Source organism: Dicentrarchus labrax, unplaced genomic scaffold, assembly GCF_905237075.1.
Source record: "Dicentrarchus labrax unplaced genomic scaffold, dlabrax2021, whole genome shotgun sequence".
Lineage (NCBI taxonomy): Eukaryota > Metazoa > Chordata > Actinopteri > Moronidae > Dicentrarchus > Dicentrarchus labrax.
Window position 1 is genome coordinate 1,335,031 of NW_026136723.1, and position 272,532 is coordinate 1,607,562.

The window sequence follows — 272,532 nt, forward strand, 5'->3', positions numbered from 1 at the left end:
AGGGGGGGAGTAAAAAAAAAGGAAAAGCCGTCACATGGCAACTGTGTGTGTCACATGACTGCTTAACTTGAAGTGTGCATGTTTGCATGTATGCGCAGGCACTGTACTGTATGTGAGCCCGGCTGCTGCACAGGATGTAGATACAGTGCGAGGCAGGCAGACGCCTTTAAGAGCACCGTAGAGTGTGTGTGTGTGTGTGTGTGTGGGGGGGAGAGGGGTGACACCTGGGTCACCTCGGTGTCACCCCTCTCCCCCCTCCCCCCAGATATGAGCTGAAATATAAGGCTCCTTTTTTTTTTTTAAACAAATCATTAAATACCATCGAGGCAATCTTTGTTTTAATCAGAGCTCAAGAAGGTGCTTAAAAAATAAAAAGTCTTGTGTGTTTGTGTGTGTGTGTGTGTGTGTGTGTGTGTGTGTGTGTGAGGTTAAAAAGTGAGGTCACATGCCCCTCCAGGGAGGAGGTCACAGAGGTCAAGGTTGCTTTAAGCACCCCCTCCCACCACCACCTCCTCCGACCCCCCACCACTCAAAACAAGAAACAGGGAGCCCAGAAGTACTAGAGCCAAGCCAACAGCTGAGTTAAGCTGTCTACACACACACACACACACACACACACACACACACACATGCTTGCTCCACAGGCTGCCTGGAAATGCATTGCAGTCAATGGTGGGAAAAACGTCTGGGTCCTAGACAGTTTTTTCCCACCATTGACTGACTGTAGTACATTTAAACTGTGGGGTAAAAACGCAGAGAACTTTTCTGAATGACGTTTTTTTTTTTTGGGGGTTTTTTTTTTTTTTACGAACCTCGTGGGAAATCAACAGTGTTACATGTCAGCTGATGGGGGGAGTCGTGGGGAGTGGGGGAGTTATGTATCTGAGGGCCTGTGAAGCATCAGAGCGAGTTATGTGTTGTTATTGTTTCACTGCAGGACGAAGCTGCTCTCCTGATTCAGCTCAGTCCAAGGGGCAACTCTGTCACTTGGACTGAGCAGAATCGTCTGCACCACCAAGCCAAAGGACCTCATAGTGGATCTGAGGAGGGCGAACACACTAGTGACCCCTGTGGACACTCTGGAGGAGTATAAGTACCTGAGGGTGTACTTTAATCATAAGTTGGACTGGACCAGAAACACCGAGGCGAAAAGGGCCAAAGCCGACTCTTTTTCCTGAGGAGGCTGAGGTCCTTTAACATCTGCTGGACGATGCTGAGGACGTTCTATGAGTCTGTTGTGGGCAGGGCGATCTTCTTCGCTGTCACATGCTGGGGCAGTGGGCTGAGGGTCGCTGACAACAACAGACTAAACAAACTGATCAGGAGGGCCGGTGATGTCGTAGGGGAGGAGTTGGACACCCTCTGACGACCGTGGCAGAGAGGAGGATGCTGTCCAGGCTTCAGTCCATCTTGGACAATGTCTCTCACCCTCTCTACGACACACTGGCCCAGCAGAGGAGCACCTTCAGCAGAAGACTCCTCTCACCCAGACGCACCACAGAGCGCCACAGGAAATCACTCCTGCCTGTGGTCATCAATCTCTACAACGCCTCCCTCAGAGAGTCAGACACCCCCCGCTCTGTAATCTGACTCAAACACGGACTCATTTTTTGCACTTCTTGCACATTTTAAACTGTACATTATACCTTTATATATATATTTATATTCTGTTCTTAATATATGTTGTTCGTATATCTGGAGTTTGTAACAAAAATAATTTCCCCCTGGGATTATTAAAGTATTTCTGATTCTGATTCTGATTCTGAGTCACCACCCCCCATCAAAAAGAAGCCCAAATTCAACTGCACTAGATTGCCAAAAGTATGTGGACACAGCAACACACACACACACACTGACTCCTGACCTCGTAACACTGTAGCACACTAATGGGCTGACAGTGTGGTTAACCATCTAACCTGCTCTCTTGCCAGTTTTATTAGGTAAAAACGAACGCCTTCATGCAGATTATACTGATCTGTTTTTGCTGATATATGTTTAAAACGGATCCATATACACTCGACACAACACCGTGAGACAAGATTTTACAATTTAAAGTGATCGATCTTGAGATAAAACAGTAGAAAATGCTGTGACTTTGCAGGAATAGCCACTGTGTTGGTCTCATTGAAGTGAATGTAGGAGGCTTTGTGTGTGTGTGTTGTCGTCGTGGGTCTGAACACGACCTCTGAATGTGTGTGATAAGGCCCCCACCTGGTTTTGGAGGGGGGAACTTGCAAAGCGAAGACAACAGCTGCTGGTAATTTCCCAGTGAGTGTGCATTATTCACTCATTATGAATGGCTTATTGTGCAGAAAAAAATATCAGTTTCTCGTACGGCAGTGACCGCAGCGCGTTGGCACATCGGATTAATTATTACATTGAAATGCATGTTTTCATCTTCTCATGTTAAAAAAAGGGGAAATAAGCACCGACGTCAGGTTGCTGTAATCTGTGGAGGATTTATGAATCTGCTAACAAATTATTCATGTCAGCGTATTGTAGCAGTGCCCTGACTCTTTGGCTTTTAACCCACTTCAAGCTGTCGCCCTCTCTCCTTTTTCTCTCTCTCTCTCTCTCTCTCTCTCTCTCTCTCTCTCGGCTTTGGGCTAAAGGCCGCTCTCTTCCTCTGGCCTCTTTCCTTACACTGGACACACACTCAGGTCTGACTCAGCACACCTTTTTCTTTCTCTTCTGGCCCTTTTCCTTTGTCCCACCGCCGAGAGCTGCTTCCCTTCCACTGTATCCCTCTCTCACCGGCCGACACAAAGAACGACTTTTACAAAAATAAAAAATAAACAACTTCTCTGCCTTTCTTTTCTCTCCATTTCTTCTCTTTCTCTCTCCCTCGGTTTGCATCTTTTCCCCCCTCCCCCACACTTATCCTTTCCTTGACTGTGGACACAGTGTTCATGTGTGCATTTGGGGAGGTTGGTGGTGGTGGTGGTGGGGGTAACATCCCATAATCACCAATCAGAAGGATACTGGGGGCAGTTGTCATAGAAACCTCGTGCACGGCTCTCGACGCCCCTCCCACCACACTCGCAGAATTGCATATCACATAATGATAATAATATCATTTCTGAGGCAAAAAGGAAAAAAGGGAGGGGGGGGGGGGGAGGGGGGGGTGGTGGTGGTGGGGGAGGCTACAGACCATAATAGTGCTCCTGTGCTGCCCGTCTCCATGGAGATAAGCGGAGGGGTGGCGGCGTTGGTGGTGGAGGAGGGTTACAGGCGGGGTCAGATTATCATGTAAGTCAAAATGCATACCATAATACTTCTTGACTGCCCTCCCCCCTCCTTCCCTTCCCTTCCCTCCCCTCCCTCCCCCCCTTTGCTCAGACACCCATCTCCGCTCCACCTATCCTGCCCTACACAACCGCCCTCTGAAGCTGCACCAGATAACAAATTGCAAATGGATTTGATCAGACCCAACATGTCTGCCACGTGAGATAACACACAGCAGCAGTTGACAGATGGAGAAAACAAAACAAAACAAAAAAACAGCGAAGAAATTGGATTGGCACGTCGAGGTTTGTCCGGATGTCCCAGACGGCTCAGATGTGCCGGTGATGTTGTTGAGTTAAAAAGTCTGCCCCGTGCCCCGTCATCTTTCCAGTCTCAGCGTGTAACTCACTGTACGTAACGTGCTGAAACAAATTGGTCGATTGACAGAAAACAAATTTTGATCATTGTTGAATTGCTGAGTTAAATTAACTAACAGCAAGATTTAGGCTAGGCGGACACTGTGCCCCAAAAAAAAGAAAAATATTGGAGCTTGAAGATGGAGACAAAATGTTGTGTCTGTAGTGCAGTGGAGTTCAGTTATGTCACAGCAGAGTCTCAGTCAGTGCAGCTAAAATACTCCAGTAATATTACAACAGCTCACTGCAGTTTATGACAGATCTTTTGACAGCAGCCATGTGGGAAATCAGACAGCTGAACTGCTCAGGCTGCGGACGGCGACTGCCCATTGTTCCATGGACGCATTATTCCAGAACCCTTGATAGTCCTAAAAATGTCCCGTTGGAGCAAAAAGTCCATTTGTCCGACAGCCCGTTATCCCCAAAACAAAACCCGCTGCTCCGAAAGGCCCGATGTTCCGAAAATACACAAAACCTGGAGTTTTCCCAGTGTGTCTCAGTGTGACCTGCAAATATCAAATGACCTTCGTCGTCACGGTAGCAATAAGTTGCCGCCATAGTTAAGTGCTTCATTATATCAATAATAAATATGTGGTTAACGCTGTAAAACAGTTGCAGTTTGGTTAGTTTTAGGCAACAAAACTACTTGGTTAGGTTTAGGAAAAGATCGTCATAACTGTGTGAGTGACATCGGTTGATTTTTAAAAAGAAGGAGAATCCCATTATTGTTAATCACTCTTTTTTTTTTTAAACACATAGGCTCGAACTACAACCATGCACACACCGGGTTTAAAGACATGCAAATGTGGAGAGATAGTGGAGTGACGGGCTGCCACATAGCGGCGCCCTGGGAGCCGTCGGGGCCTCGATCAAGGGCACCTTGGCAGTGCCCAGGAGGTAGAACTGGTACCTCTCTCCAAGTCCCCACAGAGTTTTGTACCTAAGTTAAGGTACGTTAAGTACATGAAATAACTTACCAGGCTGGTATTTTTGGGCCAGTGGGCAAGACGCTGTTGGACAAATGGGCTTTCGGTGCAATGGGACATTTTACGGACTATTGGGGTTTCGGAATAATGGGACGTCGGAAAAAAACGGCATGGAAGACTTCAGACAGCGGACAGAAATTTCGGACATGCCACAAATCCAACCCATTGTCCAACAGCCAGTCGTTAATGGTTCAAGCAATTAATCAGCAATTGTGCTCAGAAATTCAAACCCATTCTAAGATTAGTCCGGCCCGACCAATTCGTCATTAAAATTAGGAGTTAATCTGTACATTGTTCATCTGTCTGCTCTGGATTAGGAGTCCACAGCCATGTTTGCAGTACAGTAAAGGATTATTTTATTTGATCTTATCTTAAAACCGCAAATGCCAGCCTCATGGTGATGCTAGAGGAAACCTCAGGGGATCACCAAAATCAGTAGGATTCATCCTCTGGTAACCATGAATGTCTGTACACGATGTTGGGCCAATCCATCCTGTAGATGTTAAGATATTTCAGTGGATAAGTGGAACTTTGACCGGCTGGTGGCGCTAAATGGAAAGTCAGCTAATCACTGAAGATATAAATATTAATTGTCTGTAGTGGACCGTCATTGCCATTCATAAAGCCACGCTGCCACTGTGGCTAAAAAAAAAAATCTACTCCTTCCAGCTTCTCAAATGTGAGGATTTGCTGCTTGTCCTTGTGTTATATAATTATAAAGGGAATATGTACAGATTGGATCTCCTGGCATTTGTCGCTTAATGGCACGGAGATGGAAATTTTCCGATTCGCCAGTCTGTTGTAATGTCTTTCTGTCACGGCTAGAGCACCCTTGTCCCTCCTAGTCACAATCCGACTGGTCCCAGTGCACACAGTGTGGGAACTGCAGTCAGCCCGGCCGAAAGCCAAAATCCAGTTGTGACGTCTGTGACAATGATTCTTCAGCCATTTCTTCTTTTTTCTTTTTTTTTAATGCAGTTTTGAATCGATGCTGATCAAGCTTCCATATCACGTTACATTACAAACTCCCTCATGTATATCTAATTTGGTTTAACTGCGGAGAATGTAATGAGTTTCAAGAAAAGCTGACATTTTTTTTTATCAGCACTAAAGGACACCGCAAAGGATCTACGGTAGTTTGGCCAGTTACACAAGGCAAACCACCGCATATAAACACGTTCAAGGCTCCATCGCTGCCTCGGTAATTTACATTACAGGGGACAGGGAGTGTATTGTGCTCAGTGTGCTGTTCAGATAGTTTGCCAGTGAAGTTTTTTTGATGAATTCCCAGCTGCCACTCTGCCTCTGTGGCTTTGTGCTTGCCTCTGTCTCTCGGGTCTCACTACCTTCTTGTATGTGAGTCACTCTGCACCTGAAGATAGATACTATTTCCCTGATATACATCACAGTCTGCGCACGTCGAGCTGCGATGTCGATGCACGCACACACACACACACACACACACAGAGCTTGTGTGGATTGGGGGAGGGAGGTGGGGGAGCCACCGCACACAAAAACAGGCCTAGGCCAGACCATAATACTCACCCCCCCCACCCCTCCTTACTTCACTGCCTCTGCCCCTCCCCCCGCCTGACAACACAGACATCCCATAATAAGCGTTTGCCTGCCCCCCCCACCCCACCACCTCCTCCCCCTCCTTTCTTCACTGCTTGGCCTGCCATAATCACACTGCTAATTCGCCTCCTCTTTCTCTTTCTTTCTCTGCCCCCCCCGCCACCACCACCGCTGCCATCATCATTTCCTGTCTTTTAGGTTCGTGAAGTGCAGAGTACAGTATGTATCTCCAAACAGCAGCCACTTAAAGAGGCTGAAAATACCCAACCTTCCTATCTGTGACGTCTTCATTGCACATCGTCAACCCGGGGTTCCTCTCTCTCTCTCGCTCTCAAAGCCACACAGTAGTACAGATCATCACAGATACAAATAGATATGAGATACAGCCTGTTTATTCACTCTCAACCACAGGGGGAGTTCATTTTGTTGTATTTTTCTTGGCTTGGTTTTTCAGAAAAATCAAACCAGAGACAGATCCGCGTAATAAGGTCATCATAGACGTCGATGAGGGATTGGTGATGATCCCCGTAGAGGCCCCAAGATAAACCTGAGAGGTCACAAGATGATTAAAGGGACAAGAAAGAAAAAAATCTGTTAAGCAAACTTTTCCATATTGGATTGCTTTATTCTTGTGAAATAGTGGATATTTGCACCTTTTCAGGCGTCTAAAAGACCTATTGAGATAATCTGAGAAGGAAGAATCACTTATTGGTTTAACTGCTTACAACTCATGTCCACTAAATAAATAATATTCATCTGGTGGTGCAGGCATGTTATATTTCTGAGTGAACCTTTTAGTTGTAAATGTGGCATACGAATATAGCCCCAAGAGCCTTGCAGAAGGCTTTTTTTGCTGTTGTAGCCTGCTGATGTGTCAGAAATCCTGGCTACAGCCCTGCTTACTGTTTGGATACCTTTGTGTCCACAATGTTAGGTTGCACCTGTATATAAAGAACGGGCCCTTCTAAAGAGGGCCTTTGCTTTGGAGAAACACCCAGATCTGTATTTTATGGTTCTGTTTTGAATGACATCTTTCTCATTTGGCCAAATTAAAGGAGTAAAAGCTCCACAGATTGCTCCATATGTATGTTATGAACAGGTATGAGCTATGATCTCCATTTTCAGTTGGGTTTACATGAGGCCTCTTTGGTTATTTTATGACTGTCTCTCTCCATCCACGACTCTATCATCGTTCTAGAAACTGAGCAATATCTCTGACATCTGGTACAGTCATGATTCCGCCTGATGTCTTATTCAGAGTTGCTCGTATCATCCAGGTGTGGTCACTGTGACTTAATCATGTGTTTGCAACTGCATCAGAATGTCAAAGTCGTGGTGCAAGGACGTGTGGAGCCGTACATACTGATCACTGAAGAAATCAATGGCAGAGTGGCTGATGGAAAGTCTTTTAGACATGGAGGAGTGACGCTGTGCCCCAGCTCAAGGAGAAGCCAGTATCTGGTGACGCCATCTCTCTCAATCAAGTGTGTTGTCACCCAGGGATGTTATTTAGTTATATTTTTACACAATTTCAGCCAAGCTGGATGTTATTTCCATTGGTTTGTCACGACTGCCTATCCCCATCCAATCTGCAGTGTTTTATACATAACAGCCTGCCATCTGTGAAACATGGCACTGTACTGTGTATCATATATAGCGTAATGTCAGTCTACGTCGTCAATCCAAACTGTCACCTCAACGAGAAGTCTTATGGTGTATTTAGATGAAATGTAAACTAGCTATTGCTAAGGTACAACTGAAAGCTGGGAGGTACAACTGAAAGGTACAACTGAAAGCTGGGATTGAGTCAATATTTTCAGAACTTACTATGTAGTCCTGTGGTTTCACTCACTTTACTCTAAGCCCTGTCCTTATTTGCTCTGTCTGTACAGTGAAGACGTTGAATTGTAGAGCTCCGGGTGTCCACAGACTTCCTGCATGCTCATAGAACTGGAGTTACAGCCAATAGTTCCTGTTTTGTCATTCTCCGTGACATCAGGAGAATCTCAATGCTGACAGGTTTTTGCAAATTCTTCTTGCGTCTATTCATATTTTTGCCAAATTTGGAAACAGTTTGCTTTAATGTGTTCCAAGAAGGTCACATTTCTGGCTGGTTTGTGTGCAGTTTATCTCAAAAACTAAGTGATAGATTTCGGTTTCATTTGGCTGACAGATGTGTCTTAGTAGCAAGTAGCAAGATTTGATGGTTTTTCAGACAGTTTCTTCGCTTCATGGGCACAAACAGCTATTACGCTGTGTGGGAACATCACAGTTGGAATTCTTCTGTTTGACATCAGACAAAATTATCCAGCTTGTTTGATAGTGACAAGGACTTCACAGACAAGGTCAAGAACATGAATGGGCAGTTAAACAGGGTCACACCGACCCTCTTGTGGCAGGGGTGATGACCAAGCTCCAATCAGACCCCCACGATCTGCCAATTCTGGAGGCCTGTTGTCAAGAGCACACTGCCAAAGAGGTTATGGCTCATCCATCTGTCTGTCTAGTTTTGTGACAAAGCTATAAAATGATCAGATATGTAATCCCAGAAACCGTAAGGAAGATACCAGCGTTTTTGCAAGATGCAGCTCCTTCATTACAAATCATGTACACATAATATTACCATCCTTCTAACTATTGTCCAACGTATTGTTCCTATTTTTCAGGCAGCCATTGGTTCCAACAGACTCCAACTTAAAGGTCCAGTGTGAAACATTTAGGAGGATCTATTGTCAGAAATGAAATATAATATTCATAGGTCTGTTTTCATTTGTGTATAATCATCTAATTTTAGGAATTGTAGTGTTTTTGTTAACTTAGAATGAGCCGTTTCTATCTACAGAGGCAGCGGGTCCTCTTCCACGGAGGTGGCCATGTCGAACCGCCATGGTTCTACATTAGCCCAGAACGGACAAACCAAACACTGGCTCTAATTTCGAGGTCACCGTAATTTTTCCTCCTTTTGAGCTGAGTTGCAATCTGCAACTAGATGCCACTAAATCCTACACACTGGCCCTTCAGGCAGACTGAACTGGTAGACTTTGATGGATTAGACAAAAGTCATGAGTCTGCAAAGTCTATACCAAATACAAATGAATAGAAACCATTGGCTGTGTAGAATGAAAACAATGGAGAACACAACAGCATTGGTTGGATTATTATCAGTAGATAGATAGATAGATAGATAGATAGATAGATAGATAGATAGATAGATAGATAGATAGATAGATATTCCTTTATTTATTTATTTGTTATTTTCCCACAATGGGGAAATTCCAAAGTAGTGTGTTCATGTTGTTTAATAAATGGTCTAAAATATATAAAACTGCAAGTATGGTCCTTTAAAGGGACGGCACAGTCGAGGAATCCCTTTAAACTTTAGTTACAGGAAGTGACGTCTTTAGGTGTTCCAGCAGTTTTTAGTTTTGGTCACCATGATTTTTATGTCTCCTGTTGGACTGTTGATGAGCTAAAAGTGAAGAGCAAATATGCCGACAAATCCAAACTCTTGAAAGTGACACATCTGAGAACACATGCTGAATAATCAAGAGCTGATAATGTGAGAAAAAGTCTAAAAAGACAGATTTTTTAAAACTTTGAAATTCCACCTCAGAGGCCTGCATGCACGCACACACACGAGCCGCCATTTTATCTTACCCTCTTACCTTCTCAAAAACACATGCGTGCACTCGCTCACTCTCTCGTGCACACATTACAAGCTCACACGTCCGCGCAGACACGCACGCACGCCCAACCCCCACCCAATCCTCTGCTCGACACACTCATGCAAACATGCACACACCCTTTTCCCTGCTACACCCCCACCACACACACACCAAAACACACATACCTCCCCCTCACACACGTATGCACCCCCCCTTCAAAGCTCACACATACACACAGTTGCGCACGCTCTCTCTCTCTCACACACACACACACACACACACACACCCTGTTCCCCTTCCCCCTCCCATTCCATACCAGGGCACATCGTGACAAAACAAAGAACACCCCATAATAGTCAGAGTCGCACAGTATGCAGTTATGTCAGAGATGAAGGCATTGTGAGCGTGTGTGTTTCACTGTATATATGAACACACACATTCATACAGCTGTGTGTGTGCAGATTATACACACACACATACACACAAACATTCCACAAACCAACATATATACACTTCCCACACACACACACACACACACACACACACACACACACACACACACAGGAACCTACACAGACACACAAAATTACAGGCCAATGGGTATACATCCAGACACACATACTAAAACACAAGATTGCATGCAGCCACATATACACACTCAAACACACACACACACACACACACACAACACACACACACACACACACACATAAAAGTCAGTAAACAATGACATCCATGAACAAGAACACAACACTCAGTCAAAACTAAACAGACGGACACAAACAGAGGCACGAGAAATGAACAAGGACGCAAAAAGTGACACAAAAGATATGAAGACAACGCAGACGTAAAAGTACACAGTAGAATATATATGCATCAAAAACATGAGCACAGACGCACAAAATGAAAGATATGAACACAACACAGACACAAAAGGATTCACACTCAAAATGCATATCCCATATGGCACACACACACACACACACACACACACACACACACACACACACAGACAGAAGGTGGACAGAAGACACACAAAAATATAAACCCACACTTACAGAAAGACACAGTTTAATGCACACAATTCATGATCAAACACACACACACACACACACATGTACAGATTTACACACTGACACACACTGATAAAACTCTCACTGACTGGAAGACACACACATCTGATTTCAACACATTACACACGCACAAACACACAACTGCAAATCAACAATAAAAACACAGCTAAATAAACCTTGTTAACAAACTGTGTTAAGCACTGTTACTGTGTGATGGATGTTAATCACTTTTAATAAATGAAACCATTTTGTTAGATTAATAAATATTTATAAAAATAAATAATTAGTTACAGCCCTAATGCACTATTGTCTTATATTATATTCTCTAGAATAAAACTAATACTTCTAATTTATTTTATAGTGTAAGTGACAAACCCTGTTCAGTGCTGTTTAAAGTTCTCAAACACTAAACTGACCACAAACACACACATAAAAATGCACACACAGTGACACACACAGTGCTGGTTTTCTCCAACAATAGTCTGCAGTGTGTGAGTGCATCTGTACATGTTGTTATTGTTGTTGTTGTGTTGTTTTTTTCTTTCTTTACATTCAGCCATGCACAAATGTTGTATTGTTGTCCGGACTCAGAGGCTCGACATTCTGGTTCTCGTCCTCTCTAATGTATCTTTGTTTAGGCAAAACTGTGCACGCGGAATGTGCTGCATGTGTGTGCACGTGTACACATGTGCGTGTGCACGTGTGTCCTCCGAGAGACGGCGAGAAAAAAAAGGAAGGAAAAAAAAGAGAGGTCAGGTTTCTATCCCATGATGCAACTGTTCTCTTCCCCCCCCCTCCCCTCCTCCTTCTCCAAGCTGGTTGCCAGTGGCAACGCAGTTATAATGAGGTCAGATGGACATCCAATAATATTCACCAGCCAAACCAGCAAGCAGCCGAGAGCGAGGCGTGTTGGGACAGACAGCACTCAAAGTGTCAGAGGCTGATTCAGCAACAAGACAAGATGGCCGCCGAATAAATATAATAAGTTGGCACTGATTCATGAAGTCACACAAAGCAAAACTGATCTGGAATCAGTTCGTGTGCCGTAGCTCTCACTGCTGTTCAGCTGTTATTTACCTGGTGGTTAGTTGAGCTTGATGGGTTTAGTCGCAGTAAGGAAACACAAAAAGTAACTTCATTAAAAAGTTATGAAATGTTTGGAGATGTATTTTATCTGACGCTCTTTCAGCTGAGGCACAAAGTTTTAATCCACTATTTAAGCAACTCAGAGCTGATGTGGAAATCAATTATTTGTTAACAAAAAGTCGATTAATTCACTTTTATTTCACCGCACAGAACCACTGGCACATTTAAATGAACTATATTCTTTACACACGTTTGTTGCCTGTGTCACATACAGTGTTGGATTTAAACCTGTCATATATAAAAAAGCACTTAAAGTATCTAAAGTAAAAGATTTAGGTTGTATTGTTAAACAACCAATAATACTGGATTATTATATAACTGACACATTAAGATGTAAGCAGCATTTTAATGTTGTAGCTGGTTGAGTACAGCTCCTTTAAACAGTTTTTTGGATAGTTTAATCTATAATAATTCATTTCATTTATCAATGAAATGTTTTGGTAACAAAGTGTTTATTTTATCAAACAAAAGAAGTAAAAAGTACAATATTTTACACAGAAACATAATGGACTATAATGTACCTTTAAAACTGTGTGTTTGAGTAAATGTACTTACCTTTGACCACTGGTCACATGATACAAGATAAAATACATATATCTTTTATCACAAAAGGTGAAATAGAGGTCTAGGAACAGTCTTCTACTTGAAAAGTATCATAAGTGATTTCCAACCATCAGTGCAGACTCAACATTCACCTCAGTGAATTGCAAACAAGTTCCCAGAGTTTGTTAACTGTTTCATGAAATGAATGGAAACCAATGGCGGTCTGGACTTCAGAGATCTGGATCAAACACAGCTCATGAAGCTCATTCATGAGTTGGCCTTTGGATATGCTGACTGGGCAACATGTAATCAATAAATCAGTTAAAATAAAGTGCACATTTAACAACCTGGAGCCGTACTTACAAACTTAATTGTTATCAAGTCGTCTCATAAGTTAAGGATCTGTTTCTGAGAGTCAGCGAGGGCCACAGTACTGAATCTTTTAATCAGTTAATGACATTAAAGAGGCTATTTTATTTTTTTACACTAAATATTAGAAGATAGGTCTGTTTGGATATAAAAAACAGAATAAATGATCCTAAAATGACAATTTTCCAACAGAGTTAAATACTTGGCAGTGTAGATAAGGCTTTAAAACAACATCTAGACCCCAATGCAGAGAAATAAAAACACAAAATATTGTTGAATTAATAAATAAAAGGTTTTTCTCAGGTGGGGTTGTACTGGAGGGGGCGATGGAGTCGCGACCTCCGTTGAGAAATATCCTGTTTAACACCCTGAGTCTGACACACACAATAAGACATAAAAAGATTGATGGTCTCCTGTGTCAGTGCCAGGACCTGGTGGCATCCTGGCAGATTGTTTTTAATATAGTGCTACAGTCATGTTCCCAAATTAACACACAACACTGGGAGAAACAAGAAGCCAGTGAACATGTTGCAATAAGAGAATGCCCTCCCGCCCTCCATATCAGCGCCTGTGGTTACACACTGTTGTGAAATGGAGGTAAGTCAAGTTTTTTAGGAAAGATTTCAATCCTTCCAGACCTCAGACCTCAAACCAAAGACATTAAAGAAGAGGAGCGAGGAATGATGGGGGAAAAAAGAGGGGGTGGGGGTGTGTAAGAGACCGGGGATGGGAGAGAAAGAAAGACTTGATTGAGGTGTGAATGAACAGTTTTCTTTCATGGTTTCGTCTGTCTCGGTCTCCGCAGTCAGTCAGACAAAGGATCGAGTGCCTCTGAGCCTCCATGCCACGTCGGTCTGAAGGATCCATTTTAGTCTGCCAATCAAAATGAACCCAGGTCATTTACATACTGTATTCACAGAGGCCCCACTCAAAACCAGTGGAACACCTCCCCCTAGTGTTCACGGTAGGGCAGTAAATGAACCCCCTGGTCATCAGATGTCAGGTCCAACATGTGTGCAGAGGACAGACGCTGTGGAGGTCGATGTAAACAATATAGCTGAAATAACGTTAATAATGTTTATGATGCTACTAAAAGCGCTTTAAACGTGGTGAATAATATGTCTATCCTGTCTTTAAATATTCAAAGATGAATGATTTTCTAATGATGGCTGGGTGCACTGCAGTGCCCATTTTAATTAAAATGTTTAAGAATTCACTTAAAAAGCCAACTTAGGTATATTTGCTATATATTTAAGGAAAAGAATAAGACATTTATCATGCTACTTGCAGCAAAATGTAGAAATAACCTTTAAAGGACCAGTGTGTAGGATTTAGTGGCATGTAGTGGTGAAGTTTCATATTGCAACTAACTGAACACCGCTGGCGTCTGTATGTCGACCTGGGAATGAGAACGGTCTGTGAGGAGAAACTACGGTGGCCGTATCTACAGACAGTGTTTGGTTTGTCTGTTCTGGGCTACTGTAGAAACATGGCAGCTTAACATGCACTGTTAAAAAAAACTTGGATCTTTAAGTTTTACAAACAAATATATATAATTTCTATATTGACTGATTAATATTTTCAATTGCAACAATTAGATTTTCAAGCACACAATTTATATTTGGTTAAAGCTCATTGTAAATGTTATTGAAAATAATAGTAATTAAAAAAAAAAAAAGGTCAGCAAAACCTTTTTAAATATATTTCAAGACTTAAAAGTTTTTTATCAGTGTGGAAGGGGACCAGCAGTGGTTCCTATATTCAGGTGATTATACACTAATGAAAACATAAATATTACTCACTGGACCTTTAAGAACTTTCAAGGGATCACATGATCGATCTCATGTTACGCTCAGACCAGAACAGCCAGTCAGACACAAGGGTTTACCCCTAAAATATTTATTATAGGTTTAATATATTTATGTTGTGTGCACCTTATGTTGAAGGCTGGGTGTGTTTTCTTTATAGCTCCAAGACAAATATTGGGAAAAAAAGTAGAATTTTTCTTTTGTTATGCTGCATATAAATGTTTCCATATCCTCTTTATAAGTATTAAAAGTTCAAGAATTTATTTGGAAAATTGAGACCTTCCCATCCTACTGCTGCTCTTGAACATGCTACATTATCTAGACTACAAACTAAAATCTGGAGACTTGTTTTCCATTAATCACAAGATAACGCAAAGATTTTATTTTATTATTTTATGCATTTTTATTCAAGACAAAGCCATTTCATTCAAAAACAAAGAATGACTGATGACAAAAAGGAGGAAAGAGTGGCTAAGAGGAAGAAAAAAGTGACTCCAATGTGAATTAATAAAAATAAAATCAAGTCAACGTGAAACAACATTCAAGTACTGTTTTTATTAACACCCACCAGTTCCAACATTCATCTTTCTATACAGAGCTGTATTTATTGCTTTAACTGTGAATATGTTGTTGTTGTTGTCGTTGTTTATTCTGCCATTTGAAGCTTATTATGAGGATTGTTTAGTTTGTCAAACCAGGCCGAGCAGGCTGATTCTCTCTCAAACCGTTGGCACTCAACCGTCAAGTAATAATAAAAATATCTAAGAAATAAAAACTGTGTCGAAAAATAAAACCCCCTGCTAAAATAATGTTCCCCAAGAAACAATAAGGAGCAAAGAAATATATATAATACTTGTAATCATCCATACATTATCAGAATAAACTAATCTCCAAAACACTGGAAAAAAGAGGAATTAGTTCATTTTAATGGAGATACCCTCAGTTTAAGGATTTAAGTTGTTAAGTTGTTTAATCTCTTTGGCCCAGCACGATCAGTATTAGAGAGCGTTAATAATCTATCATACACAAACATATCATCAATTATTCCACCTTAAACAGAAACACCAGTTAGTGAACTGTTATTATTTGTTACGTATAATTTAGCAAAAATTAAGTCAAAGCTCTAATTATATTATAATATTTACAATTTCAGTGTGAATTTGAAAACACACTTTCTTAATCCAAGATGTTTTTACGGGAAGGGTATCCGGGTATAACTGAAGACATTACAGGTTCAGGTGGAAAATGAGCTGATTTCTGGGGTTCGGCTGAGATTTTCCGATGCCCACAAACACCAATTAGTCTGCTGCCGGCCAAAGCGACAACACAGATGAACCTTTAAACTGAGCGGTAATTCCCCTTTAAGGCCTCCAGGAGGTGCTAACACGCCAGCGAGCACTTGAGGTTCCAGTCAGGCCAGGAGGAGAGCGAAGCAGGAGCGGACAATGTGTGGAGGCTGTGTGTGAAATGTTTGCTCTGTATCCACGTGTCCTCTAAGCCAGGAAAAGTTAGAGCCCGTAAAACACTTCACATTCAGTATGCTTTAATGTGCTCAGATAATGCGATCAATCGTCTTCTTTTTAGGATTTGACTGGCTTTAAGCAATAAGGCAGCAATGTTCTTGTAGGAAAGGAAATAGTTTCAGGCATTTGCTACTGTGGCAGCTGGAAATTTCAATGCGTGCACGCACACACACACACGAGTAAATGAGGTGAAGTCTAGTATTGCTGCTGCAGTAAAATGAAGGCGTTTGTGGGGTTTCTGTGTCCCAATGGTGTCTTAATGGTGATGGTGTCTTAATAGGAGCAGGGTCCTCTATCAGTGTCCTGTTAACTTCAACATTCTTGGCTTTAATCGCACAAAAAACCTTATTTTTCTTTGGGAGAACTCATTAATTCAGGGCTTTCGCTCATCTTCAGCAGCAGAAGATCTGACAGCCTTAGCTCTAGTTTTGTGCCATAACGTGTTACAGCAGAGTGCTGTGCACTGAGGCTGTCAGTCTGTGACCATCCATTAGTTTGATACTGACAGGATATTGTCTGAAAATGAATGTAGGATGGATTCGTTGATGTTAAAACTCTATATGCAACAACCGTTAATACTTTATATCAGGTGGTACGCGGTGAGTTTTCAGTTGCAGGCAGATTTGGAGTTGGAGTGTGTTGGTTCAGGATGTGATGTATCCACAGTAAAGAGGTCAGGAGAGAGAAGAGGCAGAGAAAGGACAAATAAACCGTATCATTGTGTCCAAGTTTGGTGATTGTTTCATGTTTTTTATGTTGCCAGACGGTTTGAGGAAACAGTTTGACTGCTTGTCAACCTGTTTATGTTCCAAATAAAAGATTATTTTTGAATAAATTACATTTTTCTAAAGCATCATTGTCACATGATAGCAACGATGTGGAGTTTGCAACTTCAATCATCACTCTTGTTGTTAGATTATTGCAAATATGCACGTTGGCATTATTAACTACTGCATGTACATGTGTGCATAAGTGTGCATAAGTATGTACTTTGTCTTTTTGACTGCGAAGCAGAAGTCAGTAAAGCTCTATTGATAATCTAATTTGCCAGTTCTATTGAGTTATCTAAGTCTCTTTCTACTGATATGTTTTTATTTTTAGCAACAAAACTCTTAAAATCAATGAGTAAACGGGACTGTTGAACCTCTGATGGTCCACTGAGCTGCAGGGAATTTGGCTGTCTGTCTCTTTATTAAAAACAGCTTTATTTTAGTTGAGGAAGGTTCCTGTTCAGTGTGACAATGCAACGGTCAGCTCAGTTTCAACAGTTTTTAATTAAGATTAATTAATTAAGATCTTGAGTGAAGTTGCTCATCCTGCTCCTCAAACTGCTCCTGACAGAGATCTACATCCACAAAGGTTTGTGGTCGTACAAATGCTGCGGATGTGCAACAACGTACTTCAATGTCTTTCCAGACGAAAACTCGTTTTGTCCTTTTCAAACTCATCCAGAAACTGGAAAGAGCCAGTTTATTTCTCCACACATTTCCAGGCTGTTTCCATTAAGTCAAAACCTTAATGGAAAAGCCAGAAGAGAAAAAGAAGCGTGATAAAGGCTGACGGAAACAGTTTTGAATACATCTCGACACTCTAATGCCCGTTTCTTCTTGAAAGCTTGTGTTTGTCACATCTACAGCAGATCAGTTTCACAATAAATTTCAAGAAATAAAACCCCGAAGCATGATCTACAGTTCTTAAACTTCACCGCTGGAGCAGAAATCTTTTGAGAAATGTGATCGTCTAAGATGGTGGTTGCCAGTTTGAGCTGTAACCGTGACTCCATCCACTGTTTGTATCTTTAAGGCGTCTGAGGTTCAAACCCTCTCTGTTGCTCAACCTGCCTCCTCCTATTGTTAAAACCCCCGTTTCCTGGTTAGTCAGGAGTGTTGTTCACATGTGTTAGTCATATTATATCGACACACATCTATGATGAAAATAAAGCCTGCCGAGAGCCCGTCTGTTCCAACACCACACCCACGTTAAGTCACTACGGCTGAAGGCACTGTTTAAACATGTGTCTACCTCGTCCACCTTCAACACCCTCCCCCTTCCCCCCCCCCCCTCCCCGGGTACTCCCGCCCTCTCTTCCCGTCTGGGTTCATCTCTTTCCCCCACCCCGTCCACCTCCACCTCGTCTTCCTCTTTTGGCGTCTATAGCAGGACGCAGCGCTTCTTGGGTTTGTTGTCTGGGGGCTCCAGAGCTGCCAGGATGGCCTCGTCGAACACGTTCTTCAGTCCCCTCTGAGGAAGAGACAGAAAGAGGGAAACACTCGTGAGCAATGTTTCCATCTTACGCAAAGTAAAATAAAAAAACCTAAGTAGAACTGCCAGAAATAATAAGAAAACAACTCTATAAATTACTGTAAAAATGTTTTCTGTCTGAGAAGGAAAAGTTGGACAATCATAAAAGAGAAGCTGATGGAAAAATTCTTTATGAGTACAGTTTGACATTGTGGTTGTTTGTTCTTCTGCTGCAGACGAAGCATTAGCGTCATTCTGAAACTCTCTGTCACATGCCTTCATTAGAAACTAAATGAAGCAGATGAGGAGCAGAGGTGTGAGGAGCGTATGTAACTGCATCGTCCCTGGTTTCAGTACAGGGACAGAGGGCGTCTCTTTGTACTGCTGGCAAACGTCACGCAATCACACTGAACCAGCAGGTCTGAGTCTGAATCAGCATCTTTAACTATTACTATTAGTTTTTAATTATCAATTCGTCTGACCATTATTCCCTCGATTTATCATTTGCTCTATAAAACACAAGAAATCAGTGGAAAATGTCTGTCCCTGCTTCCTACAGTCCAGGGTGACATCTTCAAATGTTTTTTCAGTAATTCAATACGATAAAAGACATAAAAGGGCAGCAAACTGTCTTCTGAGGCTGAAACTATAAAATATTTGGCATTTTAACTTGAATAAAAAAAACACAAACAATGAATCATTATCTATATAGTTGCCAACAAATTGATTAATCGACCAATAACTGTCGAATCATCTGCTTGTTTTCGTGGAAGGTTTTTTTTTTCTTCATTAAAGCGTAATAATTCAAAATGTTACCCTTTTAATGACCTGACCTATAAGCTGTAGCTCCAGGCCTGTGGCTCACTATAGAACATCTGTGTACCTGTGTAAGAGCAGAACACTCCACGTATTTGACAGCCTTGAGCTCACGAGCCAGTTTCTCTCCGCTCTCACAGGTCAGGGCTCGCTGTTTGTTCTTAGCCAGTTTCTCCAGAGTGTTGCTGTCGTCTCTCAGATCCACCTGAGTCCCGACCAGCAGGAAGGGCGTCCGCGGGCAGTGGTGTGAAATCTCTGGCACCCACTGTGAAGAGGCAAGGTCAAAGAAGGGTGAGGCATGTAATCTGGAAGGCCAGGGTCTGGAATAAACCATTCTGTCGAGCTCGAATGCAGCAAAATGTGTTTTCAATCTAGAGTTAAAAACCCAGCAAGATCTAAACAGTGGATGGTAAAAATGTGGCTTCAAACTGGATAAAAAGTCACCACAATGAATGTATATTGTGTATCCTGCTTTTAGACATTTTAATGTTACATATTATAACTTTAAAGCCCAAAAGCCAAACAAACCTTAACTTCAAGCTGGAAATGACAAACGCTGACTGAATAACCGGACTCACCTTCTCTCTGACGTTCTCAAAAGAGGAGGGCGATACGACAGAGAAACAGACGAGGAAGACGTCGGTCTGAGGGTAGCTGAGGGGTCGCAGCCTGTCGTAGTCCTCCTGACCTTCAGGGGGAGACACACAAACACTGTGATTAACAGCAGACAACAAACACTGTGTACAAAATGGAGCAGGTAAAGCTAAAAACCAGCCACAGTTTATCTCCCAAACCCATAGGCAGCTTTCTGCTCCTCGTACTACAACAAATACTGTTGCTGCTCCAATTACCACCAACACAAATCCACATTTTTATCAACTACATGCACTTTATTTTTACCTGCAGTGTCAAACAGTCCCAGAGTGTACGGCTCCCCGCCGATCATCACTGTCACTGCATAGTTATCAAAAACCTAAAGGGGGGACAGAGGGTGAGAAGAGAGGAATGATGGGAGGGGAGGGTTGGGGTTGGAGAGAAGGGAGCACAAAGGAAGGTGAAAATAGGAAGTGAACAAAAAGACATGATCTCAGGCATTCTTTAAAACAAAACAGGAAGCATACTTCTCCTCTTTATGAGGCGTGTGAGACATACATACACACACATAGGTTCTGTACTATACTTATAAAGGACCCTCATCCCCTCGCCTGTAACACAAACATAACTCTGCAACCAAACAGCCCTTTGAAGAAGTGAGGACCAGACAGAAACTTTGCTTTCCAAAAATGTCCTCCCTGTCAAGTTCTGAAACTCACGCCTGTCCTCGCAGAGATAGAAGTATACGAGTGTACACACAGCAGAAGGTTTCACATCATTGTGGCACTTTCAGTGATTTTAGGAAGATGTTATCCTCTCAGTTTGCTTCGTGTTCACACCGACAGAGCGAACAGGGCCAATCTTTGGCTGAGTAAGTGGGTATTTTACAGTACAGACCACCCTGCATGTGTCAAAGGTCAGAGGGCTTAAACAGAAGAAGCTGGTTGTTATGATCAATAGTACTCAGATACTCTTGACTCACGGCACTAACCAGCTTAAGGCAATATTTGGATTGCTACATTTACACCCAGTGTATTGCAAGAAACAAAATCAATCTCAAGAATTTAAATGGAGCAGTTACCTTGTCTAATGTGCACTTGGTATAAAGTTCCCTGAGGAAATGAAATTGCCCAAAAGAAAAGGTTGAATACTTTGACAGTGTCAGCACGTTTGTCAGGCTTCGTTATACCTGTATGTCCATCTCAACCACGCTTGTTGCAATTTTTGTGGCCATTTTCCAGTTCTGGCACCAGAAGATGACACATTGTTTTAATCCTGCCAACAAGGCTCCGATTATAAGATCAATTATTTCACAGACTGTGGGAAACCGCAGTTAATGAGCACAACATCAGACCGATGAGCACATTTAACCGACAGTTGTGTTCCTACAGCTGTCAAATTCTTATTTGTACATTATTATTATTATTATTATTATTATTGTCATTTGTAGGTGGAAGTAGATGACATAACCTTTTTCCGACAAGGCTGCCTTCATCAAACCAGAAATCATTTGAAATAACCAACATCATTGTAACTTTGGGAGGTAACAGTGTTTGTTACTTATAGTAAAAGGCTTATTAAAAGTACGATACCTGCCTGTAAATATCCTTACTATCCTTATTACTGAATTGTTGGAGAAACAAAACTAAACAGGAGAGTTCTGTTTTGCTGCTGTTCAGGTGAACAGACTGTCAGCCCACCTCCTCCCTCCTGTTTCATCACTCTCGTACCTTCAGGCTGCTGCCATGTCCAATAACAAGCAGCACGGCCCCGACATGCCTGCTAACCTCAGCTGTGTGACCGTGGAGGCGAGCTGAAGCAGGGAGTGTTTCATAGCCGACGTGCCTGCTTGAATACACAGCCCGGCTTCAACGCGCTGACCTGCTGCGGTCTGCTGTAGCCTGCAGACACCGTTTGGTTTTAATGAAGCTGCGTATGCACAGACAGGTTCCAGATAAACTGGAGGATGTAGCCTGTAGGAGAGGAAGCTACATCGAGTATTACAAACATGGATTCAAGCTGGGTTTACTCCTGCATCTGTTTAATCTATATTTAAACAGGCAGGCTCACAGTAGGTGACTGGAAACGCTTGTTGCATGATATCTCCTCCATCTAGGTTTGTACTGAACCACAATAATGTTCTGGCACTGACAGAAATGTGTCCCTGCCACTCTGTATCAAACCTTACAGTAGTGAAAGCAGACATTGAATCTGTGTTTGTTTTAACATTACGGTCAAATGCAAACACAGCTTTCAATGCTTTCTGCTGTTAATGTGAAGCTGCAGCAGTATGACATTTCGGTTTTCATTGGCAGTAACTAGATCCTGCATGTTTCCCGGGAATAAAAGTATCCAGGCTGCAGTTGGAGGGTGTGCGTGCTGCAACATGAAAGCTCCCCAAAAGTGAAACCATAACATCTCGATCACCCGAGGTGGTTAGTTTAGGAAGCGCTTCATTTGACATGCAGCAGAGTTTTCTATGAGCCGACCACACATTTTAATTATTTTAATTCATCTCCACCACAACTACTGATAGGTTAAAATAATGTAAAGCGCAGTGACCGGAGTCGATAAGATCAGTACAAATGAAACTAATTATCTTTCCAAATGTGCAGATATTTGGCTTATAAAACTCCCAAACTCTTTCTGGATTATTTCTCTTTTTAGAACAAGAACTCGTGCCAACACATTTCAGAAGTCTAAATAGACAAAATAACCAAGCAGTTTAAGTTATTTTTCAAGGTGACATCATGCCTTTTCAGTAGTCTGTGTTGAACACAGTGTTAGTTAACCCCAGGATACCTTAACTACAGGAGAGAGGCTGACAGATTCTTCTAGCTGTTCAGTAAAAACTCTGTTTACTTCATTAAAAGAGATTTGTTTTGTTTTTCCACAACTGAGAGGAAACCTTGGACGTCACTCAGACTGACTGACAAGCCCAGTCCGGGGTGTAACACACACAGAGAAATGAACAGAGGAGGACGTACTAGTCAGTTCAAGTTGAGACAGAAATGCTGCGTGATGCGATGAGGCATGGTGGAGGGACGAGCCATGGAGACAGACGGACTAAAAAGACGGAAATACTTTAATAAAATGCAAACCACACACACACACACACACACACACACACACACACACACACACACACACACACACACACACACACACACACACACACACACACACACACACACACACACACACGTTTGTGATTATAATGTGTTTGGACAGAGCTCAGACTGCAGAAGCTGCTAGAAACAGGCGTATCACAACAAACTGGTTATAGTGGAAAAGAGCTGCAGCTACATGAAGAAGTGGCCAGTTAGTACTTGTGTTGTTTGGTATTATTGTACTTTTGCAGAGTTGACGTATTTTTGATGCTTGAAATAGGAATCACTCTGGTTCCTTTGACAAAAAGCCAACGGGATTCTTCCGTTGGATTAAGAAAATAAGCTCTGTGGCGAACAGAAGTTTATGACACTTACATGTTTGGTTTAGTGAGATAATCTTCACAAATTAACGCCACTTTTATGAGTTCTGAAGCGTAAATGCGACCGCCAGAAATAAAAAGCTCACATTAAGCCATAAACAAACTACACCACAGTCACATGACTTGAACGCCATCTCCAGTAAACTTCCAACAGATTTTGAGTTAGAATAGTTTGCAGGAGCGTGAGTATAAACACAACCAGGCTGTAAAGGCGGACCAGTGAGCAGGTAAGTCTCCCAGTTTGGCGTGCTCTGTAACAACCTCTGTAGTCTCATTTAGCCACTTATTAGCAACCGCCAGTAAAAGCTTCAAACTTCACCGATGAGGTATTAACAGAAGAAAACGTGACAATCTCTTAAGCTTGTGTTAACCACAGACCTTATTTCAGGCGTCTAACAAAAACCCCATTGCCTCTGAGGGGAGGGAACCGGAGGGGCAGAAATGCGGACTCATTTCCGGGTTTTAGGATTCATTTCTGCTGCACTATATAACAGATTTATATTTTCTCATTCATTCTGTAATGCATGCTGTACAGTACCAAACCTCAGCTTGAAATGAAACAAAGACAGTCCAGATAAAAAGCTACGGATGTGACATTAAACTCTAGTAAGGCGACATGTTTATGAGGGATTACTTCCTGGAGGAGACTTCCTCTCTCCTGATTTCCTACTGTGGTAGTGGTCAGCTGACAATGCTCAACACAAACACAATGAAGTAAAAACAAAACGGTTCGCTGTGAATGATCTCGCTCTGGAGAAGCTGTTTCTCATAATGAAGGTGAATAAATGGGAATGAATAGATTATTTTAATGTTTAAAGTTTCTTCTTATTGGTTATTCTGCATCTAACTTTGAATATTAGGGCAGCGTGATAATGAATCAGGTTATCCGACGTGATTATTGGTTTCAAAGGTTTCCGATCAAACTACAGTGTTGTGTGGAGTAATAGAGCTGTTAGTAACAATAGGATAACACTGGCAGGAACACAATGTCGAGTATGCAGTAAAAACAATAAGGCTCACAGGACAATAAGCAATAAAAAATTACATAATTGTTTCTGAGTGCTAAACATTACAAATAAAACTGAATCTAATATTCACTGAAAATAAAGACAAAACATTTGGAGGAAAACAATAGTCGTAGTTACAAGAAAAGTGTGGAGAGATAGAGAGAGAGAGAGATAGATAGAGAGAGAGAGATAGATAGAGAGAGAGAGAAATGTTGTTAGGGAACACAATTTGTCATTTGTTATGATTGGATTGAGCTAAATTATGACGATGTTTTTGTTGAAGCCTTCTATTACAACTTATATCTCAAAATAGAATAATATATATTCTTTAAATATTAGAACTTTATTCTCAAAATATTACAACTGAAATTCTTTGTTCCTAAGTGAAACCCATAACTTCTATTACAACTTATTTCAGAACTATTACAACTTTATTTTGAAAATATGACTAAAATACGTGTTTACCATCAGGGATGTTGCCTTTATACTAAGTTGGCTCTACCTTTAACATCTCTGACATTCCCATCTGCTTATTTTGATTGATGAATTTCTGATTTAAATTCCATAAAAATGACTATATTACAATATATATGGACACTGTGATCAAAAACACATATTTTATCCAGCTGCCAATCTCTAACAGTAGGTAGATAAATACCCAACTATCTATAGTAGAACCATATTGTTGGGACAGTATTGACACATTCATACTAAATGGTTAAAAATAATGTCGGGGAGGGAGGTGGGGGAGGGGGGTTGAGGTGTGAGCGACATACAGACAGGAAGAGGAAGACAAAGCTGAGTCAGCGCTGTTGGTTCTGCAATGCTCTGATCAAACTGTGCTGACGACTGACAGACAGACAGACAGACAGACTGACTGACTGACTCTGGGGTACTGATAGAAAACATCAGATTGCAGTCAGCAGTCAGTGAAGCCTCCCCATCAATTAGGGCCATTTCAGATATTTCCAGCAGGACAGTTCTGCCCGTCAACAGTCAGTCAGCTGTTTTCTGACTGTCACAAACCGAAACAGTCAGGAGTTTGCAAGATCAGTCGAGCTTTTTTTTTTATATCAGACTGCAGAACCTGTGAAGGTGCTTCCACATTTTCAGTTTCAGCATGACACAACACAAAAATCTAAACAGGAAATGTAAAAAAAACAAAACAAACTCCACATTTATCTATCTATGCAAACACACACACCCACACACACACACACACACACACACACACACACACACACACACACACACACACACACACACACACACACACACACACACACACACACACACACACACACACACACACACACACACACACACACACACACACGGTTGCAATTCTAAGAGTCCATCCAAACAGCAAACACAAGATACCTCGAGCTTTCGCCATCACCAACATACAAACTTCTGTTTTTCAAGAAAAGTGTTTCTACAGACAACGTCAATAACTGATGCCCACTTACTGTTACCATTGGACACAGCCAGGCTAGCTGTTTCCCCCTGTTTCCAGTCTTTATGCTAAGCTAAGAGCTAAGCATCTCCTGGCTGGAGCTTCATAAGTTAAAAGTACAGACATGAGAGTAGTATCATTCTCCTTATTTAACTCTTGGCAACAACAAGAGTTTGAGGAATCTTTTCTATCCAGCCAGGTAATTATACAAGTCGTAAGCAAGTTCAACCAGATCATCTAAATGTTTTATTTGAAGGTTAAACCAAGAGCGAGCGCAGCTGAAACATAAAAGCCTTTCTATAACACGGTCCTTTTAATGGTCTGTTCAATCCAGACAGGCTTTAAACAAGTGTCGCTTCCTGTGTGAGACAGGAAAGAGCTACAGGGGGCGCCGAGTGTTCACAACAGTAAATGAAACCTCGCCACTGTACTAATGTTTGTCACTTTCCTGTCAGTTCGCTGCAGTAAATAAAAAAAAGTGTTTGTGTTACTCACAGTGGGGACGTATTCGGATGGAAACTTGTTGGTGGTGTAGGAGATGAGCAAGCAAGTTTTCCCCACCGCGCCATCGCCCACCACCACACACTTTATAGTCTGCATCTGAGGAGGAAGGCGAGAGAAGAGAGGGAGGAAGGTTTTTAATTTCACACACGTATGCGCGTAATATAAATCACTTTTTTCAAAAATACATAAAGGCTGAATTTAAAAATCTTTTTAAATCCTGGATCAATATCAATAATACTAAACACAAGTTCATTTGAATGATAAAGCTTCACAAATTAAAAAAAAAAAATGAGATTCATGATTTTTCAGTTCCACATCTGGACAAATTGAGTTTTTAAGAGTAGCACACAGCAACACGGTACAGTCGCTATAATTCGGGGGGAGAAAATGAGAGTAGACACGTGGACGCTGGGGAATAACACGCTGGCGTATCCTGACACATCAACATGCAATAGGACGACTGAGGATTTTAAGAAAATATCACATCACAGTGTTTTGTTGAGGGATATTGTAACGATTCTCAAAAACACTGTAAGGATTTTTGTGTTTGAACCTCCAACCGCTGGACAACCTGTTGGAAACAGGGAATATATCACCTTGCTTACAGTACCGCGCTGTATTGCAATATATTGGATTGTAACTCCTGTATCATGATACATACTGTATCTCCAGATCTTTCCCAATACACATATCTCTTGCCAATAACCTACAATGGGCTTTTGTTGCTTTATTTTGACACTATCAGAATAACAATTTGATTATTTCATAATGAAAGGAATCATAATCGTGCCTATGACACAATGTTTTCTCGTTTTATAACTGATTCCAGTGGTGCAGTTTCTCTGTTCCCTTTTGTAGTGAAGGTATCATCATGAACACACCACACAGATAACATCTGCCGGTTTACAGCCACAGTCCTGATGCAATACGTCACTCACTTAATTTCATTTTCACTCTTACAGTTAAAATGTTACACATCGACAGGCGATGGATGTATTTACTGACATCTTATGCAATACATTAACCAAGAAATAATGAGAGTAATACACTAAAGCAAGGGTCTGAGACTGTGGACACCCCTTCACCCCCCCTGTAGTTGCTTAGTTTTGCTCAACTCCTGGATGCTTACGGACAATGATTGTTATTTGATCACATAGATATTCAACAATTGAGCAAAGACAGCTTAATATTGCTGTTTGACATAACTTCAGACTACACCAAATACATAAAAAAGGTCTGTCCTTACACATTATTAGTTTGTGACATTGGGAATGTCAGAAAGACTGTAAAATTCCCCAAAACTACTGCCACACAGTCAGGCTACTGTATGTAATCTCTTTTAATAATTAATGTAATTATGTAATTAGGGCTGTGGATTGGCAAGAATCTAGTGATACGATACGTATAACGATACAGGGTTTACGATCCAATATACTGTGATAAAATGTGATACTGTTAGTTACGACGGAGTATTAGGGCCATACTAAATAAATCAAATAATATTTAAATAATAAAATTACGAGAATAAAGTCGTAATATTACGAGAATAACGTATTGATAATTTCGTCGTTAAACAGTTTTGCTGGCTGAGCCAACAGGCTGACAGTTCTCATAATATTATGACTTTATTCTCGTATTATTACGACTTTATTCTCTTAATTTCCCAAAATAATGTCTCTTAGTCTGACCCTAACACTCTGTCGTAGTTAGTCAAGGCTATTGATTCTTTAATTTTAGAAAAACTTTCATGCAACCATATTTATCACAGTCCTCAGTTTATGTTTACAACACTAATATCTAGCAGTTATCTTTTCCACTTCCACTTCACCGAGAGAATAAATGAATAACTGTGTAAGCGAATGTGAACAAGCTGCAGCCTTCGGCCTGTATGTATCAGGTTGACTGGGATGTCATGAGCGTCCGTAAGTGTGAGAGAGTTAACAGGAACAGTGGTAGCTGTGTAAAGTCAGTGTTTACTACACACAGGGCTGGAGGTCCTGTGACCACGCAGACGCTGAGCGGCTCACATACCCGCGCTGGCGCTTCATTAAGTGGGACAATGGTAAAGGGGGTATGGGCTGCCACTTCATCACTGCCTCTTTGTTTGGGCCCTTTGGCAATAGGCAGCGCTCAGGATGAGTTAAGTACAAATTAACCGGTCATCTGCGGAGACCGTGACACCAGTTATGTCTGCATAGAGAGGTTTCACAGACACATGCACGCAGATAATTTTGGAAAATGCAGCGATAAGTGGCAACACGTCTTTCAGGGAACTATTGTTTCTTGTAAACAACGTTATCTGCATCAAGTTGGTCCTGTTCTGCAGTGAATACCGATCACTTTCGTTAATTAACAGACTACTCTTCAACTCTACGAGGTTTCATTAACTCCAGAGGCGTCGTTATGAAACAACTAGTTGGTGAATCGATTTGTCAAAAGAGAGGAAATATGAGCTTCCTTCCAAGTTGCTAAACAAAGAAAAATGTAAAAAGATTTTCTAATTTTTAGCTTCTTTAAATGTGAGGATTTGCTTCCTTTTCCTTTTCTTTTCTTTTTACAGTTTTCTATCATTTTGTATGCTTTACAATCAACCAAAAACATAATGAACAGATGAATTCTAACTAATGAGAGTAATTGTTAGTTGCGTCTCAACATTACGATTTATTTGTCGATCGACGGACTAAACTTCTGATAATCCATTAACTGTTTCACTCGCTGGTTCCAGCTTCACCTGAGGACTTGATCCCACACAGTTGGTTGGACCATCTTGAGACAATCATAAAAGGACAGTTTTCAATAGTTTACAGACAAAAAGCAATAATTTAATGATTATAATCAATGAAAATAATCTTCAGTTACAGCCCGAATGACACAAAGACAAAGATATTCAACTTACAATGACATAGAGAGAGAAAAGGAGCAAATGCAGAGGTTTGAGAAGCTGTAACAGGGCAGTGAAATTAATCAATTATCAAAATAGTCTATGAACTTATTGATTAATCGATTACTCCTTTTCCCTTCTGATTAATTCCCACATACAGCCAAGAAAACCCAAAGGGATATTTACTCAATGTGCAACTGAAGCAACCGTTTGTCAGCTCATATTTAGTCATGAAACAAACCTCAAATAAAAATAACAATCCAATAAAAGATCAATAAATAGCCAGTCAGAGTAAAGCACTGCCTACAGGAAGCTAAATAACTCCAGAGACACTTTCAGTCACTTCCGCATAGAAAACTGTGGCCAAAACTTAAAAAGAATAAACCTAATATGAGCTTTAACGCAGGCCAGCTCGTCGGTTAGTCTGTTTGTACGGAGTTAAAGTTAGAAAAAGGGACTCGGTTACCACTTTCTGACAGCTTTTACGAGCAAATAACCAAACGCTGGAAAAAGTTCACTCCTGCGCAGCTAGCCGAGGGTAGCTAAGTCGGGAGCTAACATCCGCCAGACCTCCACCCGAAACCACAAAAAGGGCCTATTTTAAACTAATTTAAATACAACACAACGACAAAACAACACTCCAGAGGGCTACGTGTATAAGAACCGATAGAAACTGAGGCCTGAAGATGCCCTAATGAACCAGAAACAGTCGCACCGGTAACTTTTCTCCCGCTGAGATTTCACAGGCTAGCAGAGTTAGCCGGGCGCCACTCGTTTGTTTTGACAGCTGCCGGTTAGCATTGTTAGCATTGTTAGCATTGTTAGCAGGCTAACAGAGGAGAAGAGTCTCTCTCTCGGCTGTGTGTCTGTGTCTCTGTCGGTGGTTCACCGGGTGTCGTCGGTAAATGTGCCGTTAAGAGCCGGTGGCCGGATACTAACCGTGTCTGGTTCAGCCGCTCGAGTCGCTGCTAATGCTGCGCTGCGTTCAGGTGCCTCCCGTAAACTCCCCCTTCCTCCCTCCCACCAAGCAGAGTGCGTTCACTTCCGCTGAATTCGTTGTTGTCTGCTTTCTATGTAATGTTATCAGCAAATGTAAATGTGGTTTTTATAATGTAATGTGACTTGACTTTGTTCCTTCTTATTGTCTGCAGTACTGTTTAAATAGTTTTATGGGTTATTTTTTTAAATTCATTTTTAAAAAGGGGGAAATTTCTAAAAAGTGATCCTGTGACATAGAGTTATTTTAAAGGGAAGAAAGGAAGAATAAAAGAAAGAAAGGGGGGAAATATGTGGTCAAATGTGCTGTTGATTTTTATTGTAAATTGTAAATGTTATTCTTATATTCTTAACAAGGATAGATCATTAATAAATAAATAAATAAATAAATAAATAAAAGAAGACTTGTTCTGCAGCGACCTGGTGATATGGAAAAAAGGTAGTAAGTGTAGAATATATTCCAGCTGTAACCCAACCAACAGTTTCTTGTTTCAACATGACAAAAATACTCCTGTGCACAGAGCCACACCCATTAGTCCCTGAATGCAGCATCAGGGTGTGTCAGTTTAACATTTAAGGTTTAATTTCAGTTCAGGTGAGTTTAAACTTAATGTTTGAGGTTAATTGTAAAGCTTAACTGACATTAAAAATTAAATAATGAATGTAATTAATTATTACATTCATTATATGAATTATTTTATATTAATTATCAACTTATAAGAGCAAAGATAACAAAAAGTGGCATTTATAGTATTTCCACAATCATCCTGACGCTGCGTTTATTGAGAACGACCTCAGACTGAAAGATGGGCTGGTTTCTCAATGACCACCAGAGGGAGATGGAGTACAGACTGTTGGTGTTTTTAGGGTCACTACATTACTTACTTTAGAGGATTTAGCACAACCTAAGGGCAGGGACATGGCATCGGTCCCTGCTCATCGACTTCAGGTGTCTCCGTCAACTGTATGTTCTCACACAGTTAACATACTGTCTATGTGTTTACATCAACTCCATACATACATTATGATTCTCCCCTTACTTTTGCCTTTGAGTAGGCTAACTACAAAGTGAGAAATACATATTTTTTTTTACATCCTTGTGCATTGTGATATTTGCCATGTTTGGACAATGTGGGATCTTGACTGAAATTCAACATATAACTGCACTTATGTAATGCTTTGGTGACTTTGAGGCTTCTCCACATGATAAATGGAATGAATTGCAGACAGGATGAGCTGTTTTTCAAGCTAAACAGGTGGATAATGTGAGGTAAAAATGTGTGTAAGATTCCTGTGTATGTAAGGATGGAAGTCAAATGGATGCTGGATGACCAGTAGTTCAGATATCATCCTTATTACACAGCGTGTCCATCTGGTATTGTATTATAGCACTATGGTAGTTTCAATAGGAGCTGCGTTCAGACCCACAATGATGGACTCGAGACTTTGACTCAAGTTGGTCTAATAAGTCAAAATTGAGAGTTTACTTGTAGTTGACTTCCTGAAGACTTAACTTTACTAGAGGCTTAAGCTGTGAAGTATTAAGTTCTGGCAATCCTGACATTGATAATAATACTATCAATATTATGGGCAATATACGTTTTTATTACTTTTCAATATCATTGTCAATACCAATACTTTCTATTTTACTTTATTTTAGTTTACTTATTTTAAATCTACCTTTCATTGTTATCATATTCCACACTGGTGTTAGCACTTATTATATTATTACTACTTACTGTCATTTTTGAGCAATCTCTGGCTCAAGAAGTTCTCTTTTATCTTATCTTATCAACTTTATTAATCAATCGATTGTTTCCAAACTTATACATCTGATAGATTTTGTGTCTGCATAGTATGTAAACATCTAGCGTCTAGCATGTTTCAGGAAATAAAAGTCAATCAAAGATCTCATTTTGTCAGTTTCTCATGTGGTTTTTTAAACTAAACTAAAAACAGAGGAGTGAGTGATCATCATGAGCGAGTTAATACATAATAAAAAAATCAATGGAAGACTATGAAAGGCAAAGATAATAAAGACCTTGTGCATTATCTCTTTAATAGGGATGAGAAGTGCTTGTTTTGGCTGGCCTGGCTGGCCGTGGCGTGCTGGAGGTGGAGGGAGATCGCTGAGGGAAAGACCAGTCGACCTTCAGTGGTAACGCAGCAGAAAATGAGATAATTACAATGCAAGGCACTTCTCCGTTACCCTTTCCCTCCGGATGGCCTCTCTCTTTCTCTCACTTCACAAGCATTTCATCGCACTTTGATCTCTCCTCACTGCTCTTTTTATCCCTTCCTCTTCTCTTTGTTGCTGCCTCCTGGTTTTCTCTCTCTCTCTCTCTCTCTCTCTCTCTCTCCCTCTTCATCTTTCCCTCTTGCTCTCTCTCTCTCACCCCCTCTTCATCTTTCCCTCTCTCTGTATGTGTGTCTGTATCTATCAGTTGCTCACCCGTGACTAACCAGGGGGATGGATGTCAAGGACGTTGTGCTGCTTGTCTCCCAAAGATAATCCCATTAAACTCAGGAATTTAATTATAGATTATCTCACACACTCACACTCACACATACACACACACACACACACACACACACACACACATCCAGAAACGGGCACACAGGTGCGCCCAAGTGTACAGAAACACACATAAATACAGAAACTGCTACACCAAGATAATACTCGCCCATGCAGAGATATTTTATCGCACACAAAGTTAACACACAAAGGCATGAACACACACACTGGCTTCACCCCGTTGCCCTGTCAATGTGTATCAGTGTCACCCTCCAGTCGGCATTAACAACTCCACCAGTCTGTTTTTAGAGCAGCAAGGACGCAGCTCAACATGATTTTGCTGTGAACAAAGGAACAAAATGCACAGAACTCATCTGAAACTCAGTCGGTTTACTGTAACTGCCAAACAGGATGTTGTATATTGTGCGTAAGGTGCTGACTGTAGCCTTTTACCACCAATAAATCATCATTTTCCTGCGTCTTAAGTGATACGTTATAATTCCTATAACATATTATTGTTATATTAGTGCAACTGCTGCAATCCTCTGAGACATGGCGGCAGAAGATACCAGTTCCTGATGACCATACTGTAATTTCTCTGACAGCAGTATCCAGTTTGTTGCAATCTGCAACTTCACCACTAGATGCCACTAAATCTTACACACTGGTCCTTCAAGTCAGTACACAACAATACATTATGTCTGTTTCACGCTTTGTTACCCAGTAACAGATATTAACATTCGTAACTGATAAAACTAAGCAAAAACAAAAAAACAAAACAACAACCCTAAGACATTTATTATTTCCTTCTTATTTGTTGGGGCAAAACAAAATAAAAAAAACCCCTTCCCAACGAGAAAACATGAACACAATGTCAGTGTTGGACAGCGAAAGTGAAAAGAAATGGCATTCAGTCTGCCGGGCTGCAAGCTCTCTCATATAGTGAGAACTTTATAGTTTCTAAAAACTGATTTTCATTGCAAAAAAAAATACTTAAACAGGCACAACTTTAGCTTCTGTGAGGCTTTGATTTTTGATTGGTTCTCCATCTGCCCATAACTTCTTTGTTGTGTCTATAGCTATAGTGCGTGTTGCCAGATATGGTCGCTGAATGCTGGTTTTGGCCTCTGCACAGGCACGATGACAGAAAACCTGGCAACCGCACTGTGATGGCAAGTCTTTGGGAAGCTGTGCTGAGTCACTGCGTCTAGCTGTTGCTCACCAAGAAAGAGCTCCTGTAACACCACCAAAAACCCTCAAATTGGAATAACATTTGTGTACAGATTGAACACATTAGATGTATGTTAATTGCCTGTTAGTTTATCGAGCTTTAGAAGTGGTAATAGGTGTATATTTACCTTTGGATGGCCAGCTGTTTCGCACCTCAGATGACCGCTCATTGTTCTGATGGCCCTTTGTACTGAAACCCCAGTATGTCCCATCGGACCGAGAGCCAGTTTATCCAACAGCCAGTTATTCCGAAAACAAAAGCCCACAGCTCCAAGGCCTGTTTTACTCTCCCTGGAGTGTTTTTGCCCTTAATATCTCAGTGTCTTTGGACGTGCAGGAGAGGATGAAAGTGAAAGGTGACCTTTTTCTCCTCATTGTAACAATGACGGGGGCAGTTTGGTTAGATTTATGCATCAAAACCAGTTGGTTACATCATAAAGATCATTGTTTCTGTTAAAATAAGTATGTTAGTTACATCAGTTAAGTTATGTCCGTGAATTGTGGATAACAGAGAGAGTATTTTGCAAACAGCAGACTTTAGGAGCAGTTGGATTTTGTTTTTTGGTCCGATGGGACATTTTCTGGAATATTTCGGTTTTGGAATAACGGGCCGTCGACACAATAGCGTGGCACCATATCTCAAAACTTAATGCTAAGCTAAGCTAATTCCAGCTCTGTACCTTAACACACAGACATGATGTCACGCTCTTTATCTCACTCCCAAAATGTTTGAAACTACAGATCTGACTTTTTGTCATGCAGGGATTGTTTATTTAGGATCTTCCTTCTCATCTGGCCTTTTGGGTTATCACTTACCTCGTAGCACACTTGGGGTTAAGTGCCTGGCTCAAGGGTACACTCGGTATCAGCGGCCGCCACGGCACTGAGCGGGTGGCCCGACAAATCGAAATAAATTGATAATTTGATGGCGTTATAGCACAACACTTTCTCTGCTTTCAAAGGGATTTCTGCTGCTGCATTGTTTTCAGTGCCTGTGTGGTTAAATGCTACACACACACACACACACACACACACACACACACACACACACACAGAGCATCATCATGTCTGAGTGTGGTGGAGAAGGATGGATTATGTAACTGTATATACATCGACTGAACCCCACTGCAGCACCAGAGAGGAAGACAGGGAGACACACAGGGAGAGAAAGAGAGAACCGGTCCTCCCTTCATCTATTTTTACCTCCTCTGTCGGGCGACGAGCCTCTGCACCCCTTTCTTATCCCTTCATCCCACCCCTTCGTCCATCTCCTCCTTTTTAATTAACCCTCCTCTTCTCCTCCTCTTCCTCTCTCCATCTCCCTCTGAGTCATCTCCCCTCCCCCCTCTGTCACACATCTCACCCCCCCTCCCCTCCCCTCCTCCCCTCCTGTTTTCCTCTCCCTCCCTCTCTCTCGCTCTGCCTCTCCAGTATTTTCTCGGTCGCCGTGAAAGGCAGAGCACACACACACACAGGCGGCAGGTAAAGGCAGGAAATCCTCTCTTCCTCTTTTCATCCACTCAAGAGGTTTTGTGTTTTTACATCCATTATATTTTTCTCTGATCTCATATTGATTGGCTGCTGCTCAGTGCAGGGAGGATGCAGAATGGGGCTGCATGTGTGAGTGTGTGAGATGGAAATGCTCCAGTTGTAGATGTTACTGTATGTGTGTGTGTGTGTGTGTGTGTGTGTGTGTGTGTGTGTGTTTGTGTGTGTGTGATTTTACTTCATGCATTTTCTCTGATTCCTTGGGAAATCGCTGTGTGTGTGTGTGTGTGTGTATGTATATATATAGTATATGTATGTATGAGAAGACCCTGCAGTCAAAGTGTGTGTGTGTGTGTGTGTGTGTGTGTGCGAGTATGTTAGAATGTTTATGTGTTTTAATATGGCAGGCACAGGAATATGTGTGTGTGTTTGTGTGACTTAGTTGAAAAATGGCTGTCAAGTGTGTGTATTTATGTGTGTTTGTTTAGATGTGTGTTTTAGCCGCTCGTGTGTGTGTGTGTGTGTGTGTGTGTGTGTGTGTGTGTGTGTGTGTGTGTGAGATGGGATCATGCAGTCAATTATGGTTGAGTCCTTGGAGTATCAAGTGTGTGTGTGTGTTAGATGGTTGATGTGTTTTAACATAGAAGGTGTGTGTGTATGTGTGTGTGTGTGTGTGTGTGTGTGTGTGTGTGTGTGTGTGTGTGTGTGTGTGTGTGTGTGTGTGTGTGATTTTCCTGCATGCATTTTTTTTATTTCATCGAAAATTACTGTCAAGTGTGTTCATGTGTGTTTTGGCTATGACAATATTATTTGGAAAACTGTGTGTGTGTGTGTGTGTGTGTGTGTGTTTGATGGTTAATGTTTTTTAATATGGCAGCATGTGTGTGTGTTTGTGTGTAACCTGGAAGGAAAGCACTCAGTATGTGTGTGTGTGTGGGTGTGTGTGTGTGTTTGTTTATGTGTGTTTAGGCAGCAGGAACATTGAGTCAGTTATGTCCTCGCTATAAGTGTGTGTGAGATAGTTAATATCTAACTTAGAAGGCACAGAAACGTGTGTATTTATGTGTATGTGTTTCATGTTTTGGCACTCTGTGTGACGTGTGGGTGGATGTGAATGTGTGTGTGTGTGTGTGTGTGTGTGTGTGTGTGTGTGTCAGAGTACTTGTGATAATTGCGAGTTAAAGCTATATGTGTGTATTAAAATGTGGACACATTATTAGCATGTGTGAGACTGCTCCACTTCCTCTGTGTGTGTGTGTGTGTCTGCCATACGTGCAATGATGAGCCTTCTGTTCCCCCTCTTCATCTTCCTCCTCCCTCTCTTCATCCCTCCATTTCTCTTCTCTTCTTCAGCCAAATAGGGTCATTTAATTATTTATCTCTCTCTCTCCTCTTTGTCTCTCTATCTCTCTCGCCCTGCCTCATTTCCACTCGCTCTCCATTTCGTCCTCCATCACTCTCTCTCTCTCTCTCTCTCTCTCTCTCTCTCTCTCTCTCTCTCCCTTTCTCTCCCTCTCTCTTCTTCCTCCTGGCCATTCTCTCTCTCTCTAGCTCTCTTTCTCTTTGCATATATTTATATATAAATCCACCTTTCACCACTCATTCCTCCTTTCTGTCTTTTGCTCTTTACTCTTCCTTGTATCCATTTGTCTCTCTCTCTCTCTCTCTCTCTCTCTCTCTCTCTCTCTCTCCCTCTCTCCATCCCCTATGTCTCTTTTCCTTTCTCATCACATATATTTTCTCGGCCTGGGTGAGATTAATCACGATTTTCACTTGAATGATCCAATACTGAAGATTGATCTTTGCCTTTTCTGAATTGCATGTGTGGGCTGTAGTGGCTTTATTATTTCTTTTCGAAAAGCTCTACAGAGAGTTGGGAGTTGTTTCAGACGTCCAGGCTGAACGCCACGTCTTCGTAGTCAGTGAAAAAGATGAACAAAACAACTCAACTAAAAGTGTCAAAGGTTCAAGCCAGTGTGTATAAAAATGTGAGGAGAGAAGTGAAGGTACATTCCTGTACGGAAATCTAATCACCGAGCTTGAAATTCTTTTGTGTGTGCAGATAACAGCTTAGGGTTTCGTATACATGGCAATACATACAGCGCTTTATACTTCTGTCTGAACTCAATGTCCAGCTACTAGCTGTTTGTCATGGGTTTCATCAGTGGATGGTGTTACTTCAGTTGTCAGGGAGTTAACTACAGTTTACTTCTGAATTCTGGGTCAATTCTGAATAAATTCAGCAACTATTGTGCGAAAATGAACCTTTCTGAGCTCGCTGCAGCTCTGATTGGCATTTCTACAAAGGAACAGTGGCTGAGGCTCATGGGTATTGTAGTATTTAGTGTCATTAGACACACCAAACTCACAGAAACAATTTCAAGTGACGGCCATAACATAGACCTACAGTTATCCAGGAGACGTCTGTGTTTCTGCGTCGAGTAAAGTTGAGGATATCATTAAAATAACTTTATTAGTTATTTATTAGTCAGCAATTTATTTGCACTTTAAGCAATCCTACACTCCAAAGAAAACAACTGGGTTGCTTACTTGAAGATTAAAACGAAATGTAAGTTCCCAGAGCAAATTCTGAGAAGCGCTTTCATAAATATATATTCATCTGATGTAACTTAAAGGGTTTACTCTGCTGAGTTTGCAGGAGACAGACTGGTGAAAGTGGGTCAAGGAGTGGCCGAGATCTCCTGATGTTTATTCTGTTGGTCAAGCTCCACACACAGGGTCCTACACCTTTCATAATACACCTTTGTTTGACCCTTTTTGCCATGTAAATGGACACATCTTTCAATCTTTGTGCCGCATTATGTAAAACTCTCTGCTCTAAAGACTCCGAAGCTGAGTTCACCCTGATGACATCATTTGGGTTATTTTTTCAGACTCCCTTCAGAGCCACACAAAACATTGTTTTTACAGTCTGAGTAATACTCCTCAAGATGAGAGAAGTCGGTGGAGTGCCACTTTAATCTACAAGAATCTAACTGAAAAGAGATTTCTATCCATCTTTCAACCCATTTTGTCTTTCTCGCTTTATGATTCCTTGCCTTTCTCTCTTCTCTCGTCTCATCTTTGCATGATTTTTTACTTCCTCTCCTCTCTCTTTCTCAATCTACCTGCATTTGTCTCTTCCTTCCTTCCTCTCTTTCCCTCCATCCTCCTAGCCATTATCATTTTCTGTACATCCACATACAGAGATATAATGAGAATATATATGCCGTCCTCCTTGTTCTCTCTCCTTGCGTGCTTTCATCCCTGTCTCCCTCACTCACTCTCTCCCTGGCTCGCCCACTCGCGTGTGTTTTTCAGTGCTGGTATATTTTCTGCTGAGCACTGCAGTCTCTGGTAGGTGTGGTGTGGTGCGTTCATGGGTGTCCTGCCTCTCTCTCTGCTGCTGCTGCTGCTGCCGCTGCTGTAGAGCTTACGTAACTCACAGCAACGTGCACAAACAGCACCGGGGCGAGAGACACAGACAGAGATGGAGAAAGAGAGAGGAGAGAGGGATGGAGATGAGAGTTATGAGATGAACTCTCTGAGATGGTGACAGATTGGAAAGGAGGAACATGTGTTTATGGATATGAGATGAGCGTGCTGGTGTCACGCATACATGACTGACATTAAAATAGCCACTGGTGGAAGAAATATTCCCATCCTTTACTTCAGTGAAAGTACTATTACCACCCTGAAAATACTCTACTACAAGTAAAAGAACTTGAATAAAAAAATTGACCTAAATGTACTACAAGGAGTTTTTAACTGGCTATGAAATATATGTGACCTACATAAGCACACAAGTGAGAAGATTGGCTATTTCTATATTGTTTTGCCTGCCACCGGGGCGGATTCAGTCGGATTCCCATCAATCAGATGGAACGAGGCGGTGGAAATACAGATTTTGTCCACAGGGGCTCCACAAAAAATAATTTTTACTGCTCTAAAGTATCAAAAAATGGTCAGTACTTCAGTATTATATATGATGTTTTTGGATTAATGTGTATGTTGCATTTCTGTGCTGTAGATGCTCAAGGTTGAGCTAATTTGAACTACTTTATGTACAGTAAGGTAGAATAAATACAGTACAGTCAGTTACCTTGAATTTGCACTTATGTTATTGAGCATGACAACGCAAAATGTTGATGTTAGTCTCCGTTGGATTACTAAAAAACTAGTTTATCTGTTTCAGATCTGCAGGATTTCTGTAGATGTTTGTTAACTCGAGCTTCTTCCTAGTTATAATTACAGATTTTAGGCTCACAGATACTCCAATGTCCCTTTAACGTTCTACACTCCATGACAATGACCCTAAATGACTCTAAAGCTGTTATGTTCATAAATAGATTGTGATGGAAGATAGACGGCCTCACATTTCTCTGTGCTGTAGTCATCGAAATTTTGACATCGATTTTACAGAAGTCAAAATGGAAAATACTGAATGTCACCCTCAGTTCTTCCCGTAACACCTTTCTCAAAATGACCCATCTTTGAACTGTAATATCTTCTTAATGAACATTTTGTGATCAACCACCAACACAAACATTATAGCAACCAAAACATTTCCCCCTGAAGCCTTGTGGGAAATAACTTAACTAAATAATATAACTTATCTGAGACAGCACCTAGAGGCCATTAGAAGAACAGCACCCTTAGTAAAATTAACTCACACACATAGCCAAAGAAATTCACCCCTGTACAGTTGTCATGAACGGAGAAATTAGCCTGTTGTACCAGGCCTTTGTTTCTGCTTTAAAGTTTAGTATTTTAATATGGGGGCTTATGGAGATTGACTCACTTCGGTAGCCAGCCTCTAGTGGCCATTCGAGGAACAGTTTTTGTTACTTCCATGTTGGCTTCATTTGCCAGCCACAGAGGTTTGTTTGCTGCTTTTTTATGACCAAATACATTCCCATCAGTAGCCTATGTTGCCAGCTGACATTAGCATATAGCTCAAAGCACCACTGCAGCCTCATAGAGCTGCTTGCATGGCTGTAGACTCTTAGCTTTGTTTGAAATAGGATTGAATGTATCATACCGATATTAAGGCCCTTTTTATACATTCACTGACTGAAAAAATTGAATTAGGGTAGGAAATCATATTCAACATTTTCATTGTCAAACGGCCTGCTGTGATGATGTGATCATGAACAAATGCAGAATTTTTGATGTAACAGTGTTGGCAGGCGTTCTTTATACTGCTGCTCCACCCTCAGGAGGACCTGTTTGGAAAACTGCAGTACTCTAGGGTGGGGCTTTCAAAACAGCAACAAAAAAGAGAGAGAGAGAGAGAAAAAGCCATAAAATTAATATAGGCCAGTAGAGAAAATCACCCACGCATCGATCCCCCTGACTCTCCGTGTGTGGAAGTTTCTGTGTGCTGGCGGCGAGTCAGGCACCTTATCTGCTCTTTCTTATGCTGAGCACCGTTTATACATTTTGCTGACGCTTTTATCCCCGGCGACCTACAATGAGTGTAAGAACTGAATAAGCATAAATTTGTAGGTTGTCGACATTGTAATCGACCAACAGTGGGGGGGGCAGGGTTCAGAGCTGCTGTGAAAATGGATGGAAATGTTCCTGAGTTGCTCAGAAGGATCACGTATGATAAAGGAGTGCTGAGGGAAGGAGTCAGAGGACAGGAAGAAAGAAAAACAAAGACAGGGGGGAGTAATGTGATTTTGTGGTTAAAAGCAACACACGGGGGGGGGATTTGTGTCCCGGAGGAGGAGATGAAAGGTGACAGGGGAAGCTAGAAATGTGTAGCATTTAATGTCTTCAGGAAGGTCTTACATAAACAGAATGTTTGCTTTTAGGCTGTGAGTCAGATAAACACCAGAGGGAAATTATAGAGATAATAAGACAACAAAATAACATTACATGTATCCTACACATAATCGCAGTAGTTTCAGATGGTCTGAATGCTGTTTTAATATGCAAAAATATGCACATAGGTGTGTTGTCTGTCAGATTCTAGTGTTACAAAACAGCAGGGAAGATTATTTAAAGATGGATATTTACATCAGACCACTGTACATAGACCCTAGAAAGGATTTTAAAGGAAAGGATATCTTAAAGACATTGAAGAAGACAGAGGCAGCGTTAACTGTTATGTAGGCGTTTCTGTTTGTACAGCAGCATACGTGAATCTGTATGGTCATGACAAGTTTGTGTGCAAGACTCCTGCAAAGTTAAGACTGGTGGATCGAAACATGAGAGAAAACAGTAAACTTCAATCGGTGACCAAATCCTCCAGACTAACAGGCTCAAACACCATGAGAAGCCTCAGCCCTTTACCAAAACCACATCAGTCACTAACCTATAGAACCTTTAATTAAAGGCTAAAAAACTTTGTTCTGCTTTGGTTATAGGTTTGCTTTGCCATTCTAATTTTAAAAAGTTACATGAATACATTTCCTGTAATGTGCATATTGGCTTACTGGCACAAAAATGTCTGCTGTGAGGAAGCTCTAAATAAGGTGGGCAATCTCTTTAAAATGATGTGCAATTTTTAAATGTTCTTGTAAATCAGGGCGCCACATTGTTCCACATACATTATTCCACCCATATAGACAATGTACACTGCAACATAATCAGGACATTGTAATTATAAGTGAGAGCACTATATAAGAATCATTGTAAGTTCTGAAATGCAGTTTCCCCATAGATCTGACTTCAAACGATACATCTGGCTCTCTGTAGGCAACGCACTATACTATTTTTCATTAATGAATGCACACTAAATGAGAAAAGTGTCCCCAGCAGTTGGCACACCCTCTACTGAGCCTGTTACATCTGAAAGGACAGTACAGTGACAGGTTTCTGCAAGCTAGCAACGAGCCAGATTTAGCTCCTCGCAGATCGATAAAGTATTCATACAGTACAGAGACGAGGACAGCATAAAAGGCCTTTTTTGACATATCGTTGCAGCGCTGCGTGCCTGGAATATCAATGAGGAGGAAGAGGGAAAACACCCACAGAGGAGATTAGCATGGATGATAGTGAAATGACAATAAGGACGGAGCTCTTAATGGTTTGGCCTTCAGGTTCTTGTACGTTAACGCTGTTGTGGTGATACAGAAAGTTCAAATGCATCGTCAGACAGAATTAATGCGTTTTAAATCTTGTGATGTGGAGCAGTTCGGTCTCTCACTGTGAGAAACAAAGGAGAAACCAGTCCTTTTATGTTGTTCATCACAAGAGGAGTGCACAGTGAAAGGAGTTTGTTCTGGACATAAAGCAACATTTAAATGCTGTTTAATTAAATCCATATCTGAATTCCTTGAGATCATCTGATCTGAGTATGTATATATATGTTTACAGAGGTAGTAGCATTCCTGAAGTTTAAAATGATATCTGCTAACCCAGCCGACAATCACTTAGTCTGATGATAGAATAACATTTTATAATTTGTAATGGTTTGTTTCTTGTGAATAGTAACACGTTAATAAATTGAATTTTGATCAAGAGTCAGGTCAAGAGATGTTTTCCAAAACTCACTTAGTCGATGATGTTAGTGCATAAAATATACAGTTTTAGCAATGAGAAATTTTAATGTAAAAAATCCCCATCAGTGGACTGAGCGACTTACAAAACAACAGATTTCAGCAAAAACATAAAATTCAATACTTTATAAAGGTGCCCTAAAATCATAAAATGTTGGTCCTTGGTGGGTGATTTTTGATTTTAAAAAAACATAGCGCTTGTGCTGCCGTGCACTAACCTACTTAGGTGAATGCTCTTGTGGTCGAGCTGTTTTTCAGAGAGTCCAATGGCACCCAGAGGTGCCTCTTTCCTGCATTAGCGCTGCAGGATTTTCCGAGCTGTCTCTCCCGGGAGAGAAGAAGCAACAGCAGTAAACAGCAGCGGTAGAAAGAAGATTGTGGAAAAATGTACTCCCCAAAACCTCTTTCTTGTTTTCTTACCTTATTAAACAAGGTAAAAGTGGATTTTAAAGAGAGTGTGACTACAAAAGTGCCGTGAATATCCAGTGGGGTGTGGCAGGACTCTGACGTGCTAGCTGATCATTCAGTGCACAAACTGCAGCTAAATTCTTTGAGCCATAAGGAAACAGCATTTTATAGTTATAATCCAGTTTATTTCTTATTTAGCTTGGTGCTTGGAGTGGAACACAACACTGGGGGGTTGGACTGTGAATAGGGAAGGAAGTGGTGCATGCCAGTTGACATTAATTTCATTAAGATTATTCAAAAAGAATAAACTGTAGCCTCTGATTGACAGCACTGTGACGTCTCTGCAGTTGTGATGTTGCATCTGATGAGGAGAAGCAGAGCTGGGTGGTTTTAGAGTCATGTGAAGATTCACTTCACTTTCCCTTGAAGGAAAAGTAACAGTACATTTATAATGCAAAGGAACTGGGGGCAGAAAATAAAAAGACAGTTACTGCTGCTTTGGGCAGGGATGGAAAGAATACTGGAAAATTGTACTCAAGTAAAAGTACTTAGTAAAAATGTACGACACGGTCTGCTCTAGGTTCAACAACAGCAGGTCCGCTCTCAAAGCCGTCAGACATTTTGAGCTGAATGAGGCTCTGCAGACACAACTGTGGGAGGGATTCTTGTCAAAGACAGCAGAAAACCCCCACACACCTCAGTGTAGGTGGAGATTCCTCAGTGAGTGGAAAAGTCACCATGAGCATTTAGCATTCACTATAACCCCCATCATTTTTCTGTACTGCTGGGAGCAACCACACCACCCACACCCCCTGACACAGAGCATATACCTGTCGGCTGAGTGTCAGCTCTCTGGACCTGGAGCTCTCTGAGGCTCTGACCTCCTGCAGCTGCAGACACACCAGCATCTAAAAGTTGAAGTACACAAAAAAATGAGCTACTACAGTACATTTTCTTCCACCCCTGGCACTGGGGTATATTAAGCCTGGCAGGAAGAGTGTTTTATTGTGACTTTGAAGACCTAAAGAAGCAAAAATGGCAGAATTCTCAAACATTTATTTTTTCTCTGATTTTCATTTCCATATCACAATTACTTATCTAATTAGCACTGGCTAACTAACCTTAACTAATGTAGGGAATAATGTCTGAAGTATATCTTGGGCAGAAATGTTCTCTCAAATCCTGTTGATCCCCACTGAAGTTGGAAATCTTTAAAACCAGCTCACAAATATATTTATATATATTTATTATTATATTTATTTATCCACATTTGGTGCCGTAATGATTGTTTCCAGCATCTGGACGGTGTTTTTTTGATTGAGCCAAAGTAAAATACAGTGTGTGTTTTCATGGTAATGAAGGACCAGATCACCCAGTGCAACAGTGTGACTCATTTATGTTTTTTAATAGTTTTGGGACACAATACTTATAGTAGAATCAGTTCGTTGTTGGTTTTCAGACAATAAGAACAATACAGAATATCACCTTACCAAATCCCAACCAGCGGCAGTTGCCAGCCTGGATGAAAGCAGTGGCAAACGGCTGCATAATTTACTCTTTTGCTGCAACCTGCTTCCAGAAACAGTAACTGCAGTGTGTTTGTCTGAGTGCGTGAGAGAACCCAGTCCTCTGTGGCGAGCTTTGATTTTCCCAGTGAATCTGCAGTGATGTTTCTCGTCTCCCCTGACAGGTTGCTCTTTGTGTGTACAATATAAAAATAGATCTTTTTACCCATGACATCTCTCTCTCCGTTATCTGTCTCCCTCTTTTTTCAGTTCCATCTGAAGCTGACATATCCTCCAATATAAGTGCCAGAAATGAACCGTATTTCCAACAGGATTCACAATACATATTACAAGGTAAAGCAATAATAACGCAGCCTCTTTCCCTCTCTGTGTCTCTCAGGATGTCGATCGTCAGCATCGTTGCCAGGGAGATCTTGGACTCCCGGGGAAACCCCACTGTGGAAGTGGACCTTCGCACAGAGAAAGGTGACTGCCGCCGAGCCTGTCTGCAAAATCAGAGGAACAAAATAACAATGTTCACCGGGATGATGTCTGCTCAGATTCATCATGTCAGAAATTTGCCAAAAAGCGCTAAAAAATCTTGGCAGCGCAACAGCATCTCTGCTGTAATTTTAAATTGTTTCTGACATCAGACAACCTTCATATGACCCCTGTCCAGATCAATCAATTCTCGGTTAAGGGAAGACTTGGGCTTCTTGTAGGCTTCAATCCCAATCAATGAGATGAAAACAAATCAAAATATAATTTATTTTAACTTTTTACTTATTGGTGTAATATCCGATTTACTGTTAAGAAATGGATGTTTTAGGTAACATTGTGCATATATGGTGCATATTCCCAAATAAAAGTGTGTTTTTAAAGGTCCAGTGTGTAACATTTAGGAGAATCTATTGGCAGAAATGGAATATAATATTCATTAGTAAGCTTTAATTAGTGTATAATCACCTTAATGTAAGAATCATTGTGTTTTTGTTACCTTAGAATGAGACTTTTTTATCTATAGAGGGAGTGGGTCTCCTTCCATGGTGTTTGCCAGGTTGAACCGCCCACTGTAGTTTGTTACACTTGGAATTGGACGGTTTAAGCTAGATGCCACTAAATCCAACACACTGGCCCTTTAAATGGCCAGAAACGTATGCATATACAACGATCCTCTACAGGTAGAACTGGTGCTCCACAGCATGCTCTTATTTCATATTAGGAGCTGAAAGGTTACATATGCACAGAGAGTTTAGGTACGATGCTGTTAGTAGGGTCTCAAAAGCGAAATTTTGTTTTACGAAAATTGCATCCATTGAGTTTAAATTTTCAACATTCTTTGTACGGTATGTTAAGAATAACCAACTGAAGTCTGTGTTTCTGTTTACGGAGCGAACTATCAAAATGAGTCACATCAAAACACGAGCAATTAGTCATTAGTACTTTAACAATTACACACTTTTGGCCACTTTGGTGTAAAATCCTTTCCTGTGTCTCTCAGGTGGATGACATTGCTGATATGATAATTGAATTGGAACCTCCTATAACAATAAACTTCCATTACGCAGCCAGTTGCTATTGAAACAAATCAATACATCAATACAGCAGTACATGAAAATGCTTTCAAATCTTAAAAAAAATACACTGGAAAGAACATCAGGCATTCAAAACGTGTAACAGTATTAATCTATATACTGCAAAGGTTTGGTCTAAACCCAGCAGATTTTAAAACAGAGAGGCAGAGTGTATTGTCACAGTTTTAGGTGTTTTATTTTTCTGAATCATCAGAACATACTGAGTCGTTTTCCAGAATCTTTTGGCAGACAACGCCGCAGGTCGCCTCCTCTCCGCTTACTCCGTGTTTACCTTCAGATACTGCTGAAGGTGTGACCGTGTTGGTTGTTTTCCTGTCGTACTTAACTTGGCCACACAAGTGTCTGAAAACAGTTTTAGTCATATCAAGCTTTGCTTCATCTCTGTGCTGATTGAATCCTTAGCGTCTGTCAACTAACTTGACCAATGTATTCATGCTCATAATGTGAATGTGTGAAAAAGCGTGACGTGGAAACTTGAAGCAGTGCACATACACTGAGAATGGACTTCAGCTTCAAAGAATTTAACAAGACAATTTCACTTTTTTGTGAAAATAGCATACCAGATTCAAATTAGAGCAGTTTATATACATATTAAAACATGTCTGGAGGGAATCTTTAATGTCTCACAATCATATTTGTGCCCACTGAGGTTTAAACAAAGACAAGTCAAAAGCTCTTCTCCTCTGTCCATTCCTTGCATTTTAAACTTTATTTATCCTTGTCTGTCTGTCTGTCTGTCTGTCTGTCTGTCTGTGTGACCTTCAGGTCTGTTCAGGGCTGCGGTGCCCAGCGGAGCATCCACAGGGATCTACGAGGCTCTGGAGCTCCGAGATGGAGACAAGAGCCGCTACAAGGGCAAAGGTATGGGGGTCTATTTTACATTTACATTCTTCAATAAGTTAACAAACGAGTCCAAAACATTAAAACACATCCCTGGTAGAGCCATCTACTAGCTGGCCTACGACTAACTTCTGTATCTCATGCCAATCCCAGTATATGCAGTTCATGAATGCTAACATTAGTTTTAGGGTTAAAATAATTTAAAAAGTCAGTTTAGTTTCACTGTTCACTATAGGGGGACCTGCAATACAAGCAACCCCTTTCAGATTACAAAGACCCAGTGTTAATATCAAAAGCATCTCTTAATGCCGGCTTAAAACAAAGACTAGACTTTTCTGTCCTCCTAATTGCTGCAAGATTTCAATTTCCCTTTTCTTCCCTTCATTTGTTCTCTCCTCTAGGTGTTTTGAAGGCAGTCGGGCACATCAATGATACTCTGGCTCCCGCCCTTATAGCCTCTGTAAGTCACCAAAATGTTCATCCAGTATATTCGTCAATAACCATGTTTAAATCTACAAAGTCTGGTGTCTCGCAGAGGGAGCTGGATACAGAGTTGTTCTTGTTAAAGGTCCAACATTTAGGAGCATTTAGAGGGCTTGGCTCTTCTGCAGAGTCCACCATGTTGCACCGCCATGTTTCTACAGCAGCCCTGAACAGACAAACCAAACACTGGCTCTAGATAGGGGCTTTTGCGAGTTTTATGGACACTGTAGTTTCTCCTACACACTCGGAACAGGACGGTGAGGCGAGGGGGTTGTAATCTGCAACTACACCGCTAGATGCAACTAAAATTCTGGTCCTTTAAAGGAATAACTTCTGGGAATTTGCTAGTTTTTCAGAATGTAGCTACAGGTTTTGAATATTAATCAGGGTACCACTGAAAACTGCAGTGTGAGCAGTATTTCTACCCTCCTGGTCAACAGAAAGTGATAATGTAGTTTTGTTGAGAGCTGAATATAAAAAGATTCAGTATGGATTAGTGTATTTGATACTTGATTCAGATTCAGTAAAATGGGATAAAAATAAATCTTGATAAGTTTTGGCCCATTTGCCTTGATCGCCTTTTAGTCAACACTCGGTTCAGGTGGTCGCTCTGGTTGCTTGTCCTATTTCAGCTCCACCCGGCTTTTCCCAAAATTGGATTTTCTGCTCTCAAGTGACTAACATGGCAGTAAGTGATAAACTCCGGGTTGCAAACATCGTCTCCACAGTCTGTGGTCGGCTTGAATCAGCGGTATCAGTTTGGACTCAAAATGTGAACAAAACAACCTTGTACAGCAGGTGACACTGAGCGCAGATTCAGTCGATCGATGTGCGGATGACTATCACATCTGGATGGGAAGACAGGAAGCTGTGAGAATAAGATAAAGTCTCTTCAGCTATCAGTAACAGTGTGTGTGTGTGTGTGTGTGTGTGTGTGTGTGTGTGTGTGTGCAGAGATACTGTGAATGAAAAATGACGATAATGTGTCCGTGTGAGAAACAAGTGTGAGTGAGCGAGAGCAAAATGAATGAGGTTTGTGTTTGTGTGTGTAAGAAGGTGTACGAGTGTGTGCGAGTACAATAGTAGGATTCAGATATCTGCAGCAGTGCAGTATGGGTAATTTCCTCCGGCAGCAGATGTTTTGCCGGGAAATGAATCTTGGTGATCAGTCAGGCGGGAAAAAACAGCCGAACGGCTCCGAGCTCTTGAACGTCACATCAGAGCGCATCAGACAGACGGATTGGCCTGGTTGCGCTGGTGTGTGTGTGTGTGTGTGTGGGGTCATAAGGATGATAATAACACTCAGAACTTTATTAATAAAGCACTTTTATACAGTTACAAAGTGCTTCACTGCTCACAAACAACATAAAAAAACTGATATTTTAAAAAAATCTGTCCAAACAACAGTAAAAAATGCAATGATAATAAGACTAAAGAATACAGTTCGACACTTGTTGACCAGGGCTGCTTAAAAAAACAACAACTTTTGCTGTTATTGATTATCCAACATGGTTTTTAACAACAGGGAACAGGCTGGAAGCCTGGAAGGTCCGGATTAGTGATCACATAGCGAATAATATTAAAAAATACCAGTCTGAGAACAAAAAAACGAAACTAAACCGTGTGATAGACTGAATAGAGGAGAATAGAATTAACTTCATTGTCACATACAATCATACACAGTACAACAAATATGTCCTCTCGATTCAACCTTTGCACTGGGACCAGTGGGCAGCCAGTGTACAGCGCTCGGGGACCAACTCCAGATCTACGCAAGTGCCTTGGTCAAGGGTACTGACTGGAGAAATTAACCTAAAATACATGTTTTAATGGTGGAGGAAACCCAGAACATGCAAACCCCACACAGAAAGACCCTGCCCCACCCGGGAATTGAACCCAATTTCGAACTATTTTTAACCACTGAGCCACTGTGCTCCCCAGTATCTTATACCTCTAATATCCTGACTGTTACCATCAGTGGAGGCCAGGGAGAATGGGACAGACACATCCACACTGCCAAGAATAGAATTCAGTTTTCATATGTTCAACAAAACTGAACCAAAATGTATCCAAACAGGTTTCTGTGGAAAGTTTAACACCGATACAGTGATAAAGGCTGCATATTCCTCCACCTGTGAGTGTTGTTACAGTGTGTTTCTGCATTTGTGTGTGTGTGTAGGGCATCAGCGTGGTGGAACAGGAGCAGTTGGACAACATGATGATCGAGATGGACGGCACAGAAAACAAATGTGAGTCAAAACAAGTCATGATGACTAACACCGTGCGCAATCTTCAGAGTCTACCAGCCAGCCGGAAATCTCCTCCGTTCCAGCAGCCTCTCATGTGAAGTCGCAGACATTTTGAAAAATGTTTTTTTTACCGAAGGCACGTTTATCACAAAGTGGCAACAAGAGGCATAAATACTGACGGGAACAAGACAGAGCACATGTTCCAAACAGGCTTTTGGCACCAACAACACAAACTCACATCCTTAATAAATAAATGCACTGTTCATTTATTTTAATCTACAGTCATGTAGAAGTAATCATTTCAGGCAGCGAGGTAAACAGCAGTAGAAGTAATGGTGTTGGGAGAAATTAATTTCAGCCAGCACAGGAAGCCTGTCAGACTGAACTGCAGCTGGATGTGTTGGGAAAAGATTTTAATTGAATTTGTGTCCACGCAGAAATGTACACAGTTATATCCAGGTTACAGATAAAATGAGCTCAGATATCATCTTCAAGTCACAGTGAGTGTTTATTCTATGTGTTTATTGCACAGCACTACAAGAAAACCAAGAAGACTTTTTTTTGTTAAGTTAGTAAGCCTTCTTTTTACTGATTTGAAAAATTTAACTTACCAAACAAAATGCAGCTATAAGTATAGCGTGTAAATACTAGTAAAGACGTTGACGTTTAGGGGAGTAAAATCCACGGTAACAAGTTTAGGATGGTTAAAGAATTTAAATTGATCATCTATTGGGGGAAATTAATGGGATTTACTACACCTTAAGTAAGTAAAAACATAATTTAAACTAACTAACTTACAATTTAAACTAAAATGAATATAATTAGTTTGAATTAATACGAATAAAAACTGATCTTTTGTGTGCAAAACTAAGACATAAACACATATAATATCTGTTCTCCTGTTGTTCTTACACTCTAACAACATGTATTACTGCTACAAAAATACAAACAATTAAAGAAAATCTGCCAAACCTGCGTTAAAGTTAAATTAAACTGTAACTGAAATAAAACGAAGGAATAGATTTAGAAATAATATATATAAAAGTCACATTTTGCACATAGAGTACGATGAGTTATTGACTGGACAGTAAAAGGGGAAAAAAATCATTAATTTCTGTCAAACAGCTCAGTTTGGGGCCAACGCCATCCTGGGAGTGTCTCTAGCCATCTGTAAGGCCGGTGCAGCAGAGAAAGACGTCCCCCTGTACCGCCACATAGCTGACCTGGCTGGAAACACAGAGCTGGTGCTGCCGGTTCCCGTAAGACACAAACACAACATCTACACATCGTAATGTGGAAACATTTGTACACTGAATATCTCTTTGGACAATTTCTTGAGCTACTAAATGTTTTCAAAAATCTGGTTTAAACTTCCTCTCCACTCTACTCTTCTACCTTTTCCTCTGCTTGTCTCCTTGTCTCCTGCTCTCCCCTCCTTTATTCTTCTGTCCTCTCCCCATCCTCTTCTTGTTTCCTCCTCTCTTCTGCTCTTCAGGCCTTTAATGTGATAAATGGAGGTTCCCATGCAGGTAACAAACTGGCCATGCAGGAGTTCATGGTCCTTCCTGTTGGAGCCGAGTCTTTCAAGTAAGAATTCATCTACAAAAACAATTTAAAAAAACGAAATGAAGTATTTATATTTTGCCATTTGTTTCCTCTCATTCAATATCTAAGATGAGGCTATAAACAAGAACAAACCTTCGATAGCCAACTGCTTGTGGAACAATCTGTTTTCAGTTAGCTGTAACTGTACTTAGCCAATCGACTGGCTGATTGAATTCTGCTTTGTTCTTTATAAATCTTCTTTTTTAACTCCTATCATAGCTTCCTTTGTTGTTTTCCTTCATTTTTCCCTCATCGTTTATTTCTCTTTGATTCTTTCTGTCTTGCTGACGTCGGTCCCAGCTACTCTGTCTTTCCTCTCTCTGACGACCTCTCCCTCCTTCCCTCTGTCTCTCAGGGAGGCGTTGAGGATAGGATCGGAGCTGTACCACACACTGAAGGGGGTGATCCAGGAGAAATACGGCCAGGATGCCACCAACGTGGGAGACGAGGGAGGATTTGCTCCCAACATCCTGGAGAACAGCGAGGGTGAGGAAGAGGGTGTCTTTATTTAAATGAAATTCCAACCTCAGCTCTTCTCTTTAATATCACCAGTGATTCTTGTGGGATGAAGCATGATTCAGAAATTTCTTGCTGAGCTTTTGACAATGACAATAAATGCGAAATACAAACACATGACCATTAGTTTACATTCTAAAATCAGTTAAAGACTTCAAAATAGTTTTAGTCACCAAGAAATTTCTAGTCTTGGAAACACTGTCTGTTGCTGCAGATTGTTGTCATTCAAAATGAAAATGTTCCCAGTAAACACGTAGAGGAGGTTGAATCAGTTTTTCAGCTCTCAGTAGTGTCTGCAGATCCCAACTGTGAACCCATCATGGTTTATGGAGCAACTTCTGAAGCCTCGAGTTTGCTGTTATGGCCGTCACCATGTTGGTTATTTTGGATCCAGCAGTGGTGATGCGCTGCGAGTTGAGCTGCTCTCATTGGCTGCACAGTTTCGACTCTAAATGGGACCATCATTTACTAAATGAATATCTGTAAACTGTTTACTGAGTTTATAAATCAAGTCAGAAGTTTCCCCAGAAGTAATTTCTCCATAAAACTCAATATTATAATATTTACTATTGACAATACCTTTTTGCAGCCCATGGAGCTCCCCCTGCTGGCCATTCGAAAGAATGCAGGTTTGAGACACTTCCACGTTGGCTTCACTTCACCCGGAAGCTCCGTCCACTAATTGTATCCTGTCAGTGGTACAGCCCCAACAAACTCCACTAATTGGAAGGTTTTGGGGAGCCCTGTTTGTAGTTGAACTTTAGCTTATGTTCAGTATTTCCATCTTCTATTTCTTACTTTCTATGTCTTCTTCCTTCTCTCTACCTTCCTCTCGCTCCTCAGCTCTGGACCTGCTGCAGACGGCCATAGAGAAGGCCGGCTTTACGGAGAAGGTGGTGGTCGGGATGGACGTGGCCGCCTCAGAGTTTTACCGTGAGGGGAAATACGACCTGGACTTCAAATCCCCACCAGATTCAGCGAGACACATCTCTGCAGAGGAGCTGGCCGACATCTACCAGGGCTTTGTCAACAACTACCCAGGTGGGCTACTTCTGTTGTTTTTGCTAATCTTCAGCCAAAGACCAAATATCTATCATTAACCTTTCACTTCCTCCTCTCCTTCCCAGTGGTGTCCATCGAGGACCCGTTCGACCAGGACGACTGGGAGGCCTGGTCCCGCCTGACGGCCCAGGTGGGGATCCAGGTTGTGGGGGACGACCTGACGGTGACCAACCCTAAGAGGATAGAGAGAGCTGCAGAGGAGCGAGCCTGCAACTGCCTGCTGCTCAAAGTCAACCAGATCGGCTCCGTCACTGAGGCCATACAGGCGTACGTCGGCTTTATTTCAATGTTTACAAGATTATTGCTCCAATCCAACAGTAACATTTCTGATGATTCAGCAGTATTAATAGGAATGGTTTTGTCTGTAATATTTAGTCTTCATCAAAAGACGTTTTTTGTTAAAGTTTTCTCTGGAGAGCACAATGTTTTTGTGTGAACACAAAAGTAGGTCTCCAATTTTTTTTTACTCCTATCTAAAATGTTCCTTTTGTGTCACATTCACACTTTTTACACACATATCTCTGTAGGTGGGTAGTGTACTGGAATTACTTATATTGAACCAACAGCTGCCCTGAAACCAAGAAACTGATGGAAATTGGCTTAAAACATGCAAACAACACCTGTATCTCCAAGTGACACTATGCAACTTTTTAAAGAAGAAAAAACACATTCATGAAAAGCTGAATTCAAAAGCGTTCTCATCTACTACCGGTATGCAAATATTAGGAGTTGGTTCTTGAGATCAGTTTCCATTAAACCACCGCAGAAGAAGTGTGCGCAACGAGATGATGTAATTAAAAGACGGAGCTGAAACATAAGAACAAGATTTGGAAATACAACATTTGTTTGTTTCATGTATTCATTTGAGGAATTAATTCCGCATCGCTCCACAAAGATTTAACTCACATGTGACATTTCATGTGTGTCATGATTTAAGTCTGATTGTTTTGCACTTTTTTTACATTTAGTTTTTATTGCTACACCAACGTTTCCTCCTCAGTCAAGCAGAAAACCATTTTGCAATATCTTGACTCCGCTCAGGATTTTTTTCTAACGTACAAATTGAAATGTGGATGGAAACTCCTTCAGTGCCTGCTGCTCAGAATAAGTGGCATAGTCTGACAAATGTCACTTAATGTAGAAACACATTATTAAAATGATAAATTGCTTTATCAGGAGTCCTAGAGGCTTTACAGATCTATAAACACGACTCATCAGTGTCAGTCCAATACGCTGTGAAGACACACGCTGTTAATCTCTTTTCCGAGAGAAAAACAGTCTAATATGGCCGCCCTGGGCAGGCCGGTGAACTTGGACCGACCAAAGAAGGTCATCCATCTTGGCAGAGACGACAGAGAGGCCTATAGGGAGATACAGAGAGACCCAGCTGCCATGCTATCAGTCACACATGTGGAAACACACACACAGACACACACACACATACGTAAACAGGCATGTTGCCAGTCACATCACTCATTATCTGTCAGCCATGTTGACCTTGTGCCAGAGAGGAGCAGCGGTGAACAGACCTTTACAGAAGATAAATGAAGGGCAGGAAGTGACAGGAGGTTTTTAGTATGAAGATTAGCTGTCAATCAAATATATTGATGCCGCTGACTGGGACTGTTGTGTACATGCATCTCATGTTTGTGGAACTCTTTGTGGAGAGAGTGTGTACTCCAGTCTTGAGCGTGTGTCATCAATCTCATTCTTAACGAAACGCCACTCAGGGTTATGAAGCTATCAATCACGACAGTGTAGCTGCATTATAGCAGGGGGAGGAAGAGAAGGAGGAGAGAAGGATGAAATGATAGAAACAGAGCTGATGACAGTAAAGATGATGTATTGTGCCCGTCACATGAAAGGCTTCCTGCGTCGTTAATCTGATATATTCTTCTAATAGCTCAGCAGGACGAGACCCAACGAGGGCCTGTTCATTTTTCTAAAACCTCAAGTCAGACTGCGGGCACCAACGTCTTCATTTTCACGTCTTTAGCAGGTTGTGTCAGATGAGCTGTAGTTACAAATGAATCACAACCAGATTAATTCACTCTAAGAATGAAAATGGTAAGGAGTCAAATCCGACACAGCGTTTTAACAAGAATCTGTACGCGCACACAATCTGTGCATGTTGTGCTCAGAATAAACAACTGACATACTGCATGTAGTACATCTTCAGTGGTTAAATCTGAAACCTGCATGGAAATAATATTACAGCACAATAAGTATGATCCATGTGATCAAGGGCTCAGCTGCTGCAGACTAAAGCAAAACTGCAAGAGAAAAAACAACAACCTTCAAATACAGACTTAAAGGTCCAGTGTGTAACATTTAGGAGGATCTATTGGCAGAAATGGAATATAATATTCATTGGCATGTTTTTTATTAGTGTTTAATCACTTTAAAATAAGAATTATTGTGTTTCGTTACCTTAGAATGAACCTATTTATCTACAGAGGAGGCAATCTGCAACCAACAACCCCACTGACTCCTACTGGTCCATTAACATGTACATGCTGCTGGAACTGGTTTTGGTGCTTTATTCAACATGTTATTAATGCATCATATTTCAGATCAGAACCAGCACTTGACTGTACTTTCTCTGTGTCTGTCTTTATCTCCTCACTTCCACATGTCAATATAGTGGGTTAGAAGACACTGAGAGTCAGTTTTCAACAGAATAGGATTTACAGGCAAAAAGCCTTCAGGCAGCTAGAAGCCAGTGTGAATGCGCCTTTGGATGTGCAGATAACACGCAGCCTCACTCTCACCGCTGGATGCTTCTCCATAGAGCCTGTTTTTAGTTGGTTTTGGACTATTTATAGCAGGGGTATCAAACTGCCGGCCCGGGAGCCACATCAGGCCCTTCTGGCCCAAGCAATGGTGTCAAAATAAGATTTTTATTCTTGTCTTTATTTTTTTTTTGTTGTTGTTTGATATCAATTAAAAATCCCTCTTCATTAACAATTTAAATACAAAACCCAATTCTATTTTAGGGCAAAGGTCAAAGGTGTTTGCAATGTGTGCAAAGGGTTGATAAGAAGAGAGCAAGTTTTAGGCCTTTGATGATATAAATGATCATATAAATGATATTTTATGTCATTTTCTGCTCTATTTGCTATGGCATGTCAGGACACTGGCTGCAGCCCCTACAGCCCCCTCCTCCTCCTTTCCTACAGTTATGGAAATGAAGTTCATCGAAGGGACACGGCCTCAGACAACCTAACTGTTGAGTCTACTGATGGGGAGCTAAAGGCCCGTGGTCATGTTGTGTGACCTATAAAATCAAGGAAACGCGTTTAGTCATGGAGTCACATGTTCACTGTGCTGCTTACTGTTTGAAACAGTTTCTGTCTTTGCAGCTTTACACCGCCGACGCCAGGAGGTCGTACGTGTGTGTTTTGTGAAATAAGCAATAAACCTGTCTGCCTTTTTCTCTCTGTGTCTGTCTCTCAGGTGTAAACTGGCTCAGGCGAATGGCTGGGGCGTGATGGTCAGCCATCGTTCAGGAGAGACAGAGGACACCTTCATCGCTGACCTGGTTGTGGGACTCTGCACTGGACAGGTACATACACACATACACACACACACACACACACACGAACCCTACCTGTAACCACTATATGTACAATGTATGCAAAAAGTATAATTTGTGCTTCAGACCAGCACAAAAGAAAATGCCATCAACCACTTAATGACATTTTCATAATTTGACCCGGGTCAGTATTTTCTTTAAATATTTTATGAGGCATATTCTCTGGGTTGTAATTTTCTTTGTCTCTCTGTTGCAGATTAAGACTGGCGCCCCCTGCAGATCTGAGAGGCTGGCCAAGTACAACCAACTCATGAGGTCAGTGTGCCGTGGCCATAATCTCTCAGTCTCTCTATCACGTAACACACACAAACATCAACAGGCAAAGGGGAGTAACAGATTACATGTAACTGAGTTTCGTTTCAGGATACAATTATTTTATTATTAGCTGGATTCAAATTTCAGTTCTTTAAAAAATACACACATTTTTTATGCTAAAAATCATCAGTACTTCTTATTGATATTTCTTTACTCTGGTCTCTAGTTGCCTATTTGGTGTTGATCCAAAATCCAAAAGTAAATGAAAGTAATCAAGTTACTGACTACATTTTTAAATCTGTCTCTGACCTCAAGATAAAATGGGTTTGATGGGTACCCACAAACCACTTTATGCTAATCCTTTGCAGTTTTTTTGCATAAATCTATTATTTTCTCCTAGTGTAGTTTAATATTTCTCCTTACTGGGGTCCCTAAACACTATTGGAATTGCCTAAATTGCAGATGACTGGAAAGCGGAGACACATACTTCAAGCCACCCCTGCATTAATCAGTACCCCACTTGTGCCACCCCAGTCAAAAGAGTCTGGAAACGCCCCGGTCCGGAATATGGACCTCTGTCTCCCCTTTCTGTCTCTGGTCATGAATTGATCGCAGGTCAATATGATTGAACTCCGTCATCCTCCATGTCCAGCTGCTTTATGACGTATTGATTGTTTAAATTCTAATGGGAAAAATAAATCAAGAGCAGAGAGAGAGGGAGGCCGCTAGTTTTTTTCCCAGACCGCACAAATACATTTCATCTTTTGAAATCTGCTCTGACACACACCCCATGGGCGCTCGCTTCTCTCAGTTGCAACCAGTTGCCTTGACGACAAACCCAGGACCAGCACATGTAGACAGAAGGGTCATAATCACACTCAAAGTCTGGTGATCCGAAAAATAAATGAAACAAGTCAGTTGGAATATTTAATAGAAAAATAGTAGTAATGATAAAGTCAGACGTGAAAGCAGTGTGTTTTATGGCGAGCAGATAATCTGTAGCAGGTTCTGCATCATGAACGATTCCATCAGTGAGACCTTGAATAAGTTCACCTCTTGGAGGAAATGAAAGACTGGATATTTTGGAGTAAAATTGGGCAAAATTAGATTTCTCATTATTTGAATACAGGCATTCTGTAAGAAAACTGACAGGCACTGAATTGTTTTTCTCTCTTTAATCCCTGTTAATGACTTGTTTCACTGTTTAGGTGAGTTCAGTAGCCAATTTAATATCACGTTTCTCGTTTCTTTACATTTTTATTACATTAACTTTATCAGCTACTGGCTGATTAAACCCCAAAACGGGACTTTATATAAACTTGAAGTAAGGGCTGCAAACTTTGTCTTTACAGGATCTAGACTCATTTTAAACCTGTAAAACAAAACTCTTTTGTACACTCAATGACAACTGGAAACTTGCTGTTGCTGCTTTAAATACTCAGCATTTCTTTTATGTGCTGAATTTAATATTCAATTCTCAGTATTTAAAATCTTCTGTATCTTCTTTTGGCTCCAAATCTGGCAGCAGCTCTGCTGTAACGCCGCTCTGTCTCAGTGCTTAGCATCACAGGGCTAATTGACGTGACAGGCGACAGCAGCGCCGGTGTCACCCCATGTGTCCGAGCCAGTCAGCAGCAGGAGCTGGGGGAGGAGGAGGAGGAGGATGGGGGGAGGAGGTGGGATCAGCTCAGCGTTGTAATCCCATCGGACTGCTGAGGAGACGCAGGAGAGGTGGAGGGTGGAGAGACTTACAGGGGCATTAACCAGTGATAAACGCTAATCAGTGCAGTCAAGCATGCACGCACACATGTGCACAGACACACCAGAGAGAAATGAGTTATTTATACTGAAGCAAGTTGTCATACAGTGGCAACTATGTTGTTTTAAAAGCGCTTTTCCAGAGATCTAGTGTTGTAGCTTCTATACATGTTAAGGACTTGCAAGTGACGAGTGCTTTATGGTCCTAAACAACAAGCTCCATAAACAATGCAACTGTCTTTTGATTAGACCAGCAAACAAAATGCTAAATAATCATAATTTAATGTATGTTCTCTGTTTAATTTAAAGTAAATTCATACTAAAAAAGTACGATTAACAGTGTTTATTTATTTATTCCTGCGTTGTTTTCATTCAGGCACTCAGACTCTTCCATACCATACACCTTCCTGCTTCCCCAAGTCCTCTCCAGAGCAGTGGTTCTTCTAGGGGGTTTTGAGGAAGTTCCAGGGGGTTCCACATAAAAATGGGAAATATTTTGATATAGAAAAATATATTTGACTAGAAATCAGCCCACTGAGCAAATGTATTAGGCTGACTATTATAGTTTGTCTACCAAACAGCACTGAAGAAACGATTTTAAGTTTAAGGTGCAACTGCTTTGTTCAGTGTGTTTTTTTAGTGTCCATTTGATTTGGAGAGGAGATCTCTGTGGATAACACAGCTCCCGATAGAAACCTCTTGAACGATGAACACTGAAGGAATCTTCAGCGATGTCCCCCTAGCAGCAGAAATTACATATTGTACCTTTAAGTCCAAAAAATGTCCATTTAGCAGCTCAGGAGACGGTTTGGTTTTACCTTTATAGTGGACACCACAGTGCTGAGAAAGATTAAATCTCTTACAGACAAACATCTGGATGAAGGACAGAAAGGTTTTTTATATATACACTTTTTTTGCAGCTTTAAATAACGTCTGCTCTTCGTCTCTTCTCTTCTTCTCTCTAGGATTGAGGAGGAGTTGGGCGACCAGGCTCGTTTTGCAGGCCATAACTTCAGGAACCCCAGCGCCCTGTGAAACTGACAGACGAATGACTCACACACACACACACACACACACACATCAAAACTGACAGACACGACCAACATGGAGCGAGCCATGTAGAGTGAAGGATCACACAGATTCATGAAAAAACACACGAGCAAAAGAGCCAAGCAAAAAACATGAATTATTAAATAAATAAATAAATAAATAAATTATGCACTTATAGGTAGGGAGATGATGCTGTACGCACACACACACTTACGCACACACACACACACATAGAGTACGCAGATGCAACACGCGCTCACGCACATGCAGGGGAATACTATAAAAATATCAAATCTATAAGCCAGACATGCACTGTTACTGTAGTTTTAAAGGAATAGTTCATGTACAGCCAGAGGACAGACCTGCAAAAATAAAGATTATTATTGTAAAAACAGAGTTAAAAAAAGTAGAGATATAATAGAACAATGTAAAACCGAAGCACGCAACTGAAAGAGATGAAAAAAGTCAAACTTTTCACTCCAAAAGAGGACGATGCACTCGCTGAAAGAAACGAAATACAGCAGTTTCAGGGACTGAGTGAAAAAAACAAAACTACACAAACACTTACACACTCAGTTGTGTCAGACTCTCACCTGGACACTGAAGTACCTGCACTCCACCCACTTCCCCCCAGCCCCCTTTTTGTCTCCTTTTTCTTCTCGTCGTGTCTGTTTCTCCGTTTCAGAACCTCTTTTTCTTCCCGCCCTGATGTGATTCTGATTATTTGTCCTTTATGCTTGAAGTCCTAACGAAAAAAGAAAAAAAAATCCCAAAAACCCAGCATCCCTTCGTTCCTTCTGTTCCTCCTGAATGTCCATAGAATAGCTGTGTTGAAAAAAATGAAAGAGAATAAAAAAAGAACAGAACGCTTGTCATTGAAAATAATGTGAAAATATGTGAAATAAAAAGATGTTAATTTACAATTTCAAACACAGTTAAAGGGTTTTTGTCTCTTTTTGTGTCCGTGTTTCTTGTTCAGTTGAGTTTTAATTAACTTTTCAAAAAAATGCTTGTGACCGTTTTTTGTGTTTTGTGAGAATAGCTGTGGGAAGATTTGAACTGCAACTGCTGAGAGAGCTTTCTGACAATCACAACATGTAACACGGTAAGTTTAGAACGTGTAACCTGCCTGCCAGATGGTTTGTAACACAGAACCATCGGGGGAGTTGTTGTTGGGATGAACCATCTGTCTATCACGGTCTATCTGGGGAGAATTTCAACGGGTCAGAACCATACAACCCTTACCGAAGCCACTCGGGAGAAGAGCAAAGACCTTCTTTTCCATCAAGAAAAGCCTTCAGTGTCAGTCTTTTTGCTCACACGGCTCCTTTAAGTAAAAATATCTTTTAATATTAATATGAAAGGGGAAAAGAAAACACATCAACGACCCATAATGCTAGCCAGCTCGTAGGGCCGGTGATAGAATTTATAGTCCTGGGGGAGGGACATAAAAGGTCTACAAAGCCATTTTATTGGATAAATCAGTCCCTGAGTGCAGGATGACTCCTCAACATTTCAACAGTTTTCCACAACATTTTTGCCATTATTGGGCCAGATACCAGTGTAGTGCAGACGTATAGCACAGGACATACGTGATAAAAACATCATCATTTTGAATTCAAGGGGACTTTAACTCTTACATCTATGACCACAGCTACGGGGTTGTGCCAATACCGTGCTAACGTCATGCAGTGTGGACTGACTGAGGCGATAAACCTGTTGGGAACCACTGATACAGACAGCCAATAAACACAAAAATGAACATATTTCCACATTTTATTTATTTATTCACTCAGTTCCTAACATTGGTCACATCCTCCTTATTCATGCGATGAACACACGATGCCACGTGTTAAGCACACATAGTGCAGTGTTAACTACATAAAGCTTTAGTGCCTATTAGTGACAACTTCACAATAAAAGTCCCCGACTCCTCACAGCTGAGTACCAGCAGAAACATAGATTTTGTGTGTATGTATATATATATATATATATATATATATATATATATATATTATATTTTATATATTTAAGTACATTCTGTCCATAGCTTTTATTGTCAAGGGCCCTGAAGTAACATTTAGTGCAGTTGAGTGAGAGAGAGTGCATCAATAATACAACACTGTTATCAGTCTGTTAGCAAACACACAAAACAACCTGAGCTGACTGATCCTTCACGTATCTGAACATCAGCAGTTTTATGAGGAGATCAATGATCATCAGATATGGATTTTATTTTTTCTCTCTCTCCTCTAAACTGTCTTGTTTCACCTCTTGAATAATGAAAGTAAAACAGGAAAAAAAAGTCATCTGAAAATGAGACTGTGCACACTCCCGTTCCTCCCTAAAGCTGGACTTGAATCCTCGCAACACAGACAATCAAGGTGAAGTACATTTGATTATGTAACACAACAACGTTAGAAACAGACCAAATGGGGGATAAGAACAGAAAAATACAGTAGTTTGACTGTTTACTGTAACATGACAAATAAAAGAGCTAAATTCCCACAAATAACACAATAACACAACAAAAAAGGGTTGATATTTACTGAATCCTACCGCCCTGTATTTACCTCATCCAGCTTTCAAAATAAAACGTTCTCTACTTCCACACACTGCCTGTCTGCGGATCAGTCGGCCCAGTTTGCAGACACATGGTGATGATCTAAAGGGTGTCTTTCATTGGTCCCGATGGAGCCGTTTCCCGTGTCTGTTACGCACGAGCGTTGATGATGTCGACGAATTCTGGTTTGAGAGAGGCTCCGCCCACCAGGAAGCCGTCTACGTCACCCTGAGACGCCAGCTCTTTGCAGTTAGCTCCTGTTACTGAACCTGCAGGACGGAGAGAGAACAAACAGGCGGTCAGGTAAATGAAGCCAGACTTTGGACCAGAAACACAATTCTTATTGTCAGATGATTATACAGTAATGAAAACATATCTGTGAATATTACATTACATTTATAATACATATACGTATCAGCTTTATATTAATGAGAGTGAAAAGGTGAAACTGCAGCGACTCTACGAGCAGAAATCATCACTGACCTCCGTAGATGATGCGCACCGAGTCGGCCACGTCATCGGACACGTTGGCTCTGAGCCACGCCCTCAGCTTCTCGTGGACCTCCTGAGCCTGGACACACACACACACACACACACACACACACACACACACACACACAGCCATGTTTAATGCCATAGACTTCCTCCTTGAGGAACCGTAACCACTGATCCAGAAATCAACGCTTTTCTAATTGGGGACATGGCTTCTGTCCGCAATTGGACAAGCCATTCCCCAGTGATGTGGTCATTGGTCTGAAATGTGTCCCTGAAGGTAGCTTATGTCAGGCTCACCCACACACATATACAAACACACACACACACACAACACACACACCCACACACACACACACACACACAGTGTTTCATTCCTGTATGACCACAACAAACAAACCTTTAAAACGCTTAAACTTTCAAATTAAATGTTTTTTTCTTTATTGGTTTTTTGTTGGTTGCTTTTATCTCCCAAATGTGACAAAAACATTTGTGTTAAATTGTTTTTCTGCGTTCATAAGGAGCAAAATCTTTAGCTTGAAGTAAAAATAACCACATTTGGAGATACTGAAGAGATAGCTGATAGTAGCTGAATGTGCAGCCTGCAGGTGTGAGTATACTGTGGACAAAATACTGGCAGCCAGCTGAGAATATACTGGAGGAACTGGATCTGCAGGAGTCAGAGCTCACTGGTAATATGAAGGCAGAAACACCGCACACACCCACTGACACAGAAAACACACTATAAGATTATTCTGTTGTTCTAAATAATGAACAGTACATGGTTAATAATAAAAAACAATCCGAGTAATGAAACTGTGAGTCATTACCAGATCAGTCTTGTGTCACTCGTGGTAAATCTTGCTGCTGTTTGGCTGCCTGACTGAACTCCCTGCAGTGAACAGAGGAAGGACTTACCTGTTCAGGTGAAGCTGTCTTGCCGGTGCCGATGGCCCACACAGGTTCGTATGCCAGCACCACTTTCCCCCAGTCCTTCACGTTCTCTGGAACACAACAACGCCCCCCCCACGCCATCAGACAGCTAAACTCTTTATAAACCAATATTTATAGTCCTTTATGTTCCTATATAACATAACATAATGTCTGTAAGCCCTGTGTGTGATTTTAAAACACTACATAGAGTCTTTCTTCGGTCCTCTCTCCTCCTAAAGGCAGGGCCGCGCTGCCTTCAGGGCCATCAATTCTCTTTCTTGTTTTAGAGAAAATGTTGCATTCACAGAGGAACAAGACGACCGTGTCTCAAGAAATTTCTCCACCCGCAGAGACCACTGACCTATTTGCATTTTAAATCAGCGTGTAGCCTACTTCGAGTACAGCAGCTACAAAACTGCATCCATAAAATCTTGTAATATCTGACTGCGGGCTCGTCTCCAAACCGGTAGCTCTACTGGCAGATACCTCAGGGCAAAAATAATAAACATAAAAGAAAAGGTAGCAAGAGAACAGAGAATATAGAAAATCCAAATAAAAGCTCTTCCCTTCTTCACCTGCAATGACCTGCGTCTGAGCGTAGACCACTTCTTCTGTGGTGCCCGCCTCCCGCTCCTCCAGCTTCTCCCCGATGCACGCGATCACACCCAGGTCACTCTCCAGAGCGTGAGCCACCTGAGAACCAAGCAGACTCAACTCTTTACCTGCGTCTGCACACCTGACACACACACACACACACACATACACACACACACAGATCTGCACAACACTGCTGTAGTGTTTGAAGAGGATTTGACTTTTTACCTGCTCTTTGACTCCTCCGAACATTAAAGTTGCTGTTTATTAGTTGCTATCAATGCAACATCAGTGCGTTCACTTGTAGACCGACCACAGACTGTATAATATTAGCTGATGTAGCCAGCATGACGTGAGCCAGTGGTTTGTGGACTACCGTTTTGAAGGAGTCTGGCATTTTGGCCACATTGCTACGCCTCTGTCCTGATTGGCTCAGACTGAGAAGCCGAGGACATGGATGTGATTTGTCGCCACAAGGTAGCCACGCCCTAAAGCTTTATCGTCTATTTTACTCTAAATGGGACCAGAACTTACTAAATGAACACGCGCTGTATGGAAGAAGGCTTGAAACGAGTGAATGAGACAATAAACTCATTAAGAAACTGAGATAATAAATCAACAATCTCCCTTCTTTTTGCAGCCAGTGGAGTCGCCCCCTGCTGGCCGTTAGAAATAATGCAGGTTTTACACTTTGCATTTGCACTTTTAAGCCGGAAGCTACGTCCTCTGCTATCATACAGGTTAAACGGGACCGACCCAAATTTCTGTAGAAAGCATCTCACCTTCTGGCCAATGAGCTCGTCACCTTCCCCGAAGACATGACGGCGCTCAGAGTGTCCCAGGATCACCCAGTCCACCCCGCAGTCCTTTATCATGGACGGACTGGACGGAGAGGAAAATGTTTAAGACACAGAAGATCAGCTGCAGATGCGTTTTGTGAAGCACCAAATCAAATCTCATATTATATTTGCATCATATTTGTATTTTACATATCTAAAATTCTACATTTTAAGGTTAATTTATTGTCATTTTGCAAGACGTTTGTACAATGACATAAACGTTTTATACAATATATACAATATTTAAATTATAAATAAAATTAAAATAAGATAAAACAATATATAGTTATATAGATATATACCAATATGTAATATAATGTAATATAAAGTTAATTGACCATCCATCAGCCTACAGTCTAATTAATAAATAATATGTGCATTCACTCAGTGGGTGAGATACCTGATCTCCCCTGTAAACGCTCCCTTGGCCACCTTGTAGCAGTTCTGGGCTGCGACACCGATCCGGGGATCCAGACTGGACCGAGCAAAGTCCAGGTAGATGGAGGGAGCAGCACACACCACCTCTGAAAATCAGGGAAGAGGTGGGGTTTTTTTTGTTGACTGTGACTTTAACTGAATCATTTTCTGTTTGTTTGCATCACTGCCCCCATCAACATCCTCTTCTGGGCGATCCAACCCTCTAAAATGGGAATAAACATGTTTCCTAACTGGATTTTTCCATCCTGCATTTGAAGTTTATAGGACACCGTGAGAGGCAGCGGGGTGGAAGTGATACATAAATGTGCCTTTGGACTAAAAAGGTTCATTTAATTAGATTTAATTGGGTTACATTTCTTTTTTTTTTATAACTAACAGCTGCAGTGTGCCTCTCTGTGAACAACTGGAACAGCTGGGTTCATTTTAAAACAGTTAAATTAAGTTTCTGATTACAGTCATTCATCAACATTATCTGGTTCCATCTTCCCAAACACGAGGATTTAATTATTAATTGATCATCTTTAGGTTCTCACATCTGACGTCACCGTGGCCTCTGAGACGTTGTGACGTTGTTTTTTACCTCCTTCTGACATTTAGTAAATTAAAGAATTCATAATTTTGAATTAGTCATAACTACTAATAATTAGTAATGTCGCACTTACAGTACTCGAGTAAATGTACTTCGTTACTATACCACTGGGGATAAGATAACGTCAGAGGCCTTCATGCAACCCATCCTGATCACATGACTCCCAATGTCACGGTGTCATCTCCTCTCTGTCTGACTCTCAATCGATCACATGTATCGATCCGCGGCTGATGGCGTGTGTCACTGACGGCTCGGTTACCGGTCTCGTCGTGCAGGCTGGCGGTGTTCAGGGTGGTGATCAGCTCCTCCAGACTCTCCTTGTTCCCGTTCATCTTCCAGTTTCCTCCCACGAAGAACCTCCGGAGCGCCATGGCCGGCTGCAGGTTGGCGGGTACCCGGTGAGCAGAGCAGGTGGAGGGGGGTCCGGAGGGTCAGCTGAGCCGCAGGATGAGTCCGGACGGTGTGTACGTCAGGGGCTGTCGGAAATATCAGAGTCAACACCGGCGAAAAGTCCCTCTTCTTCTGCTCCTTTGGGTTCATACAGAGTCAAACAGCTTTATGGTTCATTAGCGCCACCTGCTGGTGAAGTGGACTCACAGTTGTTTCCTTTTATACGTTTCATCTTATTTCCGAAGGCTTTTATTTACATGATGTAATACTGTAGTTACCCTGCAGGATTATGAAGAGGAAATATGATACTTAACTGATCCCTTTATTATTTTTATTATTATTGTTATTATTTTATTATTATGCAATGCTTATTACTTTAAACATCAACAAAAAAAAATTCATTTTCTTCACAGGTTTCGTTTAAAGATGATTTTTGACATTGATTGACTCACAGATTCAGATACACTAGAGTGCGCCTGCCTGCCTTTATCTGCTTGATGTTTAGATATATGATTATGTTGATGTAAAGTAAATAAAAAACTCTCCACACTTGAGTATGGGAAATACTTGTTTCTGATTGGCTGGCAGGTTTCCTTCAAATGTTCTATCAGTACACTTTAACCAGACTTAAGGTCAACAGTTTAAAGCTGGAGCAGGTAACCATAGCAACAGTGCTGATGCTTTATGTCATGTAACCAGCGGATTTAAGCATAATAATGATAACAGAGGATTATTCCCCTCCATTAAGTCCATTATTTCCGTGTAACAGGACCGCAGGACTTTAGAGAGACTGGGGTAGTTTTCTTCACCCTCAAAGAAAAGTTTGTCCAGACACCAAAAAGTCTCTAAAATAGTTAATTTGGATTTTTTTAAAAATACTTTATTCAAAATGTAAAAACATTGGGTGGGAAATTACTTGAAACGTGTATATATTTCATTTTAATTTGATTTGATTTGTATCATAACAGAAATGATCTCAGGACACTTTTCAAATAGGGCGGGTCTAGACCGTACAAAATTATTCACAGAGACCCAACAATTCCTACCATGAGCAAGCACTTGGTGACAGTGGCAAGGATTTAACACGTAATCATCTAAAAAAGCTCCCAGGATGCTAACGCTGAATCCCAGAATGAAGCTGAATTTCTGTCCATGTTTTTGTTTGGTGATGTATTTCTTTCATTCCAGCGGACATCATGTTGCAGCAGCTATTCTGACATCTAAACCATAAACTGTACACATCAGGTTTTGGTGTCCATCTCTCAGAATGAAAACAATCACTTCAGTATCCAGCCCCAGACTCAGCCCCACCATCATTTGTATGTCCTCCGTGCTGTTGCGTGCAGGTGTGAGTCATGCTGCTGTTACAAACTTCCCTCCAGACTCATTTGTCCTTCAGAGCTCAAGAGCCGCAACTGCAGGGGCCAACTGTGTTCCACATGTACGTGTAGAAAGTTATTTATTCCAAGTGCAAGTTCTTCCGTATCATATTCAAGATCACAACACAGAGACTCAGACATGGTGTTAATGCAGAATTCTATGTTTATTAGAAAGATTTTCAACAAACATTTCGTCTTTTTACAGAGGGACTGCACGAGTGTAAAAGTACTACAAAATGCAGCTGAACCCAGGGGAGTAAAATAAACTTTACAGGTCTTTACAGAGTGTTTCCCAGCTCAGACCGCCTGCCTGGCTCCACCTTTAAACCTGGAAACGGCAGCAGCCATCTTGGATCAAAGTCTGCTGATTGTAAGCAGGGGACCCAAGATGGCAGCTCTACTGAACACATATACTCTGCATATGTGCAGTGGGGGAAAAAAAAAATAGACGCTGTACATCAACTCTCCGTCCTAATGTGTTAAACTATAAAATACAAATAAATTTACATAATCTTTCATCTAAATAAGTGCAGGGCTCTTTTACAGGCCAAATACAATAAAAATAAATCTGTAAGCCTACAGTCTTATTTTCAATATTCACGTGTTCTTTCTTTTTCTTTATTGTCAAAAATCTATATGTGTTTAATCGACATTTTGAATAATGTGCTATGTTTTTAATTTTTCAGCATTTAAATCGCCTCGACAACAATAAAACTCTCTTGTACGTGCAGCGGGAAGCATCGTGCACTGTTTACCTGATGCCATTTATACAACCTGACTCATTCGCAAACGCTCATATTTTGCATACGTGAATGAGGAAGAAGCAGAGAGGCAGAGAGAAAGAGAGGAAGATCTGTGCTCCAACATCCAACAACCTCACTGGTCCCCCTTTCCCTCTACTCTTCTCCTCCCTATCTTCAACCTTTTCCTCCCCCTTTCCTCCTCTTCCTCTCCGCCTCCTCCTGCTCTCCCTCTCCCGGTGTTTTCCTCCGTCGGGGTGCCTCAGTTCCACAGTTTGAGGAAGCTGTCCCAGGATCCTGTGCAGACACCCATGCCATCACCGGGGACGCCGGTGCAGCTCACCCTGTTGTCGTGGCCGGACAGCACACCTGGAGGAGGAGGAGGAGAGAGAGAGAGAGAGAGAGAGAGAGAGGAGGAGAGGTTATGGAAAAGGAAGGAAGTTTCATATAATCCTGTCAGATTTATTACTGATTGAGTTTTTTCTGATGCGTATTTAAAGGACCAGTGTGTAGGATTTGGTGTTTTCTTTGTCTCACTTCCATATTCTTTAATGTTAACCTGCACACAACCTTTACACAACATTTATCACTCTGAAAATAGATTTGTAACTGGTGACTCTTTTGTCTACACAAGAGTTAACAGACTTTAATGGACCGGTTGCACAGCAGAACTTTTGACTTGTTAAAGCCGGAAAAACACTGGTGGGCTTAGTTATGATGTTTCAGTTCCATTAAGTGTCCCAGTTACAGTGACAGTGAACCAGCATGCACAGCAAGTGGGATGGAGCTATCACAAATACACTTTTGAGTTTCCTGCTATGACGTGAAAATGTACAGCCATCAATTCATCCATTCTTTGTGAAACATAAAAAATACTTTTTAAGTATTCAAATGCTGAATACATAAAGCCTACTCACCAACTTTCTCTCCCTTCAGTGAGTCCCAGATGTGGCAGTTAAAGTCATCATAGCCAGCAAAGATAAGGCGCCCTGAGCTGGAGAGAGCCAGAGACGTGACGCCGGCGTTCAGGCTGGAGTCCTGGTAGTTGCTCACCTCCTGGTCGGAGCGCAGGTCGTACATCTTGCAGCAGCAGTCATCGGAGCCTGTGATGATGGCATTTCCGTTGGGGAAGAACTGAGGTGGGGAGAGAAAAGGACAGTTTGTGTTTATATGTATGTGTGGTGAAGATTTTATTGGAATGTGTACAGGAGGAAGATACATGTGGCACATTGTGTTCATTTTAAAAAATTTTAAGAGCCATGCCTGCTTAAAATGTATAGCCATTGCCTTTCAATACTTGATCCTTTCAAAACCCACAGCCAATCCAATCAAAATCTAAATCATATTACTAGCTAGCATATTACATCTGGAAAATTGGTACATTTTTAGGAAAAATCCCTTTTTTGAGCTTTGAGTGTTACCTGTCAAAAACCAAAAACTGGTCATTTACAGGCACCGGATCTTAGTATTTGAGACAGTAAGTCATCCCAACGGCCTGCTCATCCAAAAACCAAATACAAACATGTATTAAACAGCCATAGGAGCAATGATAAAAACTCTAAATGTAAATGACGTGCCTGTATGGCGTTGATGTCGCTGGTGTGTCCGGAGAAGGTCTGCTTGCACGCCCCTTCCCTCAGGTCCCACAGCTTGGCCAGAGAGTCACAGGCTCCAGAGATGAAGGTGTTCTGGTCGGTGGAGAGAGCCAGGGACATGCAGTCGCCAATGTGGTTGGTGAAGATGATCTTCTGCTTGCCAGTCTCCAGGTCCCACAGACAGCTGCAGAGGAGAGGGAGGATAGGGCGTTATTAATAGACGAGGGCATGCAAGGAAAAGAAAGAATGATTTGGATCGGGTCGAATTATCCATGGGCCTGTTTGGATGTGGGTTTGTGTCCACTTTAGTATCTCCATTCCATTTTGTATCTGATCCTAAAACTTCTGCATACAACTCCAGACAGTAGTTTCAATTCCATCTTGTGAAGATGTGTATTCAAAGGTCAAGTAATTTTGGATCTTAGAACTATTGTTGCTGAGTGGCATCACCTTTTTAGAAAAAGGTGTATGACTTTGTGTTTAATGCTTTTTAAATAATTAAAATGTATTAAAAGCATTAGCAATATTCACAAGTAAAATGAACTGTTATTGAAATAAGAAGATCAGTCAGTTTCATCTGTGTTTAGCAGATGTACTGTTTGCTGTATCTTGTTAGCTAGCCACCAATCCTTATCAGAGCTCTTCTGGGAGACGGTTGCAGGTCAATAAAAAATGCTAATTTGCATAAGTAGTTAACACGCGTCTGTTTCATATTTAAAAAGGACATTTTGGAGCTGTCGGAAGGCACCTTGGATAAAGCTAGGCTAACTGTTTGTGCTAATGGACCAAAGAGATAAAACATTCTTGATTTTGATTTTGCATTTATGTTTTTAACAATATAAATTATAAATGTCTCTCTTTTGATTGGTGATTTATTCTAAAGGGGGACACAGGACAGATTAATCACAGAGCAAATATGTGTCCTGTAGCAGTTGGGAATCACACTTTGGATTTGAATGCTTTGGATTGAAAATAAGGTTGCCTTTTCTTCTATACACATTTTGCAGTCCATTTTGTTATTGTAGCTGAAGGCAAAATGATCAATGACCATCTCACCAGGTGGTGTCGCCGGATGCTGTCAGGATCTCAGTGTCGCTGAGGAAACGGCAGCAAGACAGGTAACCTGGGTGGGACAGAGAGAATAGTTTTGTCAGTATCTCAGTCTGACCAGACATCAGTTCATTTCTCTAACATACACTTCATTTGAATGTTTCCCTGAGGACATTTTCAGCCATTTAAGAAGGCAGAAGGGCTCCGGTGAGTGTCATCCTCACCTGTGTGTGCGTCCAGCTCCCTGAGGGTCTTGGGGCTGGTGGACTTGATGTTGTACACTGTGCACATGTTATCCAGACCACCGCTGGCCACCAGGTTACCAGAGGGGGCGAAAGCGACGCTCATCACCCAAGCTGACTTTAGGGGGACAGCAACCAACTGGGAAGGGGAAATTTAGTTTTAGTTGAATCGAAACCTCCTTCACCTACACGGGTAGTAGTTCTCAATATAGAGTAAAACTCTGTGGGAAGGAATGTGATTTCATTTGTAACTAAAACTCAATCAGTGACTGGTAATGATTGACAAAAGTGGTGGGGTAGTATGTGAACAACTGCATTCACATATAATCTGCACAGGTTGTTTGAAACCAGTGTTTATAGGCCACAGAAATTAAACCATCACTGAATACTTAACTCACCACTGAAATCCAAACTAATCTAATTATTTGAGGATTAGAAGCTCCAACAGGAAGACTAATCTACCCAAATCAATCACAGGCTCAGTTCAATTCATTTAACTAAAAACTGCTTTACAAAACAGGATCAAAGAATTACTTAGAAAAGTAAAGTCAAATTTCTCTGTTTCTTGGCTGAGTAAATGTTGTCTCTCCACTATCAGACACATTAAATCAGTTTAACTCTGTCACACCGGTACAAACATCTGTGAGCCTCCATGGACAAACTGAATGTTTTGTGTAGGAGTATTTACAGCTTTAACACCACTTATTTAAAACAATAAAATAAACTGACTGATAAAAATGACCTAATTGAGCAAAAATAAGTTCTGTGGTTTAAGTCAGTGGTTCCCACTAGGGGTCGCCAAAAGCTTCACACGGGGTCACAAGGCCTTCTTGATTTTAGGAGGCGTAAGAACACTTAAAAAATACACACAGGAGGCCTATATCTCAGCATTTGGTTCACTTCTGTGAAGAAAAGTAAATGTAAAGTAAATTGTCTAATAGAACAATGGAGAGTCAAGGGACAAGAAAACACTGAATTTGTCAAGTAAGAAGCCTATTAGGTATGTATGATTGTTAAAAATATATATTTTTTAAAACCCATACATAATACAGACAGAGAGTTGTATAAAAAGTTCCCTAATCTGCTCACAATTCATCCAAATCGCTTGTTTTTGCAGTTGCTGAGTTCAGTATTTGGGTTCATTGAATGGTTTTGATTATAATATGAAATATTAGGGTTTTGTGAGTTTATTAAATGATAGAAAAAGGTTGAACAAGGCACAGTGATAATTAAAGCCCTAAGGCATTTAACAAGAGTATGGCAGAGGACATTTCAGCTGACATTGCTCTCATGGCTTCTTCTACCTCACCTAAAAACATACAGTTGCCATTATTGGCCCATTTTGTATACTGACCTTTATAACACAGATTTAATTTAGAGTATGTGAGCTTACCTTGTTCCCTGTGAAGCAGTCCCAGACGAGAAGTTTGCCATCCTGTGATGCACTGACCATTTGCCTGTGAGAGAGACGACAGAGTCACTCTGACTGACTGAAATCTTCATTATTAAGAGACTAAAGAAAAACAATTCATCTTGAAACATTTATATTGAGTGTACCAAAAAGCTCCAACAACACTACCGACTCAGATCACACCTCTGGGAGCATGTAACAGTACCGCTCATCAACCATTAATAAAGTTACACCAATTAACTATATCTCGTCTTAATGCCTTTTATGTTGTACATAAAGCAGTAATCTGTTTCAGAAACACAAGACTGGATACTTGTTTTAAATCTTCGTCTGAGACAAACCCGCTATTGTTTTCTTCAAACAAAATTAATCCAACAGGTGGACACTAATAGTACACTACTTTTAAGCGTTCCCAAGCTTGACCTACAAAAATAATGGTATGACAAAAGTTCTTTCTTTCTCTAATAGGTAGCTAAAGAGCACACAGATTAACTGGTGGCACCAGAACTAATAAAACCACTAAAGAAACACTTAAGTTTCTCTTTGGCTCCTTCCACTGACACCTCACTGAGATAACATTTGAACATAAACCTGAAGGAAAATCACAGATAAAAATAATAAATGCTTCAGTTTCAGGGTCCTGGTATTGTGCATGCAGGCTCACTGTCACACTGTCATGACTTACTGGACCATCATTAATGTATCAGTAGCTCCTGTGCTGTTTCCTAAACTGTGCTCTGAAATGTGGTAAAAACCAGTCTGTGATGGTGGAGGAACTCCTGTCCACCTCCTCGTCCTCACCTGGAGTCAGCTGACCAGTGCATGGAATAGATTTTAGCCAGGTGACCCTTGAGTGTCTTCCTGAGCTTCAGCTGGATTCGGCCCACTGAGGCCACGCCCCCTGCTGCTCCTGTCATGCTGCTGTCATTCACAGCCTTGCGGGCCGCCTGGTGGTCACACAGGGAGTTATATGTAGGGGAGAAAGAAGAAAAGAGTCAGGAAGGTAAACTCCACACAGCTATGCCCAAACCCCCCAAATCTGAAGTTGAGTTGATTAAAATTATATTTCACAGCAGCCTTTTTTTACATAAATTAGTAGGGTAAACACAGCTGTCACCAATGATACTTCTTCATCCGTTCCATTCAGGTCAAACATAGTAAGTGCGATTGTGCATGGCTCATTGGAAAGGCCCTGCTACACTAAATGGAACAGAACCTTAAGTAGCATCCTTGGTTACACCTATGTTAACCCTATTATTTCATGTCTGCTGTGAAAAAGGTCTATTCAGGCTCAATTGATCTTTTCACTATCTTAACACATTTAAAGGTGCTGTTATAAGTCATTTAAAGGTCTGTGATACTGCTGGTGGAAGTGAGAGAAACTGTACTTGTACTAGTAACGGTAGTACTATTGTGGTAGCGGTGGTAGAGGACATTAGATAGCAATAATGCTAGTGGTATTAGCTCACAAGATAAAGCTTATTTGATCTATTGTCACCGTCCGATGAAAACCATGTATCCCTAGTTCTGTGTATTTTCAGGTAAACTAAAACATTAACTATTTCTTCTGGTTTGAGGATAGTCTCCTACTTCTTAAGCTAAATAAACCTTTTATTTAATTCCATTAGATTGAAAACGTGGACAGCAATGTGATGTTCTGTGTAATCGGGTCTCGTGAGGCTTCCAGATATTTTAATAAGTGCTGAATGTTTCTCCTGCAAGAGGAGCTCACCTCAATCTGTGCACGGAGGCCATCGCACTCCTTTTTCAGTTTGTCCATTTCAGCTTTCTCAGCTGCCATGGCGACGGTTGCTAGGGGATGTTACTGGCGGAAAACGAAAAACTGTCACTCTGGTACAGGAAACAGAGAGAGAAAGAGAAAAGACAAAAGAATCAGTTAATTCAGTATGACCAAATAATTTAAACTAACTTGCACCATGTTAACTGAAGGAATTTACTGCCTTTGGCCAATAATGTGGTTCCAGCTTGGATGTGGTTCCAGTACAGGAACACAATGATCCACTGAGCAGGCTGTGCATCACTCAGTGATCCTGATACTTTGACCTGGAACACTTGAGTTGCTGTTACACCATCGAGTCTAGAGCAAAGATTAGACACATACCTGACGGGTTTAATCCCTCCCTAAACCAAAGTTGTAATAGTGTAAGCTCTCATATTGTCTGATAAAATAATGAACATGGAAGGAAAGAAAGAAGGGAAATGTTGAAAGTAGAGATTGAACAAAGGATCAGGATTTAAAGTAGATGTGTAGGAGAGATAGGAGGGAAGGAGGGAAAGAGCTGCAGGAAAGAAGACAGGGAAATGTAGAAAGGAAGGAAGTGAGGAAAGGAGCTAAAATGTAATTTAGACTTAATGAACAGGGCATGTAAAAGCAGTAACAGTACAGTTCTAGATGGTACAGCTGAGTTTTAATGTTCAACAGAGGCTACAGTAAGAGTTGAGAATCCAAATAACAAATCTCCTCTTTAGGCTTTATTAACAGACTCACTTTAAGTTCTTTCATTTGAGCTGTTGCATCAGAACTTTCCCCTTAATGAAATGATGACCAGCTCATCTTCAGATATTTTGAAGTCAGTATGCGATGCTTTGGAATTCTCTGCAAAACGCTCTGCAAAGCATTTTCATCCTTAATATTTTCATATTTTATTCAACTTTGATGATTTTGGTGCTTATTCATTGACTATTTTCAGCTTTGTAAGGTCGACTGACTGAGGGGTTTGGCTTGGACCCAGAAGTACATGGACTTAAACAATAAAATAAGTTTTCAACCACCAACATCACAGCAATAAAACAGTGTTTAATTTCATGTAACATTTAAAACCTTTTACTCCTGGTTATTTTACTTTCACATCATTCACATTTCATCTCCCAAAAGCTTTGCTTGCAGTAGTTTACTGCATGTGCCTAATACTCTGTAATAGGATACTGACGTCTGACTAATTTAACATCAGCTACCTCCGTGCACAATTCTGCTCGTTGGCAATGAAACTCTTTCAAAACTCCAACCTCCACAAATGAGGAAAGTATTACTATCGAGTCAAGCATCATTCCATACTTAAAAAAAGACCCTCTGAAAGGTTGTAAGCAATGCAAGTGTGAATTCTGCATCACTTCCTCTTATTTAAATACTCTGTGCAACAGTTTAAACCCTTTATATTTTTATTACTAATAATTTGCACCAGTAAATACAATGCAGCAATGCTTAATATTCTCTGGTAGCAGCTTCTCAAATGTGAGGATTTGAAGCTTTTCACAGTTTTATATTGTTGCAATTTGTATATGTTAAAGGTCTACAATATTCACTGGACAAAACAAGCAATTTTAAGATGTCTCTTGTGATGGGAATTTTCTATACATTTTATTTATTAGACATTTCATTGACTAAATATTAAATCAAATATGGAAAAGAGTCAAAAGATTGATTGAAAATGGCCAGTTGCAGCCCTGCATGTACGTGTTGCACAATAAGGTCAAGAGATCCATTAACAGTAGAGGGGAAGGTTCAGGAGGTGGAATATGTGCAGCACAGGTAGCAGCTTGAACCTGTGACAGGATGCAGGATGGAGGGTGGAGGATAGGGGAGGGACAGCAACGGTGGCGGCAGTGGGGTGGTTTGCTACAGGGCTTTAAATCCCGGGCAGGAGATCTTAAGGAAAGCTTTACCGGTCAAATCTCCTGTCATCCGATTACTGACTGCTCTTTACCTCGGGATCAGAGAGAGAGAGGGAAGGAGGTTGACGGTGGTAGATGTGGTGGGTCTGTTATAGTCAAACATCATCAGCTCCTCCTTTACTGTCCTGTTCTGACAGATATGATGGTGCATTTCACATATATGTATCTACTCTCAAGGGAAGTCATTTCTAGGGTTAAATATGATCAGCTGAAGCCAAGGAAAATGTTAGTCCCAGAAAGAGACAAAACCCTCCAACAGCAGCCCTCGCAGTACCAAACATGCTGCAGGAAATCTGCAGACAAAGTGAGCTGAGTGAGGTCTGGCCTTGTGTGAAAGATCAGGCTGCAGCTTACAGCTGCCACACCTGAGGCACCAATCCTCTTTGGCAGCTTCCCTACAATCCAAAGATCACCTTCAAAGGGTTTAAGGAATCATTACATTGGATGCAGTCTTACACTGGACTCAATAAATTATTCTCTCACTTGCAAGAAATTTAAAGTGCTTTTAAAAGCTGTCAGGAGTTTATGGAGTTCAGTAGCTTTCTGCATGAAAAATGACTCGTGAATTTTGTAGTACAACTGTGAGGAAGTGAGGAAAATGGGAGGAAAGCTCATGCTTCCCCAAAATCACTGCAAACTGCAGCTGCAGCTGCAGCTACATTTCATAGTTTGCAGGCAGCCATGTGCAGGAAACCTCCATTAAGTTTCCCATCAGTGTTGCACATAGTAAGAAAAATCCACTTTCTGTTTTTCAAAACTCACAAAAGCAAAAATCCACTTTAACTTCACATAATAAGATGATACAGCTTCACGGCATTTCACCGTAGCTCCAAACGTTCTCCAACGGCAGAGGAAGCACCTGAAGAAAGTGCAACTACAGAAGCATAAAAGAAGATACTCACCTTCTCCACACGCAATGTGGTCCCTTCTCTTCTTCTGCACCTGTGCAGCTCCTGGTTCCCAGACACCTTTGGCTCTGAGTTCCCCTTTGAGCTTTTTTAGATTCCACAATCCCAGGGTGCACAACCTGCTCGCTGGCTCCTCCGATGCTCTCCCCTGGCAGACTGCTAGCAGCTTACTTGTGAAAAACTCTCTCTTTCTCTGTCCCTTCCTCCACAGTGAAGAACAGATGAGGATTGGAGGGGATGAAGGAGATAAGGGATGAAGGGATAAAGCTCAAAGATGGAAATAGAGAGGAAGGAGAGAGAGAGAGAGAGAGAGAGAGAGAGAGAGAGAGAGAGAGAGAGAGGGAGAGGGAGCATGGCGAGAGGAGGTACGTAAACCGATTGTAAGAAGAAAATCAGGTTATGAGGTCAAAAGACAGGAGCAGATGAAGAAATGAAAGAAGAGAAAGGGAACAGGTGGAGATGAAATGTGAGAATGTGAGAAAGGAGAAAAAAGATTGTGGAGGTTTGCAAAGAAATAACACCTGTTGCACAAACACTGGGCACTGAAGGAAGGAAACGCACACATCAGCCATGATGCCACATTATTGAATATGAAAGTATATGCTGTTGTGTTATGCTCTGATCAACCAGTTTAATGCTTCTGGTGCAATGAAAGCAAACAAAAAAAAAAGTTCAATGAGCCTCATTCCAACCACTTTTAATGCTTTCAAGGAAGCACATAAAATTTCACCAGACCCATGACAACCGAGAGGTGACTTTGTACTCTGACTCCTGGCATTGCAGTGCATGTTCTTTGTCAGGATGCAGGAGCGGGGATGGATAGTCTGGGGCGGAGGTTGACAGGGGTGAATTGGTTTGTCAGAGCTAATGAGCTGAGCCCGGTTAATCAGGGTCTAATGGGATATCCGGGGACGAGCAATCTCGTTAGGGAATTAGAGCAGGTCAGGCAAAACGTGCGTCACACCTGACACACAGCGAACGCAGAGATGAAAGGTGGATCAAGAGTCAAACGTAGAGTTTTGCCTCAAAATGAGAAACGTGGCAGCTGCTCTTTTAAACAAAGGTTAAAATTGAAAGAGATAGTCGTCTTAGAATAAAATAACAGCTTGAAAACACTTTTAAAGAAATCATCTGCGATTAGGAAATTGTTTCTTCTCCACAGCTGGTGTGTGAAATGATCAAATCAAAAGAGAAGGTATAGAAAAGATGGGTAGAAACGCTGGAGGTCAGATATATTTGGATGCCGACAGTGAGACAGGACAGGAGGGAGGTTTTGGGTCGAGCCATGACAGGAAGAAGAGCAGGTACTGGTCTTCAGCGAGAGATGAGCTCGTTTGGTCCGCCCACTTTGACATCCTGTAATCTGACTTGTGGTTTCAGGGGAGATTTATTTTTATTTTTTCTTCTTCTAGGAAAGGTGGTCGGGAACTTCACATGGGCTATAATCTGCTGTAATGTGATATGAAGTAAACTTAAAAAAACATAGTTCATGACTTTTTGCTTTCGTCCGCATTCCAGAGGAAGGCCAGAGGTCAGGATCCGCTAGCATCCTGGAGCTGGCAGAGAGCCAGTGTTTTACTCAAGGACACTTCAGCTGGATGAGTGAAGAAGGTTTAGATCTCTGGCTGAAATATTCCTGCACCAACAGTTTCACCAATATAATGTATTATTTTACTACACCGTGAAACATCATACGGGAATTTAGTTGAATGAACTAATCTTTTGTCATGAGCTTAACGTAGTTCATTCAACTTAAAATCTGAAGTTTTTATTTTCAGACCGCTTTAGAACTTATACACATAAATAGAGTTCACTCAATTATAGGTTTTTAAATAAAAAGACATGATCAGCATACTAGCAGATTTCCCAGCATGCACTCCAGGGAACTCATATGATGGAAACTGCAAATCACCATAAAGTCCTGAAGTCCCTGTGTCCACTCATATTTTGTACGAAGTTAGCAGCTAGTACATTCTTTGATTGTGGAAATGAAAATGGAAAGCGAATCTTTCTGTAACGGTTGTGACTGAACATTTGTTAAACCAACTTACCACAATATTTAGGCTATATTAACTTATTTTTTCAAGTTTATGTTAGTGGGGTTGGTTTTACATTGTCTTATGAAATCTAAATAAATATAAATAAGGGTGGACCGATGCTTTTTTCAGACCAAATACAAGTACAAGTATTTACATTTGGGTACTTGCTGATACAGAGTACCGATATGAGTACTTTATAATAGCATTACGTTCATCAGATGCTCCTCACATTTTGACTGTAACAAATTAAATGTCGCTAATATTGTAAAAGAAGCTTAGAATATCTCCAAACTGCTGACGTTGCTTCTCCTCCGTCTACCTGCTCAACTTATGAGAGGATACATAATGTCTCACTGACGTAAAGCGGTATCGGGGTAATTTTAGGGTTACAGTTAGGAGTACATGAGCACCCGATACCTGTTACTGGTATCGAACATTTCATTTACAACGCGGATTTCCATCCATTCTGAAAATGCTGGCAGGGCGTTTAAGAGGCAGCTGCCTAGAACTGCCGGCTGGTCCATGATAGGCCTTTGCTTATCTGAATGGAATGAATGGATAAATGCAGGAGCAAACAAAAAGGCTGAATCTTGTTCTTAAAAGTGAAATCCTGATGACACAAGTATATCTTTCTAATCTGTTATGTCAAAGCTACACTATTATGCATTTGTGTAATAATACAAATGTCTTTAAAGCCAGGTTGGAAGCCTAATGGGTAATGACATTTGCTGAACAAATCTCTGACAATGTCAAGGTCAACTGATACAAAGAATGAGTTCTGCAGTTCCCTGTTTGTGCATGTTGGGACACTAAAAACCCCCAAAGTCAAAAACTAATATCGTACGATGGGCTTAATGAGTCTAGTGGCCTGGTCTAGTGCCAGCTGGCTGCTTGTCTGCGCAAGACTTTAAAACACTTGAGAAATGTTTACCTCTCCGCTCAGGCTCAGGTAATGAAGCCTAGTTACTACACTACAGCTCTAAGCCACAAGCCTCATCCTTATTGGTTCAGTGTCTGCTAATCCACTGTCACGTCATGAATCATGGGTGCATGCTGAGATCATCAGAGATGTTTGATGGTCTCCTCTAATGGGGACTTTCAGATTAAGCCTTATCTTGGGGCGGGTCTTTTTTTAGTAATTGATGCCACAGGTTTTGGCTCAGGCCTGGTGACGTCATACAGCGACATCAGCGTTTCACAGCCCTGCTTGCATGGCTCTGTGGTTTAAATCCTGCAGCATCCATTTTGAATCTGACATTTTTGTGTGTGTGAATGTAAACATAAATGCATCTTCATCTTCTGTCAAGAAGAACTTCAGTGCCAACGATTAAAATGTTTGTGCATTTAATAACACATTCTGCATTAGTCAAACTTTGTCTTATATATTTGTGTGTGTGCAATTTTTGATTTTTAATTATTAATTTAGTCTTTTTTTGTGGTTGCACAAGGCGTCAACTGTGATATTATGTCCCAGAAGACTTACATAACTGTCTTCTACTCACATAAAATGTTTTCTGTTTTGACCCATGGCTACTGCAGCAAGGACTTATGGAGCACCAGCTCTAGCAGGTGAGCTACCAGGGGACCGATGCTTTAAAAAAAAATCATATCTTTAACATAACTTTTATTTAACAAATAAACTCCACCACTCTCCTGAGATCTGAACCCAAATCTCCACATCCTGGCATTCTTCACCAGGGTGGTTCCCATTAATTAAAATAACTTCAGAGGATTGTACAGCCAAATCTGGACTCCATATATGATTATTCTCTGTGTGAGAGCTGCTGTAGATCGAAAAGCCCCTAAAACTCAGCTGTTGAAAGGTCCAGTGTGTAACATTCAGGAAGATCTATTGGCACAAATAACAATAATATAGGTATATTTTCATTAGTGGAGTCCAACATTGTTTCTACAGTAGTCCAGAAGGGACAAACCAAACACTGGGTCTAGATAAGGGCGTTGAAGTTTTCTGCATTATTTGTGGACACGCGGTTGGAAAGGGAGGGTGAAACGAGGGAGTTGCAATCTGCAGCTACACTTCTAGATGCCACTAAATCCTACATAATGGCCCTTTAAGTGAGTATTTGGTACATAACATATTTGTTTGTAGCTGTTCTAAAAGCAGTTTTTACATGTAAGCCCAATCAGGAAAATACATTTACTTTATGTTTCAGAGGCACTTCCTCTTCACTGTTTCATTGTTTCTCCCTTAAGACATCCCTTTGAGCGCTATCAGTGTAAGTGATGGGGGACAGAATCCAAAGTCCTTGTTTAGACACGACAAACCACACATAAGATGGCCTGTAGGACTGTAGGACTGTAGGCCTGTAGGACTGTATTTCCGAGGGAACGACTGAAAGTTTGTAAAATGAAGCTAAGTTCAGGTAAAGCTGTTCATTTACTGGTTCATCACCCAGGTATGTTAGACTCTTAACATATCACACATTATATGATTTTTATGACCCAGACTGGAACAGATCCGGTCCAACTTGGTCCCATCACGCACAAATCATATTCCCTGCCCGTGATCAAAGAGTATCTTTCAAAGTTTGTCTTTTTTGTACAAGATCAAGGCCAGTGTGAGCAGGAGGATTACAGCATGCAGAAATTCTAATTCTGACTGTATTTGAATGTTGAACAAACCTTTATCTTGAAACAAGGATCCACATATTTTACAAAATGTGCATAAGAGTAAAGAAATGTATTTTCTAATTTCAGAGACGAGATATTTACTGGACACGGTTTGGGTGATTTTTGGTGCATTTTCTGCTCATATGTTCCACAATACAATGTCTTTTAGGGTTTCACCTTTCAGTCTGTCTTTGTTGGATTTGATGATGGGAAATTATTACATAGTGTTAGTAAAGAGCCAGTATGTTTCTCCTTCCCTCTCTCTCAGTAAGTGCCGGCCTGTAATCCTAATGAACTGTGACAGAAGAGGGCTAGCTGACTTCCTGATAACTCCCTGCGGTAACGAGCTCAGGAGGGAAGCACGAGTACAAACCCTGCATTCAGCAGACCCCCCTCCACCTTTGGTTTCTTCATTAAGGGTTACTCTTAGCCCACTTTGACAAGACAGGAAGAGGACAAGATTACATTGAAGACATAATGTAAGTCTGAAATGACGTGATGAAACCTCAGGGGGATGTATGAGACTTATTTTGTACATGGGAAGTGTGTTAATACATTAAGAAAGAACAAACTTGTGCAGCTGGTCTCTAAACCTGTGAAAAAGTATTGTCCCTTTTATGGTCTCTTTTGTTTAAATGTATGTATTTTTATACTGCCTCTGTGTATTTTGTTGAACCACCAACCTAAGAATGTTCTTCTTTGAATAATAAAGTAAAATTTGGTTTGATTTGATTTGCCAGAGAAACGACAAATGTTTAATAAAAATGATGCACAGGTTAGCTCAAGGTAGTATTACAGGGGTTTCCACACTTTTTAAGAAATAATTTCCCAGAACCTTTCCAGGAAATTTCCCAGGAGTTTTTCTTGACTTGAATACAGAACAGCTCACAAATGCTCATATCATTCAGAATTTTCTTTGCGTCTGGTAAAGCTGCTTTAAAGTTCCATACCGTGCATGCTTATACTACCAATATGTTTATGTAGTCCTTCTGAGGGGCTAAAATACAATTATAAAACATCCAGGACAACATAGATTATTTTTAAGCAATTTGGTCATTTTAAGTCAATTTCCAGGTGTTTCCACGACTGGAAAACTTGTCTCTAAATTTCCAGGTATTGCAGTTTTCCCAAGACATGTGGGGACCCTGATTTAGATCTTTTTTTTCTCATAAATGTTAGAAAAGAAATCCCAATCTCAATATAATGTAAATTCACGTTTTCTTGTGTGGAAAAGAGTTAATCCGAAGATTCACTTAATGTTTTGGTTCATTTTCAGAGATTGACTTTTAAAATTGGTCGAAGCCTGATTTTGTTTTCATATTTTTAAAAGCATGGTTACCCTGTATATGTCTGTGTGTTTTTGTACATAAAAGGTATCTTTTCTACTTTACAGACCAAAACTGAAACTTAATCTGAAAATGCAGCAGGAGGAAATACCTCACATGAATTTATCATAAATAATTTCAAAATCTACTTTAGTTGCTGTTATTAAATGTGGCCTCCCATACAGTCACCATATTGACTATAGGTTGTTTGTGCTAGTAGTACCACCTGCTGGGAAACAACAATAACAACAACAGCAAGGATGAGAGGAGACATGACAGACGACAAACCACTGTTTGTTGTTTATTCAATTGAGTCACACTTTGGAGTTGACTCAGGTCCTTCTCTTTATTTAGAATAGATTTATACATATATACTGTATATTTATTGAAACTGTTCAGGCCATTATTATTATTATTTTGATACCAAATGAATTACACTTTTTGAGGCCATAACATGCTCGAAAACTCATGAAACTTCGGTGGTAACAAAAATATAAGTATTCTTTTGGTCCTGCACAAAATAGCTTAGCCCCATGTACGGCCGACATGTATAAAAATTGTGTGTATCATGATCAGACAATCCACAAAGTCCCATTTTAAATTAAGTTGTCATATTCAACAATTCTTTGCTTTATATTTGAACAAACTCCTCCGAGGGAACTGGGACAACCTTAAATTTGGTCAGTGAAATCTAAACATATTAACAATTAAAAGTTGTGCTGTTTGTGACGTTGAACTCGTGGTGTGGCGTTGGATTTTGACATCTGCCATGAAAATAGGAAGTTGTCATAACTTCAGTGTACATGGTCCAATCTCGCCCCAACATTTGAGAAACTGATCAATACGTAATGGATAAGATGACAGAACAAACCATTTACGTCTACCCCTTACAATAATTGCCATAATGTTAATTCTCATATTAAATCACTATAGAGAAAAGAAATTTCATGTGAAGTTTATATGATTTGCTTTGAAACTCCCAAACCCAGCCTGCAGAGAGGTCTGTGAGTATCATTGTCACTCTTATGAATCTTGTGAAGTGATTTTGTAAAACCTGCCTTTTGTTTTCTGGAGATAATGAGATATAACGAGAAAACAACCCTTGTTCACCCGAGACAACAAAACAATTCATTTATAATCTCGAGATAAAGCCATTAAAATGACTGTTCAGGGCTTCAGAATGAGATACGAAGATAAAATACTTTTACTAAATACTAAATACTAAAATAAGGTGAGACATGAAGATACAAAACAATTCTCTTTATTATTTATTTATCCACAGGACACATTTCTGCATAAATTATTGGATTTAGGTTGTTCAATCAAAACTTCAAAACCTGACATCCAAAAGTGCATCGAATTCAAACTGATCATTCTTACTGACTGTGCGTGACATCGCTAACATATTACAGTCATACACACCACCATAGACTACTACAAAGCACATTTACCATGTAAAAACAAATCAATTCTTAAATCCCTGATTTATAAATTCTACTACAGAATCATTTAAAAATATCATGTAAGTATCATTTATGTGGTATAAGGCATCAATTCACTGTAGGACCACAACGAGCCTATATAACACTATATAGAAGCACCACAATCCTCCTCCAGGCTTCAAGTGACGCACCTGAGGCTGATATAACTAACAGCCAATGACCTCCAGTTTAGCACAAATACATTCTATATAGATATACAATCATTTACAGGTGATTAGCAGTATAAAATATATGATGATTGATTATTGGTATCAAAATTGGAAGGATATTTTTTAGAATAGTTGGTGTATATAACAAAAATATTTAAAAACATATGTAAATTGCTGCATTATTGATACACAGATGTAATATACAAAGAAAAGAGCATTGGGATGCACTGGTTATTAGTAAATCTATTGCAACAAGTGTTGAGTTCTTCCTGAGTTCTTAAGAACCACAAGCTGCTTTCTGGTGATTTACTAAACCGGGCTGCACCATTAAGTTCAAGCAATGTCTTAACTAGTACAGACTAGAGTACAAGTACAAACATCTGTAATGCACTTCAATCAAGAGCAATCAAAAATGTAGAAACAGAATATCACTGAAGAATCGCAAGCTGTAAATAACACCAACAAGAATTTTAGGGTGTCAAGATAAGCCTCTATTAAACCAATCTACTGTAAATGTATTTTACTTTTCCGACTTTCCTCGTTAGAAATCCAGCTTCAGCGGGTATTCCAGTTGAAACTGACTTCCCAGTTCAAATGTAATGCACCATTAGCTAGCTTACTTAACAGTTTGTGTGGCACAACTTTAATGACTGTAAAGCTAAGTTAATATTTGTTATAATTAGGATAAATTTGAACTTTCCAGGAACTGCTGCAACCGGCCTATGATACATGATGATAAATATATACTGAAATAGTTTTTCTGTACTGTCTTATCTTTGATTAACATTGATTTCTGGCAACTTTAAAGGATTTTAGAGCACAGATTGTATTTTTTAATCAGCATCACAAGTCAGTACAATTTTTTTCCTCTCCACCATTCCTTCTACTCTTTACTCTACAAACTGAACATTGCCCAGCATGTCATCTTAAATACTCTGAGGTTGTGTTTCCTCCAAAGTACACTCTTCATTCAACAATCAACAATCAAAACTTTATTACAAGAATGGATGTGAGGTTTGCTTCAATGACTCTACAATTTCAAATACCATTTAGTGGCATCTAGTGGTGAAGCTGCAGATTGCAGCCAACTGAATACTGCATCTTCAAAGTATAAGAGAAACTACAATGGCTCACTATTTTTTATGTCAATACCTGTTATCACTTTATTATTTTATATCTCAAGTTGTTTGTATTTTTCTTTTTCTTTTATCAAACAAAGACCATGCTCAAAAACATTAAATCTCAAAATTAGAAGATTATTTATACTAGATTCAGCTATTAGTTAAGGCAGGTACAAACAACACTTGTCTGTACTGTATTTCGATGTTCCCCTGGAAGACTACAGGCACATACATGTACTTTTAATTAGGTTCCTTAAACAAACAATAAAGTCACAAAAAGTGTGAAAGGCCCTACCTAGAGCCAGTGTTTGGTTTGGCCGTTCTGGGCTACTGTAGAAACATGGTGGTTCAACATTGCGGACTGCGTGGAAGAGAAGCTCCCTCTGTAGCCCAATAACAGCCCCCATAATAATCCGATAAAAGTTTATTTAAAAGCTAATATTTAATAAACCATTACCCAAAAAATACACAACATATAAAAGTTTAAAATCGAGAATTCATAAAAATAATAAAAGTAACTGCTGTGGAGTACAGCTACCTTCAATGTTCTTCATACTACTGTAAAACCTTTTTAATATAATGGTTTTAATTTAACACCTTTAACCATACTTGTGTCCAGTGTTGTGGGCAGAGTAGACCACCAGTGCTTTTGTTAAACATGTCCATCCTGTAAAATATGAACCTCAATATCTGACTGACTTGTGTCAGATCTAAACAATGTGTGAATTTAAAATTGAGGTGGAATTATACTGGCAAAATATCAGCCCTCTCAGGTCTTAAGGAAAAATGGAGAACAAACAGCCCTTTGTTAAAACCTCACAAACTGTCTCTTAACCTCTTTCCACTTTCCTCTGATGATTGAAGCATTGCTGACGTCTCAGTGCGGTATGGCGGTGCTGGCACCAGCGCCCATCTCCTTCTCACAGATGAAGCGGCAGTACATGCTGCAGGGGGCGTCGTACCAGCTCCGGATCGCCACTCGATCCAACACGCGCGTTTTCACGATGTAGCCACAGTCCTCGTCGATGTGATTGTTGGGCTCGCCGACCTCCCAGAAACTACAGTTAGAAGAGAGAAAGGAATCACTTTGGCCAGCAATATGCTTAAAGCCATCCAGAAATAGTGTTACTGTTAATGTAGTTAATGTTAGTTGACATTGGCTGGAATAGTGGTGTGTGACTCTCTCTTCTGTTTTGTTTATTTCCTATTTACATAGCCAGGACTGTGTACAAACGCAAGATGTATTATTTTCAGAGCAGAAAGCTAACAGACAGTGAGGAGAAGATTCACTGAATCTGACAAAAAGTGTATTGGATTAGAAATGCTAAAATGTCTTACTCCACCTTTAATCAGGCAGTTAAAGAGAGATAAAAGCAACACAATTTCCACTAATTTCAGTACAGGTCTGTCCAGAAAAGCAGTTCTGGAGATAAACATAAAAGCTGCTGATGCTGTGAAAAGTGATTAAAGTTTCATGGATAAAAGTTGAATATTTCAACAGCTGAGCAGAGCCAAGCCAGAAAAACATGAGTAAACATTGGTATCTCAGCAGGAAAAGAGGAAGGGAAGGAAAGTACGGGGCAAAAGAGGAATGATAACGGGTTAGTCACAAACAAATGTGTTCAAAATGAGGAAGAGAAATCAGATGGTTATTGGAAAATCTGTCAAGTTGGCACAAGATGGAAAAGTAACTGATCTGACTTAGCATTTTAAAGGTGAATGTATCTTTCAACATGTAGTCTTTGGCTCTGACACATTTGTTTGTCATCAGAGGTCAGAGGGGAGGGTCACCTGCAGTGCAGCGCCCTGCAGCAGTTTAAGAGTAACTAAACCCTACACCACTTTTCTTCAGATGAAAAACCTAGATTGCATATGGATATTCAGGTCCAAATGTTTACATTGCCTTGTAAATATGCAGAGCGACCTCCCTCTACTGGTTGAAACTGTCACTCGGTCGGTGTAACCTCTGTAGTCACGAGGGGCATTTAAAAACTTTGCTGGGAGGGAGGGAGCCAACAGAAATTTGTGTTTTAGTTACACTTTAACAGCACTTTCATAACCCGGCTCAGAGCTGCTGTTTGCAAGCACACATGATCCTGGTCTCCCTCCAGCTGTTGTCTCACATGTGGAACATCTTTAACTCTTTAACTCTTTACTGACTGTCCTATTCCTTGTTGCTTTCGTTAAAACAAAGTCTAAATAGGGCTGAAACTAAATGATTATTTTTTCATCAATGTACCTTTCTTTGCACCTTATCTACCTATTTATCTTTTTTATCTTTTCTACCTCAGTATTTTATTCTATTTAAATGTACCTGGCTGCTATGACGACCCAATTTCCCTTCGGGGATTAATAAAGTCTATCTATCTATCTATCTATCTATCTATCTATCTATCTATCTATCTATCTATCTATCTATCTATCTATCTATCTATTTTCTTTGTTAATAAATTAATATGAATAGAATTCATGTTGTTAAATTTGTAAAAAAAACAATCAGAAATTTCCCAGGGACCAAGGTAATGTCTTCAAATTGCTTTTTGTTGAAGCAACAGTCCAAAATATTACATTTACAGTGAATGTAACAGAGAAAAGCAGTAATAAAACAAAGTTGATTATCAGTAACTTAAATAATGAATCGATAATCAAAAGAATTAACTGTTGCTTGTCGCTAATTGATCTGATGATGGTTCTGGGTTAAACATCAGGCGGTTAGAAGGTAACTCATCTTGAGGGACACAAGAATGTGTGTACTAGTGATAGTGACATAAATGTGACATTATGAGGTCACATTGAGGTTTGCTGCAGCAAGGAGTCAGCCTTGGCCAGGTCTTCCTGGTGAGCTACCTGGGAGCCCCCACCAACAAGAAGTTCTGATGGAGTATATTGACATCCCTTGAGTCATGCTTCTAGTGTCACTAAAATGAGTATCACATCCTCTTTTGGCTCCAAGGAATAACACTCCAGTAAAACAGGAAGCAGTTTAAACTTAACATTGTCATTCGCCTCGTCTACTGACTAGATCTTCCCTCTGACCACCTGACACTCCTCAACAAGAGTCACTGTGCAGCTCGCAGGCCAAAACCTCTGCCAAAGTCTGTAAGTATGTGAGAGGCCAATGTTCAGCAGAGGTAAAAGTCCAATGGTCAGTCAATGTGTGTGTGGGTGTTCAGCCAATTGTGGGTGTATCACAGACAGTCTGGAGCCAGAGGAGGTGGAGTCACAGTTTGGACAGAAATGAACTGTTCATTGTATCAAAGCCTGAGTTGAAGTCCTCCCAACATTCAATACACAGCTAGTGATATCTTCCTCTATACAGCATTAATGTGGTTTCTATCTACTCTTTGTTTCATACAATCTTCTTCAGCCAGTGCTTGAGGAAGGGGAGTTGAATGAGAGACTGCATTGCGTAACAGAACCTAGCGCACCAGAGGATAGACCAGATGTGACTTCATGACTTTGGTCGGTGTGCTGTGTGGTGCTGAACACGTAAACCTACCCTCCGACCAGCGGGGTGCCATCCACCCACTTCCAGTGATCCTCCGTGTGCTCGTCAGTGATCCCAAACCAGAAGGCGTTCCAGTGGCCTCTGGGCAGGAGATTCCACAGAAATGTCTGAGAGGAAACACAGACATAAATGTTTAGGTATATTCAAGACTCTTCAAGATTCAGCAATCATCACTCACCACAAGAGCTGTGGTTGCAGTGATTCATAGTGTACGAAACCTTAAACATTTTATTGACTGCTCTGTTTTGCAGCCACTGCTGTCCTTACCACTCTTAACTGGCCGCAAATGGCCACATTCTGGCCTTTGTCACGTCTCAAAAAGTGACATCCATATAAAAGTTTGGTCTAATTTTGAACTGAAGTATCTGCAGATTAATTCCATACCATGTGTTATGATGTTGTTATGTTGTTATGATGATGATCATGTTATGATCCACCAACGGAACGATTATGAGATGAATGAATCACACCGCCATCTTTCATCTGGCAGTTACCTTTCTTTTTTTAAGTGTCCATTCTTCTACTAAGAATGGGTGTACTTTTGATACCTCTTAAACTCATTGTCTTCGAGACTCACTCAAAATAAACTCCAACTGATACAAAAGCTGATGACATCTTTGGGTCATCGCGGCATTGTAATCTCCATGCAGCGTATCGTACTGTACCTGCTCCTCAGCAGTGTGGATGATGGCCAGGTAACCTCCTTGGCTCTCGCAGTATGACTGGCTCTCCGGCCAATCCCTTGTGGTTCTAGAGATGAAGTAACAGCTGTTGTTGAAGAGATGCCAGTCCACGGGGCAGACGATAGGGGCAGGCGTCGCCTTCGGCGTCGGTTTGATCACCTCAGGAGCTGATGACACCCAGACGGAGATTGATTAGGCAACAGAAGAAGAACGGTACAGTTCCCCAACATCTATATTTCATAGCTCTACTGTAGCTCACACTTTAGCACTACAGTAAGCGTAGTATGCATACAAACATCGAGCCGTCTACCTTTAGTGGCGGCCAGTTTGGCCAGCAGCTCGTCCTTTTCTTTCTGCAGCTGATTTTTCTCCTGCTGCAGTTTGTTGATGGTCGCGATCAGAGCCGTCACGTTTGTGTCCTGCTTCTGCTTCTCTGAGGTCGCTTCACCACCACCCTGAGGTTTGGTCTTATCTGTGGAACAAATGGACCAAAGGTTAAAAGAAGTTAAAAGACTTTACTCGTTGGTAGATAGGTGCACAGGATGCTTACAAAACAACAAAGGTAAAGATTAAGAAGCAGTAAAACATGACCGCCTGACGCCATTATCAGAACCATTTGTAAATATGCAAATACACTTTGTACATATGTCTCCCAGGTGATACATATCAATAAAAGAAGACAATTGTGGTGAACTATCTGATGAAAGAGATAATTCCCAGATCCATCCTTCCAAGGGGAATAATAGTGGCAAACTCCTTTAACTTCTAAAATCCCCCAGCAGCTGAGCAAAGTGTCAGGACAGGTGAATAACACAATTAATAACAATAAGGTATCCAAATTTAGATTGTTTATTTATGTTATATGTTTGTTAAAATAATTACTATTGGCTTATATATTGCTATTGGAATTTCTAAACTGCCAAATATTTCTATCAGTATCTGCCTCAGTAGTTCAGCTTTGGTGGGTTCTAATAAAAATCTGGGCTAAGCAAGGATACCCTTATTTAAATAATACAACATTTAAATTCACGTGCCATAGCTATTTCTTTTGTTGAATTTATTAGGAAGGGCGGCCACGCTAACCTGAACGATTAAAAAAGGTAAATAATGGTAATTCATTTAAATGTATTTTCTCTTTGTTTAAGTTCATCTTTTGGACAGGATGCAACAGCAAACAGAATAAAAATTACGCACGTCTTGCATTAGATGCATTCTATAATAATGCATTAATTTGCTCTCATCCCTGCCACATGTACCATACATCATATCGTCTGACCTGTTTTGTCCTTTTCCTAGGCATTTCAATTGTAGATTCTTAGAAAACGGAGCCTCAAATAGTGATAATTATCTAAAAAAGCAAAATCATGAATACATCTTTTTGCCACAACGTCTGGCCTAAGTATGTTAATTAATCTACAGCCCAATCATTACATTTAAAAACACTGAAAATCTTCTTTGCCTGCCTCACAGCTGGCAGCAGTTCAGCAAACGAGCTCATTAAAAAGCAGAAGCAGCTTTTCAGCCTCCTGACTGTGTGGCTGTTTCGACACAACAAGCACACGTACACACGTGTACACACACACACACACACACACACACACACACACGTACATGTGCTAAATGCGTATAAAATCCATGCAAACAATTGGTAAATATAATATCAGTGTTGCAATGTGCAAACCACTGTATCCTCTTTTTTCCCACCTGAAACTGTCCATTCTGCAATTTTGAATTCACTGTTTCTGCCTCACTTTCACAGAGTAAACTGATGATGAGCTCCAGTCACACTGTGAAATTTTTATTTTCCCATGTAGTCTCCTGAAATGTTCAGTGGTGCATCCAGATTATCAACCGTGAACAAATCACTGTGTTGATGGTGCATGTGGGAGAAAAAAGGGTGTGTATATTATTTAAGTTAAATATGTAATGACTGTTAAGAATATTCCACCGAAAGAAATAAAGAACAGTTTGGGGGCTTTTCAGATCAGATATCTTCATATTTGTTCTCAAAAAACAGTTAAAAAACACTGACACCATGTAATGTCTGACTACTTTAACATACAAAAATGTGGAAATAGTAATTATTGAGAGAATATAAAGATGAAGCACCTGATTTAGACTTGAACAAAATGTATTTTGAAATTCAAACAGAAAGGGCTCTCAAAACGCTTGTCATAAAACTTTTACGAAGTGTTTTTGCTGCAGTCTGTGTACTCACTGTTTGAAGTGATGGCTATGACAGCGATCAGCAGTACGGCACACAGCGTAGCCAAGCAGATGGTGGCGAGGCGGTAGGGCCCGGAGCCACTCGGCCTGGGTATCATTCTGACTGGGGGGACTGGGTGAGCTGGTTGCAAGGAGGGAAAATCGTTGATTAAGTATTTAAAATATGCTGATTATAATAAACAATATTGAGCCCTTTAAATGTGAATGTTAAAGTGAGAATATGGAAGCTTTGAACATGGAAATAGACCTGACACATTCTTCCTCTAATAAATGAAAAGTTTAAAAGCAATAAAACACACAGTCACTCTTCAAACACTGCAGCAGCTGCTGGTGCTGAGCCCTCTTACTATCAGTAATGGAGTGCCACAGGGGTCTATTCTTGGTCCACTACTAGTTACATTATACAAATATAACATTATCATTCCTAATCAGTAATTCAATGTGCCTTTTTATGCAGATAATAAAGTTTTATACAGTATGTCCCTCCCCAACACAGGCTATCATTCATATTCAGTCTGTCTTTGATGCTTTCCAATTGTCACTTCTTCCTCACTGTGTGTAAATGCAGTATTCTCCACATTCATTACTGTCTCTGACTATTGTGAAATTAAATAATTAAATGGTACCTGTGTTGCCAAGGAATCTGTGTCAACTTTAATGATTAAGCAGATGCTTTGTTCTGTCACGCTTCTCCATCATTACCTCAGCAGCAGAACAGGGTTTGTTCACCACAGTGTGCTGCAATTTATCAATAATGACAATGTTTGTACTTATCAGTGGTCGTTCAGTTGGATGGACCATCTCATTAAATTTATCCATAAAGCTCTGCTCTTAAAGCCTCCAAACTACCTAACGTCAAATAAAACTTAAACCATATTTAAACCAGTCATAGCTGTTTTTCTCTTGCCGATGCAGGCTACAATCTCTCAATGATATAACTTAAGATAAAATGATATGTTGTTACAACAAGAAATGCTTCTTGTAAAAATGCAATAATTTGGTTTGTAGTAATGACAAAATATGTTGTAATAACAAAAGAATCTTTTAAGAATGAGAAAATGTTCTCCCTATAACAAGATACTGAAGAAACATTTTTTGTAATGGCGGCAGTGATAATATAATCAGTAATTGTCCAGGTCTGAGATAAGATCTTTGCTAAAGTGTTGTAAATGCAAACACAATAAATGCAACCTGCAACCATCCACTGCTCTGACAGTAATATCACTGTGTTGTTGCATTAAAGGAACTGAAATTGTGGTGGTGAAATCAACTAAGATCAGCACATGCTTTTATTGAGGTTTTTTACTTATTTGCTATTTGGCCTCGAGAGCTCTATACAATTTACTCACAGATGAATTACATTATTTTGAAGCAGAGCATTTTATCAACAAAAATCTCCTCTGCTCTGTTCAGACTTGTGAACATCAAACATGTCAGAGCAGCTTCTGGGATACCAAACAAAGCAGACAGCGGTGAGACAGCCATCACTGGGTGGGAAGATATTCCACCACAGATTAAAGGAATTATTATTATGATTAATAATGTTCTTTTTATTTGTTTTATGATCCATGTTTGTGTTTGTTTTTGTGTTAACATTGACCTCACTTACGTTTAAATAAATAGTTTAATAGTAAAAATCTTTCTGTTTCCTTCCCTTCTTTAAACACCGGGTTAATTATTAATTGTTGTGCCTCTCTTCCCTGGACCCCACAACTGAGGTCCTAACACATTTATAACAACCAGAGTTGTACAAGTGCTGTACAAATTAAAGTGACAATAAAATAAACTATATATAAATATAAATATAAGGCAATAACAAATATGTGCAAAAGCAGAGCCAGAACAAGACAACAATATAAAAAATTAAAATACTAAACCCACTAAGGGCAATCAAAAGCTATGGAAAACGTCTTGAGTTTTAGTGAAAGTGGAAGGCTGATCCAAAGCTTTGGAGCTGCCACTGCAAAGCACCATCTCCCTTATCTACCAACCTTGATTGTATGACAGTTAAAAACAGCTGCTCTGAGGATCTGAGAGGCCCTGGAGTTGGAGTACGGGCAGAGAGGTTCTGAGATGTAATGGGGAGCCTGCGAATGTACGGCTTTACATACAAAAGCCCCACATGTGCATACTTTAGAAGACGGAGAGCTGGTTCCAAATCTCACGGAGGACTGATTGTGCGGGGTCAAGTAAATTGTGGAAGAGACAACAGAGACGCTGTCAATTCTCATTAACGAGACTTTCACACTGGCTTCAACCTTTTGACCTTTCACATTTAACATAAAGATCCATAAAATGTCTGAGACACATCTGCAGGCGGCCTTGTCAGTGTGGGAATGTCTCATGCATCCGGCTGTAAACGTACATTTCCTCAGTTCCCATTGTGTTTTCTAAATGTTATCTCCCATCCTAAATTAAGGCTGAACAATTAATCAAAGTATTATCTAAATCCCTACATGCAAATCACAGAAGCTGCAACTTGTTGATCGAGGTAAAATGTGACAAACAGCATTATATTGTATAGTAGTATAATATTTGATCTAAAGCAAATCTAATCTAAAAACTTTACTGACGTTACAATAATCCATCTGAATGATGTTGTGTGTGACATACTGCACCCTGCTATCCCTTAAAGCAAATCACAATGAATATTTATATTTTATTAATTCATAATAACATTATTCATGGAATAATGGAGTTATTATACATGCCTCGTCTTTGGTTTGATATTGGCGTTATATATCAGGCATCAGTCGCCTGCTCTTTAAATATCGGCATTGAAAAAACGACATCGGTCGACCACTAATCCTGACTGCAGGAAGTCACTGTGTTTGTTTAAGATATTTTTCACTTAAAATGCAATCAAAATCATAATAATAATATTAATATTATACTGTATTGTAATGATTATTATAATATTACTATTTGTTTTCCTATACTAGGTTAATAACAATAATAATAAATATATAGATTATTATTTCTTTCTCACGCCACACACCGAACCTAATCATTTAACTTTTGGACTGTTTTGTAAATGTTTTATATTATTTTCTTATTATTTTCTTATTGTACATATATTCACTTCAATGTCACAAAATGTCACCAATGTACAACGTATGTCACTAACAAAACAACACTAATTTATGATCAATAAAATAACTTCCTGCCCAAACTTAGGTGACAGGACAGGAGGCTTTATCTGCCAACACTGACCAAATAAAGTTCCAGTGAATACAGGGTTCCTTTAATGTTTAATATCAAAAACTTATTAAAACTATTAAATCATAATAAGAATGAGTATTTAGAGCCGTGAACTACAGGATGATACCAGAGCCTGATAAAACCAGAGCATTATAATAATACAGTATGAAAGTTAGTTTTCTTATTAATCCAGTAAGAGAGAGAGACCAAAGGAAGAACACCCACAGTGAGACTGGAAGGAAAACAACAGCTTTTTATTTCCCCCATCAAGTCCCAGCAGTCAGATTAACATCTGTGCGGAGTTCTTACCGCCGAGTCGCACATCTGGCCTGCTCTCCTCGTCGTCTATCAGCTGGGAGTACATCCCGTCGGAGGCCAGAGAGTTCCCGGTGGTCGCCATTACCGCGGGAACAGGGGCCGAACTACACAGTGTGTAAAGAGTGAAAGTGGGCAGCAAACTCCCAGAGAGACTCTGAATCCCTCACCCCGCTCTCCCTGTGTATGAGCTGCACTGGGGTCAAGTACCACGCAGAAAGCAGGGGGAGTTCCGGTCATCTGTTTCAAAATAAAAGCCCGATGAATAAACACGCGGCGCAGTTTATTTAGGAAATAAGTCTGTATTGCAAAAACACACAAAAATAAAGCTCACACACAGAAATCCGGTGGAGGGAAATACATTGTAGTAAGTAAAAGTAGGAAAATAACAATGTAAAAATACACTGATAATGTTACAGTAAGGGCACAAAACAAAATATAAAAGTATGCAGGAAAAATTACCCCTGTCAGTGTAATATTATTAGCCTATATATATAATTATATTACTGGGCTTGATGCATTATATTGTTTATGCTTTTGTTGTACTAATACTTAATACTGATGAAAAAAATCCTCCACAAACAATGGAACTTGGTCTGATATACATAAGTACGTATATGTATTCAAAATACATTGTTTTTCATATGAAGAAAACTTTTCACATTAAACTGTATAAATAAGGTTTCTTTTCATTATCCTTTGCCAAACGTGCAATGTAAACACAGCAAATCTACTTGAACATGATCAATTTAGGGCTATTATTTTGAAGGCATCCTCGTATGTTTTCCGGTCTTCCTGTGGTGTGTTTGACATGGCTCTCTGATGTTTATTGCTCCACATCATTTATGGTAACCGCCACCCTCCTGGCCTCTGCTGTCTTCTGACCTTTTTGAAGGATTTGCAGGAACATGTGTAACAGTTTACAGCATCAGTGTGTCAGAAGCATGTTGTTGGGTTTGTGTCAGGGCTTGTCCGGACAAGCCACAGCGTCTTCTGCATGCATCAAGTAATGACCAGATGATCACTGTTCATCAGCTCCATCTAAATAAAGTGAACACTGGGCTGAAGATGGGAAGGAATAATAAGATTGGATGGATTTTATTGTGGGTGTAAATAATAGTAAAAGTGCACAAATTATATTGTTAGAATCAAATGTTATCATTGATTTTAACATATTGTGCTACCAAGAGGATGGATCCAACTGACTTTGGTGGTTCCTCTAAAGTGTGATAACCATGACTTCTCATCCAGCACCATTATAAGGTCAACATTTAAACTGGTCCACTACTTAACTAACAAAAACTAATGGCCTTCTCATGAGCAGCTGTTTTGTATTTAACATATGACATGCTAAACTGCATGTTCAAAGCACCAATGTACGCCCTCGAAAAGCCACAATTATGGCTGTAGAGTCTTGTTGATATGTTCTTCAATATCATCTGTTCAATAAGTATTTAAATATTCCATTTATTTATGAATTAGCCAAAGAAATTTGCAGCCCTTAACTGGATGGATGAGGATCAGGATCGGGACGTACAAAGGTGAAGATGATGATGAATGAAGACAAGGATGGGGATGATGATGGGTGAAAGTGATAACACAATGAGAGGTAGGCTGTATAACAGAATGAATGAGGATGAAGAGCTGTGATGAAGATTAGGAGAGGATGATATGGATGTGGGTGGCTGAGGATGATGAGGGTTGATCAAGGTTAAAGGAGGAGGATGAAGATGTGTGAGAATAATAATAAGAGACAGTTTGAATTTTAAAGGGGATCAAAATTAAAGGTGAGATGAGTGTAGAAGTATAACAGGTTTGATGAGTCTGAAAATGATTGCTTAACGCTCTTTTAATGAGGCTTTAAGTCTCCCAGCAACTTTGTTTATTAAAAAGAAAGATTCACAGAGCTTTATATTTGGCATTCAGCGTATAAGGCGGGTCGGTGCTGGCTTATTTCCACCATCCACAGTATTCCCAGGATCTCCTTTCACCAAAACACACCCACGCTGGTTTGATGTGAAGCAACTGTGAAAGTTAAGGTTTTATTAAAGTGCCATTTGGTGAATCATCTCTCGTTAAAGGCTCCTAATAATTGAGACTGAGAGATAAAGTTATTATGGTATGTTAAGCATGGGTGTGTCCTGCTAAAATAAGCAGGTTGAAATGCAAGGCTTCAATAGACCACGTTGGATCTGCACATAATGAAGTCTTTTCTGTTTCTCCTCTCCATTATTGGTAAAAATTACCCTTTTATTGGCTTATTTTTTAAATTGAGCAGCTGTTTTATGTAGTTTGTGGGGTTTCCATTGCTGGGTTCTTTCATTTGTTCACAGAGTAAATGTATTTATTTTGACTAAATTCAAACAAATATAAGGTAAGTAGCAAGAAGTAACAAGAAATGTGTTGTAATAAAGACTTCTGGAGCACTTTGGGTCCTGTGCAAACCTTTAATCAATGTCATTAAAAGCACCATAGACAAAAATGATCTTGACTTGCCACCCGAAGCTCTTAAATGTTTTTCTTCCTTTCAGGCTGCTGTGTGGGGCAGGATCTCCTGCCAGAGGGGCCAGTGGAGGCTTTTTTTGGTAAAAATGTCACTTTCCAAACCCTGGTTGATGTCAAAGATGACTTCATCACCTTTGCCTGGTTTTACAACGGCGGGAGTGGGCCGGTACCCATCGTCACTGTGACGCCAGCAGGGGAGACGGTGGCTGAAGGCTACCAGGGAAGAGTGAGGGTGAACCGGACCAATGGTTTCTTGACCCTGGGGCCACTGAAGGCGAACGACAGAGGTTTTTATAATGCTACCATGGTTACTTCTGAAATGATGAAGACTGGAGAGACCATGCTCCGAGTTCTGGGTGAGTCATTTCCTCAATTATTGAGAAGATAGCTGGTTAACATATAAGCCAAATCTGACTTTGAATATTTCCTGAGCAAAAGTAAATGAGACATAAACAGGTCCTTTGGCTCAATTAACCTTGAAAATTAGAGGTTAAGTATACTCAATGATGTTATAGGCCTATAATGCAATATACAAATACAATACACAGGTGCATAATATTGTACAGTATATGTAATTTTATTGTGAGTTATGTTTTGATGTCATTATTTACTTGTTATTATTATTAACAGATGAGTTTAATTTAAGTTCCCCTTTGCCCTCTTACCTCAGGGTAATTTAAGTTCCTATCTGCTGTTGTTGTTGTTGATTGTTCCTGGTTAATGCTTTCCAATTTAACAACTATTAAAAATAGCATATTAAAAAACAGAAATCAACACATAACTTAATGATCTCGTATGGCCACATTTTAGAGTGAGTTATAGGCTTAAGTTCAATAAAAAATTATTTGGAAAAATGTCTGAAGATTTGGAAATATAACAATTTATTTATTTCCAATGCCACCATTAGATATTTCTGTTCATTTATTTACTAATATTACACAATAATGTAACGTCTTTAAGTTAAAATATCCTTATTTGGGGGCTTTTCCAAGAAAAATATTGATATATGTGATTGTTTGTCTGCCACCCCTTTGTACACCCCATGAATATTTCTCTAGATCCGCCCCTGACTGTAGCCCAAATATTACACCACAGCATAACAGGAATATGCCAAACTGTAAGAATACAAGCTGATATATAAAACTGTGAAATAAGGAGAACTCAAAATGGTATTCTACATTCAGACTGATTGTGATACAAATTTTCTTGATTTGCTTTATTTGTATGAACTTTATCGCAAAAGTGCAAACAGTGAATGGACCAACAGATGTTTACTCATATTATTGGTTATTGTAAATACAATTATAAAACATAAGAGGTAATGTAAAGTAGTAGAAAATGTCCATCTTGCAAAGTTGTAACAGCTCAGATGGATCTCAGATCATCAAATTTGACTTTTAACCTGTTGTTCCTGTACAGTCATGGAACAGAGGCAGAATTGGGATTGGGCCATTAATACTGTATCCATAATAGCAGATATCCATTTTCCTCATGGACAGAAAGCCCCAGTGTCATGTTTCAGGTTTTCAGAAAGACATATAAAAGACATCCTCTATAATACTCCAGTGAGTTACAGAGGCATCAGAAGGGGTGGGAATACAGCTGTCCACAGAGTCTACAGGGATTATGAGATTACTCAACAATCCACACTAAATACAACAGATAGAGAGTTTTGCAACTGAAGCGGAGTCTGAAATAACAAAAGCCAACCAATGTTGTTTTTACCAATCATTTCCTGATATGGCTAGATACAGAGTCAGTAAAACTCAGTTAGCTGAATTCAACTTGTAAAACCCCCTCGGCTCTCCAAAATGCAGAAGCCCCCTCTTTCATTATCTCAAGCTACAGTAAAGGTCACAAAGCATCACTTTACAACTCTGTGCTATCACAAAAAACTACTATCGGTTCCCTGGAAACTGTATGTGAAATAGATTTTGGAATTACACTTAAAGACAAAGAATCGATTGACCGATCGATCTTTAATTCGAAGTGCAAGTCACATAACATTCGCACTAGGATAATTTAAGATCATTAACAGACTGTATTGGACACCCTCTAGATTGTATCAGGCATTTAAGGATGACCCTGGGAGCTGGAGGTGAATTAGAATTTGACTGTCTTTCATATTTAACAGGGTCAACCTGAACCTGAAAGTTGGTCTTCTTCATTTTAGGATGCTGTGACTGGTACGCACTGCCTGAGGGTCCAGTGGATGCAGTCTCAGGGAAACCTGTTACTTTCAAAACCCTGATGGATCCCAAAGAGAACTTCAGTGATATAGTCTGGTTTTTCAGCAATGGGGGTCAACTGACGCGTTTAGCCACTGTGACCAGCAGCCTGCGGACGAGTGTAGTGTCTGAAGCTTACAAGGAGAGATTGAAGCTGAACCAGACCAACGGGTTCTTGACACTAATGTCTCCAACCATGGCAGACAGTGGGGATTATTACATCAACATCTTTATAGGAACCAGGGTGAAGACCGGAGAGACCAAGCTGCGAGTTCTGGGTGAGCTACTGTATATTACTCCTGTCTATGTTTTCAGTTGTGTCTTTAGCCGTGCTAGCAGCGTGGCTATAGACATGGAAATGTTGGTTGGCCCACAGATTACTTTGACTTTGGTGATAGCCCTGACTTTTCTTCTATAGCACAACCAGCGGGTTGACTTTTTCCTACGGGATGAATTGTAAAGCACAGCACATTTGTGCCATGTTTGTGTATCACCATGTACATTTTGAAGCAAATCTTGATCCAAATGCAGGTTATTTCTAAATATTTGTAATTAAAATAACCAATTTACAGGATTCTGCAGCATTAAGCTTTTAATAGTAGACTACACATTTTTTACAATATCAGATTGCACAAATCTTTTGAAGCCTACATGTTAAGAGGGTCCAGGAAGTCAAGTGTGGAAAAAGTATTTAAGTTTCTGATGTTGGTTCCCATGTTGTTTAACCACACAGTTGAACAAGGCTTGTCGCGTCTTGTCATTGTACATAAACAACTGCATTTATTCTCACAAGGGTGTGTTCTGTCCCTTTCATTATTTCTAACAGCAGTTACTAGCCCAGGGGGTATTTTATTACACTGATTATGCAATCTAAGGGCAGAAGGGAAAGAGCCTGATAGTCTCAGACACTGTGTCCATATGTAGAGAGAAGTGCCATGCATTGAAACATCCATTGAGCCACTTCACCATTCAAATGAACGTGTTTCCACTTGCAGAGCCGGTATCAAATGTGACCATCAGGGCCAACGTGCCTGAGACGGTAGAGTTTAACAGCACTGTGGTTCTCACCTGCTCTGCCGAGGGCTCATTCCTCAAATTCTCCTGGACCAGCGGCAAAGCACCTATCATGGCCGACAACACACGACTCTCTATCAAAGAGGCGAGACTTTGTGTGCTTTTTTTATCTCATAAGATTTGAATTTGGACTGCACTGAAGAAGGATTTGAACCAAAGTTAAAGTTGAATAACTGATATCTTATCAAGTAAATGTATCATTTCATTGGTCTTCCTTCTGCAGGAGGCCACATCCAGTATGCTGACTATCAGTGGTATTCGGAGTTCAGACCTGGTTGGGCCCATCTACTGCACAGCTGCCAACCAGCTGGAGATGGAGAAGAGCGCCCCCTTCAACCTCACTGTCATCTGTGAGTACTGCACCTATAGCAGTAGTTTTAAAGATTGGGGGAAATTGGGAATTTCTTTATTCATTTTTGCCAGGACTGAAACTTTGCTATGTTCCCCTGTAGGTTTTTTGTTGTTGTGCCTCCCGGTCCCTACATGGGGTTGATAATTGTTCTCCATGTTTTGTATTATTACAATTGATCAAAGAAATACAATTTAAATTAAAATATTAAAATATAGATGCTACAGTATGAAGATGAAGGTTACATACATACACACATAAAATAGAGCAAAGTTTGAAGCTACAACTGAGAATTTGATTGTCAACAGGAATTAAAATCCTGAAGGCAAATGATGTTGAATCTAAACCATATGGAAAAGGAGGGGGTTGGGATGGATCAGTGAATAGCTGGTAGAACTCAATTATCAATGCACTACAAGGTCTGGTCTGATGAAGATGTGCAATGTCACTTTTGGACCAGAAGATGTCACCATTAAATAATGTATTCAATTTTGAAACTCCAGCAGCAGCATGGTCCACACAGACGTGCTGCACAACATAATAAAACTACTACAGGCTATACTGTTACGGTTGCAATAACTAAAATCTAAAAATCATTTCTTGTACCCTTTTCAGTTCCTGCACCTCCATCTGTAGTGACTCATCCAGCACAGCCTAGTAGGTTGAAAACTTCATTTCTGAATGGGATACACTTTCAAATCCACCATCTTTCTTCAATTCAAAGATTTTATTTGTCATATGCTCACACAATATCAGTGTATTTGTCTGTAACAGGTAGAGTTCAGTGAAACTGAGGTTTTAATATTTTCATATATAATATATTGACTTTTCCAGTATCTGACTCTGTTTCTTTACACTGATCTCAGATCTGACTGCCAGCGTGAAGCCTGAAAGTGTGAGTGAAGGACAAAATGTGACTCTAACATGTGACACATCCTGCGAACTGCCTGGGCCGAGCACTATTGTCTGGTTCAGAAATGGGCAACAAGTGGCCAAACCACCCCATTTCCAGGCCAGTGCAGAGGATGCTGGGAGTTATACGTGTGCTGTTGAAGGCCAGGAGTCAGTGCAGAGCAATCCGGTGTTCCTGGATGTTCACTGTGAGTTTATCAATGATACCATTATAGGTTAAAACAGGTTTGAACTTGTACATGGTGTCTATTACTGTTAATTATACTGTTTGCTTTTGGAGTTTGAATTAAACATATTTTAAGTGGGGCTTCCAAAACAAAATAAATTGCTATATATATATGTACATTTGAATATGAAAAATTATTCTAAACACATTTGTAAAGTTATGTTAAATTTGGATTGGTCCATATTGAAATATTTCCTGTTTTATATTTAGTTGGCAATAGATATACCTTGCCTATCAACAAAATCTCTTCATGCTGTACTATTTGGAACTATTTGTAAACGTGTTTGCAAGAAGTTAGTTTTTTTTAAAAAATAAAATGTAATAGACATCTTGTAAATTACACTGACATATTAATTCAAAGCCAGAACATTTCAGTCCAAAACAAAGTTGCTGAACAGCATTACAAGTTTACAATATGGTGAAACATGGGAGCCAATGACTTATGGCCATTTATTTTTTACTGGTTGCTTTTTCTGAATGCTTTCTGTTGTTTTTCAGTAGTTTCTCTTGACAGACTTATGATGTTGAGTTTTGAATATAAATATTTGAAGCTTGTATGGTAACTACAATCTATACATGAATATATGGTAACAACAGTCTCTCTGATTTTTGTACAGATGCTCCAGTGAATGTGTTAATTGAGGTCAGTCACAATGGCACCCTGGCAGAGGGCAGCAGTGTGAACCTGACCTGCAGCAGTGCTGCTAAACCTGTAGGCAGATACACCTGGTACAGAAGGACTTCTTCCAGTTCCCTGCTCCAGGTGGGCTCAGGAAAGGTCCTGTCTTTAGCCTCTCTGGATCTGTCCAATGCTGGACTCTATGTGTGTCAGGTCAGGAACCGTCTGGGAGAAAAAAGCTCAAGTGAAGTGCTGCTGGAGGTCGATGTTTTAGAGAGTAAGTATGCAAACTGAAAGAAGGAGAAAGGGGGAATAGCATGATGGAGGGCTGGGAGATAAAGACTATTAATAGTTTAAATCCTGTCTGATCCAACCATAGATCCCAAATCCCAATCCCAAAGAACAAGAACAATCATTTTAATATTTTCATGCAATGCAATAGTGCAGCATCTTAAGTTTATGATGGTCAATAGCTATAACAGAAACTGAACATTCATTCACTCTTTATTTGTTATTCTACATTCTGCAGACCCCATTGAAATGAGGTAAATAAAAACAACTAAATTGTATATCCGGATGGTAGTTTTAATGTGTAGAGTAACTCCTTTCCTATCCATCCCTTGTGTAGATAAACACACACAAAGCATGTTATTGTTATATTATAACAAGTAATTTTGTAAAATAATATTTAAATTAACTGTATGTGGTCAAAACAATTACATTCACAAATGTCACATATGTTGATAAATACAATGAGACAATAGAAATATGTAAACCGCCACACTTACAGGAGATTTGAACTATTAATGGTTTCTGAATTGAATTTACATATATACAATTTCATACAATATGATGACCATACATTCTCGTCTGCTTCACTAGCACCCACAGGACCAACAGAGGAGGGAGAGGAAGGTGGTAAACTAAAAGCAACATCCTCACATGCTGCCACATCCTCCCACTCCACCATGTCCCCATATACAAGTCTGTCCTCACCACCTGCCACTTCCTCCAAAACCACCATGTCCCCATATACAACCCTGTCCTCACCACCTGCCACATCCTCACATGCCACCATGTCCACATATACAACCCTGTCCTCACCACCTGCCACATCCTCACATGCCACCATGTCCCCATATACAACCCTGTCCTCACTACCTGCCACATCCTCCCACACCACCATGTCCCCATATACAACCCTGTCCTCACCACCTGCCACATCCTCACATGCCACCACAACACAGGACAGGGATACAAGATTTGATCAGCACACCTGGTTTGGCAAGTTGCAGGCGGAACTGTTGGAGATGCGGTTGAGCTTTGAGAGGAGCCTCCGTCAGATGGAAAGCCGTACACATTCCCTGCTGTGGTCCATGAGCAGGAGGTTGGAGCGAATGACAGAGGCTGTGGATCGTAATTCCCCCTCCTCTCACCAGGATAAAACCTTTTTATCCCTTAGCCATTTGCTATCCAGGGGTGTTTCAGCAGTGACCCCTTCAAGCCAACCCGCAGGCAGTCGCCCCATGAATCTTCAGAACAGAGGTCAGCGCAGACGTGAAGGTCGGAGAGGAACTCGGTCCTGAAAAGGAAGAGCTTATGTTAAGTTACCAGTTCTGTTGTTTCTAAGGACCAGTGTGTAGGATTTAGTGACATCTAGAGGTGTAGTAGGAGATTGCAAGTCCCTCACTTCAGCCTCTCCCCTGAGAAGGAGAAATTTCAGCGGCCACAAACTTACATAGCCCAATCTACAACCAGTGTTTGGTTTGTTAGTTCTGAGCTACTGTAGAAACTGTCCATGGAAAGAAACTGGTGGCGTCTTTAGATAACAGCAGCTTATTCTTAGGTAACAAAATCATAACGATTCTTATTTTCAGGTGTTTATACAATAATGAAAACATAGTTATACATATCATATTCCATTTCTGTCAATGGATCATCCTAAATGTTACACACTGGATCTTGAAATGAAAACGAACATGATACACTTATTTTTATTCTTAATAATTTGATATGAACATATATGTTTTCATCTTAAAATCTTACCTTTCGACAGTTATGTCTTTTTAATAAGATTTTGATCTTACAAGCAAAACTTTTCAGTAAACTCTTGTTTGACTTGCCATTTTCCATTAACCCTTGTCTAATTCAATTATCTTTACTGTTTGTGGGGGTAAGTCAAGATAGGCTAGCTGAGATCATTCTTGAGTGTCTTTATTTGTAAGAATATTAGAAATATATATTTTTTACTCTGGTAACAGACACTAACTGTTCATTATGTCAAGATTCTGACAGTAGAAATCTCCTCTATCTTCAGCTTGAAATACACTGATGTTAGAGTGAACAAAGAGTTTGATCCACAGCCTGTAAAACACTCTGGAACCCCAGAACCTTTGTGAGTTTCCCCCAAAGTTTGCAGTTTAGGTGCTTTACCATATTTCTGTAGGTACCAGGCTATGTCATGATAAACTCAAAAGTTTTTTACTTCTATATCACAGTTTGGTGAAATGTTGAACTTAAGCTTTACAAAAGTTTTATTGGTCTTTTACAAAAGGTAATGATTGTACCTAGAAAATGATAACTTTTCATCTGATTATTAATTAATAAATATCCACAGTACATTACATTTACACCTTATGGACTACTGCAACACATCTGATTCTGATGATCATAATTTTAAGCCTTTTGATTCCCCTGCAATTGATTCTTACAATGTTGATGTTGCCCCAGATTTGAATTTGTTTTCATCATTTGATGCCATTAACCTCTGCAGATTTTATGATGAAACTCAGTTTAATGACTTATGTGTTTCTATGCCTTCTAATATATTCTCCACTTTCCACCTGAATACAAGAAGTCTTTCTTGCAACTATGACAAATGTATTCATTATTTATCTTCACTCAAACATAATTTCTCTGTTATTGCCTTATCTGAAACATGGCCTACAGAAGATTCTAGAGAAATATTTAAATTACCAAATTATAATTCAGTCCACTACGTAAGAGAGAATAGATCTGGAGGTGGAGTATTTCTGTTTTTTCTTGTTGACTATGAATTTAAAGTTAGGGATGATCTTTGCCTGAAGTCAGCTAGGGCTGAGGTGGAATCTGTGTTTGTGGAGCTCTCTGGTGTCTTTGGTGGAAAAAATGTTATAGTTGGTGTTATTTATCGCCCACCTGACTCTACTGTCCAAGATTTTAATGAAAGTCTGTCCAGTTCTCTTGATTTGATAAACAAGGAGGATACATTTTGTTATATTTTAGGAGACTTTAATATAAACCTCTTTAAAAAAAAATTTGATACTTTTTCTCACTTATTCATAAATCTACAAGAGTAAAGGAAAATTCAGCAACTTTGATTGATAACATCTTAACAAACAACTTGAGTGAAGGAATGAAATCTGGGGTTTTGTATTTAGATTTGTCAGATCATTTTCCTATATTAAAGATATGCTTGCCAGTATCTCATGGAATGATCTATATAAAGAAAATAATGCTTATTCTGCATATCAACATTTTATGAAAGTCATTAGCTATAGTTTCAATGAATGTTTTCCAATAGGCAGTTCTACTAGGAAATGCAATCAGGACTTAAGTAGGCCTTGGTTTACAGTTGATTTGCTGAAGCTGCTGAGGAAAAAGAATAAATTGTACAGAAAATATGTCTCAAATCCTACACCTGTTACCCATGGTGTTTATAAATCTTAAATATACTCATTCCATTAGATCTGCGAAAAAGAAATATTTCTGCGAAAAATGTAAGAGGTGTTCAAATGATACTTAAACCACATGGAAAGTTATAAATCAGTTGTTGCATAGAGAAAAAAAGACTCACCCAGAGTTACCTTCAATCTTTTTAGATGGTGACAATTCTTTTAACAATTCATTTGATATAGCAAAAAAATTCAATGATTTTTTTGTTAACATTGGTTATGAATTAGCTAGTAAAGTTCCTCCTAGTTGTGCCAATCCACTGGATTTCATTACAGTAAATTATCCTTCTATCTCTTCTTTTAAGCCTCATGATGTCCAAGAAATAAGTGACATTATTGATTAACTAAAAACATCTTCAGCTGACCATGATGACATTTCTGCATCCCTAGTTAAACAGGTCAATTTTGCTGCCACTAGGTTACGTTATTTCTCTGTCTATGGCAAGAAGCGTTGTACTAGAGGATTTAAAAGTTGCCAAAGTTATTCTTCTATTTAAAGCGGATGATCCGTGTTGTTTTAATAATTATAGACCCATATCTATTTTGCCATGTTTTTCAAAAATATTAGAAAAAATCATATACAAAAGGATCCTTTCTCATGTAGATTCTAATTCAATTCTTTACAAACATCAGTATGGTTTTTAGAAAAATCACTCCACTTATATGCCTTTGCTTCATTTGATTGACAAAGTTACCTCTGCATTAGAAAATAATGAATTTAATTGTAGTATATTCATTGATTTTTCACAAGCTTTTGATACAGTTAACCATCATATTTTACTGAAAAAACTGCATAAATATGGTTTTCATGATGTTACGTTTGAATGGTTAAAAAACTATGTCTCAAATAGAAGACAGTTTGTTTGTATTAATGGATGCTATTCCAACAAAGCTACACTACTTTGTGGGGTCCCCCAGGGATCCATTCTTGGACCATTATTATTTCTTATTTATATTAATGATTTATCAAATGTCTCAAATATTCTTTGTTTGCAGATGATACAACTCTAGTTTATTTTCACTCAAATTTCAATTCTCTGATTAAAAATTTGAATGTTGGTTTAACTAGATATGCTACATGGTTCAGTTTAAATAAGTTATTTCTGAATATAAAAAAAATCTAACTATATAATATTTTGTGGCAAAAAATCATACTCTAAGGATTTTTGTAAAGTTATAATTCAGTCTGTTGAGTTGCCTCAAGTCTCAACAACAAGATTCCTGAGTTTGAATTGGAAAGCACAAATACACTGGGTTAGCAAAAAAAATAAACAAATCTATCGGTATAATTAGGAGGATTAGTAATCTTGTTACCACAAGCTGTCTTCTTACACTTTATTACAGTTTAATTTATCCATTATCTTTCATATTGTAATATAGTTTGGGCAAGTACCTTTCCTACTTCACTCCATAGAATTTTGGTTCTTCAGAAACGTTTTGTTAGGATGGCAACCCGATCTGATGTCTCATCTGTACGTCTTTTTCAGAAACTCCAGATACTTACTGTTCATGACATCAATATCTCTCAAATATGTGTTCTTATTTATAAGGTATATTCAGATCATGAAAACTTTCCAGAGCACTTTCAGACTTATTTTAAATTTAATTCTCAGGTTCACTCTTATCCAACGTGACAATCTTTAGATCTTCATCCCCCAAGATTTTTTACGTGCAGAGGTCAATTTACTATTAAATTTAAGGGTACCAAATTATGGAATACCTTTTCCCATCTGGCAAAAAACTCCATCTCTATAAAATGTTTCAAAAGATGTCTAAAAGCCCATTTAACTGCTGTCTTAAAATTCTAATTCACACACAAACACACTTTTATATCATGTTCATATTTTTGTTTTCATATTGTTATTTTGTTGTCATTATAACTTGTTGTTGATGTTATATATTCTTTTTCTCTATTATCAGTTTGTTATTACTTTATGTAGTTATAATATTCTCTGTATGTCAATTTTCTGTTCCTTATAACTATGAAATTTTAGGTGGAGGCTTTAAATAAGCCCATCTGGGTTTTCTGCCTTTCCCTGCGCTATTTGTTATCTTTGTCGTTTTATTGTAATTCTAATCTGTGCAAAATAAATAAATAAAATAAAAATAAATAAATAAATTAAGAGAAGGATTTTGTGACCTCCAACAGAATGTCTTGGCATATAAAAGTATAATTTTTTAGTGTCAGTGAGAGGTGCTGAAGCATTTTCCGATTAGAACCCCCATGTTTTGTATAAATATGAAGAGTAAAGGAGAAATAAATCATTCTTGCATTATTAACAGTTGTACTTATAAATTCTAATTATTTAGATTTATCTATGGACTTTTTAAAACAACTGGAGATTCTGTCTCTGTGTGGATTGTGTGTGTGTGTGTGTGTGTGTGTGTGTGTGTGTGTGTGCGTGTCCTCAGTGAAGTGTATCAGTCTCTGCAGTAGCTTCCAGCTGCAGCAGTCAGTTCAGTTTCTGTTCAGTCTGACTGAGGGAGGTTTTTGTATGATGCTTTTTCACTGTGTGAAATCTTCATCTTCATCTCATGATCAACAATGAATCTTTAACTTTTTATCTTTAGTACTGAAACCTGTCTGTTGTCATGGTTCAGCAGTGATGCCTGTCTGTTGCCAGGGTTACTGAGCTCAGAGAAGGAAGTGAAATTTTAAGACCAGTTTCATTCAGTCTGAAGAAGACCATCAGAACTAGAAGCCTCCTCTGCTGCAACCAACAGGATGGAGTTCAGTTTACCTCATATAAACTTTATTAATCTCTCTCTCTGCAGTGGGTTGAGTCGTCCCCACCCTGACAGTGCTGCCCCCCTCCAGTGAGGAGCTGCAGCAGGGGAAGGCCACGCTCATGTGTCTGGCCAACAGGGGCTTCCCCTCAGACTGGAGTCTGTCCTGGAAGGTGGACGGCAGCAGCAGCAGCAGCAGCTGGGAGCAGAGCATGAGCCCCGGGGTGCTGAAGGACGGCCAGTACAGCTGGAGCAGCACCCTGAGGCTCTCTGCAGACCACTGGAGGAAGGTGGGCTCTGTGACCTGTGAGGCCACCCAGGGATCCCAGACTCCGCTCTCAGAGACACTGAGGAGAGACCAGTGTTCCCAGTTCTGACCTGACCCACTGGGACTCTGATACTGGTTTCACTCTGCTACTGCTGTCAGTCTGCACTGTGCAACACCGTTGCTCTCTCTCTCTCTCTCTCTCTCTTTCTCTGTCTTTCTCAATGGTTTCAAGATTTCAAAATAATAAAGATTTAATAAAATCATCAGTTTTCATGTGAGTATTATTAATTTAGCACGTTTATAAATGTTTAGAATCATCAGAAAAGTTCCTCTATAATTGGCAGTTGTATATGCTTTAATATACCTTGTTAATTATACCCATGTTTAGACCATTTAGAAGATCACCTATCTTTTATCATTCTGAAGTCTGAATATGAGGATGATTCATTATGTAACAAGGGCTAAATCTGTCCCTTGAAATTATTGAAAATTTAAAAAAGAGTTCAGATAGAAATGTTCATAGTTAGATACACAGAGCAGCGCATCATCTGCATCAAGTGATATACAATATCTTTGATCTCATGATAGTAATGTCTCGTACATGTCATAGCTCTTTCAGTACAATCTGACAATAGATGTTTTGCTGTGGTATCCTAAAGCAAGAGCTTGTCCTACTGTTGGAGCCATGAGGACTATAAGCTATAGTTATAGTTAAAGCATATGAAAAAGAGAATTAAATGATGATAGTAAAATGATTTATAAAGCAGTATACAAACATGATATGGTTAAATATGGATGTTGAATAATTTGTTTGCTCATGCCCTGAATTATCCTTGTTTCTGCTCTACTATTGCATTAAAGTAATTTAATTATGGGAATAACTGCACCAGGGGGAAATTGACACCAGGCAAAACGGGGGAACAGAAGCATTCTTTGGACGCAAATTCTAGAATGCATACTGTTGAAAGGTCATTTTTGTTATACCTAGACATACCTACGTTAAAATATTGAAAATAAAATTCCTTTGTTAACTTTGAATCCGCGGTTGCTTGTTTTTTGGTGTGTGTGTTATCAATCCCGCTCAAATAACGGCTTAATGAAAGTGATTTTGAATTAAAAGTCACTAACAGTGCACTCACAGATGACCTACTCTTCCATTGTTAACTTCTCACTGTCTCTTTACCACCATTGTTAGTATTCTGTACAACAAAGTGAATGTAATAGAATTATTGCTCAGCACTGCTGTGTAAAGTTGTGTTTTCTGACCTTGTACCACAATGACAAGTGTTATGTTTATGACTGATAATTTATCCCAATCAAACAGAAACCTGATTTTAAACCTTGTCAAATATCTCTTGTGTGACATTGTGTGTTTAGTGTAATCTAATTTATTAAATTGTGTGTGTGTGTGTGTGTCTGTGTGTGTGTGTGTGTGTGTGTGTGTGTGTGTGTGTGTCCTCAGTGAAGTGTATCAGTCTCTGCAGTAGCTTCCAGCTGCAGCAGTCACTTCAGTTTCTGTTCAGTCTGACTGAGGGAGGTTTTTGTACGACGCTTTTTCACTGTGTGAACAACCACTGACTGTTGATGTAATGACCACCCATGCAGTAGTAAGCTGCTGTGTCTTCAGTCTGTACTCCACTGATGGTCAGAGTGAAGTCAGAGTTTGATCCACTGCCTGTAAAACGACCTGGAATCCCTGATGCTTGAGTGCTAGTATAGTAAATGAGCAGTTCAGGAGTTTCTCCATCTCTCTGTCGGTACCAGGATAAATAGTAATATTTATAGATGTTCTGACTAGTTCTACATGTGATGGTGACGGAGCCTCCCAGAACAGAGCTCACTGCTCCAGGCTGAGTCACTGTGACCTGGCCTCTGGACTCTGAGGATACAGAGACAAAAACATAAAGCAGCGTCATGGTTTTGTGGGCTTCATTTCAGAGGGACGGATGTTCATAGAGGAGAGGAGTTTGATTCTCTGGACTTTACCTGTGAAGCAGCAGCAGAGGAGAGTCCAGATGAGGACGGAGATCAAAGTCATGTTTTTGATGAGGAGGATTTCTGTGTCTTCTGTTGTCATGAAGGACAGCTGTCAGTCATCCAGTGTTCAACTCTCAGGACTATAAACTCTCCCAGAGCACTGGAGCATGGTGCTGCTGATGCAAAGTGGCTCTCTATGGAAATGCTCTGACTGACTCCAATAGGGACTTGGATTCCTCTCATGATGCTGTTTATCAATGGATCAATCACTTTATCAGAGTATTGATTAGGAATGTGTCAGTGCTCATTTGTATGAGGCTTTGGTTTCAGTTTGATGGACACATTTTCTTCCAGAATATTTAGTGAATTCCCCTTAATTCACTACCACACAGATCAACATCACTGATGGACACATTTTAACAACATTATCAGTTATTATAATGTAAAATAAACATTACTCATGATAATTGTTTGCATTTGTCAGGTTTTTTTTGTATATCTTATTTCAATGTCTTCTGAAAGACGAATTCGTTTTACTTGTACATGTTTGACATTTCAGACAAAAAAGGTTAAATATATATTAATATTTTGTAAATTGATTTCAAACACTACAATCGGTGATTGCATAAACTGGGTAAACTGGGAATGTGTTTGCTGAGTTTGTTTGTGTCAAAGTCAGAGAGCCATGTCTCTCTACAGTGAGAGGTTTTTGTACGGCGGCTCAATGAGTTTGTATCACTGTGGTACACGTTCGGTGGAGGAACCAGACTGAAAGTTAACTGTAAGTACATTTAACTCTTTTAACAACAAATAATTTCCATGTATTCTGTTTAAATCTTATAGCTGTCGACCTTAAAGGAATATTTTGCCTAATATTTGAAATCTAATGTGTTTCTAACAATTCTTGAAGGCTTCAGAGTGTCATTAACCAGACTACAATCCACTCCAATTGATAATGTTTTGCAATAAAGCTTTAATTTTCTACATTCTTATCAGTTAATTGTAAAACTACTAAGCAATACTCTGTAAGGAGAGAAAGTCTTTAAGTATAAGATTTACTTTTTTGGATCAAGAACTCTGCTAATAGTTTTTGTTCAGTGTTTAATGTGTATGGGTAATACTCAATCTTACTCTCAGAGTAACAATATTAAAGCCATTCCACAAATTTTATTATGAGAATGTCATGAGTTTGAAGTAGTTCAGTAGTTAACAATCTTCACTTTGAATGTTTCTGACTTTTCAATGATGATTCCTGCTTACATGAAGAGAACAAACACATATCATCATTTATCAGGTTTTAGCTTTATACAAGAAATATTTGAGATGGTTAAAACAATAACAATGTCACAATCTTCATCTCATGTTTAACAAGGAATCTTTGACTATTTACTTTATTATTTAAAAACTATACACTGGACTAAAAGTTTTAACTTTTTATCTTTAGTACTGAAACCTGTCTGTTGTCATGGTTCAGCAGTGATGCCTGTCTGTTGCCATGGTTACTGAGCTCAGAGAGGAAGTGAAACGTTTAAGACCAGTTTCATTCAGTCTGAAGAAGACCAACAGAACTAGAAGCCTCCTCTGCTGCAACCAACAGGATGGAGTTCAGTTTACCTCATATAAACTGTATTAATCTCTCTCTCTGCAGTGGATCGAGTTGTCCCCACCCTGACGGTGCTGCCCCCCTCCAGTGAGGAGCTGCAGCAGGGGAAGGCCACGCTCATGTGTCTGGCCAACAAGGGCTTCCCCTCAGACTGGAGTCTGTCCTGGAAGGTGGACGGCAGCAGCAGCAGCAGCAGCAGCAGCAGCTGGGAGCAGAGCAGGAGCCCCGGGGTGCTGAAGGACGGCCACTACTGCTGGAGCAGCACCCTGAGGCTCTCTGCAGACCACTGGAGGAAGGTGGGCTCTGTGACCTGTGAGGCCACCCAGGGCTCCCAGACTCCGCTCTCAGAGACACTGAGGAGAGACCAGTGTCCCCAGTTCTGACCTGACTCACTGGGACTCTGATACTGGTTTTACTCTGCTACTGCTGTCAGTCTGCACTCTGCAACACCGTTGCTCTCTCTCTCTCTCTCTCTCTCTCTCTCTCTCTCCCTTTTTTCTCTCTGTCTCTCTCGATGGTTTCAAGATTTCAAAATAATAAAGATTTAATAAAATCAGCAGTTTTCATGTATTACTAATTCAGCACATTTAGAAATGTTTAGAAACATTAGAAAAGTTCCTCTATAATTGGCAGTTGTATATGCTTTAATGAACCTTGTTAATTATACCCATGTTTAGACCATTTAGAAGATCACCTATCTTTAATCATTCTGAAGTCTGAATATGAGGATGATTCATTATGTAACAAGGGTTAGATCTGCTCCTTGAAATTATTGAAAATCTTTACCAAAGTTTAAAAAAGAGTTCAGATAGAAATGTTCATAGTTAGATACACAGAGCAGCGCATCATCTGCATCAAGTGATATACAATATCTTTGATCTTATGATGGTAATGTGTCGTACATGTCATAGCTCTTTCAGTACAATCTGACAATAGATGTTTTGCTGTGGTATCCTAAAGCAAGAGCTTGTCCTACTGTTGGAGCCATGAGGACTATAAGCTATAGTTATAGTTAAAGTATATGAAAAAGAGAATTAAATGATGACAGTAAAATGATTTATAAGGCAGTATACAAACATGATATGGTTAAATATGGATGTTGAATAATTTGCTTGCTCATGCCCTGAATTCTCCTTGTGGCTGCTCTACTACTGAAGTAATTTAATTATGGGAATAACTGCACCAGGGGGAAATTGACACCAGGCAAAACGGGGGAACAGAAGCATTTTTTGGACGCAAATTCCAGAATGCATACTGTTGAAAGGTCATTTTTGTTATACCTAGGCATACCTACGTTAAAATATTGAAAATAAAATTCCTTTGTTAACTTCGCGGTTGCTTGTTTATTGGTTTGTGTGTTATCAATCCCGCTCAAATAACGGCTTAATGAAAGTGATTTTGAATTAAAAGTCACTAACAGTGCACTCACATATGACCTATTCTTCCATTGTTAACTTCTCACTGTCTCTTTACCACCATTGTTAGTATTCTGTCCAACAAAGTGAATGTGGTAGAATTATTGCTCAACACTGCTGTGTAAAGTTGTGTTTTCTGACCTTGTACCACAATGAGTGTTATGTTTATGGCTGATAATTTATCCCAATTAAACAGAAACCTGATTTTAACCCTTGTCAAGTCTCTCTTGTGTGACATTGTGTGTTTAGTGTAATCTAATTTGTTAAATTTTGTGTGTGTGTGTGTGTGTGTGTGTGTGTGTGTGTGTGTGTGTGTGTGTGTCCTCAGTGAAGTGTATCAGTCTCTGCAGTAGCTTCCAGCTGCAGCAGTCAGTTCAGTTTCTGTTCAGTCTGACTGAGGGAGGTTTTTGTACGACGCTTTTTCACTGTGTGAACAACCACTGACTGTTGATGTAATGACCACCCATGCAGTAGTAAACTGCTGCATCTTCAGTCTGGACTCCACTGATGGTCAGAGTGAAGTCAGAGTTTGATCCACTGCCTGAAAAACGATCTGGAATCCCTGATGGTCGAGTGCTAGTATAGTAAATGAGCAGTTCAGGAGTTTCTCCATCTCTCTGTCGGTACCAGGATAAATAGTAATATTTATAGATGTTCTGACTAGTTCTACATGTGATTGTGACGGAGCCTCCCTGAACAGACCTCACTGCTCCAGGTTGAGTCACTGTGACCTGGCCTCTGGACTCTGAGGATACAGAGACAAAAACATAAAGCAGCGTCATGGTTTTGTGGGCTTCATTTCAGAGGGACGGATGTTCATAGAGGAGAGGAGTTTGATTCTCTGGACTTTACCTGTGAAGCAGCAGCAGAGGAGAGTCCAGATGAGGACGGAGATCAAAGTCATGTTTTTGATGAGGAGGATTTCTGTGTCTTCTGTTGTCATGAAGGACAGCTGTCAGTCATCCAGTGTTCAACTCTCAGGACTATAAACTCTCCCAGAGCACTGGAGCATGGTGCTGCTGATGCAAAGTGGCTGTCTATGGAAATGCAGGAGAGACCATGTTCTTAGTATTGAACGGACACAGTGTGACTACAGCCCTAAATCTTCTTTTTGTCATCCCACCAATTTAACATCATTGAACTTCAGATTGTGACATTTTCATTGTTCCAATAATGCTGTAAGACAATAAAGATATTTTATTCTTTCAATCAAATGTTTTTTCATGGATCTTTCTACCAACAACATTTTCATATTTTCACAGTGCAGGATTATAACCCATGTCACATGAAGATCTTCTCATCATTGGTGATACTTATACATTCTGGGATTACATCATGCAGGTAGAAACAAGGTGTGATTGAAGAATGAAAATAGGTCATTTATATAAAATCATGTTTAAAGGTTGTTTAGATTAATCTCCAATAATAAATAGTGTTTTAAGGATTAGCAACAAAATGTTTTAGTATTGTCAGCATAAGATCAAGCAAGCCAGAAAGTATTAGCCACCATGAGCATGAGCAAGCAAATTATTCAACATCCATATTTAACCATATCATGTTTGTATACTGCCTTATAAATCATTTTACTGTCATCATTTAATTCTCTTTTTCATATGCTTTAACTATAACTATAGCTTATAGTCCTCATGGCTCCAACAGTAGGACAAGCTCTTGCTTTAGGATACCACAGCAAAACATCTATTGTCAGATTGTACTGCATAGGTGGTCATTACATCAACAGTCAGTGGTTGTTCACACAGTGAAAAAGTGTCGTACAAAAACCTCCCTTAGAAACAAAATGTTTTAGTATTGTCAGCATAAGATCAAGCAAGCCAGAAAGTATTAGCCACCATGGGAGATAACTTGTGCCCCCCCCATACTTTGTGTGTGTGAGAAAGAGGTGAAACAACATCCAATAACACAAACAGGGCGATCTATAATCCCTTTTGTATTAGATTTAGTATTTAAAGAGCTTCCTTAGCTCAACGAGACTCTGAGACGTATGGGGTAACATCATTTCATTTGAGCGAGGCTGACCTGGACACGTGTGTTCCTATCTTAATAATCACAGTAGATCATTGAATTTACACTGACAGTGTTTGTCCCTGAGTCAAATCTGAACTATTTAATACAGGTGATCATTTTAATAAAGAAATGTAAGGATTATGCACACAGCACATCTGATAGCTCTGTCAGTACAATCTGATTTATACCTCTGTGTGTGTTTGTATTCATATCTTCTTCTTATTTGCAATATCTCTTTAGGAACACAGAGGGTCATGCTGTCACTTAAGTACAAGTTTAATAAACGTTTTATGCTACGTAGCAGCGATACACAGACTGTATACACACCACAAGAGCTGCATGCTCTGCATTGTGTACTTCTGGATTGCTCTTATGTTGCTATTCCTGCTTTTCATCAGGCCCTTATATTGTGACATTTTCATCTGCTCATTAACTGTCTCACGTTAGCACCATTCTATTAACTGAACAATATATAAGATTATATAACTATAATAGGATATAAATGGATGGTGAGAAGCTGTGATAGAGAAAGTAAAATGGATTTCCAACAAGATTATGTTTTACTGTGTTGATACATGTTAAATGGTTGTTTAAGCAATTGTGAAGTGTGTGTGTGTGTTTGTGTGTGTGTGTGTGTGTGTGTGTGTCCTCAGTGAAGTGTATCAGTCTCTGCAGTAGCTTCCAGCTGCAGCAGTCAGTTCAGTTTCTGTTCAGTCTGACTGAGGGAGGTTTTTGTACGATGCTTTTTCACTGTGGGAACGAATACTGGCTGTTGGCGTAGAATTCACCCATACAGTAGTAAACTGCTGCATCTTCAGTCTGGACTCCACTGATGGTCAGAGTGAAGTCAGAGTTTGATCCACTGCCTGTAAAACGACCTGGAATCCCTGATGCTCGAGTGCTAGTTGTATAAATGAGCAGTTTAGGAATTTCTCCATCTCTCTGTTGGTACCAGGAAAGGTAGTTCCCATTTACATTCTGACTGGTCCTACATGTGATTGTGACGGAGCGTCCCAGAGCAGAGCTCACTGCTCCAGGCTGAGTCACTGTGACCTGGCCTCTGGACTCTGAGGATACAGAGACAAAAACATAAAGCAGCGTCATGGTTTTGTGGGCTTCATTTCAGAGGGACGGATGTTCATAGAGGAGAGGAGTTTGATTCTCTGGACTTTACCTGTGAAGCAGCAGCAGAGGAGAGTCCAGATGAGGACGGAGATCAAAGTCATGTTTTTGATGAGGAGGATTTCTGTGTCTTCTGTTGTCATGAAGGACAGCTGTCAGTCATCCAGTGTTCAACTCTCAGGACTATAAACTCTCCCAGAGCACTGGAGCATGGTGCTGCTGATGCAAAGTGGCTCTCTATGGAAATGCTCTGACTGACTCCAACAGGGACTTGGATTCCTCTCATGATGCTGTTTATCAATGGATCAATCACTTCAATGGATTGCTGATTCGGAAACACACAACAACAAGTTCATATAATTTTGGTTCTATTCTAATGCATATATTTTCTTTACATTTCAAATTTAATTAGAAACATGTATTTTATATAGGAGACAGTCCATCACCACCAGCACTGTGCAGCAGTGGTCGGTGGAGGCAGAGGAGGCCTAGATGGACTGTTACACGGGGGTGTAGTAAGGGGTTGGAAGTAAGTTTCTACACAAGTACTAAATACAATATTGTAAAGTATTTATATTCAGTTTTAGGTTGCTTGAGGCTGATAAATATATCTTGTTTTAATTTCGATATGGATTTATTCATGTATTTCTCCTCATTTATCATGGAGGCTAACTCAGAGCAGCTTTTCTAAACATTTCTTTAAACATTCCTGTTAAACTGAAATTCAAACAGCCCAAAGTGTAGAAAAGATAAAACTGCAAACTGTTTTATAAATGTCTTTAAAGATTTGCTTTTTATTTTTCCACATTTGTAATAGCTGTTTTTGAATAAGTTGAGATTGAGTTATTAAAATAAAATCGTACAGAGTGAAGATAAAGCTTACAATTTGAAAATCTTCAAAATCTCTTCATTTCGTCATAGATTGCTTCCAATTTAAAATCTGTTGAAGAGTTTGGTAATAATGATTGAAATCCACATGAAGAACATTTGATTGTAGTCAGTTCATTTTCTGTGTTTGTTCATGTTTCCACTAAATACTTTAAAGTAATGTATAGTTCAGGTTTTGGATGATTTTGATGATACAGTTTTTGATATTTTATTTCCAGTGTAGTTTGATATATTTCAGCTCATTCTGTATGATGATTCTCTCTGTGCTGATATGCATGAGAGGCTTCTTAAAGGGAAGTGAAACAATGTGTGAGTGAGTGACTGGTGGAGCAGAAAAACCATCTGACAGAAACTCCTTAAAGGAGAAAATCAACTCTCACACAGTAAAGGTGTCCAAGTGTCTGCTGCTTGATTGACAGCTGTGTGGTCCCTGTCCTCTAAGCTGATTGGTGTCTCCTAGGTGATGTCCGTCCCACCCTGACGGTGCTGCCCCCCTCCAGTGAGGAGCTGCAGCAGGGGAAGGCCACGCTCATGTGTCTGGCCAACAAGGGCTTCCCCTCAGACTGGAGTCTGTCCTGGAAGGTGGACGGCAGCAGCAACAGCAGCAGCTGGGAGGAGAGCAGGAGCCCCGGGGTGCTGAAGGACGGCCACTACAGCTGGAGCAGCACCCTGAGGCTCTCTGCAGACCACTGGAGGAAGGTGGGCTCTGTGACCTGTGAGGCCACCCAGGGCTCCCAGACTCCGCTCTCAGAGACACTGAGGAGAGACCAGTGTTCCCAGTTCTGACCTGACTCACTGGGACTCTGATACTGGTTTTACTCTGCTACTGCTCTCAGTCTCCACTCTCTCATTATCTGTCTAAATCTTTCTTTTCCTCCTCTCACTCTCTGATTACATGTTTCATTAATTCAATTTGTTATTTTGATTATTTCAACACAATAAAGACCAGTTCATCAAGTCATTTGTTGTCATGTGTGTTACTGTAAACTCATGTTGTAGACTTAATAGTAACATTATATCCAAAAACATTGAACAAAATTGAGATGAAGATTAAAACATATTAGGTAATGTCTTCAGAAAGAATATGATGTAGAACAAAAATTTTAATATCTCTCCTCATTCTTTAGAAAAAATAAAAGAAATCAGATAATCAATTATCAGTTCTTATTGTAACCCAACATCATCAAAGTAAATCAATTATTTTCTTTAGATTCCTTCAAGCATTTGTTATGACACAAACATTCCTCTAATCATGAATTTATTTTTTGGTAACAAAGCTGATCGATAAAGTATCTTCTGAATCTATTTCAACGTAACACAAATTTACATCAGTGGAAAACTTTATAGGACACATGCAATATATCTAATGATCCTGGAGTGTCCAGAAAGTAAAACGAATCTGAGTAAACTACAAAATATAAGAACAAATCATTTTAATTATAAAATAGAATATTACGGGTGACCGGTTAAGTCAATTGGTAGAGCTGGCGACCCATATACCGAGGCTGAGTCCTTGCTGCAGCGGCCCAGGGTTCTAGTCCGACCTGCGGCCCTTTGCTGTGTGTCATCCCCTCTCTTTGCCCCCCTTTCCTGTCTACCTTCGGCTGTCTCTATCAATTAAAGGCAATAAAGGCCCCCCCCCAAAAAAAATAGAATATTATCAGCATATTGTGTAAGATTCGTATCAGTATAACTTATGTGTTTTCATATGAACACAAGCTCAATTCAAGCTTCAAATAACATCTAAACTACGTTAAAAGACATGAAAGAAAATAATCTGTTTCAAATCAAACAAAAAACAAACTAATGTTAATGTCTTGTTATCAGTAATAACTCATCTACTTTTCGACTAATCTACAATGGATGTATCAAACTTATTTCCTACCCTCTCTCATCAAAGTTACCATTAGAACTTCCTACGCTTTATATCATATTTACTGACAGTATTCTGTTATATGGACTTCACTGTCTATTACATTTCTAAAGTGTCTGTATTTCTGTGTAGCTGTTGATTCAGATCAGTTCCTCTCCAGTTGAGGGAGGTTTTTGTACGACGTTGTATCACTGTGTGAACGGCCAGCTGTTACATTGCTGACAGTAATAATCTCCTGCATCTTCAGTCTGAACTCCGCTGATGGTCAGAGTGTAATCACTTCCAGATCCACTTCCACTAAAACGACCTGAAACTCCAGACTGACGGCTTGAAGAATGATAAATCAAGAGTTTAGGAGATTCTCCGGGTTTCTGAAGGTACCAATTAAGGAAGTTACCAACACTTGAACTGGCTTTACATCTGACAGAGACAGTCTGTCCTGGAACAACAGACTGAGCTTTAGGAGACTGAGTCAGGATGATTTCTCCTGATGAATCTGGAAAGAGTATCACAATAAGTCGAAATATTCAGACAATACACAATATGAAAGATATATAAATTATGAACATTATATTAGTTATATACAGTGTGTGTGTGTGTGTGTGTGTGTGTGTGTGTGTGTGTGTGTGTGTGTGTGTGTGCCTCGATCACTGTGTCTCAGGTTGTGGCATGTTAACACATACTGGGCAGCAAGGTGTGCCCGCTCTCCTTCTCGAGGAGTATTTTTAATTTGGAGAGGTCGTTCAGCTCTTTGAAATCTGGAACCAAAGAGCTGAACTTGTTCAAATAAATGTTTCTAGTATTATTTAATTTTGTACATTGTAGGAGAAAGTGCATCTCTGTCTCAACCTCACCTGTCGAACAGTGACCACATTTTCTGTTTTCTTTTTGTGTCTTCCTGTTTGGATTGGCAGTTTGTGGTCACTGAGCCTGTACTTGGTTAGGATCTGTCTCTGCTTTCTATCTCTGACAGTAGAGAGATATTCTGCTCATTCATAATCTCTTTTAAGGGCAAGATAACATTCCAATCTACTTTGGCTTTTAGTTGTTTCTTCCCAATGGTCCAGATAGCTTTCTTTACATTGTGCTATCATTTGCTTTACTCTGATTACTGTTTATAGAGCAGTGTTGTTGTGAAGCTGGTCAGAGTGTGTCTGAGAGGGGGCAGTTAGCCTCAGTACCAACTGACATAGGGGACTCTTTTCTGGGCTCAGCTCTTGGGTTTGGAGGGCTTTGGAGTGGAGGGTGTCTCTGGGGCTGGATTTCAGGTGGTTAAAGAAGTTGAGTGTTCTCTTCTGAATGTTAATTATCAGTGGGTATCTGCCTAATTCTGCTCTACATGCATTTGTTGGTGTGTTTCTGTGTACGTGTAAAATGTATCTGCAGAATTCTGCATGTAGAGATTCTGTTAGATGTTTGTCCCAACGGGTAAAGCTCTGATGACTGAGTGGACCCCATACTTCACTACCGTACAGCGCAATGGGCTGGATGACACTATCAAATATTTTAAACCAGATTTTTATTGGAATATGGAAATTATAAAATGCTCTCTTAATTGCATATAGAGCTCTTCGAGCTTTTTCTTTTAGTGCATTCACTGCCATGTTGAAACTCCCTGATGCTGTTATGGTTATACCAAGGTAGGTATAACTCATGCTGTGTTCAATGACATGATTATTGATAGTAAATTGGTGTTTGTTCTCATGACACCTGGGGCGTTTTTCAAAGATCATGACATTGGTTTTCTTCATGTTTACTGCCAGGGCCCAGTTACTACGTCCAGCTGTAGTTGTAGTCCTTGTTCAGTAGGAGACAGTAGAACAAGGATTGGACAGGATCTCTCTCTCTCTCTCTCTCTCTCTCTCTCTTTCTCTCTCCCTGCTGTATTTTTGAGTCTTCAGATAGTCCAAAACAAAACATCAACTCGAGTCTGACCTGTGGTCTCTCTCTCTCCCCCTGTTCTGTCTATATTGAGCTGTCTAATCAATGAAAAAGGCATAAAGCCCCAAATATTATGTTAAAAAGAGAAATTATGGTAGGTTTTATGTATCTGAAAAAATATAAAAGGTCACAAAATTTAACATTTTTAACAATTAAATCAATTTCTGCTCAAGCTCCATTCAGTCGCTGTTCTGGAGCTTTTGATCAAATTCCATAGTCTTCCTCAGCAGATGGAGTTCACCCATTTGTCATGGAATATTTGAACTTTGATGCCAACATGGACAAGAACTCCTGAAAATGCTCAGAGGAATGGGAATTTGAACAACTACAATTCAATGACAACTGGGAGACTCCATCTGCTGAAGAAGATCATGTGATATGATTGAAAGCTCCACAACAGTTAGTGGATGGATGTTGTACAGAGATTGTCTGGGTATTTCCAACGTCAACCAATAACTTTCAGTCCCAATGGATTTTTGGGGTATTTTAGTTGCATATGAAAGAACAGTTATTTTTTAATGTTGATATATTTATATCACGTAGGTCACTTTTGTCTTGTTATGTCTCCAGTAAATCTTTATTTTATTGATTTATTTTAATACAACTTGAGGGATGTACAGGTTTCGTTTGGTCCATCTTTGATTATGAACGTTTCTGATGTTAGTCTTTATACTCTTTGTTAATTGGATATAGTTGAAATAGCTGTGATCCAGAATTAAGCAGAGGTAAAAGGTCATGACCAAGACAGCTTTCATTAACTCTCTCATTGGCTTCTCTTGATAATTTTACAAACCAGATAAGAACATGTGTTTATAATGAGAAACTGTGAGGGAGAGTGTAATTTGATTTCCTCCAAGATTATTTTTTGTCACTGAGCTTGTTTTAATACATGTTCACTGGTGGTGGTGTGTGTGTGTGTGTGTGTGTGTGTGTGTGTCCTCAGTGAAGTGTATCAGTCTCTGCAGTAGCTTCCAGCTGCAGCAGTCAGTTCAGTTTCTGTTCAGTCTGACTGAGGAAGGTTTTTGTACAACGCTTTTTCACTGTGTGAACACATACTGACTGTTGATGTCATGAGCACTCTGACAGTAGTAAACTGCTGCATCTTCAGTCTGAACTCCACTGATGGTCAGAGTGAAGTCTGTCCAAGGCGAACTCCCTGTCCCAATGAAACGTTCTGAAACTCCAGACTGACGGCTTGTAGCACAGTTAATGAGGAGTTTAGGAACTTCTCCAGATTTCTGAAGGTACCAATTGAAGCAAAGTCTAACACCTGGACTAACGTTACATCTGATAGAGACAGTCTGTCCTGGAACAACAGACTGAGCTTTAGGAGACTGAGTCAGGATGATTTCTCCTGATGAATCTGGAAAACATGAAAAAGAGGAGAAGGGTTATTGAGACAAATCCAGTTTGGAGAAAGATGATCAACATCCAAACAGAAGAGTATCATTTCTTTAACATGGAGAATAGATGGAAGAAGGTAAATGCTGCTTGTTTCAGTGTTTCTCCATCATAGCAGAACATCATTGTGGTGAACCTGGTTGCATCCTGAAGCAAAGTTTTCAGAAGAGAGTCTCACCCTGAACAAGGAGCCCCAGGGTGGCCAGCAGTAGAGTCAGTGACATTATCATTGTGCTGCCGGCATGTCAGTGAAAGGTCTGGACAGCCACTGATCAACACTGGCCTCTTAACGGCTGGGAGCAGAGAGGAAGGACACATATGCAAACACACAGAGTCAGTGAACTGTAGCTGTCCTCAACATATCATGGTGTTTCCCCCTCAGTGCAGCTGTTGCTTTATTGCACACACAGAACTTCAGTGTTTCTTGAAACATAGATTCAACTTAAGAACCATAATGAGTGATGATATAAGAATTATACCTTACAATAGGGATGTACATCTATATTTGGGAGTTTTTTTCAATTCAATTCAATTTTATTTGTATAGCGCCAATTCATAACAGAAGTTATCTCAGGACACTTTTCAAATAGAGCAGTTCTAGACCGAACTCTTTAACATTAATTACAGAGACCCAACAGTACCACCATGAGCAAGCACCTGGCGACAAGGGCAAGGAAAAACTGCCTGTTAAAAGGCAGAAACCTAGGACAGATCCTCCGGCTCTCGGTGGTTGGTCGTCTGTCTCGACCAGTTGGGGTGAGAGAGAGAGAGAGAGAGAGAGAGAGAGATAAAGAGAGAGAGAGCGAGAGACAGACAGACAGGTGCACAGCAACAACAGTATTGACAATGACAATCTAGCAGGACCTTGGCAGGAGGCTCCACCAGGATCGACAACCTGTGAGACGAGAAAGCACAAGAAGAAAGTGAAGTTAGTAACATGCATTAATGGAACATGAATGAGTGCAGAAAGAGAGAGGAAGGGAGGAGCTCAGTGCACCATGGGAAATCCCCCGATAGTCTAGGCCTATAGCAGCATAACTAAGGGATGGTTCAGGACTCACCTGATCCAGCCCTAACTATAAGCTTTATCAAAGAGGAATGTCTTAAGCCTACTCTTGAATGTGGTGAGGGTGTCTGCCTCCCGAACCACAACTGGAAGCTGGTTCCACAGGAGAGGAGCTTGGTAACTGAAGGCTCTGGCTCCTGTTCTACTTTTAGATACTATAGGAACCACAAGTAGTCCAGCATTCAGAGAACGTTGTGTTCCAGAGGGGTAATAGGGTACTATGAGCTCTTTAAGATATGAAGGGGCCTGACCATGAAGAGCTTTATAGGTGAGGAGGAGGATTTTAAATTCTATTCTACATTTTACAGGGAGCCAATGCAGAGAAGCTAGTACAGGAGAGATGTGATCTCTTTTTCTAGTTCCTGTCAGTACTCGTGCTGCAGCGTTCTGAATTAATTGGAGCGTTTTAATGGACTTATTGGGGCAACCGGATAATAAAGAGTTGCAGTACTCCAGCCTTGAAGTAACAAATGCATGGATTAGTTTTTCTGCATCTGTCTGTAATAGGATGTGTCTAATTTTCCTAATATTACGTAGATGAAAGAAGGCAGTCTGAGAGGTCTGCTTTATGTGGAAGTTAAATGACACATCCTGATCAAAGATAACTCCAAGATTCCTGACAGTGGTGCTAGAGGCCAAGTTAATGCCATCTAGAGTAACTATATCTTTAGACAGTGAGTCTCTAAGGTTTTTGGGGCCAAGAAGAGTTTAACATCAGAAAATTGCAGGTCATCCAGGATTTTATGTCCTTAAGACATGTTTGTAATTTAGATAATTGATTAATTTCATTGGGCTTGATTGATAGATATAACTGCGTATCATCTGCATAATTAATGGAGTGATTCCTAATAATGTTGCCTAAAGGGAGCATATATAAAGTAAATAGTATTGGTCCAAGTACAGAACCTTGTGGAACTCCATGACTAACTGTAGTATTTATTGAAGATTCATTGTTAACATGTACAAACTGTGAGCGATCTGATAAATATGACTTAAACCAGCTTAGTGCGGTTCCTTTAATGCCAATTTAATGCTCAAGTCTCTGTAAAAGAATATTATGGTCAATGGTGTCAAATGCAGCACTAAGATCTAATAATACAAGTACAGAGACAAGTCCATTGTCAGAACCAGTCAGAAGGTCATTATTAACTTTAACCAGAGCTGTCTCTGTGCTATGATGAACTCTAAATCCTGACTGAAAATCCTCAAATAAACTACTGTTGTGTAGAAAGTCACACAACTCTTTGGCGACTACTTTCTCCAGAATCTTAGAGAGGAAGGGGAGGTTAGAAATCGGTCTATAGTTGGCTAAAACCCCTGGGTCAAGAGTGGGCTTTTTAAGAAGGGGTTTAATTACAGCTACTTTAAAGGACTGTGGTTCATATCCTGATAATAAAGAAAGATTAATCATATCCAGTAAAGAAGTGCCAATTAAGGGAACAACTTCTTTAAGCAGCCTAGTTGGGATCGGGTCTAATAGACAGGTTGATGGCTTCAATGAAGAAATGATTGAAGTTAACTGATGAAGATCGATAGCAGAAAAACAGTCTAAATATATATCTAAGTTTACTTTGACAGAAGTTGCATTGTTGTGTGTGAAAACTTTTCACAGAACATTTTTATCTTTTCCTCCAATACGCTACAGTCAGTTCACCCAAAGTACCTGTTATATAAATTAGTTTCTCTTTGCCCAGGGATATCTCTCCATTAACATATGATTTAATATTCAGGTGCCTGAAATCTCTGCCTCCACCCCAATAAAATGCAGGTGGAAGAAATTTAATTCGTAGAGCTTTCAGTAAAGATAAAGCATTTTTAAACTTGCAACATGATTTTTTATAAAGAACTCACTGGAGGTGAATAGATGATCCAAAAACCACAGTAATACAGGAACAATTTAACTCTGTGAACAGTTTTCATGGAGAGTATTTCTTCAGAGCAGTGTGTGAACATTCCATTCACCTCCTTTGTATGAGGTTGAGAAATCTCAGTGACGTTTCAAAACCTGGACTAATAAATCATACCTGCTGCCTTTTATATTAAGGAAACTAATGAACAACCTTGATTTTTCCCCCAATAATTGTCAGATTTTTGTGTCTTTATTATGCTGTTACCTGTGGTGGATTTAGTCGGTCATGAGCCCCTAGGCTATGCTTTGTGTGGGCCCCTCCATGGCTGTCATGTGCTGTGTAGCAATAGTTTGGGTGATTTTCTATTGTTTCTGTGAGTGAATCAGGCAAGAAAACACACTGACAATCTATCATAAACAATATAAATGATATATTAAAAGATCTAAATATGATAAATGATGAAATACACATACCATGTCTGCTAAACAATTGACCTTTTCTGTCCCTCTCCCAATTCCCACTGTCCCCCTGCCCCATGAGCTGTTGTTACATCTGCAATAACCACATTATGACCTGTTGCGTCCTGTTACTGAAACATATTACCCCAATGTTACCATCTTAATAATCAGTTACAGTGTACAGTACTAATTATTGAGGTCAGTCATGAGCCACACAGAGCTATGTCTCACTAACAGTCACAGTCTGGTTCATTGTCTCTTTAATGAGTAAAATGTGTTTGTTAGTAATGACAAAAATGTGATCATATCCTAATGTTGTCTGAACTGTCCATTAGTTATTTATAATGAAACTGTTTGTGTAGGACGAAAAATTATTTGTAATTTCTTTTTTTAATGATAATTCCATTTTGTGTGTGTGTGTGTGTGTGTGTGTGTGTGTGTGTGTGTGTGTGTGTGTGTGTGTCCTCAGTGAAGTGTATCAGTCTCTGCAGTAGCTTCCAGCTGCAGCAGTCAGTTCAGTTTCTGTTCAGTCTGACTGAGGGAGGTTTTTGTACGACGCTTTTTCACTGTGTGAACACATCTTGACTGTTGATATAGTGATAACTCTGACAGTAGTAAACTGCTGCATCTTCAGTCTGGACTCCACTGATGGTCAGAGTGAAGTCAGAGTTTGATCCACTGCCTGTAAAACGACCTGGAATCCCTGATGCTCGATTGCTAGTTACATAAATTAGCAGTTTAGGAGTTTCTCCATCTCTCTGTTGGTACCAGTGTAAATAGTTATTACTATAGACATTCTGACTGGTCCTACATGTGATGGTGACGGAGCCTCCCAGAGCAGAGCTCACTGCTCCAGACTGAGTCACTGTGACCTGGCCTCTGGACTCTGAGGATACAGAGACAAAAACATAAAGCAGCGTCATGGTTTTGTGGGCTTCATTTCAGAGGGACGGATGTTCATAGAGGAGAGGAGTTTGATTCTCTGGACTTTACCTGTGAAGCAGCAGCAGAGGAGAGTCCAGATGAGGACGGAGATCAAAGTCATGTTTTTGATGAGGAGGATTTCTGTGTCTTCTGTTGTCATGAAGGACAGCTGTCAGTCATCCAGTGTTCAACTCTCAGGACTATAAACTCTCCCAGAGCACTGGAGCATGGTGCTGCTGATGCAAAGTGGCTCTCTATGGAAATGTATGAGAGACCATGTTCTCAGTACTGACCGGACTCACTGGGACTCTGCTTCTGTTTTTACCTTGCTACAGCTTTAAATCTGCACTTTCTATCATTCCACCATTTTAACACATTTGAACAAATTTGAACTTCAGATTATGACATTTTCATTGTCCCAATAATGCCAATGCTGTTAATGCTATACATCAATCAAAAGATATTTTCTATCTTTAGATCAAATAATTTTTCATGGATCCCTGTTTACCAACAATAGATGTCTTATTCCATATTTCCACATGTGCAGGATTATAACCAATGTCAGAATAAGATTTTCATATCATTGTTGATAGTTAATACAATCTGGGAAAAATAGCTAAAAATAATAAATAACATAGCATGAGTGAAAAATGTGCACACATGCTGTTTCATTGGGTTTCCCCATACTGGACACTTTTTGTGTATAATGTGTATGTGCACAACAACATATTAATGTTTATAAAAAAATGCTGACATATGTTGGAAACTCTTTCTAGTTAAATCTAGACAGCTAAATCTCTCTCAAACATGTGATTGAAGATATTTAACCTCATCTGCTGAAGACTTGGTCAAACCTGCAAAACTGGAATGAAAAGAAATCTAAAATATACAGGCTGAACATGCATGGGCTGACTACCAAACTGCTCTCAATTCAATTCAAATTCAATTCAAAATGGGCTTTATTGGCATGAAAGTTTTTGCCAAAGCAAAAGCATCAAAATACAATACAATAAGTCGAAATATTCAGACAATACACAATATGAAAGATATATACATTATGAACATTATATTAGTTATATACAGTGTGTGTGTGTGCGGTGTGTGTGTGTGTGTGTGTGTGTGTGTGTGTGTGTGTGTGGGCCCACTGTTTGGTTTAGAGTTTAGTTAAGTAGCATTTGATCTGAGTCTGATGAGTACAGGTAAATCATATTAAAGTGGTAAGAATTAGGAATGTTAGAGACCTGAGATAATTTAAGTTTTGAATAGTATTTTGATATTGCCAAATCTATTTTGCTTATTACAAGTGTCTGATTTTCTACAGTGTTTTGCCAATTTTGGTAAAGAGTATTTCGTTTACAATTTAGTATTTCAACTATAATATTTTTATTTTAAAGAAGTCTAATTTGGGTAATTGTGTTATTTCATTTTTGTTTCTTCTTAACTAACAAAGTAAATATTATTTGTGTTACACTGCAAACCACTGGTTAGTAAAATATTATTGCATTTATTTGAAAGAGTTGTCTGGGGTCAGTTATTTAAAATAATGTACAGTATGTGTGAATAGAGCCACTGCTTAGTCTAACAGTGTTGTTGGTTATTCATAAAGTATTAGGCTATAAAAAGTTGCACACAAAACAGGTAAACCTTCGTGGTAGCTACCTTAATGAATCGAACCCAAACACCCCATCATTCAAGTCCAAGGTGAGTTCCTTTAACATAGGCATTTACTGAGTGTTGGGGGTGCTACACATATATAAAGAGAGTTTGTTACTCTGTAAACTGTGTTCAGCTACTGTAGATGTACAATGCATTGTGGGAAAATATTAATCTCTAGATATAATTACAGTAACTAACATATCTGTATAAACCTGTCTGATGAGAGACTTGACATCAGTTGTATCAAATGCAAAGGTTAAAACATTTATCTTTGCCTAAAAAAAAAATAACGTGCGAAAAAAAATGAAAATGTGATTGATTATTTTAAATGCCACATTATTAGAACTACATGTAATTATGAGGTGTGTTTTAGTTGTATCTTGTTGCCATTTAGTTTCCATGCAGCTGTTGATTCAGATCAGTTCCTCTCAGCTGAGGGAGGTTTTTGTATGACACTTTTTCACTGTGTGAACGGTCTGCTGTAATCCTGCTGACAGTAATAAACTCCTGCATCTTCAGTCTGAACTCCACTGATGGTCAAAGTGAAGTCAGTTCCAGACTGACTCCCACTGAAACGCTCTGAAACTCCAGACTGACGGGACTGAGCATTATAAATGAGGAGTTTAGGAGCTTCTCCAAGTTTCTGAAGGTACCACTGCAAATCATTGCTAACACCTGAACTGGCTTTACATCTGATAGAGACAGTCTGTCCTGGAACAACAGACTGAGCTTTAGGAGACTGAGTCAGGATGATTTCTCCTGATGAATCTGGAAAACATGAAAAAGAGGAGAAGGGTTATTGAGACAAATCCAGCTTGGAGAAAGATGATCAACATCCAAACAGAAGAGTATCATTTCTTTAACATGGAGAATAGATGGAAGAAGGTAAATGCTGCTTGTTTCAGTGTTTCTCCATCATAGCAGAACATCATTGTGGTGAACCTGGTTGCATCCTGAAGCAAAGTTTTCAGAAGAGAGTCTCACCCTGAACAAGGAGCCCCAGGGTGGCCAGCAGTAGAGTCAGTGACATCCTCATTGTGCTGCCGGCATGTCAGTGGCTCTGAAAGGCCTGGACAGCCACTGATCAACACTGGCCTCTTAACGGCTGGGAGCAGAGAGGAAGGACACATATGCAAACACACAGAGTCAGTGAACTGTAGCTGTCCTCAACATATCATGGTGTTTCCCCCTCAGTGCTGAGAGCATTGTCCTACATATTTACATATTTACCTGTAGAGGATATTGAAACATCTTGTAGTTACAGCTGTGAGCAGTAATGTGAGTATTCTGAAGGTCTTTATGTTGCACTTTAAGGATTTCTGGTAGATGTTGACTGAAAAGTTGCAACTGATAGTTTATGGGTAACAATCAAAACCATTTCTCAGTAGCTGTTTTGGAGCTTGTGATTTAACTACATGGTCTTCCTCAGCAGATGGAGTTCACCAAGTTGTGATGGAATAGAAGCCAACATGTACAAGAAGTTCTAAAAATGCTCACAGAAATGGGAATTCGAACAACTACAATTGAATGACAACCGGGAGACTCCATCCGCTGAAGAAGATCATGTGATATGATTTACAGTTCCAGTTAGTGGATGGATGTTCCACAAATATTTTTCAAAATTGTTTTCAAGGTAAAGAATTCACCTTTATACAGTGTTAGAGAAAATGTATTTTTGCATGTTTTATGCAGTTAAAGATAATTATATTGAAATATACTGTATGCAGATATAATTATATCATAGAGGTATTCTAATGTTAGGATTCCAGTCATAATGAGATTTTCTTTAATAAACAAAAGTCTATTCAATCAATACTGAGTGAAATGGGGATGTAGGCCTACGGGTTTGTTTGGTCAATCTTTGGTAATGAAGATTTCTGATTGGTGTCCTTTTATTATTTAATGACAGGATGAAGTTGAAGAATCTGTACTCCAGTATAAATCAGAGGTCAAAGGTCAAAATCAAGAATTTTCTCATTCATTCTCCCTGGGAACATGGGATTTTGAAAGAAGCTGTGATGGAGAATGTAATTCGATTTACTGTGAGATTATTCTTTTGTCAATTTTAATAAATGTTTATTGTGTCTGTGTTTGTGTGTGTGTGTGTGTGTGTGTGTGTGTGTGTGTGTGTGTGTCCTCAGTGAAGTGTATCAGTCTCTGCAGTAGCTTCCAGCTGCAGCAGTCAGTTCAGTTTCTGTTCAGTCTGACTGAGGGAGGTTTTGTACGACGCTTTTTCACTGTGTGAACACATACTGACTGTTGATTTCATGATAACTCTGACAGTAGTAAACTGCTGCATCTTCAGTCTGGACTCCACTGATGGTCAGAGTGAAGTCAGAGTTTGATCCACTGCCTGTAAAACGACCTGGAATCCCTGATGCTCGAGTGCTAGCAGCATAAATGAGCAGTTTAGGAGTTTCTCCATCTCTCTGTTGGTACCAAGCTAAATAGTGGTAGCTGCTCCAAGTATAAACCTTAGGAGTGGTCCTACATGTGATGGTGACTGAGCCTCCCAGAGCAGAGCTCACTGCTCCAGACTGAGTCACTGTGACCTGGCCTCTGGACTCTGAGGATACAGAGACAAAAACATAAAGCAGCGTCATGGTTTTGTGGGCTTCATTTCAGAGGGACGGATGTTCATAGAGGAGAGGAGTTTGATTCTCTAGACTTTACCTGTGAAGCAGCAGCAGAGGAGAGTCCAGATGAGGACGGAGATCAAAGTCATGTTTTTGATGAGGAGGATTTCTGTGTCTTCTGTTGTCATGAAGGACAGCTGTCAGTCATCCAGTGTTCAACTCTCAGGACTATAAACTCTCCCAGAGCACTGGAGCATGGTGCTGCTGATGCAAAGGGGCTCTCTATGGAAATGCTCTGACTGACTCCAACAGGGACTTGGATTCCTCTCATGATGCTGTTTATCAATGGATCAATCACTTTATCAGAGTATTGATTAGGAATGTGTCAGTGCTCATTTGTATGAGGCTTTGCTTTCAGTTTGATGGACACATTTTCTTCCAGAATATTTAGTGAATTCCCCCTAATTCACTACCACACAGATCAACATCACTGTGGGACACATTTAAACAAACATATTCTTTTTATCTATATTTATTTATACAATATACAATAAACATATGTTTATGATCATTATTTACATTTGTCATTATTTATTGGAGAGTTGTTCTTTTGAAATATCTTATGTCATTGTTTTAATGTAACATTAATTAATAAAGATTATTTCACAAAAAAAATTAAATACATATTCATAGTTTATGTTTTAGACACTTTAACCAGTTATTAGATAAACTAGGTAAACTGGGAATGTGTTTTCTGAGTTTGTTTGTGTCAAAGTCAGAGAGCCGTGACTCTCTACAGTGAGAGGTTTTTGTACGGCGGCTCAATGAGTTTGTATCACTGTGGTTGACTTTTGGTGGAGGAACCAGACTGGAAGTTAACTGTAAGTACATTTAACTCCTTTAACAACAAATAATTTGTATGTATTCTGTTTAAATCTCATAGCTGTCGACCTTAAAGGAATATTTTGCCTAATATTTGAAATCTAATGTGTTTCTAACAATTCTTGTAGGCTTCAGAGTGTCATTAACCAGACTACAATCCACTCCAATTGATAATGTTAATTTTCTACATTCTTATCAGTTAATTGTAGAAAACGACTCAGCATTACTCTGTAAGAAGAGAAAGTCTTCAAGTTTACGTTTTACTGTTTACGATCAAGAACTCTGCCAATAGTTTTTGTTCAGTGTTTAATGTGTATGGGTAATACTCAATCTTACTCTCAGAGTAACAATATTAAAGCCATTCCACATATTTTATTATGAGAATGTCATGATTTTGAAGTAGTTCAGTAGTTAACAATATTCACTTTGAATGTTTCTGACTGTTCAATGATGATTCCTGCTTACATGAAGAGAACAAACACATATCATCATTTATCAGGTTTTAGCTTGACACAAGAAATATTTGAGATGGTTAAAACAATAACAGTGTCACAATCTTCATCTCATGTTTAACAAGGAATCTTTGACTTTTTACTTTATTATTTAAAAATTATACACTGGACTAAAAGTGAGCCAGTTTTAACGTTTTATCTTAAGTACTGAAACCTGTCTGTTGTCATGGTTCAGCAGTGATGCTTGCCTGTTGCCATGGTTACTGAGCTCAGAGAGGGAACTGAAACGTTTAAGACCAGTTTCATTCAGTCTGAAGAAGACCATCAGAACTAGAATCCTCCTCTGCTGCAACCAACAGGATGGAGTTCAGTTTACCTCATATAAACTTTATTAATCTCTCTCTCTGCAGTGGGTCGAGTCGTCCCCACCCTGACGGTGCTGGGCCCCTCCAGTGAGGAGCTGCAGCAGGGGAAGGCCACACTCATGTGTCTGGCCAACAAGGGCTTCCCCTCAGACTGGAGTCTGTCCTGGAAGGTGGACGGCAGCAGCAGCAGCAGCAGCAGCAGCAGCTGGGAGGAGAGCAGGAGCCCCGGGGTGCTGAAGGACGGCCACTACAGCTGGAGCAGCACCCTGAGGCTCTCTGCAGACCACTGGAGGAAGGTGGGCTCTGTGACCTGTGAGGCCACCCAGGGCTCCCAGACTCCGCTCTCAGAGACACTGAGGAGAGACCAGTGTTCCCAGTTCTGACCTGACTCACTGGGACTCTGATACTGGTTTCACTCTGCTACTGCTCTCTGCCTTTTTCTTTTTCTCATTACATATTTGAACAATAATGTGTTTTCAGCTCAATAATATTCCTATGAGACAGTACAACTTCACCAAAGGACTCGACATGAAAAGTCAGCAGAATTAACACATTGTCATCTTTCACTGCTTGCTGTAATACTGATGTTCCATTAAAGAATAAAAATATATTCATCCGATTTAATTTGTCCGTTTATCATTAAATACTGTATATTCATATTTGTATATATTGCTGTGTAAAACAGTGGATCCTTTTATTCCAAACACACTGAGTTGTCTCAGGGTCAGATAGTTGGATTATAACATATCAGGTGATGATGTTAGAAATATTTCTCAGTGTCCTACTCTGTACTGAACTGTGCTGTATCACATCATTTTTTTGATGATTTAATCAACAAGAGGAGATTCAAATTGTTTTGAGATTCATAAACTTTGTTAACAATAAAATTCAATTTATAAAAACAGTTAATTTTATTCTCTTTAGAGCAGAAATTATTTCATAATTTTCTGCTATGAGTTTGACAAAAGTAACTTTGTTTTTTTCAAAGCAAATGTGGAAAATATAAATATAAATGTTGTCATTCCTAAACATTTGTAAGTTTTTTTATTGAATCACTGAGTATATGTTTTTATGTCACAGCGACAATAATGTTTAAGAGCTAAAATTATGCAGCTGTCATGCTGACTTTCAATAACAAAAAATATTTAACATAAATATGAAAAATATATTCTTGCTGAAAGTGTTATTGTGGTGTTAGTTAAACAATTTATGTTAATCCATCATGTAGTGTTTTAATGTCTGTGCAGCTGTTGATTCAGATCAGTTCCTCTCCAGCTGAGGGAGTTTTTTGTACGACGTTGTATCACTGTGTGAACACATCCTGACTGCTGATTTCATGATAACTCTGACAGTAGTAAACTGCTGCATCTTCAGTCTGGACTCCACTGATGGTCAGAGTGAAGTCAGAGTTTGATCCACTGCCTGTAAAACGACCTGGAATCCCTGATGCTCGAGTGCTAGCAGCATAAATGAGCAGTTTAGGAGTTTCTCCATCTCTCTGTTGGTACCAGGCTAACTCATCCCCACCATAAACCGTCTGCCCCCCGTCGCCAAGTGCTTGCTCATGGTGGTACTGTTGGGTCTCTGTAAATGTTGTAATGTTATAAGGAGTTCGGTCTAGACCTTCTCTATTTGAGAGTGTCCTGAGATAACTTCTGTTATGAATTGGCGCTATACAAATTGAATTGATTAATCATATATTTGCATATCAGGTGGTTGCTGGGTTTAGACTATCTATATCTTTGCTATGGGAAATGTTCCTGCATAATACTTTGCCAAGTAGTATATTCCCTCATGGCTTGAGGTGCTCATAATGAATAGCCACACGGCAAAACCCACACATAGCAGTCCACTAGATAGTGTATTCCACTGGGGCCAAGATGCTTCAGGAGATTGATTCACTGATGGCGTCAGACTCCTTTTTTGGGGGGTTAAGGTATTTGTGCATCACTCCCCAATATCTCTATGTGAACATATCCGCGGGGAGTGATGAGGTCGGAGCCTAGACACCAGAATCTAAATATGCTATACTGCTTAATAAACATTCCAAACGTGAGTTGGCTGAATGAAATAAATAAAAAAAACGGGTGAAAAATGAGTATACAGCCTGTTTCCCACTGGACACTTTTTTGTGTGTTTGTGAGAAAGATGTGAAACAACATTGTTCACACACATTAAAAAAATACTTTTTCCATCAGAGTCAGTTTTAGAAAACTTCCTGAGCTCAAGGAGACACTCAGACGTGTGGGGGAACGTATTTTAATTTGGGTGGGGCTGAACTGGACACGTGTACAACAACTTATGTGGATGTTCATATTAATGTTTAGAAAAAACAACTGATATATGTTGGGAACTCTTTCTAGTTAAATCTAGACAGCTAAATCTCTCTCAAACATGTGATTGAGGATATTTAACCTCATCTGCTGAAGACTTGGTCAAACCTGCAAAACTGGAATGAAAAGAAATCTAAAATATACAGGCTGAACATGCATGGGCTGACTACCAAACTGCTCGCTCTCTCTCTCTCTCTTTCCCCCTCTTTCTCTCTCTCTCTCTCTCTCTCTCTCTCTCTCTCTCTCTCTCTCTCCTTGCTGTATTTTTTGAGTCTTCAGATAGTTCAAAACAACATCAACTCGAGTCTGACCTGTGGTCTCTCTCTCTTCCCCTGTTCTGTCTATATTGAGCTGTCTAATCAATGAAAAAGTCATAAAGCCCCAGAAATTATAATAAAAAGAGAAATGATGGTAGGTTTTATGTCTCTGAAAAAAATATAAAAAGGTCACAACATTTAACATGTTTAACTATCAAATACATTTCTGCTCAAGCTCCATTCAGTTGCTGTTCTGGAGCTTTTGATCAAATCCCATGGTCTTCCTCAGCAGATGGAGTTCACCCAGTTGTCATGGAATATTTTAACTTTGATGCCAACATGGACAAGAAGTCCTGAAAATGCTCAGAGGAATGGGAATTTGAACAACTACAATTCAGTGACAACTGGGAGACTCCATCTGCTGAAGAAGATCATGTGATATGATTGAAAGCTCCACAACAGTTAGTGGATGGATGTTGTACAGAGATTGTCTGGGTATTTCCAACGTCAACCAATAACTTTCAGTCTCAATGTCTTTGTGTGGTATTTTAGTTGCATATGAAAGAAAATGTGTTTTTTATGTTGATATATTTATATCACGTAGGTCACTTTTGTCTTGTTATGTCTCCAGTTAATCTTTATTTTATTTATCTATTTTAATACTTGAACATTTCTGATATTAGTCTTTATACTCTTTGTTAATTGGATGTAGTTGAAATAGCTGTGATCCAGAATAAAGCAGAGGTCAAAGGTCATGACCAAGACAGCTCTCATTAACTCTCTCATTGGCTTCGCTTTATAATTTTACAAACCAGATACATTTGTCACTGAATGTGTTTTAATACATGTTGACTGATGGTGTGTGTAGGTGTGTGTGTGTGTGTGTGTGTGTGTGTGTGTGTGTCCTCAGTGAAGTGTATCAGTCTCTGCAGTAGCTTCCAGCTGCAGCAGTCAGTTCAGTTTCTGTTCAGTCTGACTGAGGGAGGTTTTTGTACGACGCTTTTTCACTGTGTGAACACTCTCTGACTGTTGATATAGTGATAACTCTGACAGTAGTAAACTGCTGCATCTTCAGTCTGGACTCCACTGATGGTCAGAGTGAAGTCAGAGTTTGATCCACTGCCTGTAAAACGACCTGGAATCCCTGATGCTCGAGTGCTAGCATAGTAAATGAGCAGTTTAGGAGTTTCTCCATCTCTCTGTTGGTACCAGGATAAACGATCGGAGCTATAAACATTCTGACTGATCCTACATGTGATGGAGACGGAGCCTCCCAGAGCAGAGCTCACTGCTCCAGACTGAGTCACTGTGACCTGGCCTCTGGACTCTGAGGATACAGAGACAAAAACATAAAGCAGCGTCATGGTTTTGTGGGCTTCATTTCAGAGGGACGGATGTTCATAGAGGAGAGGAGTTTGATTCTCTGGACTTTACCTGTGAAGCAGCAGCAGAGGAGAGTCCAGATGAGGACGGAGATCAAAGTCATGTTTTTGATGAGGAGGATTTCTGTGTCTTCTGTTGTCATGAAGGACAGCTGTCAGTCATCCAGTGTTCAACTCTCAGGACTATAAACTCTCCCAGAGCACTGGAGCATGGTGCTGCTGATGCAAAGTGGCTCTCTATGGAAATGCTCTGACTGACTCCAACAGGGACTTGGATTCCTCTCATGATGCTGTTTATCAATGGATCAATCACTTTATCAGAGTATTGATTAGGAATGTGTCAGTGCTCATTTGTATGAGGCTTTGGTTTCAGTCTGATGGACACATTTTCTTCCAGAATATTTAGTGAATTCCCCCTAATTCACTACCACACAGATCAACATCACTGTGGGACACATTTAAACAAATATATTATTTTTATTTTATATTCATCATAATCTACAATAAACATGTGTTTATGATAACTATTTATCAGCATTTATTAGAGTGTGTTTCTATAGCAATATCTTATTTTCATGTTTTACTGAAAGAGAAATAATATTGGTTGTAGATTGACATTTCACAAAAACATAGTTAAATACACATTCATACTTATTATTAATTTATTAATTTATTTTAAATACTAAACTAGGTAAACTGGGAATGTGTTTTCTGAGTTTGTTTGTGTCAAAGTCAGAGAGCCGTGTCTCTCTACAGTGAGAGGTTTTTGTACGGCGGCTCAATGAGTTTGTATCACTGTGGTACACGTTCGGTGGAGGAACCAGACTGGAAGTTAACTGTAAGTACATTTGACTCCTTTAACAACAAATAATTTGTATGTATTCTGTTTTAATCTCATAGCTGTCGACCTTCATGGAATATTTTGCCTAATATTTGAAATCTAATGTGTTTCTAACAATTCATAAAGGCTTCAGAGTGTCATTAACCAGACTACAATCCACTCCAATTGATAATGTTTTGCATTAAAGCTTTAATTATCTACATTCTTATCAGTTAATTGTAGAAAACTACTCAGCAATACTCTGTAAGGAGAGAATGTCTTTAAGTTTAAGTTTTACTATTTTGGATCAAGAACTTTTTTTGTTCAGTGTTTAATGTGTATGGGTAATACTCCCAGAGTAACCATATGAAAGCCATTCCATATATTTTATTATGAGAATGTGATGAGTTTGAAGTAGTTCAGTAGTTAACTAAGTTAATTTGAATGTTTCTGACTGTTCAATGATGATTCCTGCTTACATGAAGAGAACAAACACATATCATCATTTATCAGGTTTTAGCTTGACACAAGAAATATTTGAGATGGTTAAAACAATAACAGCGTCACAATCTTCATCTCATGTTTAACAATGAATCTTTGACTTTTTACTTTATTATTTAAAAACTATACACTGGACTAAAAGTGAGCCAGTTTTAACTTTTTATCTTTAGTACTGAAACCTGTCTGTTGTCATGGTTCAGCAGTGGTGCCTGTCTGTTGCCATGGTTACTGAGCTCAGAGAGGGAACTGAAACATTTATGACCAGTTTCATTCAGCCTGAAGAAGACCATCAGAACTAGAAGCCTCCTCTGCTGCAACCAACAGGATGGAGTTCAGTTTACCTCATATAAACTTTATTAATCTCTCTCTCTGCAGTGGGTCGAGTCGTCCCCACCCTGACGGTGCTGCCCCCCTCCAGTGAGGAGCTGCAGCAGGGGAAGGCCACGCTCATGTGTCTGGCCAACAAGGGCTTCCCCTCAGACTGGAGTCTGTCCTGGAAGGTGGACGGCAGCAGCAGCAGCAGCAGCTGGGAGCAGAGCAGGAGCCCCGGGGTGCTGAAGGACGGCCACTACAGCTGGAGCAGCACCCTGAGGCTCTCTGCAGACCACTGGAGGAAGGTGGGCTCTGTGACCTGTGAGGCCACCCAGGGCTCCCAGACTCCGCTCTCAGAGACACTGAGGAGAGACCAGTGTTCCCAGTTCTGACCTGACTCACTGGGACTCTGATACTGGTTTTACTCTGCTACTGCTCTCTTTCTTTTTCTTTTTCTCATTACATATTTGAACAATAATGTGTTTTCAGCTCAATAATATTCATATGAGACAGTACAACTTCACCAAAGGACTCGACATTAAACGTCAGCTGAATTAACACATTGTCATCTTTCACTGCTTGCTGTAATACTGATGTTCCATTAAAGAATAAAAATATATTCATCAGATCAAATTTGTCAGTTTATCATTAAATACTGTATATTCATATTTGTATATATTGCTGTGTAAAACAGTGGATCCTTTTATTCCAAACACACTGAGTTGTCTCAGGGTCAGATAGCTGGATTTTAACATATCAGGTGATGATGTTAGAAATATTTCTCAGTGTCCTACTCTGTACTGAACTGTGCTGTGTCACATAATTTTTTGATGATTTAATCAACAAGAAGAGACTCACAATGTTTTAGATTCATAAACAGTGTTGATAATGATACATCATTTATGAAACCAATTCATTTTATTCTGTTGAGATCTCAAATTATTTCAACAAAAATTACTTTTTTTTTCAAAGCAAATGTAAAAAATATAAATATAAATATTGTCATTCCTAAACATTTGTAATTATTTTATAGATTCACTGAGTATATGTTTTTATGTTGCTCAGACTATACAGCTGTCATCTGATTGTCAGCAATCTTCTTTTTTTCATCAGGAATGGCACAAAAAATATGAAAAATATTTTCTTGTTGAAAGTTAAACAATGTATGTTAATCCATCATGTAGTGCTTTATTGTCTGTGCAGCTGTTGATTGAGATCAGTTCCTCTCCAGCTGAGGGAGGTTTTTGTATGACCCTTTTGCACTGTGTGGATATTATTCTGTTAAATTATATTGAACTCTGTATATAGTCTGTATTACCAAGGTGCATTTTGCATGTTCTTATTTGATACCATACATACAATTATTGGTGTGAAATGAATAGGATCAGAATATTCCTAAACATGTCTTCCAACAGGATAATACAATATTTTCTCCCTCATGGAAGTTTTCTGTTTGTTAAATCTGTTTCAGGGGACGGGTGGCCTTTCCCACATCCAATTTGTAAGAGAGGAGTTTCAACAAATAAACAACATTGTTGTTTATTCTTTCAGTTAGATTATAACATTCATTATGTTGCATTGCTCTGTTACTTCTAGATCTTTCTATCTTCATCCTTATCTTTATTCATATTATATATTCCTTGTTTGTGTAAAAACGTACTTGGCAATAAACCCGATTCTGATTCATATTCTGATTCTACTTACTCTCCTGTCATTCCAGATCCAGCCACTCTCTCCTGTCCTGCAGTAACTCTCACTCCGCCCTTTGCACCATCAGATCCTCCCTGCCCACTCACTCACCTTTCCAAATAGACCCTTTTCACAGAAGACATTTTGACTGATCAAAGCAGGTAAATCACAGGTGTAATAATAACATTAATACTGGCCCAATTTCATTCAGTGTCCCAGTAAGGCCTTTCAGTGAGTGAGCATGCACAGAACCAGAGCTCTGGGACTGGCTCACCTAAATGTAATGATTCATTAATCATTAATGTAATTAAATACACCTGTGCTTTTCCTGCTTTGGCAAGTCAAAATGTCTGCCATGAAAAGTGTCTATTCCCTTTATCAGTTCAGTAGCATGTGTGTGTGTGTGTGTGTGTGTGTGTGTATGTGTGTGTGTGTGTGTCCTCAGTGAAGTGTATCAGTCTCTGCAGTAGCTTCCAGCTGCAGCAGTCAGTTCAGTTTCTGTTCAGTCTGACTGAGGGAGGTTTTTGTACGACGCTTTTTCACTGTGTGAACAACCACTGACTGTTGATGTTATGACCACCCATACAGTAGTAAACTGCTGCATCTTCAGTCTGGACTCCACTGATGGTCAGAGTGAAGTCAGAGTTTGATCCACTGCCTGTAAAACGACCTGGAGTCCCTGATGCTCGAGTGCTAGTATAGTAAATGAGCAGTTTAGGAGTTTCTCCATCTCTCTGTTGGTACCAGGATAAATAGTAAGAACTATAGATGTTCTGACTGGTCCTACATGTGATGGTGACGGAGCCTCCCAGAGCAGAGCTCACTGCTCCAGACTGAGTCACTGTGACCTGGCCTCTGGACTCTGAGGATACAGAGACAAAAACATAAAGCAGCGTCATGGTTTTGTGGGCTTCATTTCAGAGGGACGGATGTTCATAGAGGAGAGGAGTTTGATTCTCTGGACTTTACCTGTGAAGCAGCAGCAGAGGAGAGTCCAGATGAGGACGGAGATCAAAGTCATGTTTTTGATGAGGAGGATTTCTGTGTCTTCTGTTGTCATGAAGGACAGCTGTCAGTCATCCAGTGTTCAACTCTCAGGACTATAAACTCTCCCAGAGCACTGGAGCATGGTGCTGCTGATGCAAAGTGGCTCTCTATGGAAATGCTCTGACTGACTCCAACAGGGACTTGGATTCCTCTCATGATGCTGTTTATCAATGGATCAATCACTTTATCAGAGTATTGATTAGGAATGTGTCAGTGCTCATTTGTATGAGGCTTTGCTTTCAGTTTGATGGACACATTTTCTTCCAGAATATTTAGTGAATTCCCCCTAATTCACTACCACACAGATCAACATCACTGTGGGACACATTTAAACAAAATGATTCAGTTCAATTCATATGTATTTATTTTATATTAATCATGATCTAAATTTGTTTTCATACATTTGTCAGGATTGACTAGAGAGTTTTTCTTTAGAAATATCTTATTTTAATGTTTTAATGAAAGAAAAAGTAAGAAGGCATATTTCACAAAATACATATATATATTCCTTGTTTATGTTTTAGAAACTTTAACCAATTATTACAGGAACTGGGTAAACTGGGAATGTGTTTTCTGAGTTTGTTTGTGTCAAAGTCAGAGAGCCGTGTCTCTCTACAGTGAGAGGTTTTTGTACGATGGCTCAATGAGTTTGTATCACTGTGGTTCACGTTCGGTGGAGGAACCAGACTGGATGTTGGAAGTAAGTAAAATTATTAAAACTTTTATAATTTCAGGACATACTTGTCCTTTTTTGAAGATTTCAGGAAGAATTCTCGATTTTTCATATTAATGTATATCTTCTGCACGAATACTTTTCACTCAGAGACAAACTGCATCAGGAATATAAATTCAAAACCTCATTGAAGTTAATTTAAAATATCAAGACAGAATATGAATCAGCATTTCCAACTTTAATGGTAAAAGTTTCATCTTGAGGGTTTGTAGGTTTAGTTCAGTGTGTTAAAGTCAGAGAGCCGTGTCTCTCTAAAGTGAAAGGTTTTTGTACAGCGGCTCAATGAGTTGGTATCACTGTGGTTGACTTTTGGTGGAGGAACCAGACTGGATGTTGGAAGTAAGTTTCTGTACAAATACTAAATACAATATTGTAAAGTAAATTATTTTTTAGATATTTGAAGCAGACAGATATATCTTGTTTTAATTTGAACACTTGAAGTATTCATATTTGTACTTGTCCTCCTTCATCATGGAGGCTAACTCTTTGTTCTTTACACATTCCTGTCAAACTAAAATTCAACAACTTGAAGTGTAGAAAAGATAAAACTGCAAACCTTGTTGTACAAATGTTGCATTTTTAAGATTCATAGTCTCTTCATAGTGTTATATGTTGTTTTAAAGTTACAGTTTGGTAATGATGATTGAAATCCACATGAAGAACATTTGATTGTAGTCAGTTCATTTTCTGTGTTTGTTCATGTTTCCACTAAATACTTTAAAGTAATGTATAGTTCAGGTTTTGGATGATTTTGATGATACAGATTTTGATATTTTATTTCCAGTGTAGTTTGATATATTTCAGCTCATTCTGTATGATGATTCTCTCTGTGCTGATATGCATGAGAGGCTTCTTAAAGGGAAGTGAAACAATGTGTGAGTGAGTGACTGGTGGAGCAGAAAAACCATCTGACAGAAACTCCTTAAAGGAGAAAATCAACTCTCACACAGTAAAGGTGTCCAAGTGTCTGCTGCTTGATTGACAGCTGTGTGGTCCCTGTCCTCTAAGCTGATTGGTGTCTCCTAGGTGATGTCCGTCCCACCCTGACGGTGCTGCCCCCCTCCAGTAAGGAGCTGCAGCAGGGGAAGGCCACGCTCATGTGTCTGGCCAACAAGGGCTTCCCCTCAGACTGGAGTCTGTCCTGGAAGGTGGACGGCAGCAGCAGCAGCAGCAGCAGCTGGGAGCAGAGCAGGAGCCCCGGGGTGCTGAAGGACGGCCACTACAGCTGGAGCAGCACCCTGAGGCTCTCTGCAGACCACTGGAGGAAGGTGGGCTCTGTGACCTGTGAGGCCACCCAGGGCTCCCAGACTCCGCTCTCAGAGACACTGAGGAGAGACCAGTGTTCCCAGTTCTGACCTGACTCACTGGGACTCTGATACTGGTTTTACTCTGCTACTGCTCTCTTTCTTTTTCTTTTTCTCATTACATATTTGAACAATAATGTGTTTTCAGCTCAATAATATTCCTATGAGACAGTACAACTTCACCAAAGGACTCGACATGAAAAGTCAGCAGAATTAACACATTGTCATCTTTCACTGCTTGCTGTAATACTGATGTTCCATTAAAGAATAAAAATATATTCATCAGATCAAATTTGTCAGTTTATCATTAAATACTGTATATTCATATTTGTATATATTGCTGTGTAAAACAGTGGATCCTTTTATTCCAAACACACTGAGTTGTCTCAGGGTCAGATAGCTGGATTTTAACATATCAGGTGATGATGTTAGAAATATTGCTCAGTGTCCTACTCTGTACTGAACTGTGCTGTATCATTTTTTTGATGATTTAATCAACAGGAGGAGATTCAAATTGTTTTGAGATTCATAAACTTTGTTAACAATAAAATTCAATTTATAAAAACAGTTCATTTTATTCTCTGTAGAGCAGAAATTATTTCATAATTTTCTGCTATGAGTTTGACAAAAGTAACTTTGTTTTCTTCAAAGCAAATGTGGAAAATATAAATATAAATGTTGTCATTCCTAAACATTTGTAAGTTTTTTTATCGAATCACTGAGTATATGTTTTTATGTTACAGCGACAATAATGTTTAAGAGCTAAAATGATGCAGCTGTCATGCTGACTTTCAATAACAAAAAATATTTAACATAAATATGAAAAATATATTCTTGCTGAAAGTGTTATTGTGGTGTTAGTTAAACAATTTATGTTAATCCATCATGTAGTGTTTTAATGTCTGTGCAGCTGTTGATTCAGATCAGTTCCTCTCCAGCTGAGGGAGGTTTTTGTAGGACGTTGTATCACTGTGTGAACACATCCTGACTGCTGATTTCATGATAACTCTGACAGTAGTAAACTGCTGCATCTTCAGTCTGGACTCCACTGATGGTCAGAGTGAAGTCAGAGTTTGATCCACTGCCTGTAAAACGACCTGGAATCCCTGATGCTCGAGTGCTAGCAGCATAAATGAGCAGTTTAGGAGTTTCTCCATCTCTCTGTTGGTACCAGGCTAACTCATCCCCACCATAAACCGTCTGCCCCCGTCGCCAAGTGCTTGCTCATGGTGGTACTGTTGGGTCTCTGTAAATGTTGTAATGTTATAAGGAGTTCGGTCTAGACCTTCTCTATTTGAGAGTGTCCTGAGATAACTTCTGTTATGAATTGGCGCTATACAAATTGAATTGATTAATCATATATTTGCATATCAGGTGGTTGCTGGGTTTAGACTATCTATATCTTTGCTATGGGAAATGTTCCTGCATAATACTTTGCTAAGTAGTATATTCCCTCATGGCTTGAGGTGCTCATAATGAATAGCCACATGGCAAAACCCACACATAGCAGTCCACTAGATAGTGTATTCCACTGGGGCCAAGATGCTTCAGGAGATTGATTCACTGATGGCGTCAGACTCCTTTTTTGGGGGGTTAAGGTATTTGTGCATCACTCCCCAATATCTCTATGTGAACATATCCGCGGGGAGTGATGAGGTCGGAGCCTAGACACCAGAATCTAAATATGCTATACTGCTTAATAAACATTCCAAACGTGAGTTGGCTGAATGAAATAAATAAAAAAACGGGTGAAAAATGAGTATACAGCCTGTTTCCCACTGGACACTTTTTTGTGTGTTTGTGAGAAAGATGTGAAACAACATTGTTCACACACATTAAAAAAGACTTTTTCCATCAGAGTCAGTTTTAGAAAACTTCCTGAGCTCAAGGAGACACTCAGACGTGTGGGGGAACGTATTTTAATTTGGGTGGGGCTGACCTGGACACGTGTATGTGCACAACAACTTATGTGGATGTTCATATTAATGTTAAGAAAAAACAACTAACATATGTTGGGAACTCTTTCTAGTTAAATCTAGACAACTAAATCTCTCTCAAACATGTGATTGAGGATATTCAACCTCATCTGCTGAAGACTTGGTCAAACCTGCAAAACTGGAATGAAAAGAAATCTAAAATATACAGGCTGAACATGCATGGGCTGACTACCAAACTGCTCTCTCTCTCTCTCTCTCTCTCTCTCTCTCTCTCTCTCTCTCTCTCTCTCTCTCTCTCTCTCTCTCCTTGCTGTAGTTTTGAGTCTTCAGATAGTTCAAAACAATACATCAACTCGAGTCTGACCTGTGGTCTCTCTCTCCCCTGTTCTGTCTATATTGAGCTGTCTAATCAATGAAAAAGGCATAAAGCCCCAAGAATTATGTTAAAAAGAGAAATTATGGTAGGTTTTATGTCTCTGAAAAAATATAAAAAGGTCACAACATATAACATCAAATACATTTCTGCTCAAGCTCCATTCAGTCGCTGTTCTGGAGCTTTTGATCAAATCCCATGGTCTTCCTTAGCAGATTGAGTTCACCCAGTTGTCATGGAATATTTGAACTTTGATGCCAACATGGACAAGAAGTCCTGAAAATGCTCAGAGGAATGGGAATTTGAACAACTACAATTCAATGACAACTGGGAGACTCCATCTGCTGAAGAAGATCATGTGATATGATTGAAAGCTCCACAACAGTTAGTGGATGGATGTTGTACAGAGATTGTCTGGGTATTTCCAATGTCAACCAATAACTTTCAGTCTCAATGTCTTTGTGAGGTATTTTAGTTGCATATAAAAGAAAATGTGTTTTTTTATGTTGATATATTTATATCACGTAGGCCACTTTTGTCTTATTATGTCTCCAGTTAATCTTTATTTTATTTATCTATTTTAATACTTTATTATTTGAAATTTGAGGGATGTACAGGTTTCGTTTGGTCCATCTTTGAGTATGAATGTTCTGATGTTAGTCTTTATATTGTTTGTTAATTGGATGTAGTTGAAATAGCTGTGATCCAGAATTTGGTACAGGTCAAAGGTCATGACCAAGACAGCTCTCATTAACTCTCTCATTGGCTTCTCTTGATAATTTTACAAACCAGATACATTTGTCTCTGAACTTGTTTTAATAAATGTTGACTGGTTGTTTGTGTGTGTGTGTGTGTGTGTGTGTGTGTGTGTGTGTGTGTGTGTGTGTGTGTGTGTGTCCTCAGTGAAGTGTATCAGTCTCTGCAGTAGCTTCCAGCTGCAGCAGTCAGTTCAGTTTCTGTTCAGTCTGACTGAGGGAGGTTTTTGTACGACGCTTTTTCACTGTGTGAACACATGCTGACTGTTGATGTAATGTTCACTCTGACAGTAGTAAACTGCTGCATCTTCAGTCTGGACTCCACTGATGGTCAGAGTGAAGTCAGAGTTTGATCCACTGCCTGTAAAACGACCTGGAATCCCTGATGCTCGATATGTTGCCCTATCGATAAGCAGTTTAGGAGTTTCTCCATCTCTCTGTTGGTACCAGGCCAAAGCATGGTAGCTGCTCCAAGTATAAACCTTAGGATTGGTCCTACATGTGATGGTGACGGAGCCTCCCAGAGCAGAGCTCACTGCTCCAGACTGAGTCACTGTGTACTGGCCTCTGGACTCTGAGGATACAGAGACAAAAACATAAAGCAGCGTCATGGTTTTGTGGGCTTCATTTCAGAGGGACGGATGTTCATAGAGGAGAGGAGTTTGATTCTCTGGACTTTACCTGTGAAGCAGCAGCAGAGGAGAGTCCAGATGAGGACGGAGATCAAAGTCATGTTTTTGATGAGGAGGATTTCTGTGTCTTCTGTTGTCATGAAGGACAGCTGTCAGTCATCCAGTGTTCAACTCTCAGGACTATAAACTCTCCCAGAGCACTGGAGCATGGTGCTGCTGATGCAAAGTGGCTCTCTATGGAAATGTATGAGAGACCATGTTCTCAGTATTGAATGGACTCACTGTGACTACAGCCCTAAATCTCCTTTTTGTCATCACACCAATTTAACATCATTGAACTTCAGATTGTGACATTTTCATTGTTCCAATAATGCTGTAAGACAATAAAGATATTTTATTCTTTCGATCAAATGTTTTTACATGGATCTTTCTACCAACAATATTTTCATATTTTCACAGTGCAGGATTATAACCCATGTCAGATGAAGATTTTCTCATTGTTGGTGATATTTAATACATTCTGGGATTACATCATGCAGGTAGAAACGAGGTGTGACTGAAGAATGAAAATAGGTCATTTATATTAAATCATATTAAAAGGTTGTATAGAAAAACATCAAATAATAAATAGTGTTTTAAGGATTAGAAACAAAATGTTTTAGTATTGTCAACATAAGATCAAGCAAACCACAAAGTATTAGCCACCATGGGAGATAACTTGTGCCCCCCCCCATACTTTGTGTGTGTGAGAAAGAGGTTAAACAACATCCAACAACACAAACAGGGCGAACTATAATCCCTTTTGTATTAGAATTAGTATTTAAAGAGCTTCCTTAGCTCAACGAGACTCTGAGACGTATGGGGTAACATCATTTCATTTGAGCGAGGCTGACCTGGACACGTGTGTTCCTATCTTAATAATCACAGTAGATCATTGAATTTACACTGACAGTGTTTGTCCCTGAGTCAAATCTGAACTATTTAATACAGGTGATCATTTTAATAAAGAAATGTAAGGATTATGCACACAGCACATCTGATAGCTCTGTCAGTACAATCTGATTTATACCTCTGTGTGTGTTTGTATTCATATCTTCTTCTTATTTGCAATATCTCTTTAGGAACACAGAGGGTCATGCTGTCACTTAAGTACAAGTTTAATAAATGTTTTATGCTACGTAGCAGCGATACACAGACTGTATACACACCACAAGAGCTGCATGCTCTGCATTGTGTACTTCTGGATTGCTCTTATGTTGCCATTCCTGCTTTTCATCAGGCCCTTATATTGTGACATTTTCATCTGCTCATTAACTGTCTCACGTTAGCAGCATTCTATTAACTGAACAATACATAAGATTATATAACTATAATAGGATATAAATGGATGGTTAGAAGCTGTGATAGAGAAAGTAAAATGGATTTCCAACAAGATTATCTTTTACTGTGTTGATACATGTTAAATGGTTGTTTAAGAAAAAATTGTGAAATGTGTGTGTGTGTGTGTGTGTGTGTGTGTGTGTGTGTGTGTGTGTGTGTGTGTGTGTGTGTGTCCTCAGTGAAGTGTATCAGTCTCTGCAGTAGCTTCCAGCTGCAGCAGTCAGTTCAGTTTCTGTTCAGTCTGACTGAGGGAGGTTTTTGTACGATGCTTTTTCACTGTGGGAACGAATACTGGCTGTTGGCGTAGAATTCACCCATACAGTAGTAAACTGCTGCATCTTCAGTCTGGACTCCACTGATGGTCAGAGTGAAGTCAGAGTTTGATCCACTGCCTGTAAAACGACCTGGAATCCCTGATGCTCGAGTGCTAGCAGCATAAATGAGCAGTTTAGGAGTTTCTCCATCTCTCTGTTGGTACCAGGAAAGGTAGTTCCCATTTACATTCTGACTGGTCCTACATGTGATGGTGACGGAGCGTCCCAGAGCAGAGCTCACTGCTCCAGACTGAGTCACTGTGTACTGGCCTCTGGACTCTGAGGATACAGAGACAAAAACATAAAGCAGCGTCATGGTTTTGTGGGCTTCATTTCAGAGGGACGGATGTTCATAGAGGAGAGGAGTTTGATTCTCTGGACTTTACCTGTGAAGCAGCAGCAGAGGAGAGTCCAGATGAGGACGGAGATCAAAGTCATGTTTTTGATGAGGAGGATTTCTGTGTCTTCTGTTGTCATGAAGGACAGCTGTCAGTCATCCAGTGTTCAACTCTCAGGACTATAAACTCTCCCAGAGCACTGGAGCATGGTGCTGCTGATGCAAAGTGGCTCTCTATGGAAATGCTCTGACTGACTCCAACAGGGACTTGGATTCCTCTCATGATGCTGTTTATCAATGGATCAATCACTTTAATGGATTGCTGAATCGGAAACATACAACAACTAGTTCATATAATTTTGGTTCTATTCTAATGCATATATTTTCTTTACATTTCAAATTTAATTAGAAACATGTATTTTATATAGGAGACAGTCCATCACCACCAGCACTGTGCAGCAGTTGTCGGTGGAGGCAGAGGAGGCCTTGATGGACTGTTACAGGGGGGTGAGGAGCATTACTGGCATGAAAAGGTCAGTAGGTTCAGTAGAGGGGACAAAGGGATGTGCCAACGAGTTAAACCTGTATTTCAACATGTTTGATTCACAAACGCCCTCCACCTCCTCAGGTACCCTCATTCACACCTTGGTTACCCCACCCTCCTCCACAGCCCATCTCTCCCTTCTTTACCCAGACGACAGCCCTTTTCCCCCTCAACCCCCCTCTACTTCCTCACTCCCCGGACCCCTTTCCATATGTCCACCCCACCATTTTACTTGCATATTGCATATAGTGTATATGCTTTTCAATTATAGTCTATATTTTCTGCTATTTTTTGTAAAATTCCTATTTTGCGATTCTAATTAAACTTCTGTACTCTTTGCACTACATTGGCCTATGCTGCTGTGTCTAATTTGAATTTCTTCTACAGGGGATCAATAAAGGTACATCTTATCTTTTCTTATCTTATGTTACAAATATATAAATACATCTTGGAAGTTTCTGGTGATTGTTATCTTGTCACATGACAAGGTTTTACAAAAAGAATAATTTTGTTGAGTTTGTTTGTGTCAAAGTCAGAGAGCCGTGTCTCTCTACAGTGAGAGGTTTTTGTACGGCGGCTCAATGAGTTTGTATCACTGTGGTGGACTTTTGGTGGAGGAACCAGACTGGATGTTGGTAGTAAGTTTCTACACAAGTAGTAAATACAATATTGTAAAGTAATGTTTTATATTCAGTTTTAGGTTGCTTGAGGCTGATAAATATATCTTGTTTTAATTTCAATATGGATTTATTTACGTATTTCTCCTCATTTATGATCGAGGCTAATTCAGAGCAGCTTTTCTAAACATCTCTTTAAACATTCCTGTTAAACTGAAATTCAAACAGCCCAAAGTGTAGAAAAGATAAAACTGCAAACTGTTTTATAAATGTCTTTAAAGATTTGCTTTTATTTTTCCACATTTGTAATAGCTGTTTTTGAATTAGTTGAGATTGAGTTATTAAAATAAAATCGTACAGAGTGAAGATAAAGCTTATAATTTGAAAATCTTCAAAATCTCTTCATTTCGTCATAGATTGCTTCAAGTTTAAAATCTGTTGAAGAGTTTGGCTATAATGATTGAAATCCACATGAAGAACATTTGATTGTAGTCAGTTCATTTTCTGTGTTTGTTCATGTTTCCACTAAATACTTTAAAGTAATGTATAGTTCAGGTTTTGGATGATTTTGATGATACAGTTTTTGATATTTTATTTCCAGTGTAGTTTGATATATTTCAGCTCATTCTGTATGATGATTCTCTCTGTGCTGATATGCATGAGAGGCTTCTTAAAGGGAAGTGAAACAATGTGTGAGTGAGTGACTGGTGGAGCAGAAAAACCATCTGACAGAAACTCCTTAAAAGAGAAAATCAACTCTCACACAGTAAAGGTGTCCAAGTGTCTGCTGCTTGATTGACAGCTGTGTGGTCCCTGTCCTCTAAGCTGATTGGTGTCTCCTAGGTGATGTCCGTCCCACCCTGACGATGCTGCCCCCCTCCAGTGAGGAGCTGCAGCAGGGGAAGGCCACGCTCATGTGTCTGGCCAACAAGGGCTTCCCCTCAGACTGGAGTCTGTCCTGGAAGGTGGACGGCAGCAGCAGCAGCAGCAGCTGGGAGGAGAGCAGGAGCCCCGGGGTGCTGAAGGACGGCCACTACAGCTGGAGCAGCACCCTGAGGCTCTCTGCAGACCACTGGAGGAAGGTGGGCTCTGTGACCTGTGAGGCCACCCAGGGCTCCCAGACTCCGCTCTCAGAGACACTGAGGAGAGACCAGTGTTCCCAGTTCTGACCTGACTCACTGGGACTCTGATACTGGTTTTACTCTGCTCTCAGTCTGCACTCTGCAACTCTGTCTCTCTCTGTCTTCCTCACTCACTCTATAAATATGTGTGTCATCGATGATGTTTTTCTGTTTGTAATTTCAATTATTTCATCACAATAAAGACCAGCTCATCGAATCAGTCGTTTCATTTCTGTTATTGTAAAATTAACAGACGTTACTGTCATTGTAGTTCCATTTAATCTCAAGTGTTTTATGGATTATTTGTAAAATCAGATGAATAACTAAAAGAAGGGAAGATGATAGTTTTGTAATGTATAATAGGATATTAATGGCATACAAAGTAATTTTTTGTTGGTGTGAATGAACAGATGTCTGAGATGCTGATAGATTTTCTGACAAACACAGACAGGGTTTAATGTAAGAATGGAAAGAACAGTGGATTAAAAGGATATTGATGTGTAGTCAACATTGAAATTAAATTCATATTGTAATATTTATTTACACGTGTTATCAGTCCATCAGTCAATATAACTTTATTTATCTTTGAGAGGGTAATTTAAGGCAGCAGCTCACTGTTGCTGATGTTATTTCTGATGTGTCTAAATTCAACAAATCAAGTCTGAAATATTGTCATCTCACCACTTCACTAAACTGTGAAGAGCAGAGCTGTGGTCCTGTCCTGAACCCTGAAGCAGAGACAGCAGAGCAGTATCATCTGAGAATCTGATAAAGTAGCTGCCCTCCTCACAGCTTCTGCAGCTGTCGGTGCTAAAAGGTAAAAGGGAGAAGACACAGCCTTCAGGTGAGCCAGTACTGTGGCCACTTACTTAGTGATCTTTTCAGAAATCTTCATAACAAGTGATATGAGGACAACTGTACTCCTGAACTTGTTTATGATCAGTTATCTCAGGAACTGGAACCACATGAGAGGATTTCTATATTCTGGGGATATGATTTGAGTCGACTGAATTTTATAAAAGTTAAGTTAAATATATTTTCTGTGTGTGTTTGTGTCTGTGTGTCTCTCTCTTGAATTGAATTGAAGTGATATGATTGGAAGCTCTACAACAGTTAGTGGATGGATGTTGTACAGAGATTGTCTGGGTATTTCCAACGTCAACCAATAACTTTCAGTCTCAATGTCTTTGTGTGGTATTTTAGTTGCATATAAAAGAAAATGTATTTTTTATGTTGATATATTTATATCACGTAGGTCACTTTTGTCTTGTTATGTCTCCAGTTAATCTTCTGTGTGTGTGTGTGTGTGTGCTGTGTGTGTGTGTGTGTGTGTGTGTGTGTGTGTGTGTGTCCTCAGTGAAGTGTATCAGTCTCTGCAGTAGCTTCCAGCTGCAGCAGTCAGTTCAGTTTCTGTTCAGTCTGACTGAGGGAGGTTTTTGTACGACGCTTTTTCACTGTGTGAACACATGCTGACTGTTGATATAGTGATAACTCTGACAGTAGTAAACTGCTGCATCTTCAGTCTGGACTCCACTGATGGTCAGAGTGAAGTCAGAGTTTGATCCACTGCCTTTAAAACGACCTGGAATCCCTGATGCTCGAGTGCTAGTTATATAAATGAGGAGTTTAGGAGTTTCTCCATCTCTCTGTTGGTACCAGTGTAAATAGCTCCCACCATGAACATTCTGACTGGTCCTACATGTGATGGTGGCGGAGCCTCCCAGAGCAGAGCTCACTGCTCCAGACTGAGTCACTGTGTACTGGCCTCTCGACTCTGACGATACAGAGACACAAACATAAAGCAGCGTCATGGTTTTGTGGGCTTCATTTCAGAGGGACGGATGTTCATAGAGGAGAGGAGTTTGATTCTCTGGACTTTACCTGTGAAGCAGCAGCAGAGGAGAGTCCAGATGAGGACGGAGATCAAAGTCATGTTTTTGATGAGGAGGATTTCTGTGTCTTCTGTTGTCATGAAGGACAGCTGTCAGTCATCCAGTGTTCAACTCTCAGGACTATAAACTCTCCCAGAGCACTGGAGCATGGTGCTGCTGATGCAAAGTGGCTCTCTATGGAAATGTATGAGAGACCATGTTCTCAGTACTGACCGGACTCACTGGGACTCTGCTTCCGTTTTTACCTTGCTACAGCCTTAAATCTGCACTTTCTATCATTCCACCAATTTAACAAATTTGAACAAATTTGAACTTCAGATTATGACATTTTCATTGTCCCAATAATGCCAATGCTGTAAATGCTATACATCAATCAAAAGATATTTTCTATCTTTAGATCAAATAATTTTTCATGGATCCCTGTTTACCAACAATAGATGTCTTATTCCATATTTCCACATGTGCAGGATTATAACCAATGTCAGAATAAGATTTTCATATCATTGTTGATAGTTAATACAATCTGGGAAAAATAGCTAAAAATAATAAATAACATAGCATGAGTGAAAAATGTGCACACATGCTGTTTCATTGGGTTTCCCCATACTGGACACTTTTTGTGTATAATGTGTATGTGCACAACAACATATTAATGTTTATAAAAAAAATGCTGACATATGTTGGAAACTCTTTCTAGTTAAATCTAGACAGCTAAATCTCTCTCAAACATGTGATTGGAGATATTTAACCTCATCTGCTGAAGACTTGGTCAAACCTGCAAAACTGGAATGAAAAGCAATCTAAAATATACAGGCTGAACATGCATGGGCTGCAAACTGCTCTCAATTCAATTCAAATTCAATTCAAAATGGGCTTTATTGGCATGAAAGTTTTTGCCAAAGCAAAAGCATCAAAATACAACACAATAAGTCGAAATATTCAGACAATACACAATATGAAAGATATTTACATTATTAACATTATATTAGTTATATACAGTGTGTGTGTGTGTGTGTGTGTGTGTGTGGGCCCACTGTTTTGTTTAGAGTTTAGTTAAGTAGCATTTGATCTGAGTCTGATGAGTACAGATAAATCATATTAAAGTGGTAAGAACTAGGAATGTTAGAGACCTGAGATAATTTAAGTTTTGAATAGTATTTTGATATTGCCAAATCTATTTTGCTTATTACAAGTGTCTGATTTTCTACAGTGTTTTGCCAATTTTGGTAAAGAGTATTTTGTTTACAATTTAGTATTTCAACTATAATATTTTTATTTTAAAGAAGTCTAATTTGGGTAATTGTGTTATTTCATTTTTTGTTTCTTCTTAACTAACAAAGTAAATATTATTTGTGTTACACTGCAAACCACTGGTTAGTAAAATATTATTTCATTTATTTGAAAGAGTTGTCTGGGGTCAGTTATTTAAAATAGTGTACAGTATGTGTGAATAGAGCCACTGCTTAGTCTAACAGTGTTGTTGGTTATTCATAAAGTATTAGGCTATAAAAAGTTGCACACAAAACAGGTAAACCTTCGTGGTAGCTACCTTAATGAATCGAACTCAAACACCCCATCATTCAAGTCCAAGGTGAGTTCCTTTAACATAGGCATTTACTGAGTGTTGGGGTGCTACACATATATAAAGAGAGTTTGTTACTCTGTAAACTGTGTTCAGCTACTGTAGATGTACAATGCATTGTGGGAAAATATTAATCTCTAGATATAATTACAGTAACTAACATATCTGTATAAACCTGTCTGATGAGAGACTTGACATCAGTTGTATCAAATGCAAAGGTTAAAACATTTATCTTTGCCTAAAAAAAAATAACGTGCGAAAAAAAATGAAAATGTGATTGATTATTTTAAATGCCACATTATTAGAACTACATGTAATTATGAGGTATGTTTTAGTTGTATCTTGTTGCCATTTAGTTTCCATGCAGCTGTTGATTCAGATCAGTTCCTCTCAGCTGAGGGAGGTTTTTGTATGACACTTTTTCACTGTGTGAATGGTCTGCTGTAATCCTGCTGACAGTAATAAACTCCTGCATCTTCAGTCTGAACTCCACTGATGGTCAAAGTGAAGTCAGTTCCAGACTGACTCCCACTGAAACGCTCTGAAACTCCAGAGTGACGGGACTGAGCCTTATAAATGAGGAGTTTAGGAGCTTCTCCAAGTTTCTGAAGGTACCACTGCAAATCATTGCTAACACCTGAACTGGCTTTACATCTGATAGAGACAGTCTGTCCTGGAACAACAGACTGAGCTTTAGGAGACTGAGTCAGGATGATTTCTCCTGATGAATCTGGAAAACATGAAAAAGAGGAGAAGGGTTATTGAGACAAATCCAGTTTGGAGAAAGATGATCAACATCCAAACAGAAGAGTATCATTTCTTTAACATGGAGAATAGATGGAAGAAGGTAAATGCTGCTTGTTTCAGTGTTTCTCCATCATAGCAGAACATCATTGTGGTGAACCTGGTTGCATCCTGAAGCAAAGTTTTCAGAAGAGAGTCTCACCCTGAACAAGGAGCCCCAGGGTGGCCAGCAGTAGAGTCAGTGACATCCTCATTGTGCTGCCGGCGTGTCAGTGGCTCTGAAAGGCCTGGACAGCCACTGATCAACACTGGCCTCTTAACGGCTGGGAGCAGAGAGGAAGGACACATATGCAAACACACAGAGTCAGTGAACTGTAGCTGTCCTCAACATATCATGGTGTTTCCCCCTCAGTGCTGAGAGCATTGTACTACATATTTACATATTTACCTGTAGAGGATATTGAAACATCTTGTAGTTACAGCTGTGAGCAGTAATGTGAGTATTCTGAAGGTCTTTATGTTGCACTTTCAGGATTTCTGGTAGATGTTGACTGAAAAGTTCCAACTGATAGTTTATGGGTAACAATCAAAACCATTTCTCAGTAGCTGTTTTGGAGCTTTTGATTTAACTACATGGTCTTCCTCAGCAGATAGAGTTCACCCAGTTGTGATGGAATAGAAGCCAACATGTACAAGAAGTTCTAAAAATGCTCACAGAAATGGGAATTCGAACAACTACAATTGAATGACAACCGGGAGACTCCATCCGCTGAAGAAGCTCATGTGATATGATTTACAGTTCCAGTTAGTGGATGGATGTTCCACAAATATTTTTTAAAATTGTTTTCAAGGTAAAGAATTCACCTTTATACAGTGTTAGAGAAAATGTATTTTTGCATGTTTTATGCAGTTAAAGATAATTATATTGAAATATACTGTATGCAGATATAATTATATCATAGAGGTATTCTAATGTTAGGATTCCAGTCATAATGAGATTTTCTTTAATAAACAAAAGTCTATTCAATCAATACTGAGTGAAATGGGGATGTAGGCCTACGGGTTTGTTTGGTCAATCTTTGGTAATGAAGATTTCTGATTGGTGTCCTTTTATTATTTAATGACAGGATGAAGTTGAAGAATCTGTACTCCAGTATAAATCAGAGGTCAAAGGTCAAAATCAAGAATTTTCTCATTCATTCTCCCTGGGAACATGGGATTTTGAAAGAAGCTGTGATGGAGAATGTAATTCGATTTACTGTGAGATTATTCTTTTGTCAATTTTAATAAATGTTTATTGTGTGTGTGTGTGTGTGTGTGTGTGTGTGTGTGTGTGTGTGTGTGTGTGTGTGTGTGTGTGTGTGTCCTCAGTGAAGTGTATCAGTCTCTGCAGTAGCTTCCAGCTGCAGCAGTCAGTTCAGTTTCTGTTCAGTCTGACTGAGGGAGGTTTTTGTACGACGCTTTTTCACTGTGTGAACACATACTGACTGTTGATAACATGAAAACTCTGACAGTAGTAAACTGCTGCATCTTCAGTCTGGACTCCACTGATGGTCAGAGTGAAGTCAGAGTTTGATCCACTGCCTGTAAAACGACCTGGAATCCCTGATGCTCGAGTGCTAGCAGCATAAATGAGCAGTTTAGGAGTTTCTCCATCTCTCTGTTGGTACCAAGCTAAATAGTGGTAGCTGCTCCAAGTATAAACCTTAGGAGTTGTCCTACATGTGATGGTGACTGAGCCTCCCAGAGCAGAGCTCACTGCTCCAGACTGAGTCACTGTGACCTGGCCTCTGGACTCTGAGGATACAGAGACAAAAACATAAAGCAGCATCATGGTTTTGTGGGCTTCATTTCAGAGGGACGGATGTTCATAGAGGAGAGGAGTTTGATTCTCTGGACTTTACCTGTGAAGCAGCAGCAGAGGAGAGTCCAGATGAGGATGGAGATCAAAGTCATGTTTTTGATGAGGAGGATTTCTGTGTCTTCTGTTGTCATGAAGGACAGCTGTCAGTCATCCAGTGTTCAACTCTCAGGACTATAAACTCTCCCAGAGCACTGGAGCATGGTGCTGCTGATGCAAAGTGGCTCTCTATGGAAATGCTCTGACTGACTCCAACAGGGACTTGGATTCCTCTCATGATGCTGTTTATCAACGGATCAATCACTTTATCAGAGTATTGATTAGGAATGTGTCAGTGCTCATTTGTATGAGGCTTTGCTTTCAGTTTGATGGACACATTTTCTTCCAGAATATTTAGTGGATTCCCCCTAATTCACTACCACACAGATCAACATCACTGTGGGACACATTTAAACAAATATATTATCTATTATTTATTTTATATTCATCATAATATACAATAAACATATGTTTATGATCATTATTTACATTTGTCATCATTTATTGGAGACTTTTACTTAGAAATATCTTGTTTCATCGTTTCAATGTAACATGAATTAATACAGCTTTTATCATACAAAAAGATTAAATATATATTCATAGTTTATTTTTTAGACACTTTAACCAGTTATTAGATGAACTGGGTAAACTGGGAATGCGCTTGCTGAGTTTGTTTGTGTCAAAGTCAGAGAGCCGTGTCTCTCTACAGTGAGAGGTTTTTGTACGGCGGCTCAATGAGTTTGTATCACTGTGGTGGACTTTTGGTGGAGGAACCAGACTGGATGTTGGAAGTAAGTCAAATCTTTAATTTTTTTATCATTTCAGGACATATTTGTGTTTTTATATATATTTCAGGAAGAATTCTTGATTTTTCATATTAATGTATATCTTCTGCAGAAATACTTTACACTCAGAGACAAACTTTGCATCAGGAATATAAATTCAAAACCTCATTGAAGTCAATTTAAAATATCAAGACAGAATATGAATCAGTATTTCCAACTTTAATGGTAAAGCTTCATCTTGAGGGTTTGTAGGTTTAGTTCAGTGTGCCAAAATCAGAGAGCCGTGTCTCTCTACAGTGAGAGGTTTTTGTACGGCGTTTGTATCACTGTGGTTGACTTTTGGTGGAGGAACCAGACAGGATGTTGAAAGTAAGTTTCCGTACAAATACTAAATACAATATTGTAAAGTAATGTTTTAAATGCAGTTTTTGTATGTCTGAAGCAGACAGATATAGTTTGTTTTAATTTAAACACTTGAAGTATTCATATTTGTACTTGTCCTCCTTCATCATGGAGACTAAATCTTTGTTCTTTACACATTCCTGTCAAACTGAAATTCAAACAGCTTGAAGTGTAGAAAAGATAAAACTGCTAAACTTGTTGTACAAATGTTTCATTTTTAAGATTCACTTTTACTTTTTGATATCAGAAATAACTGTTTTTAAATTAATTCAGGTAAAATTATTATAGTCAAATTGAACATAGTGAAGATAAAGATGATTAAACATTCAAAATCTCTTAATAGTGTTAGATATTGTTTTAAAGTTACAGTTTGGTAATAATGATTGAAATCCACATGAAGAACATTTGATTGTAGTCAGTTCATTTTCTGTGTTTGTTCATGTTTCCACTAAATACTTTAAAGTAATGTATAGTTCAGGTTTTGGATGATTTTGATGATACAGTTTTTGATATTTTATTTCCAGTGTAGTTTGATATATTTCAGCTCATTCTGTATGATGATTCTCTCTGTGCTGATATGCATGAGAGGCTTCTTAAAGGGAAGTGAAACAATGTGTGAGTGAGTGACTGGTGGAGCAGAAAAACCATCTGACAGAAACTCGTTAAAGGAGAAAATCAACTCTCACACAGTAAAGGTGTCCAAGTGTCTGCTGCTTGATTGACAGCTGTGTGGACCCTGTCCTCTAAGCTGATTGGTGTCTCCTAGGTGATGTCCGTCCCACCCTGACGGTGCTGCCCCCTCCAGTGAGGAGCTGCAGCAGGGGAAGGCCACGCTCATGTGTCTGGCCAACAAGGGCTTCCCCTCAGACTGGAGTCTGTCCTGGAAGGTGGACGGCAGCAGCAGCAGCAGCAGCAGCTGGGAGGAGAGCAGGAGCCCCGGGGTGCTGAAGGACGGCCACTACAGCTGGAGCAGCACCCTGAGGCTCTCTGCAGACCACTGGAGGAAGGTGGGCTCTGTGACCTGTGAGGCCACCCATGGCTCCCAGACTCCGCTCTCAGAGACACTGAGGAGAGACCAGTGTTCCCAGTTCTGACCTGACTCACTGGGACTCTGCTACTGGTTTTACTCTGCTACTGCTCTCAGTCTGCACCCTCTGATTATCTAAATCTTTCTTTACCTTCTCTCACTCTCTGATTACATGTTTCATTGAATAAATTTGTTATTTTGATTATTTCAACACAATAAAGACCAGTTCATTAAATCAGTTGTTGTCATGTATGTTACTGTAAACTGATGTTGCAGACTTAATAGTTCTGTTAAATCCAAAAACATTGAATTCAATTTTAGGTAATGTCCTTTGAAAGACTACAACGTAGAAATGTTTAATATCTGTTCTCGATTTTTAGAAAACATAAAAGTAATGAGATAATCCTTAATGAGAAGTCATTGTGACAGAGACATTATTAAAGTAATTTTATTCTTTACTCCAGATTCTTTAAAGCATTTGTGATTACATAAACTTCCTTATTACATTAATCATGAATTTATTTTTTAGGAACAAAGCTGATCGATAAAATATTAAGGAAGATGTTGTATTTGTCTTATTAATGAAGTGTGTCATTGGTAGAAACTTTAATATTAAAATGGTTTCACAAGTTTACAGAAAGTAAAATGAATCTGAGGAAACTGCAAACTCTGGGAAGAAAGCATTGTATTTGAAAGATAAAATCGGATATTATCAACATATTATATCATCACAGGATCACTATCAGCAGTTTGTATTCAAATTATAACATAAATTGCGTATTTTCATATAAACACAAGGTCATTCAAATTATGTAGTGTATGTAAGTTTGTTGAAAACTAAACTGGTTTAAATATGAATTTCAAATTAAATTGAAATACTAAGAAATGAAAATAAATATTCTATTACAAACATTTTGACTGATCAAAGCAGGTAAAGCACAGGTGTAATAATAACATTACAGGTTTTTTTTCAATTGCTAACATCTTTTTGCCCAATCTGTAGTCACATTTTCAAAACTCTAAACACAGTTAGCCCCACATTGGTCTGTTCATACCATACAATTAACACAATTCATGTTGTTTCCACAGAATATGCAGTCTATTGACCCATTTCTACAATGCTAAGTTTTTCTTTACGTACAAGCTCACCCAATACCAAAACTATGGATGTTTTTTGTGTTATTTACAAATGCTTACACACAACATGTCAGAAATAAAGACCTTATGATCAAAACCTTAAATATTCCATGAAGCCTCTACTTCTGCAACAAAAGAAGTTCAAAATCTATATTGAAACAGCTGATAAGCATTTATTACAGTTTTTTCTAATTGCTAAAACACAATTTTGCAAACTAGGCTGGTTTTATCAAAATACTAAACACAATTCACAAAACCACACACCCAAACTGCAAAATCCCTCATATATCCTGCAAAATGAAGCACTGCAACCAAAACTACATATAGCTTTATCAAAATCAAACTTTTGCACCAAACGGCACACACTTCATTCATATTACCAGATGTTTGTCTAACCAACTACACACTGTTGGGCATAATGAAAAACACTCTCATCTTCAGTATGCTTTGACATAATACTAAAATAGTTCAAACTGTAGAAAATTATTCAGATTGTTCACATGCACAGAACTATTTGCAGATCACACACACACACACACACACACACACACACACACACACATACTCTGTTGAAACATTTATTTTTTTCATTTTTCACCAAACAAGTCAGTGCAACATATGCACTAACAATTAACCATTGAGGTGTTTGGCCAGGTGGCACATATATTGGCCAATTAGCTCATGTAGTGTCATTTTGATTGGCAGTGTTTTGGAATGGCAAACATGTGACTTTATGTCAGATTGTTGTGTCTTATGCAGAGAACCGTGTTCAGTGCATTTAAAAATGTGTGTAAAGCAGAAAATGTGTTTAGAGTTTTGGAGACTTGAGAAGAGGTTTTGCTCTCTGTGTGTCACTTTAAAGAATTGTGCTATGCATGTCATTTTAGTGTGTTAGCAATTGGAAAAAAAATACGTAATAAACATATCAATGAAACATTGAGAAATAGCTGATTTTTTGTAATTTGGGTAAAATAGATCAACCAAAGCTAATTCCAATCTCAATCAGAGACATAGCCAGGTGTGGAAGTTCTTTCAATGACATACACAATGCAGTATAAAGGGGACTTTCTGGACTGAGTTTATTCAATGTGGATACAGAGCAACACAGATGAGAAGAGAAAGAAAGAATAATGTCTGGATAAGGAAGACGAATAGTTGGGCTAGGGAGAGAGGAGGGCCAGAGGTGGATAAGGCATGCCAAGCGTTTCTATCCAAGGTGCATAGCGAGAGATGACATTAGATGTGATGAGGATGAGAACATGCGCCAGATGCTGAAGATCGTATGGATTAGAACAGGACTGTACATTTTTGTTTCTTTCCCATCTGTGCCTCTTTTTTTGTTGTCAAATTGTGTATCTGACAGTATTTTGACACATTTTGAACCAAAGGACACATAGTTTGGATTATTTGTTGATCACTGGCTGCAATTTCATGTTGATAATATTGTAAAGCTTTAACTTCTGCAATTTTGTCGCTTACAATTTTTTTCTACTGTACATTCTATAAAGTAAAGATGACTCATTCACTTTTGCGTAGTTTGTTGCCAAAAATGTACACATTTGACCTTCAAGCCAAAAATGTAGGGTGGTTTACAGTAAAATGAAACTGAATTAAAAACAACAATGGATTTCTCATTGTCTACTGTTTGCAGGTAGAGCATGAAAAGTTATGGAGTTTTTGTAATGCTATCAACTGTTTGTATTTAGAAAGTTGTTGTGCTATGATTGATTGATCTGTTCCTCTTGGAAAGAAAATGTGCTAGTGTTTTAACAGAATGGTTTGATTTTGAGTCAGGTTTGCTGTGTTTTGATAGAGTTTGTGTATATAGAGAATATTTTTTGCATTTTGAAATGTAGAGTTGGTGTTTAAAGAACGAAATGTGGTTTTGAGCAGAAAATGTACTATTTGGCTAAAAGTGTGAGGTAGATGTGTTGCTGTGTTAAGAGTTTCGATAAAGTCTCTTAAGTTTAGGTAAACGCTTGTTAGCAATTGAAGAAAACTGTAACACTGGCTCTGTTTCATTCAATGTCCCAGTAAGGCCTTTCAGTGAGTGAGCATGCACAGTACCAGAGCTCTGAGACTGGTTCACCTAAATGTAATGCAGCCATCATTAATGTAATAAATACACCTGTGCTTTTCCTGCTTTGGCAAGTCAAAATGTCTGCCATGAAAAGTGTCTATTCCCTCTATCAGTTCAGAACCATATACAGGTTCATTTCCACTGTTCTCCTGCAGACTGTTTAGTGTGTGTGTGTGTGTGTGTGTGTGTGTGTGTGTGTGTGTGTGTGTGTGTGTGTCCTCAGTGAAGTGTATCAGTCTCTGCAGTAGCTTCCAGCTGCAGCAGTCAGTTCAGTTTCTGTTCAGTCTGACTGAGGGAGGTTTTTGTACGACGCTTTTTCACTGTGTGAACACATTCTGACTGTTGATATAGTGATAACTCTGACAGTAGTAAACTGCTGCATCTTCAGTCTGGACTCCACTGATGGTCAGAGTGAAGTCAGAGTTTGATCCACTGCCTGTAAAACGACCTGGAATCCCTGATGCTCGAGTGCTAGTTGTATAAATGAGGAGTTTAGGAGTTTCTCCATCTCTCTGTTGGTACCAGGATAAACGATCGGAGCTATAAACATTCTGACTGGTCCTACATGTGATGGAGACGGAGCGTCCCAGAGCAGAGCTCACTGCTCCAGACTGAGTCACTGTGACCTGGCCTCTGGACTCTGAGGATACAGAGACAAAAACATAAAGCAGCGTCATGGTTTTGTGGGCTTCATTTCAGAGGGACGGATGTTCATAGAGGAGAGGAGTTTGATTCTCTGGACTTTACCTGTGAAGCAGCAGCAGAGGAGAGTCCAGATGAGGACGGAGATCAAAGTCATGTTTTTGATGAGGAGGATTTCTGTGTCTTCTGTTGTCATGAAGGACAGCTGTCAGTCATCCAGTGTTCAACTCTCAGGACTATAAACTCTCCCAGAGCACTGGAGCATGGTGCTGCTGATGCAAAGTGGCTCTCTATGGAAATGTATGAGAGACCATGTTCTCAGTACTGACCGGACTCACTGGGACTCTGCTTCTGTTTTACCTTGCTACAGCTTTAAGTCTGCACTTTCTATCATTCCAACATTTTAACTGAATTAAACTTTAGATCATGACATTTTTATTGTTCCAATAATGCCGATGCTGTTAATGCTGTAAGCCAATAAAGAGATTTTCTTTCTTTGGATCAAATGTTTCTTTCATGGATCCCTGTACACTAACAACAGATGTCTAATTACATATTTTCACATGTGCAGGATTATAACCAATGTCAGAGTAAGATTTTCTCATCATTGTTGATAGTAAATACAATCGAGGAAAAATAAATAAAAATAAAAATAAGATAACATGATAAAAAATGTGCACACAACCTGTTTCATCAGGTTTCCCCATATTGGACACTTTTTAATGTGTGTGTGAGAAAGACGTGAAACAACATTGTTCACACACATTTAAAAAAACCTTTCCATCAGAGTCAGTTTTTAGAGAACTTCCTGAGCTCAAGGAGACACTCAGACATGTGGGAGAACGTATTTTTTATTTGGGTGGGGCTGACCTGGACACATGTATGTGCACAACAACTTATGTGGATGTTCATATTAATGTCTAGAAAAAACAACTGACTTATGTTGGAAACTCTTTCTAGTTAAATCTAGACAGCTAAATCTCTCTCAAACATGTGATTGAGGATATTTAACCTCATCTGCTGAAGACTTGGTCAAACCTGCAAAACTGGAATGAAAAGAAATCTAAAATATACAGGCTGAACATGCATGGGCTGACTACCAAACTGCTCTCTCTCTCTCTCTCTCTCTCTCTCTCTCTCTCTCTCTCTCTCCTTGCTGCATTTTTGAGTCTTCAGATAGTTCAAAACAACATCAACTCGAGTCTGACCTGTGGTCTCTCTCTCTCTCCCCTGTTCTGTCTATATTGAGCTGTCTAATCAATGAAAAAGGCATAAAGCCCCAGAAATTATAATAAAAAGAGAAATTATGGTAGGTTTTATGTATCTGAAAAAATATAAAAAGGTCACAACATTTAACATGTTTAATTATCAAATACATTTCTGCTCAAGCTCCATTCAGTCGCTGTTCTGGAGCTTTTGATCAAATCCCATGGTCTTCCTCAGCAGATGGAGTTCACCCAGTTGTCATGGAATATTTTAACTTTGATGCCAACATGGACAAGAAGTCCTGAAAATGCTCAGAGGAATGGGAATTTGAACAACTACAATTCAGTGACAACTGGGAGACTCCATCAGCTGAAGAAGATCATGTGATCCACCAACATAGAGCCAGAAGGTCTGTCCTAGGTTTCTGCTTCTTAAAAGGCAGTTTTTCCTTGCCCCCGTCGCCAAGTGCTTGCTCATGGTGGTACTGTTGGGTCTCTGCAAATGTTTTAAAGAGTTCGGTCTAGACCTGCTCTGTTTGAAAAGTGTCCTGAGATAACTTCTGTTATGAATTGGCGCTATACAAATAAAATTGAATTGAATTGAAGTGATATGATTGAAAGCTCCACAACAGTTAGTGGATGGATGTTGTACAGAGATTGTCTGGGTATTTCCAACGTCAACAATTCATTTTCAGTCTCAATGTCTTTGTGTGGTATTTTAGTTGCATATAAAAGAAAATTTGTTTTTTATGTTGATATATTTATATCACGTAGGTCACTTTTGTCTTGTTATGTCTCCAGTTAATCTTCTGGTGTGTGTGTGTATGTATATGTGTGTGTGTGTGTGTGTGTGTGTGTGTGTGTGTGTGTGTGTCCTCAGTGAAGTGTATCAGTCTCTGCAGTAGCTTCCAGCTGCAGCAGTCAGTTCAGTTTCTGTTCAGTCTGACTGAGGGAGGTTTTTGTACGACGCTTTTTCACTGTGTGAACACATACTGACTGTTGATATAGTGATCACTCTGACAGTAGTAAACTGCTGCATCTTCAGTCTGGACTCCACTGATGGTCAGAGTGAAGTCAGAGTTTGATCCACTGCCTGTAAAACGACCTGGAATCCCTGATGCTCGAGTGCTAGCATAGTAAATGAGCAGTTTAGGAGTTTCTCCATCTCTCTGTTGGTACCAGGATAAAAGGTGGTTGTTGCTCCAAACACGAACATTCTGACTGGTCCTACATGTGATGGTGACGGAGCGTCCCAGAGCAGAGATCACTGCTCCAGACTGAGTCACTGTGACCTGGCCTCTGGACTCTGAGGATACAGAGACAAAAACATAAAGCAGCGTCATGGTTTTGTGGGCTTCATTTCAGAGGGACGGATGTTCATAGAGGAGAGGAGTTTGATTCTCTGGACTTTACCTGTGAAGCAGCAGCAGAGGAGAGTCCAGATGAGGACGGAGATCAAAGTCATGTTTTTGATGAGGAGGATTTCTGTGTCTTCTGTTGTCATGAAGGACAGCTGTCAGTCATCCAGTGTTCAACTCTCAGGACTATAAACTCTCCCAGAGCACTGGAGCATGGTGCTGCTGATGCAAAGTGGCTCTCTATGGAAATGTATGAGAGACCATGTTCTCAGTACTGACCGGACTCACTGGGACTCTGCTTCTGTTTTTACCTTGCTACAGCCTAAATTTTCATTCCACCATTTTAACAAATTTGAACTTCAGATTATGACATTTTCATTGTCCCAATAATGCCGATGCTGTTAATGCTATACATCAATCAAAAGATATTTTCTGTCTTTAGATCAAATAATTTTTCATGGATCCCTGTTTACCAACAACAGATGTCTTATTCCGTATTTTCACATTTGCAGGATTATAACCAATGTCAAAATAAGACTTTCATATCATTGTTGATAGTTAATACAATCTTTGAAAAAAAGATAAAAATAAAAGTAATATAGCATGAGTAAAAAATGTGCACACAAACTATGTCGTCAGGTTTCCCCATACTGGACACTTTTTGTGTTTAACGTGTATGTGCACAACAACTTATGTGGATGTTCATATTAATGTTTAGAAAAAACAACTGACATATGTTGGAAACTCTTTCTAGTTAAATCTAGACAGCTAAATCTCTCTCAAACATGTGATTGAGGATATTTAACCTCATCTGCTGAAGACTTGGTCAAACTTGCAAAACTGGAATGAAAAGAAATCTAAAATATACAGGCTGAACATGCATGGGCTGACTACCAAACTGCTCTCTCTCTCTCGCTCTCTCTCTCTCTCTCTCTCTCTCTCTCTCTCTCTCTCTCTCTCTCGTCAAGTCTGACCTGTGGTCTCTCTCCCTCCCCTGTTCTGTCTATTTTGAGCTGTCTAATTAATGAAAAAGGCATAAAGCCCCAAAAATTATATTAAAAAGAGAAATGATGGTAGGTTTTATGTCTCTGAAAACATATAAAAATGTCACAACATTTAACATTTTAACATTCAAATCAATTCTTGCTGAAGCTCCATTCAGTCGCTCTTCTAGAGGTTTTGATCAAATCCCATGGTCTTCCTCAGCAGATGGAGTTCACCCAGTTGTCAGGGAATATTTGAACTTTGATGTCAACATGGACATCTTACTAGTCTTACTAGTTCTTTATTCCTTCTTAAACAGCACTGTGTTTATTGTTGTATACAGACCTCCAGTGTTGGTAGTTAATTTTTTACTTTTTTAGCCGTAGTTGTACTTAGTTTTTTAAATATAAACAATGTGTAGAAATGTGGACACAACAACCACCACACAACAAAACACCAGAGGTTATTCACGTGAGGACTTCCTACGGTATCGGGATTTACGTGTCGCATGCCCCGAGGGAGACCCCGGTGGAGTGAAGGAGAGGAACCAGAGCAGGTACGTTGGTGAGGACCAAAAAGATAGAGAGGCGGTGGAGATACAAGCCATGTCTTCCCTCGGTTGTCTTGGGAAACGTACGCTTGCTGAACAACAAGACGGACGAGCTCTCGGCACTGGTCAACGGACAGCGAGAATATCGGGAGTGCAGCATATTATGTCTGACGGAGACATGGCTGAATGACATTACACCAGACTGTTCAGTGGAACTAGCTTTTCACTAGTTCCGGGCCGACAGGAGGAAACAGAGCGGTAAAAAGTCTGGAGGAGGTCTCGCTGTCTTTGTGAACTCTAAATGGTGTAACCCTGGACATGTTGTCAAGAAGGCAGAAATCTGCACGCCTGATATTGAACTTCTGGCCATAGGGTTAAGGCCATACTATCTGCCCCGTGAGATTACGGCCACTATTGTCGTCACTGTTGACATTCCTCCATCGGCAGTAGTGGCGCACGCCTGGGACGTCGACACGTCATCCCAGGGAAGCTGAAAGCCATCATCATCACCCCTGTCATCCTCACCACGCTGAGCTGAGGCAGCTCAGGAGCATCTTCAGTTCCAGCCTCAAGCCTCAAAGCAGTTTGGAGGCTCATTTGTACCATCTGCCATCAGACTCCACAACCACAGCTCCCAGTTCCTCCAACCTCAACAACCACAGCTCCCAGTTCCTCCAACCCCAGCAGACAAAGACTGGTTTAGAACTCCTACCTACAACGCACAAACCTTTTGCACTATTTCTATTTAATTTCCACTTTAGTAGTTTGGTAGTTTTAGTTTAGTTTCAGTTTTTTAGTTTTAGTCAAGTTTAATTCTGCTCATATTTTGGACTCCATGTCCTACTTGAACAACAAATAGTGTATATACTTTAATTTATACTTTTTATATCTTCTAATATTAATACTATTAGCAATATTTTTACTGTGCTATTCTATTCTATTTCTATTCTTTGTTTTCTGTTTTTGAGCTGCTTTGCCTTATTGCTGCTGTGTCAAAATTAATTTCTCCTTAGGGGGATATATAAAGGAATTATCTTCTTGTCTTATCTTATCTTAATATTTGTATATATTGCTGTGTAAAACAGTGGATCATTTTATTCCAAACACACTGAGTTGTCTCAGGGTCAGATAGCTGGATTTTAACATATCAGGTGATGATGTTAGAAATATTTCTCACTGTCCTACTCTGTACTGAACTGTGCTGTATCACATCATTTTTTCATGATTTAATCAACAAGAGGAGACTCAAATTGTTTGAGATTCATAAAACGGTGTTAATAATATACAATTTATAAAACCAATTCATTTTATTGTGCTGGGAGCTGAAATTATTTCAACAAAAATAACTTTTCTGTCAAAGCAAATGTAAAAAAGCTCCCAGACAGGAGAGACCATGTTCTCAGTACTGACCGGACTCACTGGGACTCTGCTTCTGTTTTTACCTTGCTACAGCTTTAAATCTGCACTTTCTATCATTCCACCAATATATAAACTTCAAATTGTGACATTTTCATTGTCCCAAAAATGCAGATGCTGTTAATGCTGTAAATTAGTGAAGATATTTTCTTTCTTTGAATCAAATGTTTTTTTCATGGATCCCTGTTTACCAACAATAGATGTCTTATTCCATATTTTCACATGTGCAGGATTATAACCAATGTCAGAATAAGATTTTCTCACCATTGGTGATAACTAATATAATCTGTGAAAAGAAGCTGAAAATAAAAATAACAGCATGAGTGAAAAATGTGCATACAACCTGTTTCATTGGGTTTCCCCATACTGGACACTTTTTGTTTATAACGTGTATGTGCACAACAACTTATGTGGATGTTCATATTAATGTTTATAAAAGAAAACAACTGACATATGTTGGAAACTCTTTCTATTTAAATCTAGACAGCTAAATCTCTCTCAAACGTGTTCTGTCTATATTGAGCTGTCTAATCAATGAAAAAGGCATAAAGCCCCAAAATTATGTTCAAAAGAGAAATTATGGTAGGTTTTATGTATCTGAAAAAAATATAAAAGGTCACAACATTTAACATGATTAACAATCAAATCAATTTCTGCTCAAGCTCCATTCAGTCTCTGTTCTGGAGCTTTTGATCAAATCCCATGGTCTTCCTCAGCAGATGGAGTTCACCCAGTTGTCAGGGAATATTTTAACTTTGATGCCAACATGGACAAGAAGTCCTGAAAATGCTCAGAGGAATGGGAATTTGAACAACTACAATTCAGTGACAACTGGGTGACTCCATCAGCTGAAGAAGATCATGTGATATGATTGAAAGCTCCACAACAGTTAGTGGATGGATGTTGTACAGAGATTGTCTGGGTATTTCCAACGTCAACCAATAACTTTCAGTCTCAATGTCTTTGTGTGGTATTTTAGTTGCATATGAAAGAAAATGTGTTTTTTATGTTGATATATTTATATCACGTAGGTCACTTTTGTCTTGTTATGTCTCCAGTTAATCTTTATTTTATTTATTTTAATACTTTATGAAATTTGAGGGATGTACAGGTTTTGTTTGGTGCATCTTTGATTATGAACGTTTCTGATATTAGTCTTTATACTCTTTGTTAATTGGATGTAGTTGAAATAGCTGTGATCCAGAATAAAGCAGAGGTCAAAGGTCATGACCAAGACAGCTTTCATTAACTTTCTCATTGGCTTCGCTTGATACTTTTACAAACCAGATAAGAACATGGGATTATAATAAGAAACTGTGAGGGAGAAAGTAATTTGATTTCCTGCAAGATTATATTTTATCACTGAACTTGTTTTAATACGTGTTCACTGGTGGTGTGTGTGTGTGTGTGTCACTGTGTGTATGTGTGTGTGTGTTTGTGAGTGTGTGTGTGTGTGTGTGTGTGTGTGTGTGTCCTCAGTGAAGTGTATCAGTCTCTGCAGTAGCTTCCAGCTGCAGCAGTCAGTTCAGTTTCTGTTCAGTCTGACTGAGGGAGGTTTTTGTACGACGCTTTTTCACTGTGTGAACACACTCTGACTGTTGATTTCATGATAACTCTGACAGTAGTAAACTGCTGCATCTTCAGTCTGGACTCCACTGATGGTCAGAGTGAAGTCAGAGTTTGATCCACTGCCTGTAAAACGACCTGGAATTCCTGACAATCGCTGATTAGCATACTTAATAAGCAGTTTAGGAGCTTCTCCATCTCTCTGTTGGTACCAGGCTAAAAAGTGGGTGCTCCCACTAGTATAGACATTCGGACTGGTCCTACATGTGATGGTGACGGAGCGTCCCAGAGCAGAGCTCACTGCTCCAGACTGAGTCACTGTGACCTGGCCTCTGGACTCTGAGGATACAGAGACAAAAACATAAAGCAGCGTCATGGTTTTGTGGGCTTCATTTCAGAGGGACGGATGTTCATAGAGGAGAGGAGTTTGATTCTCTGGACTTTACCTGTGAAGCAGCAGCAGAGGAGAGTCCAGATGAGGACGGAGATCAAAGTCATGTTTTTGATGAGGAGGATTTCTGTGTCTTCTGTTGTCATGAAGGACAGCTGTCAGTCATCCAGTGTTCAACTCTCAGGACTATAAACTCTCCCAGAGCACTGGAGCATGGTGCTGCTGATGCAAAGTGGCTCTCTATGGAAATGTATGAGAGACCATGTTCTCAGTACTGACCGGACTCACTGGGACTCTGCTTCTGTTTTACCTTGCTACAGCTTTAAGTCTGCACTTTCTATCATTCCAACATTTTAACTGAATTAAACTTTAGATCATGACATTTTTATTGTTCCAATAATTCCGATGCTGTTAATGCTGTAAGCCAATAAAGAGATTTTCTTTCTTTGGATCAAATGTTTCTTTCATGGATCCCTGTACACTAACAACAGATGTCTAATTACATATTTTCACATGTGCAGGATTATAACCAATGTCAGAGTAAGATTTTCTCATCATTGTTGATAGTAAATACAATCGAGGAAAAATAAATAAAAATAAAAATAAGATAACATGATAAAAAATGTGCACACAACCTGTTTCATCAGGTTTCCCCATATTGGACACTTTTTTAATGTGTGTGTGAGAAAGACGTGAAACAACATTGTTCACACACATTTAAAAAAACCTTTCCATCAGAGTCAGTTTTTAGAGAACTTCCTGAGCTCAAGGAGACACTCAGACATGTGGGAGAACGTATTTTTATTTGGGTGGGGCTGACCTGGACACATGTATGTGCACAACAACTTATGTGGATGTTCATATTAATGTCTAGAAAAAACAACTGACTTATGTTGGAAACTCTTTCTAGTTAAATCTAGACAGCTAAATCTCTCTCAAACATGTGATTGAGGATATTTAACCTCATCTGCTGAAGACTTGGTCAAACCTGCAAAACTGGAATGAAAAGAAATCTAAAATATACAGGCTGAACATGCATGGGCTGACTACCAAACTGCTCTCTCTCTCTCTCTCTCTCTCTCTCTCTCTCTCTCTCTCTCTCTCTCTCTCTCTCTCCTTGCTGCATTTTTGAGTCTTCAGATAGTTCAAAACAATACATCAACTCGAGTCTGACCTGTGGTCTCTCTCTCTCCCCCTGTTCTGTCTATATTGAGCTGTCTAATCAATGAAAAAGGCATAAAGCCCCAGAAATTATAATAAAAAGAGAAATTATGGTAGGTTTTATGTATCTGAAAAAATATAAAAAGGTCACAACATTTAACATGTTTAACAGTTAAATCAATTTCTGCTCAAGCTCCATTCAGTCGCTGTTCTGGAGCTTTTGATCAAATCCCATGGTCTTCCTCAGCAGATGGAGTTCACCCAGTTGTCATGGAATATTTGAACTTTGATGCCAACATGGACAAGAAGTCCTGAAAATGCTCAGAGGAATGGGAATTTGAACAACTACAATTCAGTGACAACTGGGAGACTCCATCAGCTGAAGAAGATCATGTGATCCACCAACATAGAGCCAGAAGGTCTGTCCTAGGTTTCTGCTTCTTAAAAGGCAGTTTTTCCTTGCCCCCGTCGCCAAGTGCTTGCTCATGGTGGTACTGTTCGGTCTCTGTAAATGTTTTAAAGAGTTCGGTCTAGACCTGCTCTGTTTGAAAAGTGTCCTGAGATAACTTCTGTTATGAATTGGCGCTATACAAATAAAATTGAATTGAATTGAAGTGATATGATTGAAAGCTCCACAACAGTTAGTGGATGGATGTTGTACAGAGATTGTCTGGGTATTTCCAACGTCAACAATTCATTTTCAGTCTCAGCGTCTTTGTGTGGTATTTTACTTGCATATAAAAGAAAATTTGTTTTTTTATGTTGATATATTTATATCACGTAGGTCACTTTTGTCTTGTTATGTCTCCAGTTAATCTTCTGGTGTGTGTGTGTGTGTATGTATATGTGTGTGTGTGTGTGTGTGTGTGTGTGTGTGTGTGTGTGTGTGTCCTAGTCTCTAGTGAAGTGAAGTGTATCAGTCTCTGCAGTAGCTTCCAGCTGCAGCAGTCAGTTCAGTTTCTGTTCAGTCTGACTGAGGGAGGTTTTTGTACGATGCTTTTTCACTGTGTGAACACAGCCTGACTGTTGATGTCATGCCGACTCTGACAGTAGTAAACTGCTGCATCTTCAGTCTGGACTCCACTGATGGTCAGAGTGAAGTCAGAGTTTGATCCACTGCCTGTAAAACGACCTGGAGTCCCTGATTGTCGAGAAGTTGCTCTATAGATAAGCAGTTTAGGAGCTTCTCCATCTTTCTGTTGGTACCAGGCTAAAAAGTCATTATTATTAACGTTCTGACTGGTCCTACATGTGATGGTGACGGACCGTCCCAGAGCAGAGCTCACTGCTCCAGACTGAGTCACTGTGACCTGGCCTCTGGACTCTGAGGATACAGAGACAAAAACATAAAGCAGCGTCATGGTTTTGTGGGCTTCATTTCAGAGGGACGGATGTTCATAGAGGAGAGGAGTTTGATTCTCTGGACTTTACCTGTGAAGCAGCAGCAGAGGAGAGTCCAGATGAGGACAGAGATCAAAGTCATGTTTTTGATGAGGAGGATTTCTGTGTCTTCTGTTGTCATGAAGGACAGCTGTCAGTCATCCAGTGTTCAACTCTCAGGACTATAAACTCTCCCAGAGCACTGGAGCATGGTGCTGCTGATGCAAAGTGGCTCTCTATGGAAATGCTCTGACTGACTCCAACAGGGACTTGGATTCCTCTCATGATGCTGTTTATCAACGGATCAATCACTTTATCAGAGTATTGATTAGGAATGTGTCAGTGCTCATTTGTATGAGGCTTTGCTTTCAGTTTGATGGACACATTTTCTTCCAGAATATTTAGTGAATTCCCCCTAATTCACTACCACACAGATCAACATCACTGTGGGACACATTTAAACAAAATTATTATTTCTCGTTTGTCATAATCTACAATAAACATATCTTTATGATCTTTATTTATATTTGTCATTATTTATTGGAGAGTTGTTCTTTTGAAAAATCTTATTTCATTGTTTTAATGTCACATGAATTAATACAGCTTATTTCACAAAAAAGATTAAAAACATATTCATAGTTTATGTTTTAGACACTTTAACCAGTTATTAGATAAACTGGGTAAACTGGGAATGTGTTTGCTGAGTTTGTTTGTGTCAAAGTCAGAGAGCCGTGTCTCTCTACAGTGAAAGGTTTTTGTACGGCGTCTCAATGAGTTTGTATCACTGTGGTACACGTTTGGTGGAGGAACCAGACTGGAAGTTAACTGTAAGTACATTTAACTCCTTTAACAACAAATAATCTTTATGTATTCTGTTTAAATCTCATAGCTGTTGACCTTCTTGGAATATTTTGCCTAATATTTGAAATCGAATGTGTTTCTAACAATTCTTGAAGGCTTTAGAGTGTCATTAACCAGACTACAATCCACTCCAATTGATAATGTTTTGCATTAAAGCTTTAGTTTTCTACATTCTTATCAGTTAATTGAAGAAAACGACTCAGCATTACTCTGTAAGAAGAGAAAGTCTTTAAGTTTAAGTTTTACTGTTTACGAAAATCTCTGCCAATAGTTTTTGTTCAGTGTTTAATGTGTATGGGTAATACTCAATCTTACTCCCAAAGTAACAATATTAAAGCCATTCCACATATTTTATTATGAGAATGTGATGAGTTTGAAGTAGTTCAGTAGTTAACTAAATTAATTTGAATGTTTCTGACTTTTCAATGATGATTCCTGCTTACATGAAGAGAACAAATCATCAGGTTTTAGCTTGACACAAGAAATATTTGAGATGGTTAAAACAATAACAGTGGCACAATCTTCATCTCATGTTTAACAAGGAATCTTTGACTTTTTACTTTATTATTTAAAAACTATACACTGGACTAAAAGTGAGCCAGTTTTTTATCTTTAGTACTGAAACCTGCCTGTTGTCATGGTTCAGCAGTGATGCTTGCCTGTTGCCACGGTTACTGAGCTCAGAGAGGGAAGTGAAACCTTTAAGACCAGTTTCATTCAGTCTGAAGAAGACCATCAGAACTAGAAGCCTCCTCTGCTGCAACCAACAGGATGGAGTTCAGTTTACCTCATATAAACTGTATTAATCTCTCTCTCTGCAGTGGGTCGAGTCGTCCCCACCCTGACGGTGCTGCCCCCCTCCAGTGAGGAGCTGCAGCAGGGGAAGGCCACGCTCATGTGTCTGGCCAACAAGGGCTTCCCCTCAGACTGGAGTCTGTCCTGGAAGGTGGACGGCAGCAGCAGCAGCATCAGCTGGGAGGAGAGCAGGAGCCCCGGGGTGCTGAAGGACGGCCACTACAGCTGGAGCAGCACCCTGAGGCTCTCTGCAGACCACTGGAGGAAGGTGGGCTCTGTGACCTGTGAGGCCACCCAGGGCTCCCAGAGTCCGCTCTCAGAGACACTGAGGAGAGACCAGTGTTCCCAGTTCTGACCTGACTCACTGGGACTCTGATACTGGTTTTAATCTACTACTCTTCTCTCTCTCTCTCTCTCTCTCTCTCTCTCTCTCTCTCTCTCTTTCTCAATGGTTTCAAGATTTAAAAATAATAAAGATTTAATAAAATCAACAGTTTTCATGAGAGTATTATTCATTCAGCATGTTTATACATATTTAGAAACATTAGAGAAGTTCCTCTATAATTGTCAGTTGTATATGCTTTCATATACCTTGTTAATTATACCCATGTTTTGACCATTTACAAGATCACCTATCTTTTATCAGTCAAGTCTGAATATGAGGATGATTCATTATGTAACAAGGGTTAGATCTGTCCCTTGAAATTGTCAAAAATCTTTACCAAAATTTTCAAAAAAAGTTCAGATAGAGATTTTCATAGTTTGATACACAGAGCAGCGCATCATCTGCATCAAGTGATATACAATATCTTTGATCTGAGATTTTCCTCCAAGAATATTAAAACTTCAAATTACTGATTCACCACAGGACTTCAGGAATGAGTTAATAACATTTACAATCAATAAAAAACAATTAATTAAATAAGTCAGGCCATGTACTGCTTTCATTTGTCAGTCTGAAATTCATTAAATCTACAATGACAAAGTTTGTCTCAGAGAAAGATTTTTAGGATTTTACCATTTTAGCTCATGGTGTCATGAACAAATGATGGGAATGTGTCATACATGTCACAGCTCTTTCAGTACAACCTGACAATAGATGTTTTTCTGTTACTGCTGTTATTGTAAAATTAACAGACGTTATAATATATATATATATTTATATATAAATATAATCACAATACTTTTCATGTATGACTTAAATTCTATTTTTGAGGTGGATTCTTATTTAACTAAACACTTCAGTTGATTAGTATTATTGAAGAATTACTTTAAATGTAATATTTTAAGGGTTGTGAAAAACATTTAATTATTTTAATAAATATATGCATTTTTAGTGTCAATATTTCATCTGTATTATCCGTTCTCATTTTGTAAATTGATCTGATAAACATGAAAACGACCATTAGAACTGACTTTTAATATATATATAAAGAGAGTTTGTTACTCTGTAAACTGTGTTCAGCTACTGTAGATGTACAATGCATTGTGGGAAAATATTGATTTTATAATATTATTAACTCTAGATATACTTACAGTAACTAACATATCTGTATAAACCTGTCTGATGAGAGACTTGACATCAGTTGACTCAAACTCAAAGGTGAATCATTTATCTTTGCCAAAAAAAAAAGAAGGAATGTGTGAAATGTGATTGATTATATTAAATGCTGTATTATTAGAATTCCATGTAATTATGAGGTGTGTTTAAGTTGTTGCCATTTAGTTTCCATGCAGCTGTTGATTCAGATCAGTTCCTCTCAGCTGAGGGAGGTTTTTGTACGACGCTTTTTCACTGTGTGAACGGAAAGCTGTTGTGCTGCTGACAGTAATAATCTCCTGCATCTTCAGTCTGAACTCCTCTGATGGTCAAAGTGAAGTCAGTCTGAACTGCTGTTGCACTGAAACGATCTGAAACTCCAGACTGACGGTTTGTAGTATCAGCAATCAAGAGTTTAGGAGCTTTTCCAGGTTTCTGAAGGTACCAGTTAATGTCATCACCTATAAGTTGACTGGCTTTACATCTGATAGAGACAGTCTGTCCTGGAACAACAGACTGAGCTTTAGGAGACTGAGTCAGGATGATTTCTCCTGATGAATCTGGAAAACATGAAAAAGAGGAGAAGGGTTATTGAGACAAATCCAGTTTGGAGAAAGATGATCAACATCCAAACAGAACAGTATCATTTCTTTAACATGGAGAATAGATGGAAGAAGGTAAATGCTGCTTGTTTCAGTGTTTCTCCATCATAGCAGAACATCATTGTGGTGAACCTGGTTGCATCCTGAAGCAAAGTTTTCAGAAGAGAGTCTCACCCTGAACAAGGAGCCCCAGGGTGGCCAGCAGTAGAGTCAGTGACATTATCATTGTGCTGCCGGCGTGTCAGTGGCTCTGAAAGGCCTGGACAGCCACTGATCAACACTGGCCTCTTAACGGCTGGGAGCAGAGAGGAAGGACACATATGCAAACACACAGAGTCAGTGAACTGTAGCTGTCCTCAACATATCATGGTGTTTCCCCCTCAGTGCTGAGAGCATTGTCCTACATATTTACATATTTACCTGTAGAGGATATTGAAACATCTTGTAGTTACAGCTGTGAGCAGTAATGTGAGTATTCTGAAGGTCTTTATGTTGCACTTTAAGGATTTCTGGTAGATGTTGACTGAAAAGTTAGTTTATGCGTAACAATCAAAACCATTTCTCAGTAGCTGTTTTGGAGCTTGTGATTTAACTACATGGTCTTCCTCAGCAGATGGAGTTCACCCAGTTGTGATGGAATAGAAGCCAACATGTACAAGAAGTTCTAAAAATGCTCACAGAAATGGGAATTCGAACAACTACAATTGAATGACAACCGGGAGACTCCATCCGCTGAAGAAGATCATGTGATATGATTTACAGTTCCAGTTAGTGGATGGATGTTCCACAAATATTTTTAAAATTGTTTTCAAGGTAAAGAATTCACCTTTATACAGTGTTTTTGTGTTGCATGTTAGAGAAAATGTATTTTTGCATGTTTTATGCAGTTAAAGATAATTGTATTGAAATATACTGTATGCAGATATAATTATATCATAGAGGTATTCTAATGTTAGGATTCCAGTCATAATGAGATTTTCTTTAATCAACAAAAAGTCTATTCAATCAATACTGAGTGAAATGGGGATGTAGGCCTACGGGTTTGTTTGGTCAATCTTTGGTAATGAAGATTCCTGATTGGTGTCTTTTTATTATTTAATGACAGGATGAAGTTGAAGAATCTGTAATCCAGTATAAAGCAGAGGTCAAAGGTCAAAATCAAGAATTTTCTCCTTCATTCTCCCTGGGAACATGGGATTTTGAAAGAAGCTGTGATGGAGAATGTAATTCGATTTACTGTGAGATTATTCTTTTGTCAATTTTAATAAATGTTTATTGTGTGTGTGTGTGTGTGTGTGTGTGTGTGTGTGTGTGTGTGTGTCCTCAGTGAAGTGTATCAGTCTCTGCAGTAGCTTCCAGCTGCAGCAGTCAGTTCAGTTTCTGTTCAGTCTGACTGAGGGAGGTTTTTGTACGACGCTTTTTCACTGTGTGAACACATACTGACTGTTGATGTAATGAACACTCTGACAGTAGTAAACTGCTGCATCTTCAGTCTGGACTCCACTGATGGTCAGAGTGAAGTCAGAGTTTGATCCACTGCCTGTAAAACGACCTAGAATCCCTGATGCTCGAGTGCTAGTATAGTAAATGAGCAGTTTAGGAGTTTCTCCATCTCTCTGTTGGTACCAAGCAAAATAGCTTGAATAAATATTCTGACTGGTCCTACATGTGATGGTGGCGGAGCGTCCCAGAGCAGAGCTCACTGCTCCAGACTGAGTCACTGTGTACTGGCCTCTGGACTCTGAGGATACAGAGACAAAAACATAAAGCAGCATCATGGTTTTGTGGGCTTCATTTCAGAGGGACGGATGTTCATAGAGGAGAGGAGTTTGATTCTCTGGACTTTACCTGTGAAGCAGCAGCAGAGGAGAGTCCAGATGAGGACAGAGATCAAAGTCATGTTTTTGATGAGGAGGATTTCTGTGTCTTCTGTTGTCATGAAGCACAGCTGTCAGTCATCCAGTGTTCAACTCTCAGGACTATAAACTCTCCCAGAGCACTGGAGCATGGTGCTGCTGATGCAAAGTGGCTCTCTATGGAAATGCTCTGACTGACTCCAACAGGGACTTGGATTCCTCTCATGATGCTGTTTATCAATGGATCAATCACTTTATCAGAGTATTGATTAGGAATGTGTCAGTGCTCATTTGTATGAGGCTTTGGTTTCAGTTTGATGGACACATTTTCTTCCAGAATATTTAGTGAATTCCCCCTAATTCACTACCACACAGATCAACATCACTGTGGGACACATTTAAACAAATATATTATCTTTTATTTCTTTTATTTTCATCATTATCTACAATAAACATATGTTTATGATCATTATTTACATTTGTCATTATTTATTGGAGAGGTGTTCTTTTGATATATCTTATTTTATTGTTTTAATTTAACATTAATTAATTAATAAAGATTATTTCACAAAAAAAATTAAATACATATTCATAGTTTATGTTTTAGACACTTTAACCAGTTATTAGATAAACTGGGTAAACTGGGAATGTGTTTGCTGAGTTTGTTTGTGTCAAAGTGTGTGTGACAGAGAGCCGTGTCTCTCTACAGTGAGAGGTTTTTGTACGGCGGCTCAATGAGTTTGTATCACTGTGGTACACGTTCGGTGGAGGAACCAGACTGGAATTTGGAAGTAAGTTTCTGCATTGATATTAAATATTATAACATTGTAAACCCACGTTTTATATTCAGTTTTTGGTTGCTTGAGGCTGATAAATATATCTTGTTTTAATTTCAATATGGATTTATTCATGTATTTCTCCTCATTTGTCATGGAGGCTAACTCAGAGCAGCTTTTCTAAACATTTCTTTACACGTTCCTGTTAAACTGAAATTCAAACAGCGCAAAGTGTAGAAAAGATAAAACAGCAAAATATTTTTTAAATGTCTTTAAAGATGCACTTTTATTTTTCCACATTACTAATAGCTGTTTTTGAATTAGTTAAGATTAAGTTATTAAAATAAAATTATACAGAGTGAAGATAAAGCTTGGTATTTGAAAATCTTCAAAATCTTCAAGTCATAGATTGTCAAGTTTAAAATCTGTTGAAAGGTTTGGCAATGATGATTGAAATCCACATGAAGAACATTTGATTGTAGTCAGTTCATTTTATGTGTTTGTTCATATTTCCACTAAATACTTTAAAGTAATGTATAGTTCAGGTTTTGGATGATTTTGATGATACAGTTTTTGATATTTTATTTCCAGTGTAGTTTGATATATTTCAGCTCATTCTGTATGATGATTCTCTCTGTGCTGATATGCATGAGAGGCTTCTTAAAGGGAAGTGAAACAATGTGTGAGTGAGTGACTGGTGGAGCAGAAAAACCATCTGACAGAAACTCCTTAAAGGAGAAAATCAACTCTCACACAGTAAAGGTGTCCAAGTGTCTGCTGCTTGATTGACAGCTGTGTGGTCCCTGTCCTCTAAGCTGATTGGTGTCTCCTAGGTGATGTCCGTCCCACCCTGACGGTGCTGCCCCCTCCAGTGAGGAGCTGCAGCAGGGGAAGGCCACACTCATGTGTCTGGCCAACAAGGGCTTCCCCTCAGACTGGAGTCTGTCCTGGAAGGTGGACGGCAGCAGCAGCAGCAGCAGCTGGGAGGAGAGCAGGAGCCCCGGGGTGCTGAAGGACGGCCACTACAGCTGGAGCAGCACCCTGAGGCTCTCTGCAGACCACTGGGGGAAGGTGGGCTCTGTGACCTGTGAGGCCACCCAGGGCTCCCAGAGTCCGCTCTCAGAGACACTGAGGAGAGACCAGTGTTCCCAGTTCTGACCTGACTCACTGGGACTCTGATACTGGTTTTAATCTACTACTGCTCTCCGTCTGCGCTCTCTCTTTATCTTTCTCTCTCTTTCTTTTCCTCACCCACTCTCTAAATACGTGTGCCATTGATTCAATTCGTTATTTTGATTATTTCAACACAATAAAGACCAGTTCATCAAATCAGTTGTTGTCATGTATGTTACTGTAAACGTTGAACTCCACTGTATAAAAAAATATCAGGTAATGTCTTCAGAAAAAATACACCATTTAATAGATTTTTAATATCTCTCCTTGATATTTAGCAAAAAATAAAAGTAATCAGATAATCATTCATCAGCGCTTGTTGTAACCCAACATCATTAAAGTAAATTAATCATTTTCTCCAGGTTCCTTAAAGCATTTGTGAGGACATGAACTTCTTCATTACAGTAACCATGAATATATTTATTTGTAACAAAGTTTGATTGCATTTTAATTATAAAGTAGGACATTATCAACATATTATGTCATCATATTATCAATATCAGCAGTTTGTTGTTAAAATGTAATATAAATAGGGTACCCGGTTAGCTCAGTCAGTAGAGCTTGCGGCCCATGTACTGAGGCCAAGTCCTTGCTGCAGTGGCCCAGGGTTCAAATCTGACCTGTGGCCCTTTAATAATAATAATGCATTTTATTTGTAAGCGCTTTTCTGAATACTCAAAGACACTTTACATAAAATCATAAAAGCAGCGAAAACAGCATCAAATAGTAAAAACACTGAAAACACATCGGACTAAGCTAAACATTAAAATCAATTTTAAAAAGGTGAATTTTTGTCAATGATTTGAACGCTGTAGGGTCGGTGCAGTCACGGATTTGTTTGGGGAGAGAGTTCCAGAGGGAGGGGGCAGCAACGGAGAAGGCTCTGTCGCCCCAGGTTTGGTGCTTGGTCCTGGGTGGTGGAGACAGGAGGTTTGCGTCAGATGAGCGGAGGCTACGGGATGGATTGTGGCGGTGGAGCAGGTCAGTAAGGTAGGAAGGGGCCTGGTTATGGAGGGCTTTGTGTGTGAGGAGGAGGATTTTGAATTGAATTCGTTGTGGGACCGGGAGCCAGTGCAGGTTCTGGAGCACAGGGGTGATGTGGTCACGGGTGCGGGTGTGGGTGAGCAGACGAGCAGCAGAGTTCTGGATGTACTGGAGTTTATTTAAGGTTTTGGATGGTGTGCCGTACAGGATGCTGTTGCAGTAGTCGATTCTGGAGGTGATGAAGGCGTGGATGAGGGTTTCTGCAGCGGAGAAAGAGAATGATGGGCGGAGTCGGGCGATGTTTTTGAGGTGAAAGAAGGCCGTTCTGGTGATTTGTTTTATGTGGTGTTCAAAGGAGAGGTTATTGTCAAAGATGACTCCGAGGTTGCGACTGTGAGGGGATGGAGACAGAGTGGAGGTCTCGACAGTGAGGGAGAAACTGTGAATGGTTTTAGTGATGGATTTGGGACCGATGATGATCATGTCTGTTTTGTCCCAGTTAAGTTTAAGGAAGTTGGTGTGCATCCAGGATTTAATGTCAGTGAGGCAGTTGGAGAGAGTGGAGTGAGTGGCAGAGGTGATGGATTTGGTGGAGATGTAGAGCTGGACATCCTACCTTTCGGCTTTATTGGGCACTATGTCTCTCGTCGTCTCTGACTCAGAGAGTGGTTCTCTGTCCTCAGGGGAAGATATTGGCTTCATCCCTGAAACCCAGGCTCAGTCCGCTGAGGTTCGCTCTAAAAATGACTCAGAGACCCCTGCTCCGCGCCTTAGCTGCCGCATCACCCGCATAAATGCTCACTACATCTCAGTTCCTTCAGGCCTTGGCCATGAAGAGCTCTTTACTTACCTCTCAGTTCCGCTGGTGTCCAGGACTCAGGTTTAAACACTGCTAATTCAAACATTGCATCTCCCAAAAGTAAAGGTAAAGCGCCATAGAGGCATACCGTTTCTCATTAGCATCGTATAGACCCGCCGACCATGTTCCTCAAAAGATCGAGTATAAATATTTGTATCTGCTGCCTAATTATTTCTTTGCATATCAGGTGGTTGCTGGGTTTAGAGTATTTATATATTTGCTATATGGGAAATGTTCCTGCTAGAGGTTTTGCTAAGTAGTATATTCCCTCATGGCTTGAGGTTCTCATAGGGAATAGCCACACAGCGGCTGGTGCCAAGGCCCACACATAGAAGATCCTCCTACTAGTAACGTAACGCTCTATTCTGTGCAGTTTTGGGGGGGTTTAAGGTATCTACCCATCACTCCCCAATAACTCTATGTAAACATATATGTGGGGAATGATTAGGTCGGAGCCTTGATGCTAAAATCTAAATATGCTGTACTGCTGTAATAAACATTTCAAGCGTAAATTGTCTGCCTGAACGTCTACCATTCACTCTCCCAAGTTGGGTCCCTTTTATTCATTTGGAAATCAGATAACAACATGGGATTATAATGCAGTATTAATGGATGCTGATATGTTGTGATGGACATTATTATTTGTCACTGTTTTTATTATAGTACATGGTGTGTGTGTGTGTGTGTGTGTGTGTGTGTGTCCTCAGTGAAGTGTATCAGTCTCTGCAGTAGCTTCCAGCTGCAGCAGTCAGTTCAGTTTCTGTTCAGTCTGACTGAGGGAGGTTTTTGTACGACGCTTTTTCACTGTGTGAACACATTCTGACTGAGAGAATGAAAACTCTGACAGTAGTAAACTGCTGCATCTTCAGTCTGGACTCCACTGATGGTCAGAGTGAAGTCAGAGTTTGATCCACTGCCTGTAAAACGACCTGGAATCCCTGATGCTCGACTGCTAGCATAGTAAATGAGCAGTTTAGGAGTTTCTCCATCTCTCTGTTGGTACCAGGATAAATAGTGGGTGCCCCCACTAGTATAAACATTCTGACTGGTCCTACATGTGATGGTGACGGAGCGTCCCAGAGCAGAGCTCACTGCTCCAGACTGAGTCACTGTGACCTGGCCTCTGGACTCTGAGGATACAGAGACAAAAACATAAAGCAGCGTCATGGTTTTGTGGGCTTCATTTCAGAGGGACGGATGTTCATAGAGGAGAGGAGTTTGATTCTCTGGACTTTACCTGTGAAGCAGCAGCAGAGGAGAGTCCAGATGAGGACGGAGATCAAAGTCATGTTTTTGATGAGGAGGATTTCTGTGTCTTCTGTTGTCATGAAGGACAGCTGTCAGTCATCCAGTGTTCAACTCTCAGGACTATAAACTCTCCCAGAGCACTGGAGCATGGTGCTGCTGATGCAAAGTGGCTCTCTATGGAAATGTATGAGAGACCATGTTCTCAGTACTGACCGGACTCACTGGGACTCTGCTTCTGTTTTACCTTGCTACAGCTTTAAGTCTGCACTTTCTATCATTCCAACATTTTAACTGAATTAAACTTTAGATCATGACATTTTTATTGTTCCAATAATTCCGATGCTGTTAATGCTGTAAGTCAATAAACTGATTTTCTTTCTTTGGATCAAATGTTTCTTTCATGGATCCCTGTACACTAACAACAGATGTCTAATTACATATTTTCACATGTGCAGGATTATAACCAATGTCAGAGTAAGATTTTCTCATCATTGTTGATAGTAAATACAATCGAGGAAAAATAAATACAAATAAAAATAACATAGCATGATAAAAAATGTGCACACGACCTGTTTCATCAGGTTTCCCCATATTGGACACTTTTTTGTGTGTTTGTGAGAAAGACGTGAAACAACATTGTTCATACACATTAAAAAAATACTTTTCCATCACAGTCAGTTTTTAAAGAACTTCCTGAGCTCAAGGAGACACTCAGACGTGTGGGGGAATGTATTTTAATTTGGGTGGGGCTGAACTGGCCACGTGTATGTGCACAACAACTTATGTGGATGTTCATATTGATGTATAGAAAAAACAACAGACATATGTTGGGAACTCTTTCTAGTTAAATCTAGACAGCTAAATCTCTCTCAAACATGTGATTGAGGATATTTAACCTCATCTGCTGAAGACTTGGTCAAACCTGCAAAACTGGAATGAAAAGAAATCTAAAATATACAGGCTGAACATGCATGGGCTGACTACCAAACTGCTCTCTCTCTCTCTCTCTCTCTCTCTCTCTCTCTCTCTCTCTCTCTCTCTCTCTCTCTCTCTCCTTGCTGCATTTTTGAGTCTTCAGATAGTTCAAAACAAAACATCAACTCGAGTCTGACCTGTGGTCTCTCTCTCTCTCCCTGTTCTGTCTATATTGAGCTGTCTAATCAATGAAAAAGGCATAAAGCCCCAAATATTATGTTAAAAAAAGAAATTATGGTAGGTTTTATGTCTCTGAAAAAATATAAAAAAGGTCACAACATTTAACATGTTTAACTATCAAATACATTTCTGCTCAAGCTCCATTCAGTCTCTGTTCTGGAGCTTTTGATCAATTCCCATAGTCTTCCTCAGCAGATGGAGTTCTCCCAGTTGTCATGGAATATTTGAACTATGATGCCAACATGGACAAGAAGTCCTGAAAATGCTCAGAGGAATGGGAATTTGAACAACTACAATTCAGTGACAACTGGGAGACTCCATCAGCTGAAGAAGATCATGTGATATGATTGAAAGCTCCACAACAGTTAGTGGATGGATGTTGTACAGAGATTGTCTGGGTATTTCCAACGTCAACCAATAACTTTCAGTCTCAATGTCTTTGTGTGGTATTTTAGTTGCATATGAAAGAAAATGTGTTTTTTATGTTGATATATTTATATCACGTAGGTCACTTTTGTCTTGTTATGTCTCCAGTTAATCTTTATTTTATTTATCTATTTTAATACTTGAACATTTCTGATATTAGTCTTTATACTCTTTGTTAATTGGATGTAGTTGAAATAGCTGTGATCCAGAATAAAGCAGAGGTCAAAGGTCATGACCAAGACAGCTCTCATTAACTCTCTCATTGGCTTCGCTTGATAATTTTACAAACCAGATACATTTGTCACTGAATGTGTTTTAATACATGTTGACTGATGGTGTGTGTAGGTGTGTGTGTGTGTGTTTGTGTGTGTGTGTGTGTGTGTGTGTGTGTGTGTCCTCAGTGAAGTGTATCAGTCTCTGCAGTAGCTTCCAGCTGCAGCAGTCAGTTCAGTTTCTGTTCAGTCTGACTGAGGGAGGTTTTTGTACGACGCTTTTTCACTGTGTGAACACACTCTGACTGTTGATAACATGAAAACTCTGACAGTAGTAAACTCCTGCATCTTCAGTCTGGACTCCACTGATGGTCAGAGTGAAGTCAGAGTTTGATCCACTGCCTGTAAAACGACCTGGAATCCCTGATGCTCGAGTGCTAGTATAGTAAATGAGCAGTTTAGGAGTTTCTCCATCTCTCTGTTGGTACCAGTGTAAAAAGTTATTATTGTAAACGTTCTGACTGGTCCTACATGTGATGGTGACGGAGCCTCCCAGAGCAGAGCTCACTGCTCCAGACTGAGTCACTGTGACCTGGCCTCTGGACTCTGAGGATACAGAGACAAAAACATAAAGCAGCATCATGGTTTTGTGGGCTTCATTTCAGAGGGACGGATGTTCATAGAGGAGAGGAGTTTGATTCTCTGGACTTTACCTGTGAAGCAGCAGCAGAGGAGAGTCCAGATGAGGACGGAGATCAAAGTCATGTTTTTGATGAGGAGGATTTCTGTGTCTTCTGTTGTCATGAAGGACAGCTGTCAGTCATCCAGTGTTCAACTCTCAGGACTATAAACTCTCCCAGAGCACTGGAGCATGGTGCTGCTGATGCAAAGTGGCTCTCTATGGAAATGCTCTGACTGACTCCAACAGGGACTTGGATTCCTCTCATGATGCTGTTTATCAATGGATCAATCACTTTATCAGAGTATTGATTAGGAATGTGTCAGTGCTCATTTGTATGAGGCTTTGCTTTGGGTTAATATATTTCATGTCACTGTAATTGTTATTTCTAACAGTTTGTACATATAAAGTTTACCAAGAAGTATTTTGTCTTACAAAAGTATTATTAAAAGTTTAAATATTTCACTCCAAATACAGGACCAACAATTGTTGAGAGGTTTAACTTGATTTACATATTTCACACATTGTATGTCACAACAGATAATCTTAAAACATCACTATTAAAACATATATTTAACTGTGAGTAGGTTTGAATTAAAGATTTTCAATACACAACTCAGTAGTTAACAATGTTCAATTTGATTGTACAAAGCAAGCACACACCATCGAGGAATTTCCTTTTCTTTTTGAAAAACAATAAAAACCTGCCATTTTTCATGCTCGGTAATATATTTTTTGCTTTAAACCTAACAGAGGAACAATGTGCCACTGTAACATTTTATCTTTAGTACTGAAACCTGTCTGTTGCCATGGTTCAGCAGTGATGCCTGTCTGTTGCCATGGCGACTGAGTTCAGAGAGGGAAGTGAAACATTTAAAATCCTTTTAAACTAAACTCTAAGCTTCTCCAAAATGTCTTCTCCCTCTCTCTCTCTCTCTCTCTCTCTCTCTCTCCCTCTCTCTCTCTCTCTCTCTCTCTCTGCAGTGGGTCGAGTCGTCCCCACCCTGACGGTGCTGCCCCCCTCCAGTGAGGAGCTGCAGCAAAGGGAAGAATATTATTATTTAAACAGAAGTCTCATTCTATTGTACATCTGCAATTATTTAATTAATATTAAAGCACAATGAGGGATATTTTGTATTTGGCTGTGGTCATTTTATTGAACAATTCTGACATAGGGGAGAGTGGGGTAAGTTGAGCCAAAGGGTAAGTTGAGCCACCCCTTGTTGCTAGGAAATGGTAAAAAACATTGATCATGTGACCAAATATTTAGGAGGAAGGCTTCATTTCATGGAGTCTGTGAATGTAAGAACCACATGGGTAAAGTGGTTAGATATTTATTTCCAAAAAATCATTTTTCACTCTTGAAAGTGAATTGAGTCTATCATAAGTTTCATGAGAATTGTGTTTAGACCAAAATAGATAATTTTAAATGTGTTTTATACATAAATTGTGGTATCTATGAGCTACAACATGAGCTCATAAACCTTGCATAAAAGTGCACCATTTTAGCTGTGGGGACTAATAAAGTCAAAATGGTAGCTCTGGGGTAAGTTGAGCCATTTGGCCAGGGGTAAGTTGAGCCGGTGGCTACAGCCAAAATATACTCAATAAGTGTATCCAAAAACATATTCTGTGTATATTCCAAAAACACAGCTGTTAATGTTTTCTTCCTAAGCGCACTTTAAAATACACATGAATGTGAAGAAGTGAGTGTTATTTAGGGAGGGAGAAGATGAGGGAGGGGTGGGGTGGAGGTGGGGAGGAGGGTCCGAGGAGGGAGTAGGTACACGGCTCGACTTACCCCGCTCCTATGCTCAACTTACCCCATACACGGGGTAAGTTGAGCCACAAGACCACTTTTTTGGACATGCTATATTATCCAAACAGTTATGTTTACACTCATTCTGTTTGTTTGAAGGGATTCACAACATCCTAAAATATATGCAGATATATTAGTTAGCAACAAAACTATGATTGCCTTGATGTAGTGATCCTAAATATGAAAAATGGCTCATCTTACCCCACTTTCCCCGAATGGTATAATAATGCAGGATGGATTAATGTGGGAAAATACACAGGATGTGTGTAAAATGACCTTTGGATAAATATAAGACGGTCTGAAAAACAGTAGTATAAAGGGATATGACACAGAGGGAATCATCTGCTTTAATTTTAATTTTAAAAACATTCATATTTAGTGATTTGCAAATCCTCAAGCCCAACAGCAAAATAAAATAAATGATTAAATTCTTTGAATTTGTTAAAATGAAAAAAGACACTTAGTATACTTAATGAAGTGATCAGGATCAGAAAAGTAATTGAGTATGAATTTAGTGTTTCAGCTCAACACTGGACATGTTTATTAGATTTATCAGAAGAAGAATCTCACAAAACCCTGAGAAAATAATTTAAAGGTAAATAAACAACAGCTGTATTATCAATGATATTAACCTGCCTGTTGAAAGAGTTGACATCAAACTCTGACTGTGTTTGAATCCCACTCACAAATGAGATCAAGTTTTATTGTCACATACTTAAACATACACAATACAACAAACAGTGAAATTCTTCAGCGTATAGCTCCAGAATGAGGAGATACAAGTAAAGTAAAGTAGATCAATAAAATAAAGATGAATCCAACAATAAAATATGAATGAATGTTTCTGCATTCTGCACAAAGTAAAATAGAAATATATAATGCATGCATTATAAGCAACTGCTATGTGACCTCTGACCAGCAGGGGTCACCATGCACTCTAGTGCAGTTATGGCATAGTAACATAATACAAGGCCCTCAACCCTTACAGACATGAGCACATCATTGTCTTTACTCAGATCCACAGTTTTTAAACTGTTTATTGTTATTTGTTTAAAAGTTACATATTAATTTAGTTATTTATGTTTGTGTTGTGATCCAGGATTAAGTAAAGTTCAAAGGTCATGACCAAGACAGCTTTCATTAACTTTCTCATTGGCTTCTCTTGATAATTTTACAAATCAGATAAGAACATGGGATTATAATGAGAAACAGTGAGGGAGAACGTTATTTGATTTGCTGCAAGATTATTTTTTGTCACTGAACTTGTTTTAATACATGTTCACTGGTAGTGTGTGTGTGTGTGTGTGTGTGTGTGTGTGTGTGTGTGTGTGTGTGTGTGTGTGTCCTCAGTGAAGTGTATCAGTCTCTGCAGTAGCTTCCAGCTGCAGCAGTCAGTTCAGTTTCTGTTCAGTCTGACTGAGGGAGGTTTTTGTACGACGCTTTTTCACTGTGTGAACACATTCTGACTGAGAGAATGAAAACTCTGACAGTAGTAAACTGCTGCATCTTCAGTCTGGACTCCACTGATGGTCAGAGTGAAGTCAGAGTTTGATCCACTGCCTGTAAAACGACCTGGAATCCCTGATGCTCGATATGTTGCCCTTTCGATAAGCAGTTTAGGAGTTTCTCCATCTCTCTGTTGGTACCAGGCTAAATAGTGGTTGCCCCCATAAGTATAGACATTCTGACTGGTCCTACATGTGATGGTGACGGAGCATCCCAGAGCAGAGCTCACTGCTCCAGACTGAGTCACTGTGACCTGGCCTCTGGACTCTGAGGATACAGAGACAAAAACATAAAGCAGCGTCATGGTTTTGTGGGCTTCATTTCAGAGGGACGGATGTTCATAGAGGAGAGGAGTTTGATTCTCTGGACTTTACCTGTGAAGCAGCAGCAGAGGAGAGTCCAGATGAGGACGGAGATCAAAGTCATGTTTTTGATGAGGAGGATTTCTGTGTCTTCTGTTGTCATGAAGGACAGCTGTCAGTCATCCAGTGTTCAACTCTCAGGACTATAAACTCTCCCAGAGCACTGGAGCATGGTGCTGCTGATGCAAAGTGGCTCTCTATGGAAATGCTCTGACTGACTCCAACAGGGACTTGGATTCCTCTCATGATGCTGTTTATCAATGGATCAATCACTTTATCAGAGTATTGATTAGGAATGTGTCAGTGCTCATTTGTATGAGGCTTTGCTTTCAGTTTGATGGACACATTTTCTTCCAGAATATTTAGTGAATTCCCCCTAATTCACTACCACACAGATCAACATCACTGTGGGACACATTTAAACAAATATTTTATTTTCATTTTATATTCATCATAATCTACAATAAACATGTGTTTATGATAACTATTTATCAGCATTTATTAGAGTGTGTTTCTATATCAATATCTTATTTTCACGTTGTTTTACTGAAAGAGAAATAATATTGGTTGTAGACTGACATTTCACAAAAACATAGTTAAATACACATTCATACTTATTATTAATTTATTAATTTATTTTAAATACTAAACTGGGTAATCTGGGAATGTGTTTGCTGAGTTTGTTTGTGTCAAAGTCAGAGAGCCGTGTCTCTCTACAGTGAGAGGTTTTTGTACGGCGGCTCAATGAGTTTGTATCACTGTGGTGGACTTTTGGTGGAGGAACCAGACTGGAAGTTAACTGTAAGTACATTTGACTCCTTTAACAACAAATATTTTGTATGTATTATGTTTGAATCTCATAGCTGTTAACTTTAAAGGAATATTTTGCCTAATATTTGAAATCTAATGTGTTTCTAACAATTCATAAAGGCTTCAGAGTGTCATTAACCAGACTACAATCCACTCCAATTGATAATGTTTTGCATTAAAGCTTTAATTTTCTACATTCTTATCAGTTAATTGTATAAAACTACTCAGCAATACTCTGTAAGGAGAGAAAGTCTTTAAGTTTAAGTTTTACTATTTTGGATCAAGAACTTTTTTTGTTCAGTGTTTAATGTGTATGGGTAATACTCCCAGAGTAACCATATGAAAGCCATTCCATATTTTTTATTATGAGAATGTCATGAGTTTGAAGGAGTTCAGTAGTTAACTAAGTTAAATTGAATGTTTCTGACTGTTCAATGATGATTCCTGCTTACATGAAGAGAACAAACAACAATCATCATTTATCAGGTTTTAAAATATCAATATTTAAAACATTAACAGTCTCACAATCTTTGACTTTTTACTTTATTATTTAAAAACTATACACTGGACTAAAAGTGCGCCAGTTTTAACTTTTTAACTTTAGTACTGAAACCTGTCTGTTGTCATGGTTCAGCAGTGATGCCTGCCTGTTGCCATGGTTACTGAGCTCAGAGAGGGAACTGAAACGTTTAAGACCAGTTTCATTCAGTCTGAAGAAGACCATCAGAACTAGAATCCTCCTCTGCTGCAACCAACAGGATGGAGTTCAGTTTACCTCATATAAACTTTATTAATCTCTCTCTCTGCAGTGGGTCGAGTCGTCCCCACCCTGACGGTGCTGCCCCCCTCCAGTGAGGAGCTGCAGCAGGGGAAGGCCACGCTCATGTGTCTGGCCAACAAGGGCTTCCCCTCAGACTGGAGTCTGTCCTGGAAGGTGGACGGCAGCAGCAGCAGCAGCAGCTGGGAGGAGAGCAGGAGCCCCGGGGTGCTGAAGGACGGCCACTACAGCTGGAGCAGCACCCTGAGGCTCTCTGCAGACCACTGGAGGAAGGTGGGCTCTGTGACCTGTGAGGCCACCCAGGGCTCCCAGACTCCGCTCTCAGAGACACTGAGGAGAGACCAGTGTTCCCAGTTCTGACTTGACTCACTGGGACTCTGATACTGGTTTTACTCTGCTACTGCTCTCAGTCTGCACTCGCTCATTATCTGTCTAAATCTTTCTTTACCTCCTCCCACTCTCTGATTACATGTTTCATTGAATACATTTGTTATTTTGATTATTTCAACACAATAAAGACAAGTTCATCAAATCAGTTGTTGTCATGTGTGTTACTGTAAACTGATGTTGCTGTCTTAAAAGTTCTATTAAATCCACAAACATTGAATTCAATTTTAGGTAATGTCCTGAGAAAGACTACAACGTAGAAATGTTTAATATCTGTTCTCGATATTTAGAAAACATAAAAGTAATGCGATAATCCTTAATGAGAAGTTATTGTGACAGAGACATTATTAAAGTAATTTTATCCTTTACTCCAGATTCTTTAAAGCATTTGTGATTACATAAACTTCCTTATTACATTAATCATGAATTTATTTTTTAGGAACAAAGCTGATCGATAAAATATTAAGGAAGATGTTGTATTTGTCTTATTAATGAAGTGTGTCATTGGTAGAAACTTTAATATTAAAATGGTTTCACAAGTTTACAGAAAGTAAAATGAATCTGATGAAACTGCAAACTCTGGGAAGAAAGCATTGTATTTGAAAGATAAAATTGGATATTATCAACATATTATATCATCACAGGATCACTATCAGCAGTTTGTATTCAAATCATAACATAAATTGCGTATTTTCATATAAACACAAGGTCATTCAAATTATGTAGTGTATGTAAGTTTGTTGAAAACTAAACTGGCTTAAATATGAATTTCAAATTAAATTTGAATACTAAGAAATTTGACTATTTCAGACATTTTGACTGATCAAAGCAGGTAAAGCACAGGTGTAATAATAACATTACAGGTTTTTTTTTCAATTGCTGACATCTTTTTGCCCAATCTGTAGTCACATTTCCAAAACTCTAAACACAGTTAGCCCCACATTGGTCTGTTCATCCCATACAATTAACACAATTCATGTTGTTTCCACAGAATATGCAGTCAATTGACCCATTTCTACAATGCTAGGTTTTTCTTTACGTACAAGCTCACCCAAAACCAAAACTATGGATGTTTTTTGTGTTATTTACAAATGCTTACACACAACATGTCAGAAATAAAGACCTTATGATCAAAACCTTAAGTATTCCATGAAGCCTCTACTTCTGCAACAAAAGAAGTTCAAAATATATATTGAAACAGCTGATAAGCATTTATTACAGTTTTTTCTAATTTTGCAAACTAGGCTGGTTTTATCAAAATACTAAACACTTTTCCCAAAACCACACACCCAAACTGCAAAATCCCTCATATATCCTGCAAAATGAAGCACTGCAACCAAAACTACATATAGCATTATCAAAATCAAACTTTGCACCAAATGGCACACACTTCATTCATATTACCAGATGTTTGTCTAACCAACTACACACTGTTGGGCATAATGAAAAGCACTCTCATCTTCAGTATGCTTTGACATAATACTAAAATAGTTCAAACTGTAGAAAATTATTCAGATTGTTCACATGCACAGAACTATTTGCAGATACACACACACACACACACACACACACACACACACAAACACACACACACACACACACACACACACACACACACTCTGTTGAAACATTTATTTTTTTATTTTTAACCAAACAAGTCAGTGCAACATATGCACTAACAATTAACCATTGAGGTGTTTGGCCAGGTGGCACATATATTGGCCAATTAGCTCATGTAGTGTCATTTTGATTGGCAGTGTTTTGAAATGGCAAACATGTGACTTTATGTCAGATTGTTGTGTCTTATGCAGAGAACCGTGTTCAGTGCATTTAAAAATGTGTGTAAAGCAGAAAATGTGTTTAGAGTTTTGGAGACTTGAGAAGAGATTTTGCTCTCTGTGTGTCACTTTAAATAATTGTGCTATGCATGTCATTTTAGTGTGTTAGCAATTGGAAAAAAAAAACGTAATAAACATATCAATGAAACATTGAGAAATAGCTGATTTTTTGTAATTTGGGTAAAATAGATCAACCACAGCTAATTCCAATCTCAATCAGAGACATAGCCAGGTGTGGAAGTTCTTTCACTGACATACACAATGCAGTATAAAGGGGACTTTCTGGACTGAGTTTATTCAATGTGGATACAGAGCAACACAGATGAGAAGAGAAAGAAATAATAATGTCTGGATAAGGAAGACGAATAGTTGGGCTAGGGAGAGGAAGAGGGCCAGAGATGGATAAGGCATGCCAAGCGTTTCTATCCAAGGTGCATAGCGAGAGATGACATTAGATGTGATGAGGATGAGAACATGCGCCAGATGCTGAAGATCGTATGGATTAGAACAGGACTGTGCATTTTTGTTTCTTTCCCATCTGTGCCTCTTTTTTGTTGTCAAAGTGTGTATCTGACAGTATTTTGACACATTTTGAACCAAAGGACACATAGTTTGGATTATTTGTTGATCACTGGCTGCAATTTCATGTTGATAATATTGTAAAGCTTTAACTTCTGCAATTTTGTCGCTTACAATTTTTTTCTACTGTACATTCTATAAAGTAAAGATGACTCATTCACTTTTGCGTAGTTTGTTGCCAAAAATGTACACATTTGACCTTCAAGCCAAAAATGTAGGGTGGTTTACAGTAAAATGAAACTGAATTAAAAAAAACAATGGATTTCTCATTGTCTACTGTTTGCAGGTAGAGCATGAAAAGTTATGGAGTTTTTGTAATGCTATCAACTGTTTGTATTTAGAAAGTTGTTGTGCTATGATTGATTGATCTGTTCCTCTTGGAAAGAAAACATGCTAGTGTTTTAACAGAATGATTTGATTTTGAGTCAGGTTTGCTGTGTTTTGATAGAGTTTGTGTATATAGAGAATGTTTTTTGCATTTTGAAATGTAGAGTTGGTGTTTAAAGAACGAAATGTGGTTTTGAGCAGAAAATGTACTATTTGGCTAAAAGTGTGAGGTAGGTGTGTTGCTGTGTTAAGAGTTTCGATAAAGTCTCTTAAGTTTAGGTAAACGCTTGTTAGCAATTGAAGAAAACTGTAACACTGGCTCTGTTTCATTCAGTGTCCCAGTAAGGCCTTTCAGTGAGTGAGCATGCACAGAACCAGAGCTCTGAGACTGGTTCACCTAAATGTAATGCAGCCATCATTAATGTAATAAATACACCTGTGCTTTTCCTGCTTTGGCAAGTCAAAATGTCTGCCATGAAAAGTGTCTATTCCCTCTATCAGTTCAGAACCATATACAGGTTCATTTCCACTGTTCTCCTGCAGACTGTTTAGTGTGTGTGTGTGTGTGTGTGTGTGTGTGTGTGTGTGTGTGTGTGTGTGTGTGTGTCCTCAGTGAAGTGTATCAGTCTCTGCAGTAGCTTCCAGCTGCAGCAGTCAGTTCAGTTTCTGTTCAGTCTGACTGGGGGAGGTTTTTGTACGACGCTTTTTCACTGTGTGAACACTCTCTGACTGTTGATATAGTGATAACTCTGACAGTAGTAAACTGCTGCATCTTCAGTCTGGACTCCACTGATGGTCAGAGTGAAGTCAGAGTTTGATCCACTGCCTGTAAAACGACCTGGAATCCCTGATGCTCGAGTGCTAGTTGTATAAATGAGGAGTTTAGGAGTTTCTCCATCTCTCTGTTGGTACCAGGCTAAATAGCTCCCACCATAAACATTCTGACTGGTCCTACATGTGATGGTGACGGAGCCTCCTAGAGCAGAGCTCACTGCTCCAGACTGAGTCACTGTGACCTGGCCTCTGGACTCTGAGGATACAGAGACATAAACATAAAGCAGCGTCATGGTTTTGTGGGCTTCATTTCAGAGGGACGGATGTTCATAGAGGAGAGGAGTTTGATTCTCTGGACTTTACCTGTGAAGCAGCAGCAGAGGAGAGTCCAGATGAGGACGGAGATCAAAGTCATGTTTTTGATGAGGAGGATTTCTGTGTCTTCTGTTGTCATGAAGGACAGCTGTCAGTCATCCAGTGTTCAACTCTCAGGACTATAAACTCTCCCAGAGCACTGGAGCATGGTGCTGCTGATGCAAAGTGGCTCTCTATGGAAATGTATGAGAGACCATGTTCTCAGTACTGACCGGACTCACTGGGACTCTGCTTCTGTTTTTACCGTGCTACAGCTTTAAATCTGCACTTTCTATCATTCCACCACTTTAACAGAATTGAACTTCAGATTATGACATCTTTATTGTTCCAATAATGCCAATGCTGTTAATGCTGTAAGCCAATAAAGATATTTTCTTTATTTAGATCAAATGTTTCTTTCATGGATCCCTGTACACTAACAACAGATGTCTAATTCCATATTTTCACATGTGCAGGATTATAACCAATGGCAGAATAAGATTTTGTCAGCATAGTTGATACTTAATACAATCTAAAAAATGTAGCATGAGTGAATAATGTGCATACAGCCTGTTTCATCAGGTTTCCCCAAACTGGACACTTTTTCATGTCTGTGTGAGAAAGACATGAAACAACTTTGTTCACACACATTTAAAAAATACTTTTTCCATCAGAGTCAGTTTTAAAAAACTTCCTGAGCTCAAGGAGACACTCAGAAGTGTGGGGGAACGTATTTTCATTTGGACGGGGCTGACCTGGACACGTGTATGTGCACAACAACTTATGTGGATGTTCATATAATGTTTAGAAAAAACAACTGACATATGTTGGAAACTTTTTCTAGTTAAATCTAGACAGCTAAATCTCTCTCAAACATGTGATTGATGATATTTAACCTCATCTGCTAAAGACTTGGTCAAACCTGCAAAACTGGAATGAAAAGAAATCTAAAATATACAGGCTGAACATGCATGCTACTGCTCTCCGTCTGCACTCTCTCATTACCTGTCTTAATCTTTCTTTACCTCTTCTTACTCTCTGATTACATGTTTCATTGATTCAATTTTTTATTTTGATTATTTCAACACAATAAAGACCAGTTCATCAAATCAGTTGTTGTCATGTATGTTACTGTAAACTGATGTTGCTGTCTTAATAGTTCCATTAAATCCAGAAAAACTGAAAAAAGTTGAGATCGAGTTTCAAAAATCTTAGGTAAAGTTTAGGAAAAGAATAAAATGTAGAACAAAAATTTTAATATCTCTCCTCATTCTTCAGAAAAAATAAAACTAATCAGATAATCATTTATCAGTTCTAATTGTGACCCAACATCATCAATGTAAACTAATAATTTTCTTCAAATTCCTTCAAGCATTTGTGACGACATGAACTTCTTCTTTACGCTAATCATGTATTATTTTTTTTGTAACAAAGTTGATCAATAAAGTTAGATCTTCAGGATCATTAGTTATAATGTATGTGTCTTATAAACAAAGTGTTCCATTGATAGAAATTTGTGTTATTTTAAAATAGATTCAGGAGTGTTCAGAAAGTAAAATGAATCTGAGTAAACTACAAAATCTAATAAGAAATCATTTGAATTATAAAATGGGATATTATCGGCATATTATGTAAGATTATTATCAGTATTTGCAGTTTGTTGGCAAAATATTACATAACTTATGTGTTTTCATATGAACACAAGGTCTTTAAAATATGTAGTGTGTTTACGTTTGTTGAAAACTAAACTCTGACTTAAATATGAATAATATGAAATTAAAAGGACATCTAAACTACTTTAAAAAACTTGAAAGTAAATTTTCTATTTCAAAGCAAATGACAAAAAGTGTTAATGTCTTGTTATCTGTAATAACTCATCTACCTTTCAACTAATCTACAATGGATGTATCAAACTTATTTCCTACTCTATTTCAACAAGGTTACCATTAGGACTTACTACGCTATACATCATATTTACTGATGGTCTTCTGTTATATGGACTTCACTGTCTGTTAAATGTCTAAAGTGTCTGTATTTCTGTGCAGCTGTTGATTCAGATCAGTTCCTCTCCAGCTGAGGGAGGTTTTTGTACGACGTTGTATCACTGTGTGAACGGGAAACTGTGACCACTCTGTAGACAATAGTAAACTCCTGCATCCTCAATCTGAACTGTACTGATGGTCAAAGTGAAGTCAGTTCCAGATCCACTCCCACTGAAACGATTTGAAACTCCAGACTGACGAGTTGTGGCATAATGAATCAAAAGTTTGGGAGATTCTCCAGGTTTCTGAAGGTACCAGTGAAGGTAGCTGCCCATACTTGAACTGGCTTTACATCTGATAGAGACAGTCTGTCCTGGAACAACAGACTGAGCTTTAGGAGACTGAGTCAGGATGATTTCTCCTGATGAATCTGGAAAACATGAAAAAGAGGAGAAGGGTTATTGAGACAAATCCAGTTTGGAGAAAGATGATCAACATCCAAACAGAAGAGTATCATTTCTTTAACATGGAGAATAGATGGAAGAAGGTAAATGCTGCTTGTTTCAGTGTTTCTCCATCATAGCAGAACATCATTGTGGTGAACCTGGTTGCATCCTGAAGCAAAGTTTTCAGAAGAGAGTCTCACCCTGAACAAGGAGCCCCAGGGTGGCCAGCAGTAGAGTCAGTGACATCCTCATTGTGCTGCCGGCGTGTCAGTGGCTCTGAAAGGTCTGGACAGCCACTAATCAACACTGGCCTCTTAACGGCTGGGAGCAGAGAGGAAGGACACATATGCAAACACACAGAGTCAGTGAACTGTAGCTGTCCTCAACATATCATGGTGTTTCCCCCTCAGTGCAGCTGTTGCTTCATTGCACACACAGAACTTCAGTGTTTCATGAAACATAGATTCAACTTAAGAACCATAATGAGTGATAATATAAGAATAATACCTTACAATAGTGATGTACATCCATATTTGGGAGTTGCATTGTTGTGTTTGAGAACTTTTCACAGAACATTTTTATCTTTTCCTCAAATACGCTACAGTCAGTTCACCCAAAGTACCTGTTATATAAATTAGTTTCTCGTTGCCCAGTGGTATCTCTCCATGAACATATGATTTAATATTCAGGATCCTGAGATTTCTGCCTCCACCCCAATAAAATGCAGGTGGAAGAAATTTCATTTGCAGAGCTTTCAGCAAAGACAAAGCATTTTAAAACTTGAGCAGCAACATGTTTTTTTCTCAAGAACTCAATGGAGGTGAATAGATGATCCAAAGAACACAGTAATACAGGAACAATTTAACTCTGTGAACAGTTTTCATAGAGAGTATTTCTTCAGAGCAGTGTGTGAACATTTCATTCACCTCCTTTGTATGAGGTTGAGAAATCTCAGTGACGTTTCAAAACCTGGACTAATAAATCATACTGCTGCCTTTTTCATTAAGGAAACTAATGAACAACCTTGATTTTTCCCCCAATAATTGTCAGATTTTTGTGTCTTTATTATGCTGTTACCTGTGGTGGATTAAGTCGGTCATGGGCCCCGAGTCTATGCTTTGTGTGGGCCCCTCCATGGCTATCATGGGATGTGTAGCAATAGTTTGGGTGATTTTCTATTATTTCTGTGAGTGAATCAGGCAAGAAAACACATTGACAATCTATCATAAACAATATAAATGATATATTAAATGATCTAATTGTGATAAATAATGAAATATACATACCATGTCTGCTAAACAATTGACCTTTTCTGTCCCGCTCCCAATTCCCACTGTCCCCCTGCCCCATGAGCTGTTGAACCACATTATGAGCTGTTGAGTCTTGTTACTGAAACATATTACCCCACTGTTACCATCTTAATGATCAGTTACAGTGTACAGTATTACTTATTGAGGTCAGTCATGAGCCACACAGAGCCATATCTCACTAACAGTCACAGTCTGGTTCATTGTCTCTTTAATGAGTAAAATGTGATCATATCCTAATGTGGTCTGAACTGATGTTGAGAAACTGTGATGTTAAACTTGATATTAATAGATTTAATTGCGCACTAGGTCTTTATAATAAAACTGTTTGTGTAGGACCAATAATTATTTGTTATTTCTTATTTTTTTTAATGATTATCCCAGTGTGTGTGCGTGTGTGTGTGTGTGTGTGTGTGTCCTCAGTGAAGTGTATCAGTCTCTGCAGTAGCTTCCAGCTGCAGCAGTCAGTTCAGTTTCTGTTCAGTCTGACTGAGGGAGGTTTTTTGTACGACGCTTTTTCACTGTGTGAACAACCACTGACTGTTGATAAGATGAGCACTCTGACAGTAGTAAACTGCTGCATCTTCAGTCTGGACTCCACTGATGGTCAGTGTGAAGTCAGAGTTTGATCCACTGCCTGTAAAACGACCTGGAATCCCTGATGCTCGACTGCTAGTTACATAAATGAGCAGTTTAGGAGTTTCTCCATCTCTCTGTTGGTACCAGGCTAAATAGTGGTTGCCCCCACTAGTAAAGACATTCTGACTGGTCCTACATGTGATGGTGACGGAGCGTCCCAGAGCAGAGCTCACTGCTCCAGACTGAGTCACTGTGACCTGGCCTCTGGACTCTGAGGATACAGAGACAAAAACATAAAGCAGCATCATGGTTTTGTGGGCTTCATTTCAGAGGGACGGATGTTCATAGAGGAGAGGAGTTTGATTCTCTGGACTTTACCTGTGAAGCAGCAGCAGAGGAGAGTCCAGATGAGGACGGAGATCAAAGTCATTTTTTTGATGAGGAGGATTTCTGTGTCTTCTGTTGTCATGAAGGACAGCTGTCAGTCATCCAGTGTTCAACTCTCAGGACTATAAACTCTCCCAGAGCACTGGAGCATGGTGCTGCTGATGCAAAGTGGCTCTCTATGGAAATGCTCTGACTGACTCCAACAGGGACTTGGATTCCTCTCATGATGCTGTTTATCAATGGATCAATCACTTTATCAGAGTATTGATTAGGAATGTGTCAGTGCTCATTTGTATAAGGCTTTGGTTTCAGTTTGATGGACACATTTTCTTCTAGAATATTTAGTGAATTCCCCCTAATTCACTACCACAGAGATCAACATCACTGTGGGACACATTTAAACAAAATTATTATGTCTCATTAGTCATAATCTACAATAAACATGTGTTTATGATCTTTATTACATTTGTCATTCTTTATTGGAGAGTTGTTCTTTTGAAATATCTTATTTCATTGTTTTAATGTAACATGAATTAATACAGCTTATTTCACAAAAAGATTAAATATATATTCATAGTTTATGTTTTAGACACTTTAACCAGTTATTAGATAAACTGGGTAAACTGGGAATGTGTTTGCTGAGTTTGTTTGTGTCAAAATCAGAGAGCCGTGTCTCTCTACAGTGAGAGGTTTTTGTACGGCGGCTCAATGACTTTGTATCACTGTGGTACACGTTCGGTGGAGGAACCAGACTGGATGTTGGAAGTAAGTCAAATCTTTATATTTTTTATCATTTCAGGACATATTTGTCTTTTTATATATATTTCAGGAAGAATTCTTGATTTTTCATATTAATGTATATCTTCTGCAGAAATACTTTACACTCAGAGACATATTTTGCATCAGGAATATAAATTCAAAACCTGATTGAAGTGAATTTAAAATATCAAGACAGAATATGACTTGATATGTATATGAATGGTAAAGTTTCATCTTGAGGGCTTGTAGGTTTAGTTCAGTGTGTCAAAGTCAGAGAGCCGTGTCTCTCTACAGTGAGAGGTTTTTGTACGGCGGCTCAATGAGTTTGTATCACTGTGGTTGACTTTGGTGGAGGAACCAGACTGGATGTTGGAAGTAAGTTTCTGTACAAATACTAAATACAATATTGTAAAGTAATGTTTTAAATTCAGTTTTTAAATGTCTGAAGTAGACAGGTATAGTTTGTTTTAATATTAACACTTGAAGTATTCATGTTTGTACTTGTCCTCCTTCATCATGGAGGCTAACTCTTTGTTCTTTACACATTCCTGTCAAACTGAAATTCAAACAGCTTGAAGTGCAGAAAAGATAAAACTGCAAACCTTTTTGTACAAATGTTTCATTTTTAAGATTCACTTTTACTTTTCTATGTCAGAAATAAATATTTTTAAATGAATTAAGATAAAATTTTATAGTCAAATTGAACGTAGTGAAGATAAAGATGAGTAAACGTTCAAAATATCTTCATAGTGTTATATATTGTTTTAAAGTTACAGTTTGGTAATGATGATTGAAATTCATATGAAGAACATTTGATTGTAGTCAGTTCATTTTCTGTGTTTGTTCATGTTTCCACTAAATACTTTAAAGTAATGTATAGTTCAGGTTTTGGATGATTTTGATGATACAGTTTTTGATATTTTATTTCCAGTGTAGTTTGATATATTTCAGCTCATTCTGTATGATGATTCTCTCTGTGCTGATATGCATGAGAGGCTTCTTAAAGGGAAGTGAAACAATGTGTGAGTGAGTGACTGGTGGAGCAGAAAAACCATCTGACAGAAACTCCTTAAAGGAGAAAATCAACTCTCACACAGTAAAGGTGTCCAAGTGTCTGCTGCTTGATTGACAGCTGTGTGGTCCCTGTCCTCTAAGCTGATTGGTGTCTCCTAGGTGATGTCCGTCCCACCCTGACGGTGCTGCCCCCCTCCAGTGAGGAGCTGCAGCAGGGGAAGGCCACGCTCATGTGTCTGGCCAACAAGGGCTTCCCCTCAGACTGGAGTCTGTCCTGGAAGGTGGACGGCAGCAGCAGCAGCAGCAGCAGCATCAGCTGGGAGGAGAGCAGGAGCCCCGGGGTGCTGAAGGACGGCCACTACAGCTGGAGCAGCACCCTGAGGCTCTCTGCAGACCACTGGAGGAAGGTGGGCTCTGTGACCTGTGAGGCCACCCAGGGCTCCCAGACTCCGTTCTCAGAGACACTGAGGAGAGACCAGTGTTCCCAGTTCTGACCTGACTCACTGGGACTCTGATACTGGCTTTACTCTGCTACTGCTCTCTGCCTTTTTCTTTTTCTCATTACATATTTGAACAATAATGTGTTTTCAGCTCAATAATATTCATATGAGACAGTACAACTTCACCAAAGGACTCGACATGAAAAGTCAGCAGAATTAACACATTGTCATCTTTCACTGCTTGCTGTAATACTGATGTTCCATTAAAGAATAAAAAATATATTAATCCAATCAAATTTGTCAGTTTATCATTAAATACTGTATATTAATATTTGTATATATTGCTGTGAAAAACAGTGGATCCTTTTATTCCAAACACACTGAGTTGTCTCAGGGTCAGATAGTTGGATTTTAACATATCAGGTGATGATGTTAGAAATATTGCTCAGTGTCCTACTCTGTACTGAACTGTGCTGTATCACATCATTTTTTTGATGATTTAATTAACAAAAGGAGATTCAAATTGTTTTGAGATTCATAAACTTTGTTAACAATAAAAGTCAATTTATAAAAACAGTTCATTTTATTCCCTGTAGAGCAGAAATTATTTCATAATTTTCTGCTATGAGTTTGACAAAAGTAACTTTGTTTTTTTCAAAGCAAATGTGGAAATATGTTGATATATTTATATCACGTAGGTCACTTTTGTCTTGTCATGTCTCCAGTTAATCTTTATTTTATTGATTTATTTTAATACTTTATTATTTGAAATTTGAGGGATGTACAGGTTTCGTTTGGTCCATCTTTGAGTATGAATGTTCTGATGTTAGTCTTTATATTGTTTGTTAATTGGATATAGTTGAAATAGCTGTGATCCAGAATTTGGTACAGGTCAAAGGTCAAGACCAAGACAGCTCTCATTAACTCTCTCATTGGCTTCTCTTGATAATTTTACAAACCAGATACATTTCTCTCTGAACTTGTTTTAATAAATGTTGACTGGTTGTGTGTGTGTATGTGTGTGTGTGTGTGTGTGTGTCCTCAGTGAAGTGTATCAGTCTCTGCAGTAGCTTCCAGCTGCAGCAGTCAGTTCAGTTTCTGTTCAGTCTGACTGAGGGAGGTTTTTGTACGACGCTTTTTCCCTGTGTGAACAACCACTGACTGTTGATATAATGAACACTCTGACAGTAGTAAACTGCTGCATCTTCAGTCTGGACTCCACTGATGGTCAGAGTGAAGTCAGAGTTTGATCCACTGCCTGTAAAACGACCTGGAATCCCTGATGCTCGAGTGCTAGTATAGTAAACTAGAAAATTCCTAAAGCAATTTTGATTGTGCCTTGCTCTGGCCCGTGACACTGGCCCATACATTACTGACACTGCCGAGTAGTTTACAGTACAATGAGGGGAGACACCCATGTTTAATTCGGCGTCCGCGTGATCCACTAACAACCACGTATTTTGATGACAAATCTTCTTTTTTCCATCTATTGCCACGGTCTTCTCCAACTGAAATAGTGAGGCTGGTAACGAGTTGATGCGACAAAGTCGGCCAAAAAGTTGGTATTCATGTATTATATTGATGCCGAATTAGTTTCTACAGCTATGTGCTTTTATGTAAGCGCAAATAATTGTGAATATATGGTATTTCTTAAATGGAGCTTGGCATAATATTGTCCTGGGATTATGCAGGAAGCGTCATGCTTTTATTAAAATTGCTAAAGTAACTAAATAAGTAATAACCACAATGGTGGGAATAATAAGTATGTAGTTATAATAATAATGATAATAATAGTAATAATAATAACAACAATAATAAGTAATGCTTTCAATAATATGAATAACAATATTTATATTAATAAATAATACATAATTAAGAAAGAAAACTATTCTTACTGTGCAGTCATAGTGCAGTTACAACAGTCTGAGTGTCTTCTTCCTCACAAAATAAATCTAACTTGATGTTTTATTACTAAATCTGTATAACTTGTGTCAGGTGTAACAAGTTGAAATAGATGGCTAATTAAGAATTTCAGTGTCTTTTGTGACGTTTAATTAGAAAAGTAATCCTTTGTCCTCTCTAGCTAGCGAGTGCTAGCACATTAGTAGCTTATCCTCTCTAGCAAGCAAAGCATTTTAATTAATAAGCTAGCCTTCTAATACCTTCTTCTACCTTCTAATTCTCTTTAGCTAGCTAGCTAGAGCTAGCACACATAAACACATTAACCAAAGCTAGCGCTAAAATAATCGCTAATCGCTAGCTACGTGCTAATCGCTAGCTAAGCGCTAGCTTTGGTTAATGTGTTTAATTGTATTATTCTCCTGAAGGAGTGCTAATGTAAATTAAGGAACAGCTCATAGTAGGGTAAAATATTTAAGGTGTACTGAACTTATTTTGTGTTAATATTAAAATCATTCAGCTTTAAATTGTTTGTTTGTTAGCCACCTGCTAATTATCTTTAGCTAGCCAGCTAGCGCTAGCTTATTAATAGCTTAAATGCTCCTCTGAAGCTAGCTATGTGTGTGTGTGTGTGTGTGTGTGTGTGTGTGAGCAGGCTTCAGTTGTCATGGCAATCAGGGGAGCCCACAGCAGCTGCGCACGCTCTCTCTCTGTCTCTAACTCTTGAGAGAGACAGAAAACATTTAAAATGAATCCCCTCAAAAGCATGGCCAGGAACGACCGAAATGAAAACCGAAAACACCGTGAGCATCGTCATCTTGTTGACTATAGCACTGCCGAGTTTCAGTGGTTAAAGTTAAAAAATGTGACCTGGGGAGATTGAGAGAGAAGAGGTTCAACGAGCGTCTTTCAAGATTTGTCCTCTAAAATTAACATGGGAGTAGATGGGGCCGTGAGAGGGTGTTGCTGGCGCATCAGTGCGTCTCCCGCCAAAACTATTTGTCTGACAGCTTCAGCAGTGGTATCACTGCGACCCCAACGAATTTACCTACGTTTCTATCTATAAATTATTTCTGTAGAGTGAAATTTGTGGCCATGACAGCAGTTTACAAATTTATTTTTCGACAAATTTTTCTCTCTCCCCACACTCTAGCGATGATGTCACGCACTCTGGCAGTTTTTTTCAGTTGGAGGTTCTCGCAATACACACCCATTCATTTTTTTGGACCGGTTTTTGGCGATTTATCGGCAAACCGTTTGGCGAAATTCTTAGAAAAGTCATAGCACTAATGTCCTCATCGAGCCGCACGTTCTGATACCTTTTTTGTGTACGTGCGATCAAAGCTCCGGGAGAAGAAGCGCGCCGAAAAACGTACGGAAGAAGAATAATAATACTAGAAAATTCCTAAAGCAATTTTGATTGTGCCTTGCTCTGGCCCATATGTTAATACCATGTCTACGTGCTAACCGCTAATCGCTAGCTGTGCGCTAATCGCTAGCTAAGTGCTAACCGCTAGCTAAGTGCTAGCTTTGGTTAATGTGTTTAATTGTATTATGCTCCTGAAGGAGTGCTAATGTAAATTAAGGAATAGCTCATGGTAGGGTAGAATATTTAAGGTGTATTGAACTTATTTTGTGTTAATATTAAAATCATTCAGCTTTAAATTGTTTGCTTGTTAGCCACCTGCTAATTATCTTTAGCTAGCCAGCTAGCGCTAGATTATTAATGCCATGTAATCCTCCCTATAGCATATTGATAACCTGTCATCCTCCTTAGCTAGCGCTAGCATATTAATATCATGTCATTCTCTTTAGCTAGCTAGCTAGAGCTAGCACACATAAACACATAAACCAAAGGTAGCGTTTAGCTACGTGCTAATCGCTAGCTACATGCTAATCGCTAGCTAAGCGCTAATCGCTAGCTAAGTGCTACCTTTGGTTAATGTGTTTAATTGTATTATGCTCCTGAAGGAGAGCTAATGTAAATTAAGGAACAGCTCATAGTAGGGTAAAATATTTAAGGTGTATTGTTCTTATTTTGTGTTAATATTAAAATCATTCAGCTTTAAATTGTTTGCTTGTTAGCCGCCTGCTAATTATCTTTAGCTAGCCAGCTAGCTCTAGATTATTAATGTCTTGTCATTCTCTGTAGCTAGCTGTGTGTGTGTGTGTGTGTGTGTGTGTGTGTGTGTGTGAGCAGGCTTTGGTTGTCATGGCAATCAGGGGAGCCCACAGCAGCTGCGCACGTTTCTCTGTCTCTAACTCCTCAGAGAGACAGAAAACAATTAAAATGAATCCCCTCAAAAGCATGGCCAGGAACGACCGAAATGAAAACCGAAAACACCGTGGGCGTCGTCATCTTGTTGACTATAGCACTGCCGAGTTTCAGTGGCTAAAGTTAAAAAATGTGACCTGGGGAGATTGAGAGAGAAGAGGTTCAACGAGCGTTTTTCAAGATTTGTCCTCTAAAATTAACATGGGAGTAGATGGGGCTGTGAGAGGGAGTTGCTGGCGCATCAGTGCGTTTCCCGCCAAAACTATTTGTCTGACAGCTTCAGCAGTGGTATCACTGCGACCCCAACGAATTTACCTACGTTTCTATCTATAAATTATTTCTGTAGAGTGAAATTTGTGGCCGTGACAGCAGTTTACAAATTTATTTTTCGACAAATTTTTCTCTCTCCCCACACTCTAGCGATGATGTCACGCACTCTGGCAGTTTTTTTCAGTTGGAGGTTCTCGCAATACACACCCATTCATTTTTTGGACCGGTTTTTGGCGATTTACCGGCAAACCGTTTGGCGAAATTCTTAGAAAAGTCATAGCACACCATTCCCGGCCGAGCCGCACGTTTTGATACCTTTTTTGTGTATGTGCGACAAAAGCTGCGGGAGAAGAAGCGCGCCGAAAAACGTACGGAAGAATAATAATAAGTATGGGGAAGAGTAGTATTGTGCTTGCTTATGCAAGGCACAATAATGAGCAGTTTAGGAGTTTCTCCATCTCTCTGTTGGTACCAGGCTAAACTGTTAGAATTATAGATGTTCTGACTGGTCCTACATGTGATGGTGACGGAGCGTCCCAGAGCAGAGCTCACTGCTCCAGACTGAGTCACTGTGACCTGGCCTCTGGACTCTGAGGATACAGAGACAAAAACATAAAGCAGCGTCATGGTTTTGTGGGCTTCATTTCAGAGGGACGGATGTTCATAGAGGAGAGGAGTTTGATTCTCTGGACTTTACCTGTGAAGCAGCAGCAGAGGAGAGTCCAGATGAGGACGGAGATCAAAGTCATGTTTTTGATGAGGAGGATTTCTGTGTCTTCTGTTGTCATGAAGGACAGCTGTCAGTCATCCAGTGTTCAACTCTCAGGACTATAAACTCTCCCAGAGCACTGGAGCATGGTGCTGCTGATGCAAAGTGGCTCTCTATGGAAATGCTCTGACTGACTCCAACAGGGACTTGGATTCCTCTCATGATGCTGTTTATCAATGGATCAATCACTTTAATGGATTGCTGATTCAGAAATACACAACAACTAGTTCATATAATTTTGGTTCTATTCTAATGCATATATATTTTCTTTACATTTCAAACTTATTTAGAAACATGTATTTTATATAGGAGACAGTCCATCACCACCAGCACTGTGCAGCAGTGGTCGGTGGAGGCAGAGGGAGGCCTTGATGGACTGTTACAGGGGGGGTGAGGAGCATTACTGGCATGAAAAGGTCAGTAGGTTCAGTAGAGGGGACAAAGGGATGTGCCAACGAGTTAAACCTGTATTTCAACATGTTTGATTCACAAACGCCCTCCACCTCCTCAGGTACCCTCATTCACACCTTGGCTACCCCACCCTCCTCCACAGCCCGTCTCTCCCTTCTTTACCCAGACGACAGCCCTTTCCCCCTTAACCCCCCCTCCACTTCTTCCCTCCCCCGACCCCTTTCCATATGTCCACCCCACCATTTTACTTGCATATTGCATATAGTGTATATGCTTTTCATTTATAGTCTATATATATAATATAGATCTATATATAATATATCTATATACATATAATATATAATATGTTATATTTTGTAATATTATCATTTTGCGTTCCTTATTGTACTTCTTTACTCTTTGCACTACATTGGCCTATGATGCTGTATCTCATTTTAATTTCTTTTACAGGGGATCAATAAATAATATTATATATATATATATATATAATAAGTACATCTTGGAAGTTTCTGGTTATTGATATTTTTGTTGTCACATGACAAGGTTTTACAAACAGAATAATTTTGTTGAGTTTGTTTGTGTCAAAGTCAGAGAGCCGTGTCTCTCTACAGTGAGAGGTTTTTGTACGGCGGCTCAATGAGTTTGTATCACTGTGGTACACGTTCGGTGGAGGAACCAGACTGGATGTTGGAAGTAAGTCAAATCTTTAATTTTTTTATCATTTCAGGACATATTTGTCTTTTTATATATATTTCAGGAAGAATTCTTGATTTTTCATATTAATGCATATCTTCTGCAGAAATACTTTACACTCAGAGACAAACTTTGCATCAGGAATATAAATTCAAAACCTCATTGAAGTGAATTTAAAATATCAAGACAGAATATGAATCATTATTTCCAACTTTAATGGTAAAGCTTCATCTTGAGGGTTTGTAGGTTTAGTTCAGTGTGTCAAAGTCAGAGAGCCGTGTCTCTCTACAGTGAGAGGTTTTTTGTACGGCGGCTCAATGAGTTTGTATCACTGTGGTTGACTTTTGGTGGAGGAACCAGACTGGATGTTGGAAGTAAGTTTCTGCATTGATATTAAATATTAGAACATTGTAAAGTAATGTTTTATATTCAGTATTGGTTGCTTGAGGCTGATAAATATATCTTGTTTTAATTTTAATACAGATTTCTGTATCCTCCTTTTTGACGGAGGCTAACTCAGAGCAGCTTTTCTAAACATTTCTTTACACATTCCTGACAAACTGAAATTCAAACAGCGCAAAGTGTAGGAAAAAAAAATTTGCTAACCGTTTTATAAATGTCTTCACACATGCGCGTTTATTTGTCCACATTCGTAATAGCTGTTTTTGAATGAGTTGAGATTAAGCTATTAAAATAAAATTGTACAGAGTGAAGATGAAGCTTGGTATTCGAAAACCTTCGAAATCTCTTCATTGTGTCACAGATTGCTTCAAGTTTAAAATCTGTTGAAACGTTTGGTAATGATGATTGAAATCCACATGAAGAACATTTGATTGTAGTCAGTTCATTTTCTGTGTTTGTTCATGTTTCCACTAAATACTTTAAAGTAATGTATAGTTCAGGTTTTGGATGATTTTGATGATACAGTTTTTGATATTTTATTTCCAGTGTAGTTTGATATATTTCAGCTCATTCTGTATGATGATTCTCTCTGTGCTGATATGCATGAGAGGCTTCTTAAAGGGAAGTGAAACAATGTGTGAGTGAGTGACTGCTGGAGCAGAAAAACCATCTGACAGAAACTCCTTAAAGGAGAAAATAAACTCTCACACAGTAAAGGTGTCCAAGTGTCTGCTGCTTGATTGACAGCTGTGTGGTCCCTGTCCTCTAAGCTGATTGGTGTCTCCTAGGTGATGTCCGTCCCACCCTGACGGTGCTGCCCCCCTCCAGTGAGGAGCTGCAGCAGGGGAAGGCCACGCTCATGTGTCTGGCCAACAAGGGCTTCCCCTCAGACTGGAGTCTGTCCTGGAAGGTGGACGGCAGCAGCAGCAGCAGCAGCTGGGAGGAGAGCAGGAGCCCCGGGGTGCTGAAGGACGGCCACTACAGCTGGAGCAGCACCCTGAGGCTCTCTGCAGACCACTGGAGGAAGGTGGGCTCTGTGACCTGTGAGGCCACCCAGGGCTCCCAGACTCCGCTCTCAGAGACACTGAGGAGAGACCAGTGTTCCCAGTTCTGACCTGACTCACTGGGACTCTGATACTGGTTTTACTCTGCTCTCAGTCTGCACTCTGCAACTCTGTCTCTCTCTGTCTTTTCCTCACTCACTCTATAAATATGTGTGTCATCGATGATGTTTTTCTGTTTGTAATTTCAATTATTTCATCACAATAAAGACCAGCTCATCGAATCAGTCGTTTCATTTTTGTTATTGTAAAATTAACAGACCTTACTGTCATTGTAGTTCCATTTAATCTCAAGTGTTTTATGGATTATTTGTAAAATCAGATGAATAACTAAAAGAATGGAAGATTATAGTTTTGTAATGTATAATAGGATATTAATGGCATACAAAGTAATTTTTTGTTGGTGTGAATGAACAGATGTCTGAGATGCTGATAGATTTTCTGACAAACACAGACAGGGTTTAATGTGAGAATGGAAAGAATAGTGGATTAAAAGGATTTAAATGTGTAGTCAACATTGAAATTAAATTCATATTGTAATATTTATTTACACGTGTTATCAGTCCATCAGTCAATATAACTTTATTTATCTTTGAGAGGGTAATTTAAGGCAGCAGCTAACTGTTGCTGATGTTATTTCTGATGTGTCTAAATTCAACAAATCAAGTCTGAAATATTGTCATCTCACCACTTCACTAAACTGTGAAGAGCAGAGCTGTGGTCCTGTCCTGAACCCTGAAGCAGAGACAGCAGAGCAGTATCATCTGAGAATCTGATAAAGTAGCTGCCCTCCTCACAGCTTCTGCAGCTGTCGGTGCTAAAAGGTAAAAGGGAGAAGACACAGCCTTCAGGTGAGCCAGTACTGTGGCCACTTACTTAGTGATCTTTCAGAAATCTTCATAAAAAGTGATATGAGGACAACTGTACTCCTGAACTTGTTTATGATCAGTTATCTCAGGAACTGGAACCACATGAGAGGATTTCTATATTCTGGGGATATGATTTGAGTCGACTGAATTTTATAAAAGTTAAGTTAAATATATTTTCTGTGTGTGTTTGTGTCTGTGTGTCTCTCTCTTGAATTGAATTGAAGTGATATGATTGAAAGCTCCACAACAGTTAGTGGATGGATGTTGTACAGAGATTGTCTGGGTATTTCCAACGTCAACCAATAACTTTCAGTCTCAATGTCTTTGTGTGGTATTTTAGTTGCATATAAAAGAAAATGTCTTTTTTTATGTTGATATATTTATATCACGTAGGTCACTTTTGTCTTGTTATGTCTCCAGTTAATCTTCTGGTGTGTGTGTGTGTATGTATATGTGTGTGTGTGTGTGTGTGTGTGTGTCCTCAGTGAAGTGTATCAGTCTCTGCAGTAGCTTCCAGCTGCAGCAGTCAGTTCAGTTTCTGTTCAGTCTGACTGAGGGAGGTTTTTGTACGACGTTTTTTCACTGTGTGAACACATCCTGACTGCTGATTTCATGATAACTCTGACAGTAGTAAACTGCTGCATCTTCAGTCTGGACTCCACTGATGGTCAGAGTGAAGTCAGAGTTTGATCCACTGCCTGTAAAACGACCTGGAATCCCTGATGCTCGACTGCTAGTATAGTAAATGAGCAGTTTAGGAGTTTCTCCATCTCTCTGTTGGTACCAGTGTAAATAGTTATTATTATATACATTCTGACTGGTCCTACATGTGATGGTGGCGGAGCGTCCCAGAGCAGAGCTCACTGCTCCAGACTGAGTCACTGTGACCTGGCCTCTGGACTCTGAGGATACAGAGACAAAAACATAAAGCAGCGTCATGGTTTTGTGGGCTTCATTTCAGAGGGACGGATGTTCATAGAGGAGAGGAGTTTGATTCTCTGGACTTTACCTGTGAAGCAGCAGCAGAGGAGAGTCCAGATGAGGACGGAGATCAAAGTCATGTTTTTGATGAGGAGGATTTCTGTGTCTTCTGTTGTCATGAAGGACAGCTGTCAGTCATCCAGTGTTCAACTCTCAGGACTATAAACTCTCCCAGAGCACTGGAGCATGGTGCTGCTGATGCAAAGTGGCTCTCTATGGAAATGTATGAGAGACCATGTTCTCAGTACTGACCGGACTCACTGGGACTCTGCTTCTATTTTACCTTGCTACAGCCTTAAATCTGCACTTTCTATCATTCCACCATTTTAACAAATACATCAATCAAAAGATATTTTCTATCTTTAGATCAAATAATTTTTCATGGATCCCTGTTTACCAACAATAGATGTCTTATTCTGTATTTTCACATTTGCAGGATTATAACCAATGTCAGGATAAGATTTTCTCAGCATTGTTGATAGTTAATACAATCTGGGAAAAATAGCTAAAAATAAGAAATAGCATAGCATGAGTGAAAAATGTGCTTTCATTGGGTTTCCCATACTGGACACTTTTTGTGTTTAACGTGTATGTGCACAACAACTTATGTGGATGTTCATATTAATGTTTAAAAAAACAACAGACATATGTTGGAAACTCTTTCTAGTTAAATCTAGACAGCTAAATCTCTCTCAAACATGTGATTGAGGATATTTAACCTCATCTGCTGAAGACTTGGTCAAACCTGCAAAACTGGAATGAAAAGAAATCTAAAATATACAGGCTGAACATGCATGGGCTGACTACCAAACTGCTCTCTCTCTCTCTCTCTCTCTCTCTCTCTCTCTCTCTCTCCCCCCCTCTCTCTCTCTCTCTCTCCTTGCTGTATTTTTGAGTCTTCAGATAGTTCAAAACAACATCAACTCGAGTCTGACCTGTGGTCTCTCTCTCTCCCCTGTTCTGTCTATTTTGAGCTGTCTAATCAATGAAAAAGGCATAAAGCCCCAAAAATTATAATAAAAAGAGAAATGATGGTAGGTTTTATGTATCTGAAAAAATATAAAAAGGTCACAACATTTAACATGTTTAACTATCAAATACATTTCTGCTCAAGCTCCATTCAGTCGCTGTTCTGGAGCTTTTGATCAAATCCCATGGTCTTCCTCAGCAGATGGAGTTCACCCAGTTGTCATGGAATATTTTAACTTTGATGCCAACATGGACAAGAAGTCCTGAAAATGCTCAGAGGAATGGGAATTTGAACAACTACAATTCAGTGACAACTGGGAGACTCCATCAGCTGAAGAAGATCATGTGATCCACCAACATAGAGCCAGAAGGTCTGTCCTAGGTTTCTGCCTCTTAAAAGGCAGTTTTTCCTTGCCCCCGTCGCCAAGTGCTTGCTCATGGTGGTACTGTTGGGTCTCTGTAAATGTTTTAAAGAGTTCGGTCTAGACCTGCTCTGTTTGAAAAGTGTCCTGAGATAACTTCTGTTATGAATTGGCGCTATACAAATAAAATTAAATTGAATTGAAGTGATATGATTGAAAGCTCCACAACACTTAGTGGATGGATGTTGTACAGAGATTGTCTGGGTATTTCCAACGTCAACAATTCATTTTCAGTCTCAGCGTCTTTGTGTGGTATTTTACTTGCATATAAAAGAAAATTTGTTTTTTTATGTTGATATATTTATATCACGTAGGTCACTTTTGTCTTGTTATGTCTCCAGTTAATCTTCTGGTGTGTGTGTGTATGTATATGTGTGTGTGTGTGTGTGTGTGTGTGTGTGTGTGTGTGTCCTCAGTGAAGTGTATCAGTCTCTGCAGTAGCTTCCAGCTGCAGCAGTCAGTTCAGTTTCTGTTCAGTCTGACTGAGGGAGGTTTTTGTACGACGTTTTTTCACTGTGTGAACACATCCTGACTGCTGATTTCATGATAACTCTGACAGTAGTAAACTGCTGCATCTTCAGTCTGGACTCCACTGATGGTCAGAGTGAAGTCAGAGTTTGATCCACTGCCTGTAAAACGACCTGGAATCCCTGATGCTCGAGTGCTAGCAAAGTAAATGAGCAGTTTAGGAGTTTCTCCATCTCTCTGTTGGTACCAGGCTAAAAGGTGGTATGGGCTACCATAATATACATCCTGACTGGTCCTGCATGTGATGGTGACGGAGCGTCCCAGAGCAGAGCTCACTGCTCCAGACTGAGTCACTGTGACCTGGCCTCTGGACTCTGAGGATACAGAGACAAAAACATAAAGCAGCGTCATGGTTTTGTGGGCTTCATTTCAGAGGGACGGATGTTCATAGAGGAGAGGAGTTTGATTCTCTGGACTTTACCTGTGAAGCAGCAGCAGAGGAGAGTCCAGATGAGGACGGAGATCAAAGTCATGTTTTTGATGAGGAGGATTTCTGTGTCTTCTGTTGTCATGAAGGACAGCTGTCAGTCATCCAGTGTTCAACTCTCAGGACTATAAACTCTCCCAGAGCACTGGAGCATGGTGCTGCTGATGCAAAGTGGCTCTCTATGGAAATGTATGAGAGACCATGTTCTCAGTACTGACCGGACTCACTGGGACTCTGCTTCTGTTTTACCTTGCTACAGCTTTAAGTCTGCACTTTCTATCATTCCAACATTTTAACTGAATTAAACTTTAGATCATGACATTTTTATTGTTCCAATAATTCCGATGCTGTTAATGCTGTAAGCCAATAAAGAGATTTTCTTTCTTTGGATCAAATGTTTCTTTCATGGATCCCTGTACACTAACAACAGATGTCTAATTACATATTTTCACATGTGCAGGATTATAACCAATGTCAGAGTAAGATTTTCTCATCATTGTTGATAGTAAATACAATCGAGGAAAAATAAATAAAAATAAAAATAAGATAACATGATAAAACAATGTGCACACAACCTGTTTCATCAGGTTTCCCCATATTGGACACTTTTTAATGTGTGTGTGAGAAAGACGTGAAACAACATTGTTCACACACATTTAAAAAAACCTTTCCATCAGAGTCAGTTTTTAGAGAACTTCCTGAGCTCAAGGAGACACTCAGACATGTGGGAGAACGTATTTTTTATTTGGGTGGGGCTGACCTGGACACATGTATGTGCACAACAACTTATGTGGATGTTCATATTAATGTCTAGAAAAAACAACTGACTTATGTTGGAAACTCTTTCTAGTTAAATCTAGACAGCTAAATCTCTCTCAAACATGTGATTGAGGATATTTAACCTCATCTGCTGAAGACTTGGTCAAACCTGCAAAACTGGAATGAAAAGAAATCTAAAATATACAGGCTGAACATGCATGGGCTGACTACCAAACTGCTCTCTCTCTCTCTCTCTCTCTCTCTCTCTCTCTCTCTCTCTCTCTCTCTCTCTCTCTCTCTCTCTCCTTGCTGCATTTTTGAGTCTTCAGATAGTTCAAAACAATACATCAACTCGAGTCTGACCTGTGGTCTCTCTCTCTCCCCTGTTCTGTCTATATTGAGCTGTCTAATCAATGAAAAAGGCATAAAGCCCCAGAAATTATAATAAAAGAGAAATTATGGTAGGTTTTATGTATCTGAAAAAAATATAAAAGGTCACAACATTTAACATGTTTAACAGTTAAATCAATTTCTGCTCAAGCTCCATTCAGTCGCTGTTCTGGAGCTTTTGATCAAATCCCATGGTCTTCCTCAGCAGATGGAGTTCACCCAGTTGTCATGGAATATTTTAACTTTGATGCCAACATGGACAAGAAGTCCTGAAAATGCTCAGAGGAATGGGAATTTGAACAACTACAATTCAGTGACAACTGGGAGACTCCATCAGCTGAAGAAGATCATGTGATCCACCAACATAGAGCCAGAAGGTCTGTCCTAGGTTTCTGCTTCTTAAAAGGCAGTTTTTCCTTGCCCCCGTCGCCAAGTGCTTGCTCATGGTGGTACTGTTGGGTCTCTGTAAATGTTTTAAAGAGTTCGGTCTAGACCTGCTCTGTTTGAAAAGTGTCCTGAGATAACTTCTGTTATGAATTGGCGCTATACAAATAAAATTGAATTGAATTGAAGTGATATGATTGAAAGCTCCACAACAGTTAGTGGATGGATGTTGTACAGAGATTGTCTGGGTATTTCCAACGTCAACAATTCATTTTCAGTCTCAATGTCTTTGTGTGGTATTTTACTTGCATATAAAAGAAAATTTGTTTTTTTATGTTGATATATTTATATCACGTAGGTCACTTTTGTCTTGTTATGTCTCCAGTTAATCTTCTGGTGTGTGTGTGTGTGTATGTATATGTGTGTGTGTGTGTGTGTGTGTGTGTGTGTGTGTGTGTGTGTGTGTGTGTCCTCAGTGAAGTGTATCAGTCTCTGCAGTAGCTTCCAGCTGCAGCAGTCAGTTCAGTTTCTGTTCAGTCTGACTGAGGGAGGTTTTTGTACGACGTTTTTTCACTGTGTGAACAACCACTGACTGCTGATTTCATGATAACTCTGACAGTAGTAAACTGCTGCATCTTCAGTCTGGACTCCACTGATGGTCAGAGTGAAGTCAGAGTTTGATCCACTGCCTGTAAAACGACCTGGAATCCCTGATGCTCGAGTGCTAGCAAAGTAAATGAGCAGTTTAGGAGTTTCTCCATCTCTCTGTTGGTACCAGGCTAAAAGGTGGTATGGGCTACTATAATATACATCCTGACTGGTCCTACATGTGATGGTGACGGAGCCTCCCAGAGCAGAGCTCACTGCTCCAGACTGAGTCACTGTGACCTGGCCTCTGGACTCTGAGGATACAGAGACAAAAACATAAAGCAGCATCATGGTTTTGTGGGCTTCATTTCAGAGGGACGGATGTTCATAGAGGAGAGGAGTTTGATTCTCTGGACTTTACCTGTGAAGCAGCAGCAGAGGAGAGTCCAGATGAGGACGGAGATCAAAGTCATGTTTTTGATGAGGAGGATTTCTGTGTCTTCTGTTGTCATGAAGGACAGCTGTCAGTCATCCAGTGTTCAACTCTCAGGACTATAAACTCTCCCAGAGCACTGGAGCATGGTGCTGCTGATGCAAAGTGGCTCTCTATGGAAATGCTCTGACTGACTCCAACAGGGACTTGGATTCCTCTCATGATGCTGTTTATCAATGGATCAATCACTTTAATGGATTGCTGAATCGGAAACATACAACAACTAGTTCATATAATTTTGGTTCTATTCTAATGCATATATTTTCTTTACATTTCAAATTTAATTAGAAACATGTATTTTATATAGGAGACAGTCCATCACCACCAGCACTGTGCAGCAGTTGTCGGTGGAGGCAGAGGAGGCCTTGATGGACTGTTACAGGGGGGTGAGGAGCATTACTGGCATGAAAAGGTCAGTAGGTTCAGTAGAGGGGACAAAGGGATGTGCCAACGAGTTAAACCTGTATTTCAACATGTTTGATTCACAAACGCCCTCCACCTCCTCAGGTACCCTCATTCACACCTTGGTTACCCCACCCTCCTCCACAGCCCATCTCTCCCTTCTTTACCCAGACGACAGCCCTTTTCCCCCTCAACCCCCCTCTACTTCCTCACTCCCCGGACCCCTTTCCATATGTCCACCCCACCATTTTACTTGCATATTGCATATAGTGTATATGCTTTTCAATTATAGTCTATATTTTCTGCTATTTTTTGTAAAATTCCTATTTTGCGATTCTAATTAAACTTCTGTACTCGTTGCACTACATTGGCCTATGCTGCTGTGTCTAATTATTGTGCCTTGCATAAGCAAGCACAATACTACTCTTCCTCGTGCTTATTATTGTGCCTTGCATAAGCAAGCACAATACTACTCTTCCCCATACTTATTATTATTGTGCCTTGCATAAGCAAGCACAATACTACTCTATGCCGTGTGCTTATTATTATTCTTCCGTACGTTTTTCGGCGCGCTTCTTCTCCCGCAGCTTTTGTCGCACATACACAAAAAAGGTATCAAAACGTGCGGCTCGGCCGGGAATCGAGTGCTATGACTTTTCTAAGCGTTTCGCCAAACGGTTTGCCGGTAAATCGCCAAAAACCGGTCCAAAAAATGAATGGGTGTGTATTGCGAGAACCTCCAACTGAAAAAAACTGCCAGAGTGCGTGACATCATCGCTAGAGTGTGGGGAGAGAGAAAAATTTGTCGAAAAATAAATTTGTAAACTGCTCTCATGGCCACAAATTTCACTCCACCGAAAGAATTTATAGATAGAAACGTAGGTAAATTTGTTGGGGTCGCAGTGATACCACTGCTGAAGCTGTCAGACAAATAGTTTTGGCGGGAAACGCACTGATGCGCCAGCAACGCCCTCTCACGGCCCCATCTACTCCCATGTTAAAATGGAGAGGAGGAACCTTGAAACACGCTCGTTGAACCTCTTCTCTCTCAATCTGTCCAGGTCACATTTTTTAACTTTAGCCACTGAAACTCGGCAGCGCTATAGTCAACAAGATGACGACGCTCACGGTCTTTTCGGTTTTCATTTCAGTCGTTCCTGGCCATGCTTTTGAGGGGATTCATTTTAAATGTTTCTGTCTCTCTGAGGAGTTAGAGACAGAGAGAGGCGCGCGCGCAGCTGCTGTGGGCTCCCCTGATTGCCATGACAACCAAAGCCTGCTCACACACACACACACACACACACACACACACACACACACACACACACAGCTAGCTACAGACAATGACAAGGCATTAATAAGCTAGCGCTAGCTGGCTAGCTAAAGATAATTATAAGGTGGCTAACAAACAAACAATTTAAAGCTGAATGATTTTAATATTAACACAAAATAAGTTTCAATACACTTTAAATATTTTACCCTACTATGAGCTCTGGTCAATGTGTTTATGTGTGCTAGCTCTAGAAAATTAGAAGGCATTAAAATGCTAGCGCTAGCTAGCTGGCTAGACAGGATGACATGGTATATAAATGCTTATACCTTAAATATTTTACCCTACTATGAGCTGTTCCTTAATTTACATTAGCACTCCTTCAGGAGAATAATACAATTAAACACATTAACCAAAGCTAGCACTTAGCTAGCGATTAGCACATAGCTAACGATTAGCGCGTAGCTAGCGATTAGCGCGCAGCTAAGCGCTAGGTTTGGTTAATGTGTTTATGTGTGCTAGCTCTAGCTACCTAGCGAAAGAGAATTAATAGGTAGAAGAAGGTATTAGTAGGCTAGCTAATTAATTAATATGCTTTGCTTGCTAGAGAGGATAAGCTACTAATGTGCTAGCACTCGCTAGCTAGAGAGGACAAAGGATTACTGTGCTAATTAAACGTCACAAAAGACACTGAAACTCTTAATTAGCATCTATTTCAACTTGTTACACATGACACAAGTAATACAGATTTACTAATGTAATAAAACATCAAGTTAGATTTATTTTGTGAGGAAGAAGACACTCAGACTGTTGTAACTGTTGTCGTGATTTGCACTACCTACATATCTGTTTATGGTAATACACATAATAATAATGCATATAACCACCATTCTACATAAAACACATTTACAAAACTTTAAAGCCATTTTTCTCAGTTTCACTGTTAGTGTAGTTACTGTGGTTATGCTTTTTTAGGGCAGAATACATTAATCAATAGTATAGTCCGGACCAATGTTCTGGACCCTAACTTGAAAATTGGGCTGAGGGTGGAGTTTCAAAATAAAAGTCTACAACGTCACAACGTTCATTGTATGTTAACAGGTAGGGGGTCTGGTGGACACTTTTCTAAAAAGTTTTAAAAACCTACACTACCTATGACTGCACATTAACAATAGTTTGTTAATAAGTATTACTTATTAATATAAATATTGTTATTTGTGTTATTGATAGCATTACTTATTATTGTTATAATTATTATTATTATTATTATTACTACATACTTATTATTCCCATAATTGTGGTTATTACTTATTTAGTTACTTTAGCAATTTTAATTAAACCATGACGCTTCCTGCATAATCTCAGGACAATATTATGCCAAGCTCCATTTAAGAAATACCACATATTAACAATTATTTGCGTTTACATAATAGCACATAACTGTAGAAACACAAGGGAAAAACTCATCATATCTCAACAGTCTTCTTGACAATTCGGCAACAATATAATACATAAATACAAAGTTCTTGGCCGACTTTGTCGCATCAACTCGTTACCAGCCTCACTATTTCAGTGGGAGAAGATTGTGGGAAGAGATGTAAAAAACATGATTCATTATTAAAATACGTGGTGGTTGGAGGATAACGTCTACGCCGAATTAAAACACAGGTAAGAATTCTGATTAACCGTTTATTATGTGCGTATCATAGTGAAGGACAGAGGAGAGAGGATACGATAAACAGAAAATATAGTAAAATATAGATGACCCCTGTCTGCTCTCTGACCTGCCTCTCTGCCCTCTCAACTCTGCCTTTCGTACGTCATCACCATAACAACCAGCCGCTCTCGCGGCTAATTTGACATTTAATAACTTTGATTGGAGGACAGTTACGGGATGAATCTGATTGGCTCTTTGTGTTTGGGCTTGAGTTTAATACTGTACTCCGGCGGGAACTCCCCCTCTCTGGCTCTTTGTCTGAGGTAAGAAGACGTATTTTTTTAACTGTATATTTAGCTAGCATGCTACCTTTATAATTGTGGCTTATAATGTTAGCTATATTAATATGTTAATTATGATGTTCGCTTTAATCATAAATGTGGGAATATTTTAGATTCAGCTTGTTAACTGTTTTCATCTTAAAAAAATATATTTAAAACGTTCACTACTATTGCTGTGTATACGGTGGTTTAATAAATGTGGAGAGCTGAGTCGAGTTTCTTTTAGACCAAGCTCATAATTTTATTTAGCTTATTTATTGAAAATTGAGCCGCTCGTTTAGTGAGCTAACTTATGCTATTTTATAAGAGTAGCTTAGCTCCTAATAGAGCAGTGCGTGGTATGCGAGCGTAACGTGTGTGTGTGTTGAGCGAGAGAGAGCGGGGGCAATGTGTGAACGAGTGTGACGGTGAATGGCAGTAGAGCCGCGGGAGACTGGTTAGCCGAAAGTTATAGTTTATAAGTTATAGTTTGGCAGTAAATGTACAGTGTGAGACACAGTTCGCGGTGAATAAAGGCTGTCGCTTATCAATAATAGGTGGAGACTCCGTGTGAGTGGTTTGCTAACTGCTAAAGATAAAATAAAGGGGGTTAGCCCCGAAGTTAGCATCAACTTCGGCCCCGGAGGAAACTCTCCCCTCTGCTTCCCGAACAGCTAACTGTTAGCATAACTTAGCTAGCATAATGAATTAACTATTATTAATGTACAGACTGATGTGTGAGTCCGCGAGGCTGTGGCGTTTGTTTGGGGGCATTTTTGAGATTATTGAGAGCATTACATGTCTCTCCTGCCTGCTGATTAATTTTCTGTGTGATGGGTGATTTTGTGTAATGTTTCTCTGAGCTTTGTGAAAAATGTTAGTGATGTTAGCCGTATAAAACACAGGCGGACGCTGAGATGTAACGTTAACTTAATGTACTTGAAGCTGGATGGTCAAAAAGCATGACCAATGGTTGCTATGGTTACTCCATAGCAACGTTACGTGTAAGTGGCCTGTCCCAAGTAACCATAGTAACCGAACGTGTCATAACATGAGCACTAGATAGATAGATAGATACTTAGGCCTGAGAGAATTAACAATAATATTATTTTTACCTGTTTATTAAACCATAAAACTTGTATGCAGCACAAATAATTCTCAGCTGAATAATCTGAATTAACATACTAAAAACAATAACTTGTGAGGTCCCTAATAAACATTTCATAAACATAAACAATCTGTAAAAACATTATAAATCGGATACTGGTTGACCTCTCACATTAGCCTTACAGGGTAATGTTACTGTTAATGAGCTATACCTGAAAACTATTGGCTAGTGTTGTATGTGGACCTTGATATTCCTGCTAGAAGTCCTGTAGTTTTTTTGTTGATTGACATGGTGTGTCTGCTGCTAACTGCTAAATGATATTGATTCCATGCACTGCATGGATTGATTGATTTGATTTTACTGACAGAAAGCTAATAATGAATACATATAATGTAGTTTATGATTAAGTCAGTAATATTCATGTATAGACTGCTGTGTGTATGCCAACAATGCTGTGTTTTGTCTTGTCTATCAGTGCATATATGTGGGATGCTGTCATTGTGCTAGCAGCATTTTCCTTGATTGATGTTGTAAAAATGTTTTATTAATGTTCACTGAGCTTTGTGTACAGTGTTGCACTGTTTTTGTTAGTGTGATATACCAGAATTATGTAGGCTTATGCCTTATGTGGATTTTGATGCTAGCTTCTTGCTATTATATTATATATATGTATATATAATTTACTACTGTTATCTGATGTTAATACTGCAGTGATATTTTGATGATAGGTGTATTTCTAATATCAAAGTCATTAATGGCTTAATTCTAACATTTGATGTATTTGGTTATTTTACAATGAAAGTTTTTGAAAGTATTCACCACCATTATCAGATCATAACCTAACTATTACCATGCTACTGGGCTGTAATGTAAAGTGCTATCTGACACCAAGTGGCCTATTGTTTTGGATGCTAATTTACTCAGTACTTACTTACTGCTTGCTTACTACAACTATGGCAGGATATAAAATTATCAACCTATCCATTCATATGTCTTAATCATCAAGTGGAGCATCTTCTTTGCAAGCTTTAATCCTGTTTTTTGCCTCACAGATTTACTGCTCTTGACCATTTCTTGATCGGTAAATATATGTTTTGCCAATAAATCATGTATTATTTTTTTTAAATCAGCACTATTTGCTATTTAGAAGTGCTATGTGTGTATTTAATTTAATTTATTATATTCAGCTTCATAAGTGATACATTTATTGAATTATTTAAAACATAAATAATACATTATTGTTACATGTCTTTGACGCTCACTGGTGTCGTCCTGTTCTAGATAAACACTGCTTCACTTCAAACACTTCAGTATCCAGTTCAGCGTTGACCTTAAGTATCCAGTTGTGCATCTTTACCGGTAAGACATTTTTTTAAGGTTGCAAAACACTGAAATTGTTATTAATGAAGAACTTTTAATCATTGTTCTGTGATGTCATGTACTGTTATTGGGGTTAATCAATATTATTTTTTAAATTAGTTTTTTAAATCATGGAATGAAAAAAGGGGGATCGTTACTACAATTAACTGGTAAAAAGTAACTGGTAACAATATTGTTAACTCATTAATTCACGTTTGGTGTTTCACATCATGCTGTTTTTTCATTATGTGGTCAACAATATTTAGTACAGAATTCACTATATTTTCTGACTTTTCCAGGTTTCCTGTGTCCAGCATCTTCAAGACAGACTAAGCTAACTTTTTATATTTTTTGCACATTTATTATTTAGGTTAAAAAACAGTACTGTTTTGTAGGTTAGCAGTAGGTTAGATTTAGTGTAGAGTATTTAGTTTGTATAGTTTAGCTTTTAATGCTAGTGTAGGGACAGTTAAGTCGGCAAATTAATTTAGTTCAAGTCATTTACAATTGCATATTGTTGTTGTGATATTTTGTGAGTTATTGTCGTACAAGCTATTCTATATCGCAGGACCACGTGAGACGAGGAAAACCAGTGCAGGCCCGTGTGTGACCAAGAAGACCAGTGCAGGACCACGTGAGACGAGGAAGACCCGTGCAGGCCCGCTGACCGAGAAGACCAGGGCATTAGTTTAACTGTTGCAATTCCTCGTCTTGGTGAGTGTGTTCAAAATAGATGGTATATCTATGGTCAGATTATGATACATAACTATGAGTCTTACTGTGGTATTTTGCTTCTTTTCTATTTTTGTGCTTTTTGATGGGTTCCTGTGATGATCCTCTACTAAACACAGACACTACAAACTTCAGTGTTCAAGGTATGTTTTTCTTATGTATTTAATATAATTTAAATTTAACTTTAATACATAATATATACAAAAATTGCTCAACTGAAATTCTGTTATAATTTTTTGTCTCTAAATTGTTTCCAAGATGCCGAGGAAGGGCAAGCGATCCCAGGCTCAGAAAGTGCGTTGGAGAAAGCCTGATGAGGATGCACTCACCCCAACTCATTCTCCAGCCTACAAGGTATGGGTTGTTTGTTGTTTGTTTGTTTTCTTTTTTGAGGTGTTAAGCTATATCGTTTATTTTAGCTAAAAAAATTTGAAGAAAGTTTTACTGTAGTTAAAAGGACTTTAAACTCCTACAGGAGTAAAATTGAACATATAATCCACAACAACATGTATATTAGGAAAACAGTGAACACTGTACTGCACAATGACTACTATTACTTTTCATATTTAAAGTACATTTAGGTGATTAAATGTAATTATGTGATCATTGTAGCTTTAAAGTGTCTTGTGAGTGTGATTAAATTACCTTATCATTTATTCTTGCCTACTTTTAGGTGCCACGTCTCTCTGAGTCTCCCCGGAGGAGAGAGGCAGGGCCTTCTTTCGGTGACTTTCTTCCTCGTAAGTAGTGACACGTTTTATTCATTCAACTATTGAATATATGCATAGACACTTGCATATATGTGTCATAATTAATTTGCAGAGGTTAATTAAGTTTTGTTTTGGTGTTTCTGTGTTTTATAATAGGCCGTGGCACTGGTACACGCCATCGTGTGAGGAAATGGCCAGTTTCAGTCACGGGCTGCCAACACAAATTGGTCATCCCAGCTGAGTCTCCTGATAAGAAGGTAATTTATTTTACAATTATTTTAATTTGTAAACAAAATATCTGCTCTGATGATTGATTAGTGATTTTCATTCTAAAGAAATTCCTACTGCTTTCCCCCCAGTTTGTTCTTATTGTAGGAGCGTCCCATCTGCGCTCCATTGCAGACGGGATTGTGCCGATGCCAGAGGGAATGCTTTCCTTTGGTGTCATGTCCACACCAGGGGCCTGTGCGTCCCACCTGAGGACCGAGTTACGCAACGCTGTCGTACCTCGGACCCCGGATGCAGTCTGCATCATGGCCCCCAGCAACAACCTGACAGCCAGCCGGACCCCCCTTGAGGCAGGAGCTGACTTCCTGAAGCTCCTGAAGAGTGCCGATGGTCGTTGGCCCGGAAAGGTTATTGATTATATTGTATTTACTAGGGTACTAGGATTAATTTGGTTCCATGAGCTATTACAGTATAATGTACATTTATTTTAAAGGTTATGACATTTTGAGGAAAAGTACTTTATTAATGAACAACTATTGTTACGTGCAGGTCTTTGTCTTGGACTTTGTGCCACGTCTGACTGTTGATCCTTATCTACAAGAGCTCTTTCGTCAAGAGTTCCATAGAGTGGCAGCAGGAATGCGTAAGTTTAAAAAAAACATTTTAAATAACTGTTTGAATTAATGTTATTATTTTGTCCATAATCATCATTATTTTGTAATTAACAAAAAAATATATATTTAAGTATGTAAATAATGAATCAGGTTCTGGTTGTTTTTTAAGGTATCAAGTACTACTCGTCTTCTCGCCACTTCCCTTTGGACAACTTGGACCTGTGGAGCCCAGATGGTGTAAGTAGAGTATATTGTGATGAAATGGAAAAGTTTGACGTACACATGGCAGTAGTACAGTTCATAGCAGATGCATATTGAGAGTTATTTTGTAACTTGTTTTCAGGTTCACTTGAGTGATGGCGAAGGCATGGTGGTCCTTGCTCATTTGCTGTGGGCTGCAGCTTACGAGCATCTGGAGGCACCTGTACCGAAACCGCAGGCCGCTCCCAGGACATCATTGCCTGTTCGTCACGTCACTCCAAGGGTCGTTGTGAGGGGAGAGGTCATCGTGCCTCGCCCCTCTAACCCTTATGAGTGGACCTCTGTGGAGAAGGGCAGGAAGGTAATATTTGCACACTGTAATGTGTAAGGTGTTGAGACTGATATTCCCCCAGCAGTTAACTTCTGTTATGGTCAGTGGGTACTTATTTTTAACACAATGTCTGCTGTTTGTCATTACAGAGGAACGTACCTGAGGAACCTGCACAGTCCTCTAGCGCACCCAAAAACACGGAGGTTCAACAGCAGGTTTGTTATGCTTTCATATAAACAGTTAGGAAAGGGTTAATTGGTTATTTTTCTATCGATTATAGATGAGAGAAATTGTCAGTAATACTGTTTTATTATTATGTGGGTTGTTTTTTGTCGTGCTAAAGGAGTGCTTCATACCGCTCAACCCAGTGAGGTTCAGCAGTTCCATTTTGGCTGCCATGAATGCTGTTGTCCCTTCCCATCTTCCGACCCCTGAACACTCCGACACTGCTGTTCCACAAGACAAAACGGTAATTTGCATTCAGATTGTATCTGTTGGTTTCTGCTTCTTCTTCTCACCCTTACAAACTGCTTACGCCCAAAAGGAGCTTTTCCCCAATATAGTTTCAAAGTTTATTTGGTTTCCTTCTTTACATTAGAAACCTGTTGTGGAACGCAGGCGGAAAGCTCCCAGGCCCATGCCTGCCAGTCATTTGAGCGTGGCTGCTGCTGCTGCAGAGGTTGGTGCATGTCACACCATACATTTAACATGTGTTTTAAATGGAGAATGCAAAGCTATTTCATTGTTAATGCAGTATGCACCAAGTTTATGTTGAAATGACAAGACCTCATTTAAGTTTCATTCTGTGTGTGTAAATAATTTAAAAAACATTGTATTTTTTCAATACATTATATTTAATTTTGGTTTATTTCTTTTAGGCTCAGGTGACACCATGCGTGGTGGACACATCCCCAGAGCCATCACTTGCCACAGCTGTGGAAGTGATTGCCGCTGCTGCGGAGGTTGGTGCAAGTTATGTTACACATTTTACAAATGTGTTTTAAATGGTGCATGCAAAGCTGTTTCATTGTTAATGCAGTATGCAGCAAGTTTATGTTGAAATTACAAGACCTCATTTGAGCTTCATTCTGTGTAAATAATGAAAAAACGTTTTTTCAATACACTATATTTAATTTTAGCCATCACCTGTCACGGCTGTGGAAGTGGCTGCTGCTGCTGCTGCTGCGGAGGTTGGTGCATGTTATATTACACATTTTACAAATGTGTTTTAAATGGTGCATGCAAAGCTGTTTTTTGAGCTTCATTCTGTGTAAATAATAAAAAAAAAACAATACATTATATTTAATTTTTGTTTATTTATTTTAGGCTCAGGTGACACCATGCGTGGTCGACACCTCCCCAGAGCCATCACCTGCCACGGCTGTGGAAGTGGCTGCTGCTGCTGCTGAAGAGGTTGGTGCATGTTATATTACACATTTTACAAATGTGTTTTAAATGGTGCATGCAAAGCTGTTTTCTTGTTAATGCAGTATGAATTCGAATTAAATACAAAACAACATTAAGGTTCTCAAGTGTACTTTGAAATGACTAGACCTCATTTCAACTGGAAAACGAGACAAGAATGCACCCGTTCTCAAGTCTTTTATTATTCACCAATCTTTGAAATGTGTATCAGGTGAGTACATTGTTCTACTTATGTCTTGATTGTCAATAACATGGTATCATGCTCATCAGACACCCAAAGCACAGACACCTCCACGGCCAAGAAGCTTCTGGATAATCGATGATGCACCCACCTGTTCCCGTTATCCAACTACAAAGGTAGGATACATTCCACTCAAAAAACACAAACATGGCATGTATATTCAGTCTTTACATCCACATTCTCAGCCATAAAGAGAAAGTTTGTGACTTTTTTCAAACCAACCATTGCACATACTATCATCCGAGGATAGGTTACATCTTGATGGTAACTTTAGATTTACAAAACTATTGTGAGATTTGTACTTGTTCCTGCAACTTGGACAATTTTACCATTAGGGTTTTATACCAGATAATTGCTGTTTGTATCCTGTGTAAAACCAAAAGTTAATTATTTTAACCTAATCCATAACTTTAACCTATAATACTAACTATCAGAACACGATAAATTAATTTAAATTTATAATTTAAAAAAAATAGAGGGGGGAGAAAAAGAAGGTAAGTTAAAGTTGTATCTATCTGTATACACAACTACATCAATTTACATACTTGGTCGCTTCTTAGGCTTCACAATCTTACAATAGTTTTGCAGAGTTAATATTTAGACACGTCCCAGAGAGGAGAACCTAAATAACACATGAAATCTTGAAGTAAATACTACATATTTATTTGCTAAAAGACTGACTGGTGTTAGATTTTCAAGCCCTTTCAATGACATGAATTTTACAAATAACATTACTTTTATCTTCTAAAATATAAATATTAATGTAGATTTCCACACACACAATTATAATGAACTCCAAGTCACACTGGATAAAAAAAAGGGTTGACAGCCCTGAAATTGATGTCACTAATGAGCCTTTTAAAACCTTTTCGGACATTTCTAATATATTAATTAATTAATTAATTAATTAAAGTAAAATATTCTTAAATTTCAATGTCTAAATTACATTTCTTTATATTGTATTCTATTTCTTTTTAATTTAATTAGATTTTTGAAAATGAACACACTTAATTAAATATTGTAAGATAGTCAATAATAATAATAATAATAGACTTCATACCACATTTTTTCCACAGTGGACACACGAAAAGGCTATTTTATCTGTGAGGGCAACCCATTGTCAAAATGATGCCAGATACAACACCTTCAGCAGAAATCATCAGTGCACCTGCATGGCTCTTACATTTCTGGCCTACCACAACGAGGGATTACAGATCAACACCACTTACCTTGACAGAGTACTTGAGCAGGGAGATTTACTCTATGTTGGGATCAAAAACCAGCTACTGTTGGAGAGGCGATATGTTGATGACCACCTGACCGTTGAGGAAATGCCACAGCAGGTTCTAACTGACACCAGTGTCTACAATGTGCACATGTCTTCAGTAAGATGTGGATACCTGAAGGCCCAAGAAGGAAACCTTGGTGGCTGGTTGACTCTGGATGAACAGCTTCAGTCTCTGTCAACACATGTCAGCCATGCTATCCTAATTGTATCTCCAGAGTGCATTGCGGTGTTCCGTGACACATCAGGACGATACGGAGTGTTTGATTCTCACTCAAGAAATGCAAGTGGATTGCAACACCCTGATGGAACTGCTGTTATGTTGACTTTCAGCCAGTTGAGTGACCTCAGCAACCACCTGCAAAGGCTGTTTGAAGGCCGTGGTGCTAATGCCTCTTATGAGTTTGTGCCAGTAACTTTTGAGTCTGTTGACAAATCCAGTGAACGTCATGGACAGCCAAGTGATGTCAAGATCACACAAAGTGCTTCAGCTGTACCACCATCAGAAGGAAATGTTGAAGCTAAGTCACCAGTGACTTTCTGCAGACCAGAAGAAGAACTTGTGCAAGTGCTGAACATTTCTCCTGCCGTCCCACAAGCATGTGCAAGTACGGAAGACTCAGAGAAAAATGCAGGAAAAGGACAACTAAACATCCTGAAAGTTGTGACCAAACTAAGTAAACATCAGCGACGCAAAGCTTTGCGGAGAAGTAGAAGCACAAAGAAAGCAGAGAAATCTACATCTCAGAGACACAACGCAAGAAAGGAATTTGAACGACAGAAATATGCCAGCTGTTCAGACTTTAAAAGGAATAAAGTGGAGGCTATGAAAACGAAATATGGCCAAGACTGTCGTTACCGCAAAGAGAAGAAACTGTACATAGTCAGAAGATACCAAGAAGATTCTGATTTCCAGAGCAGACAAAGAAGGGGCTTTTCAGAGCGACAAAGAAGTACATCAAGATGAGGTACAACACAGATTCTGATTTTCAGAGCAGACAAAGACAGTACATCAAGCAGAGGTACAACAATGACCTAGCATTCAGGCTGCAACATATACGGCGCTGCACCCAGCAGAAAAAGGACAAGTTCACTACAAATGCTGCATATCAAATACACTATAAATTGCAGTGTGCCCTAAGAATCAAAAGGAAATACAGACGGACTGTAATCAACTGCCAACCACAGCGTGTGATCAATCCTGTGATGGAGGCTGCAATATCTTCATTCCGGGAAAAGACTAAGCAAGGACCTACTTATGTCTGTACAGTGTGCCACCGGACTTTGTTCGCTAATCAAGTTATGCGTTGCAAAAGGACCAAATACGTCAAAAACAGTGATTTGGTTGCTGCTTGTTTAACTGGTAAATATGTTCATGTCTGTGACATTGGATGCTCTTCCACTTGCACCATGCCACATGAAAGAATGCAGGAGTGGATCTGCTACACCTGTGATGACCACCTGAGAAGAGGAAACCTGCCACCTATTGCAATGGAAAATAAATTGGAGCTGGCACCAATTCCTTCAGAACTGGCTGAACTGAATGTGCTGGAGAGACAGCTGATTGCCAAGATTCTACCTTTTGCCAAAATTGTTGCATTGCCAAAAGGACAGCAAAGAGCAGTACACGGTGCTGTTGTATGTGTGCCTTCTGAGGTAGAAGCTACAGTGAACAGTCTCCCAAGACCGAGCAGTGATGCCCAGCTGTTGCAAGTTAAACTAAAACGACGCATCAAGTACAAAGGACATCAGTACTTCTACACTGTCAACATGAAGAATGTGCTAGCCGCACTAGCGACACTCAAGGACATGCATTCGCAATACAAAGATGTATCTGTTGATCAAAGTGCTACTTTCAACAGTCTCCCAGATGATCTGCCATGTGATGAAGAACAGACACAACAGGACAATGGAGATGCAAGTGAGCAGGCTGACCAGTCTAAAAACCCAGAGAAAGACGAACTTAGACCTGGTCTGGTCTTGGACTCTTGCATGCAGCCACCCGACATAGCACAGGAAGTGTTATCTTATGGCGATGGAATTTTCAGTGTTGCACCAGCCCAAGGAAATAAACCTGTGGGCTTCTTTGCCATACCGAAACTAGAAGCCATGGCCTTCCCTGTGCAGTTCCCAACAGGCCAGAACACATTAGATGAGGTCAGGGGAAAAAAACTGTCACCCAGTAAATACTTCAATGCAAGACTGTTCTGTGTTGACACAAGATTTGCAAGTGACCAGAGTTACCTGTTCTTTGCCCAGTTTGTGACGGAAACACACATGGCTACAAACAGCATGTCCATCCAATTGCGCAAAGGCAAACCAATGAGCAGAGATGGGCGCAAAATCTCCAGCAAGATGCTTCAGGATAAACAAGAGGTGGAAAAACTAATCACAAACCAGGACGCAACACGCTTCATGCGACCTCTGCGAGGCACTCCGGCATACTGGGAAAAAACACTGAAGGATATGAATGCTATGGTCAGACAGTTGGGAAAGCCTACATTCTTCCTGACATTTTCGGCGGCTGAAATGAGATGGCCTGAGGTCATAGAGGCAGTGAAAGCTCAGCAAGGAGAACAAGTTGACTTTTCACAGCTCGACTGGAATGCCAAATGTGACATACTTCGCAGCAACCCTGTGACTGTTATGCGACTGTTTGAGAGAAGAGTAGACGCGCTGATGATAGATCTGATACGGTCACCTGCACAGCCCATTGGAGAAGTAGAGGACTACTTCTACCGAGTTGAGTTTCAAGCCAGAGGAAGTCCTCACATTCACTTGCTGGTTTGGATCAAAGATGCACCCGAGTTTGGAGACCAAGATGATGCCGAAGTAATCAACTTCATTGACCAGTACATCACATGCCAGATGCCAGACCCAAAGGCAGACCCAGAGCTCCACAAGATTGTATCAGAGGTTCAAGTCCACAGCAGGAACCATTCAAAATCCTGCAAGAAAGGCAATGTAATGTGCAGATTTGGGTTTCCAAAACTTCCCATGGAGAGGACCAGCATCACCTTTCCAGAACAAGATGACGATCATGACGATGATGACAACCAGCAACAGCAAAGTGCACAAAAAAACAAACACAAAGGCAAAAAGGGAAAACAAAAGAGCAGAGCTCTTCGGATCAGACAAAAGGAGGCCAAGGACAAGCTACAAATGCTAAGGAATTTCATTAGTGACCCAAATGCCTCATTCAACAACTTGTCTGAGCTGCTGGAAAAATGCAACCTCACCTATGAGGAATACATGAAATGTGTCAACAATTTAACAATGAGCAACGTCATTATGCTGAAACGTCATCCAAACCACTGCTGGGTGAATGGATACAATCCAGATCTGCTGAGAGCATGGAACGCGAACATGGACATCCAATTTGTGCTTGACGAGTTCAGCTGCCTTATGTACATGATGTCATATGTGTCCAAGCCAGAACATGAGATGACTGAGTTCCTGAATGATGTCATTCGTGATGTGAAGAAAACAGACGTCAACGAGAACGATGAAATGAAACACATAATGCAGGCATACGCTAAACACAGAGAGGTCAGCGCTCAAGAGGCTGTGGCACGGACATGCAGCTTGCCACTCAAAAAGTGCTCGCGAAATGTGGTGTTCATTCAGACTGACGACAATGCAACAAAGATGAGTCTTCCTATGAGCAGATTAAAGGACATTTCACCAGATTCAGACCAAGTGTGGATGTCAGGCCTGCCAGAGAAATATGCAGAAAGACCCCAAACACCTGAATATGAATGCTTGTGTTTGGCTGACTTTGCATCTCAGTACAGGACTCTCTATGGACAACAATCCAAAAGAAAAAATGCAGTTTCCCTTTTGAATGACAAAGGACACATTCAAAAAAGAACTGTAGGAAAGCCTGCCATCATTAGATTTGCACGCTTCTCAGAAGAGAAAGATCCAGAAAGGTTCTACGGACGACTCCTCAAACTGTACCTCCCACACAGATCAAATGACGACCTGAAAAACAAAGAATGCCCCACATACGAACAGTTTTACAAACGGGGTCGTAAGTGGGGATATGACGTACGAGCTCTGGTCGACATCATGAAGAAAAAGTATGAAGGACATGGCAAAGAATTTGAGAAGGCACTGGAAAAAATTCAAAAGGAAGGCCTGGTCGTTGATGCCTGGAACACCTTTGCACCCGAGGTTGAAGTGGATCGTTTGGAGTGCATCGCCGAACGAGAAGCCATAAACCCCATTAACGACAACGAAATGGACAACGTACCAGACTTCCAAGTGAATGACAGCAGTATAGCTGTGCCAGCAATAGAGGCACCAAAGCTGAGCCCAGACTTTGTGAGGAAGCTATACCAAAGCCTCAACGAAACACAGGCATGCATATTTTACAGTGTGCGTGAATGGTGCCTCAAACGTGTCTGGGGACACAATCCTGAACAGTTCTTTTACTTTGTCAGTGGTGGAGCTGGTTGTGGAAAGTCACATGTAATCAAATGCATACATGAGGAGGCGACCAAGATTCTACGCCAACTCCCAAGATTCCGCGACCAGGGAGACATGTCCACGCCTGCAGTGCTACTGACTGCATTTACTGGCACTGCTGCCTTCAACATCTCTGGCAAGACCTTACATTCAATGTTAAAACTGCCAAGAAGTTTGAAACCACCATATCAGGGACTTGGAAATACATTGGATGAAATGAGAGCAATACTGTCCAATGCAGAAATTCTGATCATAGATGAAATTTCCATGGTTTCAAAGGAGTTATTTGCCTACGTCCACTGGAGATTTCAGCAGATCAAAGGCAATAAGAAACCCTTCGGAGGCATGTCTGTTTTGGCAGTAGGAGACTTTTACCAACTGCCACCGCTTGGCAAAGCAAAACCGCTTTGCGTGTATGAGGAGGGCGTGCTCGACGTTTGGAAAGACAACTTCCAAATGGTCAGTCTGACACAGATCATGCGGCAGAAAGATGATCTTGTGTTTGCAGAGCTTCTGAACAGGTTGCGGGTAAAGAGGAAGACAGAGGCACTCAGAGATGATGACAGAGCTTTACTCACCCAGACTGTCATCGACATCAAAGACTGTCCACTCGATGCCCTGCATATCTTTGCAACAAACAGAGAGGTTGATGAGCACAACCGAGCAACTGTAGCAGCTCTACATCGTGATTTTGTCAACATTAAGGCACATGATTACGCCAAAGACCCCACCACAGGTGAAATGATCCAGACAAGAGGCTTCAAAGGGAAGAAAAGAGACCTACCTGACTGCATACAGGCTGCACACGGTGTACGCGTTATGATAGTCAGGAATCTTGATGTAGAGGACGGACTTGTGAATGGAACATTTGGAACCATTGCCAACATCGTAACAGGCCAGCAAGATGGACAAACAAGAGTGACAATGATTGGACTTCAACTGGACAATCCAACCTCCGGACAGAAATTACGTAAAAAGATCCAAGGGCAATCGGATAACCTGGTCTACATTGAGAGAACTGAGGAGAACATGACCAAAAAAGGAGCCGTTCGGAGGCAGTTCCCAATGAAGTTGGCCTTTGCCTGCACAGCTCACAAAGTGCAAGGCATGACAATGGAGTCTGCTGTGGTGTCCCTGAAGCGCGTGTTTGAGTCTGGAATGTCGTATGTTGCCCTCAGCAGGACAACCTCACTTCAAGGCCTGCACATCACGGATTTTGATGAAAAGAAAATCTACGCTGATCCTGAAATCACAGCTGCAATGGAAAACATGAACCAAGCATCATTCGAGAGCACAAGACCACTCTTGCAGCATGTGAAATTGGCAGATGGAACAGCCCAAAACATCACAATTATTCACCACAACACACAAGGACTTCCATCTCACATTGAGGACCTTAAATGCCACCATGAACTGAAACTTGCTGATGTGTTATGCATCACAGAAACACATCTGTCTGGATCGTTTGTTTCCTCCAAGTTCCAGTTGGAAGGATACAACATGTTTACACGCAGCAGACAAGTGTCCTACACAAACCTTTCAGACATGGCAACAAAAGATGGTGGCGGTGTTGCAGTGTACTGTAAGAGCCACATTCAAGCAGAGGCTCGGAGGTACTTCCAAAATGTGACTGATCTTGAGTTTGTAGTCGTCAAACTAATGGCCCCAGTCAGAGCAGTGATTGCAGCTGTTTACAGACCACCACACTTCTGTCTCAAAAAGTTCCTGCCAAACATGGAAAGCCTCTTGGACTCCTTGGACATGATGAATCACCAGCCAGTCATTGTTTGCGGAGACTTTAATGAGGACCTTCTATGCAAAGGAAAAAAGGCAATACAAGAGTTGTTCCAATCAAAAGGATACACACAACTCATAACAGATGCAACAACTGAAAACAGGACACTTCTCGATCACATTTACGTGTCTCAACCACACACCTGTGTCCAGTCTGGTGTACTGCAAACTTACCACAGTTATCACAGTCCCGTCTACTCTATTTTAACGTTGCCAGCCAACTAAACACATGTAGGTCAGTTCAATATCTCTTGGAGTCCACATAAACTAGGGCCTAAGGTGGTATTGTTCTGTTAATCATTATCTCTATGTGCAATTTTTATTTTTATTTTATTTATTTGCCTCTTAGAGTCCGCATAAACTAGGGCCTAAGGTGGTATTTTTGTTAATCATTATCTCTCACTGTGCAATTTTATAATGCTAATCACTGTAAGTCAGTTCGATATCTCTTGGAGTCCTCATAAACTAGGGCCTAAGGTGGTATTGTTCTGTCAATCATTATCTTTGGGTGCAATTTTATCATGTTAATCACTGTAAGTCAGTTCGATATCTCTTGGAGTCCGCATAAACTAGGGCCTAAGGTGGTATTGTTCTGTCAATCATTATCTTTGGGTGCAATTTTATCATGTTAATCACTGTAAGTCAGTTCGATATCTCTTGGAGTCCGCATAAACTAGGGCCTAAGGTGGTATTGTTCTGTCAATCATTATCTCTCTGGGTGCAATTTTATCATGCTAATCACTGTAAGTCAGTTCGATATCTCTTGGAGTCCGCATAAACTAGGGCCCAAGGTGGTATTGTTCTGTCAATCATTATCTTTGGGTGCAATTTTATCATGCTAATCACTGTAAGTCAGTTCGATATCTCTTGGAGTCCGCATAAACTAGGGCCCAAGGTGGTATTGTTCTGTCAATCATTATCTTTGGGTGCAATTTTATCATGTTAATCACTGTAAGTCAGTTCGATATCTCTTGGAGTCCGCATAAACTAGGGCCTAAGGTGGTATTGTTCTGTCAATCATTATCTCTCTATGTGCAATTTTATCATGTTAATCACTGTAAGTCAGTTCGATATCTCTTGGAGTCCGCATAAACTAGGGCCTAAGGTGGTATTGTTCTGTCAATCATTATCTTTGGGTGCAATTTTATCATGCTAATCACTGTAAGTCAGTTCGATATCTCTTGGAGTCCGCATAAACTAGGGCCTAAGGTGGTATTGTTCTGTCAATCATTATCTCTCTGGGTGCAATTTTATCATGCTAATCAATGTAAGTCAGTTCAATATCTCTTGGAGTCCGCATAAACTAGGGCCTAAGGTGGTATTGTTCTGTCAATCATTATCTCTCTCTGTGCAATTTTTATTTTTTTTATTTATTTTTATCCCTTAGAGTCCGCATAAACTAGGGCCTAAGGTGGTATTTTTATCAATCATTATCTCTGGGTGCAATTTTATCATGCTAATCAATGTAAGTCAGTTCGATATCTCTTGGTGTCCGCATAAACTAGGGCCTAAGGTGGTATTGTTCTGTCAATCATTATCTCTCTGGGTGCAATTTTATCATGCTAATCAATGTAAGTCAGTTCGATATCTCTTGGAGTCCGCATAAACTAGGGCCTAAGGTGGTATTGTTCTGTCAATCATTATCTCTCTCTGTGCAATTTTTATTTTTTTTATTTATTTTTATCCCTTAGAGTCCGCATAAACTAGGGCCTAAGGTGGTATTTTTGTCAATCATTATCTCTGGGTGCAATTTTATCATGCTAATCAATGTAAGTCAGTTCAATATCTCTTGGTGTCCGCATAAACTAGGGCCCAAGGTGTTATTGTTCTGTCAATCATTATCTCTGGGTGCAATTTTATCATGCTAATCAATGTAAGTCAGTTCAATATCTCTTGGAGTCCGCATAAACTAGGGCCTAAGGTGGTATTGTTCTGTCAATCATTATCTTTGGGTGCAATTTTATCATGCTAATCACTGTAAGTCAGTTCGATATCTCTTGGAGTCCGCATAAACTAGGGCCCAAGGTGGTATTGTTCTGTCAATCATTATCTCTCTATGTGCAATTTTTAAATTTTTTTAATTTATTTTTATCCCTTAGAGTCCGCATAAACTAGGGCCTAAGGTGGTATTTTTGTCAATCATTATCTCTGGGTGCAATTTTATCATGCTAATCAATGTAAGTCAGTTCGATATCTCTTGGAGTCCGCATAAACTAGGGCCTAAGGTGGTATTGTTCTGTCAATCATTATCTCTGGGTGCAATTTTATCATGCTAATCAATGTAAGTCAGTTCGATATCTCTTAGAGTCCGCATAAACTAGGGCCTAAGGTGGTATTGTTCTGTCAATCATTATCTCTCTCTGTGCAATTTTTTTTTTTTTATTTATTTTTACCCTTAGAGTCCGCATAAACTAGGGCCTAAGGTGGTATTTTTATCAATCATTATCTCTGGGTGCAATTTTATCATGCTAATCAATGTAAGTCAGTTCGATATCTCTTGGAGTCCGCATAAACTAGGGCCTAAGGTGTTATTGTTCTGTCAATCATGATCTCTGGGTGCAATTTTATCTTGCTTATCAATGTAAGTCAGTTCGATATCTCTTGGAGTCCGCATAAACTAGGGCCTAAGGTGGTATTGTTCTGTCAATCATTATCTCACTGTGAAATTTTTATTTTTTTTATTTATTTTTATCCCTTAGAGTCCGCATAAACTAGGGCCTAAGGTGGTATTTTTGTCAATCATTATCTCTCTATGTGCAATTTTATCATGCTAATCAATGTAAGTCAGTTCGATATCTCTTGGAGTCCGCATAAACTAGGGCCTAAGGTGGTATTGTTCTGTCAATCATTATCTCTCTGGGTGCAATTTTATCATGCTAATCAATGTAAGTCAGTTCGATATCTCTTGGTGTCCGCATAAACTAGGGCCTAAGATGGTATTGTTCTGTCAATCATGATCTCTGGGTGCAATTTTATCTTGCTAATCAATGTAAGTCAGTTCGATATCTCTTGGAGTCCGCATAAACTAGGGCCCAAGGTGGTATTGTTCTGTCAATCATTATCTCTCTATGTGCAATTTTTATTTTATTTTTTTATTTTTATCTCTTAGAGTCCACACAAATGGGGCCTAAGGTGGTATTGTTCTGTCAGTGATTATCTCTCTGGGTGCAATTTTATCATGCTGATCAATGTAAGTCAGTTCGATATCTCTTAGAGTCCGCACAAACTAGGGCCTAAGGTGGTATTGTTCTGGTTGTATTGGCTGGAAATACAAAGTTGTAGGGACAGAGCAGCTCCATTGAGGACTTGCAATGAAGATAGTGAAGCTACAGTTCCAGTGATGCAGACAGGATAGGGACAGCAGCTCCAAGATTCAGGTAAATACTAGGTTAAGTATAGAGTCGCACTGCAAATCATTGCAATTTGTTATTTGATCAACTTTTCACATACTATATATTGTTTGGGTCATAATTCCTTCTCATAGACAGATATTAGATGTCTCAACTTTCTCTTTTTTTCACAGACGCCATGTCGCTGTTACATTGTGGTTTGTGCCGAAGAAGAACAACATCCAAGAGACCAACAGAAGGAGTAGAACAACATAAGCAACAAAATAAATTTAGGTACACTTTTTCTTTGAAATAAGATTTGTTTCCAGTACTTTTGTGATTTACTACAGATATTTTGTTTATCTGTACTCAGAAAACACTATTAATACTGTTGTTTTTTTTGTCCTGTCCTGACGAGGAACAACAAGACGGAATCAACAACATTAAGCTAAGTGCTCTTTTTTCTTCTAATGACATTTTCATTTTTCATATTTCATTTCTCACAAAGATTACATATTACATTATTGATGTTTTGTTAACTGTATACTTATTCTATCATCTAATTAATGATTTTCTCTTTTTATTGTTCATAAATCTGACACCTGATGAACACCATACAAAGACGGATGGCAGCAACCCCAAAGACAAAAGTAGGATCATCAGTGAGGACTACAGCGAAGACGGCAGCCGTTCAACCTGTGAAGACTCAGAATTCCAACACAAGGCTTGAGGTAAAATCCTAATTATTAAAGATTGTACTTTCATTGCCTTTTATCACATTTGTGTCAGTACTTTGTAAAGATATACATCAACAACTTGTCTTTCTCAATTTGTCTTTCTCACACTAGAAACCAGAAGAAGTAGGAAGAATGCACTGCTGGTGTTAATTTCAGCAACTGTTCTCTTTGTGCCGAAGAAGAACAACATCCAAGAGATCAACAGAAGGAGAAGAACAACATAAGTAACAAAATAAATGTAGGTACACTTTTTCTTTGAAATAAGATTTGTTTCCAGTACTTTTTTGATTCACTACAGATATATTGTTTATCTGTACTCAGAAAACACTGTATTAATACTATTGTGTTTTTTTGTCCTGTCCTGACGAGGAACAACAAGACTGAATCGACAACATTAAGCTAAGTGCTCTTTTTTCTTCTAATGACTATATTTCATTTCATTTCTCACAAATATTACATTCTATCATCTAATTAATGATTTTCTCTTTTTCTCTTTTTTCTTTTTGGTTGTTTTTAGATTGTGCATAAATCTGACACCTGATGAACACCATGCAAAGAAGGATGGCAGCAACCCCAAAGACAAAAGTAGGATCATCAGTGAGGACTACAGCGAAGACGGCATCTGATCAGAACATCAACACCAGATGACACGGACACAGTATTAAGACTGGCGATGAGCAAAACAAGGATTGGAGGACAGTTACGGGACAAATCTTTTTGGCTCTTTGTGTTTTGGCTCCATTTAAAAATGTTCAAATAAATAATATGACATGAAATTACTAGTAGTGTCACTGAGTAGTGTCAGTGTGTTGTGGTTCACATACACCAAGCATTAGGCTAGCAGTAAAGTATAGCTTGTTGCTAGGCAGAATTTCTTACAATATTTCTAATATTGCAAACTTTCCATGCTACATTTTGAACAGTCTAGTTGTTCTCTCATATGAACACACACATATGTTGAAAGCTTGATTTGTCACATACCTAAGTGATGGTAGAGGTTACATACAGTGAACTACTCGGCAGTGTCAGTAATGTATGGGCCAGTGTCACGGGCCAGAGCAAGGCACAATCAAAATTGCTTTAGGAATTTTCTAGTTATTGTGCCTTGCATAAGCAAGCACAATACTACTCTTCCTCGGGCTTTTTTATTAAACTTATTATTATTCTTCCGTACGTTTTTCGGCGCGCTTCTTCTCCCGGAGCTTTTGTCGCACATACACAAAAAAGGTATCAAAACGTGCGGCTCGATGAGGACATCTAGTGCTATGACTTTTCTAAGAATTTCGCCAAACGGTTTGCCGATAAATCGCCAAAAACCGGTCCAAAAAATGAATGGGTGTGTATTGCGAGAACCTCCAACTGAAAAAAACTGCCAGAGTGCGTGACATCATCGCTAGAGTGTGGGGAGAGAGAAAAATTTGTCGAAAAATAAATTTGTAAACTGCTGTCATGGCCACAAATTTCACTCTACCGAAATAATTTATAGATAGAAACGTAGGTAAATTCGTTGGGGTCGCAGTGATACCACTGCTGAAGCTGTCAGACAAATAGTTTTGGCGGGAAACGCACTGATGCGCCAGCAACACCCTCTCACGGCCCCATCTACTCCCATGTTAATTTTAGAGGAGAAATCTTGAAAGACGCTCGTTGAACCTCTTCTCTCTCAATCTCCCCAGGTCACATTTTTTAACTTTAACCACTGAAACTCGGCAGTGCTATAGTCAACAAGATGACGACGCCCACGGTCTTTTCGGTTTTCATTTCGGTCGTTCCTGGCCATGCTTTTGAGGGGATTCATTTTAAATGTTTCTGTCTCTCTCAGGAGTTAGAGCCAGAGAGAGCGCGCGCAGCTGCTGTGGGCTCCCCTGATTGCCACGACAACCAAAGCCTGCTCGCACACACACACACACACACACACACACACAGCTAGCTACAGAGAATGACAAGGCATTAATAAGCTAGCGCTAGCTGGCTAGCTAAAGATAATTAGCAGGTGGCTAACAAGCAAACAATTTAAAGCTGAATGATTTTAATATTAACACAAAATAAGAACAATACACCTTAAATATTTTACCCTACTATGAGCTGTTCCTTAATTTACATTAGCACTCCTTCAGGAGCATAATACAATTAAACACATTAACCAAAGCTAGCACTTAGCTAGCGATTAGCTAGCGATTAGCACTTAGCTAGCGATTAGCGGTTAGCTAGCGATTAGCGTAAGGCTAGCTTTGGTTAATGTGTTTATGTGTGTGCTAGCTCTAGCTAAGCTAGCTAAAGAGAATTAGTAGGTAGTAAGAGATAATATTTGAATTAAAATGCTTTGCTAGCTAAGAGGCTACTAAGTTCTAGATATAAAAAAAGGTATGAATGTGCTAGCACTCACTAGCTAGAGAGGACAAAGGATTACTGTGCTAATTAAACGTCACAAAAGACACTGAAATTCTTAATTATTTTACTAAAACTATTTCAACTTATTACACATGACACAAGTAATACAGATTTAGTAATGTAATAAAACATCAAGTTAGATTTATTTTTTGAGGAAGAAGACACTCAGACTTGTAGCTGTAGTCATGATTTTCACTACCTACATATCTGTTTATGTTAATACACATAATAATAATGCACCATTCTACATAAAACACATTTGGCTGGTCAGTCAAAAAACTTTAAAGCCATTTTTCTCAGTTTCACTGTAACTGTTAAACTTGTAGTTACTGTGGTTATGCTTTTTTAGGGCAGAATACATTAATCAAACTAAGGTCCCATACAACATCTGGACAGCAAACTACACATTGAGTCTGGACCAATGTTCTGGACCCTAACTTGAAAATTGGGCTGAGGGTGGTGTTTCAAAATAAAAGTCTACAACGTTCATTGTATGTTAACAGGTAGGGGGTCTGGTGGACACTTTTCTAAAAGTTTAAAAAACCTACACTGCCTATGACTGCACATTAACAATAGCTTTTGTTTTTTTGTTCATTATGTATTACTTATTAATATAAATATTGTTATTCGTGTTATTGATAGCATTACTTATTATTGTTATTATTATTATTATTATTATTACTACATACTTATTATTCCCATAATTGTGGTTATTACTTATTTAGTTACTTTAGCAATTTTAATTAAACCATGACGCTTCCTGCATAATCTCAGGACAATATTATGCCAAGCTCCATTTAAGAAATACCATATATTAACAATTATTTGCGTTTACATAAAAGCACATAACTGTAGAAACACAAGAAAAAAACTCATCATATCTCAACAGTCTTCTTGACAATTCGGCATCAATATAATACATAAATACAAACTTCTTGGCCGACATTGTCGCATCAACTCGTTACCAGCCTCACTATTTCAGTGGGAGAAGATCGTGGGAATAGATGGAAAAAACATGATTCATCATTAAAATACGTGGTGGTTGGTGGATTACGTGTACGCCGAATTAAACACCGGTAAGAATGCTGATTAACCGTGTATTATGTGTGTGTCATGGTGAAGGACAGAGGAGAGAGGATACGATAAACAGAAAATATAGTAAAATATAGATGACCCCTGTCTGCTCTCTGACCTGCCTCTCTGCCCTCTCAACTCTGCCCTTCGTACGTCATCACCATAACAACCAGCCGCTCTCGCGGCTAATTTGACATTTAATAACTTTGATTGGAGGACAGTTACGGGATGAATCTGATTGGCTCTTTGTTTTTGGGCTTGAGTTTAATACTGTACTCCGGCGGGAACTCCCCCTCTCTGGCTCTTTGTCTGAGGTAAGAGGACGTATTTTTTTAATTGTATATTTAGCTAGCATGCTACCTTTATAATTGTGGCTTATAATGTTAGCTATATTAATTATGTTAATTATGATGTTCGCTTTAATCATAAATGTGGGAATATTTTAGATTCAGCTTGTTAAGTGTTTCATCTTAAAAAAATATATTTAAAACGTTCACTACTATTGTTGTGTATATGGTCGTTTAATAAATGTGGAGAGTTGATTCGAGTTTCTTTTAGACCAAGCTCATAATTTTATTTAGCTTATTTATTGAAAATTGAGCCGCTCGTTTAGTGAGCTAACTTATGCTATTTTATAAGAGTAACGTTAGCTTAGCTCCTAATAGAGCAGTGCGTGGTATGCGAGCGTAACGTGTGTGTGTGTGTGTGTGTGTGTGAACGAGTGTGACGGTGAATGGCAGTAGAGCCGCGAGAGACTGGTTAGCCGAAAGTTATAGTTTATAAGTTAGAGTTTGGCAGTAAATGTACAGTGTGAGACACAGTTCGCGGTGAATAAAGGCTGTCGCTTATCAATAATAGGTGGAGACTCCGTGTGAGTTGTTTGCTAACTGCTAAAGATAAAATAAAGGGGGTTAGCCCCGAAGTTAGCATCAACTTCGGCCCCGGAGGAAACTCTCCCCTCTGCTTCCCGAACAGCTAACTGTTAGCATAAGTTAGCTAGCATAATGAATTAACTAATATTAATGTACAGACTGCTGTGTGAGTCCGCGAGGCTGTGGTGTTTGTTTGGGGGCATTTTTGAGATTATTGAGAGCATTACATGTCTCTCCTGCCTGCTGATTGATTTTCTGTGTGATGGGTGATTTTGTGTAATGTTTCTCTGAGCTTTGTGAAAAATGTTAGTGATGTTAGCCGTATAAAAAACAGGCGGACGCTGAGATGTAACGTTAACTTAATGTACTTGAAGCTGGATGGTCAAAAAGCATGACCAATGGTTGCTATGGTTACTCCATAGCAACGTTACGTGTAAGTGGCCTGTCCCAAGTAACCATAGTAACCGAACGTGTCATAACATGAGTAGTTCGTCTACCGTTCGGGGTGTAGTGCATTCTACGATAGATAGATAGATAGATAGATAGATAGATAGATACTTGGGCCTCAGGGAATTAACATTAACAATAATATTTTTACCTGTTTATTAAACCATAAAACTTGTATGCAGCACAAATAATTCTCAGCTGAATAATCTGAATTAACATACTAAAAACAATAACTTGTGAGGTCCCTAATAAACATTTCATAAACATAAACAATCTGTAAAAACATTAAAAATCGTCTGGATACTGGTTGACCTCTCACATTAGCCTTACAGGGTAATGTTACTGTTAATGAGCTATACCTGAAAACTATAGGCTAGTGTTGTATGTGGACCTTAATATTCCTGCTAGTAGTCCTGTAGTTTTTTGTTGATTGACATGGTGTTTCTGCTGCTAACTGCTAAATGATATTGATTCCATGCACTGCATGGATTGACTGATTTGATTTTACTGACAGAAAGCTAATAATGAATAAATATAATGTAGTTTATGATTAAGTCAGTAATATTCATGTATAGACTGCTGTGTGTATGCACAAGAGAGCCTGGTTACACAGTTTGCCAACAATGCTGTGTTTTGTCTTGTCTATCAGTGCATATATGTGGGATGCTGTCATTATGTTATCAGTATTTTCCTTGATTGATGTTGTAAAAATTGCATTTTTTTTAATGTTCACTGAGCTTTGTTGCACTGTTTTTGTTAGTGTGATATACCAGAATTATGTAGGCTTATGCGTTATGTGGATTTTGATGCTAGCTTCTTGCTATTATATATATGTATTATAATTTACTACTGTTATCTGATGTTAATACTGCAGTGATATTTTGATGATAGGTGTATTTCTAATATCAAAGTCATTAATGGCTTAATTCTAACATTTGATGTATTTGGTTATTTTACAATGAAAGTTTTTGAAAGTATTCACCACTATTATCAGATCATAACCTAACTATTACCATGCTACTGGGCTGTAATGTAAAGTGCTATCTGACACCGAGTGGCCTATTGTTTTGGATGTTAATTTACTCAGTACTTACTTACTGCTTGCTTACTACAACTATGGCAGGATATAAAATTATCAACCTATCCATTCATATGTCTTAATCCTCAAGTGGAGCTGTGGAGCATCTTCTTTGCAAGCTTTAATCCTGTTTTTTGCCTCACAGATTTACTGCTCTTGACCATTTCTTGATCGGTAAATATATGTTTTGCCATTAAATCATGTATTATTTTTTTTTAAATCAGCACTATTTGCTATTTAGAAGTGCTATGTGTGTATTTAATTTAAATTATTATATTCAGCTTCTTAGGTGATACATTTATTAAATTATTTAAAACGTAAATAATACATTATTGTTATATGTCTTTAACGCTCACTGGTGTCGTCCTGTTCTAGATAAACACTGCTTCACTCCAAACACTTCAGTATCCAGTTCAGCGTTGACCTTAAGTATCCAGTTGTGCATCTTTACCGGTAAGACATTTTTTTAATGTTGCAAAACACTGAAATTGTTATTAATGAAGAACTTGTAATCATTGTTCTGTGATGTCATGTACTGTTATTGGGGTTAATCAATATTATTTTTTAAATTAGTTTTTTAAATCATGGAATGAAAAAAAGGGGATCGTTACTACAATTAACTGGTAAAAAGTAACTGGTAACAATATTGTTAACTCATTAATTCACGTTTGGTGTTTCACATCATGCTGTTTTTTCATTATGTGGTCAACAGTATTTAGTACAGAATTCACTATATTTCCTGACTTTTCCAGGTTTCCTGTGTCCAGCATCTTCAAGACAGACTAAGCTAACTTTTTATATTTTTTGCACATTTATTATTTAGGTTTAGACAGTACTGTTATTGTAGGTTAGGAGTAGGTTAGATTTAGTCTAGAGTATTTAGTTTGTATAGTTTAGCTTTTAATGCTAGTGTAGGGACAGTTAAGTTGGCTAATTAATTTAGTTCAAGTCATTTACAATTGCATATTGTTGTTGTAATATTTTGTGAGTTATTGTTGTACAAGCTATTCTATATCGCAGGACCACGTGAGACGAGGAAAACCAGTGCAGGCCCGTGTGTGACCAAGAAGACCAGTGCAGGACCACGTGAGACGAGGAAGACCCGTGCAGGCCCGCTGACCGAGAAGACCAGGGCATTAGTTTAACTGTTGCAATTCCTCGTCTTGGTGAGTGTGTTCAAAATAGATGGTATATCTATGGTCAGATTGTGATACATCATTATCATCACATACTATCAGTCTTACTGTGGTATTTTGCTTCTTTTCTATTTTTGTGCTTTTTGATGGGTTCCTGTGATGATCCTCTACTAAACACAGACACTACAAACTTCAGTGTTCAAGGTATGTTTTTCTTATGTATTTAATATAATTTAAATTTAACTTTAATACATAATATATACAAAAATTGCTCAACTGAAATTCTGTTATAATTTTTTGTCTCTAAATTGTTTCCAAGATGCCGAGGAAGGGCAAGCGATCCCAGGCTCAGAAAGTGCGTTGGAGAAAGCCTGATGAGGATGCACTCACCCCAACTCATTCTCCAGCCTACAAGGTATGGGTTGTTTGTTGTTTGTTTGTTTTCTTTTTTGAGGTGTTAAGCTATATCGTTTATTTTAGCTAAAAAAATTTGAAGAAAGTTTTACTGTAGTTAAAAGGACTTTAAACTCCTACAGGAGTAAAATTGAACATATAATCCACAACAACATGTATATTAGTAAAACAGTGAACACTGTACTGCACAATGACTACTATTACTTTTCATATTTAAAGTACATTTAGGTGATTATTTAAAATGTAATTATGTGATCATTGTAGCTTTAAGGTGTCTTGTGAGTGTGATTGAATTACCTTATCATTTATTCTTGCCTACTTTTAGGTGCCACGTCTCTCTGAGTCTCCCCGGAGGAGAGAGGCAGGGCCTTCTTTCGGTGACTTTCTTCCTCGTAAGTAGTGACACGTTTTATTCATTCAACTATTGAATATATGCATAGACACTTGCATATATGTGTCATAATTAATTTGCAGTGGTTAATTAAGTTTTATTTTGGTGTTTGTTTCTGTGTTTTATAATAGGCCGTGGCACTGGTACACGCCATCGTGTGAGGAAATGGCCAGTTTCAGTCACGGGCTGCCAACACAAACTGGTCATCCCAGCTGAGTCTCCTGATAAGAAGGTAATTTATTTTACAATTTATAAACAAAATATCTGCTCTGATGATTGATTAGTGATTTTCATTCTAAAGAAATTCCTACTGCTTTCCCCCCAGTTTGTTCTTATTGTAGGAGCGTCCCATCTGCGCTCCATTGCAGACGGGATTGTGCCGATGCCAGAGGGAATGCTTTCCTTTGGTGTCATGTCCACACCAGGGGCCTGTGCGTCCCACCTGAGGACCGAGTTACGCAACGCTGTCGTACCTCGGACCCCGGATGCAGTCTGCATCATGGCCCCCAGCAACAACCTGACAGCCAGCCGGACCCCCCTTGAGGCAGGAGCTGATTTCCTGAAGCTCCTGAAGAGTGCCGATGGTCGTTGGCCCGGAAAGGTTATTGATTATATTGTATTTACTAGGGTACTAGGATTAATTTGGTTCCATGAGCTATTACAGTATAATGTACATTTATTTTAAAGGTTATGACATTTTGAGGAAAAGTACTTTATTAATGAACAACTATTGTTACGTGCAGGTCTTTGTGTTGGACTTTGTGCCACGTCTGACTGTTGATCCTTATCTACAAGAGCTCTTTAGTCAAGAGTTCCATAGAGTGGCAGCAGGAATGCGTAAGTTTAAAAAAACAATTTTAAATAACTGTTTGAATTAATATTATTATTTTGTCCATAATCATCATTATTTTGTAATTAACAAAAAAATAATATATTTAAGTATGTAAATAATTAATCAGGTTCTGGTTGTTTTTTAAGGTATCAAGTACTACTCGTCTTCTCGCCACTTCCCTTTGGACAACTTGGACCTGTGGAGCCCAGATGGTGTAAGTAGAGTATATTGTGATGAAATGGAAAAGTCTGATGTACACATGGCAGTAGTTCAGTTCATAGCAGATGCATATTGAGAGTTATTTTGTAACTTGTTTTCAGGTTCACTTGAGTGATGGCGAAGGCATGGTGGTCCTTGCTCATTTGCTGTGGGCTGCAGCTTACGAGCATCTGGAGGCACCTGTACTGAAACCGCAGGCCGCTCCCAGGACATCATTGCCTGTTCGTCACTTCACTCCAAGGGTCGTTGTGAGGGGAGAGGTCATCGTGCCTCGCCCCTCTAACCCTTATGAGTGGACCTCTGTGGAGAAGGGCAGGAAGGTAATATTTGCACACTGTAATGTGTAAGGTGTTGAGACTGATATTCCCCCAGCAGTTTACTTCTGTTATGGTCAGTGGGTACTTATTTTTAACACAATGTCTGCTGTTTGTCATTACAGAGGAACCTACCTGAGGAACCTGCACAGTCCTCTAGCGCACCCAAAAAGACGGAGGTTCAACAGCAGGTTTGTTATGCTTTTATATTAGGAAAGGGTTAATTGGTTATTTGTCTATCTATTATAGATGAGAGAAATTGTCAGTAATACTGTTTTATTATTATGTGGGTTGTTTTTTGTCGTGCTAAAGGAGTGCTTCATACCGCTCAACCCAGTGAGGTTCAGCAGTTCCATTTTGGCTGCCATGGATGCTGTTGTCCCTTCCCATCTTCCGACCCCTGAACACTCCGACACTGCTGTTCCACAAGACAAAACGGTAATTTGCATTCAGATTGTATCTGTTGGTTTCTGCTTCTTCCTCTCACCCTTACAAACTGCTTACGCCCAAAAGGAGCTTTTCCCCAAATATAGTTTCAAAGTTTATTTGGTTTCCTTCTTTACATTAGAAACCTGTTGTGGAACGCAGGCGGAAAGCTCCCAGGCCCACGCCTGCCAGTCATTTGAGCGTGGCTGCTGCTGCTGCAGAGGTTGGTGCATGCCACACCATACATTTAACATGTGTTTTAAATGGAGAATGCAAAGCTATTTCATTGTTAATGCAGTATGCACCAAGTTTATGTTGAAATGACAAGACCTCATTTAAGTTTCATTCTGTGTGTGTAAATAATTTAAAAAAATTTTATTTTTTCAATACATTATATTTAATTTTGGTTTATTTCTTTTAGGCTCAGGTGACACCATGCGTGGTGGACACATCCCCAGAGCCATCACTTGCCACAGCTGTGGAAGTGATTGCCGCTGCTGCGGAGGTTGGTGCATGTTATATCACACATTTTACAAATGTGTTTTAAATGGTGCATGCAAAGCTGTTTCATTGTTAATGCAGTATGCACCAAGTTTATGTTGAAATTACAAGACCTCATTTGAGCTTCATTCTGTGTAAATAATGAAAAAAAACATTGTATTTTTTCAATACACTATATTTAATTTTAGCCATCACCTGTCACGGCTGTGGAAGTGGCTGCTGCTGCTGCTGCTGCGGAGGTTGGTGCATGTTATATTACACATTTTACAAATGTGTTTTAAATGGTGCATGCAAAGCTGTTTCATTGTTAATGCAGTATGCACCAAGTTTATGTTGAAATTACAAGACCTCATTTGAGCTTCATTCTGTGTAAATAATTAAAAAAAAATGTATTTTTTCAATACACTATATTTAATTTTTGTTTATTTATTTTAGGCTCAGGTGACACCATGCGTGGTCGACACCTGCCCAGAGCCATCACCTGCCACGGCTGTGGAAGTGGCTGCTGCTGCTGCTGCTGCAGAGGTTGGTGCATGTTATATTACACATTTTACAAATGTGTTTTAAATGGTGCATGCAAAGCTGTTTTCTTGTTAATGCAGTATAAATTCGAATTAAATACAAAACAACATTAAGGTTCTCAAGTGTACTTTGAAATGACTAGACCTCATTCCAACTGGAGAACGAGACCTGGATGCACCCGTTCTCCAGTTTTTTATTATTCACCAATCTTTGAAATGTGTATCAGGTGAGTACATTGTTCTACTTATGTCTTGATTGTCATTAACATGGTATTTATTCTCATCAGACACCCAAAGCACAGACACCTCCACGGCCAAGAAGCTTCTGGATAATCGATGATGCACCCACCTGTTCCCGTTATCCAACTACAAAGGTAGGATACATTCCACTTCAACAAACACAAACATGGCATGTATATTCAGTGTTTACTCACATAGATTGACAGTGGTGTCTTTTGAAAACAAAATCCACATCACAACAACCATAAAGAGGGAGTTTGTGACTTTTTTCAAACCAACCATTGCACACACTATCATCCAAGGAGAGGTTACATCTTGATGGTAACTTTAGATTTACAAAACTATCGTGAGATTTGTACTTGTTTCTGCAACTTGGACAATTTTACCTTTAGGGCTTTATACCAGATAATTGCTGTTTGTATCCTGTGTAAAACCAAAAGTTAATTATTTTAACCTAATCCATTATCTTTTACCAAACCTAAACAATTATTTTGCCCCTAACTTTAACCTATAATACTAACTATCAGAACACTATAAATTATTTTCAATTTATAATTTTAAAAAAATAGAGCGGGGAGAAAAAGAAGGTAAGTTAAAGTTGTATCTATCTGTATACACAACTACATCAATTTACATACTTGGTCGCTTCTTAGGCTTCACAATCTTACGATAGTTTTGCAGAGTTAATATTTAGACACGACCCGGAGAGGTGAACCTAAATCACACATGAAATCTTAAAGTAAATACTACATATTTATTTGCTCAAAGTAAGCTGACTGGTGGTAGATTTTCAGGCCCTTTCAATTACATTAATTTTACAAATAACATTACTTTTATCTTCCAAAATATAAATATAATGACATTCAAATGTAGATTTCCACACACACAATTAAAATGAACTCCAAGTCACATTGGATACAAAAAAAATGGTTGACAGCCCTGAAATTATGGGTTAAATGTCACTAATGAGCCTTTTAAAACCTTTTCGGACATTTCTAATATATTTATTTCAAGTACTATATATATTATATTTAATATTTTTAAATTTCAATGTCTAATTTAAATTTCTTTATATTTTATTCTATTTCTTTTTAATTTAATTTTTTTATATTTTTTAAAATGAACACACTTAATTAAATATTGTAAGATAGTCCATAATAATAATAAACTTCATACCACACTTTTTCCACAGTGGAAACACGAAAAGGCTATTTTGTCTGTGAGGGCAACCCATTGTCAAAATGATGCCAGATACAACACCTTCAGCAGAAATCATCAGTGCACCTGCATGGCTCTTACATTTCTGGCCTACCACAACGAGGGATTACAGATCAACACCACTTACCTTGACAGAGTACTTGAGCAGGGAGATTTGCTCTATGTTGGGATCAAAAACCAGCTACTGTTGGAGAGGCGATATGTTGATGACCACCTGACCGTTGAGGAAATGCCACAGCAGGTTCTAACTGACACCAGTGTCTACAATGTGCACATGTCTTCAGTAAGATGTGGATACCTGAAGGCCCAAGAAGGAAACCTTGGTGGCTGGTTGACTCTGGATGCACAGCTTCAGTCTCTGTCAACACATGTCAGCCATGCTATCCTGATTGTATCTCCAGAGTGCATTGCGGTGTTCCGCGACACATCAGGACGATACGGAGTGTTTGATTCTCACTCAAGAAATGCAAGAGGATTGCAACACCCTGATGGAACTGCTGTTATGTTGACTTTCAGCCAGTTGAGTGACCTCAGCAACCACCTGCAAAGGCTGTTTGAAGGCCGTGGTGCTAATGCCTCTTATGAGTTTGTGCCAGTAACTTTTGAGTCTGTCGACAAATCCAGTGAACGTCATGGACAGCCAGGTGATGTCAAGATCACACAAAGTGCTTCAGCTGTACCACCATCAGAAGGAAGTGTTGAAGCCAAGTCACCAGCGACTTTCTGCAGACCAGAAGAAGAACTTGTGCAAGTGCTAAACATTTCTCCTGCCGTCCCACAAGCATGTGCAAGTGTGGAAGACTCAGAGAAAAATGCAGGAAAAGGACAACCAAACATCCTGAAAGTTGTGACCAAACTAAGTAAACATCAGCGACGCAAAGCTTTGCGGAGAAGTAGAAGCACAAAGAAAGCAGAGAAATCTACATCTCAGAGACACAACGCAAGAAAGGAATATGAACGACAGAAATATGCCAGCATTTCAGACTTTAAAAGGAATAAAGTGGAGGCTATGAAAACAAAATATGGCCAAGACTGTCGTTACCGCAAAGAGAAGAAACTGTACATAGTCAGAAGATACCAAGAAGATTCTGATTTCCAGAACAGACAAAGAAAGTACATCAAGCTGAGGTACAACACAGATTCTGATTTCCAGAGCAGACAAAGAAAGTACATCAAGCTGAGGTACAACACAGATTCTGATTTTCAGAGCAGACAAAGACAGTACATCAAGCAGAGGTACAACACAGATTCTGATTTTCAGAGCAGACAAAGACAGTACATCAAGCAGAGGTACAACACAGATTCTGATTTTCAGAGCAGACAAAGACAGTACATCAAGCAGAGGTACAACAGTGACCAAGCATTCAGGCTGCATCATATACGGCGCTGCACCCAGCAGAAAAAGGACAAGTTAACTACAAATGCTGCATATCAAATACACCATAAATTGCAGCGTGCCCAAAGAATCAAAAGGAAATACAGACGGATTGTAATCAACTGCCGACCACAGCGTGTGATCAATCCTGTGATGGAGGCTGCAATATCTTCATTCCGGGAAAAGACTAAGCAAGGACCTACTTATGTCTGTACAGTGTGCCACCGGACTTTGTTCGCCAATCAAGTTATGCGTTGCAAAAGGACCAAATACGTCAAAAACAGTGATTTGGTTGCTGCTTGTTTAACTGGTAAATATGTTCATGTCTGTGACATTGGATGCTCTTCCACTTGCACCATGCCACACGAAAGAATGCAGGAGTGGATCTGCTACACCTGTGATGACCACCTGAGAAGAGGAAACCTGCCACCTATTGCAATGGAAAATAAATTGGAGCTGGCACCAATTCCTTCGGAACTGGCTGAACTGAATGTGCTGGAGAGACAGCTGATTGCCAAGATCCTACCTTTTGCCAAAATTGTTGCATTGCCAAAAGGACAGCAAAGAGCAGTACACGGTGCTGTTGTATGTGTGCCTTCTGAGGTAGAAGCTACAGTGAACAGTCTCCCAAGACCGAGCAGTGATGCCCAGCTGTTGCAAGTTAAACTAAAACGACGCATCAAGTACAAAGGACATCAGTACTTCTACACTGTCAACATGAAGAATGTGCTAGCAGCACTAGTGACACTCAAGGACATGCATTCGCAATACAAAGATGTATCTGTTGATCATAGTGCTACTTTCAACAGTCTCCCAGATGATCTGCCATGTGATAAAGAACAGACACAACAGGACAATGGAGATGCAAGTGAGCAGGCTGACCAGTCGAAAAACCCAGAGAAAGACGAACTTAGACCTGGTCTGGTCTTGGACTCTTGCATGCAGCCACCCGACATAGCACAGGAAGTGTTATCTTATGGCGATGGAATTTTCAGTGTTGCACCAGCCCAAGGAAATAAACCTGTGGGCTTCTTTGCCATACCGAAACTAGAAGCCATGGCCTTCCCTGTGCAGTTCCCAACAGGCCAGAACACATTAGATGAGGTCAGGGGAAAAAAACTGTCACCCAGTAAATACTTCAATGCAAGACTGTTCTGTGTTGACACAAGATTTGCAAGTGACCAGAGTTACCTGTTCTTCGCCCAGTTTGTGACGGAAACACACATGGCTACAAACAGCATGTCCATCCAATTGCGCAAAGGCAAACCGATGAGCAGAGATGGGCGCAAAATCTCCAGCAAGATGCTTCAGGATAAACAAGAGGTGGAAAAACTAATCACAAACCAGGACGCAACACGCTTCATGCGACCTCTGCGAGGCACTCCAGCATACTGGGAAAAAACACTGAAGGATATGAATGCTATGGTCAGACAGTTGGGAAAGCCTACATTCTTCCTGACATTTTCGGCAGCTGAAATGAGATGGCCTGAGGTCATAGAGGCAGTGAAAGCTCAGCAAGGAGAACAAGTTGACTTTTCACAGCTCGACTGGAATGCCAAATGTGACATACTTCGCAGCAACCCTGTGACTGTTATGCGGCTGTTTGAGAAAAGAGTAGACGCGCTGATGACAGATCTGATACGGTCACCTGCACAGCCCATTGGAGAAGTAGAGGACTACTTCTATCGAGTTGAGTTTCAAGCCAGAGGAAGTCCTCACATTCACTTGCTGGTTTGGATCAAAGATGCACCCGAGTTTGGAGACCAAGATGATGCCGAAGTAATCAACTTCATCGACCAGTACATCACATGCCAGATGCCAGACCCAAAGGCAGACCCAGAGCTCCACAAGATTGTATCAGAGGTTCAAGTCCACAGCAGGAACCATTCAAAATCCTGCAAGAAAGGCAATGTAATGTGCAGATTTGGGTTTCCAAAACTTCCCATGGAGAGGACCATCATCACCTTTCCAGAACAAGATGACGATGATGACGATGACGACGATGACAACCAGCAACAGCAAAGTGCACAAAAAAACAGACGCAAAGGCAAAAAGGGAAAACGAAAGAACAGAGCTCTTCGGATCAGACAAAAGGAGGCCAAGGACAAGCTACAAATGCTAAGGAATTTCATTAGTGACCCAAATGCCTCATTCAACAACTTGTCTGAGCTGCTGGAAAAATGCAACCTCACCTATGAGGAATACAGGAAATGTGTCACCAATTTGACAATGAGCAATGTCATTATGCTGAAACGTCATCCAAACCACTGCTGGGTGAATGGATACAATCCAGATCTGCTGAGAGCATGGAACGCGAACATGGACATCCAATTTGTGCTTGACGAGTTCAGCTGCCTTATGTACATGATGTCATATGTGTCCAAGCCAGAACATGAGATGACTGAGTTCCTGAATGATGTCATTCGTGATGTGAAGAAAACGGACGTCAACGAGAACGATGAAATGAAGCACATAATGCAGGCATACGCTAAACACAGAGAGGTCAGCGCTCAAGAGGCTGTGGCACGGACATGCAGCTTGCCACTCAAAAAGTGCTCGCGAAATGTGGTGTTCATTCAGACTGATGACAATGCTACAAAGATGAGTCTTCCTATGAGCAGATTAAAGGACATTTCACCAGATTCAGACCAGGTGTGGATGTCAGGCCTACCAGAGAAATATGCAGAAAGACCCCAAACACCTGAATATGAATGCTTGTGTTTGGCTGACTTTGCATCTCAGTACAGGACTCTCTATGGACAACAATCCAAAGGAAAAAATGCAGTTTCCCTTTTGAATGACAAAGGACACATTCAAAAAAGAACTGTAGGAAAGCCTGCCATCATTAGATTTGCACGCTTCTCAGAAGAGAAAGATCCAGAAAGGTTCTACGGACGACTCCTCAAACTGTACCTCCCACACAGATCAAATGATGACCTGAAAAGCAAAGAATGCCCCACATACGAACAGTTTTACAAACGGGGTCGTAAGTGGGGATATGACGTACGAGCTCTGGTCGACATCATGAAGAAAAAATATGAAGGACATGGCAAAGAATTTGAGAAGGCACTGGAAAAAATTCAAAAGGAAGGCCTGGTCGTTGATGCGTGGAACACCTTTGCACCCGAGGTTGAAGTGGATCGTTTGGAGTGCATCGCTGAACGAGAAGCCATAAACCCCATTAACGACAACGAAATGGACAACGTACCAGACTTCCAAGTGAATCGTGACAGCAGTATAGCTGTACCAGCAATAGAGGCACCAAAGCTGAGCCCAGACTTTGTGAGGAAGCTATACCAAAGCCTCAACGAAACACAGGCATGCATATTTTACACTGTGCGTGAATGGTGCCTCAAACGTGTCTGGGGACACAATCCTGAACAGTTCTTTTACTTTGTCAGTGGTGGAGCTGGTTGTGGAAAGTCACATGTAATCAAATGCATACATGAGGAGGCGACCAAGATTCTGCGCCAACTCCCAAGATTCCGCGACCAGGGAGACATGTCCACGCCTGCAGTGCTACTGACTGCATTTACTGGCACTGCAGCCTTCAACATCTCTGGCAAGACCTTGCATTCAATGTTAAAATTGCCAAGAAGTTTGAAACCACCATATCAGGGACTTGGAAATACATTGGATGAAATGAGAGCAATACTGTGCAATGCAGAAATTCTGATCATAGATGAAATCTCCATGGTTTCAAAGGAGTTATTTGCCTACGTCCACTGGAGATTTCAGCAGATCAAAGGCAACAAGAAACCCTTCGGAGGCATGTCTGTTTTGGCAGTAGGAGACTTCTACCAACTGCCACCGCTTGGCAAAGCAAAACCACTTTGCGTGTATGAGGAGGGCGTGCTCGATGTTTGGAAAGACAACTTCCAAATGGTCAGTCTGACACAGATCATGCGGCAGAAAGATGATCTTGTGTTTGCAGAGCTTCTGAACAGGTTGCGGGTAAAGAGGAAGACAGACGCACTCAGAGACGATGACAGAGCTTTACTCACCCAGACTGTCATCGACATCAAAGACTGTCCACTCGATGCCCTGCATATCTTTGCAACAAACAGAGAGGTTGATGAGCACAACCGAGCAACTGTAGCAGCTCTACATCGTGATTTTGTCAACATTAAGGCACAGGACTACGCCAAAGACCCCACCACAGGGGAAATGATCCAGACAAGAGGCTTCAAGGGGAAAAAAAGAGACCTACCTGACTGCATACAGGCTGCACACGGTGTACGCGTTATGATAGTCAGGAATCTTGATGTGGAGGACGGACTTGTGAATGGAACATTTGGAACCATTGCCAACATCATAACAGGCCAGCAAGATGGACAAACAAGAGTGACAATGATTGGACTTCAACTGGACAATCCAACCTCCGGACAGAAATTACGTAAAAAGATCCAAGGGCAATCGGATAACCTGGTCTACATTGAGAGAACTGAGGAGAACATGACCAAAAAAGGAGCCGTTCGGAGGCAGTTCCCAATGAAGTTGGCCTTTGCCTGCACAGCTCACAAAGTGCAAGGCATGACAATGGAGTCTGCAGTGGTGTCTCTGAAGCGTGTGTTTGAGTCTGGAATGTCGTATGTTGCCCTCAGCAGGACAACCTCACTTCAAGGCCTGCACATTACGGATTTTGATGAAAAGAAAATCTACGCTGATCCTGAAATCACAGCTGCAATGGAAAACATGAAGCAAGCATCATTCGAGAGCACAAGACCACTCTTGCAGCATGTGAAATTGGCAGATGGAACAGCCCAAACCATCACAATTATTCACCACAACACACAAGGACTTCCATCTCACATTGAGGACCTTAAATGCCACCATGAACTGACACTTGCTGATGTGTTATGCATCACAGAAACACATCTGTCTGGATCGTTTGTTTCCTCCAAGTTCCAGTTGGAAGGATATAACATGTTTACACGCAGCAGACAAGTGTCCTACACAAACCTTTCGGACATGACAGCAAAAGATGGTGGCGGTGTTGCAGTGTACTGTAAGAGCCACATTCAAGCAGAGGCTCGGAGGTACTTCCAAAATGTGACTGATCTTGAGTTTGTAGTCGTCAAACTAATGGCCCCAGTCAGAGCAGTGATTGCAGCTGTTTACAGACCACCACACTTCTGTCTCAAAAAGTTTCTGCCAAACATGGAAAGCCTCTTGGACTCCTTGGACATGATGAATCACCAGCCAGTCATTGTTTGCGGAGACTTTAATGAGGACCTTCTATGCAAAGGAAAAAAGGCAATACAAGAGTTATTCCAATCAAAAGGATACACACAACTCATAACAGATGCAACAACTGAAAACAGGACACTTCTCGATCACATTTACGTGTCTCAACCACACACCTGTGTCCAGTCTGGTGTACTGCAAACTTACCACAGTTATCACAGTCCCGTCTACTCTATTTTAACGTTGCCAGCCAACTAAACACATGTAGGTCAGTTCAATATCTCTTGGAGTCCGCATAAACTAGGGCCTAAGGTGGTATTGTTCTGTTAATCATTATCTCTATGGGCAATTTTTATTTTATTTTATTTTTTTGCCTCTTAGAGTCCGCATAAACTAGGGCCTAAGGTGGTATTTTTGTCAATCATTATCTCTCTATGTGCAATTTTATCATGCTAATCACTGTAAGTCAGTTCGATATCTCTTGGAGTCCGCATAAACTAGGGCCCAAGGTGGTATTGTTCTGTCAATCATTATCTTTGGGTGCAATTTTATCATGTTAATCACTGTAAGTCAGTTCGATATCTCTTGGAGTCCGCATAAACTAGGGCCTAAGGTGGTATTGTTCTGTCAATCATTATCTTTGGGTGCAATTTTATCATGCTAATCACTGTAAGTCAGTTCGATATCTCTTGGAGTCCGCATAAACTAGGGCCTAAGGTGGTATTGTTCTGTCAATCATTATCTCTATGTGCAATTTTTATTTTATTTAGTTTTTTTACCTCTTAGAGTCCGCATAAACTAGGGCCTAAGGTGGTATTTTTGTCAATCATTATCTCTTTATGTGCAATTTTATCATGCTAATCAATGTAAGTCAGTTCGATATCTCTTGGAGTCCGCATAAACTAGGGCCTAAGGTGGTATTGTTCTGTCAATCATTATCTTTGGGTGCAATTTTATCATGCTAATCACTGTAAGTCAGTTCAATATCTCTTGGAGTCCGCATAAACTAGGGCCTAAGGTGGTATTGTTCTGTCAATCATTATCTTTGGGTGCAATTTTATCATGCTAATCACTGTAAGTCAGTTCGATATCTCTTGGAGTCCGCATAAGCTAGGGCCTAAGGTGGTATTGTTCTGTCAATCATTATCTCTGGGTGCAATTTTATCATGCTAATCAATGTAAGTCAGTTCGATATCTCTTGGAGTCCGCATAAACTAGGGCCTAAGGTGGTATTGTTCTGTCAATCATTATCTCTATGTGCAATTTTTATTTATTTAGTTTTTTATTCTTGAGTCCGCATAAACTAGGGCCTAAGGTGGTATTTTTGTCAATCATTATCTCTTGTGCATTTTTTTTTTTAGTGTTTTTACCTCTTGGAGTCCGCATAAACTAGGGCCTAAGGTGGTATTTTTGTCAATCATTATCTCTGGGTGCAATTTTATCATGCTAATCAATGTAAGTCAGTTCGATATCTCTTGGAGTCCGCATAAACTAGGGCCTAAGGTGGTATTGTTCTGTCAATCATTATCTTTGGGTGCAATTTTATCATGCTAATCACTGTAAGTCAGTTCAATATCTCTTGGAGTCCGCATAAGCTAGGGCCTAAGGTGGTATTGTTCTGTCAATCATTATCTTTGGGTGCAATTTTATCATGCTAATCACTGTAAGTCAGTTCAATATCTCTTGGAGTCCGCATAAGCTAGGGCCTAAGGTGGTATTGTTCTGTCAATCATTATCTCTGGGTGCAATTTAATCATGCTAATCAATGTAAGTCAGTTCGATATCTCTTGGAGTCCGCATAAGCTAGGGCCTAAGGTGGTATTGTTCTGTCAATCATTATCTTTGGGTGCAATTTTATCATGCTAATCACTGTAAGTCAGTTCGATATCTCTTGGAGTCCGCATAAACTAGGGCCTAAGGTGGTATTGTTCTGTCAATCATTATCTCTATGTGCAATTTTTATTTTATTTAGTTTTTTTACCTCTTAGAGTCCGCATAAACTAGGGCCTAAGGTGGTATTTTTGTCAATCATTATCTCTCTATGTGCAATTTTATCATGCTAATCAATGTAAGTCAGTTCGATATCTCTTGGAGTCCGCATAAACTAGGGCCTAAGGTGGTATTGTTCTGTCAATCATTATCTTTGGGTGCAATTTTATCATGCTAATCACTGTAAGTCAGTTCAATATCTCTTGGAGTCCGCATAAACTAGGGCCTAAGGTGGTATTGTTCTGTCAATCATTATCTCTGGGTGCAATTTTATCATGCTAATCAATGTAAGTCAGTTCGATATCTCTTGGAGTCCGCATAAACTAGGGCCTAAGGTGGTATTGTTCTGTCAATCATTATCTCTATGTGCAATTTTTATTTTATTTAGTTTTTTTACCTCTTAGAGTCCGCATAAACTAGGGCCTAAGGTGGTATTTTTGTCAATCATTATCTCTGGGTGCAATTTTATCATGCTAATCACTGTAAGTCAGTTCAATATCTCTTGGAGTCCGCATAAGCTAGGGCCTAAGGTGTTATTGTTCTGTCAATCATTATCTCTCTGGGTGCAATTTTATCATGCTAATCAATGTAAGTCAGTTCGATATCTCTTGGAGTCCGCATAAACTAGGGCCTAAGGTGGTATTGTTCTGTCAATCATTATCTTTGGGTGCAATTTTATCATGCTAATCACTGTAAGTCAGTTCAATATCTCTTGGAGTCCGCATAAGCTAGGGCCTAAGGTGGTATTGTTCTGTCAATCATTATCTTTGGGTGCAATTTAATCATGCTAATCAATGTAAGTCAGTTCGATATCTCTTGGAGTCCGCATAAGCTAGGGCCTAAGGTGGTATTGTTCTGTCAATCATTATCTCTGGGTGCAATTTAATCATGCTAATCAATGTAAGTCAGTTCGATATCTCTTGGAGTCCGCATAAACTAGGGCCTAAGGTGGTATTGTTCTGTCAATCATTATCTCTATGTGCAATTTTTATTTTATTTAGTTTTTTTACCTCTTAGAGTCCGCATAAACTAGGGCCTAAGGTGGTATTTTTGTCAATCATTATCTCTATGTGCAATTTTATCATGCTAATCAATGTAAGTCAGTTCAATATCTCTTGGAGTCCGCATAAACTAGGGCCTAAGGTGGTATTGTTCTGTCAATCATTATCTCTGGGTGCAATTTTATCATGCTAATCAATGTAAGTCAGTTCGATATCTCTTGGAGTCCGCATAAACTAGGGCCTAAGGTGGTATTGTTCTGTCAATCATTATCTCTGGGTGCAATTTTATCATGCTAATCAATGTAAGTCAGTTCGATATCTCTTGGAGTCCGCATAAACTAGGGCCTAAGGTGGTATTGTTCTGTCAATCATTATCTCTCTGGGTGCAATTTTATCATGCTAATCAATGTAAGTCAGTTCAATATCTCTTGGAGTCCGCATAAACTAGGGCCTAAGGTGGTATTGTTCTGTCAATCATTATCTCTCTGGGTGCAATTTTAATCATGCTAATCAATGTAAGTCAGTTCGATATCTCTTGGAGTCCGCATAAACTAGGGCCTAAGGTGGTATTGTTCTGTCAATCTTATCTCTGGGTGCAATTTTATCATGCTAATCAATGTAAGTCAGTTCGATATCTCTTGGAGTCCGCATAAACTAGGGCCTAAGGTGGTATTGTTCTGTCAATCATTATCTCTGTGATTTTTTTTTTTTTTTTTTCTTGAGTCCGCATAAACTAGGGCCTAAGGTGGTATTGTTCTGTCAATCATTATCTCTGGGTGCAATTTTATCATGCTAATCAATGTAAGTCAGTTCAATATCTCTTGGAGTCCGCATAAACTAGGGCCTAAGGTGGTATTGTTCTGTCAATCATTATCTCTGGGTGCAATTTTATCATGCTAATCAATGTAAGTCAGTTCGATATCTCTTGGAGTCCGCATAAACTAGGGCCCAAGGTGGTATTGTTCTGTCAATCATTATCTCTCTATGTGCAATTTTTATTTTTAATTTTTTTATTTTTATCTCTTAGAGTCCACATAAATGGGGCCTAAGGTGGTATTGTTCTGTCAGTGATTATCTGTCTGGGTGCAATTTTATCATGCTGATCAATGTAAGTCAGTTCGATATCTCTTAGAGTCCGCATAAACTAGGGCCTAAGGTGGTATTGTTCTGGTTGTATTGGCTGGAAATACAAAGTTGTAGGGACAGAGCAGCTCCATTGAGGACTTGCAATGAAGATAGTGAAGCTACACTTCCAGTGATGCAGACAGGATAGGGACAGCAGCTCCAAGATTGAGGTAAATACTAGGTTAAGTATAGAGTCGCACTGCAAATCATTGCTGTTTGTTATTTGATCAACTGTTCACATACCGTATATTGTTTGGGTCATAATTCCTTCTCATAGACAGATATAAGATGTCTCAATTTTTTTTTTTTTTTTTTTTTTTTTTTTTTTAACAGACGCCATGTCGCTGTTACATTGTGGTTTGTGCCGAAGAAGAACAACATCCAAGAGACCAACAGAAGGAGTAGAACAACATAAGCAACAAAATAAATGTAGGTACACTTTTTCTTTGAAATAAGATTTGTTTCCAGTACTTTTGTGATTTACTACAGATATTTTGTTTATCTGTACTCAGAAAACACTATTAATACTGTTTTTTTTTTTTTGTCCTGTCCTGACGAGGAACAACAAGACGGAATCAACAACATTAAGCTAAGTGCTCTTTTTTCTTCTAATGACATTTTCATTTTTCATATTTCATTTCTCACAAATATTACATATTACATTATTGATGTTTTGTTAGCTGTATACTTATTCTATCATCTAATTAATGATTTTCTCTTTTTTATTGTTCATAAATCTGACACCTGATGAACACCATGCAAAGACGGATGGCAGCAACCCCAAAGACAAAAGTAGGATCATCAGTGAGGACTACAGCGAAGACGGCAGCCGTTCAACCTGTGAAGACTCAGAATTCCAACACAAGGCTTGAGGTAAAATCCTAATTATTAAAGATTGTACTTTCATTGCCTTTTATCACATTTGTGTCAGTACTTTGTAAAGATATACATCAACAACTTGTCTTTCTCAATTTGTCTTTCTCACACTAGAAACCAGATGAGAAGTAGGAAGAATGCACTGCTGGTGTTAATTTCAGCAACTGTTCTCTTTGTGCCGAAGAAGAACAACATCCAAGAGACCAACAGAAGGAGAAGAACAACATAAGTAACAAAATAAATGTAGGTACACTTTTTCTTTGAAATAAGATTTGTTTCCAGTACTTTTTTGATTTACTACAGATATATTGTTTATCTGTACTCAGAAAACACTGTATTAATACTATTGTGTTTTTTTGTCCTGTCCTGACGAGGAACAACAAGACGGAATCGACAACATTAAGCTAAGTGCTCTTTTTTCTTCTAATGACATTTTCATTTTTTATATTTCATTTCTCACAAATATTACATATTACATTATTGATGTTTTGTTAGCTGTATACTTATTCTATCATCTAATTAATGATTTTCTCTTTTTCTCTTTTTTCTTTTTGGTTGTTTTTTGATTGTGCATAAATCTGACACCTGATGAACACCATGCAAAGAAGGATGGCAGCAACCCCAAAGACAAAAGTAGGATCATCAGTGAGGACTACAGCGAAGACGGCATCTGATCAGAACATCAACACCAGATGACACGGACACAGTATTAAGACTGGCGATGAGCAAAACAAGGATTGGAGGACAGTTACGGGACAAATCTTATTGGCTCTTTGTGTTTTGGCTCCATTTAAAAATGTTCAAATAAATAATATGACATGAAATTACTAGTAGTGTCACTGAGTAGTGTCAGTGTGTTGTGGTTCACATACACCAAGCATTAGGCTAGCAGTAAAGTATAGCTTGTTGCTAGGCAGAATTTCTTACAATATTTCTAATATTGCAAACTTTCCATGCTACATTTTGAACAGTCTAGTTGTTCTCTCATATGAACACACACATATGTTGAAAGCTTGATTTGTCACATACCTAAGCGATGGTAGAGGTCACATACAGTGAACTACTCGGCAGTGTCAGTAATGTATGGGCCAGTGTCACGGGCCAGAGCAAGGCACAATCAAAATTGCTTTAGGAATTTTCTAGTTATTGTGCCTTGCATAAGCAAGCACAATACTATTATTCCCCATACTTATTATAATATTTTATTCTTCCGTACGCTTTTTCGGCGCGCTTCTTCTCCCGGAGCTTTGATCGCACGTACACAAAAAAGGTATCAAAACGTGCGGCTCGATGAGGACATTAGTGCTATGACTTTTCTAAGAATTTCGCCAAACGGTTTGCCGATAAATCGCCAAAAACCGGTCCAAAAAATGAATGGGTGTGTATTGCGAGAACCTCCAACTGAAAAAAACTGCCAGAGTGCGTGACATCATCGCTAGAGTGTGGGGAGAGAGAAAAATTTGTCGAAAAATAAATTTGTAAACTGCTGTCATGGCCACAAATTTCACTCTACAGAAATAATTTATAGATAGAAACGTAGGTAAATCCGTTGGGGTCGCAGTGATACTACTGCTGAAGCTGTCAGACAAATAGTTTTGGCGGGAAACGCACTGATGCGCCAGCAACGCCCTCTCACGGCCCCATCTACTCCCATGTTAATTTTAGAGGAGCAATCTTGAAAAACGCTCGTTGAACCTCTTCTCTCTCAATCTCCCCAGGTCACATTTTTTAACTTTAGCCACTGAAACTCGGCAGCGCTATAGTCAACAAGATGACGACGCTCACGGTCTTTTCGGTTTTCATTTCGGTCGTTCCTGGCCATGCTTTTGAGGGGATTCATTTTAAATGTTTTCTGTCTCTCTGAGGAGTTAGAGACAGAGAGAGAGCGCGCGCAGCTGCTGTGGGCTCCCCTGATTGCCATGACAACCAAAGCCTGCTCACACACACACACACACACACACACACACACAGCTAGCTACAGAGAATGACAAGACATTAATAAGCTAGCGCTAGCTGGCTAGCTAAAGATAATTAGCAGGTGGCTAACAAGCAAACAATTTAAAGCTGAATGATTTTAATATTAACACAAAATAAGAACAATACACCTTAAATATTTTACCCTACTATGAGCTGTTCCTTAATTTACATTAGCACTCCTTCAGGAGAATAATACAATTAAACACATTAACCAAAGCTAGCACTTAGCTAGCGATTAGCGGTTAGCACTTAGCTAGCGATTAGCACAGAGCTAGCGATTAGCACTTAGCTAGCGATTAGCGCAGAGCTAGCGGTTAGCACGTAGACATGGTATTAACATATGGGCCAGAGCAAGGCACAATCAAAATTGCTTTAGGAATTTTCTAGTTATTATTTATTATTATTCTTCCGTACGCTTTTTCGGCGCGCTTCTTCTCCCGCAGCTTTTGTCGCACATACACAAAAAAGGTATCAAAACGTGCGGCTCGATGAGGACATTAGTGCTATGACTTTTCTAAGAATTCCGCCAAACGGTTTGCCGATAAATCGCCAAAAACCGGTCCAAAAAATGAATGGGTGTGTATTGCGAGAACCTCCAACTGAAAAAAACTGCCAGAGTGCGTGACATCATCGCTAGAGTGTGGGGAGAGAGAAAAATTTGTCGAAAAATAAATTTGTAAACTGCTGTCACGGCCACAAATTTCACTCTACAGAAATAATTTATAGATAGAAACGTAGGTAAATCCGTTGGGGTCGCAGTGATACCACTGCTGAAGCTGTCAGACAAATAGTTTTGGCGGGAAACGCACTGATGCGCCAGCAACGCCCTCTCACGGCCCCATCTACTCCCATGTTAATTTTAGAGGAGCAATCTTCAAAAACGCTTGTTGAACCTCTTCTCTCTCAATCTCCCCAGGTCACATTTTTTAACTTTAGCCACTGAAACTCGGCACTGCTATAGTCAACAAGATGACGACGCTCACGGTCTTTTTCGGTTTTCATTTCGGTCGTTCCTGGCCATGCTTTTGAGGGGATTCATTTTAAATGTTTTCTGTCTCTCTGAGGAGTTAGAGACAGAGAGAGAGCGTGCGCAGCTGCTGTGGGCTCCCCTGATTGCCATGACAACCAAAGCCTGCTCACACACACACACACACACACACACACACAGCTAGCTACAGAGAATGACAAGACATTAATAAGCTAGCGCTAGCTGGCTAGCTAAAGATAATTAGCAGGTGGCTAACAAGCAAACAATTTAAAGCTGAATGATTTTAATATTAACACAAAATAAGAACAATACACCTTAAATATTTTACCCTACTATGAGCTGTTCCTTAATTTACATTAGCACTCCTTCAGGAGCATAATACAATTAAACACATTAACCAAAGCTAGCACTTAGCTAGCGATTAGCGCTTAGCTAGCGATTAGCATGTAGATAGCGATTAGCGCTTAGCTAGCGATTAGCATGTAGATAGCGATTAGCACGGTTAGCTAGCGATTAGCGGTTAGCTAGCGATTAGCACGTAGCTAAGCGCTAGCTTTGGTTTATGTGTTTTGGTGTGCTAGCTCTAGCTAGCTAGCTAAAGAGAATGACATGATATTGATATGCTAGCGCTAGCTAAGGAGGATGACAGGTTATCAGTATGCTATAGGGAGGATTACATGGCATTAATAATCTAGCGCTAGCTGGCTAGCTAAAGATAATTAGCAGGTGGCTAACAAGTAAACAATTTAAAGCAGAATGATTTTAATATTAACACAAGTTCAATACACCTTAAATATTTTACCCTACTGTGAGCTGTTCCTTCATTTACATTAGCACTCCTTCAGGAGCATAATACAATTAAACACATTAACCAAAGCTAGCACTTAGCTAGCGATTAGCGGTTAGCACTTAGCTAGCGATTAGCGCAGAGCTAGCGATTAGCTTAGCTAGCGCTTAGCGCAGAGCTTTGTGTTTATGGCTAGTAGAAAGGGATTAATATATGGGCCAGGCAGGCAGAATCAAAATGGCTAGACATGGTATTAACATATGGGCCAGAGCAAGGCACAATCAAAATTGCTTTAGGAATTTTCTAGTTATTAAACTTATTATTATTCTTCCGTACGTTTTTCGGCGCGCTTCTTCTCCCCCGGAGCTTTTGTCGCACATACACAAAAAAGGTATCAAAACGTGCGGCTCGGATGAGGACATCTAGTGCTATGACTTTTCTAAGAATTTCGCCAAACGGTTTGCCGATAAATCGCCAAAAACCGGTCCAAAAAATGAATGGGTGTGTATTGCGAGAACCTCCAACTGAAAAAAACTGCCAGAGTGCGTGACATCATCGCTAGAGTGTGGGGAGAGAGAAAAATTTGTGGAAAAATAAATTTGTAAACTGCTGTCATGGCCACAAATTTCACTCTACCGAAATAATTTATAGATAGAAACGTAGGTAAATTCGTTGGGGTCGCAGTGATACTACTGCTGAAGCTGTCAGACAAATAGTTTTGGCGGGAGACGCACTGATGCGCCAGCAACTCCCTCTCATGGCCCCATCTACTCCCATGTTAAATTTTAGAGGAGGAATCTTGAAAAACGCTCGTTGAACCTCTTCTCTCTCAATCTCCCCAGGTCACATTTTTTAACTTTAACCACTGAAACTCGGCAGTGCTATAGTCAACAAGATGACGACGCTCACGGTCTTTTCGGTTTTCATTTCGGTCGTTCCTGGCCATGCTTTTGAGGGGATTCATTTTAAATGTTTCTGTCTCTCTGAGGAGTTAGAGACAGAGAGAGAGAGCGTGCGCAGCTGCTGTGGGCTCCCCTGATTGCCATGACAACCAAAGCCTGCCTCCACACACACACACACACACACACACACACACACACACAGCTAGCTACAGAGAATGACAAGACATTAATAAGCTAGCGCTAGCTGGCTAGCTAAAGATAATTAGCAGGCGGCTAACAAACAAACAATTTAAAGCTGAATGATTTTAATATTAACACAAAATAAGAACAATACACCTTAAATATTTTACCCTACTATGAGCTGTTCCTTAATTTACATTAGCACTCCTTCAGGAGCATAATACAATTAAACACATTAACCAAAGCTAGCACTTAGCTAGCGATTAGCATTAGCTAGCGATTAGCTTAGCTAGCGATTTAGCGTATGTTAGCTAGCGATTAGCACGTAGCTAAGCGCTAGCTTTGGTTTATGTGTTTATGTGTGCTAGCTCTAGCTAGCTAGCTAAAGAGAATGACATGATATTAATATGCTAGCGCTAGCTAAGGAGGATGACAGGTTATCAATATGCTATAGGGAGGATTACATGGCATTAATAATCTAGCGCTAGCTGGCTAGCTAAAGATAATTAGCAGGTGGCTAACAAGCAAACAATTTAAAGCTGAATGATTTTAATATTAACACAAAATAAGTTCAATACACCTTAAATATTTTACCCTACTATGAGCTGTTCCTTAATTTACATTAGCACTCCTTCAGGAGCATAATACAATTAAACACATTAACCAAAGCTAGCACTTAGCTAGCGATTAGCGGTTAGCACTTAGCTAGCGATTAGCGCATAGCTAGCCATTAGGCAAGCTAGCGATTAGCGCAAGCTAGCTTGGTTAATGGTTTATGTGGTTTATAAGAGAATACATGGTATTAATATGCTAGCTAGCGTGCTGAGAGCAAGCAGGCTAGACATGGTATTAACATATGGGCCAGAGCAAGGCACAATCAAAATTGCTTTAGGAATTTTCTAGTTTTCTTATTATTCTTCCGTACGTTTTTCGGCGCGCTACTCCTCCCGGAGCTTTTGTCGCACATACACAAAAAAGGTATCAAAACGTGCGGCTCGGCCGGGAATCGAGTGCTATGACTTTTCTAAGAATTCCGCCAAACGGTTTGCCGATAAATCGCCAAAAACCGGTCCAAAAAATGAATGGGTGTGTATTGCGAGAACCTCCAACTGAAAAAAACTGCCAGAGTGCGTGACATCATCGCTAGAGTGTGGGGAGAGAGAAAAATTTGTCGAAAAATAAATTTGTAAACTGCTGTCATGGCCACAAATTTCACTCTACCGAAATAATTTATAGATAGAAACGTAGGTAAATTCGTTGGGGTCGCAGTGATACTACTGCTGAAGCTGTCAGACAAATAGTTTTGGCGGGAGACGCACTGATGCGCCAGCAACACCCTCTCACGGCCCCATCTACTCCCATGTTAATTTTAGAGGAGGAATGTTTGAAAGGCGCTCGTTGAACCTCTTCTCTCTCAATCTCCCCAGGTCACATTTT

The 272,532-nt window shown here is 39.6% G+C and overlaps 9 protein-coding genes, 3 long non-coding RNA genes and 20 gene segments (V, D, J or C); 11 read left to right on the forward strand and 21 right to left on the reverse strand.

Annotated features, from left to right (window-relative positions):
- Window positions 1-15,346: 15,346 nt before the first annotated feature.
- Window positions 15,347-30,363, reverse strand: LOC127357441 (cell division control protein 42 homolog). The gene is made up of 6 exons (XM_051389670.1): window positions 30,258-30,363; window positions 26,429-26,533; window positions 20,287-20,359; window positions 19,965-20,074; window positions 19,454-19,651; window positions 15,347-18,570 (listed from the first exon to the last, which is right to left on the reverse strand). The coding sequence occupies exons 2-6, from the start codon at window positions 26,531-26,533 to the stop codon at window positions 18,481-18,483; spliced, it is 576 nt and encodes a 191-aa protein (XP_051245630.1). The 5' UTR covers window positions 30,258-30,363; the 3' UTR covers window positions 15,347-18,480.
- A 5,069-nt stretch (window positions 30,364-35,432) lies between these two features.
- Window positions 35,433-60,910, forward strand: LOC127357434 (gamma-enolase). Of its 2 annotated transcripts, none has more exons than XM_051389660.1 (13): window positions 35,433-35,541; window positions 45,369-45,454; window positions 47,329-47,424; window positions 47,805-47,863; window positions 50,066-50,135; window positions 51,261-51,394; window positions 51,631-51,722; window positions 52,096-52,226; window positions 53,100-53,297; window positions 53,384-53,585; window positions 56,775-56,883; window positions 57,110-57,168; window positions 59,892-60,910. In XM_051389660.1, the coding sequence occupies exons 2-13, from the start codon at window positions 45,370-45,372 to the stop codon at window positions 59,959-59,961; spliced, it is 1,305 nt and encodes a 434-aa protein (XP_051245620.1). In that variant the 5' UTR covers window positions 35,433-35,541; window position 45,369; the 3' UTR covers window positions 59,962-60,910. The 2 variants fall into 2 exon arrangements, with proteins under 2 accessions (XP_051245620.1, XP_051245621.1); XM_051389661.1 differs by having other exon boundaries at window positions 35,495-35,586.
- LOC127357466 (uncharacterized) lies at window positions 43,627-45,359 on the reverse strand. Its single transcript, XR_007882262.1, has 2 exons — window positions 45,195-45,359; window positions 43,627-44,371 (listed from the first exon to the last, which is right to left on the reverse strand). It is a non-coding gene; the product is annotated as an uncharacterized LOC127357466 (long non-coding RNA).
- An 828-nt stretch (window positions 60,911-61,738) lies between the features above and the next one.
- tpi1a (triosephosphate isomerase 1a) lies at window positions 61,739-66,952 on the reverse strand. The gene is made up of 7 exons (XM_051389668.1): window positions 66,684-66,952; window positions 65,798-65,921; window positions 65,341-65,440; window positions 64,540-64,657; window positions 63,950-64,035; window positions 63,023-63,110; window positions 61,739-62,808 (listed from the first exon to the last, which is right to left on the reverse strand). The coding sequence occupies exons 1-7, from the start codon at window positions 66,793-66,795 to the stop codon at window positions 62,690-62,692; spliced, it is 747 nt and encodes a 248-aa protein (XP_051245628.1). The 5' UTR covers window positions 66,796-66,952; the 3' UTR covers window positions 61,739-62,689.
- Window positions 66,953-68,338: 1,386 nt separating this feature from the next.
- gnb3b (guanine nucleotide binding protein (G protein), beta polypeptide 3b) lies at window positions 68,339-78,060 on the reverse strand. The gene is made up of 9 exons (XM_051389662.1): window positions 77,827-78,060; window positions 74,964-75,082; window positions 74,033-74,178; window positions 73,214-73,277; window positions 71,803-71,959; window positions 71,585-71,651; window positions 70,511-70,712; window positions 69,851-70,067; window positions 68,339-69,302 (listed from the first exon to the last, which is right to left on the reverse strand). The coding sequence occupies exons 2-9, from the start codon at window positions 75,030-75,032 to the stop codon at window positions 69,196-69,198; spliced, it is 1,029 nt and encodes a 342-aa protein (XP_051245622.1). The 5' UTR covers window positions 75,033-75,082; window positions 77,827-78,060; the 3' UTR covers window positions 68,339-69,195.
- LOC127357464 (Ig kappa-b4 chain C region-like) lies at window positions 72,600-146,297 on the forward strand. The segment is given in 3 exon segments: window positions 72,600-72,604; window positions 144,631-144,668; window positions 145,728-146,297. A coding segment is annotated over 1 exon segment (258 nt).
- Window positions 85,073-96,713, reverse strand: LOC127357438 (CD209 antigen-like protein E). The gene is made up of 6 exons (XM_051389667.1): window positions 96,527-96,713; window positions 93,009-93,137; window positions 91,101-91,262; window positions 90,773-90,957; window positions 90,099-90,214; window positions 85,073-87,657 (listed from the first exon to the last, which is right to left on the reverse strand). Exons 1-6 carry the CDS (start codon window positions 96,615-96,617, stop codon window positions 87,477-87,479), a joined length of 864 nt encoding a protein of 287 aa, XP_051245627.1. The 5' UTR covers window positions 96,618-96,713; the 3' UTR covers window positions 85,073-87,476.
- Window positions 98,528-195,193, forward strand: LOC127357426 (sialoadhesin). The gene is made up of 13 exons (XM_051389643.1): window positions 98,528-98,767; window positions 99,064-99,393; window positions 101,211-101,543; window positions 102,261-102,424; window positions 102,563-102,689; window positions 103,304-103,345; window positions 103,555-103,788; window positions 104,444-104,722; window positions 105,328-110,645; window positions 112,691-113,911; window positions 141,296-141,420; window positions 183,602-183,718; window positions 194,932-195,193. Exons 1-9 carry the CDS (start codon window positions 98,734-98,736, stop codon window positions 106,029-106,031), a joined length of 2,247 nt encoding a protein of 748 aa, XP_051245603.1. The 5' UTR covers window positions 98,528-98,733; the 3' UTR covers window positions 106,032-110,645; window positions 112,691-113,911; window positions 141,296-141,420; window positions 183,602-183,718; window positions 194,932-195,193.
- On the reverse strand, window positions 112,710-117,128 carry LOC127357455 (Ig kappa chain V region 2717-like). The segment is given in 2 exon segments: window positions 112,710-113,032; window positions 117,001-117,128. Coding segments are annotated over 2 exon segments (414 nt in total).
- On the reverse strand, window positions 118,152-119,478 carry LOC127357456 (Ig kappa chain V region 120-like). The segment is given in 2 exon segments: window positions 118,152-119,240; window positions 119,348-119,478. Coding segments are annotated over 2 exon segments (411 nt in total).
- Window positions 120,283-136,246, forward strand: LOC127357463 (Ig kappa-b4 chain C region-like). The segment is given in 2 exon segments: window positions 120,283-120,765; window positions 135,798-136,246. Coding segments are annotated over 2 exon segments (264 nt in total).
- On the reverse strand, window positions 129,323-129,902 carry LOC127357453 (Ig kappa chain V region K-25-like). The segment is given in 2 exon segments: window positions 129,323-129,658; window positions 129,766-129,902. Coding segments are annotated over 2 exon segments (414 nt in total).
- Window positions 131,668-132,422, reverse strand: LOC127357457 (Ig kappa chain V region 3368-like). The segment is given in 2 exon segments: window positions 131,668-132,120; window positions 132,337-132,422. Coding segments are annotated over 2 exon segments (360 nt in total).
- Window positions 133,583-134,147, reverse strand: LOC127357445 (Ig kappa chain V region 3381-like). The segment is given in 2 exon segments: window positions 133,583-133,918; window positions 134,026-134,147. Coding segments are annotated over 2 exon segments (423 nt in total).
- On the reverse strand, window positions 139,209-139,899 carry LOC127357450 (Ig kappa chain V region K-25-like). The segment is given in 2 exon segments: window positions 139,209-139,544; window positions 139,652-139,899. Coding segments are annotated over 2 exon segments (414 nt in total).
- On the reverse strand, window positions 143,354-144,165 carry LOC127357451 (Ig kappa chain V region K16-167-like). The segment is given in 2 exon segments: window positions 143,354-143,783; window positions 143,891-144,165. Coding segments are annotated over 2 exon segments (414 nt in total).
- Window positions 157,897-158,736, reverse strand: LOC127357461 (Ig kappa chain V region 3368-like). The segment is given in 2 exon segments: window positions 157,897-158,219; window positions 158,436-158,736. Coding segments are annotated over 2 exon segments (360 nt in total).
- On the reverse strand, window positions 159,519-160,256 carry LOC127357444 (Ig kappa chain V region 3381-like). The segment is given in 2 exon segments: window positions 159,519-160,030; window positions 160,138-160,256. Coding segments are annotated over 2 exon segments (423 nt in total).
- On the reverse strand, window positions 165,722-168,965 carry LOC127357449 (Ig kappa chain V region 3381-like). The segment is given in 3 exon segments: window positions 165,722-166,012; window positions 168,517-168,717; window positions 168,825-168,965. Coding segments are annotated over 3 exon segments (423 nt in total).
- Window positions 173,154-187,049, reverse strand: LOC127357448 (immunoglobulin kappa variable 4-1-like). The segment is given in 3 exon segments: window positions 173,154-173,423; window positions 186,593-186,793; window positions 186,901-187,049. Coding segments are annotated over 3 exon segments (423 nt in total).
- LOC127357459 (immunoglobulin kappa variable 6D-21-like) lies at window positions 179,528-180,390 on the reverse strand. The segment is given in 2 exon segments: window positions 179,528-179,973; window positions 180,190-180,390. Coding segments are annotated over 2 exon segments (360 nt in total).
- LOC127357462 (Ig kappa-b4 chain C region-like) lies at window positions 182,590-206,127 on the forward strand. The segment is given in 2 exon segments: window positions 182,590-182,662; window positions 205,551-206,127. A coding segment is annotated over 1 exon segment (264 nt).
- LOC127357458 (immunoglobulin kappa variable 6D-21-like) lies at window positions 200,620-201,634 on the reverse strand. The segment is given in 2 exon segments: window positions 200,620-201,329; window positions 201,546-201,634. Coding segments are annotated over 2 exon segments (363 nt in total).
- A 5,325-nt stretch (window positions 206,128-211,452) lies between the features above and the next one.
- LOC127358279 (Ig kappa-b4 chain C region-like) lies at window positions 211,453-213,835 on the forward strand. The segment is given in 3 exon segments: window positions 211,453-211,460; window positions 212,078-212,148; window positions 213,339-213,835. Coding segments are annotated over 3 exon segments (405 nt in total).
- Window positions 213,836-215,044: 1,209 nt separating this feature from the next.
- LOC127357454 (immunoglobulin kappa variable 4-1-like) lies at window positions 215,045-215,625 on the reverse strand. The segment is given in 2 exon segments: window positions 215,045-215,382; window positions 215,490-215,625. Coding segments are annotated over 2 exon segments (414 nt in total).
- Window positions 215,626-217,347: 1,722 nt separating this feature from the next.
- LOC127357447 (immunoglobulin kappa variable 4-1-like) lies at window positions 217,348-217,959 on the reverse strand. The segment is given in 2 exon segments: window positions 217,348-217,694; window positions 217,802-217,959. Coding segments are annotated over 2 exon segments (423 nt in total).
- Window positions 217,960-219,770: 1,811 nt separating this feature from the next.
- On the reverse strand, window positions 219,771-220,485 carry LOC127357446 (immunoglobulin kappa variable 4-1-like). The segment is given in 2 exon segments: window positions 219,771-220,242; window positions 220,350-220,485. Coding segments are annotated over 2 exon segments (423 nt in total).
- Window positions 220,486-226,922: 6,437 nt separating this feature from the next.
- On the forward strand, window positions 226,923-233,271 carry LOC127358280 (uncharacterized). The gene is made up of 16 exons (XM_051391266.1): window positions 226,923-227,251; window positions 227,389-227,412; window positions 227,528-227,623; window positions 227,943-228,009; window positions 228,136-228,236; window positions 228,339-228,614; window positions 228,757-228,850; window positions 228,991-229,058; window positions 229,165-229,383; window positions 229,503-229,568; window positions 229,697-229,822; window positions 229,952-230,032; window positions 230,232-230,315; window positions 230,493-230,543; window positions 231,049-231,135; window positions 232,096-233,271. Exons 3-16 carry the CDS (start codon window positions 227,528-227,530, stop codon window positions 233,269-233,271), a joined length of 2,592 nt encoding a protein of 863 aa, XP_051247226.1. The 5' UTR covers window positions 226,923-227,251; window positions 227,389-227,412.
- Window positions 233,272-240,311: 7,040 nt separating this feature from the next.
- LOC127357465 (uncharacterized) lies at window positions 240,312-242,622 on the forward strand. The gene is made up of 3 exons (XR_007882261.1): window positions 240,312-240,793; window positions 241,807-241,945; window positions 242,092-242,622. It is a non-coding gene; the product is annotated as an uncharacterized LOC127357465 (long non-coding RNA).
- Window positions 242,623-242,767: 145 nt separating this feature from the next.
- Window positions 242,768-243,413, forward strand: LOC127357467 (uncharacterized). The gene is made up of 2 exons (XR_007882263.1): window positions 242,768-242,872; window positions 243,004-243,413. It is a non-coding gene; the product is annotated as an uncharacterized LOC127357467 (long non-coding RNA).
- Window positions 243,414-248,517: 5,104 nt separating this feature from the next.
- LOC127358281 (uncharacterized) lies at window positions 248,518-255,236 on the forward strand. The gene is made up of 19 exons (XM_051391267.1): window positions 248,518-248,670; window positions 248,872-248,949; window positions 249,249-249,662; window positions 249,813-249,836; window positions 249,952-250,047; window positions 250,372-250,438; window positions 250,569-250,669; window positions 250,763-251,038; window positions 251,181-251,274; window positions 251,416-251,483; window positions 251,590-251,808; window positions 251,928-251,993; window positions 252,115-252,240; window positions 252,371-252,451; window positions 252,650-252,733; window positions 252,918-252,968; window positions 253,538-253,624; window positions 254,683-255,078; window positions 255,225-255,236. Exons 5-19 carry the CDS (start codon window positions 249,952-249,954, stop codon window positions 255,234-255,236), a joined length of 1,824 nt encoding a protein of 607 aa, XP_051247227.1. The 5' UTR covers window positions 248,518-248,670; window positions 248,872-248,949; window positions 249,249-249,662; window positions 249,813-249,836.
- A 1,366-nt stretch (window positions 255,237-256,602) lies between these two features.
- LOC127357422 (uncharacterized) lies at window positions 256,603-269,223 on the forward strand. Of its 5 annotated transcripts, XM_051389631.1 has the most exons (9): window positions 256,603-262,080; window positions 262,774-263,386; window positions 263,595-263,687; window positions 263,896-264,402; window positions 264,611-264,716; window positions 265,417-265,555; window positions 265,719-265,814; window positions 265,945-266,258; window positions 266,376-267,088. In XM_051389631.1, exon 1 carries the CDS (start codon window positions 256,801-256,803, stop codon window positions 261,526-261,528), a length of 4,728 nt encoding a protein of 1,575 aa, XP_051245591.1. In that variant the 5' UTR covers window positions 256,603-256,800; the 3' UTR covers window positions 261,529-262,080; window positions 262,774-263,386; window positions 263,595-263,687; window positions 263,896-264,402; window positions 264,611-264,716; window positions 265,417-265,555; window positions 265,719-265,814; window positions 265,945-266,258; window positions 266,376-267,088. The 5 variants fall into 5 exon arrangements, 4 of the variants coding, with proteins under 4 accessions (XP_051245591.1, XP_051245592.1, XP_051245594.1 ...); XR_007882260.1 differs by lacking the exons at window positions 256,603-262,080; window positions 262,774-263,386; window positions 263,595-263,687; window positions 263,896-264,402; window positions 264,611-264,716 and adding exons at window positions 263,703-263,789; window positions 265,006-265,109; window positions 268,707-269,223 and having other exon boundaries at window positions 265,417-266,258; window positions 266,376-267,531; XM_051389632.1 differs by lacking the exons at window positions 263,595-263,687; window positions 263,896-264,402; window positions 264,611-264,716; ... (2 more) ...; window positions 265,945-266,258; window positions 266,376-267,088 and adding an exon at window positions 263,387-263,436 and having other exon boundaries at window positions 262,774-263,282.
- Window positions 269,224-272,532: the final 3,309 nt, after the last annotated feature.

What these genes read in the sequence shown, in the direction of transcription:
- LOC127357426 (XM_051389643.1), top strand. Translation starts at nt 98,734, where the DNA reads ATGAAGTCTTTTCTGTTTCTCCTCTCCATTATTG. An exon ending in GACCAAGCTGCGAGTTCTGG is followed by an intron (nt 101,544 to 102,260) that starts GTGAGCTACTGT and finishes TTCCACTTGCAG; the next exon opens with AGCCGGTATCAAATGTGACC. An exon ending in GACTCATCCAGCACAGCCTA is followed by an intron (nt 103,346 to 103,554) that starts GTAGGTTGAAAA and finishes CACTGATCTCAG; the next exon opens with ATCTGACTGCCAGCGTGAAG.
- LOC127357441 (XM_051389670.1), bottom strand. Translation starts at nt 26,533, where the DNA reads ATGCAGACTATAAAGTGTGTGGTGGTGGGCGATGGCGCGGTGGGGAAA. An exon ending in GGGACTGTTTGACACTGCAG is followed by an intron (nt 20,075 to 20,286) that starts GTAAAAATAAAG and finishes CTCCCCCTGAAG; the next exon opens with GTCAGGAGGACTACGACAGG. An exon ending in TTGAGAACGTCAGAGAGAAG is followed by an intron (nt 19,652 to 19,964) that starts GTGAGTCCGGTT and finishes GCCTCTTCACAG; the next exon opens with TGGGTGCCAGAGATTTCACA.
- gnb3b (XM_051389662.1), bottom strand. Translation starts at nt 75,032, where the DNA reads ATGGCAGCTGAGAAAGCTGAAATGGACAAACTGAAAAAGGAGTGCGAT. An exon ending in GCCTCCGTGCACAGATTGAG is followed by an intron (nt 74,179 to 74,963) that starts GTGAGCTCCTCT and finishes TGTGACCACCAG; the next exon opens with GCGGCCCGCAAGGCTGTGAA. An exon ending in ACTGAAGGGAGAGAAAGTTG is followed by an intron (nt 69,303 to 69,850) that starts GTGAGTAGGCTT and finishes CTCCTCCTCCAG; the next exon opens with GTGTGCTGTCCGGCCACGAC.
- LOC127358281 (XM_051391267.1), top strand. Translation starts at nt 249,952, where the DNA reads ATGCCGAGGAAGGGCAAGCGATCCCAGGCTCAGAAAGTGCGTTGGAGA. An exon ending in TTTCGGTGACTTTCTTCCTC is followed by an intron (nt 250,439 to 250,568) that starts GTAAGTAGTGAC and finishes GTTTTATAATAG; the next exon opens with GCCGTGGCACTGGTACACGC. An exon ending in TGGCTGCTGCTGCTGCAGAG is followed by an intron (nt 252,452 to 252,649) that starts GTTGGTGCATGC and finishes TATTTCTTTTAG; the next exon opens with GCTCAGGTGACACCATGCGT.
- tpi1a (XM_051389668.1), bottom strand. Translation starts at nt 66,795, where the DNA reads ATGGCGCTCCGGAGGTTCTTCGTGGGAGGAAACTGGAAGATGAACGGG. An exon ending in AGACAGCTTCACCTGAACAG is followed by an intron (nt 63,111 to 63,949) that starts GTAAGTCCTTCC and finishes GTGTGTGTCCAG; the next exon opens with GCTCAGGAGGTCCACGAGAA. An exon ending in GGTGCGCATCATCTACGGAG is followed by an intron (nt 62,809 to 63,022) that starts GTCAGTGATGAT and finishes TCCGTCCTGCAG; the next exon opens with GTTCAGTAACAGGAGCTAAC.
- LOC127358280 (XM_051391266.1), top strand. Translation starts at nt 227,528, where the DNA reads ATGCCGAGGAAGGGCAAGCGATCCCAGGCTCAGAAAGTGCGTTGGAGA. An exon ending in CTGAGTCTCCTGATAAGAAG is followed by an intron (nt 228,237 to 228,338) that starts GTAATTTATTTT and finishes CTTTCCCCCCAG; the next exon opens with TTTGTTCTTATTGTAGGAGC. An exon ending in ACCTGTGGAGCCCAGATGGT is followed by an intron (nt 229,059 to 229,164) that starts GTAAGTAGAGTA and finishes ACTTGTTTTCAG; the next exon opens with GTTCACTTGAGTGATGGCGA.
- LOC127357422 (XM_051389631.1), top strand. Translation starts at nt 256,801, where the DNA reads ATGAAGAATGTGCTAGCAGCACTAGTGACACTCAAGGACATGCATTCG.
- LOC127357438 (XM_051389667.1), bottom strand. Translation starts at nt 96,617, where the DNA reads ATGGCGACCACCGGGAACTCTCTGGCCTCCGACGGGATGTACTCCCAG. An exon ending in CATAGCCATCACTTCAAACA is followed by an intron (nt 91,263 to 93,008) that starts GTGAGTACACAG and finishes TTTGTTCCACAG; the next exon opens with ATAAGACCAAACCTCAGGGT. An exon ending in TCCACACTGCTGAGGAGCAG is followed by an intron (nt 90,215 to 90,772) that starts GTACAGTACGAT and finishes GTTTCCTCTCAG; the next exon opens with ACATTTCTGTGGAATCTCCT.
- LOC127357434 (XM_051389660.1), top strand. Translation starts at nt 45,370, where the DNA reads ATGTCGATCGTCAGCATCGTTGCCAGGGAGATCTTGGACTCCCGGGGA. An exon ending in GAGCCGCTACAAGGGCAAAG is followed by an intron (nt 47,425 to 47,804) that starts GTATGGGGGTCT and finishes TCTCTCCTCTAG; the next exon opens with GTGTTTTGAAGGCAGTCGGG. An exon ending in CATCCTGGAGAACAGCGAGG is followed by an intron (nt 52,227 to 53,099) that starts GTGAGGAAGAGG and finishes CTCGCTCCTCAG; the next exon opens with CTCTGGACCTGCTGCAGACG.